Here is a 244836-nt window from a genome sequence, read left to right as displayed (position 1 = left end):
AAAATTTAAAAATAAATAAAGGGCTGGGGATAGAGTTCTGTGGGAGAGCATCCCCTGCTTTCAAGGCCCAGCACCACACACACACAGAGACACAGACAATGAAACTCTGTTTTCAAGCAACAATTTCAAAACCAGAAAATCTTAGACTTGGATGTCTAATCTCTATTTAGATTTCATTTAGACTAGAATCACTAGTTAGTTCATTCATACATCTATTCAACCAACATTTATGGAATGCCAGTTGTGTGTCAGACTCTGGCTTAATCCCCAGAGGAAAAGAGATTTCAGGTACTCATTTCAGTAAAAAGACCATAAGGCAAGTGCCTAATGCTAATAAGATATATTCAAAACCAGAGGGTCACACATGGTCCAACGAAGGCTAAAGAGATGCCATCATTGACTCCACTAAGTGGCTTGAGGAAGAACTCAGAACAGATTTGAATAAGCTTTGAAGCATGAGTACAAATTTGTTCAGGGAGAAAGGGCCATTCAGGCAAAAGACCAACAAACACCACAACATCCGCAAAGAGAAAGCTATGTATTTAGTTTTAAAACTGTTCTTTAGCTGGGCACAGTGACACATACCTGTAATCTCAACAACTCTGGAGTCTGAGGCAGGAGGATGGCAAGTGTGAGGCTAGCTTTAGCACTTTATTGAGACCCTCTCTCAAAATATAAGATTAAAAGGACTGGGAATGTAACTCAGTGGTAGAGTGCCCTTGGGTTCAATCCTCAAAACAAACAGAAAATTTCGTTAACATTAAGACAGATTTCCCTTCATACCCATCAGGATGGCAAAGGGAGGGGAGAATACTGCTGCCTTGAACCAATCTGGCTCCAGCTGTGGAACTAGGGATGGGGCCAGACTCATTGTCCCAGCACAGCCCCCTCCCTGATGGTGTGATAAATGTCACAGAAGCATAAACTCATCCTCAACTTCAGGACATGGTTCAGGAAGATGACAGGGATTACGCTTTAGTTTCCTAGTTCCCGAGGCTGCTCATTTGACTCAGATCCAGGAAGATGACCAAGGCCCTGGTTCGTTCACTGTTCCATCTCAGACTGCTATAGTTCTCCAGTCACTGATTGCTGGAGGTTCCCTCCCTCCTATCGATTTAAGTACTTTGGTTTTGAGTTTCCACATCTGCTACAGACCCATTTTAGGAAATGCGATTCCTTCCCAAGGGGGAAAAAAAATAAAAATGAGTGAATGGGGGAGGTTGAGAGGCTGCATTGGAAAGCCCAGGACGGGCTGATGGTGAACAGTCAGGGAGAGCGCAGACCCTCTCCTACAAAGCTAATTTTGAGGGTAATAAAGCAAAGGAGCCTCCTCCCCCAGCAAAGTCTGTCTTGCCATAAAAGGACGATTGTTCCACAGTAGCTTTCAATTATTTCCCTCTGATGCTATCTGATGAGAGAAAACCGGAGCCTGCTGGAGGGGGCTGGCCGGGCCTTTCAGTTTAGCTGCTAACAGCAGGGGCAAAGCATAAATTGAGTTGCCCAGAAGGTTAAGACCTTAAGCAAAATCGAAAACTTCCCTGGAATGGAGACATCTGATCAATAGCAAATGGACATGGAGGTGAACATCAGAAAACCTAATATTTATTTTTTTCCTTCTCCTGCCTTCAGAAAGCAGTTTGGAAGAGAGAGAGAAGTGCAGGCTGACACCCAGGGTGGGACTCTGAAGAGAGAGATCAGGTGGAGAAATGGGCATCCAACGAGTGGATCAATTCTTGTGGTGATTCAAGTGGAAGCTTTTGAGCTGTCTTTTTGCCTGGAGCTATTTATATTCTTAAACCTAAATCAAACTGCACAATAGTATAATTGCTTCCAGGGGAATTCGCTATCCTAATAGAAATGGGATTTTCAAAACTGACTCTCCTAGGTGCCTCCCCTAACCCCCTGACAGGGTAGGAGATTAGGAGAGGGAGGCACAGAGTGGGGAATGTGGGAAGGGAAGACCCCTAAGGCCAGGGTTCTCAAATTTTGCTCCCTAGTACAGTCAGCTAGTCCGCTCTTAAAAAACCCCATACACAGACTCTACTTAAGACCAATTAAATCAGTCCCTGGCTTCACTATTTAAAAAGATTCCCGAGGTGACTCCAAAGTGCAACCAAGGTTGAGACCAGGGTCTTACAAAGCCGTGCTTCTCAGATTCCGATGTGCACACGAAACGAAGTACCTGGGAGTCTTGTTGAAGTGCAGATTCTAGTTCCCCTGATCTGGGGTGGGCCAGAGGGGCTGTAGCTCTATCAAACTCCCTGGTGAGGCGGATGGCTCTGGCTGTGGACCCCTCTTCAGTGAGCAGATCTTCAGATGTTTCTTTAACATCAGCAAAGAGTGGAGACATTGACAAATCTCGGGGCAGAGCATAGAGCTTTCCAGAACATGCAGTTCCTCTTTAGACTTTTCAGAAAGGGTCGCCTTTGCTATTAAAATACACTGCAAACATTTTACCACGGCCTACAAATCATCATCTGAACAACTTTGTTTAACACACCAAAAAGTCATGGTTCTGGGAAGGGGCTAGGACTTGGGTAGTTCTTGAAGTTCCTCAAGGTAGTCTTCATACCCAAGCAGGGTTGAGGGCCCCAGACCTAAGTCATCTGGGTCCTGCTGTTTCCATGGGAACGAGCTCTCCCAAGTCCACATGGTTACTGTGAACCACCCACTGCTGATTGGATGAGGGGGTGCAGTGGGCTTAAGCTGTAACACTCCACCCCTTTCTTGGGTTGTGAGGTTTGAAGTGCAGATTCCAGCTCCTTGTCTGGCTGTCCTTGTTAATCCAGGAAATATGTACTGGGGGAACTGAGTACCACCATTTTCTCCTAAACAGACTAGATGCAGAGAAAGGTGGTCTCTTGGAGGAAACGAGCAAAACCAAGCAGTACTTAGGACTCAGGGGTCTCCAGGTCTCCCACCCTCCTGGCGGCTGTGTGTGACAGAGTGAGTGATAACCCTGGTAACCATGACCTTTGTTTCTAGAAGACAGCTTCCAGGCTGGGGTCTTCATGCAACTGTCCCTGCAACCTGGAAGGTCTAAGGTGACCAACAACCTTAAATCTCAAGTCATTTAGAAAAAAACTCTAAAAATCTGGTTAAACACAGCTCTTTTGTGTCATCAGCAATGGAAGCCCTCTCTATCCTCCTCCTTGAAAATTCATGGAAATGAGAAGATATTTTGCAAGTTTCAAGAAGAAAGGTGTCCAAACTGGTTCTATTTGTAGAGGAACCAACCGCCTTGGATTTCTGCAGCTGTGACTTCTAAATCTGGGCCCTCTCTCGACTTTGGGTGTATAATTGCTTGTCTTGCCTGTTTTCTCATCTATAAAATGGAACTAAGTACCAATCTGATCAGATTGCTCTGAAGAGGAACTAATAAAAGGGTTATGAATCATGATACAGATGTTGTAGAAATGCCTTTTGTGAATGAGTCACTTTCTGCAAGAAGCATTGCCATAGAATAGTTAAAAAAATAAAAATAAAAAGAGGCCTTTGAGCAGATGTGTTGAAATCTCACCCTATCCACCTAGCTAGCTAAGTGATCTTTGGCAAATTGACTTAACCACTCTGAGCCTCAGATTCTTCATTACCAATTCTGGCTGACAATACCTACTTGCAGAATTTTTGTGAGAGTTGAATGAGGTAATGTGTGAACCCTCTGGCTACATAGTAGGTATATTTCCCTTCTCTTCATAACCTCCCTCTTTTTATGTGGTAGATTGAGACATATTCTTCATTATAGTATTGCTGTAACAAAGACTATTCTTCCTCCCAAAATAACAATAACTAAAGTCAGATAAGTGTTTTTGTTTTTTGTTTTTTTTTTTTTTTTTGGTGCTGGGGATCGAACGCAGGGCCTTGTGCTTGCAAGGCAAGCACTCTACCAACTGAGCTATCTCCCCCGCCCAGATAAATATATTCTTTAATGTCTTTCTTACGTAACAATCTGAGCATAAGGAATCCAGGCTGATGAGATATTTCTGGCGTTGGGCACCCAGGACCTTTCTGTCTCCTTGTCCTGTCATTTGGAATATGTGGCTTCCATCTTACATTTTGACGTAGTGATTTTCAGCTTGCAGAAAGGAGAGAGGGGGTGATGGTGAGCCATGTCCCTGACCCTAAGTATGTGGCCTGTGAGTTCTTGCATCACTTGGCTGAGTGCGATTCAAGTTCAGAAGCCCCACTTTGGGGGCTGAAATCCCAGCTCTACCACTTACTACTTGGCCAAGTACTTAATGGACTTACCACTTGGCCAAGTCACTTAATGTCTTTGTGCCTCTGGTTCCTAATACCTCATAAAGTTACTATGAAAATTAAACAGGTTAATCATATCTAAAGCACTCAAGATAGTTACTTGGCACCTATATGAGAGGGTAAGCTATTATTATTTTTATTTGTTTAACCACATGGCTATACCTAAATGTAAGGGGGTAGGTCTGAGTAATGTCTTTAACCAGGTGGCATTGTGTTCAGCTAAAACTTTAGAATTCCACTTTTTTTTTTTTTTTTTTTTTGTGGAGGGGACTGATAATTGAACCCAGGGGTGCTTTACCATTGAGCTACATCCCCAGTCCTTTTTATTTTTTGTTTTGAGGCAGGGTCTTGCTAAGTTGCCCAGGCTGGCCTCAAACTTGTGATCCTCTTGCCTCGGCCTCCTGGATCCATAGGATTACAGGTGTGCACAACCACATCCAGTTTAGAATTCTATTCTCGAAGGAGGGGAAAGAGGACATCAAGAGGTAACTAGAGTCTCTGCTGTGTCTCAAAAGCCTACATCCACTCCTCCTGTGTGATGGGGTGAATGTGAACCATTTCTAAAGATGGGGAAGAATAAAAATGCTACGATGTGAGGCTCTGTCTCAGTTGTCCTCAGTGGCTGTTCAGAGGTCCCACAATTCTCTGCTTTTGTGAAAAGTGGCATTTCTTTCCCCCTGTTCCTTCCCCCTTCGCAGGTCTCATTGAACGTTTGCCATCTGCCAGGCACTGAGGACACAGGCTAGGTGTCCATGGTGAACGCTTCTCCCTGGCTGTGCCATCATTCCATTTGTTTAAGGCCCTCCCAGGCAAGATGCCAGGATTCCCTACTTGAAAAGCATAGATCCCATTAAGGGGGTTCCCCTGCTCCTTCTCCATCAGCCCCCACACTCTGAGTGTGCCAGGAGATCTAACTGGCTTTTCTGGTTGCAGCTGCACCAGGTCAAGGAAGGGGAGGAACTCAAGCGCAGTTTGTCATCCAGTAATTAGCCTGTTGCTCATATTACTGCAGCTTGTGCAACTGAGCTCTTGATAGACAGGCCCAGAGCCTCAACCCAGCTCCCAAAGCAAGCACATGCTGGGACTCAAGGAAAAACTGATTTCCACTGAAATGCCTTTAACCTGAGGATAAAAATAAATAAAGGAGGTAGTGATTCTTGGCCTTATAAAGAAATGGGTGAGAAAATTTCTACAACAACCTTATCATATATTTTACCTTTAATTTGCCAGCAAATTATGTGTCTTCAAGAACACATAAATAAATCTTTTTGTACCAATTGGGTGTTTTATTTCTTGGTGATGACTCTTTTGGATAAGGACTCTAGCCATCTTTAAATTCCTCAACTTGATCTTTCCCCAAATTGTTAATTGTCCAAACATTTAAGTGTTTGTTAACTCCTGGGGCTTAAAAGAACTCTCCAATTATTTCTTTCTAAAGTAAAAGTACTTGGTAAGCAGATAACCACTCTGAATTGGGTGCTTAATTGTTCCTTTTGGAAATACCTTCAGTTGAGATATGTTATGGGTATAATTATTCTGCTTTTCATCTCTGATGTTCAATTTTTCAGTGAGTTTCTGATTGCATTTTGGAATTATCTTGGCACTTCTTTAGGTGTAGTCAGCTTTGGAAGGACAGGTCTTTACTCATCCACTTCCTTGGGCAGAGGAATTCACATGTGGGCACCTAATGAATGCTAATGAACAAAGATGTTAGCATTAGACACTTCAAATTCACCCCTGTTTTAAGTCCTTGTAAAAGAACCCAGAATTCTCATCAGCGCTACAAATAAAGCCTGTAGGTTCTGGCCCATGGAAGCTCAATGAGGTGTCTTTGACAAGTACAAGCTATTTTTAACAGCCCCTGCCTTCTGATTGGATGGATTGATTTCCCAACATCCTATGGAACTTCTAAACTCAGTCACTGGCATCTCTGAAATCAGCATCCATCTCGCTAGGGGCTCATCCTCAGTCACGGTTCATTCATAGGTCTCTGACTGCTTGTGATTGATGCCATCTGTTTTCTTGTCTGAAGGTGATAAATGAACCCCTGCAAGATGTGGTTCAGGAAAACTTGTCCTTCCTTCAACACATCTCAGTGTTTTTCTGCTTTGCAACCTGGCATGCGGGTCAAGTTGGCCACCCTACAGGAGAAAGTTAACTGGTATCCTCTCTTTTCTTATTGTTCTTTGCTTGTATGGATGCCAATTTATTTTTCTAACAGCTTGTTAAAGTAGTTGCTGAAAAATGTAAAGAGTCTGCAGACCAAGTGAGATTCAAGTGTGTTACCCTTCTAAGAAGTCTGAAATATGATTTGCACCCCTTACCCTATCTCAGCCAGGAGTGAGCATGGTAAGACTGTATGAAGTCTTCTGGATGGAATTTCTCCAGATCTCTTTTGCCAAGCACGGTACAGTGAATGTGAAGGCCCACTGTTTCCTATACTGGAAGGCAAGAAGCATTGAAACTCCCTCCAGCAGCATTTCTCAGAAAACACACTGACCCAGAGCTTCCGGTTAGAGGGGTTGTGTCCCTTCTCTAGGAATTTCTTCCTCTAGCCCCTTGTTCTTTGCTTAGCTAACTTTGAATGATCCTTGAGAACAGTGTAAATATCTGTTCCCCAAAGAGACTGTGCATGAGGCCCTGGCTATCTTACCACCTTCCTCCTGTGCTTGAGCCCAGATACTTCTGTTTCCCACCTCTTGATGAGATACTCATCATCAGGGAAGGGGCAGTGTCTTGCTGAGCTGTGTATTCCAGTAGTGAGTGGTACAGCTTGGTAAATAAATGCTGAGCCAAGACCCTGAATGCAGCTAAGAACTCTGAGGAGTCTCTCTTAGTGAGATCAAGAACCCTAAGAACATTTTTTTTTGCTATGCTGAACCAGGGTCTCACCCATACAAGGCAAGCATTCTGCCACTGAGTTACACCCCCAGTCCGAGAAGGTTTCTTAAAATTTATTTTTAATTGACATGTATCAATGAGTTACAGTGTGACATTTCAATACATGAATACAATGTGTAATAATTAGATGGGGTAATTAGCTTATCTATCACCCTAGACATTATTTCTTGTACTGGGACTATTCAAAATCCTCTCTTCTAGTTATTTTGAAATATTCAATGACTTGCTTTCAACTGTTCTATAGAACATTAGAAGTTTGTCCTCCTATCCAACTGCACCCCATACCTTTTAACCATCTTCTGTCCACCTCCCTCCACACCCTTTGGAGTCTCCGCTGACCACTATTCTGTTCTTTACTTCTAGGAGATCAACATTTCGGCTTCCACATGTAAGTCTTTCTGTGTCTGACTTAGTTCACTTAACATAATGTCTTCCAGTTCTAATCATGTTGCTATAGGTGATAGAATTCATTATTTTTTTGTGGTGAATAATATTCCATTGTGCGTATTTTTCTCATCCATTCATCAGTTGATGGACACTTAGGTTGTTTCCATTTCTTAGATGTTATGAATAGTGCTGCAATAAACATGAGAATGAAGTTGTTTCTTTGACATATTGACTTCATTTTCTTTGGAAATATACCTGGTAGCGGGATGATTGGATCATATGATAGATCTATTTCTAGATTTTGAGGAAACGTCATACTGTTTTCCTTAATAACTGTACTAATTTACATTCCCACTAATGGTCAGTGGGAGTCCCCTTTCTCTGCATGCTCACCAGCATTTATTATTTTTTTTGCTTTTTTCGATAACATTCTAACTGGGTGAGATGATATCTCACTGTGGGTGTGATTTGCATCACCCTGATGATCAGTAATGACGAACATTTTTCCTTAGACTTGTTAGTCCTTTGTATATTTTCTTTTGTGAAATGAAATGTTTGTTTAGGTCATTTGCCCATTTTTAAAAAATTGGATTATTTGGAGTCTCTTTTTGATGCCATGTTTGAATTCCTTATATATTCAGGATGTCAATTCTTCCTTGAATGAACAGTTTGCAAATATTTTCTACCATTCCGTAGGTTGTCTCTTCACAGTATCCTTTTCTATGTGGAACCATTTCAGTTTGATATAATCCCATTTGTCAATTTTTGCTTTTGTGGCCTATGCTTTTGGGGTCAAATTTAAAATCTTTGCCCTGACCAATGTCCTCAAGCATTTCCCCTGTTTTTTTTTTTTTTTTTTTTCCTTCCCAGTAGTTTCTTAGTTTCAGGTTTTGCATTTAAGTCCTTGATCTGTCCTGAGTTGAGTTATATATGTGGTAAGACATAGGGGGTCTAAGGTTGTGGTTTTTTTAAATCAGCGATTTAATACAATTATTTTTAAAAATATTTTTATTAGTTGTAGATGAACACAATACCTTTATTTTGTTTGTTTATTTTTATGTGGTGCTGAGGATCGAACCCAGTGCCTCACATGTGCTAGGCAAGTGCTCTACCACTGAGCTACAACTACAGCCTTTAATAAAATTATTTAAAGTGTTAAGACAACGCTTTGTTAAGACAATGCTTGGAAAAAAAAAAAAAAAAGACAACGCTTGGCGCAAAATAGACCAACGATAAATTAGATTATTATTATTTCATCTTCTGAAAACCCCTATTTCTAATCTGATTCTTAGCATCCCTCCATATTCTCCCAGTCTTAACCTTTCTTGGCTTCAGGAAACCCTCTTCTGCCTTCAACACCATTCCATTTACTTCTCATTGTACTACCACTCTCCTCAGTGTTTCTTCCAGCTGTTCTGCTCTTAGGTTATCCTCTGTAAACTCTGTCCGTCTTCTGAGGCCTCAGGAGGCCCTCACAGGGGAAGCCAGGGGTCTGAGGGAGCCAGGCAAGAAGAAGGGGGGCTTTACCCTTTATCTTTTTTGTGGGGGAGATACTGGGGATTGAACTCAAGGGCACTCCACATCCCCAGCCCTATTTTGTATTTTATTTAGAGACATGGTCTCACCAAGTTGTTTAGCACCTCACCCTTGTTGAGGCTGGCTTTGAACTCGTGATCTTCCTGCCTCAGCCTCCCAAGTCACAGACCACTGCACCCAGCTTTACCCTTTATCTTAGTCAGACGGTGCCACATTTTATTTGACCCACAATGATTGCACTTACAGTTTTTTAAATAATGAATCAGTTGCCCATATTAAAAAATCAGGATTTCTCGCAACACGAGATCCAAATTGCTATATGGTGGTAATCAAGATGAAATCAAGCAGAAACTGAGAGTTCCAGTAGAGTATTTGTGCTCTAGTTCACCACAGATCCCACCACTCCTTATTACTCCCCCAACTGAGTTTGCGTGTTGAGGGTTAATTACATGGTATTCCCAGATTCCCCAGATGTTGTTCTACTATGGAAAAAGAAAGTGAAATATTTCTTGTCCCTGTCTTAAACTAACACGGAAAAATGACAGAAAGACCTAAGAGGTCCTATATTTCATGAAAAAAAAGGGAGTGAATGTTCTCTTTTCTGTAGAAAGTAAGGAAATCACTACAAAGTTAATGTTTAAGCAAAGAAGTGTCTGGTTCAGAAGAATGCAATACAAAAGGCCACCCTAAAACCAATCTGAGTCTGTTTCTTTATTATCTTATCTGCTAAACTCTGTGTTAAGATTTAAGATCTCTGGTCAAAGTGAAAGAAACTCTTGAAACCCAAACAAACCCCAAACCCAAAAGTTCATGGGCCAGTGGGTTTGAGTCTCATCTCTGCCTGTTTTCAAACTGAGGCACACTAGATTAGTGGCTTTCATGATTGGAGAAGGAAGAACACTCTTACTTCTCAGCCAATGTCTTGGCTTCCCTGCAGGACAAACATTAATAGTTGTGGGTGGATAAACCACAGAATCCAATGTGCTTGGGGATGTGAATTATAATTGTGATTGGAAGTCTATTTTTTTTTAAATAAAGGCATTCATTTCATTGAGGTTAAATACATAGAATGTAATTGCTCATATGCGGTTTAAAGCAGTTTTGAACAAGAACAGTTAAGAAAAACAAAATCAGGCAAAAACATTAAACATGACTTAGAAAGTTTGGAGATACATGGCACCTGTATGTTATTAGTCATACTGCCATCACAGAATGCTGGGCTTGAAGAGGACCCCAGAGACAACCCAGCTCATGTACAGAACAGATTTGCCCTGATCAAACATAATCCTAGCAGAGCTGGGACTGAAAAATGAAAGGAATAATTTAAGGTTTGTCTTCTTCATTTTATGGGTTTCTCCCTCTCCCTTGTGAGATAAGCAGAGTAAGCCAAACTGTAAGTACTACAACATAGACTTCCTCCGTCAGGAGTTGAACACAATCTGGCTTTTTTTTTAATTGGTTCTTCTTAGTTATACATGACAGTAGAATTCATTTTGATAAAATTATATAAGCATGGAATATATCCTATTCTAATTAGGACCCCATCCTTATGGGTGGGCATGATGGTGGGGTTCACTTAGGTATTTTCATATGTGTACATAGGAAAATTATGTTAGATTTATTCTACTGTCTTTCCTATTCCTATCCCCAGCCCTTCCTTTCGTTCCCCTTTGTCTAATCTACTGAACTTTTTTTCTTCCCTTCCACCTCCCCTTTATTGTGGTTTAGCCTCCATGTATCAGTGAAAACATTCGACCTTTGGGTTTTGGGGATTGGCTTATTTCACTAGCATGATGGACTCCAGATCCATCCATTTACTGGGAAATGTCATAAAGTCATTTTTCTTTATGGACGAGTAATATTCCATTGTATATATACCATAATTTCTACTTTTAATCAGTCATAAAGAATTTTTATTTTCTTAACTTTTGTTTTTGAAATAATTTCAGACTTAACAAAAGTATTGCAAAAATAGTGAAAAGATTTCCTGTAAACTTTCACGCAGAGTCCCTAAATATCAACATCTTTCTTAAGTAGAGTACAAGAATCAAAATCATGAAATTAGCATTGATACAATGCTATTTCTGATTCACAAAACTTATTCAGCTTTCTTCAATTGTCCACAAATGTTCTTTTTTCTGGCCCAGGACCTAATCTAGGATTTCACACTGCATTTTGTTCTCTCTTGGGTCTCCTTAGTCTCTTTTAGTGTGGACCAGTTCTTCAGTGTTTATCTTTCATGAACTAGATACTTAATAAAATGTTCCTCAATTTTGGTCTATCTATGCTTTCCTTTTGATTAAACCCAGGGCAACATCCATTGATGATTCTTGCCTAAAACAACCATAATTAATTTTTTAAACTAGAATAACAACAAAGAGAAACATATGGTAGATGAACCTATGAAAAGTATACATGAGAATGTACTGTGATCTTTTTTTTTTTCTGAGATAGCAGGTGGAAATCACAAAATTTCCATTTTTTTCTTTAAATTATTGGTGAGTCTTGGGGCCCCTATTGGATGTCCTGAGCCTCATAGATCCTTAAGACCCTTAAGTGCTATGTCTCATAACTTTGGCTTTTTGGTTAATATGGCCTTAGGGCAACCAAATTTCATACTTTGCAAAAAACTCAATTTTACACCTGATGCAGACCGATCTCCTTAGAGATTTGGACACAATCTGCTCATCCTGGTACTTGTGGTATCACTTGGGTTATACATATAAGCTAGGGTGAGTGATATCCCACCTTTCTGCAGTCTTCTCCATTTTTCTAAATCGGATACTTCCCATAGCTCTGTTCTACACAAAGTCTTTTGAGGAGGGCTGGGTCTACCTTTTCTCTTTGACATTTTTCTGCACTTAGGAATAATGTTTGGGCCTCAGCATTCATTCAGTATATCCTGGCGGGGGTGGTGTGGGGGGAAGAAGGATTATTAATGTCCCTCAAGAAATGGTGAATAGACATGTATAAAAGTAATGACTTCTAAGTGAGGAAGAAAAGAAGAAACCTAATGAACATTCAGAGTAAATCACAGAAAAGGTGGCATTTGACATGGGCAGTGAAGGATGCTGCCTGTGAACTGCGTGTGAAGGTAGGAGGCTGTCTCGGCAGAGAAAAACTGGTTATGGACATAAAGCAGTCACACCTACAGATTTACATAAGATATGTATTTCGGACTGGAATGGGAAGCTTTCAACCATGGTTGAAAAAAAGGATTGGGAGTGATAGGTTGAATTACCTTATGGGGGCCCTTATACAAAATACTTAGCCTGAGGTTTCAGGACAGTAAGTCTTGTAGGAAGATGGAGAGTAGCCTGAAAAAGGGTATTATTGAAGGAATGGCCCCAATCAGGAGAGTTCTAGGTAGAAAATGAGTACCTGAATTTAAGCAGCAGTTGAAAAGTAGCAGGCCACTTCTGAGCAAACACGTATGATCACTTCTCTGCTATTCTGCAACCTCAAAAGCTGAAAACCCAAAGGTGTTTTTTTTTTTTTTTTTTAAGTTTTCAGAAGATATAACTGGGAGAAAAACTTAAACTGGTGTGAAGCTATTTATCATTTTTGTTTATTTCTCTTGGTGCATTAAACAATGGTCACATTCTTTGCTGCTCCTCCCATCCAGAAGTAATATCTATTGTCCCTCTGTCTGAAGCTGGGCTAGCCTTGTCATTGGCTTCGGCCAGTAGAATATGGCAGAAATGATGCTGTGTAGCTGGAAGTTCTGGAAAGTTCCCTCCAATAGCCAACTCTGCAGAAGTCCAACGACCCTCAACCCATCACAGAGTGGGAAAAGTCCCATATTAACAGAGAGAAAGGTTAGTCAGAAGGGTTCTGAATTACCCAGGTGGAGTGAAGCCTTTGGGGACGTTCTAGCTCTGCCCAGCCACCAGTTGAAAGCAGCTGAGTGAATGCCTCCAGTTAATACCATATGGAGCAGAAGAACCTGCACCCCAGCTCAGCCCAAATTCTTGGCCACAGATTCCTGAGCAAATAAAGCATTTATTTTACACTACTAATGTTTGGGAACATTTGTTACATTGCAATAAACAACCCAAACAGACACGTCATTCAAACATTTTTACTGCAGAAAATAATCGTGTATTTGATTAGGGTGCTGCTCCAGTCCTCACTGTTATCTAATATATGGTATGTGTGCATTTTATCCTCCTAAATTAAAGAAAAATCTGAATTCTGAAATCCTTCTGAACCCCAAAGTTCTTGAAATGGATTATCCTTTGCATTATGGAAACAATTGTCTATACTTCCTTTTTGTCTTACACATTTACTAAGCGTCAAACAGGTTGCCTTAGACTCCTCAGTCATTTCATGTATCTCTTATTTCCCCAAATGCATTAGCAGTTTCTCTAAGCCAATAGCTCTCAAGCTTCACTTTGCATCAGTGTCTTTTGAAGGACTTACTCCCATACAGCTTCCTGGATCTATCCTCAAAGGTATAGTGGATCTGGAGGGAGCTTGACAAGCTGCATTTCTGGCAAGTTCCCAGGGAAGTTGAAGTTACAGACCCAGGGACCACACTTTGAGAACTACTGCTCTGGGGAAGAGCACTATATTTAATAGTTTTATTGTATTTACGCACGTGGATGGGATGGCTTCAAATGTTCATCTGTAGCATGCTACTGAGGACTTTTACTCCCAGAGGTCCACCTGGCTAGGTCCCAGACTTAGAAGAAACTAATTTCTTGTTTTATTAGTTTGTATTTTGTGCTTCCTTCTCAGTTAATTAAACATTGTGGCTAAAATGTCTCCTGATCTCTTTTTAACCTGTCTTGGACCAGATCAATGGGAATACCTTCCCTGTGAATTCAAAGCTATTCTCTTATTTGTGACCAAAGATTATTTCCTTTCCTTTTGGTGGTTTCGGATATTTTTTGTCATCCGTTCTCAAAACAGGAGGGGCCACAGGCAAGACATCTTCTAGGCCAAAGGTCCGTCCGTGTCAAAGCCGGTCTGTTTTTCAGATGGCACAAGTGAGGCCCAGAAAAGTGAAGCTATTTTCTTTTATGACCTACCGCCCACAAATGCAAGTACCCTGCTTGAGTCAGGTCTAGTCTGACCTGCACAAGTCGCCACAGAGGCGTCCTCAGCCCCTCCCCCTTCCCAGGACGGTGCAGCCGGTGTGTCTGTCGTAAACTTCACTTTGCACAAACCTGACCTTTCAGGCATTTTGGAAACATTTTCCCCCAAGGCTGATGGGTCGGTCACATTGATTCATCTTGACTAGCAACCCAAAACATCTCCCTCCCGCCCAGGCGACGGATCCCTGCCGGAGTCGCCGAGAGCGCCTGGAAGCGTCTCTCTCTCAAAGGCCAGCGATTAAGTTGGTTCCTCAAATTGTTCCCGACAGGAGGGGCAGGAAATAACCCCGGGCTTTGGTGGCGGCCGCGGCGGGAGGGGGAGAAGCGACTCCCAGGCAGTCCCAGCGGTCTCGCATCGATCTCGAGTCTGAGGTCCGACCGAGTCATAGTTCCAGCCGCTCGTCCCCAGGCTCCAGTCACCACCCGCCCCTGCCTCGGTCATTCTGCAAAGGGCTGAGTCCCGGAGCCGCGGAGTCCCTGAAGGCCTGGGATTCCCTGAGGGGCCCCGCATGCCCGCGGCCCGGGTCCTGGCCAGGTGGAAGGAAACAGGTCAGCGGCAGCGGCCGCCCGAGGGAGGCGGAGCCTGGCAGGCCCGGGCCTGGAGGGCAGGCGGCCGGGACCCCCGCCTCGCCTCCGTGCGGCTCGCTGGACTGCTGGCCCAGCCTCCCGGGAAGCGACCCGGCGCCCTCTCGGTCGCTAGGTCTCCCGCAACAGGTGGAGAGGCCGCGCGCCCGCGACGCCTCGGCGGGGCGGTCCCTCTCCTGCCCGCCTCTCGCCCGCCCCTCTCCACGCCCCCTCCCCTCCTCTGGGCCTCCACCGCCTTCCTCGGCCGCCGGGCGGCCTCCCCTCGCTCGCGCTCCTCCTCCTGGGCCCCAGCGCAGCCCCGCAGCCCGCGCGCGGAGCAGCTGAGGGCGCCGCGCACTCGCGGGACACGCGCGGCTCCTGGACTGGCCCCGCAGGGCGCCCCCGGCGCGCCCCGCTCCCTGCGCCACCCGCCCTCCCCTCCCGCTCGCCGGTGTCCCCGGGGCACAGGGCCGCGCGTCCAGCCCCGGACGCGCTGGGGGTCCCCGGGGACCTGCTAGCCGGGTCAGGGCGCGACGATGGAGGAGCCGCAGCGCGCCCGCTCGCACACGGTCACCACTACCACCAGCTCCTTCGCCGAGAACTTCTCCACCACCAGCAGCAGCTTCGCCTACGATCGAGAGTTCCTCCGCACGGTGCCCGGACTTCTCATCGTGGCCGAGATCGTGAGTGCCAGCGGGCCGGGGGCGGGGGAAGCAAATGGACCCGGCGCGTTGGCACCCGCTGTGCTTCTCCAATGGAACCTGCTCAGATCCTCGGGCAGACTTTGGGGAGCCTCTGTTCTTCGCAAAGTGCAAAACTCAGAAGGAGGACCTTTCTACCTCTTAGGGAGAGAGGGTCGTTACCCTCAAGATGTTTGTGGGGGAGGAAATCTCGCTTGCTGGGCACCCTCGGTGGCGGTGATCTATGCAAGGAGCAGGGTGCTCGGTGGGTACTCGAGTTTGTGTTGCATGTCAGGGACACTTGGTGCCTTCTTCACTTGATCTCCACGTGGATAGCTTCCTTTCTTAAAGCAAAGCTTTCCCAAGTCGACCGGCAAGGAGAGGGCTTTTTCTTTTATCTCCTTGGTAGTAAAAATGAAGTGAATCGGGCGGAGGGTGGGGAGATAATTACTGAGTAAAATCTGAGAATATCAACCTCTTTGAGAACCAAAGGGCCCCTTGTCTGGTGCTGTGCACATCCTGGTGCAGACTCAGAACGGTCCTGCCAACGGGTGACAGGGCATGTACTTGGTCCCCTCCATTGGAAGACATGGAGGCTGAGGACGCAGGTGATCTCCCCAGAGGTCCCAGCCAGTCCTTCCTAGCTGAGAAAGGAGTGGAGCCCGATTAACACCTAGGGTGGTCACCATGTACTGAGTGGTGGTCACCATTTATTGAGTCTTCGCCCTGTGCCAGGGTTATGAAACCCTTTAGATGCCTTAGGGACCTCATGTAGTCCACACAACAACCCTCAAGGTGAAGGTGGCTTTAATTAAACCCATTTTACATGTGAAGAAACTGAGGCCTACGAGAGGAAGTAAACCTTGCCTGTGAAGGGTGGATCTGGAATGCAGACCCGCCTTTTTCCTGGTCTCTGTTCTTAACTGCTGAGGGCCATTCCTTCCATTTATCTGACCAGTACACCTTTTGTTATCTCAGAGACTTGTTTAAACATTGTGGAATTGAGACCTAGCCTGTGGAATTGAGACCTAGCTAGAGAATAGGAGTGATCATAGCATAGACATAACTGCAGTCCTGGACAGTCCCTTTGAGAAACCTTCAGTGAAACCTGTGTACATCAAAGAGTTTGCTCCTCCAGAGTCTCCAACCCCACCCCAGAACTAGCGAATTCATCTCCAGGTAGTTCCAGTGCACAGAAAGTTTCAGCGATGTTAGCTTAGCCCATCTCCCACCTGATTTCCTTACCGGCACTGAAGACTCAGGAGACCCAGTAAAAAACTGAAAATATTGGAATCACCTTGCAGGGCCTGACTTTACAAAGTTCAACAAATATTTGCAGTGCGAGTGGAGAAGTTGGCAGACTCCCCTGCTTGGGCAGGACAAACAGAAGCTAACATGATGGAGTTAGGGCTTCTACTCTGGGGTGGGTTTCCACCCGGCTGAAGTAAAATGCCTCTTGTTTTCTGATTTATGATCAATATGCTCTCTGTGCCACACATTTTCAGGCAATGTGAAAGTGAAGGAAGAAATGTAACTGGCCCACAATCCTATCACTAGAAATAACCATTGTTGACATATTGGCATGTATCCTTTTAGATTTCAGTGAACTTTTTGAAAAAGGTAGAAAAACTTTGTCACTCTTATTCCTGCTTTAGATGAGTTTTTATTTTTGACAGCTAATTAGGTACATGCTTTAGAGTCAAACAGTACTGCAGGCAGACATTTTTCTCCCACTCTCCGTTCCTAGAAATACCCATATTCAAATCTCTTAGCACTCTGAATAACATGTTTCTAATGCTTGGAGTTTTCTCCTTGCTGGTCGGCATTGTCCACTGCCTTCCGGCTCTGAAAGCTGAAGCCTTCACTGTCTCCGACCACCTCCAATTACATAATACCCTTCCTGTCTCCCAGGATAGTCATCAGGTGATTTGGTTTGGACCAACAGCCTGTGTTGACTCATGACACCATGAACACTTCACAGCTGAGCCACAGAGTAACCTATGCTTTTCCTTTCCTGCTCAATTTCTTGCTTTCTTTAGTGTTAGTAATTCTCTTTTTGCCTTATTTCCCCACATATTAGTCACTGATTTAACTTGAGTTGTGCAAATCTCCTGCTAGGAAGAGACCACAGTGTTCTATCAGGGTCATCCTCATGACCTGCCTGCCCCGTGGGCTCTGTCTTGTGACTGCACCTTCACCCTGAAATTCTTTGTTCTCTCTTAGGTTGAAGGTCCTGCCTCCTCTCTCCAGTGTCTTCCTCTGACTTGCCTTAACCCCAGGGGGGTGAGCTGCTCATAATTACCTAAGAAAGAATACAAGTGGAAATTGAAATTTTTGTCTTCCCAAATTCTCCTGTTACACATAATTTGACTAGGCAAAGATTGTTAGATTGGAAATAGTTGTTCTTCAGTATTCTATAATCCTTTAGCTATTCCAATTTAAATAAAGAAAAAAAATATATTTATTCCAATTCACTCCCACCTTCCACATTGGAAGCCTGTAGAATATTCCTTCTCCTCAGAGATCTGAGGTGTCAGTGATGTGCCTTCATATGAGTGTTTTCTTCCTGTTTATTGGGGACTTAGTGTGTTCTCCCAAATAAGGAAAACTCATGTAAGTTTAAGGAGTTTTTTTTTTTAATTGTTTTTTTCTTTCTACTTTTTCAGTTCTTTTCAAAATTCTTTTCCTACTTTTTTCCTATCATGTGTTTTTTTGCCATTTTTCTTATTGATCGTGACCTGCTGTTTGCATTTATTATGCCGTGAACATTTTTCAGATCTCTGATTTCTTGTGTTGTTAGTTTTCTATTATAAGGAAGTACCATATTTGATTTCCTCGGTCTTCTAAGACAAATATGTTTCTAAATTTTACTAATATAAGCAATGCTGCAACTGCTGTCCTTTGTCCATCTGTCTGGCTTGCCCAATGGTTTTCTTGAGGAAAAGTTCCTTAATGTAGAATCGCAGGGTCAAAAGGTATGCAAATTTAAGGGTTCTGTGACATATTCTGAAGTTGTCTTCCCTCAAAGTTTTACTGGTTGAAATTGTCATCAGCAGTGTGCACTTTTTTTGAAAAATTACTTTTTTTTTTTTAAATTAGAGGAACTCTTAAAATTCAAAATGCTAAGGATCACCTTATATGATATACTATGTTTTGATTCTAAGATTTTTAAATTTCATTATTTGAAATCTGGATCATAAGGATATAGCTTAAAATCAATACTATCTTGAATATCATCTTCTGAAAAGATGGTACCACTGATTTTTCTTTTGTGATGCTGGGGATTGAACCCACGGCCTTGTGCTTGTGAGGCAAGCACTCTGCCAACTGAGCTATATCTCCAGCCCCCACTCATTCTTTATCTGGAGGGGGATATGTGTATTTCAAACTATCACTGACCCTTTTCTGAGATTATGCTAAACCTGACCCCAGAAAAATGCTACTTTTTCAGCCTCATGAGAATATTAAGATAAAGAATTACTGAGAACCTGACTTCTGCTTGTTACTTGAGGAAGTGAAATAACAGAATGAAACACGATGTTTCCCCAAGTCACTTGTCAAAATTGCTGGGGATGAGTAGCAGCAGCTATACCTACTCAGACACTCAAGGCTATGCCAGTGTAATACCGTGTTGAAACCAAATCATGGGCAGTTTCCTTCCTTTTAAAGTTTTATAACAAGCTAGAAGCAATCCAGTCCTTGACCTGTGAATTGTAGGATGCTGTGATCTCATACCTATTACAAGTACTCGAAGAATAAAAGTGATTTGTAAGAAGCTGAGTTAATTGCACCCTTCCTGTTATTGGTGACTTTAAAATGAATTATAGCATCCACGCAATAATGTGAGGTCACCTTTTATTTACTTACTGTCATGAGCAAACTTAGTTGGGGAAAGACAAATAGGGTTTACTGAGAGCTGAAATCTAAATTACTATCTTGTTCCTTTTTTAAAACATAATAAACGTAGTTTCCATTTCACAAAAGTGATGCCCAGTCTTAGAAAAAATGGGAAAATGCAAGTAAGAAAAAACATCAAAAAATGAATTTTTGCTTCTACAGTGGTTTCTCATGGGCATGGTCCAGAAGTGGGTAGGGTTCTGAAGTTGTCTTGGTTACTGTAATGCCTGGGGTTTATAATGGTGTTAAGCACCCTGGGGTCTAGAAATGTTAAATGTCCTGAAATGCATGGAACAGTCTCCAGCAACACAGAGTTGCTTCACCAAATACCAATAGCTGTTGGTTCACTGTTCATTGTTGAGAAACTGAATGAAACATTATTTACCCTTTGGAGTAAAGTGTTCCAAAATTTCTTAAGTAATTTTATGTTACTAATCAATAAGTATTAGGAAAAAAAACCATAGTCCCTTGTGATTCTTTTTGTTTCTTGCCATGACCATCTGTGCTGGTATCTTCCCTTTGTCCCTGAGATCCATTCTCCACCTGTTCTCTACCTGGGAGGCTGACCTGCTGGACTCTCAAGGACTCCCACCCTCTGATGTGCCACTTGCTTCATCCAGTGGTGTCACCAGCAAGAGGCTCTGGGTGAAGAAAGCTGATTTTGTGTGTCTATGCCCCAGGAGTCCTCCTTGGTCAGCAGGTTGACTGTGTCCCTCCATGGAAGGTGGGCTATCTGGGGGCTCTCTCCATGCTGCTTTTTTCTCTGGCCCTGATAACTGTTCACTCCTTCTCTGCTTACTGTTTCCAGGTACTGCACTACTACTTGTGGTTTTCCTGCATCCACCTTTACGGATAACTCCTTTATTAAACTCTGCTCAGATTACCCAATGTGAGTGTGCCTGGTTTCCTGCTGAGACCTGACATATTGCATTTCTCATCAATGATTAATTTCTTAACGACATTCTTAATGACCACATAGTATTCCAGAAATATCTAAGCTCCACTGTTCAGTGTATGTTTATTTCCTTTTTCTAACAGCAGTGTAGCAAGCATCCATTAAGCTAAATCTTCTTGGATGTCTAATATTTTCTCAGGATCAGTACTTAGATAGATAAAAAGGGTCAATGAATCTTCTTAAAGCCAAGTTTATTGGGTATGCAGTAAAATTTGCCCTTTTTGGTGTGAAGTTCTATGAGTTTGGCTGTGTGTGTTCTTTAAAAAAAATAGCTTCACAATCCTTAGCAGAAAGAGTGAAGCAGGGGGTATTGCAATACCAGATCTTCAACTCTACTACAAAGCAATAGTAACAAAAACGGCATGGTATTGGTACCAAAATAGAAAGGTAGATCAATGGTACAGAATAGAGGACACGGACACAAACCCAAATAAATACAATTTTCTCATACTAGACAAAGGGGCCAAAAACATGCAAAGGAGAAAAGATAGCCTTTTCAACAACAAATGGTGCTGGGAGAATTGGAAATCCATATGCAACAGAATGAAACTAAACCCATATCTTTCACCATGCACGAAACTAAACTCAAAATGGATTAAGGACCTCGGAATCAGACCAGAGACCCTGCAGATTATAGAAGAAAAAGTAGGTCCAGATCTTCAACATGTCAGCTTAGGACCAGACTTCCTCAACAGGACTCCCATAGCACAAGAAATAAAAGCAAGAATCAATAACTGGGATAGATTCAAACTAAAAAGCTTTCTCTCAGCAAAGGAAACTATCAGCAATGCGAAGAGAGAGCCTACAGAGTGGGAGAAAATCTTTGCCAATCATACTTCAGATAGAGCACTAATCTCCAGAATCTATAAAGAACTCAAAAAACTCTACACGAAGAATGCAAATAATCCAGTTGACAAATGGGCTAAGGAAATGAATAGACACTTCACAGAAGAAGATCTACAAGCAATCAACAAACATATGGAAAAATGTTCAACATCTCTAGTAATAAGATAAATGCAAATCAAAACCACCCTAAGATTCCATCTCACCCCAATTAGAATGGCGATTATCAAGAATACAAGCAACAACAGGTGTTGGCGAGGATGTGGAGAAAAAGGTACATTCACACATTGCTGGTGGGACTGCAAATTAGTGCAGCCACTCTGGAAAGCAGTGTGGAGATTCCTTAGAAAACTTGGAATGGACCTACCATTTGACCCAGCTACCCCACTCCTCAGCCTATACCCAAAGGACTTAAAATCAGCACACTACAGAGATACAGCCACATCAATGTTCATAGCGGCTCAATTCACAATAGCCAGACTATGGAACCAACCTAGATGTCCTTCAATTGATGAATGGATAAAGAAACTGTGGTATATATATATACAATGGAATATTACTCAGCTATAAAGAATAATAAAATTATGGCATTTGCAGGCAAATGGATGAAATTGGAGAATATCATGCTAAGTGAGATAAGCCAATTTCAAAAACCCAAAGGACAAATGATATCGCTAATAAGTGGATGATGACACATAATGGGAGGTGGGAGGGGGTTAGTGTTAGGGTTAGAGTTAGGGTTAGGGAGGGGGGGCAAGAATGGAGGAAGGAAGGACTGTATAGAGGGAAAAGAGGGGTGGGAGGGGTGGGGGGAAGGGAAAAAAATAACAGAATGAATCAAACAACATTACCCTATGTAAATTTATGATTACACAAATGGTATGCCTTTATGCCATGTACAAACAGAGAAACAACATGTATCCCATTTGTTTACAATAAAAAAAAGTTTAATTGCAAAGTCAAGTAGCATTACAAAAAAAAAATGATATTGACTGCCCCCAACTTTATTATAATATCCAAATTCAAAATGACAAGTTTATTTTGCCAGCAATCACAATTTTATGACGCTTTCATTTGGTTTATGGAGGCAGATTTATTTGCTCATGAAAATGGTATGGTGAAATTTTCAATGATGTAATGCCCATAATATCACAGTGATATTTTCTGACTCTGGAAATCTGTACTTGCAAATAAAATCATCAGTCAAAAAAAAAAAATAGCTTCATTGAGGGCTGGGGATATAGCTCAGTTTGTAGAGTGCTTGCCTTGTAAGCACAAGGCCCTGGGTTCAATTCCTGGTAACCCTCCCCCACCCCCACACACAAAATAGCTTCGTTGTGATATGATTCATATATAAAATTGAATTTTTTTTAAGGTCTACAGTTCAGGGACTTTTAGGATATTCACAGAGTGCACAACTATCACCACTATTCAATTTTAGAACTTTGCCTCAAAAAGAATCCCTCTAAGCAATCACTCCCCATTCCTCCCTTTCCTCAGCCTTTAGTAATCATTAACCTATTTTCTGTCTTTGTGGATTTTCCTATTCGGACATTTCACGTAAATGGAATTCTACACTATGTGGTCCTTTCTGTCTGGCTTCTGTCACTTAACATCCAGTTTTTAAGAACCATCCGTATATAGAATACATAAGCACATTATTCCTTATGTTGTCAATAGTATTCCATTGTATTTATTTATTTATTTATTTCATTCATCAACTGATGGACATTTGGGTTTCCATATTTTGACTATTATGAATAACACTGGTATGAATTTTCATGTATGTACAGGTTTTTATGTGAACATTTATTTTTGGTTCTCTTGGGCATTTAGCTGGAAATGGAATTACTGGGTTACATGGTGTCTTGGTTGAGCATTTTGAGGCACTGCTAGATTTGGTTTCCAAAGTAGAAACCAGCAACAGGATGTTCTGGATTCTTTGCATCCTCACGGAGTCTTACTTTCTATTTTTGATTCTTGTCATCCTAGGGGCTGTGAAGGGGTGTCCCATTGTGGTTTTGATTTACATTTCCATTGAGTCTAATGATGGTGAACAATCTTCATTTGTCTGTGGAGCATTCCTGTGAGAATTCTCTTTTGGAGAAATGTCTATTAAATTCCTTTGCCAATTTTGGGGCCGGGATTGTGACTTAGTGGTAGAGGGCTTGCCTGTCACATGTGAGGCACTGGGTTGGATCCTCAGCACCACATAAAAAATAAATAAATAAAGGTATTGTGTCCATCTACAAATAATTATATATATATTTACACACACATATATATAAATTATATATATACAATATATATACATATATATGTATAAATGGTTTTTTAAAAACAAATCCTTTGCCAGTTTAAAAAATATGATTAATTTAGCTTTTAGGGTAGAGTTGTGTGAGTTCGCCACATGTTCTGGTACAAATTCCTTTTCAGCTATTTGATTTGAAAATATTTTTCTTCAATTCTGTGGGTTGTCTTTTCAGTGTTCTTGATAGTGTCTTTTGAAGTGCAAAGTTCCTTTTGATAAAAGTCCAATTTGTGTGTTTACTATTTTGCTTGTACTTTTGATATCATATCTAAGAAGACTTTGCCTAATCCACAGTCATGAAGATTGACTCCTGTATTTTCTTCTAAAAGTTTTATGTCTTACGTTTATGTTCAGTTTGAACTCATTTCATGGTCTGTGGTTCATTTTGAACTCGTTTTTGTGTGAGGTAGGGTTTAACACTTCAGTCTTTTACATACAGATATCTAATTTTCCCAGCACCATTTGGTTTTTTACCATTGAATTTTCTTGGCATCCTTGTTGAAAATAAAATGACCATAAATATAAGGATTTATTTCTGAATTTTCAGTATATTTGATTGGTCTATATGTATATTCTTATACCAGTACCATACTGTATTGATGACTGTAGCTTTGTACTGTTTTAAATCAGAAATCGAAATCCTTCAACTTTGTTCTTCTTGTCTAAGATTGTTTTAGCTGTTGTGAGTCCCATGCATTTCCAGATGAATTAGGATCAACCTGTTAATAACTGCAAAAACAAAAAAAGGCAACTATAATTTCAATATGGCTTGTGTTCCATCTATAGACAAATGTGACAAGAACTGCCATTTTAACAAAATAATCTCCCAATTCATGAACATGGGATGTCTTTCCTGTTATTGAAATCTTCTCCAATTTCTTTCAACAATATTTTGTATTTGTATTTGTAGCATACATGTCTGCACTTATTTTATTAAATTTATTAAGTATTTTATTCTTTTTGATGCTGTTGCAAATGGAATTATTCTCTTAATTTCTTTTTCAGATTATTTAGTACTAGATTATTGAACTCCAATTGAGTTCTATATCCTTGATCTCCTATTCTACAACTCTCATTTGTTAGTTCTAATACATTTTGTGCGGTTTGTCATATGTTTTTAATGCTTTTGATATTTCAGTCAAGTTGTTCAGAAAGGTTGTGTCAATTTGCATTTCCTCTAGTAATGTTTCATGAGTAACAGGGTTTGTTTCTGCAAAGACTCATACTTTCTTTTGACATTTTCCAGTTTGGGGTGAGAGAGATTCAAAGTACTAAAAACTAATTTGGCATGTTCCCATGCCAGTCAAAGAGAACACCAGCCATAAACAATATTCATGGGAATGTGGACATGTGAAAAAGAACAAATTGTTTTTGTTTGCATTTCTGTGATTATTGAAGTTGTACATTTTAAAATATGCTTATTACCACATGCTGCCTGCCATGATATTTTGTCTCATCTCAAGTACAGAACAATGAAACCAGCCAACCATGGATTAAACCTCTTAAAACATGAGCCAAAATAAATATTTCCCCCTCTAAGTTGTTTTTCTCAAGGACTTTGTGTCAGCAACAAAAAAATGATTAACACACACTGTTAAAATGATAGTACAGTTTTACCTGTAGGTTCTAATAGGGTTTCTTCATTGATTTAAGGAAGGAAAGTTCAATTGTATACAAATCAGGAATGATTTGGGGATTATGAATGGAAGTGGAAAGAGGAGTTTGGATTTGGATGGGGGTGGCTTGTTTTTGAGGTGATTGTATGGGGTATTGTTTTCTTTGGTTTGCCAGTGGTGTGAGTTATAGTAGGAAACGTAATGTTGAAACATTTTTGTGTTCTTGGGATAATCAATATTTAGTTATTCAGTTATACACCACATAACATTTTAGTCAGACTGCATATTCATTGGTGGTCCCATAGATTATATTGCCTAGTGACATTTTAGCCATCTTGGTTTGTGTAAGTACACATTATAATGTTTACACAATAACAAAATCCCATAATGAAGCATTTCTCATAATATAGCCCCACTGTTAAAATAGTACATGACTGTAACATATTCTTTTAATAGACTATTGGGTTTAAAATGTCTTTTTTTTACTCTTGGATTTGATTTTTAATATAATACTGGAGATATTGTGTCTATGTTCATATATAAAACCAGACTTTTGCAGTTGCCACTTCTAATTCCAAAATATTTTACCTCCTCCAAAAGGTGATACTTCTTTTTTTTTTTTTAACCGTCTTTGTCATCTTGTTATCTGTACATCTTCTATGTCATATGTTCATATAGCTTAATTTTACTTCTGTACCCAGTGTGGGAACTTGTCTTTCAATATGGAAATTTAACACATTTATATTTTTGTAATAGGCAATTTGGAATTCTGAGCTTTTCTTATTTTCTCCTCTAGTGATTGAAAGTTATATATCTTTTTTTTCTATTTTGTTTGGAGCTACTCTGTAATTTTTACCAACATATTTAAATTTATATTTTTAAACTACTTAGAGAATTAATCAAGACGTATGGCTATATTATTCCATTCAAAAGAACACTGTCTCCCTTACCCATTCCTAGCCATGTAGCTTGTGTTAGCCAACTTTTTTTCCTGGACTTTTTGTTTTAAATTTTTATGTATATATATATATATATATATATAGTTATTGTATTTTTTATACAATTTTTTAATTCATTTTTATGTGGTGCTGAGGACCGAACCCAGTGCCTCACACATGCTAGGCAAGCGCTCTATCACTGAGCCACAGCCCCAGCAAAGTTGGAAACTACTTGCTTGTCATTAGTTTGATACCAGATGCTTTCCAGGAATCCCCTACTGCTCCAGACTGTGGTTGTTCTTTCTAGCTTTTCAACTCTACTAGGTATTTTAAATTTCTTAAAAATCATTTCAGTGGGAATTGGGGAGAATAAAGAAGTCAACATAGAGGTCAGAACAGAGAAGTTCTACAGTTTTGTTACATATAGGTAGTTTTAATGTATATAAAGAATATTGATCTTTCATTTTTATGAATATTTTTCCATCTTGTCATCCTTTAATTTTATGATTACTATAAAATTTAATTTTGTAGTAATCGTATCCACAAAACCTAAAGTTTATCTTCAGATCTATCAGCCTCGTTTTCCCCTAACATTTGGTGTCATGCTTAGAAAGTAATAGCTTACTAGCAAAGCTGAATATAATTAACAGACATTCATATTTATGTATATTTTTCTTGTGGTACTTCAAAATATTTGCTATGGCTTGAATGTGTCTCTGAAGTTCATTTGTTGAAAACTTTATCCCCAATGCAATCATGTTAAGTGGAACCTTGCAGAGGTGACGAGGTCATGGAGACTCCGTCTTCAAGAATGGATTAATGGGTTGGGGAGATGGCTCAGTCGGTAGAGTGCTTGCATTGCAAGCACAAGTCCCTGCGTTCGATCCCCAGCACCGCCAAAAAAAAAAAAAAAAAAAAAAGATTGATGCTGTTATCGCAGGAGTACATTCCTGAGGAAAAAATGAGTGTGACCCCCTTGCCTTTTTTTTTACTCAGGAGAGTGTACTCTTGCCTTTTACCTTCCTCCATGGGATGACTCCAAAAGAAAGCCCTTGCCAGCCGGGCGTGGTGGCACACACCTGTAATCCCAGCAGCTTGAAAGGCTGAGGCAGGCAGGCGGATCATGAGTTCAAGATCAGCCTCAGCCACTAAACGAGACCCTAAGCAACTTGGCGAGATTCTGTCTCAAAATAAAATAAAATAGGGCTGGAAATGCAGCTTAGTGGTTAAACCCCCCTGGGTTCAATCCCTGATGCCAAAACGAACAACAAAAAAGAAGGCCCTTTCCAGATATGGGCCCCTCAACCTTGGACTTCCCAATCTCCAGAACTGCAAAAAACAAATCTCTGTTCTTTATAAATTGTCCGGTCTCAAGTATTCTCTTATAGCGGCACAAAATGAACTAAGTCAATATTTAACTTTAGTATTGAAATTTATTTTAGCAGAAATTGTAAAGTCAGGTTCTAACTTTGTTTTCAAATATCTGATCAGTTATCCCAGCATTTTATATTGATAAATCCATTCTTCATTTACTGATATAGACTGCTTCCTCCTTTTTCCCCATTTACTTGATTTTTTTATCCACTTAGGTTAAATGCTGTACTCCTTGTTTCCATGTTTTACTATCTGCAGCTTTAGAAAACGTTTTAACATCTTATGGGTAATCCACCCCAGCTGTGATTTTTCTAAGTTTCTTCCTAATTTTCACATGTTTACTCTTCAAGTTGACCCTTAGAATTGTCTTAAGTCATTCACAGCTGTGTCCTTTGTCAAATTATATTGGATTTTTGTAAAATACTCCGGCTACTCTGGTTGCTAGGAGGGAAACTCCTCAGCTGTTCCCTACCCCATATTATCTTAGTTTTGATTCTTTTTCAAGGTCTTTCCCAGTCTAAAATGCTATGAGTTTTACAGCAAAAATTATCAATGATACCTTTTTTATTCAGTCATCAAAAATGTGGAATATTTACCATATGCCAGAATCTGTGTCTAGTGCTCAGATTCTTATTTTTACTTATTTTTACATAATTTTTACTTAAACAAATGATCAATGATAAGATGTAGGACATGAAAAAAAACATGCTTAGGGAGATGTTGAATCATAGTAAGGAAAAAAAAACCTCAAGCTTTCAAATTTGAGCTGAAATTCAAGAGGCACTTATTCCTTACAGGCCTTTGATCCTTTATTCACCTCACAGAGTTAAGTCTAAAATGCAATTTGCTTCTTTTTTTCACTAAGATTTGTGACTATTTCAAGGAAGGTGGCAGTACTTTTTCTTAGATGAGCATTTTATTACTTAAAAGATTTTCACTTTCATTATCTTGCTTGATATTGATAATAAACCAGTCCCAGGTTCTAGGGAATTCCTCATGTCATTTCATTTCTAGTTGAGCCATGATTTGAGGAAACAAATCATACATGAATGAGTCAGTCATGTCCTTGTGGACTGCCAGATGGAAAAAAACCCCATTTGATGGCTTGTCCCAGCCATGAGATCCATGGTAACCAGCCCATAGCATCTCCCTTCCATGGGAAAGAAGGGTATCCCTTGCCTTGGTAATCATTCAGTTGCAGATATCCATTCTAGCCAGCTAGAATAGCAAGGGATTTGCTATGTATCATTGGATAGTTTCCAAATTTTCAGTAGGGTTGAAGGAGCAGGCTCTAGGCTGAACTTCCAGGAATAACATTTGGACTCATCCATGGACCCTGTCTGTTACAAGCAGGAAGACAAGGAAGCAGTATCTACTGTCACAAACCGCCAGCTTCTGATCCTCCATCGTCTCCATTGTCACGCATGGTGCCATAGGGTGTGAGCTCTCCGGCTCACCTCTTAACACCATGAAGCTAGGAATGGGATACTTGGATTTCAGTAACCGCCGCCACAGAAACACCAGACTTACCCCTAGGTGTATCTGCCATTGGGCACACAGATGCAGCCAAAGTGTGTCCTCTCGCTGTGATGTTGTTTGTCCTCCTCAGTCTTGGGTGGGTATGTCTGTGAAGCTGCATAACCATGTGCAGCACCTGAGCTACATTCTGGCTTTCCAGCCTTGGGCGAGCAGTGAGGGAGTCAGGCACAATGCGAAGGAATAGAGTAGAGGGGATCCACAGGTCGTGTTTATTTTATCTGCTTTCACTGTGGTCTACCTGATCACTGTGTTGAAGGTGAAGACCACCTGTGATTTGGTACTTTACTAAAACATTCTAAGGACTTACTATTTTCCCTTTAAGACATGGATGTGATTTCTAGCTGTGTGCCCTTCTATAACTGACCTCATATTCCTGAACTTCCACCTATGATAATGAGAAGATAATGATGGCTTCACTGTTAGCAGAAAACCAAGTGAATTAAAGCACCTGCGAGCCCTGTCCCAGAGGTAAATATTAGTTTATTCCTTGGATAAAGGTAGATTGATTCCATCACTTTTTCCCTCAGTGCATCTAGGTTCATAGGTCAATCCTGCTTGGACGGGGCTACATTTGGAGTGAGCAGACCTAGCTCAGCTTCTAGAGCGTTCTCACCTAGCAATGAGCATGAGCAGAGAATTTAGCCTCTCTGATATGTACCGGGCTTAGGATCATAGCTTTAAAAAAGCTTAAAGCTTACGCACTGCATAGACCTGCTTATTTTAACTTTTAACCTGATGAGTTCATTTAGGCTTTGTAAAAGATGAGTAGAATGAGCTCACCACAATAAGGAACAGGTACAATAGAAAGATTTCATCAACTAACACCCCTAAAAAGCCATGGGGTGGTCCATTTTCTGGAGGTCTAAGTGTAATAACCTGTGTTGGAAAACCTTCAAAGCTCTGAGCGCCTTCCTTATCTCACCTTGCCCTTTCCTTTGCGAATCCAAAATCTAATTATAAGAGGTGCCACTTTCTGGGGCAGAAAGAACTCAGAGAAGAAAGACATCTTTATTGTTTATTTATAACCTGCCTTGTTTCTAGAAAGGGCTTGAAGCAGGACAGAGATCTTTAAATTGAGGCTTTAAAGGTTGCAACAAGAAATCCATATCAATCAAGGATTGAAAAGCATCAAAGATTTCTTTAGAGAAAGAAAAACTTGGTCGGAAACACTAAGCCCCGAGCAGGCTTGAAGGGGCATCCTTAACTAAGGTACGTGAGAGATGGCTAGCAGTTGCGTTATCTGCCGTGCGTAGCAGTCAAGAGCAGAAAAAATATTGAGGACTCATCATCTAATCTCCCTTGAAAAAAGTCTATGTGCTTTGAGGGGCTGACTTTCTGATTCATAGGCCCAGAATTTCCTTAGAGATAGAGATATTTGAGGAAGTCTGTCATCGTTGAATATTCTACTCGCTTATACAGTGGGAATGATGTCTGAGGTTTCTTTAGCTGTGACATGAATCTTGAGTAGTTTTCCTTTCCATTCACATTTCAAATTGTGAGCTAGTGTTTGTACTACCCTGGGAGGCTAATGTTGGAATTTTTTTTTTTTTTTTAACTTGCATTGATTTTGTGAAAGATAGGAAACCAAAGCTCAGTTAACTAGGGTCCAGGTTAAGGCTGGCTTAGCCTCTATCTTGGGAACCAGAGCTTAGATGGGAGTCGACACTTAATGATGTGTATGACTGACACATGTCTTATGCAAACTCCATGGCTCCCAGAACAAAGAAGGTTCCTTCCTTTTTAACTGCAACTTTTTTGTGTCTGAGATATCATGAAGTACTAAAATCCATAGGCAATTTAAAGACCAATAAAACAACCATATGCCAGTTTAGTCTGTGCTACTATAACAGAATCCCTGAGACTTATAATTTAGGTCTCATCATTCTGAAGACTGAGAAGTTTGAGACCAAGATGGCAGCAGGTTTGTTGTCTGCTGAGGGTCTGGTCCTTAATTCCCAGATGGAGCCCTGAGTGCTGAGTCCTTTAGAGCGTTGTGTGCTCACATGGCAAAAGACAGAAGGTCCAAAAGGACCAAAGTCTTTTAGCCCAGCCTTTTATAAGAGCATTAATTACCCTAAACACCACCTGAAAGGCCCTACCTCCCAGCATGGTTGCACTGAGGACCGAGTTTCCTATACATGCATTTGGGGCATATTCAGACCACCAACTATGAGCTTAAGAAATAGAGTATTATTATATCTTGGAGGATCCTTGATATCTTGGCTTATTGTTCCTTCTTACATCTCAGCCCTCCCATCTGTTTTTGTTTTTCTGGAAATCTTATTCTTGAGAGAGAGGGGTTGTAGAATTCTAAGTTGACAGCTATTTTTGTGTCAGTGCATTGACAGTATCATTCTTTTGTCTGCTTGGTTTCTATGGTTGCTGTCAAAGTTGGCAAATTGTAAATTATCATTCTTTCTAATTTAGCTGCTTTTGCTTTTAAATTTGTCTTTGTCTTTGTGTACAGCAATCTCATTATGATATGTCTAGCCAAGGATTTCTTTTTATTTACCCTTGGGTTTGATTGGGATGATGAATCCTTCCATTGGAAAAGTCGCAGTCATTATCTCTTGACATTTTAGAAATATTGTCTTTCCCTTTTTAATTCAACTCCTTCTGAAACCCCCCCCCCTTTTTTTTTTAAGAACAAAACAGGTATATTTCTATTGGACTACCTGATACAGAAGATAGTGTGGTATGGGTGGATAGTATGAATGGCAAACAATACAAATCTGTTTTATTTGAAATAGACAAAAATGCTTACAAAGCTTCCACTTAGAAACAGACTCTTGCTTGACTTTATTACTGAGCAAAGATAGAGCTGAAGCACAAACACCGTTCTTGTTTGACATGTATTTGAAGAACAGGTAGGAAGACACTACTTGGTTTTTTAAAAAAACTGACCTTCCCTTAAGGCCTGGTCATAGAAGTGTAAACAATGTAAATGAATCTACCATTACCAGTTGTCCTATATCTGGTCACCTGTGTATTCTGAGATCACATACATACCTGCCATCATACCTGGGAAGAGTATGCTATATCACGGTTAAGCTTGATTTCTTGGCAGGCAGGACTGAGGAAGAGTAACTTGAAACAATTTTACATCCTATTTAGAAGAAAACACTGGTATTCCCTTAAATAACAGGTTACAGTAGAAAGATACTGCCTGGAAGTCATCTTTCCACTTTGGTTCATCTTAAGTGTTTGTTATTTACAGAGTGTTTGATTCATTTGCTGATAGCACAATCCTGCCACCAAGGATTAAAGCAGGAGATACCTATTATTATTCCTTCAGCCTCTGCATTTTTCAAGTTTTATAATCTACTACGGTATGTCAGCAGTTCTTGGATACTTAAAAAAAATAAGTGGATAAAACTCTTCTAAAAATGCAGATGTCTACAAATACCATGGTACTAAATGGGAGGGAGACAGTGAGGGAATGAAGAAATCAAACATTCCGTGTGCAGGGAATGTGGTTCAAGTCTTTGGATTTAAAAACCTGAAACTCTAATTTGATATCAGATCCTCAGACTTGATCCTTCATGTCTTTTAAACTGGTAATTTTTAACTCTGGGTTCCTGGACTACATCACTCTTATTGCTCTATTATTTTAGTAATTAGTTTCCTAGCTGTTTAATGCATGTGTTGAAATTTTAGTTACATTTCTAGAAATTTCTTCACCTTTTCAGATCTACCATTTTTCAAAGCCTACATAGCCTCAGACCCAACTCAACTGAGAGACTGAGTGTGGTTATATATGGAAAGGGATCCATCCCTACCCCTGCCACCCACACGTATACATACCCTTTATTCATTGCCAAGACTGAGATAGCTGAGCTTTTCTTGCTGGTTCCTCTGGACAGTGAGCCAATTTCCTGTCCATCTTCACATGGAAAGGATAACCTTTAAAGATCCCATCTTTACATGAGTTGTTCACCTTGGTGGACCTTTGTCTTCCATCATCTAGCACCTAGATGGAAGCCTGGCAAAGAATTCGAGTCGCTGTTTCTCTGAAGAAGAAATAAAATGTGCAATAAGCACATGAAAACATGCTCAATATCATTAGCTTTTAGGGAAATGCAAATTAAAACCACTGTAAGATGCCATTTCATACCCACTAGGATGGCTATAATTAAAAAGTCAGACAATAACAAGCATTCTGGAGGAATTAAGAGCCCTTGTATCTTGCTTGTGGGATTATAAAACAGTGCAGCCACTTTGGAAAGGCAATGTAGTACTTCCTCAAAGGGAAAACTGTTACCATATGACTTAGCAATCCCATTCTAGGTATGTACCCAAGAGAATTTAATAAAACACGTATTGATGCACATATACAAACTATATGTAGCTGTCCATAGCACCAGTTTTCATAATAACCAATGGGAAGATACAAGTCAAGCATTCATTAATTGATAAATGAATAACAAAATGTTTAATAGCCATGCCATGGAATACTACTTGGTCATAAAAAGAGTACTGATATATCCTGTTGTACAGATAACCCTTGAAAACATTATGCTAAGTGAATAAAGTCTATCACAAAAGGCCACATATTATAGAATTCCATTGTATGAAATGTGCAAATTAGGCAAATCATAGAAACAGAAGTAGAATAGTGATTGCCAGAATCTGGGAAGAGGGAGGAATGGAGAGTGACTGCCCAGATTTCTTTTGAGGATGAAAAAAATGTTCTGAAATTAGATAGTTGTGATGGTTACACAACTCTATTAATATACTAAAATCATTAAGTTATAGCCTTTCAAAAGGTTAATTTTATGGTATAGGAAGCATATCTCATAAAAGATGTTTAAGACAATATGATGCTCAAGGTTTCCCCAAGGTTCATCAGAGTCTCATGTGGAAACTGTCTTTGGCATTTCAGCATGCTTCTTCCAAGGACAAGAACAATCTCTTAGACAACCACAGCCTAATTACCAAGTTCATCAAATGCATCCTGTATCCTAAGAGAGTCAACATTTCTATCTTACCAGTTGTCTCAATAAAGTCCTTTTATTTTTTGCTTTGAGACAGGTTCTCACTAAGTTGTTGAGGGCCTCACTAAGTTGCTGAGGCTGACCTCGAACCCACGACCCTTTGCCTCCTGAGTCATTGGGATTTCAGGCATGTACCACTGCACTTGGCTCCATTATATTCTTTTTCCTGTCCAAGGCGTACGCCAGAATCATGTGTTATATGGAGTCGTCATGCCTCTTTAACCCGGAACAGTTCCTGGGGTAGACAACAGTCTTTGTCTATTTCATGACCTCCTACATTTTTTCAGTGTTTCGTTTTTCTTTTTTTTTTCTGGGTGCAGGGGTAACCTGGGATTGAACTCAGGGAACCCCACGGCAGCAGTATTGTCACCAGTGCAGCACAGCAGGAGGCACAGGATGCCCGTGTGTCTTGCAATCACTGAACCTAACCAGCATCCCTTTTTCAAAAGCAAAATGCAACACTTTTTCTGAATGAAAGTGATGTAATTTGACTGAAACAGACCTGGCTTCAAGTTTTGGCCTTGCCATTGTTAGCTGTATGCTCATAAGCAAAATATTTAACATTTAAAACCCATCCTGTAAAATATGTGTATATATCTACTCCTTGTGACTCTTGAAAGAAAAATTAAATGTGAATTCTTGTGAATTGTATATTACAGTGCCTGGCACGTAGTGAGCACTCATAATTCTTGTTTTGGGAGAGGTGATATTACCCAAGTGGCTTGGGGATCTCCTGTCCCTCAGGAGTATTGGTGAAATGACTCAGAATCTCAATATCTGTAGAGACAAACCCTAAGGCCTCCCACATGCTTCTGTTAATTCCACAGAGCCAGCCTTTGCTTTGCCTTTTCTGCCCTCTTGACTATCTTCTTACTCTTGGCTGTTGCCCATCTCTAATGCCAAAGGAAGCCCGCTCACCCCGAGTGGTGGATTGGTTCTATGAATTGAACAAATCATGGAGGGAGGGACCCTTGGAGAATGTACGCCGGCCTCCCTCTTCTTTCTCCTGTCTTGTTTTATCACCTTCCTCTGTTATTCATCTTCCTCACCTCTAAACCTTTCTCCCTGTACAATGCAAGGAGACTCCCCTGCTCCCCCCCCCCCCCCCCCCCCCCCCCCCCCCCCGCCTGACTTGTATATCTTAACCCAGTGATGGCCTCACAGAACAAAGGCTCACCACCAATCCAGGCCCCAGCTCCCTAGAGGGCAGATGTTGTGATAAACAGGAACTCCTTTTTCTATAACTTGGCTGTTTTTTTTTTTAATTTTTATTAAATTTTTTTTTTTAATTTTTACAAACACATTTTGATTCATTGTACACAAATGGGGTACAACTTTTCATTTCTGTGGTTGTACACAATGTAGATTCACACCATTCATGTAATCATACATAGCCAGAGCATTTCTCTTATCTGTGTTGGCTTGAGAAGATACACATGCTGTGAACCTGTGTGGGCCGTGCCTTGATACAGGCACTGCCCAGCTGGCAATTAGAGTGACTGCCCACAAACTTTGGCAGAGGTGAATCCTGAAGAAGAAGAAGAAGGAGAAGAAGAAGAAGAAAAGGCTCCGCTGAAGCACAGTCACACAGATCTTTGTTTTTTAGAGACGAGCATTACCTTGCATTCTGCTGATACCACTTGGTTTCTTAACCCATCTTGTCAGCCGTTCGTGCATAATGACACTGGCTGTTGCACCTCATGCGTCTTCCTTTATGCCACCTCCCACTGCTACTCCAAGGAGCTGTTTGTCCGGGTGGACTTGTTTGGTGAGGCTCTCAGAATTTCCACATGAAACTGAGTGTGCTGTCTTTTTTCACCTGCTGTTTCTTGCACAAATGGGTGACATTTCCACCCTGCACTTATCCAGCCCTGTCTGGAAAAATTCTTTAATCTTAAAAAGAAGTGGGGAAGGGAGGAGAATAACCAGTGCTCATCCTGGCAAAGGCCACTCGTGCTAGGGAGGCCCCAAGCAGGGGTGGGGACAGTGCCTCGAGGCAGGTCAGCTGAATGGTCATTGCTCTGTTGACTTGAGGGACTTGCTCATTCCATTCTCCTGAGAATGGAACTGCCCTGAGAACTGCATTTGAGGGTGAAAAGAGTCGGCAGGAATTGTCCATGTTGCCCCAGCTCTATGTCACTGTTGTCATCCTAAACTATGGCATTCGAATGAAAAGATTGAAAGAAGCCGGTAGAACAGAAGAGTCACTGCCCCCAGACCAGTGCAGGCCTTTACAGTGTTGCAAAACCAGAATTAGTTGCCCATATGTGAAAGTCAGATATAAGAAGATCTAGATTTCTACATTCTCTTGGAAAATTGAGTGAAATGTACGTCACTGAGCCCACAATTCCTCATGGCAATAATTCTCTGGAGCCAAGAAGTGGCTGCCGTCCCTGCATGTAAGAGTTGGGCAAGATGCACGTTTGAGTGTTGTAACAAAGACCAGATAAGTCTACCTTAAACTAGGTAGAAACCAGTATTGCTCTCGTTTGACAATCAAAGTGCCTGTTGCTCAAGGGTGGGTGTGATGGTTCCACATGCCAGAGGCAGGTAGGTCTGTCTGGTTTTCTGTCTTTTCCAGTGGGTCCCTGCTTCTGGCCCTAGATGCTTTGTTTCCCACTGTTCTGTGCACTCCAGCCCATGGTAGGAAAGGGAAGTGGAGTGATCCTTTCAGGGACCCAGCCTGGAAGATGCAGGGACCCTTTCCTCTCACATCCTGTTGGTCAGAACTCACAGGCGTGGCCGGACATGGTGGCACACACCTGTAATCCCAGCTACTTGGGAGGCTGAGGCAGGAGGATCACAAGTTCGAAACCAGCCTCAGCAATTTAGTGAGACCCTAAGCAACTTAGTGAGACCCTGTCTCTAAATAAAATATAAAAAGGGCTGGGGATGGGGCTCAGTGGTCAAGTGCTCCTGGGTTCAATCCCCAGTACCAAAAAGAAAAAAAAAAAAAAAAAAAAAAAGAACTCACTTGCATGGCCACATTCTATTGCAAATGAAGCTGCACTTGGTACATACTAGCCAGTGAGCCCTTATCCAGAGAGAGACACTTACTAGAACCTTTAGAAACAATGTATTTTTTTAAAATTTATTTTTTATTGTAAACAAGTGGGATGCACGTTTCTGTTTGTACATGGAGTAACAGCATACCATTTGCGTAATCATACATTTACATAGGGTAATGATGTTTGATTCATTCTGTTATTTTTTCCTCCCCCACCCCTCCCACCCCTCTTTTCCCTCTATACAGTCCCTCGTTGCTCCATTCTTGCCCCCCTTCCACTCCCCATTATGTGTCATCATCCGCTTATCAGTGAGATCATTTGTTCTTTGGATTTTTGAGATTGGCTTATCTCACTTAGCATGATGTTCTCCAATTTCATCCATTTACCTGCAAATACCATAATTTTATTATTCTTTATAGCTGAGTAATATTCCATTGTATATATATACCACAGTTTCTTTATCCATTCATCAATTGAAGGACATCTAGGTTGGTTGGTCTGGCTATTGTGAATTGAGCCGCTATGAACATTGATGTGGCTGTATCTCTGTACTATGCTGATTTTAAGTCCTTTGGGTATAGGCCGAGGAGTGGGATAGCTGAGTCAAATGGTGGGTCCATTCCAAGTTTAGAAACAATATTTTTCATGTCCCACAGTGAAACAGGGTATTGATCATGGTCTTTACAGTTGTAGATGATGGAACTTTGGCTAAAATGGCTTAAACAACAAAAAAGAGGAGACTGAAATATCTAACAAGTTGAGGCTGAGTCTAGATTCCATGCAACTGAAACCAGGAGCTCAGGTGACAGCAGCCTCAGTTTCTCTCCATCTTTGCGCTTTCTCTCCGTAGACTTCATCCTCAGGGATACCCTTGCTCCATAAATGACAGAATCACGTGTGGTCTGTATTATTTGTACAGTTACTGATTCCAAATAAAAAGGAGTCTGTTTCTCCACAGTGGTAACCAAGCACTGGAGGAGGTCCCTGATTGTCCCGGTTTAGATCAAATGGCCATTCCCAGCCTCGGTAGTGTGACCAGGGGGCAGAGTACCCTGGCCACACCTGGATCATCTCTTACCAGAAGACACCTTCTCACCTACTCACATGACAGTGGAGAAAAGTTTGGTCTTCAAGGAGAGAGGTAACAGGCAAAATCATGTTCCTGTGACATTTGGAAATTCCATTGCCATATTTTCAGATAAAGCAGCCGAGGCTGAAAGAGGCTGTGTTAAACTTGGGTCACAACCAGGAGGTAGCAGAACTGGAATTCAAACCAGGTCTTTCTGACTCCAGATGGTTGGCTCTTAATTCACTGCAATCAAGTGTTTCTGAAGGGATTATCCTGGAACCTCCCATCCCTGCAAGGGAGAACCCCTGAGGTTTGATGCTCTTATGTGGATGATCAGAATATAGAGATTTCCTATAGCCCTACCATGCAAGATGTTGTTCAGAAGTGCAAGTGTGGCTGTAAGCTGTTTTCCCTGGAACACCTCTTGTGGCTGTACCTGAAAATGTTTCCCTAACCAGCAGAACTGCACTCACATGAATGGAAGTAGGAGGAGTCAGGCTACTGGATTCTTGACTTCTCTTGGAACATCTTGGTTTATTTACTATACCGAATCTCCTTGGGGACAATATTATCTGCAAGGGAGCAAACACTGGTTCTTGGGTGGGAGGATGGTGAAAAAATCTTATTCTTTTTATGTATAGAGTGCATGTGTACTAGTAGTACATGAGATTTATGGTTGACTTGTGACATTAAAATTCACCAGGGAGACTGCCGTAATGGACGGCATCTTGGAAACAGTGACAGATTTCCCCTCCACATCTCATTTGCCTCTTTTTCTTCCTATTTGCAGCAACTTGTTGAAAGAGTTGCCTTTACTTCTTTTGTTTACTTTATTTTTATTTTATGGGATTCATGTTGTTTGTTTGTACATGAAGTAAAGGCATGCCATTTGTGTAATCATGTATCTACACAGGGTAATGGTGTTTGATTCTGTTATTCCCCCCCACCCCTCCCACCCCTCTTTTCCCTCTATACAGTCCCTCCTTCCTCCATTCTTGCCCCCCTCCTTATCCCTAACTCTAACCCTAACCCTAACCCCTCCCTCCCCCCATTATATGTCATCATCCGCTTATCAGTGAGATCATTCATCCTTTGGTTTTTTGAGATTGGCTTATCTCACTTAGCATGATATCCTCCAATTTCATCCATTTGCCTGCAAATGCCATAATTTTATCATTCTTTATAGCTGAGTAATATTCCATTGTATATATATGCCACAGTTTCTTTATTCATTCATCAACTGAAGGGCATCTAGGTTGGTTCCACAATCTGGCTATGGTGAATTGAGCAGCTATGAACATTGATGTGGCTGCATCTCTGTAGTATGCTGATTTTAAGTCCTCTGGGTATAGGCCAAGGAGTGGGATAGCTGGGTCAAATGGTGGGTCCATTCCAAGTTTTCTGAGAAATCTCCACACTGCTTTCCAGAGTGGCTGCACTAAGTTGCAGCCCCACCAGCAATGTATGAGTGTACCTTTCTCCCCACATCCTCACCAACACCTATTGTTGCTTGTGTTCTTGATAATCGCCATTCTAATTGGGGTGAGATGGAATCTTAGTGTAGTTTTGATTTGCATTTCTCTTATTACTAGAGATGTTGAGCCTTTACTTCTTGATTCCTCTCACCCTATTTGCTCTTAGACCCACTTCAGTCGGCCTCGTCACTGTACCCAGCAGCCCTTGTCAAGGTCACCGGTGGTGTCTGCTTTGCCAAGCCCAACGGTAAATTTTCAGTCCTCCTTTCACTGAGCCCATGGAGCACATGACACCGTGGGCTACTCCCTCCTTCTTTAAATACCTTCTTTTCTTGGTTTTGGGGTCAGTGTCCAAAACCTGTCCCACACCTGTCCTCTCTTCTCTCTCTGCTTCTGCACCTTATTTCCTTTCCAAGTGCCTACTTGTCTTCCCAGCCCTGAATCCAGGAGTGCCCAGGCCTCAGGACACTGCCCTGCCGACCTTTATTCCCTCAGGGTCTCTTGGAGAGTTTCTATGAAATCACTGCTTAATCTCTACTATTAAACACCGTAGGTCTGTGACTTCCAGTTCCTGTCTCTGGCTCAGACCTGACCCCAAGTCCTGGACTCACACTTTCCTGGCATGTCTCATAGGCAGCTCAACACTGAGTACCAATCTAGAGGATAAAGAAACATTATGAAAGAACGTACAAGGATGAGATTAGCAAGACCCACGCTGTGTCTACAGAACACGTGACCCAGATTTTTTTTTTAATTAAGAAAAAAAAAAAAAAAAAGAGGAGGAGTAATAGAGGAGAAACCTACAGATTAAAAGGGCTAGGGCTGTGTAGTTCAGTGGTAGAGCTCTTGCCATCTTGGGTGAGGCACTGAGTTTGATCCTCAGCACCACATTTCAAAAACAATAAATAAATAAAAGTTGAATTTTTTTTTTTTTTTTTTTTTTTTTTGCAGTAGTTGCAAGACTATATCCCCAGCCCAAAAGTTGAAGTCTTTAAAAAGAGAAAGGGAGACAAGAGAATAATGTCAGTTTCAATATAGAGAGCTTATTTGGATCTTTATTCAAACAAGTGGTAAAATAATTAGAAGGTGCCCAGGAGTATTTAAATATTGATGAGGTATTTGATATAACATAATAATTATTGTTTTTAACTGCGATAATGGTTATTTGGTGATATTAGGAACATTTTTGAAATATACCCAGAATGTTATTCGTTCTCTTCACCTGCCTTTGTATCACCCTCAGTCAAACCAATGTCCTCTCTTGTCTTTATGGTTGCCTCTCAACTGGTGTCCCCAATCCTCTCCAGTCTGTTGTCAACACAGCAGTCAGAGAGATCCTGGTAAAATGTGGCATATTGTGCCACTTCCCTCCTCATTTGGAGGCACAGCCAAAGTCTGTTCAGTGTACCAGCCCCTGGAGTCCTCCTGTACCCCCCAAGCCGTAGGGCAGCACCGGGTCCCTTAGTGCTTCCTATTAATCGTTAGTGTATTTACATGTTTTTTTCTCCTTCTTTTCTCATCTTGGGGGCAGACTGTGACTTATCTACGGCATCTATATGTCTTACAGCAAAACTTTGGAGTTGGCTCTAATTGGGGGAATGGCCTTTTTCATTTCTTCTTTTCAGGTGGAGTCACCGTCTCTTGAGCTCTTGTTCTGTGGCTTCTCCTAGTCTCTGGTTCCCCGGGGAACTGCAGCAGACACTGGAATGCTTGCCCTCTGACCCAGGTGTCCTCTAATAGACAAGGCTGCACCCACAGTGGACAGGTGTGAAGTGACCAGCACTTCATGGGTCATTAGCTTTCTTCCCCACACGGGAGCTGGAGTCTGCAGAACAGGACAGGACAGGGGCCTGAGGCATGGTCACATGGGACACTTGGCATTTCAGACTGGCAGTTGACCACTGGGTCTGTTCCCTCATAGCAGGAACTACACCTTTTGGGGCTCCCAGGAAGGGAGGCTCAACCTGCTTCACATATGCACATACATATCTGAGGTTGACTGAGGTGTCAGGGACACTCCAACAGGAATAAGGAAGAAATAAAGACAACCCACTCAGAGATTCAAACGTTGGATTATGGTCAGAAAGATCCTTGGGTTGAAGGGCCTTTGCTATTTTCTTTTTTCTGTGAAACTCCATTTGTAAATATTTGTAGACCACTTCTTTCCAAAAAGAATGTGAAGTAGTTTTATGAGTATACACAAACCCCCACACACATATAGACTTAAAAAAAAAAAAAAAGAAAAGAAACCTGGGGGCTGGGGATATAGCTCAGTTGGTAGAGTGGTTGCCTTGCATACATAAGGCCCCGGGTTCAATCCCCAGCACCGCAAAAAAAAAAAAAAAAAAAAACCCCAAAAAAAACAAAAAACAAAACACCTAGCCTGAGAGAACAGGAAGAAGCAGGTGAGCAGGTCTGAGGGTTAGGTCAGGGCCTGAGATGGGGAACCACAGGCAGAGAGTAGCAAGGTATGGTGCTTGCTGCCTCACCTGGGCCCCACCTCTTACTGACTTTTTTTTTTTTTTTTTTTTTGTGGTGCTGGGGATTGAACCCAGGACCTTGTGCTTACGAGGCAAGCACTCTACCAACTGAGCTATATCCCCAGCCTTCTTACTGACTTTTTCATTATCATTCATAATTTTTCTCTTTAGTCATCATGTTGTGCTTTTTATTGAAAATTCCAAGTAACTGATTATATGGCCAGGTTTTTCTTTAGTGGACATAGGACTTTACATAGGCATTCTAGGTGATTCTTGTCTGTCTCTCCTACTGGCCTGTGATCATGGCTCACAGAAGGCATGAGCTGTGTCTATTCATCTTTATACTCCAGCACCTAGAAGTAAAAATAAATTAGTGGTATCACAGTTCTCTGTACCGGAAGGGAAGAAGCCTGTCAATTGTTTGAGAGAAAGGTTTTTATTTTTGTTTTTTCCTGGTTCTATTTTTGGGAGTTCTCGCGTGTGGGCTGTTAGATCAGGAATGTTGAGCGGTGTCCTGCGTCTGTTCTCAAGAAAACTTGAGAGAAGTACTGGCACAGGATCTGCAGGGTCTCTACTTGTAAAGGAAGAGTTGAAGCCAACGCCATAAAAATTTGATAGAGACTCTCGCAGGCCCCAACTAACATGATCTAGGTAGATGCAGGTACGTGCCTGCTGAGCATCCGATGTGGTCTAGGAGCAAATACAGATTCCATAGGAAGACAGAGGACAGAACCTGAATATATTGCTTTCAGGGCAGCAATGAATACACACTGGAGATGGCTTGGTTTAAGGTTATATAATAGGGTTGTATGCTACAAGGACCTTGCGTAGAATGGTACGTAAAGATACACCACACACGAACATACTGAGTACCTGCAAATGTGAGTGAAATCCATTGTGAGCTCTGTGGACTATTTAAGTACCTTGTGCACATATCAGTTTCCTTGTTGTGATAAGTACTATAGTTATGTAAGATGCTTCTATTGGGCAGAGCTGGGATGGGTATGCAAGATCTCTGCACTATTTTTGCAACTTCTTGTAAGAAATTAATCCAAAACAAAAAGGTTTTTCTTTTTTCTTTCTTTCCCTTTCTTCCTTCCCTCCCTCCCTCCCTCTCTCTTTTTTTCTTTGTTTCATTCCCTTCCTTCCTTCCTTCTTTCCTTCCTATCTTCCTTCTTTCCTCCCTCCTTTCTTTTCTTTTCCCTTCTCTCTCTCTCTCTTTTCTTTTCTTTCTCTTTCTGCAGAGCATTGGCAACAGAGCTGGATTCAACCCCATGCTGCTGTGCTGAGTGTGACTTTTTTCTTTGAGCACTTAACGATTAGTAACCACTTAGAGTCATGCATTGCTTAATAACAGGGGTATGATCTGAGAAATGCATCATTAGGCAATTTCATCATTGCATGAGCATCTTGGAGTGTATTTACACAAACCTAGATGGTCCAGTCTATGTGCTTTGGCTATGTGCTATGTATGTAGGATACAGCCTAGTACAGCTGGTTCCGTGAGGAGAAGGCATGAGACTAAGCCAAGCACAAAAGAAAATTGATGCAACCAAGAGTTGTGGCAACCTCACGATGTGTGAGGCTGCTGCTGCCTGTGTAACAGCATACTGTCTTACAGGAGGGTTTTTTTTAATTAATGGAAGGAGAACACTGTGAACTATACTATGGTTTGCATATATCAGTATGCAAACATCAGTAACATAGTCATTTGTTATCATCGTCAAGTATTAGGTACTGGGCATCATTGTGTGTGCTATGCTTTTACATGACTGGTGGCAGAGCTGGTTTGCTTATACCAGCTCCACCACAAACCCCTGAGTGAGACCCACACTCAGCTATCATGAAAGCTGTGACATCACTAGGCAAAAGGAATCCCTCAGCTGCATTATGACATTATAAAACCATCCTTGAATATGCAATCTGACTGGAATGTAACATGGCTCATGACTCTGTTTGGTCTTTTCTCACCCATGGGTGCTAAATTTCCAGCTCCTAGCATAACACCTGGCATCCCCCCCCCACACCCTGCCACTTTTTTTTTTCTAGTACTGGGGATTGACCCCAGGGGTGCTCTACCACTGAGCCACATCCCCAGCCCTCCAAATTTTAAATATTTAAAATTTAAAACAAAGATTTTTTAAAAAAACTGAACTTGGAATTTCATATCCTTTTCATATCATAAAATATTATTTTTTTCCCCAACCACTTAAATACATAAAAACCACTTTTAGCTAGTGATCTGTACAAAAGTAGGAGGTGGTGGGCCGGTTGTGGCTGAGGGCCACATAGGTTCACGGCAGTAGGCAGTCCTATTTTTGGCAAGCTCATTCTCCATCCTGCTGGCCACTGCACACACAGCAGCTGTGAAAGTCAGGGTACAACAGTCCCCCCCTTTTTGGGGGGAGATACCAGGGATTGAACTCAGGGACACTCAACCTCTGAGCCACATCCCCAGCCCTATTTTGTATTTTATTTAGAGACAGGGTCTCACTGAGTTGCTTGGCACTCACTGTTGCTGAGACTGGCTTTGAACTCACAATCCTCCTGTCTCAGCCTCCCGAGCTGCTGGGATTACAGGCAGGCACCACTGCACATGGCACAATAGTCCCCCTTATTCACAGTTTTACTTTGTGCAATTTCTGTAATCCACCGTCAACCATGATCAATACAGTATAATAAAGATATTTTGAGAGAAAGACCACATTCATGTAACTTCTATTCCAGTATATTTTCATAATTGTTTCATTTTATCATAAGTTATTATTAGTCTCTTTCTGTGCCTAATTTATAAATTAAACTTTATAGGTATATATAGCAAAAAGCAGGTATTCGTGGTTTGGTGCTGTCCATACTTTCAGGCATCTGCTGGGGATCTTGGAACACAATCCCTTGTGTATAAAGGAGAACCACTAGTGGCAATGTTGGTGCCACAAAGCAGGTCTGTGACCTGGGTTTCTCTTTGGGCTGGGAGGAAGGATGCTCCTGAGGCCTAAGTAAACCCAGCCTGGACTTTCCTCAGGAAGTTTTGCAGGGTTAGTCCATTTCCCATATGAAGATGTGACAAAAATACTCTCAGCTCCAGGCACCGTGGTATGGTGCCCACTGAACTTGTCTGGTGGAGAGGATACATCTGGGCTCAAACCCAGCCTGTACAGCCTCTCCAGCTCTGAGCTTGGGCAGGTCTTGCAGGCCTCGAGAAGCTTGGATTCCTCCATTTTAAAATCGGGATGGTGAGGTGCTATGGAGTCACATTTGAGGCTCTTCTCTGCTTTTATTTTGGGCTAGCTAATATGGATTAAATTCCCTTTTCTGCCTAAAATCATTATACTGATCACACCCCATAGAAGATTGGTTTGAGGAATAAAATGGTACAGAATTTTAATGAACCTGGCACTTAACCACCATGTTTATTGGGCTCCTTTTAAAATGTTTAAATCTGGATGAGCTGAGATTGTAAGGTTGGCTCCATTCTTTTAGATGCATATAACAGCCTCTTAGTTCTCTCAATCTGAAGTTTTCCTTTAGTTTTTTTTTTTTTTTCTCTTTTCGACTTTGTCAGAATTAGCATGACACAAAGTCATTCATTTTTTTTTTTTTTTAAGTTTTACTTAAAACCCCCAGTTGTTTCATTTATAAACAGATCAGGCCAGTGTGACATTGTCCTAACTCTTAAAATATTAAAACATTTTAGCTTTTAGTGCTATTAAACTATTTCTAGGTGAGTTTTTTTTTTTTAGTGCTCAAATAAATTTTAGTATGGATTGATTTAGTGAAGTCTACCCAACGAAGTTTTACATTCTATCTTCATGTATAAAAAAATGATAGAGAGGTCCCAATTCAAAGTAAGGTTAAATTGAAACATTAGAGTTAGGGAAATAAAATTTTAGAAAATACAAATGCCTTTTGAGATTTATTAGATTAATAGAATTGAAATAAGTATTTTAGAAAGTTATTTTTTGAACACCATGCACATTATTTTATGTATTTCCCCAACCTTATGGAGATGGCCAAATCAGAAAAGATGGTAGAAGTGATGTTGTAAGATGGTAGTAAGATTATGGGGGAAACCACCAAAGACTCTGCAGAACCATCCATATGACAACGAACCATCTCAAAGCAGATCTCTGTGCTTGAATTTTAGCATGAAGGGGAAGATTCATTTGTGGCTTTAAAACAATTATTTATGAAATCTTAATCATGTGATATTTACCATCCATTTTATATTATCAATCATAAAACTGAGGTGCTGGAAGATTAAGTCACTGGCCAGATATTACAAAGCTAAACCTGGAATTGAAAGCCAGGGAACTAACTTTCCAACCCAGGGTCTTTTGGCAGCACCACTTTGTTACTCTATACCCAGAACTCTGCAAACACAGGACTTTAGATGACAGGTCCTTACCCTTGAACTTACAACATAGCTGGGGAACTAACTGGCTTTCATACCTAAGGGTAACTAGATGAAAATGTAGCCAGCATTTCTAAGGCACTTTTTAGTTACTATCTCATTTGAATTTGCTACAGGTATGAATCAGCTCAGGCAGTTGGTTTAACTGGTGAAGAAACCAAGACTTGAAGAAATACTAATCCCAGTGGCTCTGGAGGCTAAGGCAGGAGGATCATGAGTTCAAAGCCAGCCTCAGCAATGTAGCAAGGCCCTAAGCAACTCAGTGAGAACCTGTCTCTAAATAAAATACAAAGTAGGGCTGGAGATGTGGTTGAGTGCCCCTGAATTCAATCCCCAGTACCAAAAAGAGAGGAGAAAAAAAAAAGAAAGAAAGAAAAAGAATATTGACTTTTCTAAGATTATACTAGTATATGATAAAACCCAGAGTCCTGATCTTTGACCCTTAAGGTTTCTTTTACACTAGTGTTAATAAAATCAACTACATGCAGAGGCCAGGTAGGCAACTTAAATGAGCAAAGAAACTGCTTATAAAACAACGGAGAGCAGAGGGATTTTTAGTGAGCCACAAATTGCAAATTCCAACTGATTGTGGCCATGGAGAAAAGAAAGGCCCAATGGTATCAAATAGGTAGAAGTCAGGAAACTTCAGAGAGCCATGGTGTCAGAGAAGGCTTCCTGCAGGAGGCAAGACCTGAAAGGGGCTTTTAAGGATAAATAGTAGAAAGGAGGCATTGATCTTTCCTGGATGGGAGTTGTGATGTGACAGAGAATATATAGTAAAGGCCAAGCACAACACTGAAAATAATATATGAAGTTAAAATACCAGCTGTGATATCAACATGCTGTTAATAGTATATTAAGAAAACGGGAAAGCCAGTCTGACTGAAATGAATTCATAGAAAATGTAGACCCAGCTACCAAAACCTCCAGGAAACATCATACTTAGTCATGGAACTTCAGAAGCATTCCTTCTAAATTAGACAAACATAAGAATTAGGAACATAAGGATACTTACTGTCACCATTTATATTTATCATAGTATTAGGGGCCCTCATCAGTGTGGTAAGGCAAGAAAAAGAAATAAGAAATGTAGGAATTAGAAAGAAAGAAATCAAACTATTGTTATCTTTAGTCAATATTGTCTTCAAAGAAAATCAGTGATTAAAGTTATAGTGTTCAGCAGGATCACTCAGTAAAAGATTGTAATATGAAAGTTTCATTTCTGTACACAAGCAATAAACCACTTGAAAATATAATTTTTAAAACTTAAAATATATAGGACTTTTAGGGAGCAAGACTATGACACTTCATTGAAATGTAAAGATCTAAATGGATGGAAGACTATACCATGTTCATGAATGGGAAGCATCAATATTGTAAAGATGTCAATCTTCTCCCAAAACAACACATTCAATATAATTACAGTCTAAATCACAACAGTCTTGTGATGTATGTGTACTAGGTTGCTTCTAAAATGCATTAGTATGTGAAACAGATAAGCTCAGGTCAAATTTGGAGGACTTTGGTACCAGAATATGGAGTTTAGATCTCCAATATGCTGATGTTCTTCAGGCTGAAGTCAGTGTTTGTATTTTGAGGAATTTAAATTTTTTGTATTATTTTAATAATATCAGCAAATTCTGGAATTCTAGATTTGCTTAAAGCCTGCTAGGTTATTTCAGGATGGACACCTGGTGTTTATATTTGCAGTCACCTTGGTGCTGAATTGTATTAATTGGTCATGGACTTTTGACAAAGAAACAAAGCAGGCTGATTATGTAAGTATCTGGTTAGACCAAGTGTAGGCCAAGTAATATCACAGAGCAAAAAGGGATTATAGCAGCTAGAGTAGAGTGGGTGGAGAATTACATAGGATATGGTATTGTCAGATAGGATATGTTAGACGACACAAACATAGTAAACCCAAAAGAAATTGTCCAGCTGTTGTTTTCTGTTGTTGTACTATATTTGAGTTGCAAATAGTAGTCTGATTTCATAAAAATAAATAAGGCTGTTGATTCGAATTTCATTGGATTTGTGGTTTTGTGTTCTATTTAATTTGCAGATTTAATCTTTCTCAAAGCAGAAGTAAAGGTATACATTTAGTTTTAGGTTCATACTGACATTACTTGAGTGGGTCATCACTGAGGATTTCACAACTGTTGCAGTGAAAATAATTGAGAAATACTACAATGGGCCATCACAAGTTTGAATAGAGGGCTGGGGATATTGCTGTTGGTAGAGTACTTGCGTCTCATGCACAAGGCCCTAAGTTCAATCCCCTAGCACCACACACACACACAAAAGCACAGAATATTTGACATTTTTTTGGGCTGGGTATATAGCTCTTTTGGTAGAGTGTTTGCCTCGCAAGTACAAGGCCCTAGGTTCAATCCCCAGCACCACCAAAAAGAAGTTTGAATAGGGATGGGATAGATACAGATTTTTTATAAGGTTTCACCACTGGCAATTTGCAGGACAAATGGAGGTGAGCAGCACGGTAAGTTCGTATAGAGAAGAATATTTATTGAAGGTCAACTGTTGATGAGTCATTAGAAACTCAATCCACTTGAAACAACCTCTGGAGTAAGTGAGACTCAGAAAAGTTAAGTAACCTAATGAAATTCACACAACTGGAAGGAGAAGCAGATAGGATGTCAGTTCAGACTGCGTTCTACCAAGGTATGCCAATGCATGGATGAGTGGCAGCCACGCTGGGATGGCTGCAGCTGCCTCCAGAGAAAGGAACTAGTCTGGAACCCTTCCTTATATCTTGAATTGTCCTTTTCCACCAGAAAACCTAAGATACCCAGTCCCTGCTGGGTATGGTGAGTTAAGCCAGTGCCCTGGGTACTCTAAGGCCTGGACCCAAACCAGGCCTCCTTATACCTAGTTCCTAGAGTGCCTTATTAGAGGGGAGGCCTTTGCTACCACTCCATGTAGAGCTCGTGGGAACTTCTTTCACGAACTTTTTTTTTTTTAATATATATTTTTTAGTTGTCAGTGGACATTTATCTATTTATTTATTTGTATGTGGGGGCTAAGAATTGAACCCAGTGCCTCACACTTGCCAGGCAAGCGTTCTACCACTGAGCTACAACCCCAACCCCTCATGGCCTATCTTATAGTTGTTTCTTATTACTTGCTGTAATAGGATCTTAGCATATAAACATTTTCTTGGAACTTGAGAAATAAGTTAGTGGAGATGATATCTACTTAAACTCCTCTAACAGAGGAGTTTAAAACTGTCATCACCTTCTATCCAGATTTACCCTGTAGTTTGAGCTGGTTGGGAAACACAGAATGTTTTCCACTGATCAAGGCATTTGTTGAAAGGAAGTATTAGAAGAATCCGAGCATTTGTGAGCTAGAAGTTTGAGTGATGGAAATGCCTGACTCCCACATTGAACCTGCATCCCCTTAGATGTGACCCCAAGTTCAGATACCTCGAGCCCCTCTCATAGAGGTGTGTCTTCTGACAGAGTTGAATCCAAAACCCAGGCTCCCAAGTCCCTGCTGAGATGCTCTCCCATTTTCTATATGTTGCAATTGTGTGTTTCTCTATTCCTAATTAAACCCAATTTTCAAATAGGCACAGTCTAGGTATATGTCTACATGACTCAGATGGCAAAAGTACGACAAGCCATACACAGACATCTTGCTTCTCCCACTGCCTTTTACCCTGCCTCTTACCTGGGATGACCGGAGGTATCATGTTGATCCTTCCTTTGTTTCTTTAGGCCAGGGTTTCTCAACCTCAGCACTATTGACATTCTGGGCTGGGTAATCTCTGTTGTGGGGAGCTGTCCTGTGCAATCTATATACATAGATCTTCTTCCTGATCTGTCATCTACTACTTATTTATCTATGTCCTCATAGATATACAATATCTAGGATGTATATTAATTATATGTTCATATTGCATGTATATTTCATATGTAATATATATCCCAATACACAACATATATCCTATAGATATGTGTTACTTTTACAAGTATAGAGAGCCTAGGTCTCTGGGTCAGTGCGTGGAGTTTGTCCTTGCCCTGGTAGCTTCATGGCAATCCATGGTTTAGTGGCACCATAGCTATGGACAGTTTGCTGTTGTTGGGCAGTGGATTCCACCCCATTGCTATTAAACGATGTGGAGGGGGTGAGCCGATTCACATGCCATTCTTCCTTTTGCAGGTGTATCTGTGGGGTATCTCCTCAGAATTTGGGTTACTGAATCTTTTGGTAGCTACTCTCAGATTCCTCCTCCATGAGGGTCATGCCCTTTGGCATGTTGTGTTGGCAATGATCTGAGAGACCTGTTTCCCCATGGCCCCACCAGTAGGGTTATGACACCTTTGGATTCTTGCCAATCCTATAGGTGAGAAATGCCCCCACATTTCCTACTAGACCAGCGTGATGCTGATTTAGAATAGCCTCACTCATCCTGAGCAGGAGCTGAGTGAACTCAGCCTGCTTTCCCCTGAGGACCAGTGTCTGGGCGGGTCCGTCTCCAGACTTTGGTTTTACTCCTGCTTGTCCTCCCCCAGGAATGCTCTTCCACCTGACTTTCAGATGTTATGCTGTTCTTTGAGGTTTCCAAATGCCATCTCCTTGGTTCATCCTTGGAGGAACTCCCTAGTTTTGCTTTACACCCCACCCTGCTGTCAGGTGTTCCTCCTCCTCATTCCCTCCAGCCCACTGAAGCTGCTCTGTGCTGTTGCCAGTCTTATCTTGTCTTGTTGCCCAGGCAGGTGGGCATCTGGGGCTTGACAGGTGTGGTTTTGAATCCCAGCTCTTCTGCTTACCATCTGCAGATCCTTGGTCAAATTTCTTAACCCCTTGGAGCTTCTTTTTCTCACCTATGAAATGGGAACCGTACTTCTCTCATTAAGATCATAGAAAAGCAAAAACAAGAAAGGGTATGCAGCAGCAGATAGGCATTTAATAAATAGCCCCAGGAGGACAGACCCATTCATTCATTCTATTTTGCACCTGCCTTCCACATTTCCTTGCACACATTAAATAAATGCATTGGGTCTGTTCTTTAAGAAACAAAATTGTCCCTATAAATGGATGGGATTTATTCCGTAAGTATTTGAGCACCTGTTTTGTTCCAGGCATTGGCCTCAGAAATGAGAATTTAGCAGTGAAAAGAGACAAATCCCTGCCTTTGTGGCGTTTGCATTCCATTGGGGTGATACACAATGAGCAGAAGTAAATGATACAGGAGTAGGTATAAATCCACCTAGTTTATATAATCTCTAAAATCCTATAGCACCATTGTATTAGCCAGCTTTCTTAACTGTGACAAAATACCTAAGATAAACAGTTCAAAAGAGAAAAGTTTTATTTTGCCTCATGGATTCAGAGGTTTCAGTCCACGGTTGCTTGGCCTCATTGCTTTGGGCCTGTGATGAGACAGAACATCATGGCAGTGGGACCATTGGTCAAGAGGCTGCCAGGTCATGGTGGCTATGAAGTAAAGAGAGAGGAAGGGACGAGGGTCTCAATGTCCCCTTCCAGGGCATGCCCCCAATAACCTAATTTCCTTTCACTAGGTCCCTCTTCCTAAAGGATCCACCACCTCCAACCTTCCATCATCTTGGGAGCTAGCTTTTAACACATGAACCTTTGGGGACCTTTAAGATCCAAATCATAGTGACCATATTTTTATTAAATCATTTCAAGAATTATTTTTTTTCTTTATTACAGTGTAAGTTCCTTGGGGGCAAAAAATGAGACTGCTCATTGTCGAACTTCCTTGGAGTTTAATATAATGGAGGAGACCCAAACCCAAATCTATTAATGTCTCACCTCAGCTTAAACCTCTGAGCCACTCCCCATGGCCTTCAGGGTGTGGCCTCGACTCCTGCTGGACCTGTGAGGCCCTGTGTGGTCTGGGGCCTGTTTTCCTGTCCAACCTCACTCGTTGCCTGGCTGCCTACCCACCCCTGCACCCCACACTAGGGCTCCACTGGACTCCAGGTTCTAGAATGCTCCAAGCTCTTTCATTTGCCTGGAATAGTTTCCATGCCTCCCTCATCTGGCTATTATTTATTCATCCTTTTGGTCTCTCATGGATGTCTCTTCCTTCAGAAAGCCATCCTGATCTCCTAATCCCCTAGTCTGGGCCATGCACCCTTCCTCTGTGCTTTGGCAACAATCAGGATTTCCTCTTCCTCAGACTTCTACAACATTATGTTGTATTTGCCAGTTCTACTTGTCTGAGTTTCCCTAACCGTTAAAATCCCCCCAAAGCAGGCACGTCTCTCTCATCTGGTGATCTATCTGCAATGAGTGCCTGACACGATGAGCGATGGATTGACTGATGGACAGTCAAAGAGTGTAGAATGGGCCATGGATACATGTTCTGATGCTGTAGTTTGGAATTTACGTGTCCCCCAAAGATCTATGAGGCTTACTCCTCAGCTTGGTGCTATTAGGGACTGGTAGGGCCTTTAGGAGGTGGGACTGCTGGGAGAGCTTTAGGTCATTGGCGGTATGCCCTCAAAGGGGATTGTGAGACCCCGCTTCCTTCCTCTCCCTCTTTTTGTTCCTGGCCACATGCTTCTGTCATGATGTCCTGTATCATCACAGATCCAAATAATGGGGCCAATGACTCATGGACTGAAACTTCCAACATTGTAATCCAAAATTAAGTTTTTCTCTTTGTAAGTTGATTACCTCGAGTTTTTGTTACACTGATGGAAAGCTAACACATCTGACTTAGCTCTATTCATGGTCTGCCCTGAACTGTTCCCAAAGCAATCTGTTCTCCTTTGTAGGAATCTGTTTTCCTTTTTCTGTTCCCTTAAGCTGTCTCTGCTTTTGGCCCATTAGTGGCCTGATGATCCTGGAAAGATCACTTATCACTCTAGGGCACTTATTTAAATTGACCCACCGAGGCTGTGGGATGGTGGATGATGTATTTATATAGGAATGGCACCCCAGAGGGTGGTGTAATATGCCCGTGTTGCTTTAGATATTCCAGCTCCGAGGTCCCATGGATGGGGGCCACCAGCCTCTCTCACTGGGGGGTTTTTCTTGATAAGAGCTGAGCGAGTTCAACTAGGAAAGGAAAGGGGAGGGTGTATATTGAGGATGATGGTGGTAGTGGTAGTGGTGGTGCTTGCCCTAGCCAGTAGAGGGCAGCAGAATCATCCTCCATAATGTCCACACTGTAACTGTCAATAAGCCACCATGGGAATACCTTTTCCACTCACCACCTCTTTACCATGTGTTTGCCCTCAAAATAATGGTAAGTTTTTCTTGATGGTTTGTGGTCTAACCACTCAACAGGGGTAATAAACGCCCTCTAGTCTGTGTTCCTATGGAAAGATGATTTTAGAAAAATTGCCCTCTAGATTTTTTTTTTTTTTTTTTTTTTTTTTGTGGTGCTAGGGATTGAACCCAGGGCCTTGTGCTTGCAAGGCAAGCACTCTACCGACTGAGCTATCTCCCCAGCCCCTGCCCTCTACATTTGAAGAAAAAAAAATCATTCCATTTCCTCACCTTGGATGTAGACAGTCTGTACCTACATTGTTCATGAAGCCATTCTTCTCTTCTGTGGACCAACACTTGTGACTTCATGAAGAAAATGGTAGACTCTCCCAGGGAATGAGTGGCTGGTGTCAGCCCTGATTGCTGCTGGGGTGGACGCTCTTAGTCACTCTGTCTGCCTGAAATCCCGGTGGTGCCATAGCATCTTGCACAGACACGGATGGTGAAAGATAACAATTTCTTCCATTGTTCAACAGCCTTATCTGGAGGAACATTTAATTACCAGCTTGTGGCAGTTGAGGGAAAATAAAGTTCTTAAACTCAGGGGATTTGGCAGGTTAAAATAAAGGCTTGCATGTGGGAAAATTAAGGCCTCTGTGTGGGAAGGACTTGGAGAAATGGTTTGGGTTCTAATTTAAGGACTCGAAGTGTTTATGAGGGAGACCAGGATAAGAATAACATTTTAAAAATCAGAGATGACGAGAAACTCAAAGGCCAAGGTAAAGGGGTTGGTGTGTGTTCTCTACTTAGGTTTCATGGTCCTTAGCAGCATGCACTTCTCATAGAAGTCCAATAAAAGCTCCACAGTCTCCTAAGGCTTCATGTAAATATTTGACGATCTAAAACACATAGCACTGGTTTTTTTCCCCCCTTTCCAAATTGTTCACTCTTTAAAAGAAAAAAAAAAAAATCAGAATGTGATTCTTGGTCCCCATCCAGGGTGACCCTACCTAGATATTTTCCTTCCATTCTGCTTCTGTTTATTAAAGTAAAACAATCCCAATTTCGTATTTCATTTTCTGTCCTGTTATGCAGCCCCTTCTTGCTACTTTAAATCCTTCTTGGGGTGACACCTTGGAGAATCCTGAACCCATTTGATGTTCCAGGGAAGAAGCTGGTAGTTTTGTTTTGTTTCATTTTGCTTTTTTTCCATAGAGCGTCAGAAAGTACTTTAGGCTTTGCCGGGCAAAATATTTATTATCTGTAGCTACTTAACTCTGCCGTTGTTGCATGAAGGCAGCTGTAGATAATACATAAAAATTAATGAGTGCAGCTGTGTTCCAGTGAAACTTTATTTATGGACACTGAAATGTGGATTTCCTCTCATTTTCATGTTTTATTTCATATTATAAAATATTAGTTTCATTTTTTAACCAAATAAAAATATAAAAATCATTTTTTTAATTTGTAGGCTCTAAGAAACAGATTCTATGAATTGCAGGGATTAATAAATTGCAAATGATTTTTATCTAATTAAGATGCAAATGATTTTCTTATGAAGAAAAGGACCATGGGGTGGGGGTACTGCCCTGAAATGCCCTGAAGGACATTAACCGGTTTCCATGTCCATTTCCAGTTCCATTCCAGCATTCATTTTTCCACTGGTTGCCCCCAACTTAGGTTTCCCTAACCTGCATTTGAACCAGCTCTGTCATCCTGCTGATCCCTCATCAGTGACGCAGGAGATGTTTGGCACATGCACCTCTGATGAGTCAAGTGCATAATTTTCGAAAATCAGACTTTGACCACCATATATATTAAGCAATAAAGGACATTTTAAATAATCATATCTTAATTTCTATCTGCTTGTTTTTAAAACTAAGAACAGGGCAATTCAATAACTATTCAAAGAGGACCAGCAGTTTAGACTTTCTTTCTTTCTGTACTATCAGTTGGATACAGGAAATGAGCAGGGGAGAGTGAAAGAGGATGGGGTTGGGTCCTCCCTGTGCCACTGTGTTCCAGTGTAGCTAACCCAGGCATCAGTGGTGACATTATACTAGAGATTCTTGAAATCCCATCAATTTCCCACAAATCCTTTTGGTTTCCATCCAGTAGCTCTTATCATTGATAGTATTAAAAAAAAAAGAAGAAGAAGAGAAAAAAACTTTTTTCAGGAAAAATGAAGGGTGATGTCCCAGAGAACACTGAACTAAATGTCAGCAAGTTCCTAGTTTTGAATCTGTGACATTGGGTAAATCACAGTCTGCTTTTGCATGTGTAAAATGAAAAGCTTGAATGCTATAGTCTTTTTCAGTCCCTTCTGGTGCTAAAAACCTTATAACAAAAAAACTGACTCAAACTCCTTTTGGTGGAATTAAGAGTGGTCACTGATTCTTTTCTTTGCTAAATAATAGCATGGTCTATATTCAGAATCTAATAATTCCCCTTGGATTTCCAGGTTCGACTTCTTATATAAAAGATACAATCATCATATATAATAAAATAATTTCTAAAAGATAACCATTTTTGAATTAATTCTCTATTAGGAAGAAATGGTGGTAGAAAAGTACAAAAAGGAATTATCTACTTTTATTTGCAATTCAGGTTATGGTTTGAAATGCTTCAATAGGATTTGTCTGTTCCCTAGTCAAACTTAGCCTTAAGTCTGAGGGTGAAGATTTTCTTGGTTAAGGGAGAAAGAAAAGAAACAAAACCCCAGAAAGACAGGTGGGTACTGACCGGCTGGAACAGGAGAGGTAGACGGAAATGGCAGATGAGGCACCTGAGGTCCTTTTGAATTTAGAAGTACACTTTTTTATTTGTTCTTTTTGTTACACATGACAGTAGAATGTATTTTGACTTATCATACATACATGGAATATAACTTCCCATTTTGTTGTACGTAATGTGGAGTTACACTGGTCATGTATTTGTATAAGAACAAAGGAAAGTTATGTCCAATTCATTCTACTGTCTTTCCCATTCCCTTCCCTTCCTCTCATTGACCTTTGTCTAATCCAGTGAAATTCTCTTCTCCCCCTACCCCAGCTTATTGTGAGTTAGCATCTACGTATCAGAGAGAACATTAGGCCTTTGGTCTTTTGGGATTGGCTTATTTCACTTAGCATGATAGTCTTCAGTTCCATCCATTTACTGGCAAATGCTATAATTTCATTGTTCTTTATGGCTGAGTAATATTCCATTGAGTATATATGCCATATTTTCTTTACCCATTCATCTGTTGGAGGGCACCTAGCTTAGTTCCATAGCTTAGCTGTTGTGAATTGAGCTGCTATAAACATTGATGTGCTCATGTCACATCAGCACTGTAGTATGCTGATTTTTAAGTCCTTTGGGTACATACCAAGAACTGGGATAACCAAGAACTTGGAATGGTGGTTCCATTCCAAGTTTTCTGAGGAATCTCCATACTACTTTCCAGAGTGCTGCACCAATTTGCAGTTGAGACGACAACATATCTTACAAGGCCCTGGTCCTCTTAGGGGAAGTCTGACATCTGTTGAGACAGAAGAAAGCTAAGGTCCCCAAGTTTTGCTTGTAACTTTTGGATTTTTTGAGATGCTTGGCATAAAGACTTTGTAAGTTGAACAAGGGAACCCCAGGGCATTTGGCAGAGAACTTTGTTGTCTTTAAAGAGGAGCCTGTTCTCCCATTTAGACATCCGAGTGGCCCTGTTTAGCTTTATTAAACCAATTTTGTCTCTCTAACCTCCAACACCTACAATTACATGCCCAACACAAACTTTTTGATTACCATTACATAATCCCTAAACTGAACATTCCAATTGCACAAGTCTAGGATCTAAAATGATTTAAAGAAGATTCTTAAAGAAACATTTTAATTTCTTTATTCTAAATGACAGCCTAGCTTTTTGGGAGGCTGAGGCAGGAGGATCACAAGACAAAGTCAGCCTGGGCACCTTGGCAAGACCTTGTCCTGAAATAAAAACAGAATAAATAAAATTTTAAAAGGGTTGAGAATGTAGCTCGGTGGTAAAGCGATCCCTGGGTTTAATTCCCAGTACTACCAAAAAAAAAATGTATATAAATCAATTTTAAAAATAAATAGCTGAGAAGTACTGCTTCCTGGAGAGTGGAGGCCTTTCCTGGCACGATTTCTCTGTGTTCTCTTGAAAGCAGTTGTGTTAACAAGATGCAAAAATTGCTTTGAAGCTGTGCTTCGAATTTACTTAGTGTGTGCATAAATCTTCAAGCCCATTGTCATATCAGTGAGAAATTTCCAGGGTTTTGAGAACGCCAATGCGTTAACACTCTCGAGTTCAGCTCTCTTAGTGTGACAGGAGAGTCAAAACATACGGGAGTCTATTCAGGTGTTTTGTTTCGATTTTGTTTTTATCTTATGCTTCCAAACGCTTGAATTAACTCAGGCTACTTATCTTCAGATTTGAGGCAGAAAATAATATTTGGTTCTTATATTTTTCCCCCCATGTGACACATTTTGAAACATTCTGGCTTGATTATGTACTCATAGCAACCGACCTATACCTCATTTTCTTTTTTTCCCCAACTTTAATTTTGAATAATTGCAAATCTGTAGGAAAACTAAGAATAATGCAGACGTTTCCCTTAAATTCGCCAGTTAGCATTTCGCCACATATGCTTTGTCCCTCTCTGTGAATATGTGTGTTATTTTTATATCTTGTGCCACTGCTGGGAAGTTTCAGGCATGACACTTATTCCCTAAACATTTCAGTGTGTATCTCCTAAGAACAAAGATACTCACTGAAATCACTGCAAAACCTTCATCACACTCAAGGAATTTAGCATCAAGTTATAATCTAGAACGCTGACCAGACTGTCCCAATAACGGCCTCTTCCTTGGCCTGTCGTCTGAGGATCAAGGATCAACAAATTCATGTGGCTGCCATGTCTCTTTAGTCACCTCTAACCTGGAAAAGTTCCCCTGCCTTTATTTATTTATTTATTCATTCATTCATTCATTCATTCATTCATTCATTCATTTATTTTTTTGTCTTATGACATTGACATTGTAGAAGAGTCCAGGTCAAGGAGGAGAAAGAGGAGGAGGAAGAGGAGAATGTATTTACTTACTGTTCTCTTTTAGGAAGCATTCTTCAAACTTTATTCTGAAAATATGTTCTTCCTTATTTCAGGAAGGTTTTGTTGTTGTTAGAGGTCTTTTTCATATAAAATTATGTGACAATTGCAAAAAAAAAAAAAAAATAGAGTCCAGGTCAGTTGTCTTCTGGAAGGCTCCATAGCCTGCTTTATCTGTGCCCTCACGATGAGGTTTCAGTTGAACAATCTGGGCAAGAACATGGGGCATAAAAGGTGGTACACTGTGTCTGATGGCAATCACATGAGGTAGCTTGTAGCAACTGGTTGATCCAAAATAGGTACTGTGAAATTCGTTTGCTTGGTTGCAGGGGTACCTGCCGATTTTCCATGGGGTCCTATTTGGAGGTCATGGAATGAAGTTGTCCCCATCAACCTTTCACCCACTGAGTGTAGCACCCACTGATGTTCTTCTTGACTTTCTTTTGATGTGTCATTGGAGGTGGCCTGGGGAGAGAGGCAAAGGACAGAGAAAATGTATCCAGTCCAGTCTTTGTAGAACCAGCTCAACTTCTCCTTTATTTGGATAGTTGCAAGAAATGGATGATATGAGTGCCTGGTGTTGTCAGGTTGTTGTACTCAATCTATAGGAACAGAAGCAGCAGAGTTTACTTCTGTCTCTCCATAGAGAAACCTCCAAGGCAAATATTTGTCTGGAGTCAGTAGCCCACAATGATTACTGGAGGTCTGGAGGAGGTCATTAAAATGCCTGATGTTTGCCCTGGTGGCACACACAAGATAAACCAGGCAGCATTCTTCCAGCTTAGCTGTGCGCTGGCTTTTCATGTTTTCGTTAATAGTACAGAACAGGAACGTCTGCTTCGGCAGCCCGGCTGGATAAACAGCCTCTGCAGAGTAATAGAGAAAAATCAGCAGCATATACCATTGACTTGAGGAGACAGATTTAAACTTAGTAAATAAAAGGTTTCACTAAGGCTTATGAGAAGATATATTTCTGGAATGGATATGAAAACTCAAGTGAATTTCGTATTTAATTTTCCCCCATGGGGTAGTGAACTAAAACATTAGTTTTGGGCTAGTGGGTGAAAACCATCTCTCTAAGAAGGAAAAAATGTTGACACTCTAAATTCTCCTCAAGCGGTATTAGGTATAGTATGATGTCATTTAATAACCTCAAACGTTATTTATTTCAAACATATTAAATGTGTCTGCAAAACCATCTTAGAATCGTAGCTTTGTGTAGCCCAATCTTTTACAGCAGTGGTTTTCAACCAGAGTGCAGTTTGTTCCCCTAGGGAACATTTGGTAAGTCTGGAGATGTTTTTAATAGTTACAGCTGGGAGGGTGTGGTATGTAGAGACCAGGGATGCTGCTAGAATAGTCTACAATGCCCAGGAGAGCCCTCCTCTCTCTTCCCTTCCCAGCAAAGAAATATCAGGTACAAAACGCCACTAATGCCAATGTTGGGAAAACCCTGCTTTATGGAATAGAGTTTTGTCTATTTGTTTGCTTTTTTTTTTTTTTTTTTAAGGTGCTGGGGATCAAACCCAAGGCCTCATGCATGCTAGGCCAGCACTCTGCCACCAGCTGTATCTGAAGTCTTAGAGTTATAGGAATGTACCTTCCCATTTTTTATTTTATTATTTTATTTTTTTATTTGGGGATTGAACCCAGGGCCTTATGCTTGCAAGGCAAGCACTCTATCAGCTGAGCTCTATCCCAGGCTCCCCCACCCCCCATTCTTTTACAAACCTGTTTAACTGAGAGAAGATGGTGCAGCAGGCTATAAGCAGAAGCTTTGTTGGGGCCTCGGCTTACAGGATGAGCAGCTATTGCTAAGTGCAGCGGGTGGAGAAGCCACACTCCTCATTCTGCACAGTATTATCATTGACCCGTGGAGGCCTCTGATTGTTTTCCCATTTATCCTCCTTTCCCTCACACCACTGGCAACAAGTTCATGGGTCAGATACAAATCTTTTATTGTGCCCATTCTTCTTCTTCTTCTTTTTGAAATAACTTTACTTGTTTATTTTTTTATTTGGTGCTGAGGATCAAACCCAGTGCCTCACCCATATTAGGCAAGCACACTACCTCTGAACCACAACCCAGCCCTGATTTTGCATGTTCTTTAAAAAAATAAAATATATGTTATTGATAGTATTAGATAACATAATTCCAGTTGCATATGTTATCTCATTCCATTTCTTTTCCAGTTAGCCCTACGTTGCTAAAATAAATAATCTTGCTACAGAATCATCTATTCTATTGCTTCCGATTGTTTCCTGGTACTCCTTGGGTTAGGTACCAGTTAGTATACTTTGTGATAAGCCATCCCAAACCTTAGTGACTTAAAACAACAGTCAGTCATTTTTCGCGAGTCTGTTGGGGTTGGTTCAGTGGTTTGGCTGATTTGTGTCTGGTCTGCTGATGTCAGCTGGGGTCATATTCATCTGTGATCTGCTGGAGACCGGATGATTTAAGAGGGCCTGGTCACATTGTTTTCATCATCTATAGGGCTAGTCTGAGCTGGGTCACATGGTAGCAAGGTCTAGACTTGGAAATTGAACACAGTCATTTCTGCCATATTCTGTTGGCTAAAACAAGGCACAAGTCCAACCTAGAGTCAGACCATGGGGAAATAGACTCTACCTCTTGATGGAAGGAATTGAACGGTTTCATTGCAAAGGATGTGGTTATAAGGAGGTTAATTGGGGCCACTGATGCACTGGGGCACAGATACTGTACCAGGGTGAAGGCCACAGAGGCAGCTTCAAAAGCACAGTGTCTCTCTGACTTCAGTCCTTCTATTTCCTGTGACCCTTTCCCTAATTTCAAGGCAAGCCACAGAAACTAGAATTTCTCTTCCCCAAGGCAAGTCATAGAAACTAGAACCCTTTTTTCCCAAAGCAAGCCATAAAAGCCTAAAATTATTACTCTAATTTTCCCCTGCCTTTCTGTCTCAAAGCTGGCCATAAAGAAATTCTCTAGGGCTGCGGTTGTGGCTCAGTGGCAGAGCACTTGCCTAGCATGTGTGAGGCACTGGATTTGATCCTCATCACCTCATAAGATAAATAAGATAAATTATAAATAAATGTGTCTATCTGCAACTAAAAAATTTTTTTAAAAACCTATCTTATGTGATAACTTATCAGAAGACCTTCATTTCATAAGGGGTCCTGCCCGATATCAGGAGGAGGGAATGCAACACAGAAAGGCCGAGAAGAATCTGAACAGGCAGGCCTGGCTGGGCCTCCCTATTCAGTCTGTCAGCATTGGATCAGGCCCTGTTGGTCCAATCTTGTTTCTGCACAGCTGTTCTTTCTTCATTGAACTTATGCATAAGATGGAGAGCTCACATTGGTCTTCAATGTGAGGCTAAGGGCTCCTGTGTCATTTAAAAGTGATCCCGTGAAATTTTTAGACTTTTCTCTTGTAAACCAGTTTGTTGGTATGGGGGTGACCCTTTTCGATGGGTAGGAAGGGGATCACCCCCTTTTCAGCCCATGCAGGTGCATCTACCACTGTTACCCGTCCATTCTCCCGGTGACGGAAGCCTGCGTTACTTCCACCTCTTGGTGCTGTAGCATCCTGTGGAGCTGTGGGAACTCTCGGGAGTACGACTGCTGTGACGTGAGTCACACCTGTGAGTCACACCTGTGCTTAGTCTAAACACATCTGGGTTCTCTGAGATGCCTGCTGCAGTTGGCGCTCCTCCTGCGTTCCCCACTTCAGGCAGCTCAGCGTTGTCCAAGCTTTCTCCTGTTGGCTGGTTTAATGTAGACATATCTTACTGTCATGATTTGTTTCACATTTCTCTGTACTGGGTTGGGACATCTCTTCGTAATCTTTTTTTTTTTTTTTTTTTTTTTGCGGTACTGGGGATTGAACCCAGGGCCTTGTGCTTGTGAGGCAAACACTCTACCAACTGAGCTATATCACCAGCCCTTCTTTGTAATCTTGTTCCCGGGCAAAAAACATTGAAGAGGAAGCAGCAGGGGGCAAATAGTTACATCTGGAATGGCTGCAGAAACCGGGAGGGAGGAGGCTGGGGACTGAAGCAAGACTTCCTTGTGGAGAACTTGGGATTTGTTGCTGAGGACAGTGGGCAACTTTGGTTTTTAGGTTGTGTTAATGCATTTAGAGGGACTCTCTTGGCAACCGTGTGGAGGACTGGAAGGGACACGCACTACGTTAGGTCTTGATGTGCCTCACTGGAAGCTAATTTAGGCCAACAAGGAAAGAGGAGCCTGAATTAAGGTCATAGATGTAAGGTCATAGTCCACAAGTGACAGAGGCAAGAGACAGGAAGCAAACCTTGGGTTGGCAAAGCTTTCTTTTATTCTGCAGCAAAGTCCATCAATCAGGCATGGGAGGGCCCATATTCTGGGTATGGAGATAGCCCCCGGGGTTACAGAAGGAGTCTGGGTTTTATAGTTTTATTGGAGACTGTGGATGTGCAGTTTGAACAGTCAGGGACCTACTCGTGCAGATTAAAATTACTTTAAAAAATCTTTTTAGATGTTGATAGGTGTTTATTTTATTCATTGTTTACATGTAGTGCTGTGGTGTTTATTTTATTCATTTATTTACGGGTCATGCTGAGAATCGAACCCAGTGCCTCACACATGCTAGGCAAGCACTCTACCACTGAGCCACAACCCCAGCCCACAGGTTAAAATTTTAACTCAGGAAAGTAGTTGTAACAAGTTTGAAACTCCTTGTCACTGGGAAAAGCTCCCCACTTGGTGCTTGTCTTCCTTCCTCTGGGACCCATTGTTTCCTAGAGCTTCACTATTTGCTTTTCTCCTTCCAGGACTCATCTGCAGTGGGGAAGGGTAAGAGTCCAGGGCCCAGCATTTCAGTATTTGTTTCCTTCCTTCAAGAGCCACCTGGGTTGGGAAGGGGTAGATGTTTGCTTTTGGCGGAGATGCCGGGGGGGGGGGGGGGGGGGGGGGGGGGGGGGGGATGAACCTGGGATGGGATGAAAGTTTGCTTTTCCCCTGGGGGCCCATGGTTACTGGGAGAGGTTTAATGTTTGGCTAATTTCCCTCCCTCCTCCCGAGCCACACTTTCCTCTGTGTTGTCTTGTAGGAATCTTATTTTCCATAACCCTTCAGTAGAAATGGAGAGAACAGGTAGAATGGGCCTGAGCTGGTGACTGATTTGATGAGGGAAGTAAGAACAAGCTGGGGTCTAGAGTGACTTGGTGGTTTCTGTCTTGGGTGGTGGAGAGGTGGTATTGATACCGCCGTTTACCGGTGCCGAGTTCTGCTCCTTCTAATGTTGAAGATTGAACACTAGAGAAGCACGCCAAGGCAAGCATGTTAAGCAGGTTTTATTTAAAGCTAATAATACAGACTTCTCCCGGCAGGAAGAAGGGGGCCATGGCTGATGTTCTAAAGTCCCAAGAAGTGAGCGCACCCTACATCTTTTATAGGTTAAATTCTCTTTTGTTCTCCAGTTCTCTCCCCCCTTATCTCTCCTTTCTGCCTACGTGACTAGGCCTGGTTTTGCATTAAGTGAGAAGCCATGGGCAGGGGGAGGGCCAGGGTGATTCAGGCAGGCAAGGGCCCAGGGGGCATTAATTAGCAGCTCCTTCCCCACAGTCCTTGATAAGGGCAGGTAAATTTGGTAATCAATGGGCTCCGGAGATCCTTGACATTCCATTCTTCCAGGGGCAGTCTCCAACTTCCAGAGGCAGAAGGTTTTCATGGCCTCCATTTCCTCAATTTGCCCCATCCCCTATTTCTACTAACTGCCTGCCCCCAATTCTGGCTTCAGCTGGACTTGGCTAGACCTGTTGATTGGAGAACCTCATGTGACCTATTCAGATAGTGGTCTCAGGTGGTCAGATTTCCTTCACAGTACTCAGGTCTCCCTGAGGGAGCGTTGCAAGGGAACCACACAGAAGCGACATGGCTTTTCTGACCAAGGCTTAGAACTCATGTTGTTACCTCCTCTGCCTGCTGTTGACTACAGCATCGGTTGGGCCCAGATCCAAATGAGAGGAACTGTAAGCCACCTCCTGCTGGGGGAATGGCCGGGTCACGTGAGGAGACCATGTGGGATGGGATATTGCTGTAGCCATCTTTGGAAGACACATTCTACTCTACTGCTGCGAAGGGGTTGGGGGATTTTTTTTTTTTACAAAAAAAAACACAAAAGACTAGAATTAGGAAAACCGTAGAATGGAGCAGGGTGGGACCAGGGACTCTGCCTCTGACTTCCTTTAACTGCTGAGAGCCGCACCTCCTTCAGACCCTCCCTCTCTGCTTGTCTCTAACTCAGCGTGGGTAGGAGGAGACTTGCCGACTACATGGCCTTGCTTTCTGCAGCATCAGGAAACACAGAGGCAGATTCACATCTGTGACATTAGAGACACTGGTGATATATTGTGAAGAACAAGAAAAATCAAGCTCTGGAACAATATATTGAGTTTTCAATACAGGGAAAAACAAGTGTAGAAATTCCCCCTCCCTAACCCCATGCATATGCTTCAAAGAAAAAAGAAAACAGATTTTTGCAGAAGAGCTCTTTAGCACACAGCTAGGCAGTTCCACCCCTCAGTTCTTCTCCAGAATCTTAGAAATTCACTGGAGCTGTAGAATGGGCGCCGGAGGGGAAAGGGCCATAGCGTCAGGAGCTCTGGGTGCATCTTTGTTCCTGACCTCACGTTACTCAACTTCTCTGTGCCTAAGTTTTCCCATCTGTGAAATGGGGCCAGTGTGATTCCTACCTTAGCATCATGATGAGAATTAAACCAGAATACTTAGAGCCAAGAATGTAGTCGTGCTCAAAATAGATGTAACCTGTTACTGACATCTTTCAACACAGGTTAATAGACACCATGGAGCTTAGTGAATTTTAACATCCATTAGAGCCCGTGGAATAACCTTTCATGAAAATAAGTGGACAGCACCTCTAGGAATCTAAGATTCAAAACTCTTTCACAGTTTGTGTTTGCAACAGCCCCACCAACTGGAGGTGCTCCTTCTTGCACCTGCTCCCTGCTGGAAGGACGTCCTGAGGCTGTGTATGAACCATGGCTAGAGGTGACTGGCACCCATCTGCAGCAGCCACCACCACCTTGGAGTTGATGGCATTCCGAAGTTAAGAAAATTCAGAGGGCTGGGGAGATAGCTCAGTCGGTAGAGTGCTTGCCTTGCATGCACTAAGGCCCTGGGTTCCATCCCCAGCACTGCCAAAAAAAAAAAAAAAAAGAAAAAAAAAGAAAATTCAGAGGTTTGGGAGGCTAATGAATGCTTTCTAGGTAGTCCTAGATGACTGGGTCTTTTCACATCTACACCTATGTGCTGAGTTGCCCCTCTCCGGACCAACCCCCTTGTCCTACTCACACCTGGTTCACAGAACTGGCAGGCGGTAGAAAGCATCGCCAGAACCTTCCTAGACGTCTAGTACTGTTGCAAGACTCCCTAACATGGATTTGAACTCAGAGGGCTCAATGTCTTTTTGCCCCGATGCTGTATTCATGTGCCCACCAAGGGCTCCAGACTTAGAACATCTGGGCATTTCGTTTTTCCAGTCTAGCAAGAGCCTGGCCACTTTCAGTCACTATTCTAACTGAGCCTTTGGGGTCTCAGGAAGCTCAGAGTGGATATTCAAACCCTGCACCAGCATTGTCTGCATTTTCTAGGGTTTGTGATTTCCCAGGTCACAGCCGGGAACGGGACACACAGCCGTGAGCTTTGAACTGTGGGCTTCTTGAGTTTGTGATTAGAGGTTTGTGTCCACACCCCCAGGCCTCCGATGATTGTGGGGTCACCTGGGCCTTTCTGGATCACCTCTACTTCCTACAGGGTCATTTGAGACTGTCATAGCCAGTCTTTCTTTTCCTAGCTCAGTCTTTGGATGAGTTATAAAGGAAGCGAATGAAGGACATGGCAAAATTAGACTAAGAGAAAACAGGATATTTGTCCACTCTGATTTTCTCCATTTCAAATCGCATGTGAAAAGGAGTGATAGAGTTATGGATGACTTTTTTAAATGGTTGTGGGGCTTTTCAATCAGCCTAGTTTCTCAAAGCTTCCGTGTGGCTCTGAAGTGAGGTGTTGAAAGGAAGGTCCCATCCTTCCCTCTGCCACTGTGGTGGTAGAGGCAGGGGACTTGCTGGCCCTGTCAGGCTGCAGCTTGAATTTACAGTCCACCCATGTTTGTGCTCCAAGAAAAACTGTTCCTGAGCTGCAGACATGCTGTCTAGAGGTGCTTTAGAAATCTCCCATCCAGAAAATGACATCTTCATAGGAGGGCTTGGCCTCGCCGATTAGGGGCATGAAGAGAAGAAATGAGTTCCGTGAAAACAGACTGGACTTAAAAGCCGCCTTTCACCACTCTCTTCTGGGATTGCTTTCCTGCAGTCACGCTGCTATGGGCAACACTGCAAGTGTGCATTCGGTGTCCTGGGAACTTGGGAGTCACCCTGCTAGGGTTGTACTTACTGTCAGCTGTGAGCACAGACCCTCGTGAGTGGAGCCAAGCATGCCCCTGAGCACCCAAAACAAAGTGTCTGGGCACAGTGGTTCATGCCTGTAATCCCAATGTGGGAGGCTGAGGCAGGAGGATTGCATGTTCAAGGCCAGCCTCTTCAACTGACTGAGACTTTGTCTCAAAATAAAAAAACAAAAAGGTTTGGGAATATAGTACTCCTGGGTTCGGTTCCCAGCACTGTTAAAAAAAGAACAAACAAACGAACAAAACCAAAGGTAGGACATATTCCGACTTACTTAGACTGCTTTATGTTCTTTTTTTTTTTTTCAAATGTGTTCTTAATTTTTTTTTAATATTTTTTTAGTTGTCAATCTACCTTTATTTTATTTATATGCAGTGCTGAGAATCGAACCCAGTGCCTCACTCATGTTAGGCAAGCACTCTACCACTGAGCTATAACCCCAGCCCCTGTTTTACATTCTTAAGTTAGACAAAAATAAGGAAATAAAGTTGGGGGACAAATATAGAAATTTAGAAATAGGACCGGGGGTGTATGTCAGTGGTAGAGTGCTTGTCTAGCATGCATGAGGTTCTGGGTTTGATCCCTAGCATTGCTAAATAAATACATAAATGCATACATAAATACATACATGCATACATACATACATAAAATACTAATTAGAAATATAGAAAATCATGGGAAAAAATGTAAAAATACCTATGCTAATACAACTACTGTTTTCTTGCTTTTCCTTCTGGATGTGTATAGCATATATGTTTAATATTTTGACCATCAACAAAGATTATGATAAAGAAAATGTAAACAGTTGGGCCTGTCTATCAACAGGTACGTGAATAAACCCTTGTGGCGTAGCCATATGCGGAAATCCTGCCCAGCAATTTAAATCACTGATACGCATAAGCACACGGGGTTTCAGATGTTATATCCCAGTTGTGTCAGAGACTTGGGGTGGGTTGCTGATAGGGAGACAGGTCATTCATTAGGAAGCTTACAAGAGATCAGTGACTGCTTTAAGAGTTCAGTGGCCACAGGCTGACAGACACCTCAAGGTGCTTTGCTAAGCAGCACCTCCTCTCCCTATGGCATTTTGCCCAGTGACAGCCGTCTGGATGAGTGACACTTATCCTTTCCTCAGTGCCCCCAGTTCCTGCCCAGCCCCACTCAGAGAGGGGTTTCCTATGCCAGGCTACAGAGCAGTGACATCATCAGCACTGGCTTGCTTGTCTGAGCAGCTTCCCAAAGAGCAACTGTCCTGGTTGACTTTCTACAGGTGACACTAACTTGCCCCCGTTCCTAGTGTGCACAGGAGAAAGCCAGTGTCCTTCTAGATAGTATGTATCTGGACTTCCCACCCAGGCTTGTTTCCTTAACTAGGTTTCTTGGGAACAGAAAGGGTGCATTCAGGGACAATATCAAATAGGAAAAGCCAGACATAAAAGTATATACTGTGTTCAGGGTCTGCTACATTTTTTTTTGGTAGTACCTGCAAACTAAGAGTGACTCGTACATTTTTCAGTGATTGGAGAAAATTGAAATAAAAATACTGTCTTGCAGCCAGGCATGGTGTCACATATACCAGCGACTCGGGAGGCTGAGCAGGAGCATTGAAATTTCCAGGCTAGCCTCAGCAATTCAGTAAGACCCTCAGCACTTAGGGAGAGACCCTCTCTCAAAATAGAAAGTAAAAAGGGCTGGGAATGTAGCTCAGTGAGGTAAAGCACTCCTGGGTTCAATCCCCAGCACCAAACACACACACACACACACCCCAAACTGTTTCGCAATATGAAAAACATTACCTGGAATTCAGAACACAGTGTCACCAAATAGAGTTGTATTGGAACACAGCCATTCATTTGTTAACTGTCTGGTGGCCTTTGTGCTTTCTTGGGCAGGGTGGAAGACTTGTGACAGATACTGTGAGTCCTGCAAAGCCTAAAATATTTTCTCTCTGGCCCTTTGCAGAGGAAGCGTGTTGCCCCCTGGACTGTATGATTGTATTCATATGAAAATACTGGCTAATCCATAGTGATAGAAAACAGAGGGTTGGTTGCTTGGAGGTGGTGGGGGTTGGGCGAGATGGAGGGTTTAATTGTGAAAGGGCACAGAGGGCACCTTTGGACCATTTTGAGGTGTGCTGAAATGTTTTATATTTTGATTGGGGTTACATGACTGTATATACATCTGTCAAAACTTATGAAACTTCACTTTAACTGAATGCAGTTTTTCTATGTAACTTCTATTTTGTGGAAGTTGGAGGGACAAAAATCAAGTTCAGATTCTGCCCCCCAACCCCATGGTGATTCAGGTATTCTAAATTTTGAGTTCCTGTCCCTTTAACCAGATATGTGAATGTTTTCCCAAATGCGATGTTAAAGCCTATCACTTTGAAGCCATTTTCAACACAGTCCTCCTCTAGTGTCCATTCCTGGGTCGGTTCTGGTTGAAGGAAGCTTGTTACCTTGGTCAGGGTGATACCATCAAAATCTGCTTCTAAATCTGCAGTTGTCCCTCATGGTTCTCAAGGGCTGCACCTCGGTCTTGCTTTAAGGTTGAAGAAGAGCCCGTGAGCACAGGTTCTTGGCCCCTTCGCCCCTCAGAGCCGTCTCAGAACTTCCGGCTCAGTGTCCAGTCACCTTGGCCATGTTGACCGCTCTCTGTTCTAGCTCTCTCCTGGACATCCTCATGGCCATCCTCATGGAACATCACCTCTTGCCATCAGCAGCCTGGCTGACCTAGACCTCACCTTCCCCATATGGTCCTTTGTGCCCACCTCAGCTAGGGTTCCCACCCTCACTCCAAGACCCCTCGAGAGCCCATTCCACACCATTCCTGGTTTGCTCACTCATGGCCGCATCCTCCTGCACTGCAGCGTGGCTTCCCTGTGCATACAGTGCTTCCCTGTGCTGCAGAATGCTGAGGCTACAGTGATGTTACAAGGAGAGCTGCCTCCTGGCACGGTAAGGACCAGGTGTGCCCCGTACCACTGATTCTGCCTTGAGCATCCTCCACAAGCTCTTCCTGCCTTCGTCTTCATCTGCCTTTAGGGCCAAAAGCGTTTTGTTCTTTGGGTGGCGTCACTTTCCACGTAAAATGCCTACCTCTTAGGAGGGCGATGCATTTAACACCCTTACTACAGTGCTGTTTTCTCAGGTTTTCCATGGTTTCAGTGTGTTGGGATCCCATTGATATTGTAACAGATCACAACAGTCATCATGGCTTTAGATCAATACAAATTTATCCTCTTACCGTCCTAGAGGTCAGAAGTCCAAGATCAGTCTTACTGCTCTGAAGTCAAGGTGTCAGTGGGACTGTGCTCCTAGTGGCTGTAGGGAATGGTTCCCTGACCTTTTATAGTGCTTTCCTTGCCTTGAGGCAGCTTCTCCATCTTTAAATCTTCAGATCTTGCTCTGATTCTCCTGCCTTCATGTCTTACTTTTATAAATGATCAGCCCATAATCCATGATAGTTTATCCATCTATAGTTTTTTATTTTTTTAATTTTAATTTTTTTTTTGGTACTGGGGATTGAACCCAGGGATACTCACCACTGAGCTACATACCCAACCCTTTTTATTTTTTATTTTGAGAAAGGGTCTCGATAAGTTGCGTAGGGCCTCACCTAGTTGCTGAGGCTGACTTTGAACTCACAATCCTGCCTCAGTCTCCCAAGCAGCTGGGATTACAGGTGTGTACCACCGTACCCAGCTCCATCTGTAGATCTTTAACTTAATCACACCTTTGGTTGTGTAAGGTACTTAGCACAGCTCTGGAGATTGAGATGTAGACATCTTTGGGGGGCCGTTATAATACCTACTATAATGAGTTGAGTTATCCCTTCTTTCACTTTTCCCTCCTCACCTGATCTTTCAAAGAAGTGGTTCCAAACTACTGTGCATCAGTCACCTGTAAATTGTTAAATGTACTTTCCTGAGCAGCACTTGCCCCACCCAGTCTGGAACCAATAGTTCTTGGATGGGGCCCAGCCATCTGTACTTTAAAAAAATTTCCCCAGAGATTTGGATACTGTTACCTGAAGCATCACACTTGAAAAGGAAGGTAGCTCCGTCTCAGAGGGGCTGCCCGTGCTGGATCCTACAAGAGCCTGCAGGATTCACTTTTCATCTCAGGGGCCGGTACACAGCTGAATGGAAGCCATACCCCACATTGGTCTCATTAATTCCTTGTTCTGCATCAGTCAGAGGCAATGTAAGTTGAGAAAAAGACAACTGTGCTCTCCCGTGGTTATGCTGGGACGAGAGCAAACACTGTCAGGGCTGCTGGCCCCCCGTGAGCTGGGTGAGTGTTGGGGAGCACTTGCCCAGGGCCACTCTGAGGAAGTTAAGGGATCATGTTCTGGAGGAGACAGCCCTTCAGGGATGTGGAGGTGTGAAGATGTCCTGCCAGAGAGGGTGGCTAGGCAGGAAACCAGAGATGTTCCAATATGTCTGCTTTCTTACTTTCCATTATAGATGAGGAGGAAGAATTTTCTAGAGGAGGCTGGAGGGGAGGGTCCAATTGAGACATCAGCCTTTTACACAGATCTTGAATTGTGTTTTAGGGAACATATGTAAAAACTTTAGTACTGAAAATTCCCGTTACAGCTGCCCATTTCCCGGCTGTACTTTCTGGTACTCAGGTGCCACAGTGAGCCTTGGATCATTCATTCATTTGGTGAACTAAGCACTGTGGGAAAAATAAAGGTAACTAAGCCACAGTCCCTGTTCTCAAATACTTTGCAATTCAAGGAAGAAGACATGGGGACTCTGAATCACACAGCAGGGCTGGTGTGAAACAAATACTGGAAGAAAGACTGCGGTCCAGAGAGGCTTCTGTGGTGGGGTGCCGAGATGCTATGATAACGGGAAAGGGGTTCCGTGGCAGAGTGAGTTTGGGAAAAGTTGTGTTAAACCAGGTTAATTTCATTACCACGTAGCTTTTCAGAGGCTGTAACATGCCACATGTCCAAGAGATGGCTAGGGTCTTGCCTTTCCCAAACTAATTGGGTCGTCTATCTTTTTTTTCCCAAGGTTCCTAAGAACATGCTTTGAAAAAGTTGACTTATGAAGCAGGTGACATATTTTTTTTGGTGGCTTATGGGATTCAAGACTAATTCCTAAACTATCTGAAGTTGATAGTTTTTAATCCTTTTAAGAAAACCAAATGCCTCTCATTCTTCTTCTAATTGGCTTTTTTTTTTTTTTTTTTATGAATGAGATCTATTTTGAGAAACTCTTAAATTTCCTTGAAATAACTAAACATCCTCAAGGAAGTTACAGAAAGAAAATTACCGAAATCTAAAATTACATTTAGTGCTTTCTATGATTTTACATTTTACCCGCTTGGGTCCATCTACTGGCTGAACAGATTTGATGAATTTTTTTTTTTTTAATTCCTCTGAGATTACCTCAGACTTTTCCAGATGCCCCGTGTTTACACATTGTGTCCTGCATCTTGACAGATGGGCAACTTTTTCAGAGCAGCTTAGAAGAAGGTTGACAGAAGGCATGATAAGAATGTGACCTTTATTGTTGAAAGGTTTGTGGCTAAATGCGTTGGGCCTTATGGAGATGTTGAATCAATTGTCAGCTCTACACCACCTGAATATGAAGTGGAAGCTGAATCTAAGAGCACCTGCTTGCTTATTTTTTGAATAGTTCTTTGCTAAGACAGCAGCAATTTCAATGGAGACTCAAGAGTTATTCAAGGGGGATGATGTTGGGGGATGAGGTGGGAAGGCAAATTGAATGACTTGAGTGGAGAGCTACATTTTTAGAAATCATTTGTTATATGGTAGAACCCCTCTTGGCCTAAGTTTTAATTCTTTTATTCCAGGTCATAGACTGTAAGAACTGTGGGGTGTGTGTGTGTGTGTGTGTGTGTGTGTGTGTGTGTGTGAGAGAGAGAGAGAGAGAGAGAGAGAGAGAGAGAGAAACATTTTCCATTTATAAATATCTCAGGTTTTAACATTTGGATCAAACTCCTGACCACGAGTCCAGATTTGAAAGTCTTTTTACCAATGTGGTAGGTAAATTTCTTAAGGTAGGAAGATGCTTTGTGTTTAATTTATTCCTAAAGATGTAGGGCAAGCCAATGTTTAGAAATTGAGCACCAGATTTGCACATTAATATAAAAGAACTGAGTATTGGGAAATGGCTTTGGATCCTAATTTGTAAGTTTTCCAGCTCTCCTGTGGGTTACGCACAGGCAGGCAGTGGAGGAGGAGGGCGAAGAACATCTGACATCAGCTGTCACTCAAGCGGCAGGACCTGGGACAGTGGTTCATCCCTGTGCTTCTCTCCTCATCTGAAATCGAGGTTGGTAATGGGATTGACCTCAGCACTGCCCAAGGATTCAGCTTGTCAATATGTGGAAAGGGCTCAGAGCACCAGCTGGACCTGAGGGGACTTCTCAGTAAATGTTAGTTTATTTATTTTTATATAAGTACCTAAGACATAGATTAAACAGTGTAGACAATTGTGATGACTTTTCTAAAGTAAATTCTTCACATTGGCCTTAGTCCATCTTACTTGAAATGACATTTAGTAGGAAAATAAATGTTGCCCTCAGGAGAAAGACTAACTGTTAAAGGGAGGGAAGGAGGAGATGGTCATAACTTTGGGGTGCATTTTCAAATTCACACCCCGTTGGTGGGAAAGGAGACCTGTCTAACCTTCATGAAGGGCCGTGAGCGGTAGCCACGAGGATTGTGAAAGCGGAGGTTCTTTGGCGCTGCCGTTACTTCTGTGTCAGTTTACCTAAGGGAAACTTGACCTGTAGAGGGTGGCCTGGGGACAAGGTGACTTTCCCCGTACAGCCTGCAGCAGCTGGAGCCTGGGAACAACCCACCATGCTCACCAGTGAGAAGCAGGAGAGACAGACGCTGGCGTATGAGGAACGCTATGGAGCAGTTTGAAGGAAACAGGATGTTTCCTAGAGTCCCTTGAAAAGATCTCCAAAATGCTTTAAGTCAGGAAGGCAAGGGGCGGGGAAGTGGAGGGGTTGAGTATAATTTTGGAAAGATGCACAGGAAGCTGGGAACAGCTTTCACCTCTGGAGAGTAGGTAGAGTGAGCCGGGGCAAGGAACATCCCTGAGGTCATGGCAGGGTCGTGAAGCCTGGCCGAGGTTTCCCTGCTTCTCCTGTCACTTCACCTGGCTTTTTAGACACCCCCAGAGAGTTCCTCCCTGCCTCACTTCTTATATTTTCTTATGTTTGAGCCATGTGTTTGGACAGTTGCAATAACCAGAAGCAATTTCAACCCACCCGCACCCTGTGATAGAGGTAGAAGCAAGCTCTGGTTCAGACCTGGGAATTTCTCTCTGTATGTAGATGTCAGGAATGGGAGAGGGTTGCTGTATTTTTTCATTATGAGAAGTCTGAAACGCAGCATAAGAAAATCCCATCTACCCACCACTTAGCTCTAATTATTAATTCATGGTCACTGTTGTTTCATCTGTCTTCCTCCAGCTGGATTTTTGAAAGAAGCCCTAGATGACACATCATTTAAGATATAAATATTTTAGTGTATACCCCTGAAGGACAGGAATCTTCTTAAATGTGTTTTGAAAATATTTTATTTGAAAATGTATATTTTTAATGAAATTTAACTTTCCCCCTTCCCTTTCCTCCATTCCCTCCCCATCCCTCCTCCCTACACCCCTGTACAAAATCAGAACACTCTCAGACTTGAAGCCTGACACTTCACCTGGTTTTTTAGACACCGCTGGAGAGTTCCTTCCAGCTCTGCCTGCATTAAATCTGTCCTCCTCATTTGAACAGTCTAGCGACTTTATCCTGTGAATATGTTGCTAATGATCTTATCACCAGCTTCCCCCAGTTCCACTTTTCTACTTTCCACATTGTAAAAGGTTACCGAGGGTAAAAAGCCTCAAAATAGTCAAATATTTGGGCACACTGGTGCTGCTGTGAAGGCAAGGTTGGCAGACTGTCAGCACGGTCCTTAAAAATAACCCTTGGTTCTCTTGTCAGCTGATGTCAGGATGCTTCACGTAAAAGGCATTTAGGAGTTGCAATCAGTGAGAGCAGAAATTTTGCTTGGAAGTCGGGGTGCATGGGTGCCGTGCCAGGTAGGCATGCTGTGCTCTAAGCCGCTTGTGGCAGAAGCAACACCAGAAAAACCTTCTGCCCCTTCAGACTGCAGACCCAGTGATTCTGTTATCTAAAAAACTAAACTGACCCCAAATGGGCCACTCCCACAGGTCCTTAGCAAACTTCCCTTGTGCCTTAGAAACAGAAATTAATTTAAGAGAAATGAAAACATACCCACACAAAAACTTGTACACAAGTGTTTATAATAGCCAGATATCATCAACAACCCAAATATCATCAGCTGATGGATTGATAAATAAAATGTGATAGATAGCTGGGCATGGTGGTGCACGCCTGTCATCCCAGCAGCTCAGGAGGCAGAGGCAGGAGGATGGCAAGTTCAAAGCCAGCCTCAGCAACTTAGCAAGACCCTAAGCAATTAGTGAGACCCTGTCTCAAAACAAAATACAAAAATGTCTGGGAATGTGTCTCAGTTGTTAAGTGCACCTGGGTTCAATCTCCAGTACCAAAAAAAAAAAAAAAAAAAAAGTGGTAGATAAATTGTGGCACCTAAATTTGTATTCATTCATAAAAAAGAATGATATATCAGTACATACCCCAGCATGGCTGAGCCTTGACAACATTGTACTGAATGATAAGCCAGCCACAAAAGGCCACATATTGCCTGATTCCACTTATACAAAATGTCTTGATTTGAATAGACTATAGATTAGTGGTTCCTGGGGGCTTAAGGTGGTTGTGGAAGAAGGTGGGAGCAATCGCTAATGGGTAAGGAGGTTCCATAGAGTGGTGGCAGTGTTCTAAAAGTGATGGTGGTGTTGGTTACACCAAGATCCATGAATTCTACACTTTGAATGGTTGTATTTGTAGTCTGGAACTTCCATAACTTCCATCTTAATAAAGCTGTTATTTAAAAAAAAAAAATCTTTTTTTTTTTTTTTTTTGAGCCAGGCAGGTAGCTCAGTGGCAGGGTGCTTCCCTAGCATGTATAAGGTCCTCATACTGGGGGGGTGGGGGGGGGATAGAAAAAAGCAGGATTTGAGCTAGGTGCAGTGATGTGCACCTGTAGTCCCAGCTACTCAGGTGGGTACTTGAGCCCAGGAGTTCAAGGCCAGCTTGGGCAATATAGCAAGACTCTGACTCTTTAAAAAAATTTATTTAACTGATATTTCATTTTCATACAGTGCCTCAAGATATGTCAATACACCTTCATTGACATTTATTTTAATTTCTTTCCCCCTGGAGTTGGGGTGCAGTACAGCACTGGGGGGGTGCTCAGGAACATGAGGGAGAAAGGAGAGGTAGCTTCCCTTCACCCTTCAAACTCTGTAAACCTAGTTTCTCTCCCCTGAAAATCACTCCTAAAGCAGGAGTGACTTTGCTTGACCTTGTGATCTTATGCTACTTGCCCTTCTTCATCTGGAGTTATGGCACTTGTTCCTTAACTGATAACAGCTTCCTTCCTTCTCTGCCCACTCCCCCTTGCATGTATTGTTAAGCATTTTTGTGCTTCTTGGCCGACACTCATTGACTTTCCTTTTCTGGAGTTTTCCTGTGTCAGTAATTGCTTTGGTCTTCAAAAGCCAGTGCGGGTATCAGCTAATGACAGGCCCTTTTATTTACATGACTCAACAAGCGGACAGGGTTTAAAAATAACACTAAGTCAACGGTCTGTTTTCCTACTGGTGAAACAGCTGGACCAGTGCTGTTCCCAGGGAAACGCGGCACTGTTTAAACAACCCCTGGGACCTGGAAGAGGCTCGGGTCACACGCCAGCTCCTGCACTTGAAAAGCTGCTGAATAGAGAAAATTGTGGTGGGAAGAGGGGCCAGAACACACAGCTATTGGAGCGGGTGTGAGGGCTGCGGGTGTGAGGAGAGTCCACAGGTGCCTCGGGGAGGGAGAGGCAGACCCTGAACTCTGTGCTGATGTGTTTCGGTGACGAGGAACGTGCCCTGCCTGGTGGGGAGCCCCCAGATTACCCCAAAAGCCATCGGACATGGAGGAAAATGTGGAGGCTGCCATCTGCAGGTCAGGAGCTAGCCAGCTACAGCCTGGGGCCAGATCTGACTTGCCGCCTATTTTGGGAAATTTTTGTCCAAACACACGCATACCCTCTAGTTTACATGCTGGTCCACTTTCAGGCCTCAGCAGCAGAGATGAGTTAGTGCCACTCTGCCCTGCAAGGCCTAAACTCCTACTGTCTGGCCCAGTCCGTGACTTCAGTGCTGTCATAGTTTGGATCTTAAATGTGCCCTAAAGGCCCATGTGTTAAAGGCTTGGTCCCCAGGGTGGTGCTGTTGGGGGTCTGTGGAACCTTCGGTAGGTAGAGCCTTATTGGAATAGAGGTCCTTAGGTCATTGGGTGTGCCCTGGAAGGAGATTGTGGGGCCTCAGTCTCTTTCTCTCTTTGTTCCCTGGCTCCTGATGCACCTGGTTTTGCTCTGCCATGTGCTTCCACCGCTCCCACCATGATGTGCTGCCTCACCACAGGCACAAAAGTGGGGCCAACCCATCATGCACTGATGATACCTCCAACACTGTGAGCCAAAATAAACCTGTTCTCTTTATAAGTTAACTGTCTCAGGTATTTTGTTGTAGGAATGGGAAAGTAACACAAGTGCTGAAAGATGGAATTCTCTTCTCCTAGGAGTCTTGGTTGAGGCCTTTAGAGAACTTGGTCTCCTGTGTGTTTGAGAGGAAAACCACAGGTCCCAGAGTCGTGCAGCTAGGGGTCCAAGGAGCCAGGTTAGCATGCAGTGCAGTTCAGACTACTTTCACACGGCATGTGGGCTCTGTGTTCATCAGATGATTTTTTTTTTTTTCCCTCCTTGGAACAATCAGGAGGACAATTATTTGGTCATCTTTAAAGCCTTCTTTTTTTTTTTTTTTTCCTATTCCTCCCCCTGCCCTTCCTTCATTTATTCCTTCTTTCTCGCCCTCTCTCTTTCTTTCTTTCCAGTGCTAAGTGTTGAATCAGGATCTCTTGCATGCTGGACAACCACCCTACCCCTGGGTTACATCTACAGGTCTCTCAACTATTCTTTTGTATTTATTTATTTATTTATTTATTCTTAGTAAGTACACATCAATTTCATTTGGGTCTCAACTATTCTTTAGTGAGGTGTTTATCACTTACAGGAGCATTTGGAATCAGTGAGGAGCAGGCACGAGATGCATTCACATTTTGCTTCCAGAGGAAGATGTTGCCTGACACCCTTGCTTCCCCGTGAGGTTGATCTCCTCATCAATGCCCTAAGTCGCCTCCTGGCTGGGCCACCTGCAGTGCCGCCCTTGTTAGGACTCCTTATTGAGTTCATTGCTAGGTTTCTAGGAATCGTCCATCCTCTCCATGTGTGTTGGTGGTAGAAATGGCTGTATTCACTTAATATGATATCCTCCCACCCCCATCCCACCCAGCCAAGGATACAGTCAGTTGGTCCAGGAGCTGACCCAAGCTGGGCCAATCATAGTGTTTCCTGGGCAATTAGATTTGAGACCGGGTTGCTATAGACTAAGCAACAGGTACTCTAACGTTTACAACACGATCCTTTTTTCTTCTGTGTGGCTGGGATACAGACAACGCCAGAGGCAGAAACAATAGAGGGGAACGTCTTGCATTCTTCATAGCATCTTGGTAGATCTTGGTTCCTGCTTTTCCAAAGTGGCTGCTTTAGGAGCTGGGTGGGGTTAGAACTCATGGAGAGTTTCTTTGGTTCTTGCCATGGATGGCCCTGGTGGCAGCCAGGAAGCTTTGCCTTTCCTAACCAGCAGAGGGAGGGAGGAGGAGGGTCATTGTTTTGGAAGGACCCACAGGTGCCACAGCCAGGATGCCTGGGTCCTTCAGTGGGGGCCCTGTTGCAGGTGGGGGGGATCCTCCCAGCTCCACATCTCCCAACTGCTGAGCTCCTGAGACCAGTCTGGTTTGGGGCAGAGATGGGAACAGCTGGGCTGCTGTTCTGGTAGCTGTCCACTTCCCACACCTCTGTCTAACTTCCTGTCCCCAGCTCTCTTCCTTGACATGCATTTGTGGGTTTCCAGGGGCCAGCAGTAATGGTGAAAACATTTCCAAGTTTTCCCTGACTCCCCTTCTCCATCTCAGGTAGTTTACAAAAATAAACTCATTTTATTCTCTGCGTATATCCAAAATATATTTTTTTTGTTAATGCCAGCCTGGTGGGACTTCCGACTCTCAGACTTCGTAACTTTTACCCTCAGTGTAACCCTGTAACTTTTACCCTCCCTTCGTTTCTACATATTTCACTGTTGGCAGACCTTTCATTCCACATATTGCCCCATTTGCCTAAGAACAACAAAGCAGGGTGCCAGGAATCTGGTTGTAGAAGTGTTTGCTTATGACTTTTTTTCCAGTCTGGTAATTGAATCTGGTGAGTTCTAAAAACTCACCTCCATCCAAAAAATGCTTTCAATTTACCCCCTTGGGAAAATGTTCTTTGGAACTTTCTTTCCAGAAGGGAATATGAACTTATTATAAATATTTCTAATACAGTTTGTAAAACTTGAGCAGGAAGTTTTTGTCGATGTTGGGCAGGCTGCTGATTGAGGATTATGGCTTTTTGTGGATAAATGTCCTTGCCTTACATTAAACTACGCTAGGCCTCTCTAAGAGGGGGAGAAAGGTAGTAGACAGTCTCATTTTCCTTATTCAGGGAACTATTACTGCTCAACCTATCTAAGGAAAAGGAGGTTGGGGTCTCTTTGTCTCATCTCGCCTAGGAAGGACTTTGGTGACATCAGGAAGGCAAAACTTGACCCTCTTCAGGTCTCTCATTGGACCTGAGAATTAAATTAACATAAGATGGATACAGGAAGAACAAAAACAAAAACAAAACACATGTGCAGATTTTTACATACCTATGGGAACCCCCATAGGAGCACAAGGACGGAAAGGAGTGACCGACCAAAGGGCTTATATACTGAGCTGAACAAAGAGGCCATGGTGGAAAATTAACGAAAATAGATCCGGGAGACCAAAGGAAGACAGAGTTATTTTAAGAAGTTCTGTTGTGCAGACTCTAGGCCTCAACTCCCCATCCTATCCCTGGTTTTAAGAATGTCTCTGTCCTCCTGAGACAGGGAAGGAGTCTCCCATAGAGGGATTGTATTTCCTGTTGTCAGAATGGAATTGTGGGCTGGGGGGCTTAGCACCTTCTCTCAGGAATGCAGATCTGGTCCCAGGAGGAGGCAGAAGCAGCCAGGAAGGTGTGGAAGCCATCCAGGCAGGGCCCTCCAAAGTAACCTTTATGCCAAAGTAGCGTATTTGGGGGTAGCATATTCTACCGTCTTTCAGTGAACTGTTTAAAATTTTAGCCCCTTTTCAGCAGTAGCTTATTGCAGTTTTAGGGGGGCAGTGATTTATGATCATCCCTAGTGAGTCCTTACAGGCCTATTTAATTGTAAATTAGACCAGGGAATGTTTGGGAGCCGTGGAGTTACAGAGAAAAGAAGAAGAAAAATTCCAATAAGAGACATGGATTGTTATTGGCAGGCTTTAAAGAGCTTCCACAATGATCTGCTCCGATAAAAGAGCATGCTTAACTTCTAGCTCCTTGAGTTAGGGGAGAGGACTTTTCTTTGTTTAAGACTTAATGGAAGGGAAACGTCACAGTAGTTATCTAAATTAACATCCTGTTTCTGTAGGCCTGGACTTATCAAGTTTTTCTTTTTCGCGGTGCTAGGGATTGAACCCCGGTCCTTGTGTTTGCAAGGCAGGCAGTCTACCAACTGAGCTATCTCCCCAGCCCTCAAGTTTTTCAATCAAAATATGGTTCAACCTTTGATAGTAAACTCTTTCTCTCAGCTGAGGGGAAGGCCTGAAGCTGCCCAGGTTAAACTTTTTTTTTTTTTAATTTTGAAGTTTGGTTTCATATTTTTAAATCCTATGAGCTATGTTCTCCCCTACCATGTTTCTGACCCTGATTTTCAGCGTACAGGGACCTCATTATTTGTCTGTGATCATACTTAATATCTTCTCTAGCTCACCCCCAAGCCTTTGAATCAAATTGATGCTCTAAGAAAACGTTCCTCCCTATGCCCCAGGACACAGCCCGATCCCCCACATTAGTCAGGTGCTTCATAATGTTCCTCCTTCTCATCACCCTGTGGTCACAGAGGGAGTTCCAAGGAGCCAGAGGTTGACCGTAAAGTGCTTGGTCGAGCTTCTGACCTGGAGGGATGGAGCTCCTCAGGTACAGGGGTAGTCAGTGGCATCAACAAGGACAGTGGTGCTTAGCAGGACTTGTGAAACAGCCAGCTCAGCACCCTTCCCTCAGGAATGCAGGTCTGCTCCCAGGACGAGGCAGGGGCAGCCAGGAAAGGTCTGGAAGCTGTCCTGGCAGGGCGCCTTCACTCCAAGGCCACATCCCGACGACCAGCCCATGCTCCATGATTGACTGGCTCTCCCCCTACAGCCAGAGCCAAAGGAGATTTTGAAGGTGTGCCAGGGTGAAACACTGGTACCAAAACAGATTTCCCAAAACCCCTCTGGCCCCATCACTGCCTGCTCACTGAACAGAGTCTGACTCCTTCACCTGCCATTCCAAGCTCTCCATGACACAGTCCAGCCGCCCTCTTCCTCTGTATCTTGCACTGCCAAGCTGACTGCTGCCAACCTAATGGCCTCTTAGCCCATCCTCAGCAGGTAGGTGCCGAATACCAGCCTCACCCCTGCCTGCAGTATAGCTCCTGGCCTTCCTAAGGATTAGGAAGTGAATCCTCGCTGAGTACCCAGAGTCATTTATTGCTCCCCTGAATGAATCTCTCAGCATGTCTTGACACGATTCTACTTCCTTGGCCCTTATTTAGCTGCACCTCGGTGTTAGTTTTGTTTGTTTTATCTCCCTGGCCACACTGAGCATTCTTCAAGGGAAAGGACTCTTTTGTCTTCTTTGAATGCACTGGCCTGGTGCAAGGCCTCTATGGTTGTCCTGGTATCCAGTCACCTTAGTGACCCTCATTCAGCGGCTGGAAGAATGAACAAATGGAGTTTTTCACAGCTGTGCTGTGTATAGATGCAATCCAGGAGAACTATAGTTTACATGGAAACTAAATTAGAAAGCAATTATACTCCCAAATAGGATTTTGTGCATCCCCTTGTGACTATCTCTTCCCTACAGCTTTTAAAATAAATTTTGATTTACAGCAACTTAATTTAGTCCAGAAAAAGAGATCTTAAGATGTTAGGGCTCACATTTAAAAACATAGTTGTGGATGTATTCAAAAATTATTAGAAGAAAAATATTGATGGCTATGACATTAAAAAAGATACTCTTACAACTCAACAATTCATTATCTGCCAAGAAGAGTTTTGTTTAAGAGATTTCTCTACTTTGATTGCCTGAAGGTTTGGGGCTTCTTTTCTCTTAGAATGAGGTTTGCATTTGGGACTTCAGGGAAATTGCCAACATTATCCCTTTGCATTTTTCTTAGTTGCTAAATTTTAGATGCAGCACATAAGGGGCTTTCAGAGAGCAACTAGAGGATTCTATTCCAATCTGCCAAATTATATAAACCATGCTGTGGTCTCTCTGAGTACTTGATATAAATAGAAAATTCTTTTTCTTTTCTTTCTTTCTTTCTTTTTTTTTTTTTTAGAAATGTGACAGGTCAGAAGATTAGAGGGTGAAATATATTGATAGGGGAAACTGTCTTGACAGTCATCAGTAAAATGGAAAATGTTCTTTCTGTCCATGCCAGTTCTTTTCTATCATGGTGCAGGGTGAACCTATAATAAGTGAATATTAAAATTCATAAATACATATGTAGTTCTGTATGTGATTCTCACAATCAAGAAAGTAATGCTTAATTGATTTTTTGAAAAGATTGACAAAAGTTAAAAAAAACCATTAGCTAGGTGAAGAGACTCAACAAAAATCAAAGTGAAAGGATACATTACAAATAAAAATAACTATGAGAACTATGAGACTGCTATGAAAAATTATTCACCAGTAAATTGGATCAGCTAGAAGAAATGTGTGTATTTCTAGAAACATAGCAACCTACCAGTACTGACTCATGAAGAAATAAAAAAATCTGAACAGACCTTAACTAGTGAGGAGATTGAATCAATAACCCAAAATTGATTAATAGAGAAGAAGAGTCCCAGATTACTGGAAAATTCTACCAAATGTTTAAAGAAGAATTAACATCAGTCATTCTCAAATTCTTTGAAAAAAGGCCAAGGAACACTTCCATATTCATTCTATAAGGCTAGCGTTACCCTGATGCCAAATTAAACAATATCTACTACAAGAAAATGATAAATTTCATCCCTAATGAATATTGATGCAAAAATCCTCAACAAAATACTAGCAAACCAAACTCAATATGGTAAAGGGATTATACATCATAACCAAGTGAAATTTACTATTGGAATGCAAGGATGGTTCAACATGTGAAAATCAATTGATATATGATATCATATTAACAGAATGATGAAGAAAAGCTCATGATCATCTCAACTGATGCAGAAAAGATTTGACAAGATTGAACACCCTTTCACAAACTAGGAATAGAAGGAAATTATCTCAACATCATAAAGGCCATGTATGACATGCACATAACTAACATACTCAGTAGTGAGAAACAGGAAGTTTCTGGGCTAGGATTAGGAACAAGGCAAGAATATCCACTCTTACCACCTCCATTCAACACAGGACTGGAATTCCTAGCCAGAGCAGTCAGGCAAGAGAAAGAAATAGAAAGGCATCTAAGTGGGAAAGGAAAAAATAATTATCTCACTTCACAGGTGACATCATCTAATGTAGAAAATCCTAAAGTGTCTACCAAAAAGGGGAAAAAAAAAACTGTTAGAGTAATAAATGGATCCAGCAAGGTTGCATAATACCATAATACAAATTCAACACCCCCAAATCGGTTGGCATTTCTATACACTAACAATGAGCAACAAGGAAATTAAGAAAATAATTTGACTTACAATAGAGTCAAAAAGAATAAAACACTTAGGAATAAATATAACCAAGAAGATAGAAAACTTGTACACTGAAAGCTACAAACAATGCTGAAAGAAATTAAAGGATATGTAAATAAGTGAAAAGACATTTTATATTCATGCAATGGAAGGTTTAATATTGTTAAAATTTCTACCATCAAAGGCAACCTACAGATTAAACCCGATTCCTACAAATGGCAAAGGCATGTTTTGCAGAGATAGAAAAGAGTTCTGAAATTCATTTGGAACCAAAAAGAAAACAAACAACCAACCCCTGGAGAGCTGAAACTACGATGAGAAGAAGCACAAAGCTGTAGACCTCACACTTCCTGATTTCAAAACATGTTGCAAAACTACAGCAACCAAAATAGTGTGGCACTTGTTTGAACACAGACATACAAACCAATGGCACCAAGTAGACAGCCCAGAAATAAGCCCTCATTTTATATAGTCAGATGAATGCTGAAAATTGGTCATTTATGACCAGTATGCCACTGATGGATGATAGCTCATTTAGAAAATGATCCATATGCAAAAATGGAGAGTGATGCCAATGGGAAAGGACAGTCTCTTCAACAAATGATGCTGGGAAAACTGGATATTCACCTGCAGAAGAATGAAGTTGAACCTTTGCCTCACATCAGATGTAATAATTTACTAAAAGGTATTATCGTCCTAAATGTAAGACGTGGAACTACAAAACTCCTAGAAGAAAACATAAGAGAAAAGCTGTAGCATAATTCACAGTAGTCAAGAGGTAGAAGCAACTTAAATGCACATTGACAGATTAATGGATAAAGAAAATGTGGGTACAGAGAGGGGGGAATATTATTCAGACCTAAAAAAGGAAAGAAAGTCCTTCATGTGCTACGACATGGATGAACTTGGAGAGCATCATGCTTAGTGAAATAAGCCAGTCACAGAAACTCAAATGCTGCCTGATTCCATTCATATGAGGAATTTAAAGTAATCAGACTCTTAGATACAGAAAGCAGAGTGGTGGTCTCCAGGGATTGGGGGAAAGGGAAAGGGGAGCTGCTATTCAATGGGTATACAGTTTCAGCTTTGCAAGTTGAAAAAGTTTTAGATGGTACAATAGCTTGCACATAGTTAACACTACTATACTAACAAGTGATTAAAATAATAAATTTTATGTAACGTGTTTTCGACTGTACACACATGGAGGTAACTCAAGAATGAAAAGGAAAAACAGCAACATTTAAATCACGAAGCAAGCATAAAGTGAACTGGTGGATTCAAGCCAATTTTGGGTTATGAAATTCAAGCCCCACAGAGGTGCAGCAAGGAATTGTCCATGTTGGACTGGGTTCGATGCAGCCTGTTGCAGTAGGCACAAGTCAAGACTAAGGCCGGGTCCTAGTTCTGCTTTCCATGGGGACAGCGACCTCTGTGGCCATCAGCATCCTCACGAGTATATGAGGAAGTAAACTGTGCCCTGTGAGACCCAACAGGAGAGAGGTGAGGCTTCTTAGCTGGGGTAGACTCCCAAGCAAAATCAGAGCAGGACAGTGGATGGGGGTTGGGGAACGGGCACCGAGGGGAAATGTAACCGGGCCAAAGGAGTGAAGGCCGTGGGAAGTTGTTGAGAAGCCAGATTGCGGAAGCAGGCGCTCGAGCTTGCACATTGACCTTGGTCCATCCTGAGTCTGTACCAAGCAGCCTGAAAATAGAGCCCTTCCAATGGGGTCTCTGGGTACTGAGAAGGCAGAGATGCTTAGCGAGACCACCTTGGTTGGCAACTCTCAAACTCTGTTGCACCTGAGAGAAGAGTGAATTTCCCCATCTGGTTCATGGCACCAGACCCGCACTGATCCTTAAAAGGCTCTCTCGTTTGATTTGTTGCTTCTTATTCTTATCCCACATGGCCGTCCCCTTGCGCCACGGGCTACCATTAATGTGTGTGTTATGTGCGCGCAGTTGCTATGTATTATTAAACACGATGGTTTGGAATGTGAGTGATTTAATACATAGGGGGTAGCAGTCGAGATCAGGGGTAGACACACTTTTTGTATAAAGGGCCAAAGAGCCAGGCACGGTGGCACACTCCTATAATCCCAGCGACTCAGGAGGCTGAGGCAGGAGGATCACAAGTTCGAAGCCAGCCTCAGCAATTTAGCAAGGCTCTAAACAACTCAGTGAGACCCTCTCTCTAATAAAATACAAAAAAGGACTGGGGATGTGTTTCTGTGGTTAAGTGCCCCTGGGTTCAATCCCTGGTACCAAAATAAATAAATAAAGAGCCGGAGAGTAAATGTTTTAGGCTTCACGGGTTGTGTAGTCTCCGTCGCAGTTGCCTGAGCTGCTGGAGTGCAAAAGTAGCCAAAGATTGATGTAAAAGATTGAGCCTGACTGTTTTCTAATGGAACTTTATTTATGGACACCAAAATTCAAATGTCATTTAATTTTCGATATGTCACAAAATACTATTCACTGGATTTTTCTTTCAATTGTTGAAAAATATAAAACCATTTTTAGGGGCTGGGGATATAGCTCAATTGGTAGTGCTTATGTTGCAAGCACAAGGCCCTGGGTTCGATCCCCAGCACCGCTAAAAAAAAAAAAAAAATTTTTTTTAGGTTGCAGGCCAGGTGAAAACGGGTAGGGGTCAGATTTGGCCCATGGGTGTGATTGACTTATCCCTTATTGAGCTCCTTACTTCTCAGCAGGTGAACCAGCAGCAGGGGCATCACCAGGGAGCTTGATAGAAATGCAGACACTCAGGCCACCACAGATTTCCTGGGTCAGCACTGCATTTTAACAAGAACCCCAGGTGACTTGCCTGCACACTCCTCTTTGGGAAGGGCTACCTCCTATTTTTCCCTGTCTCGTTTAGTGTTGCTTTAAAGATCTAACTACATTGCTGGATATTTTTTTAACGCATTGTTTCTAACTGCAGCATAGGATTTCTTCTTCACTTTTCCACCAAAAGCATCATGAGAGAAAAGCAAAGCTTTGGGGACATTTACAAAATTGGTGGTTGCCAAGGGTCTAAGGGTCTTCCAGGTTCTTGCTCCCCCAGCCCCTGACCATCTTAGGAAGGGAAGGGGAAGTTGCTGGAGCCTTTGAGGGCTGGGTGGGTCAGGAAGTCAGAACTCCCCTCAAAAATGCAGCCGTCTTCCTTCCTGCATTTGGAGGCAGCTAAACGTGCAGATGAGGAATAGACCAAGGGAAGGGCAGACTTCAGAAAACAGGAGACCATACAAGGCTGGAGAGCCTCCTTCAAGTGCAGGGGTGGGGCAAACGTTCTGCATCTTTGATGGAGGGAAGTATTCCATGATCCTCCTTGTTTGATTTTTTTACTTCTTTTGAGATTGACATTAAAGGGTAACTGAGATTGAATTTTGCCACCTGCACTGTTGACAGTGTCTGAACTTTTTATAGGCTCACCCTCTCTCCCTGGTACCCAAGAGTAGAACACAGGTGGAGCTATCTCCAGTAGAAGCAAGGTCTCACCTCCAGGGGACCGTGATAAATTGGAGTCTGCAGAAATCGAGACTCCAATTAAAAACTTGTGTGTTTAAGAGGTTACTGTTAGGGGCAGTTGTGGCTCGAAGATAGCTCCCAGAAAAACACTCCGCAGACACGAAGTCTCACACAAGGAACTTTATTTTATGTGGACTATTCACGTCCAATGGGGGAAAAGGAAAGAAGAAAAGAGAGAACATGGCACATGGTTTCTCTGATATTGGAATTTCCCGGGCTGAGAGGAACCAATCGGAGGAGAATTCTTACAGACTGAGTGATGGACCAATGACGTATTAGAACGTAAGGTGGGAGGCAGGAAGATTACGGCAGCATAAGCTGGAAATTCCTTTAACGGGAGAGGCGGGAAGAACACAGACTGACAGGTGGTTGGGAGGCTGGAAATTCCTGTAATGGGAGAGAAAGGTGGCTTTATACCTTACAGTTACCTTGTCCTCGAAGGGGCTGTGGACCTGGGGACCTGTGGTCACGCAAGGAGATTCCATGGTGAAAAGAAGTCTTTGGACCTGGGTTTGAGCAAAGCTCCACCAGCTTCATGGAATGTGGTTCTGAATGTGGCCTTTCACTGCTGGGAGCCTCCATTCTCCTCTTTAAAATGGGAATTATCCTATTTACATCTATGACGTCTCTGCCTAAATGAGATGCAGTGACGCAGTTGGTAACTCCATGTGCAAACGCTAATGTTGTTGATGGCAGCAAGGTGACAAATGTGGTTATGGGATTAAGGGTCTCTGTCCCACCTAGAAGTGGATGAAGTTGTTTTATGTCTCCCTCTCACTCCTTTCTCCAAGCCTTTCTCATAAGCCTTTGTCTCTCTTCTGTTCCTTAAAACATATCTGTCGGGCTGGGGTTGTGACTCAGTGGGAGAACGTTTGCCCAGCATGTGTGATTCTCAGCACCACATAAAAAAGTAGATAAAGATATCATGTCCATCTAATAGTAAATATTAAAAAAAATTAAATAAAAAAAATCTTCCATATCCCCACTTCACCAAAACCATTCAGAGAGGGAAAATGTTGAAAGAATCAAGTAGAACTGGGAGCCAGGTTGGCATCTGACCACAGATGACTCCATCCAGCCCTGCACACATGGAGACATCCTGGGGTACCACCAGATCCAGACCCCTCCCTCTAAGCATGTGGTGACCACACATTTCTATTTTCCTGTGGACTCTATTTGGCTTGGGCCGCCTGCTGTATTGACAGGGGTGGCCGCTTGCAAACCAAGTGTTTTACATGGATTCCTAGGGAATGCTGAGATGACCTGCACTCTTTATGAGGCCTGAGAAGATTTTTTAATCTGGGTCATTGGCTTTCAAGATCCCTCTTAGGTTCCTGGTGCATACAGCAGCCTGTGGAAAGGAAGGGAGAAAGGTAGGGCCAGTTATCCTGGAGCTGCCTGGACACTAGGGAGACCTTGCCGGGCCTTTTCCCCAAAGGTGCTGATTTGGCAGATCTGGGTGGAGCCTGGGAGCCTGTGTTTCTGAGGGGATCTCGCTGGTCTGGGACCACACACGGAGAAGCAAGGCTAATTGCAGCCTGCCAGCCAAATCCAGCCTGCCACCTGCATTTGTAAATAACGTTTTTGTGGAGCACAGTTATTCCCATGCATTTCCATATTGTCGGTGGCTGCTTCCATGCTACAGTGGCAAAATGAGTTGCTGTGACAGAGACCGTATGGCCCACAAAGCCGGAAATATTTACTGTTTGGCCCTTTACCCACAGAGCGTGCCAACCTCCGCTGTAGAGGTTCTTCACCTCCCTGAGCCCTGTGGTTCCAGGCACACACCCCACCCCTCTCCGGGCTCCCTTTCATTGGCTAAGTACTCTAAGACCCTTACCACCAAGACACCAGCTCTGCTAAGCACTGAATCATGTTTCCTGGAAGAAATAAACACAAGGACTAGTCGTCACTGCTGTTCACCTCGATTTTTGTAGATCACAAACCCTGCGGCAGCCTGGACGATGCCACACCCATCTTATGGAGGTGCAAACTGAGGCTTAGAAGGAGAAAGGTTGCCCATGGTCACAGGACCTATTAGGGGCAATCCCAGGTCTCTTATCCTTTCTACTACCTACCACACTGTCTCTTGTGTGCAAGACAACATTGGATGGCGTTTGGTGGATTCGTGGCCTACTGCAATGTAGCACATTACTTGAAACTTAATGACTTAAAACAACAGTGGATATTCATTATCACTCTTTGGGTTAGGAATTCAGAAGCAGGCTGGCTGGGCGGCTCTGGCCCAGGTGGTTTTCTGAGGTGCAGTCAGACGGCAGCCAGGGCTGTAGTTATTGAAGACCTGACTGGAGCTGGAGACTCTGCCTCCCGGGGGCTTCACTCATGTGACTGGCAGGCTGGTGCAGGCTGTTGGTGGGAGGCCTCGGTTCCTTCCCTGTGTCCTTGCAACATGGCAGTTAACGTCTCCAAAGCCAGTGATCCAAGAGCCAGATAGCCAGGGGGACACTCTGGCCTTCCAAGTCACATAGTATCTTTCTGTCGCATTCTCTTCATCAGAGGCAAATTGTTTAGTCCAGCCTACATTCAAGAGGAGTGTCTGCGAGTGTACGGACATTTAAACACCCACCCAGTGAGCAGGTTTTCATTTCACTGCCTGCTGGGAATGTCAGGGTCCTGTGGTATTGCCTCTCAGAGCTGGCCTTTACTTGATCAGACTGAAGTCCTAAGCAAGAGCAAGGGGAGTCACAAGTCTAGACTTCAAGCTTGTTCTGCCTGGAGCACACAAAGGACTTCACAGTGGTGCTTAAGAAGGGGTCAGAGAGGGCCACAGGGACACACCCACCCCCGTGGCATGCTTGAAAGAGGAAAGACCTTCGTGTGGCTTGAAATCCCCCAGGTGACTTGGATGTGCTTCTCCTTAGTGCTGGGCCCCCTTTCCCACTGATATTTCTATCCTTCCTATTTCCCAGACTAGGAAAGCAAAGGCTTAAAGAGCCAGGTGCCTGGCTGGAGAAAGCGCCCAGGCCTGAAGCCCCTGGGCTGCACTGGTCGATGCTCCACACAGTTCTCCCGGAGAGCATTAAACATGCCTCCGTAGAAACTCTGCAGGGGCTCAAGGAGGAGGCTGTGAATGTGTGGATTGAATTTGCCCTTCCAAGTCTTGATGTTAATTCATCCTTATCTCCGCCAGCTGACTGCATTTTGTGTCAGACGTGTTTCCAGGCAACGTCTGGGACTAATGGGTGAGAGGCAGGTTTATTCTTCCACATCCTGCCACCTCTGTGCTGTGCACCTTCCGTGTAGAAACGCATTCAGACAGATGGCCAGCTCTCTCTCTCCATTGAGCAGCGGCCAGCCAGAGTGCCTTCATAAGCAGTGTTTGGATACCCTCTAGTGGATAAGCAGAGATGGTCGCCATGCTTGCTGAGTAGAACTGCCAGGCGGGACCAGAGGAGATGACTGGCTTCAAGATCCTCTTGACTCTGTGAAGCAAATACCGAGCAGATGTAGGCAGAGGGCAGCTTGAGGATAATGTGGTTCCTTGATGGTCCTGGAAAGGGATTCACTCTTGTCCTACATCTTCTCCAGCTTGATATAAAAACCTGGTGGGTTTGAAAAAAAAAATGCAAGAAATAAGATAAATGATTGTATACGTTTGTATGTGTGTATATTTCCAGATGCAGAGAATATGTATGATGGTAAACAGGAATTGGCAGACTTTTTATATAAAGGAATATTTTAGACTTTGTAGCCAAAAAACTGTGTACTCTGCCTTTTTTATTTAAAAAAAAAAAAAAAAAAAAAAAGCATAGGTACTATATAAATGAATGAGCATGGAGTGGTCATGGGCCATAGTTTGTCAACTCCTGGTGAAGAAGGAGAAACTGAATCATGTTTATCTCTCCTGGTGGATGGTAAATTGCTCAGGTGCATAGACCTGCGCCTCACTTATCTTTTCCCCCCGCAGACCCAGCACTGTGCCTAGAGGCAGCATGTGGTCAGAAGTTGCTGATCCAAAATTTCTCTTATGTCAGCCTCTGTTATGCGTGAACTGTCTTTGAGGATTTCCTGGAATTTATTGAACAAAAAGCAGCATGCTTTCCGAATTGGATGTTAAGTCATCAGAGAAACAGGACTAACTGCCCTCCCTGTTGTCTTTCTATTTGTCTCTAAAGCGAGCCAAGATGCTACCTGAGAGACCAGTAGATAAAGAGGCCTCCTGATGACCAGCTTTATCCCATCTGAAGAGGACATTCCTTGAGTCGGGTAGCAACGGACAGCTTTGGGGAGTCCTGTTGTGCAGAACCAGGGGTAGTTTGCACTGAGGCATCTGCTACTTTCTTTTTTCTTTTTTTAATTTTGTTGAGTTGGAGATAGACACAATACCTTTATTTTATTTTTTTTAATGTGGTGCTGAGAATCGAACCCAGTACCTCATGTATGCTAGGCAAGTGCTCTACCACTGAGCTACAGCCACAGCCCACATCTGCTACTTTCACTAGAACCTACTTATGTCCACAGATTTGCACTTGGGTGGGGACTGGCTGGGGCATTCTAGGTAATGCTACATCTCTAATGCAACCAGAAAACAACAGGAGGGCTGGGGTGTAGCTCAGTGGTGGAGTGCTTGCCCAGCATGTGGGAAGACCTAGGTTCAGTCCTCAGTTCTAAGTGAAGAAGAGAAACAGGCAAGCAAATAAATAAGCAGGAGTCAGCTTTTCTGTCACACACCAGCCTCTTCAGCATTGTACCTGGCTATTCCTAGAAAGTAGCTTTATGGTCTGCCAAACGGTGTTGTTTCTTCAGTTATTAATCACAGTAGCTATCATTGGTAGAGCATATTGTCTCGTCGTGTGGATTTTGGAAAATACTTATTATGCCAGAACTGTATAGATGAAGACAGAGAAGTTAAGTGGAGCATGATGTTGATAATTATGTAGCATGAGGGCTAAAAAGCTTGGACTCAGTTATTTGACTCGTGTGCCTCAGTTTCCCCATCTAAATTAATCATGATCAAAGTTGTTTCAGGGGACAAGCTATGAGGTTCAAATGAAGCATTTCCTTGCCCTGTAGTAGATATTACGCTGTTGCCTGGGGTTTGAGCACACATGAAAAGTGCTTGATAAATATTGGTTGAATAAGTAAGTTGTCTGCTAGTCACACAGTGAGAATTCAAAGCCTGAATCTTTCTACTGGTCCAGATGGCCTTGACATTATACCATTAAACCAAATAGCAACAGAGGAGATGGTGACCATGGCCCTGAGGCAGGCCTGTGGCATTCAGCATGTCTACACAGGGCAGGGACAGGAGCTTAGGGTCAAATATCCCCAGTTCACTTAACCTGAATCTTGTTGGTAGTACTGCTCACTGAAGAGCCTTCAAGATGAGTCCATAAATCCAGGGTGGTAGAAATAGGTAAGATTCCCAGGCTCCATACAGGTGTGGAAAGCTTGAATTACAGAGAAGTATTAGTGTTTAACCTGAGAAAGGAAGAGAGGAGGCACACCTGACAGATATGATAAACCCCGGTAATAACTTTAGAAAATAGCCAAGTGCGGTGTAATCCCAGCTGCTTGGGAGGCTGAGGCGGGAGGATCGCAAGTTTGAGGCCAGCCTCAGCAACTTAGTGAGGCCCTACGCAATTTATTGAGACCTTGTCTTTAAATAAAATATAAAAAGCACTGGGGGACGTGGCTCAATGGTTAAGTGCCCCTGGGTTCAATTCCCATACCAAAATAAATAAATAAATATTTAGAAAATAGCAATAACTGGCATCATACCTCACTCATACCAAGCACTGTTGTGCACACATTGCTCAACTCATTTTTCCCTTCCACCACCCTGTGAGGGAAACTTCGGTATTACCGTTTGATAGATGAGGAAACCGAAGCTCAGGTAGCAACTTGACTGAGGGACAGGACTGGAACCCAGGTATGGGTCCAACCATAACCATGAGTGGTAGCATCCCCTCAGTCTGAGAGGAAGGAAAAGGAAAGAATGCATCAATAAAGAAATCAAGATGTCCGTCTGAATTAAGATAGCATTGGACTGAAAGATACCACTGAGCATGCGTTCTGCTCTGACCTTTAACCAGCTCTGTCACCCTGGGCCGGTTGCTGCTGAAAATTGCCTTAACTTCTCAGCAACTATAAAACAAGTAGCTAATCAATTCCAGTGAAAACGTTGCGGGGCCCTCCATCCACTGATGGAATAAGTCTAGACTTCAGGAAATAGCGCCATCCTTGGAGACAGGTGTCAGATGCGGAGCATGGGTCAGCCTCCTCCAAAATTGGCCTTCCACTCAGCCTTTGCGTAGGAGGTCAGGACTGACAGGAGACACACATTACCAGCTGGAATGTCTCTCAGAGGCTTGTTCCTTCCACCCTCAAAATTTTGCCTGATTAACTCCTTTTCACCTATTTAAGCCTCAAACTTCCTTCAACCGCCCAAACTTGGTTGGGTCCTTGTACTTTGCATTCCCATATCAACCTCGCTTGTTCGTCTAGATTCATCACAGTCTGTAATTAAATATTGATTGATGTAACTTCTCTGGGAGCAGCAACCATGTTAGTTTCCCCCCATCTTTGCACTGCTAGCAAGAACTCGGGAAAATTTTTGAATGAATGAATATTGCCGTATGTTTACCATATCAAACGTATGTCAGGAGAAGAGCAGCCAGGCAGAGCAATATTTGGTTGGTTCTCATGGTAGGGTATAGCAAAGTAAATCTACAATAGCCGACTTCCACTGCCACTTTATTGAGATGAATTTGTATGATAATATGACTTAAGGTCCCAAGAGTTATTTCAAAGGTACAATGTTCTCAGGTTCACACCTGTAGCAATGCAGTTCCTCTGAGCAAAATCTGCTGGGAACACAGGTAGATTGGTCCTAGGGAACCTCATCAAAAATCACCTGTTTTCCGGGCTAGAGTTGTGGCTCAGTGGTAGAGCGCTTGCCTAGCATGTGTGAGGCACTGGGTTCCATCCTCAGCACCACATAAATAAATAAATAAATAAATAAATAAATAAATAAATAAATAAATAAATAAATAAATAAATAAATAAATAAATAAATAAATAAAATAAAGTTATTTTTAAAAATCACCTGGTTTCAAAGCTAAAGTATAGGTGTAATAATGGTGCTTCTGTCAATCAAAACTAAAGTCAGAAGTAAATTGGCCAACTCATGCTATAGCATGTGGCATTTCCTGCCCCACCAGCAGTGCCTAGAAAACCCCCTGTGTTGGTAGGTAGGAATAAATGAATAAATCCCACCAGGAGAATACCTCCTCATGTCTATCATTTTAACACTACCATCAGATAAATCTGAACAGCAGACTTGTTGTCACAAAGCTCAGACTTGATTCCTCAGGAGAGTCCTCTGGGATAAACTTATTTCTTTTGGTATGGTTTTGAAAATGTAAGAAATCTGTTTTCTTAGTTCTCAGAATGTCAGAATGAAGACAATGTGGACATAGGTTATACACACAAAGAGTGGAGGAGGAGGGGGGCTGCTGGAATCCATTCACTGAGAGCCATAGAGGTGACCGCTAATGATTTTCAATTTAAAATAAATTCTTCATAGAAAACCACAAATAGCCAGTTGTGGTGACACATGCCTGTGATCCCAGTGGCTTGGGAGGCTGAGGCAGGAGGATTTCAAGTTCAAAGCCAGCCTCAGCAACTTAGCAAGGTCCTAAGCAACTCAGTGAGAGCCTGTCTCTAAATAAAATACAAAATAGGGCTGGGGATATGGCTTAGTGGTCAAGTACCCCTGAGTTCAATCCCCAGTACCAAAGAAAGAAAGAAAAAAAGAAGGAAAAGAAAAGAAAACCACAAATATCCTACACCATCAGAATAGGAGTGGGCAATCTCCTCCTATAGGACAAGATGGTAATTGAAATATGTGATGTTTGTGTTGACCCTGGATCATCAAAAGGAATTAGGAATACTATATTTCATTTGAAAGGGGAAATACAGAAAGGCCCTCAAGTGAGCTAATTGCCCTATTGTTCAGGAGAGAAACTGGAGAAGAAGCTGATTAGTTAAAAAAAAAAAAAGATCTCTAGCATCTGTCAAAAACAACCTGGCAGATCATTAAACTATAAAAAAATTAATAAAATAAGGATGGATATTGTCACTTTTGTTCTGGAAGACAGTTCTGGACATTCTAGCCAAAGCAATAATGGAAAGAGAGAGAGAGAGAGAGAGAGAGGAAGAAAAAAGGAAAGAAGGAAGGAGGGAGGGAGGAAAGAACAGGCATAAATATTGGAAAGCATCAAAGCACATATCTTAGTCAGAAAAGTGTAGGAAATCAACTGACATCAGTAGGTTGATAAAGTACCTCTAGAACTAAAAGGCTTGTAACAAGCAGCTCTTCTCACCCCCATATCTCCTTAGTCCAGCAGCCTCCCTTCCCAGAGGTAACCACATGAGTTACTTCTGGCTTTACCCACATTCATAGTTGTAAATATGTGAGCTGCTGTCTTCAATTTTACATGATAACTGGTAACTTCCTGTCACTTTTTGTCTTAGCTCAAACTGCCGAAATACCACAGTCTGAGTGGCTTATGCAACAGGAATTTATTTCTCACAGTTCTGAAAACTGGAAGTCCAAGATCAGGGTATCAGCAGGGCAAGTTTCTTTGAGTCACAGAGAGCTGCCTTGTTGTGTCCTCACATGGCTTTTCCTTGGTGCCTGTAGTGGCAGAGAGACAGAGAGAAAGAAGAAAAGCAAACTCTCTGATGTCTTTCTTCCAAGCCCAGTAAATTCCATCATGAATAACCCACCCTCATGACCTAAGTCTAATTGTGATGGCAAAGCCAGACCCTGGTTGTGAAATGAAATTACAAAAACATTATGGTAGGAGATCAGTGCCTGGGGAAGGGGTCGGTTCCCCTCCACTCTCTCAGTTTTTCTCCATGGAGCCTAATTAACCATGGGTCCCTACCTTTTTTTTTTTTTTTTTTTTTTTGCGGTGCTGGGGAAGGAACCCAGGGCCCCCAGCCCAGGTCCCTACCTTTTGCATTGTCAATAACTGCCCTAAGAGCCTGATTACTCCCTCTTGAAATGTAACAGATGCCTGTGAAAAGAGCTGTTTCTTCTGATCTGTTCTGTGAGCTTGCTTTATGTTAGAGACCCTGCCAAAGGCCTTCAGCCCCAGAGATTAGGAATTTTTTTTAAAAAAGAGGAAAAAGCCCCAATGATAGGATGGGTCTAAGATGGTGTCAAATAACCCATAAATATTGTGAGAAACTGTGGATCAGGGCTCATTATTTGGAGTTTTCGTTTTCCTTTCCAAGTGCTGCTTGCTGCTTCTCGACCAGTCTGTTTCCCAAAACATAATTACCACCTAAAGACCCACCTCCTAATACCACCACACTGGGAATTGAAACTTCCACAAATGAATTTTACCAGAGACACGCTTCAGTCTGTGGCACCATGTCTATCATTTTCTTTCTCCATATTATCATTTAAGTCAATATTCAGTGTTTTTAATCATCTTTATGCAGATATTAGGTCTGAATTTTTTAGTGAACAGTAACTTTTTTGTGCGTATGTGACTCTGGGGATTGAACCTAAGGATATTCTACCACAGATATACATCTCCAGCCCTTTTTATTTTTTAAGACAGGGTCTTGCAAAGTTGCCCAAGCTGATCTTGAACTTGAAACCCATCTGCCTCAGCCTCCCAAGTAACTGGGACTATAGGCATGCACCATGCCTTTCTTTTGTATATAACTTATACTGAGGTATATATAATAACATAGTGTCATTGTTTAATTTGTTCAGTTTTCTTTGTAGCTAATGGTCTTACATTTTTCCAGTAACCTCCCAGTAAAGTTTTCTTGCAGGTAAATCACACCAGATAATCAGCAGGTGAAGAAGGGATGTGCCTTAGTCATGATGATGACAGTCTGTAATCTTGTCTTCTGTCTGACCTGGTCCCTCTCCAAGTCTGGGCACCTCTTCTGTGTGAATTTCCCGTCATCTTGGGGATGACCTTCACCTCTCTTTTGTGGTTCTTCTGTTGGATTATTTAGTATTTCCTTCTTCAAATCTTATGTCCTTATTTTGGTGTAGATTCCTGAGAAAGAATGCATGAGACAGGAGGACAATTTTTTAGACATTGCATATCAGAAAAAAAAAAAAAAAATGCATTCTCTTCTTGCTCTTCATTGATAATCTTCCAGATAATTTCTAGTTAGAAATCATTTTCCCCCAGGAATTTGAAAGCACTGGCCATTGTCTTCTCTAACTATTCACTTTTAGAATGAATTAAAATCCATTCTTGCTTCTGATCCTGTGTAGATAATCTGTTCGTTCTTTGTAGAAATTTGTTCCTTTAATTCTGAGTTTTCTTGAGTTTTGTGGTTGGTTGGTTTCTTTCCTTCCATGTTCTCCAGTCTGTGTCCTGAAACTTAGTAATGAGATGTTTGGCCAATCCTGAACCTGTCTTCTGACTTTCTGTAGTTCATCTGGTGTTTGGGGGTTGTTTGTCTTATTTTTGTCTTTTTGCTGTGTTTCTAGGTTTTCTCAATTTTACGGTGTAACGTTTCTTTTTTTTTTTAATATATTTTTAGTTGTTGTTTATTTTATTTACTTATATGTGGTGCTGATAATCGAATCCAGTGCCTCACACATGCTAGGCAAGCGTTCTTCCGCTGATCTACAGCCCCAACCCCCTAACGTTTCTTTTGAGTTGTTCATTTCTGCTATTCTAACTTTAGTTTCAAAACCCATTTTTATTTTTGAAGAACTATTTGTCCTTCTCATACCCCGCTACTTCTGTCTCACTACTCTACTACCTCTTCTCTCTAGGATGCTGAAGATTCTTTTCCTGGGATGTTTTCTTCTCCCTCTTCCAAGGTGCTTTCTCCCAGTTTGTGTTGGTCCCAGCTCCCGTCCTCACCAACAGGCTTTGCTGTCTCCATAGATCTGGGAAGCTAGGTTGTCTGCCCATGTTTTGAGAGTGCAAAACTGTTAGGATGCTCTGAGCATGTGAATGGGGCTTATCAGCCTTGAACTTCACTGGGGATTGACCTAGCTGAGCTATGTGCTGAGGAATCCTGGAACTCGGTATGGTTAGCTTTTTTCTTTTGCATTAATTAAGACCTGGCTACTAGCAATCTGAGATCCAAGTAGAGGGAAACAGTTAGTGATTAAAAGTGTGGGAGAGGGAGAGTCTTCTCATTGAATTTAAAGCTTTGTTTACAGTCTGATGGTGAAATTTCAACCATGTCCCTCGATTCAGAGGCTTGATTTTGTTTTACCTTCTGTAGAGTGAGTCTCAATCAGAAGTGATTTTTGCCTCCCATATTTGGCAATGTTTGGAAATATATTTGGTTGTCATCAAAAGGGGAGAAGTGGAGGTTTGCTGCTTCCACCTAGCAAGTAAGAGGACAGGGATCCTGATCCACACGTCCTCTAGTGCCCAAGACGGTCCCCTCCTCCAACAAGGAATTATTGACCCACCATGTCAATAGGGTTGAGAGTGAGGAATCCTGACCTAGAGAATAAACCTTCAAATTAATGAAGAGGTGAGGAGTCAGCCTGCAGCTAGGAGCAGGGCAGAAGGTCAAGACCTAGCCACTCTCATACAGCCTTCCACTCCTCCCCCATATTGCATTTGCTGCCCCCCTGGACCCTAGCCTAGGCTCCCTGTCCCAGAGATACCAGATCTTTTCAGGCTCTGCAGTGAGGTTGGTTTTGTTCTTTTTTTTTTTTTTTTTTTTTGTGCTGGGGATTGAACCCAGGGCCTTCTGCTTGCAAGCCAAGCATTCTACCGACTGAGCTATCTCCCCAGCCCCTGGTTTTATTCTTGACTTCCCTGCTAGCCAGCTTACCCTGTAGCCCTCTCAGAGGGGCTAAGTCCACAATCCCTTGTCAATATGTTTTCTAAGCTCCCCAAAATGTGTTCCTTTTGCCTCCTGATAATTTTAGAAGGGTTTGGGGAGGAAGCAAATTAGATTCTTTTGTTCAGTCTGACATCTTTATCCAGAAGCCTAAAATACATTAAATGCATGCATACGCTATACTGGTTGACACAGACATGGTAATGACCGTGGATGAGTGGGGTGGAATAAAATTTGAGAAGTCCAGAAGTTGAGCCCCAATATATGGGAAGTCACCAATAAGTGATATTTAGGTCAATTTGCCCTTCTCAACTTGCATATAAAAGTCCATTCAAGTTGCATTAAAGGTGTAAACACATATGCAATTACAAAAGAAGATACAGGAGAATGTTTTTATAATCTTTTGTTGAGGAAGACTTTCCTAAGTGGGTAGATATAGAAGAAGAGTTAAGGAAACCAATGAATGATGTAAAACTTTAAAACTCCTATTGACAAAAGACTCCATGACACTAAAAAACCAAAACTAAATGGGGAAAATATTTGCCGCATACACCGTTGGTTGCTATCCCTCTTATGTAAAGATCTCACAATTAGAAAGCATTTTTTTAACATATCAATTAAGAAAAGCTCTGTAAGTGACCAATAAGCATTTGAAAAAAAAATACTTAGTGATGTTTAGTACAAATCAGGAAAATGCAAATTAAAGCAGAAATAAGAACATTAAGTATCAGTGGTCCATAATGTGCCATCCCTGGATCCTGCAAAGCATTACCAGGTGAACTTGCTAGAAGTGCAGATTCTCACTCAGATCGACCCTAGATCAGGATCACAGACTCTGGGAGAGAGGCTTTGCAATCTGGGTAAGCAAGCCCTCCAGGGGATCCATGTTTGAGAACCATTGCTGTGTAGTGTAGCCAGGAAAATGAAGGAACCACATTCTGTATTGTTTCTGACTCTCGGTATTGAGTGAAGGAAACTGGGTGTGTTAGTACTTACTGTATGATTCCATCTCTGAAGAGGGAAAGCTAGCAAAACTCATCCAGGAGGCTAGAAATCAGAATCCTTTGGCTGGGAGAAGCAATAACTAGAAGCAGGTGCTGGCTGTAGTCTATTTCCTGATGGGGAAGGTGGTTACATGAGTTTGTTAAGTTAGTGGAAATTCACCACACTGTTCGCTTAACCATTGAGCCACAGGTCTCACTGAGTTGCTCAGGGCCTCACTAAATTGCTGAGGCTGTTTCTGAACTCAAGATCCTCCTGCCTCAGATTCCCAAGCCATTAGGATTATCACTCTTTTTTTTTTTTTTTTCTTTAAAGTTAAGTTTTTAAGCATTCAAAGCATAGAAGTCAGCCACATGTGGTGGCACACACCTATAGCCCCAGCTTCTAGGGAGGCTGAGGCAGGAGGATCACTGGAGCTTACAAGTTGAAGACCAGCCTGAACAATATTGTAAGACCCTCTCTCAAAAACAAAATAAAAAATATGGTAATATAGTTCAGTGAGAGTATAAGGGGAAAAGCATGTATATGCTGATGAGAAGGTAAATGAGTATAAGGTTTTGGGAGAGTGATTTGGCAGCATCTCTACAGCTTAAAATAGTCTAGAAATTCTGCCTGTAGAACTGTATTCTGGAATTCAGGTATGCAGAGGTTATATTGTAAGAATGTTCCCTGGGCATTTCTGTACAAACATAAAGGAGATAACCTAAATTTCCCTCCATAGGGGACTGGTTACATGAATTATGGAGAACTAGGCAACTATTAAAATTGACCTAGCTCTGTATGTAGTAGGCAGGATGTCCTCCATGGGATTGCTTACTGAAAGAAGCAAGTTATAGGCACCATGTGCAGAATGATCCATATTTATAAAGGGAGAAAGAAAAGGGCACTCAGGTGGTGGTTGTGAATGCAAGAGAAAAGGTTGGGAAAATTGTTGATATTGATTTTTTTTTCTTAAATTTCCAACTCGTGGATAAACTTCCATGTTAATTTTTTACCTGTATTTATCACTCTTGAATTTTTTTTAAAGTCATTTTTACTGTTCAAAAACACTCTTAGCCTTACAAAATGCAAACCAGGGGAAAATAATAGCATGCGAGCAGAGTAAGCAAATAAAAATCTAAGATCTTTCTTAAATGTACACACATTCACATGCATACAGGAGATGAGTGACATTTTTGCAGAGTGATCTTCATCACTGCTGGTTATAGAGGGAGATAAAAGGTTTGCCTGTAGATAGATTTCACTTACCTTGGAAATTCACTGGGGTAGAACAATCCTTCCCTTGACAGGGACATTCTTTTTACTATGTTTGCTGGTGAGGTCAGGGGCCAAGTATTTCTACTCTTTGAGAGACAGCTCAGTTAACAATATCCTGCATGTGAAAGTGACCACCGCAATGCAGCTCTGGACAACAGGCTCCGTTTGCTTATTAATGAAAAACGTTTTTGTTATTTATAGTCAAGAGCTGTCAGATGAACCTTAAACCTTTGCAGTCCTGGAGAAACGCGATAAACACATTTGCAGTACTTCATTCACTGTTGTTTCCTGTGTGAATCATCAACAAAAGGCCCATCTGACCCTTTCAGTTTGAATCAAGAGGCCCAAAATGTTGTTTCAGATGCTGTTGTGCTGGATTACACCCATTACCAATCTTACTGATCCAAGGGAATGTCAAACATAGGGGTATAGATTACCTGTCAGTTAGGATGAATTCGGACTCAAAATCCCTATTAGTGTGAGGCTTAGTGCTTTCTGGAATTACATCCATTTTGTACATCTTCACTTTCAATAAATTTTATTGCCACCGATGTAAGCACAAAAACACATCTCCATTAAGCACCTTTTCTTTGGGATCCATATACAACATCAAGGAGACAAAAAGAAAATGTCAATGTTCAACTCTAAAGAAGAGAAACAGCAAAACTCAGAGTCTGTCACCTGCTCCCCAGCACAGGCATACAAACTTTTACAGAGAGGTGTGCATCTCTCAGGAAGCAACTGTAGGATGTGCCTGGGATCCTGTCTGAGGCTTTGTAACCCTCACCAAGGTCTTGCTTCTTAAAGAACGGCCCAAATCTCCTCCCTGTAGCATCTACTTTTTAAAATCCCTGTTGCTATGGTTTAGATGTGGTGTCCCCCAAAGACTCACGTGTAAGACAATGCAATAAGGTCATAGTCTTAACCTAATCAGTGAATAAATCCCTAATGGGATTAACCGAGTGGTAACTGGAAGCAGGTGGGGTGTGGCTGGAGGATGTGGTTCATTGGGGCAGGGCTAGGGGGTATATATTTGTATCTGGCAAGTGGAGATTCTCTTTCTGCTTCCTGATCGCCTTGTGAGCTGCTTCCCTCTGCCATACTCTTTTTGCCATGATGTTCAGCCTCACCTGGAGCCCCTGGGGCAATACCTTGCTGTCTGTGGATGGAGACCTCTGAAATCGTGAACCCTTAAATATAAACTTGTTATATTTAAATTGTTTTGATCAGGCCCTTCAGTCAGTCACTGCAGCAAAAAAAAAAAAACTGACTAAAACACCTGTCTTGAAGGTCCCCAGCCACCTCAAACTTGGCAGATGGAGAACTAAGCTCACCGACAACACCCACTCCCTCAACCTTCCCTCCTTTATGGTTCCACTTCCTAACCCTTTCCAGAGACCTGGGACCAGTCATCCCACTTTATCCTTCACACCATCATATCTAATCTATAAAGTCCTGCCTACTCCTGAAATTTGTCAGGCATTCACTCACTGTTCAAAATTCACTACCACTGCACTGATTTTGAAGACACCCGCTTCTCCCACTTGGGTTCTGGCACCATCTCTGAACTTGTCACCTCAGGCCAATTCCTTATCCCTCCCTCCGCATGTCCATTCTCCGCATGCAGCCAGTGTGATCTTATAAAAAAATTAACCAGAGCTCATCACCCTCTGCTTAAAACCCTCACCCTTAGGATAAAGTACAAAATCCTTAGGTCTCTTGGACCCGCATCATGTGACCCTTCCCAGCCTCGCTAACTTTTTACTCCCTGTCCTAACCTACTACACTTTCCTTCCCATTTTGGAAGGCAGCCAAGCCCTCCCTACCCCCAGACCTTTGCTCATGCTGCACTCCGCAAGAGCGTTGCTTTCCCGCCTGTCTCAGGAGCTTATCAGTCTTCAGGTTTTCCTCGGTGTGGCCTTCTCTGACATTTCTTGTACTTGCCAATGAGGTGATGTCCCCCTAGGCTGGAACCTGACCGTTTTCCTGCACAGTGCTTTTCACAGTTGTAATTAGTCAGATGTTCCCACCTCTAGATTTTAAGGTGTTTACAAGCAGGGTCTGTTCAATTCATATCCCACTGATTGTCAAGGCCCGATGACCAGAAGCCTGACATTTGTAGATGCTCAAGTGATACACAAATGAGTCACATTTACCTTCCTAGCTTTGTGTGATTTTTAGTGTTACTTTAGAATTTGTTCTGCGGACTGCAAAGAAAGCTAAAACAGAAGTGAAATATTTTGTCCTGAGTCACACAGCAAGCCAGCATTTATAGCCAGAATCCACCCTGAACTCCTGGTGGTGTCCCCTAGGGATGTGGTACAGACTCTTAACTTTTCCATGACTTAGGAATAAAGTCCTTCTGGTCCCTGGAAGGTGCTGGAATGCAAGTGTCTACCTGCCACTGGCCTTCCTTTGCTCAGGACTCTGGATACCTCCAGTTTAGGTCAGTTTCTTGTTCCCTGATGCAGTCCTCCAGGATTCAGCAGGTCACATTGATGGGGCTTTGGCTCTGGCCTTGCTCTGCAGTGGTGAAGAGTTGAATGACTGTTGCTGGGACAAGTTGCAACTTGTGATAAGATGCCAGCCAAGTGTCATGTCTGCACGGGGCCCTTGGCTTGCTCTTCCTCTGACAGCTCTCTCAGGCTACCGCTCTCTGCCATCTGTGAGGAGGGCAGTGGTGGCAGGCAGGGAATGCCCAGAGGCTCAGAGCTTGGGAGCAGATCGGTTCCAGAACCACCTCTGAGTGGACCTGCAGTCTTGTTTCCTTGACAAGTACCAGCCTGAGAGCAAATTCCAGCCACGGATGCTCTTTTGCCCTGAATGGTGTTTCAAGACTCTTAATTGGTGCTAATATTTTTTAAAAAGATTATCATGGGCAAACTTGAGTTTTTATGTTCTCCTAGGGAAAAGAGGGGGAGATTTGTGGAAACCAGCCCCCTGAAATCGGCCGATGCTGCATAGAGAGTGCCCCCTTAAAACAAGACATGGATTTTCTCATTTGCCTTGGGTCCCTGCCCTCCCTGCTAGGTTCATTGACCTTACCCTCCTGGCATTTGTGAGCACAAGAGTTTGCAATCCCTATTTTTAAATCACATGTTTGTATGTGTAAGTATTCGAGAACGTTGTTGTCGACACTCTGTATAATTATCTCCTTCCCCCCCTCCTTTCTTTTCCACTTCCTCTACTGTTTTTCAGGTCTTGGGTCTATTGGTATGGACACTTATCGCTGGAACAGAGTACTTCCGGGTCCCTGCGTTTGGCTGGGTCATGTTCGTAGCTGTATTTTACTGGGTCCTCACCGTCTTCTTCCTCATCATCTACATAACGATGACCTACACCAGGATTCCCCAGGTGCCCTGGACAACAGTGGTAAGGAAGCCAGGGGCAGTGTTCCTGCCCAGTGCCCACTAGGCAGGATGACCCAGGGTCCTCCTCTACCCAGTTCACGATTGCCTCTCTGCCCTCACAGAGTGCGCCAAGCCATGGAGAACCCAATACAGCACATAAGGCCAGCATCATCTGATGGCTTCTCAAGTGTTTTACTGAGAAGGAGGAAATGAGGCACATTGGAAGATCCAGGAATTCATTTCACTAGCAAACCAATTCTCATGAGACTGAATCAAGAGAAACAGGGTTCTCTTATGTAGATGCTTGTTCCCTTAGTTCCAGGGTCACCTGGAAGCAGGAGTGTCAGGACACCAGCCTCTGCAGAACTTCCTTCCTTCAACCCTCTCCCGAATATTTTGCACATCACATTCCTCTTTGTGTGTGAAGAGTTTGGATGAAAACTGGGAAAGCTACTGTAGAAAATAAGTCAGCATCTTCACACTCCAATCAAGGGTGATTAGAATTTTGTCCTGGCTCCAGAAACTATGCTGCATGCAGGTAAAAGAAAGCTAAAGACACAGGCTAAGGGGTAATAGATAAGAAAATGTGCAGATACAGTCCCTATGCCATGTACCATAGTGGGGTACATACAGGGTGACAGAGTATCCACCTCAGCTTGGGACAGCTGGGAACTCTTTAGAGAGGAATTGACATTTAACTTTATCCTGAAGATTGGACATGTGTCCTCAGTGGACTCACAGAGATAGAAGGTGAGGGTCCCTTTGCCTTGGAGCACGGGCAGTCTTATTGGGGAATTTGAAGTGGCTCTGTGATTTTTTTAAAAAAAATCCAAGTGGTGCCACACACATGCAAGTATGTATAAAACAGAGCTCTGAAGCAACTTCCAATGCGCCTAGTTTCACATTCAGATGGACTATTTTTTGTTTGTTTTCAACTGATATGTTAGAAAAATATTCATTTCTGAATAACTGACATCTGAACTAAATTTGAAACATTTCCCACTCGGGGGCTCTAGACCCAAGTTAAGTTGGCAGGCTTTCAAACCACACCATCACTACTCAGATGCACCTGGCTTTGTTCTTTCTGAAATAGATTGGCTGACTCTTGACTGTTTTCCCACATCCAAAAGTGAAGATTCTCCATTAGAGTTTTTGAGAGTGTGTCGCAGGTTCTGAAAGTAATTCCAAGTAAGCCACCCATGACTTTTTAGGGCAGCAGATGCTACTCCACTGGAATCAATGTTCTACTTTCCCTGGGTGGACACGGGAAGGACAGACTCATTTGGATGTTGCATATAAAGACAGCGAGCACCCTAAAGTAAAGTAACTTTGGGAACCCAGGGTGAAGTGATTGGAGAAATGATTGGATTGTAAGAGTTTTAACCCAATCAGTGAATTAATCCCAGATTGGATTAATTGAAGTGGTAGGGTGTGGCTGGAGGAGGAGGGAATTGGGACATGGCTATGGGGTATATATTTTCTATCTAGAGAGTGGAGTCTCTCCCTCTCTCCCCCTCTCTCCCTCTACCTCACCCTCTTCCTCATCCTCTTCCTCACCCTCTTCCTTATCCTCTTTCTCTGCTTCCTCATGATACCAGCTGCTTCCCTCTGCCATGCTCTTCTGCCATGTGCTGCCTCATCTGAAGCCCCAAGGAATGGAGCCAGCCTTCTATGAGCTGAGACCTCTGAAATCATGAGCCCTCAAATAAACCTTTCCTCTTCTACAGTTGTGCTGGCCGGGTCATTTATTCACAGCAGCAAAAGAGCTGACTGAAACAACCCTGCAGACACTCCCTAATTTTTAAGAGATTGATTTGCATTAACAGAATTTATCATCATAAGTTGTGCTCCCATTTTGTAGATAAGGAAAAGATTTGGGGCCTCATGACTACATAGATTCACATACACCGGGGGTCCATGTCTCTTGATTTTTACCCACAGACTTTTTTCTGACCTCCTGCTCCAGACACTCCTCTACCTGAGCAGTAGGTAAGAACCCCAACAAAAAGTCAAGGGAATGGTACCTTTAGTCACTTTGGAATCATTTCATCATTTATCTCCTCAAGCAAAGCAGTCAGGTAGTGGGCACTTATATGTGTGAGGGACCATACGGGTAAAACAAGTGAGAAAACTCAGCATGGTCCTGAATTCTTGCCACCCCACACACAGTTTCTTAGCATCTTAACTTGAGAACATGCTTCACTTCACAAAGAAATCGTCTGGAATTCTGCCCCCGGGATTGCTAATTTGTTTGTTTGTTTTCCTAAGAGAATCCAGGAATCTGGGATTTTCTGTGAACTCTCCCAGTTATAACATATTTAGAGCCAGTTTTTTAAAACTTCATTTTCTACTGATGGAAGCTACAGCTCAAACATGTCTGGCTTTTGGATGGTTTTTTTTTTTTTTTTTTTTTTTTTTTTTTGTGCTGTGCCAACTAAGAAATGCTTCCGCAACCTCTCAAAGCATCTATGATTGGGTAAACGGTGCTAACTGAAGATCCAGAGTGGGGACTAGAAAAAGTTTCCATCTGCTAACAACGGAAGACTCAGACTACACTTCTGTGTTACCTTCTGCCCAGCAGGATCTCTTACAGAGAAGTCTGAGGGCCATAGGTGCTGGCTTTCATTGTTGGGTCCCAGTATTGATGGGGAACACAGCCAGGGTCAGGCCAGGACTGGGCTGAAGCAGCCAATTGGCTCCTGGTGCTGGATGTGCCTCCTAGGATCTTGATGCTCAAACGTGGGTCCTGAACCGGCTACATCCCTGGATGCTTGTCAGAAATGCAAAATCCTCGGTCCCACTCAACCAATTGGCTCAGAAACTCTGGAAGGCCTGGGAATCTCTATTATGAAAATCATTACAAATAATTCTTAGGCACCTAAAAGTGTGAGAAACACTGGTCTAGAGATAATTATAGGTTCTAAAATCCCTGAATTGAAACCTTTAGACCAGATGTAAGTTAAGATTTTTTTTTTCAAAGTTTAGAATGGTAATAAGGTAAGTTGGTGCCTTTATTACAATGTGTTACATAGGTGCCTAAGTCTCGGATGGCACTCAAGTAAGACACGTTAATGTTTCTGCAAGAACACATGAATTTTCCTGCTACGAGGGATAATAAAGACCACATTGCTCCCATGTCAGTTCTAGCCGGTTCTTGCTACCAGATGATTTTCGGATTTGCTCTTGATTTTCAGAGTATTTAGGGAATCTAAGATTGCAGAGCAGGGATTGGCAGTCCTCAGGAACTTGGCTGGGAGCGTATTCCTGGGACACTGGAAAAACTAGAGTTTCATAATCGAGCACCCCAGCTGGTAAGGCACAAGCTTTGCACTGGAATCCTATCTTAATAATAGTCCATTCCCTTAATGTGTCTGCAGAGGTGCACAATCACCTGTATCTTCTTTTGATATGCAGCAAGAGCTGCAGCTGGTTTCCAGTAGTACCTCTAAGCTCCTGGACTACAGCCGTTCTAATATCATTTGCTCAGAGAGGCTTGGATGTGTTTTATGACAAATCTGATTTAAGATGAAAGTTCAAAGCAATAAAAATTTCCCTCCTCTTAGCACCATCACCAGGGCCTCCATAAGTGTACTTTCCAAGGACTCATCCTCTGTGGCTCATTCTTTTGGCCTCCCTGCAAGCCTGCTGAACTCCAAAGGGCCGGGGGTACTTGCATTATTTCACCAGGAAGAGCACCTGCCATTTCTTAAGTACCTGCTGTGTGCAGATGTTGTTCTGGATCCTTTAATTTTTGCTCCATTCAATTCTCACAATAACTCTGCAAAGGTGGAATGAATTATTTCCATTTTTCAAATGAAGAAGTTGAGGCATTCAGAGGATGATTGATAGCCCAGAGTGGAGACAAGTCTTCTAATACCAACCGCAGTTGTCCATCTTGGAATCTGCTTGGTTTCCATTATACACTGATACTCAAGTTCCTCTTGGAACTTGGAAGTGACCATTTCCATTGTACCATCTTGAGTAAGAAGTGCCAGCCTAGATGTATCTGGTTGATCTTTTCAGGATAGCATCTGTAAAGAGTCCCATTTGTTATTGCAAAGCTTCCAAAAGACCCTTCACCAAATGGTAATGCCAGTACTAAGCACGTGATTTATGATTGAGGGCTGAGAGACACATAATGGGCACCTTTCTGTTGGCCCTGTCTCTAAGGTCAGCTTACCTGAACCTGCAGAGGTAGGGTCCTGCTGTCACCTGGTAGGACCACGTTGTACCTGGGACTCCTTGAGACTTCCTGTCTCCCAATAACCAGTAGTGTTTCATCTGAAGGGCACAGTCAAGTTCTAAGTGACTGCCTCTATTTGGCCTCTAGTTGACACAGTCATTAAACAGGAATAAGAAAGAGAAAGTTTTATGAGTATATCACTTTATAGCTCACACAGTTCTATAGCAGCACTGTCTCCTTTGGATTGTGAGACTTGTATTTTTTCCCATTTTGGAAAGTAGGGTATAATCAGTTCAATTATCAGTTTGACCCCTATAATAGAGAGATCCAAGGTAGCACTGACTTAAAACATATTATTTCTCTCTCCCTTCATAGCCCAGATGTAAGTCACATAGTCTATGAGATCCGCAGCGCCGCAGATTTTTCCTATCTGTGACTCTGCCATCTTTAACACTTGGCTTCTGCCAGAGTCCAAGGTGGCAGTTCTGGCACCTGCCATCACATCTATTTTCTAGTTAGGAGAGAAGATTTAAAGGAGGCAAAGGGAGGGCACACTTCTCCTTAAACCACGAGGTGGAAATTGCATTCATTACTTCTGTTTGCATTCTATTAATCTAAACAGGGTCATGTGACTGCACCTCCTTCCAAGAAAGAGGAAAAGTAGAATCTTTATTCTGAGTGGTCACTAGACATGCTGTTACCGTGTGAGAAGAGAGAACAGGTGGCAGAAGGCACAGAGGAAAGAACTTAAAGAGGTGACTTGTCCAAAGCCACATAGGCAGTGAGGGATAGGTTGAGGGACAGAAGTTGATGTCCAAGTCTGTTCCTCCATCCATGTCCTGTATGATGTGGCCTTTCTTGTTGCACACCACATTCTGTCTTCATCATTTCCTGCTTTGTTGTGGATCTGAAATACAGCTTTTCTTCATATTGCTGAGAGTATGTCCTGCATGGAAACTCTGAACAGACCTGATTGAGTAGGTCTGGACTGGGGTCTGAGAATGAGCTTTTCTAAGAGATATCTAGGTAGCGCTGCTGCCACTGGTCTGTGGACCACAGCCTGAGTGGCATGGACCTCCTCCAGCAGCTGCTTGTGGACAGGATCGGGAACAGTCTAGTGTCAGTCTGTCCCCTCTCAGCCTTTGCCTGGACCATATCTCTTCCATCAGAACTGAACATCTCTTCCACTAATACTTGGTGATGGAGGCAAAAGATCCAGAAGCGTGAGTGAGAGATGAGTAAGACATCCTGCTGCCCTGAAAAGATGGACTCTGATGGAAAAGACAGAGGAGGTGCACAAGGCTAATAAGAATATTAAGCAAAGTGACATTCTGTGAATACTAAAGAGAGTGGCAAAGTTCCAGTGGAGCAAAAGGAAGGACCTATTCTTCCCAGCTGCTCGCTTGGACTTGAATGTTGGGAAATGCCAGATGGTGAACCAGGTAGCTCTGTCTTCCTTGAAACTCCTAAGGACCCAAACTTACTGAAAATCTTACACTCTTTGCTCTCTGAATAGATTTAGCACCAGGGGCAGGAGCTACTCATTATCCCTCAGTATCCATTTTCTTCTCTTGTCATAGAATTTCCAGCTAGGCCTACGGGCACCCTGCTACTTTATGTTTCCCAGCTACACTGGCACTAGTTGGGCATTAGGACTGAGCTTGGCTATTGGGATAAAAGAGTAGGCAGCTTGTGACACCTCTGGGCCATACCCCTAAGTCGGGGCACATTCTCCCATGTTCTTGTTAGCTGGGATGCCTCTGGGCCAATGTTAAGCTCCTCCTGGCCCACGTGCAAAACAGTTAAGACCTAAGAGATGGCTGACTGATGTGAAGGAAAGAGGCTGTGTTTCTGTCACCCTGAGGCTGCCAGACCAGCTCTGGCTACTTAAGCCTGTAATGTGAAAGAAGAATAAAATCTTTCTTAAGTCACTCATTTGGGGTTATGTTCCTAACAGTCAAATCCATGTGCTAACTACACATCATCAGGGCTTCTTCCCACTATCTTCAGACCTAAAATTTCTCTTAGTACTTAGGGAAGTACTAAGTACTAAGCACTAAGTTGTAAGTAGACTTCCTCTCAGTGCCTTTGTGACTAAAGGAGTTGAAGGCTAACTGGACATTACTGTGCATAGCAGTGTAAAAATAAACCAGTTTAAAGCCTAGTTCTGATCCCTTTGGATCAGGAAGTGTTTATTTGGTATGTATCATATGTATAATGCTGCCCTCAATTATGTGGAACTTTCTAAAAACAAACAAACAAAAAACAATCTGTTCAGTACTAATGGGGCCACTGCAGAGGGCTGTGAGTCCCCTGTTATTGGAGTTGGTGGCTTGGAGTTCCCATTCTCACCCAGGGCAGGGAAGTTGTGCAGGCCTGGCCTGTGTGGCTCAGAGTCACTTCTGACAAACTCTGCTCCGAAATTCAGTAATTGGTTCCAGCCTTGAAGAACCTCCGTGAACCTAAACCTGCCTTCTCTCTACTGTGAAGAGAGTAGGCATCATTAGCAGCTGGGTCTTTTAAGCTATAGGTACCAATAACACGGGCGGAGGATCAACAAATCTTTGCCAGCTGTTGGATGGCTCTTGTCTGTGTGTGCCTTTATTTGAGAAAAAAAAAAAAAAGTGTTTTCATATGGGACAGGGATCAAGTTTCAGAAGAGGCCACCTTCTGTAAAATACCATGTTGTCCTTGTACCTCTGCTGTTACCATGGACCAGGCATTTACAACGGAGAAGTTTTAACTTCTTCCAGCTTGAACAGCCCCTGATTCAGGGACCTGCTTCTTTTACAACAGTAAGACCTCTTGTTTCTGTGAGACTCAGTGACATTCTAAAACCCTCTGAGGTTTCTGTAGTCACCTGTTCTCTTTGTTGAACCTTTGAGACAATCTCAGGTACTGGTTTCTTTGCTCTTCTTTTTTCTTTCGTGTCTCCACGTATTTTTACTCCAGGTCCCCAATTCAGATACTCCCTAGGATATATTTACTTGGCGAGTACTAAATAAGACTGGGAAGCCAAAAAGTTAGGCTGTGCAAGATAATATTAATGGAGTCTTGTGAATAACTGGCAGGGTCCCTGGTGTATGGGAAAGAATGCTCTGTCTTCTACTCATCCTTCTCCTCATTTCCAAGGGAAGTAGAGGAGTTTCTCATTTCCCTAGAGTTCAGAAAACAGCACTGGGCCACACTTACTGGGGAACAGGGCCATTGCACATACTATTCGTGTATATGCTCAAGGAGTCTTTTTTCATCTTCTGTCTGACCACTTCATCCCTATTGGGGAACTGGCCATGCATGGGTGCCCCAAAATACACATTCAAAGATGGTTATTACAATAATGTTTATAATCCTGGAAAACAAGTAATATCAACATGCCCATCAATAAGGGAAAAGTTAAATTTTGAGGCACTAATACCATGACAAGAAACATAGTCTGTTTGGATTACCTGTGAAAATGTCTTTGGTACCTTTTAAATGCAGGTGGAGGAATCAGGTTATATAACTCCATGGCTCCATTGTATCAAAGTGTTTGCCTGCACCCTAAAGAAGGGATTGGAGTAGAAAGGGAGACACTGCCTTTTTTACTCCAGATTGTTCTGTCCAGGTTGGATTTTATCTGGCAACCAAGAGTATGTATTACCCTAAAATAAATAAATAACTAAATAAGCCTCTTAATGTTTCAAAAGTAATACGTGGCTAGTTCAATGAAAAATAAGTCTAATTCCTGCTGTAAACGTTGTACAACACGAAGACTGAAGTTTCCCATTCTTCAAAGGTAGCTACATTTAACTACTTCTGCATTTCAAAACAGTGGGAAGACGCTTCCCTCTTCCTCCCTGTATTTCTGTTGGTTTCTCCTGACCCCACCTCACCTGCACTGACGTTCAGACGGGACCAAGCTTTGCACATTTCAGAGTATGAAATCCTAGAGTTTAAATATAACTCAAAACCAATTACCTACCTGAATTTACATATCTCCGTTTTCTAAGAATAGGGAAAAAAAAAAAAAATAAGGTGAAGCCAAGGGCAAGATTAGTTCCCCAAAGGGCTGTGAGGATATCTACAATCTTCTTTTTACTCTGAAAAACTGACTGTGTGACCAGAGGAGCTCACTTAAATGCCTCTCCCTGCTTAGAGTCAGGGGTCAGAACATCAACCAGGCCTGTTTGGAGAAAGGTCTCTCCCAATTCAGCAGGGACATGTGCTGAGGGGCCACAGAGGGAGGCGGTTCTCACCATGTGGCCCCTGCCTCTGCCTGCCTTCCTCCACCAATGGGTCACCATGCTGAAGTTTGCATGAGACAGAACCAAAGTCAGTTGAGGGAGAGTAAGGGCTAATTTAGAAGCAGCATGGAGGTGCCTTGCAGGGTGGAGTGGCTCCTGGTCATGAGCTGGTATGAAACCCTCTCCTCTTACAGCTGCTTCTTACAGCCTCCTCCTCCTCCCCCAACTGTCCCCTTGGGCCCCTTACCAATTCTGCACTTCTGAGATTTGCGGTCCTGGCTAGTTCACCCTGAACCCTCTGCCCCTCTGCCTTTCCCCAGGGCCTGTGCTTTAATGGCAGTGCCTTCGTCTTATACCTCTCTGCCGCCATTGTGGATGCGTCTTCTGTGTCCCCAGAGAGGGGTAGTCACAACTTCAACAGCTGGGCGGCCTCATCGGTGAGTGAGCCCTCCCCTCTCCCCATGGCCCTCCTTCTCTTCCTTCCCCCAAGGATCAGGGAGGAGGACAAATTATCTATTGGGAGAAGTGCCACTTGTAATAGTAATGAGTGGGCAGTTGATTTGCTGGTTTGAAAACATCAAAAACTGGTGGGATGACCTGATGGCCTGCAGGGTCGTGAGGTTGAAACCCTCTGCTTAAATGAAAGTGAAATGGAGCAAGGTAAGTACCTAAGGGAGAAGAACCGTCTGGCGTGATCCACCGCTTACAGCGTTAAGTGGGGGAGGTTTGCAGAGAATGAGCTTGATAGTGGAAATGTTTGTGCATTCAGAATGCCCAGAAAAACATGCCCACAGAGCTTCCTTCCAGGGACAGGGTGTGGGAAATGAGGGGAAAAGATGAGAAACCTCCATTTTTTTGGTTTATGTGCTTGCATACTGTTTTAAAATCATAACCGTGTATTATTATTCTAATTAAAAAAAACTAATTTGAAGAAGGGCTCTGAGATTGGCCTTAAAATATCCTATTCCCAAAAGAAGTCTATTTGGAGCAAAGCAGTTGGGGGTTAAACAGAGTGGTGACATTAAAATTGATGGTATGACTGGGTGTGGTGGTGCACACCTGTAACTCCAGTGGCTCAGAAGGCTGAGGAGGAGGATCATGAATTCAAAGCCAGCCTCAGCAACTTAGCAAGGCCTTAAGCAGCTCAGTGAGATCCTGTCTCAAAATAAAATATGAAAAAGGACTAGTGATATGGCTCAGTGGTTAAGCACCCCTGGTTTCTATCCCTAGTACCCCCCTCCCACAATTGATGGCATGTAGGGATTCATTATATTCTTTACTTTTGTTTAGATTTGAAAATCACTATTAAAAAGGTAGAGAGCATAAATGCACATGATGTTAAAAAATCCCCAGCTTTAGTAAGACTGGACTCCAGTTAACAGACAGCACGGATGGGCTGGAACTGGGTGCAGCTACCGCCTTAAGAAGGGCCTGCGGGGGCTGGGGATATAGCTCAGTTGGTAGAGTGCTTGCCTTGCAAGCACAAGGCCCTGGGTTCAATCCCCAGCATCGCAAATAAAAAAATAAATAAATAAAAAGAAGGGCCTGCGGGGCTGTGGCTGTGGCTCAGTGGTAGAGTGCTTGCTTAGCATATGTGAGGCACTGGGATTGATTCTCAGCACCACATATCAACAAATAAAATAAAGTCCATGACAACTAAATATTTATATATACATATGTACATAAATATATACATATGTATATATGGGCCTGCATTTTCCTGCTCCCCATCTCGTTTCATTGCTTATGCTGGCCCCCTTGTCATTTCCTGTAGCAATCCGAGGTTGAGTCCTGGTGGAAAATTGCCTGTACTGAATTAGAAGTGATAGACTTTTCATAGATGCACCACCATATCCACTCCTAAGTGAACTCCCTGAGGTTATTTGAGCAGAACTATAGACTTTCCAGATATGTTCCAAAAGCTTAAAACAGCCTGGCTAGAAATTGCTTGAGAAGAAGGTAATTGAACCAATAAAGTAATTTTAGATGAGAAGCCTGGAGTCAGGGGAATGTTGTGAGTACATGATTCATTCAGTGGAGGTGAAGTGATAACTTCTGCTAATTAGTATGTGTCCTAAACCCCCTTTCTATTATGCTTTGTTTTCTCCAGTTCTTTGCCTTCTTGGTCACCATCTGCTACGCTGGAAACACATATTTCAGTTTTACAGCATGGAGATCCAGGACCATGCAGTGATTTACCATTTTGATAATTAAAAGGGGGGGGGGGAATCAAACAGGAAGAATCTCACTGTAAAAACAACTGTAGGTATAATGTATATTTCCAGAGAATTGTATTTAACTAATGTTTTTATATACTTAGTTAAATTTTCTGGTAGTGGTTTGTTACAGTTAAACTGGATACTTACTTGCAAAGTGCTGTGGCTTATAATGAACTCTTAAGTATCTTGTTGATGTCTTCATAGACCTTATTTTCTTAGACAATGTATAAATTGATATATTGCTAATATTAAGAATGTGTCAAGTTTGTAAACTAACTTTTAAAATGCCAGATTCTTTTGTGATTAAATGTTGCAAAACTCCAGCTAATTTGTTTGCTTGAAGGAAAACAGACTTCTGGGGGTGGAAGCCAGAGGCTTCTGGGGGTGGAAGCCAGAGGCTGAAAAGTGTTCATCCTCCTGGGGCATCCCAGATACAATCATCATGAGATACTTGTCCATAGTCACTGGGCCTTGATGGCAGGAGAGACTCATCTCCTCAGACCTGAGTATCACAGTGATCATGATTCTAATACCCTAACAGGTTGGCCCCAGAATCATCTATCAATACCTGACCTTGACACTTGATAATGAATTCATACTACATGGTGCTGCTCATCACAAGAATTAATAATCTCCTTCTCTCTCTCCCTCTCTTTCTCTCTCCCCCTCATTCTTTCCTAATGCATATTAAAATAAGTATATGACCATTAAAAGAATACATAGGATAAATGTTTTGCATATACCTTAAAACTATCTTGCCATCCAGAGTGTCACATGTAAAAACTTCTGGGCCGAAAAGTCTCAATAATGTGACAGATATATTGTCACTTTGTTAGTAGGTGTTAACAGATGATAGGAAGAACTCTGATCAGAGTTGTCCTTAGAAGTGTTTTGGCAGGATGGTACTTGCTGGTACAGCAGGTTTCTTGGGTGATTTTTTTCAATATGAGTTTTTGAAAACCAAAAAAAAAAAAAAAACCACAGAAACACTAGCAGAGTTGATGACATGAACAGAGCTGACGCCATGCACTCTTGTCAATATGACTCCCCATGGTCTCTTCTCGGTATCTGACTTGCTTAGCAGCACTGTTTCTTCCTCTTGGGTCTTGTTGGTGTGGGTCCTCTTGTTCAACTGCTTCTAATTGCTTCTCAGAGCCCTGTCTACCCCTAATTAAGAGAGTGAAGACTTCTTCAGTATCTAATAATATCCACCCCAGTCCTTTAAAAGTTCCAGTGAAGAATGTTCTTGGGTTGTAGATCAGGCCCAAAGAGGCAATGGGGAAGAGATTCCAAAAGTGAGATGTGGAGGGAGGGTAGGGATGTGTGGAGGCGGGGGGTTGGATGAACAGGGAACACACAGGGCCATAGAGCCAGCAACGAGCAAACTATTGGAAGGTCAAGCTTTCTCAGCACAGACCTGCAAAAGATTGGGGCCATGAATCTTTCAAAGCTGATTTCATACCATCACAAGGACAGCCTGCCACTTAAGATTTCACAAGGACAGCCTGCCACTTAAGATTTTAAAGGGGAAAAAAAAAAAAAAAAAAAAAAAAAAAAAAAAAAACTGAACTTCTCTGTCCATCTCTCTCTCTCAGGCTCACAGAAACATATACACCTTTCACATACCTGGTGGGGACTCTTTTAGGCACATGGTATTGCAATCAAGGCTCCATATGAGGCAGAAAAACAGTAATCTACAGAGAGGTTTGTTCCTGGAAATAGTAAAAAAAAAAAAAAAAAGAAGAAGAAGAAGAAACCGCCTGCTTTTTTGTGCTATGGGAGTGTATATTATTTCTATACCTGTGGCCACATTTACAGGAGGTTACTTCTGGAGTGAAAAGGTACCATAAACTATACTTTGAAAGGTTCTCCAAAAAGATTGCCATTTTAGATCTCTCTTGAACTGGTAGCCCCAAGAAGATCTATTTGAAAGAGCAATGATCAGCTGCTGTCTGTGCAGGGTTACTTACTGCCTTGTTTTTTGTTGTGGTTTTTCAGGAGCAGGACTCAGTGTTACCCTGAGAGTTCACCAAAGCAACAACAACAAAAGGTGTTTATTTTTAACGGAAAGGAAGATCTTATTTCCTCTTGAGGATGCTGAGAGATCTTGTTCATGAATAATTTTGAGAATACAAAATAATTATCTCTCACTAGATGAAACTGTAAAGTTTGAACTGGGTTAGGTTTTTTTTTTTTTTTGTTTTTGTTTTTTTGGTAGTTGTAGATGAACAGCATGCCTTTATTGTATTCGTTTATTTTTATGTGGCGCTAAGGATCGAAACTAGTGCCTCACACGTGCTAGGCAAGTTGCTCTGCCACTGAGCTACAGCCCCAGCCCCTATTTTTTTCTTTTAAGAAGTAAAAAAGGCCAGGCATGGTGGAGCACACCTGTGATTCCAGGTACTGGGGATGGTGGATAAGGTAGGAAGATCTCAAGTTCAAGGCCAGCCTAAGCATCTTAGTAAGACCCTATCTCAAGGGAAGAAGGAGAAGCAAAAGAGGAAGGAGGAGAAGGAAGAAACAAGTAAACAAGTAAACAAACAAACAAAAGCCTTGTACATACAGCTAACATTAAGAATAGGTTTCTAGCCAGGCACAGTGACTCACTCCTGTAATCCGTTGGGATTACAGGAATAATCCTGGGAGACTGAGGCAGCGCGATCATGAGTTCAAAACCAACCTCAGCAATTTAGCGAGGTCCTAAGGAACTCAGTAAGACCCTGTCTCTCAATAAAAATATTGTTTAAAGGTTTGAGGGTGTGGCTCAGTGTTTAAGCCCCCCCTGGGTTTAATACCTGGTACAAAAAAAGAAAGAAAGGAAAGAAAGAAGGAAGGAGGGAGGGAAGGAAGGAAGGAAGGAAGGAAGGAAGGAAGGAAGGAAGGAAGGAAGGAAGGAAGGAAGGAAGGAGAAAAGAACAGGTTTCTGGGAGGTTGAAAAATATTTTTACAGGGAGAGCACACAGTGTACTTAAATTCATCTCCACCATCATCTGCGCTCAACATCTGCCTTCACCTCTCAGCCCTTCCTGTCCTTTTTGATGGAGCTGGGTGAGTTTTTAATTTGATGTATTTACCCACTCAGGGCAAATCAATAAAATGCTTTAGGCATTTAATCTCTCTCTATTGCTATTTCCAACTCATACACCCCAAAGATAAATATTTAGCCAATATTTGGAAACTACAAGAAAATCTAGAGACAAGAATGTTCAATACCAATAATTTATTTTTGGATTTTTAAATTGCTCCCTTCACAGGCAAATCCCTTCAGGGTATTAGCACACAAAAGATTTTAAATACATAACATATCTCTGTGTAGAGCACGGACATTTAGAAATGCCAAATGAAGATGCAACCCTGGGTGGAAAATAAATTTGAAGTTCATATTTTTGTTCCCTAGACAATTATCATTTTAATTGAAAAGATGTGTTTTAAAAGGAAAATGGGTTTTATGGAAATATAATTGAAAAGATGGATTTTCAAAGAAAATAATCTGGGCATATAATGCTAAAATGTAAACATGCACATACACACACACATACACATACATGTACTCAGAATGATGGAACCTACTTGGCCTTATATAAAGTCCTTCTGATGACATTCTGTTGCCAAATGTGAATTGTAAGTTGTCATCTAGAAAAAGAAGGTAAGATAACTGTCCCAGTGTTGATGATTTAGGATCATAGAGATTATAATGAATATTGTTACAAATCGAAGATTGCATAAAATTAGGTACTTGGTACAGATGAAAGAAGACAGTTTAGGAGAACGCGGTAGCCTCACATGGGATGATATGCGCTGGCCTCACATGGGATGATGACTTCAGAGACTTGAGGAAGCTTATTTTGGGCAGATACATTTTGAGAAAACTTTCCCATCAGTGGCAAACTTTTTTTGCTAAAATATTCAGAATATCTAAAATAATCCAGGACATAAAAGGTCTCGTAGCTCCCTCCTCCCCTGATATCTTTTCTCCCTCCTCTTACTGTCTGCTGACCCCAGTCTTCATGATGTCTGTGCCTCTTGCAGCCCAGGTCCCTGGGGGAGGCTGACTCCACTCTGACTCTAGGCATGTAGCGGGTGGCTCTGTCTAACTTAATAAGCAAATCCCACCCCCTGGCCACAAAGTTTGGTTCACAGATGATCATATAACCCGGGGCTTGCTTAGGAGTTCTGGGAGCATGCTTACTCTGTGGTGAGATACCTAATGTATATTAGAAGCTTCTCTGTATATGCCAGGCACTGTGCCAAGGGTTTCTATCTTATGTCTCATTTACTCTCAGAACAATCCTATGAAGTAGGCACTGGATGATCCACATCTTACAGATGAGGAAACTGAGGTATAAAGAGATTAAGAAATTTGATAAAAGTCATTCACCTAGCAAATGTGGAGAGCAAGTACATTCATTGCAGGCGTTAATGTGAGGATCATATTAAATAATGTATTTAAAGCACTTGGTATACAGTAGGTGCTCAATAAAGGTTTATTATCCTATATTTTAATTGTTATTTTTATTGACAATTTATTGTATGTATTTGGTGAGTACAGTGTGATGCTTTGATATATGTGTACATGGTGGAATGATTTAAGTACTACTTACTTTTCTAATCCAACTCCTTGAAGCAATAGTCCTCCCCTTGGAAGGCAACTAGGGAAATTTGTATCTTGGGAGTTGTTTGCAAATATTTTGAACCAGGAGGGGGAGCCAGTCATAGAGAAGAAGAGCAAAGAGGTAGAAAGAAACCATCAGTGATAACATCATAAAGCCACTGAATCAGTTCAGCCCTGAAAGCTTTCAAACTCTGACTTTGCAATTATATGAACAATTCTACTTGAATTAATTTCCATTTCTTGCAACAGCATGCACCCTAAGCAGGACATCCTAGAGACATACTAAGACACCAAAGAGGCCTGGCAGTAATGATGGGATAAGTCAACTTTAGATAAAGGAAATTTCGAAGCTGGTGCAGTAGTGCATGCCTGTAATCCCAGCAACTCTGAAGGCTGAGGCAGCGGGATCACAAGTTCGAGGCACACCCCAGCAACTTAGCAAGGCCCTAAGCAATTTAGCAAGACCCTGTCTCAAAATAAAAACTAAAAAGGACTAGGGATGTGGCTCAGTGGTAAAGCACCTCTCAGTTCAATCCCCAGTACCATAAAAAATAAGAATGAAAAGAAAAAGAGGCAGAAGGAGGAGGAGGGGGAGGAAATTTTGAGAAGCTATTTGAGAGAATTCCTCAAGCCTTCCTGAGGGAGTTAAGAGGGCAAGAGCATGGACATTCTGGGAAGAGAAACAGGGAGGACAGGTGCTCTCATGACCTGTCTTTGATCATTGCAATAGAAAAGCTGAGTGTGAAGGAGCGTCATTTACAATCTGAACTCCATACATTTTAACTGTTGTTGAGAACTCCACCTGTTGTGTCTCAAAGACCAATAGTCTCTTTGAGAAGTGGTTTATGTCTCTGTAAGTAAGTTGGCCAACAAACGCCAAAGAACACTGATTCTACAAGAATGAGGACTGGCATATACGAAAAAGAATTTAGGGATCAAAGGTGGTCCTTTGTTTTTTTAATTAAAAACTGCAATAAGCTACTACTTCACACCTTCGAGAATGACTGAAATCTTGACAATACCAAGTGTTGATGTGTTGGGGGCTGTGCCATGTTGGCGGCGCCGGGATGGCGCTTGATCACATCGACAGCAAGGAGGTTAATTGACATAAGCACACTCAGGTGATTTTCTCGTCCATGCACACAATGTATGCGCATGAGTTCTCGAGCTCTAATTGCCTGCTCCGAGCATCTCGCCTAATCTTTGCGTAAGAGGCGTGGCCCTGCTCTCCGCTCCTGGAGGTGATATAAGTGTAGGCGGAGCAAGACACACACAGCAGCCATTAGAAGCAGCCAGAGGGAAAAACACGCTACAGCAGCCATTTGCAGAAAAGCAGCTAGACGCGCGGCAGTAGCTACTAGGGACATAGGCAACAGCAGCCATTAGCGGAAAAGCCAGAAGAAAGAACACAGCAGCAAGTAGGGGCAGCGGCGGAAGGCAGATCGCAGAACGGAGAACTGAGACGCATCACTCGGGCACCCTAGGTGGACGTACCCTTAGTTCACAGGATGCAGGACTTTAAGGTGTAGCAAGTTTCTCTTTTAAGCAAAGTCTCTTTCTGATAAGCAAAGTCTCTCTCTCTCTCTCTCCTCTCTCAAAGCAAGTAAACCTCATTTCCTCTATCCTCTATAAGTAAATAAGCAAGAAAGCAGTGCACTAAAGAGAAAGAAGTGCCTCAGTTTCCACTCCACCACCCATAAGACCCGTGCAAGTTGTTGCTGCAGGCGGTGACAAATATCCACGGATTTTGGAACCGCAAAGAGCCAGCAACATTGATGAGGTTGTGGAGCATCTGAAATTCTCATACATTGCTGGTGGGAATGTAAATTGGTACAGCTATGTATTAAGTTAAACCTATAATATGGCCCAGCAATTTCATTCCTAGGTCTTGACCCATGAGAACCATATCCACAAAAAGATTTGTGCAGGAATGTGCATAATAGCTGTATTCATAATTGACCGAATCTGGAAACAACTCAGATGTCTATTAAATGATGAATGAATAAACAGGTTGTGGTTTGCCATAGTCATGTGAGGGAATGAACTACTGATACACGTGACAATGTGATGAATCATCGAAATGTTACATTGAATGAAAGAAGCCAGACCAAAGAAACCTAATGTTCAATTTTTTAAAAAATTGTGTGATCTTTTATTTATTTATTTAGTTAGTTTAGGTGGACACAATACTTTTATTTTATTTATTTTTATGTGGTGCTAAGGATCAAACCCAGCACACTACAGGAAGGGGCACAGGAAGTGTTCTGAGGTGAGAGATGTTCCATATCTTGATTGTGAGGGAGATCTCATAGGTGTACGTGTTTGACAAATTTCACAAACTGTTTACTTAAAATAGCACATTTTTAATATACGTTGTACCTTGATAAAGCTGGTCTTTTTATTTGTGTTTGGGTTTTTGGTACTGGGGATTGAATCCAGGGGTGCCTTATCACTGAAATACATCCCCTGCCCTTTTAATTTTTTTATTTTGAACGAGGGTCTCGCTAAGTTGCTGAAGCTGGCCTCAAACTTGCGATTCTCCTGCCTCAGCCTCCTGGGTTACTGGAACAATGCCATCTGATAAGGTCAATTTTAAAGGAAAGCGTTGGATATTTTTAAATGTCCATTATCACCCTTATTCCGTCTGCTGTCAAATCATTTCCTACCATCCATCTCTCTTCTGACTTGGGATCTTTTGGAGAGTTGGAATGATAAGTTTTTATCTCCATCTTCCCTTTGGAGCTCAGCAAGCTTCTTGGAATGTAGTTTGTGCTCGGTAAGCATCTACAGGAGCCAAGACCCTGGGAGGTTAATGAGGAGTTCTGGAATACCTTGAAAGATTAGCAAATTAGATGAGACAAACTTGCCAAGGGGATTAGATCTGGGGCCACGGGATCTCTGTGTATCACAGGGATCCCAGCACTGAGCAGGTCAGCGGACACCTGCAATTGAAAAGCTAAACGTGTAGATGTATTTAGGGTGCTCCAAATTAGATTGTTAGAAAAGTGATGAATAAGCCAGGTACAGTAGCGCACGCCTACAATCTCAGTGACTCAAGAGGCTGAGGCAGGAGGATCGTGAGTTCAAAGCCAGCCTCAGCAGCTTAGCAAGGCCCTAAGCAACTTGGCAAGACCCTGTCTCTAATAAAAATATAAAAAAGGATTGGCGATGTGGCCTAGTGGTGAAGCACCACTGTTCAATCCCTAGTACCAAAAAGAAAAGTGATTAATAAATGAGAGCTACCAAGTGGTTAATGAGCTGAGTACCCTAACAAACACACAACTTAGCTGATGGTTTCTAGAACATGTAAATGATTATTCACTTATGAGCCATAAGGTGTAATAGCTTCCAGATATTTAATAATACACTGTTAAGACCAGACCGTGTGAAATTATCACTGTTAGTAGTATTTTTGATATACAAAATTGACCCGTTCATGATTCAGCCTACAACCTTTTACTTGACAAGTTGCTTTTACATATGGTATGAATCGACCCTCAAAAAAGTCTTCCTTTTGGAGTGGGTGTAGCTTAGTGTAATCAAACATGTACATAGGGTAATGATGTCTGTCTCATTCCACCATGTTTCATACCCCTGTCCCATCCTCCCTCTCATTTCCCTCTACATAAAGTTCTATGAGGAATTTTTATAGGAAATATTTAGGGATAACAGAATTTACAAAAAGGCAAAGCAAACCAAGTAGTAAAGAGTGGTAGGATTGTCAGGCAATTTTGATTCTCTTTGTTTTTTGTTTTTTGTTTTTTTTTCTGAATTTCCCCCCAGTTTTCCTCAGTGAGCATAAAATACATTCACAATCAAAAAATAAGTAATTTTTAAGTAAAAGACAAAGGAAAACAGTAGTTTCATCAGCAAAAAGACAGGATCCTCTTAGTGGAAAAATTAACATCTTCAAGCTCCCTTATAAAGGTGGACAAGGGACCAGAGTCATTGCATGCAAACCATGTGGAGGACTGTACCCACTCATTGCCTTGGTCTCTTCGGAAGGAAGGTAGTCCTTGGCCATCATTTATCTTATTTATGCAAGGTTTCGTGGGCAAAGTAGGAGATGGAGCTAAGAATGAAGGGAGTGTGGGCTTCTCGTGTTTGAAAGGTTGTATTCTATTCAAAACATCTGACCATCTGCAAAGCACTCATTTATAAATTTTGATTAAAAAGGATTAATGTGAGAATTTACACCTGTCTACCTTATATGTAATACAGAGAACTGTGAGAATTTATATCAGTACACCTCACCTACACAGAGAGAAGTTCTTGCATTCACACTATTCTACTGCCTTACATAATTCTAGAACATTCTTCCACCATATTTAGAGCATATTTGGTTCTACAAATAACTGAAGCTGACATTTTGGCTGGAAATCTTTGTAAAAAAAAAAAAAAATGCAGTAGTCTTCCCTGGTTTCTTAGCATTGGACTTGATCTCACATTTTGAAAATAAAGGGTGATTGTCATTATGAACAGTGCTATAAACCAGCCAAGTCCCACCCGAATGACCTTGTTCTTAATTCTGCACCTGCTTTTTATAGATTTGGGAGCATTTTCCTCACTGTCCAGACTGATAGCATAAACTCTTATATGATAGTACATCCCTCTTCTACAGCTGCCTAACCCCTCCCTTTGAATTACTATTTTAAATTTTCACTTCTCTTGTTGGAACTGTGTGTAAAAAAGAATAGGGTTCGAAAGACAACTTCTACAAGCTAAGTGCATGATAATTAATGCTTGAGCACTTAAACTTGGTCTTATTTAAAAGTTTAAGCTTAGAGAGACAATATTTGGGGCTGGGGGTATAGCTCAGTTGGTAGAGTGCTTGCCTTGCAAGCACACGGCCCTGGGTTCAAATCCCCAGCACCGGAAAAAAAAAAAAAAAGAGAGAGAGAGACAATATTTGCAAAGTTACACATCTAATAACGGGTAAGTAACCAAAATATATAAGGAATTCAAATCAATAGCAAGAAAACAAATAATCCAATTTAAAAATGGGCAAAGGACTTGAATAGACATTTCTCAAAAGCAGACATACGAATGACGAACAGGTAAATAAAAATCTATCAGCTAATTAATTTACCAATTAATAAGGAAATGCAAATTAAAACCACAAAGCTGGAAAGATGAAAGATGAGTATTGTTGAGTATGTGGAGAAAAGGATACACTGTTAGTGGAAATGTAGATGAGTATAGAAAATGTTATGGAGATTTCCTCAAAAAAATAGAACTACCATATGATTCAGCAATCTCACTTCTGGTTATATATCCAAAGAAAATGAAGTCCGTGTGTCAAAGAGACCTCAATACCCCATGTTTATTGCAGCATTGTTCACAGGTAGCTAAGAAGTGGAAGTGACAGAAATGTCTATCAACTGATAAGTAGATTGAAAAATGTGCCTATATCCAGTGGAATACTGTTCAGCCTTTCAAAAGAAGGAAATCCTGTCTTCTTTGCAGCATGGATGAACCTGGAGAACATTATGCTAAGTGGAAAAAGACAGACACAGAAAGACCAATACGGCATGATCTCACTCGTGGAGTGTAATGTCAAACTCGCAGAAGCCGAGGGTGGAGAGTTACAGGTGGGGGCGAGGATGGCAGAGAGGAGTGTTGCTTAAAGGGTAAAAATTTAAGTTACATGGTGGGGGGGGGACTTTAAGCCTTAATTAAAAGTCTTTTATTTTTCTTGTTTGTTCTCACTTTAAATGATTAATGTTTACACTTTATAATGAACACATTATCTTTGTATTCAGATAAAAGGCAAGGAAATGATAATCCCAAGTTTTATGGATTAAATACAAATACAAGTTTTTCGTTTAAAAGATAAGCATGCTATTGATGTTTTTGGAAATGATTTAAGAGATTTGTTTTCAAAAAGAATCCTTGATTCTGAATTAAAACATGTACAAGTTGACCAAGGCTGACATAGCAAAGTGCCACAGTGGGGTGGCTTAAACGCCAGAGTTTTGTTCCTCACTATTCTGGAGGCCAGAAGTTCAAGGTCAAGGTGTTCCCAGGTGTGTTTCTTAGGACAGACTGATCTCCTTGGCTTACCGGTGGCTCTGTGTGTCTCACATGGTCTTCTCCGTGTGTGTTGTCTGTTCTAAACTCTTCTTCTAAGGAGACCAGTGCTTGGATGGGGCCTACCTCCTCAATTCTATTTTAACTTCATTACCTATTTAAAGACCTTGTCTTCAAATACATTCACATTCTGAGGGAGAAGGGGTTAGAGCTTCTCCATGTGAATTCAGACCATAACACAGCAAGCCTTTCTTGTTCCCAGAATCACCTATGGCCTGCCCCCACTCCCACTCTCTTCTTTCTCTGCTGGTATCTCTCTAGAAGAAATAGCAATCCTGTTGGAAAGTGTTGGCACACAGAGCTGTGGATCCTCATATTTGTGCCATGCTTCCTTGACATTTTCATACATCTGTCTGTTTGATCATTGCACAAATGGAAACTGAGGTCCAGACAGACTCACTTGCAGGCAGACCAGCTGACAGAATCCTGCCTGCTTTTTCCAAAGGGTGACTAAGTAGAAGCAGGCTCTGTAAGCAGACTATTTCACTGCTTAAGGAATTAGGGAGTCCTCCCCTTGACCCCTTTTCTACACAGCCCAAAGCGTGGGCCAGGAACCCGTCTTCAAGTTACATCTGAGAGCAGTCACAAAGCAGATTGTCCGCAGGGAGCCTGCAGACTACTTGAAGAGACATAGCAAACACAGGAAATAATCAGAAAATGAAAGACAAGTATCAAAGGCTTCGCTGCCTGAATTGAAAGTCAACTTGCCCTCACTGGCCAGGGTCAAACTTCCTCCTTGCCAACTGTGTTAAAGCAGACAAACAGCTGGTGCCAATCTGCCAGATAGCATTCTACCTTATGGCGGCTTTTCCAGAGACCCATGCAGAGGCTGGGGAAGAGATGCAGGGACCTCCAGAGTGTGCTAAGCCAAAAACCTCATGCAGTCGGGAACTAAGCCGAGGACTTGAGCAGGAAGCAAGTGTTAGCCATTTCCCCTGTCTTTCCAGTTGTACACAGATCTGACTCTTCATCCAGTGCTATTAGCATTATACTCTTTTCTTGAATCTCCAAATGTATTTCCTCTAATATTTCCCCTATTTTCCAGCAAAGGATTATTCTGTATGCATACACACACACACACACACACACACACACACACACACACACAATGCAAACTGAGCATTCATGTTTAGGGTTAGTTCAATAAAACAGTGAAGTCAATCTTACTATTTATTAATATTCATAATTATTCTTGGGTTATGAGGTCAGTAACCATAAATAAATGGTAAACAATTCTCCCACTATCAAATTTGAGCAGGATAAAGCTGGACTACTATATACTAGGCACTGTGGTTGGTGATGAAGATGTCAGGATGAAGGCCAAGAAGAGCCAGCACACTTGAAAACCCTCTGGCAGGCTCTGTGATGAGAGCTCCAGACCGTCCTTTATTGAATTCTCACAGGAGGTATGGCGGTTTGTACTTTCAAAAGATGGTCATAGTTATCACCATGCACCTTCCTGATTGGTGGAGTGTATTTTGGCACCCCCCCCCACCTTGAATGCTCTATTAGAATAGAGAGGAAATAGTGATGTCCCCTTCCAAAGATAGCCCCTCACTGCCTGCAGTTTCCTCTTCCTGCTTCTTGGAATGGTGCCTCTGCCAATGTTCCCTCTCAGACCCCAGCCACCATGCTCCGAGAAGTCCAAGCCCTGTGGCGAGGCCTCATGTAGGCACCCCAGTGGAAGGCCTAGCTGAGCGCCAGCCAATCGCCAGCACCAACTTCCAGCCATGTGAGAAAGCCATCTTGGATGTCCAACCCAGGGGAGCTTCAGATGATTTGCCCCAGCTGCCATCTGACGACAACAGTATCAAAGACCCCAAGTGAGAACCACCCAGCTGAGCCCAGTCAAATCACAAAGGCATGAGAGAGAATAATAAATTATTTTGTCACTAACCTTTGTGGTGTTTTGATATGCGGCAGAAGAGATTTGGATTAGTAAGTATAGATATGAGTTTTCATGCCCACTGACAGATGGGAACTGAGTCCCAAAGTGGGTTAGAAATTTCCCACCTTTGAAGAGCTGGTAGGTGGCAGAATTAGCATATAAATTCAAGAAAGCATGGCGCTCCAGGGTTTCCAGATGTGATTCCTTCCCTGTATGAACTCCCGGTCTGGGAAGAGACAGCCAAGGCTAAAGTGTGGGAGGCCACGCACTTCCAGGGTGGGTACACATACAGGAGCAAGGGAGCCATGTTTGCCGTGTTGTCTTGCCACCTCTCCAGCCTCATTAGCACCCGCCCTCCTTTGAATCAGCTGCTCAAGCCCCAATGGACTTCCTGCCCTCTGATAAGTCATGCCTCTGAGTACTTACCTAAAACTCTCTTCTCCACCCTCCTAAGGCTGATTAATAGTTTTTTATCCTTCAGTGTGTGGTTAAGATGGCTCCTCTCTAGAAAGTCTTCCCTGACTTCCTTACTACTTCCCTTACAAGGTGAGGTGTCCCCCCCCCCCCCCGACCCCCAGAGCACCTCACTTTAACCCTACGTTTAGCTTTTGCCAGGCTGTATTGAAATTGCCATTTTTACTGTCTGGTCCCTTCATGTCAGGAAGCTCCAGGGGTAAAGAACAGGTAGCTCTCATGCCTAACATAGAGCCTGGCACTTTCTAGATGCTCAGTAAATATTAGCTTAATACGTGGCATGGAGAATTGCTCATTGCCCAAAGAAGGCCTCACAGAGGCAATGACATTTCAAGGGACTCAGTTAGGATGCCAGAAACTTACCAGGTCAGTAGTTTTCAACCAGGTTCATAAAGGCAACAAAACTACCAATGAAACTTTTTTCTTCATAGCAGACATCATCAGCAGCATCACCATCATAAGGCCCAGCAGGGGTTCTCCGAGTTTGACATGTTTTTTTGTCCTCTCAGCATCCACTACCTATATAAAACCCCAACCCTAAAACTGGCATCCTCAATCCTACAGTATCTACCACAGGCCTACCTCTCCAGTCAAGCCTCTGTCCCTTTTCCATGTGTTCCTATACCCCAAACCACTGGTAATTCCTGAGGTCCATGTTGCTATGTCAGGCCTCCTTGGGGTGGGCCATTCTCTCTTGCCCACCCAGTAAGTTTGTTTTTCATTGCTTTCGAAGTACTGAGAATTGAACCCAGAACTTCATGCTAGCTAGGCAAGTGCACTGAGCTACATCCCTGCCTCACCCCCATCCCCCACTGCCGTCAGTTTTAATCATGCTTCAAGACCCAGTTCAAACACCACTTCCTGTATGAAACTTCCTCCTGGTTCAGGACACGCTGGTTGCTCCCTTCTGTGGACCATCCCTGGAGCTCCGCATTAATCCCACAGATAGATACAGAGTACTACTTTGGGTCAGGCACTCTGCTAAACACTGCATGAACAGGGAACTTCTGGTCCAGACCTGGCCTCCACTCCATGGACATGACAACCACAGCTACCTACTACCTAACTGCACTTTCCTGGAAGTCCTCCTGTAAATGTCCCTTGCATTGCAAGTATCTTTCTCAAGCTCTTAAGTGATCGTGATAAAATGATTAGCACAGTAGCCAGCATTCATGATTATTTCCAATCAGGGTTGGGTGGCACAGTGGCCAACACCAGGCAGAGAAAACCAGTAATGTCTCAGCAAGGTCTCCTGGGTGATAATGGCTCTCAACCACAAGCATGCTGGGTAGGGATGAAGCTGGAGGACTTGCCCAAACACAGACTGCTGAGTCCCACACCGAAAGCTTCTGATCCAGCAGGTCAGAAAGGCTTCCTAGGATTTGCATTTCACATAGGTGATGATGGTTCTTCTGGACTGGGAGCCATACACCGAAAATCACCGAGGAAGAAGATTCCTAGAGATTTGAACGAAGACTCCTCGAAGGAGAAATTATCCAGCCCTTGTGTTTTCTGCTTCTCTGAAGCCCTCACTTCGACAGAGATCTCCTGTCACCTGTGTTGAGTTTTGAACACTTGGATAAGTGCAGGAGTGAAAAGGTAAATCGACATGAAAAGTGATAACCAAACCAACTGTGGGCGAAGAGCCGGAAACGCTTTGGCAGTAGCAGCCCCTAGTTGGAATTATTCCTGTTTTACAGAGAAAGAAATGGAGGTACCAAACAGCTGTGACTGTTATTTAAAGAGAAGACAGATGTGGAATACAAAAAAAAAAAAAAAAAAAAAGTGTATATACAAGTAGGAAAAAAGTAATGTGATAAATCCCCAAATGTCTCCACTCTAGTGGATCTGTTCTCGATCTTGGTGTGCCTCAGAATCACCTAGGAGACCTGTCAAATCAGAGAATGTAAGGATATCATCCACCCTCTAGAAATTATTAAGACTTAGCCATGTTGGAAAGCCTTCTGATGCCAGGACAGTGGTGGTACCTAATAAGCTCGCAGAGGTGGTTTTTTGTTTGCTTTTTGTTTTTAGTGTGTGTGTGTGTGTGTGTGTTGCTCAGTACTGAACCCAGGCAGATAGATTTTTGCTGTTTTCTCCAAATGAGTAAATATAAATATAGCCATGGGGAACACTGCTCAAAGGGAACATGAATAACATAACTCATTTGGGACTGTGTGCAGTGGTACACACCTGTAGTCCCAGCTACTTAGGAGGCTGAGGGAGGAGGACTGCTTGTGACAAGAAGTTTGAGGCCACCCTGAGCAACACAGCAAGATCTATTTTCTTAAACAACAAAACTGTAACTCATTTCATAGTCCTGTGTGGGCCCATCAAAGAAGGAGTTCAACATAGTATGCCATTTGGAAAACTATTTGATAATTTCTAATAGAAGTAAACATTTGCTCACCCTGTGGCCCAGCAAATCTCTACGTCATTTGTAGATGTTTACCCCAGAGAAATTAGAGTTTATATCCACCAAAAAAAATTTTTTTCCCCAGACTATTTGTCAATGCTTTATTCCTAACATCCAGGAAAGGAAAGAAGGAAGGAAGGGAGGGAGGGAGGAAGGAAATAACCAGGTGCCCATCAACAGGTAACTAAAAAATTTAAAACGTGACATAGTGTAATATTACTCAGCAATAAGAAGGAAGGAACTACTGATATAAACCACTTATATTCCCAACAGAATGAAACTCAAATGAGTTACGTCAAAACTGGACACAAATGAGAATATTCTGCCTTATTTCCAAGTATTTGAAGTCTAAGTTCAGGTAAAACTAATCAACAGTGACAGAGAGCAGAACACTGTGGTTGCCTGCAGTCGAAAAGGAGGGTGCTGAGGCCCGGCAGCCGGAGGGAAAAAGAAGCACGAGGGAACTCTCTGAGGTGATGGGCATGTTCCATTCGTTGGTGGGTCATGGTTACACAGGTGCACACATACATAAAAATTAATGGAGCTGCACGGTACGGCCTGGACATTCCACCGTATGTAAGTTAAACTTCAGTGAAGTACTCGGGGCACACATCCGCAGCCGCACCCACGCAAAATCCCAGGAGGCTCAGTGCCAGCTGTGACCTGGGTCTTGCCCACTTGGGAGAGGCCGTGGCCCCAGGCGTCCGGTTTCCTCCTCGCGCCAGTCCAACTTCCGTGCGTCTCTGAGCGCAGGGACCGCTGAGGCCTCTCTGGAGGGCGCCGGCCAGCGGGTCCCGCGCGGGGTCCAGCCACAGCTGGCGCGGGGCTGGTGCCCAGGGGTTGCAGACGAGTGCGCCCCGCCCTCCCAGCGCCGGCGACCGCCGCGAGGGCCCCGCCCCGCCCGCCCGCCTAGCCCGCCCCTCCTCATCTGGTCCCGGGTCCCGGGCCGGGAGGCGGCCAGCGGGCTGGGGCCACGCGATGTCGCATGGATCGGGACTCGTCCGCACCACGTGCAGCAGCGGCAGCGCGCTGGGACCCGGGGTGGGCGCGAGCCAGCCCTCGGAGGGGCTGCTGGACTCCGTCTACCCCCGCACCCAGGGGGCCCTGCTCAAAGTGGCGCAGATGGTAAGAGGGCGGACGCGGGCCGGGGTCACTCCGAGCGCCCGGGGAGGACGGGGCCGGGGAGCGCGCGCGCCGGCCGCTGGACCTGGCCGGAGCCCGAGTCTCGCGCGGCGGGCGGGCGGCGGGGGCCGCGCCGCGGAAGCCGAGTCCCCGGGAAAGTTGCCGGCGCAGCCCGCGCCCGAGTCCGGCCCCCACGGTGCCGGCCGCCCGCGCTCCCCAGCCCCCTCGGCGGGGCCTGACCCGCCTGCTGACAGAAACCGCGGCCCGAGTTCCTCGTCGCCTTCCTTCCTCTTCTCTGGGCCGCGCCGCTTCGAACCCGCGCCGGGAGGAAGAGTGGCCGGGCCAGCGGCGATGAGCCGGCCGAGCCCCACCTCCCGGCCCGCGGCCTCCCCTGTCCCCGGCCGGCGCGGAGGGGCTTCCCCGCTCCGGGCGCAGTTGCCCCCCCAGAGACGAGGTCGCGGGGTTTTGCGTTCCCTTCGGTGGTGAGGGTGGGCCGGGAGAGTGGGGACCCTGGGACCGCCTTCAGGTCCCCTGCGCGCCCCAGTTGCAAGGGAGGGCCCTGGAAGGCAGAGGACCGTTTGGGAAAGGCCGGTTCCGAGGGGCTGGTCGTGTTTGGAGAAGCCAGTCTCCTGACTGGAGCCCTCGGGAGCCAGGCCGGACGAAGTTACCGGCTCTCCGAGTGACCAGCGCAACACCAGGGCCTCGAGGCTGGAAGTTGCCCCATCTGTTCTCTTGTTCCCTACTCTTTTCTCCCTCCCACTTTTTTTTTTTTTTCCTTTGAAAATATTTGATCTTAAATACCTTTCCGTTTGTATGATGTGTTTTGAAACTGGGCTGGGCTGTTGGTGACTCTTCCCTCACTGAAGCTCAGCAAGAACTGTAAATAGGAGAGGGGTGGTTTTTGAGATGTGGGGAAAGAAGTGTGGGATAGGTAGAGGCTCATAGAACCAGAAGCTGGGGCCTGCGAAAGTGGAGCAGCCCCTCTGGAACTGGACACGGGGTGGGAGGCCTTATTCCAAAGCCCTTATTCCAGATGCTGAATGTGTAAAAAAGTGGCCGTCATTCTCTCCCTGGGGAGACCTAGAGGGACCGGAACTCGGTTCCTTCTTCTCTAAGAAGGTGGCTAGATGAACCCAAAATTAGGAAGTAGAGGCAATTAAGCAACTACAACAAAGGCCTGGTGCTGGACAGTGTTGGGTAGGAGCAGGGCATTTTTGTTTTTGTTTCCTTCTTTTTGTTCATTTAGTGGGAGCAGATAAGAGATTTGATCAGCTAAATGGAGCAGACAGCCCACCTCCCCCATCCTTAAAAGAGAGGCTCCGGGTGAGACAGACCCTACCTGACCTTTGGAAGTGATGAGTTTGTTGGGCACAGATTGGGATCAGAAGCTTTCATCTTGGCCCATGTGTTTAGTGGACAAAGATGTTGGGCAATGAAAAACTTCTTGTTGGTCTGTACTTTGGTAACAAGGGTGGAGGTGAGAAGCAGTCGTGTTGGTCCATGAGTTTGAGGAACAGGAGATGAGAGACCTCCTTCTCCCATTCCAAGCACTTCAGCTGACCTCTTGCTTGTGGCCCTTGTGCCAGGTTGTAGGTGACCATCAATGATGGAGCCTGTTGTTCAAAAGAAGAGAACAAAGACTTAAACAATTACTTTATCTGGCTGCTGCTCTTCTTAAAACCGTGCCATCTCTGCAGGATGGCCAGGTAGCTATGGGCTAGTTTGGTCAGACCCTGTGGGGTTGAAGTTGCCCTTCCAGGGTGGTCATATTATATAACAGACCACTTAGGACTGTCTGTTTGGGCCTCTTGTGTAACTCCTTTCTGTTCTTCTTCTCTTTTCTGGGGTTCCTACTTGGGCATTTGATGTTCATTTGTCTTCATTTCTGGAAAGCACTTGCTTAGCCAAGTTTTAAATTTGAGGAAGAACAGAAGCAGCTAACATGGTGCCACCCTTTGGGCACTCTATGCCTGGGGGTGTCTCTGTCTCTCTCTGTCTCTCTCTCTCTCTCTCTCTCTCTCATACTGGAGATTGAACCCAGGGACCTTAACCACTAAGCAACATCCCCAGTCCTTTTAAAAATATTTATTTAAAGACAGGGTCTCCTCCTTGAGTTGCTTAGAGCCTCCCTAAGTTGCTGAGGCTGGCTTTGAACTCAAAATCCTCCTGCCTCAGCCTTCAGAGCTGCTGGGATTATCAGTGTGTGTCACGGTGACCAGGGGGTCGGGTGGGGAGGTCTCTCATTTTGACTACAGATGTCTCAATGGCATGCAGGCCCTTTTGTCCTTGGCTTCCTGAGAAGAATTTTCATCATGGGCTGATGAACGGACCTTTCAATGCTTTCCGTTAAGAAGGAATTGCAGAGGCTGTGTCTTTAGAGAAAGCTTCCCATGCCTTGGGCAGGCCTCCTCTGAATCCTCCACTACTAGGAAATGAAAAGAGGAGAAAAAAGGAAGAAAGCAGGTCTCTAAGTGACTACTGGTGCTTGTCATATCATTTATCCATATATAAATCTTACAATTCTGTGGCCATGAGGGTTTTACTTCTTTCATCTTCCTTCTTAGAGCAGGGTCATAATCACAGTTCTTGACTTAAAGAAACTTAAAAAAAAAAAAAAAAAAGCTGTTTTTTCAGCCCTACTATTGCTCTTGATAATGCACAAGGAATTGTATGCTATAAACCACATATATATCTTCTCACTAAATGTCTCACTAAATGGTGGAGTCACATCTTTGACAGGTGAGGAAACTGACTGAAAGGTTAAGATCTACTGAAGCCACACCGCAGTCAGCAGCAGCGGTAGAGCCTGCCCAGGCCCGATGGCCTCATGTCCCCAGAACTCATAACTCTCGCAGTTGTGGCTTATTAACAGATTCAGGAAAAATCAAAACCACAGTAAGATTGCTTTACACCCACAAAGTGGACATTAACTTAAAAATCAGATAATAACAAATGGCAAGAACGTGGAGGATGTGAAGAAATTGGAACTCTGGGATATTGCTGATGGGAAGGTAAAGGGAGCTACACCCAGGAGCTGTGAAAACACAGATCCACTCAAAGACTTGTATGTTCATATTGTTTGCAGTACTATTATTCATAATAGCCAGAAAGTGGAAACAGCATAGTGTCCATCAAACGATGATTACATAAATACTAACAATAAGGCAAGTGATACATTCATCCAGTAGAATATTATATGACCCAAAACAGTGGGAACTGTAGTACTACCATATGAACTGAATGGATGACCTTTGACAACTCTGGGCTAAGTGAAAAAAAGTCACAAAAACCCACATATTATATGATTTTACTTATATAAATGATTGAGAATAGGCAAATTTATAGACACAGAAAGTAAATTAGTGGTTGCTTAGGGCTGGACATGGCTGGGAGTAGGAAATGAGAAGTGATTGCTAACAGGTAGGATTTTGGGGGCATATGAAAAATGTTCAAAGATCATGGTGATGGAATTCATTGAACTTCACACTTTAAGTGAATTGCATAGTATTTGAATTATGTCTCAGCCATTAAAAAGTGAGATCTAGAGAGGAGGCTGAGGGGGTGTAGTGTTCTGCATGCAAACACGGTGTAGGGGGAGCACAACTGTGTTCCAGGAAACCCCCTTTGGGTTCCCACTACACCCACCACTAGAGGAAGGAGTGTCCACTTCAAGCCTCACAGAGTCTGAGCTGAAGGGCCAGGTCACCAGGAGGCCTGAACTGGAAGAGATGTCCTTGGCTGGCAGGAAGAGAAAAGTTGATAGTTGGTCACCTAAGGGAAAAGGGTCAGAGGCCAATCGTGACAGATGATCGTGTCGGGAGTCCCCATTTACTCCTTTATACAGTATGTTTAATTTGGAGCTATGTGATATGTTGGAGATGATGAGAAAGAAAAAGATGTAGTAAGAAACAAGCCAGTATTGGGTCAGTTCTTTTTTTTTAATTGATGCATGATAATTGTACCTATTTATGGGGCATAGAGTGATATTTTAATGCATGCATATGATGTGTATTGATCAAATCAGCCATTAGCATATCCATCACCTCAAACATTTATCATTTCTTTTTTTTTTTTTTGGTAGATAGAACTCAAGGTGCTTAACCACTAAGCCACATCCCCAGTTCTTTTTATTTTATTTATTTATTGAAGCAGGGTCTTGCTAAGTTGCTTAGGGCCTCACTAAGTTGTTGAGGCTAGCTTTGAACTTGCATTCCTCCTGCCTCAGCCTCCCAAGCTGCTGGAATTATAGGCATGCACCGCCACACCCAGCTATCATTTCTTTCTGAGACAATTTTTCATCTCCCCACCCCAGAGATTTAGAAATTGGTTTCATTTCATTCATTGAGCATCTGCTATATTAACTCTGTTCAAGTTTTGCACAGTATAACTGTTAACAAGGTAGACCTATGCAGAAAAACAAAGGCTGTCGCATTTGCACAACCATAATATGCAATGAGAATGAGAACGTAGTTCACAGGCAACAAAGATAAAAATCTCAACGTCTTCCAGGAGGTTCATCTATTTATTCAGCAAATATTTATTCAGCACCTACTATGTGCTGTGGAAAGAAGACTAAACGAAACAACTCAGCCCAAGCCCTCCTTATTCTCTAATGGACAAAGCAGACATTAATCAAATGGCTATAAGTGTATACAGTCATCCCTTGGTGCCTGTCGGAATTGATTCCAGGACCCACCTCAGATACCAAAATACTCAGATAGGTGCTCAAGAACCTGGTATAAAATAGTGACACAATTGCCAGGAACTTCCACACATCTTCTCATACATTTTAAACCTACCTTACTTACAATACCTAATACAATGCAAATGCTATGTAAATAGTATACTGTATTGTTTAGGGAATAATGACCAAAAAACTTACGTTCATGTTCAGTGAGGATGAGATAGAGTACCATCTGTAATTATAGGCTGGGACAAAAGTTGAAGAGGAGAGGTGCTCAGTGGCAGAGAGCATGTGCTAAGGAGTGTGACCTTCCTGGGAGGCCAGGAAAGACTTTTCTGAGGAAGGGATATTTGATGGAAGCAGAATTACAAAAAGAAGAAAGTGTGGACAACGTCCCTGAGTCTGTAGGAAGGAGTATCATGTCAGTTTGGAGAAGCCTGAAGAAGTATGCCGGGATCAGACGCCAAGTCTGCAAGATCATGGGAAGATACCGTCCTTATTCTATAAAAATCAGGGAAGCTTCGGTGTCAACTCACCATTGATGGAGTTCTCAACCGGTGGCTGTACTGCCCCCTAGAGGTCATTTTGGAATTCTGTGGAAACTTTTTGGTTGTCACCAGGATTAGGGTCATATTACATATACATTTTATTAATTTCAGAAAAGAGAAAACTACAAAATATTTTGTTTTCTAAAATTTTTTTTCTTTTTTGGCCTGAAATAAGATTAAAGGAACCTACCCAGTTTGGACGACACCTTGGATGTGAGTCTGGGGAGAGTACACTTAAGTTTTCTGGCTGAAAGGTGGGTCCTAAAGACCCCAAGGTCAGAGCAATTCTGAGCTTCACTTTAGGAATTCACAGTACAGGTGCCAAATGGAATCAGACTGTGAGGGATCTCCGCCTCTGGTGTAGCTGTGAATAGACCTGCGAGTGGAAAATGCCCAACGTAACCCAGAATGGGCCACAACTTGGTGTTCTGGCTTAACTGAACATGGCCAAGGGTGGAGGGACTCTGGCTTGGCTCATGCTATGGTTTGGCTGTCGTTTATTCCCCAAACATTCATGTGCTGGAGGTTGGTCCTCAGTTTGGCAATGGGAGGAGGTAAACCTAGTAGGGGGTCTTTATGTTTGAGGGGGCAGTGTCCTCAGAAGAGCTTATGGGATCCCAGCCTTGTCTTCCTTTATTGAGATGCAACTTCTTCCTCTTGTGCACCGAGTGCCATGGGGCCTTTGCCAGAGCCTGTATCATGCTGTTTGGACTTTCATCCTCCAAAAGTGTGAGCAAATTAATCCTCTTCTTTATTAAGTGAACCTGCCTTCTATATTTTATTATAGTAATGAAAAATGCACTAATACAGTTCCCAAGTGTGATCTGCGCACCCACATCCTACCTGGAATAACGTAAAGAACCTCAAGGCCAAGATTCTTTGGTCCCAACCCAATCCTGAATCCAAGAACAAGAAACTACTTTCTGCCAATGGCCAAATGAAAAAATAAAAATAGGGGCTGGGGTTGTAGCTCAGTGGTGGAGTGCTTGCCTCGCACATATGAGGCAGTGGGTTTGATCCTCAGCACGACATTAAAATAAATAAATAAATGTATTGTGTCCATCTTCAACTAAAAGTATTTTTTAAAAATAATCATAATTAAAAAAAAAAAAAAAAGTTCCAGGCCTTATTCTTCCTTGTTTTTTGTAGAAACTTCGGGTAACACAAAGAAGAAAACAGACTCTCCCATTCCTTCCCCCACAAAATTCATATTTAAAGTAGCTTTATAGTATTTTATAGTAGATACATGTAATCTTGTTATTTTTGGATGTTAATTAAGGATGATGCTATACATGTTTTATAAGATGTTTAGTTTTGCTTAATGTGTAATGAATGTTTTCCCCTGTTGCTTAGCGTTCGCCTGAGTTCGGTTTTTAGTTTGGTTTCTGCAGTCATGGGGTTTCCATGGTTTATGTGACATCCCACCCCCTGTGGCTCAGGAGCATCCAGTTCAGCTCATGGACAAATAAGGCCGTGATGAACTTCCTTGTTCAGAAGTACTGGAGTACAAACCTATAAATACTTCCTCCGGATAAATGGCATTGACCTTTAGCTGAGAGAGAAATGAAATGCTTCGTGCCCTTCTGAGATGGCGGGCATTAAACAATTTTCTAGACTTTTAATGTCTACAAATTAGTGGACATTCCTTTATCATCCAGGAAACCCAAGGAGCCAAGTGTGATAGTGATAATATTTTAAATTGTAATAGTGTTTTTGATGTCTGATGATTTGGGAAAGGAATAATGACAGAGACAGACTAGAAAGTTCAGTCGCGCTTTCAAATGCATTTATGTTTACGTAAGGGCAACGGCATCTTCAGATATTTGAAGGGTGGTGGTACCACACATGTGGAAGACCTTATGCAGAGCAAAAAGGGTTTTGTAATTACTGGTGAGAATTATGATCCAGGACACTCCACAGGACCACCTGCTGCAGGGTTGGGAATTGATACTGATGAAAACAGTCCCTGGAGGGTCCACCAGGTTGCAGGATCCAGAGTGGAGGTGAGGGAGCATGGGAGGCGGGGGTCTGGGGGTGAGCAGAGACCCCTGTGAGTCTGGAGAGTTCCACAGGTTTTCTGGCACTATAGTGGGTACTAGAGACTCTCCTGGGCCTTGCATGGGGAATTCTGTGTGGGGGGCCAGTATATTTATTTAAATGCTTGTTGCAGGGAAAGCCTCCTTTCTTCTCCCTTCCTCCCAGCCCTGGCGTTTCCTGTTCAGCCCACTGGACATCCATCTGTTTCCTCCCCCTGCCATCTGCACCACCATGCTGTGCTGGGCTGCTCCAGCCTGCAGCCCTGGAAGCCTCCCTCTGACCTGCCGGCCGCCACATGCCGGGTTTCATTGTCACCAGTTTGGCTCAGAGGTTCCCTCGCTGGCTGCTCACTCCCTGGCATTCCTCACTGAGGCCTATTGTGACTCCCGGGCACAGCGGGACCTGGCTCTGAGCCTTGCATTGGCTGCTGGTTGCTCTGCAGCCCCGGGGCATTCAGAGTGGAAAGGATGGGACGGGATCCCTCCCACCTCTCCACCCTGTCTGCTCCCGGAAGAAATGGCTTCTGGCGCCTGCAGAAAGGGTGGTTTACCTGGTTTGTGTTTCAGTCAGCAAGGGCAGTGAAGCGGTTCTTTGTTTCCTGGGTAGCCTTCCTGTCTCCCTCCTTCTCTGTCTCTGTCTGTCTGTCTGTCTCTCTAGCTAGGATAGATGGATGGATAAAGAGAGAGTAATTGTAAAGCCGTTTCCAGGAATTATTCTGAAAGGATTTTTTTTTAAATATTTTTTAAAGATGTTGACAGACCTTTATTTTTTTCATTTCTTTATATGGGGTGCTGAGAATCGAACCCAGTGTCTCACACATGCTAAGGCAAGAGCTCTACCACTGAGCCACAACCCAAGCCCTGAAAGGATTTTTTTAACATGGAGAAAATAAAGTTTCTTGCAAAGGTAACAGGAAAAAGAGATTAATTAAATCAGTTTGGGGTACAGAGTAAAGTGGAACTTTCTGGAGAGCAGAGAGAAATACTAACTATAGCATAACCTCAATTTATTTTTATTCCCTTCTACTTATGTTTTCTTACCCTCCCTAAGAAGGTAGCCACAACTCTAAATATAGTTCATATGAAGGTCTTTTTTTAAAATTTTTTCCTTTTTAAATTAGAAAAATAATTCTTAAGTAAATAATAACTATTGAGCTCCCACTTGGTGGCAGTCACTGAATAACTTTTTTTTTTTTTTTTTTTTTTGGTACTACGGATTGAACCCAGGGTGGCTTAACCACTAAACCACATCCCCAGCCCTTTTTTATTTTGAAACAGGGTTGGGGCAATGTATTTTTACGTGTGTTGCCTGGCTTAATTTTCATCATATTATGAGATGGGTCTTAGCATTACCCCTAATTTACAGACTAGGAATTTGCCCTAAGCCACAGTAGAACTTGGTTTTGAACCAGGTGGTCGGAGTCCAGACCTTGAGCTCTTTTTGTTTCTGTTTTGCAGCACTAGGTGTTGAACCAGGGACTTGAGTGAACATGCTGAGCAAATGCTCTCCCACTGAGCTTATGCCTAGGCCTCAAACTTGAGCTCTTAAAAGGTCAATTTGTTTTTCCCCCATGATCAATTACTGTGTGTAATCTACCAAACCATTAAACATTTGAAGATGATGCTGTGATACTGCATTCAAGGCTACCGTAACCGACCCGTGTGGCTCCTCAATACTGGGCAGGCTGTGGTCCGTCTAGCCAGAGGAGCTGAGACACGACAGCAGATGACATGACAGCAGGTGATATGACGGCCTTGCCTTGGGCCAGAGGTGAAATCACCTGGAATGGGGAAAACCCCTCCCCAGGGTGTTGAACAGGCAGGATGTGCCTTGTGTTTTAGAAAGCATTTTCACATGAACCTGCCATTGTCATTCTTGCTTTTGAGTTGTAAGGACCTCCAGGGAGGGCTGGGAAGATTTAAGTGCCTGTTCTATGTCAGGCATCCTCACCTGAAGTTTTCCTTTGTTTAACTTTTCTAATCACTGTATTTTTAACTTTTCCCTTTCTTTTGGTTGACTAGAAACTGCAAGGTAACTTTGTATCTTGCCCAAAGTTAAAAAAGAAATCTGGTAAACTCTGACTCTGCTTGTGACTCCAGGGCCAGTCAGGTTGCCTTCCCCCCTGGGTCGTGCTGCCTCTCTCTGTGTAGCGAACGGGCTCCCACCCTCGCCCACTGTGGCAGACACCTGTGAGTTGCACCCTGATGTAAGTCCGTTCTCTCTGAGTGTGGCTGGAATCTCTGACTTTATTCTGAACCGTGTAAGATGGCGAAGGTGATGGGATGTCATTCTCACGAACGTTACATGAGAAGCCAAGGTGAAGCTGTGTTCATGTTGCAGATGTAATAAGGTTCCAAATCGGTTGATTCTGAGTTAATACAAAGGTGATTTTCCCCAAGTGGGCCTGACTTCCCCAGGTAGAAGTTTGAAAAGTACTGTGTCCTCTCAAAGGGAGGGCTCTGAAGAGGGAAACTGCCTTATTAGGAGGTGCTGGTCCAGAACCCTCATAATGGACACCAATGAGCTGTGACTGGGACCTGAGAGCAACCACCAGCTGACAGCCAGCAAGAAAGCAGGGACCTTAGCCACAAGTGCAAAGGGCTGAATTCTGCCATCACCCACGTGAGCTTGGAAGAGAATTCCAAGCATCAGGTGAGACCACAGCCCAGCCAGCGTCTTGACTGCAGCCTGTGAAATCCTGAGGCAGAGAACTCTTACCCCACAGAAACTGAGATGTCTTTTGTTTTAGCTACTAAGTTCGTGGTCATTTATCCACTGCTTCTATAGATAACTGACACATCCACAGAAGCCCGTTTATCCCACATCAGAGTGCTCATGGCTGTTTGGGGCAACACTAGTGCTGGAGGCAGAAGGTGCAGTGGCCCTCTGTTTAACTGGGCTGTGGTCATATGTCATTGAATTTCTGTAGAGTAAATCCATTTCTTGAATTTTTGATCTGAGCATTGTGTGGAATATTTTAATGCAAGTGCTCATTCATCATCATAACAACCCTAGGAGGTATTAATATATATTTTCACTTTACAGATTAAAAAAACTGATGTGTACAGCTTAAATATCTTGTCTGCAGTCATTCGACTTCTAAGAACTGATTCCAGCTGTCAATCTCTCCTCCATGGTCCAGTCTAAAAAAAAAATTAAAATTCTGATCCAAACAGTAACCATGGTTGTGCGTTGTTGAGAGTATATTTGCTCTTTTGAATAGATAACATTTACTGCATGACGAAGATTCAGAAAGTAACTAAAATCCCCCAAATCCCAGTTTCCCTCCCTGGGGGCTGCTGGAGGCTCCCTGTGAGTTCTTATATAACTTTCAGGAATTATTTTACATCTGTATATGCTTGTGTGCTTCCCTTTGAATGGATACGCACTGTTCTCTCCTTTTATGAACTAGCTTTCCTTCTTGAAGACAATCCCATACTGATTCAGAAAGAGTGTCCTCATTCTTCTTTACATTGAAGCTGCATTGTGTTCCAGAGAATGGTTTTACCGTGATAAGTTTAGCCAGGCTTCCATTAACAGGCCTTGGTTATTCCCACGTTGGTCATCTAATGCAGCTATGGTGGCTGCTTTTGTACATATCATACTTTTGTGTGTATACAAGAATATTAGAGAAACTCCTGAAAGTAGAATTCGTGGACCCTTAGAAATTTTTTTTTTATCCACCCCGAAACTCAGATTCTTGAACATCACCTTTTGATCTTCCCCTGAGGGTTTCAGGGGTCTTCCATGCCCATCGTTATTGCAGGGGACTCTACTTCGGGTTCAAAAATGTTTGGAGATCCACTGTTCTGGTATGCCACTTTTCTTTAAGATATTAGAACCAGAAAAACTGGAGAACAAGAAGACCCGTGTGGCCAGTGTTTTTCTTAGAATTTCTCTATCACAATGAGAGTTAAGAGCAGAGTAGTTGGGGAGAATGTGCAGCTGGTTTACTGAGTGAGGACAGGAAGCCAGGGCAGAGTAGCTAGATGCAGGTGAGTTTCTGAAACCTAGCCTCAGCTTGATCTTACTGGGAGCTCTGGAGAATTTGGTGCACCACTGAGATTGTCCTTTGACCACTGAAGATTGTCCTTTGACCACTGAAGATTGTCCTTCATTGGCTATAGGTCAGGAAGGAGGGTGGAGCCAGACGGCTCTGGTCATCCAAGGGAAATCATTTGCAGAAGGGTGCAGGGAGAAGAGTTAGCACAGCACCCCAGTAGCTGGGAATTGATGCCCTGACCTGGCAAAGAGAGCCCTGGGGATCTGGGCAGGGACCAGTGTAGTCACTGCTTGGGTGTTGGAATCACCTCCAGTCAAACTGATCTCTACTGAGACTCTTAGCTGATGCTCTGTGGGCAAACCTGACTGCATCTTCCCCCCACCTGCAATCCTGACCTGTCTGTATTCTCCCCAGGTGTCCCTCTGGATCTGCAGTGCCAGGTTGCTGCCTGGCAGACTTTACAGGACTTTTGTTGACGGTGGATGTTACCTTTTGCTCTCCACTTAAAAAGTTCTGTTTTTGTTGTTGTTGTTGTTGTTGTTGTTGTTGTTTTTCAACTTTAATTTGAAACAGGAGGAAAACACCAATGTGTACTGAGTGAAAAATACAATCAATAGGAAGAGAAATTATTTCTGTTATCTTTTAAAGGAGAATTGCAAGCAACAACATGGTAATATAAATTAACTATCAGTTTTAACATCTTGGAAGGATCTAAGTGTATAGCCACAGACAGAAATTTTCCTGGAAAGCAGATATTCAATTTCCAGAATGGAGACTTTATTGACACCCACTTTTGTGAGTTTCACTTGCAAAAGGTGAAAGAGGCACCACAGATTCCCATATTGATAATGTGGTGTTGATTTTACAAGGGCTCCTCCTATTATTGAAAAATACGTCCTGTTTTCTGGCTGCCACTCTGGGCAGAGGAAGAACTCTATTGCAACACATATCCCCTGGGCACAATGGGGGTCCCCTTGCTTTCAGTTAGTCTACCAACCCAGTTCACCATGACATCATTCCTGTTTTTAGAGATCTGATTGCTACTTTAACTTGCTCTAGTTGAGGAATGAAAAAATCACTTTCCAGATGAAGTAGGTGGAATAATGGCTCCCACGATAATGGCTCCATCCTAATCCTAGAACCTGCAAATGCTGCTTTGTTTGGAAAAAGGGTCTTCTCACATGTAATTAAGGATCTTGGAATGAGGAGATGATTCTGTGTTAGTGCATGGGCCCTGGATCTAGTGAAAGTGTCCTTGTAAGAGACACACAGCAGAGGAGAAGGTGAAAGATAACGTGAAGAAGAAGCAGGGGTTCTGCCAAGCCCTGGCATGCCAGGGTAGCCACCAGACACTGGAAGAAGCAAGGACTTCTGCCCTAGGGTCTGGAGCAAGTGTGGTCCAGCTGATACCTTCACTTCCACTCCGTGATACTGATTTCAAACTCTGGCCTCCGGAACTGTGAGAGATTAATATCTGTGGTTCTAAGCCACCATAATTGTGGTTATTTGTTATAGCAGTCACAGAAAACTAATACAACCAATTAAAGACTTTCCATTGTGGTCAGAGTCTAAGTATCTTCAACAGTGCAAACTGTAGGCATTTAATTCTTTTTTTTTTTTTCTTTTTAGATGCCCTTTTCTCATTTCCAGGAATAAGCCTTCAAAGAGGTGATGGCCATCCTCTCTGCCCCTGAGTGGTAATTAAATCTCAGTCCTCTTTGAGTACATCTTTCTCTTTGATAGCTTATTCAAAGACAGAATCAGTCCTTGAATTTCTGCTGAGAAAAACAGAACAAGAAAGATGGAACATCAGAGATTGATTCTCAGATAGCAGGGTGGAGGCAAAAGATGAAAAGTATATTCCAAAGAAATGTTGCTCTGACTTTCCACAGACATTGATAGAAGTTCCATTAGATTCCTCACACCATCAGGATACCAAATAAATCTCACAGCATTCTAGTGGAATCTTTAAGTATAAACTACTACAGCTCAAAAACATGTGTCTCAAGGTGGTCAAGTTAGTGCTGCTTAATCTACTGTGTGCAAAATGCTTGCTATTATATGCAAACATGCTGGATGATTTGTATCTGCTTCTGTAATTTGGGGGGCGGGTACCAGGGATTAAACCCAGGGGTGTTTTACCACTGAGCCACATCCCCAGCCCTTTCTATTTTATATTTTGAGATAGAGTCTCACTAAGTTACTTAGGGCCTCACAAGTTGCTAAGGCTAGCTATGAAATCACGATCCTCCTGCCTCAGCCTCCCACATCTATAATTTTTATTTACAAAGAATTCCAGATTTCCAGAAAGTTTACAAAAACAAGTACAAAAAACTTCCCATATCTTCTTTCCTTAGATTCTCTAATTAGCATTTACCTACATTTGGGTAATCATTTTCCATTTATGTATGCATTATTGTTTTTCTCTTGAACAATGTTCTGTTTTGGGGGATAGGGATTACTGAGGATTGAACCCAGGGGCTCTGTACCCCTAACTATATCCCAAACCCTTTTATTTTCCTTAGATTCTCTAATTAGCATTTACCCACATTTGGGTAATCATTTTCCATTTATGTATGCATTTTGAGACAGGGTGTCACTGAGTTGCAGAGGCAGGCCTCAAACTTGTGACCCTCCTGTCTCAGCCTCCTGGAGGAGACTGGAATTACAGGCGTGCACCACCCCACCTGATCGACATCATGCACTTGTCCATCAGTACTTTAGCGTGTATTTCCTAAGAAGGACCTTCTCTTACATAACTGCAAGTACAGTTACCTAAATCAGGAAATTAGTGACCAATGCTGTTATCTTATCTACAGGTCTGACTTAGATTTCAACATTGACCCACTGACGTCCTTCTTCTGGTCTAGGATCATCCTGGATCATGCGATGTTTCAGCAGTAAAGTCTCTGTGATCTCCTTCAGTCAGAAACAGTTTCTTGTCTTTCATGACCTTGAAAACTGTGAAGAGTCCAGGACAGAGCAGCCCCATCATTGGATATTAAAGCCAATTTGGAAGGACCCTCGGATTCTCATTCTCAGCATTTCGTAACTGCAATAGAGGAGAGAGCTGGGGGAGAGAGAGAAAATATTAGGACCTTGGGATAGTGGTAAAATGCATTGGGGTCTTATCCCCTAACAAGTCCTGTTCTGTCAATTACATTAAATCTTCAAACATTAGGGGCCATTTCAGTATTATCATCTTTTTTTAACTTTTATTGTTTGCTTGTTTGTTTGTTTGTTGTAGGGGTACTGGGGAATGAACTCAGGGGCACTCAACCACTGAGCCACATTCCCAGCCCTGTTTTGTATTTTATTTAGAGACAGGGCCTCGCTGAGTCACTTAGCACCTCACTTTTTACTGAGGCTGGCTTTGAACTCGTGATCCTCCTGCCTCAGCCTCCCGAGCCTCTGGGATTACAGGCCTGCTCTAAGTATGCTCTTATAAATGAGGAAAGAGCATCAAGCCCAGGTCTAGGGCGTGGCTGCTTCCATCCTGCCCTGCTTCACAAGGGCTTTCCTTGACCCACTGAAAGTCACTCCACCCTGCAGCCACCACCCCATCCCATCGGTTCCAGTTTCATCATGGCATGTCACCATCTGAATCCCCTTGTTCTCGTCTTGTTCTTCCATCATGGTGGATCTTCTCCACCAGGACCTGAACTGCAAGGTGGCACTTGGAACCAGAAGGCACTCCCAATCCCTCTCTCTTTCTCAAAGACTGAACACATATTTTCTTTGACAAAGCTTTTGGTAATGTCACTCCTTTCAAAAAACATATGAAGTGCTTGAGAGACTTGGGGCTTCCTCAGAGATGAAATAATGCTATGTCTGTGGGTGCCAGCCGAGGGAAGGGACTAGGGTGTAGGCCCAGCCATGGGAGAGCCTCTCGAAGGGCCCAGATCAGGCCACGAGGGCCAGTAACTGGAAGCCTACAGAAGGGAGAAAGCACAGGGGACTCCGGGGAGGAGAGGTTTGGATGCCTGTCCTGGAGCATCCTCCCAGGTTTCTGATAGATGCAGCGTTGTGGTTTGGGTATGAAGTATCTCCCAAAGTCTGAAGTGTTGAAGGTTTGTCTCAACCCAGCAGTGCTCAGAGGTGGAGACCTGGGGAAATGATTGAGTCATGAAGATTCTTCTCCTCAGTGGATTAATACTTTGATAGCTGCAAGGACTACTGGTAGGCAGTGGAAACTGTCAATGGTGGGATAGGGTTGGAGGAAGTAAGTCCCTGGGGACCTGCCTGGAAGGTATTTCTTTTCCCCAGTCCCTCTCCCCTCATAACTCTCCCCTCCTCTCTTCTCTCTCTGTGACTCTGTCTGTCACTGTCTGTCTGCTTCCTGGCTACTGTGAGCTGAGCAGCTTTCTTCCACCACACCTTTCCACCATGATGTTCTGCCTCACCTTAGGCCCAGAGCAACGGAGCCAGCTAATCATGAACTGAGACCTCTGAAACCGTGAACCAAGATAAATCTTTTCTCCTTTAAGCTGTTTATGCCAGGTGTTTTGGTTATAGTGAGGAAAAGCTAACACATGCAGTTTCTAGAACCTTTTAGGATAACACCCTTTTTTCTTATTTAGACTTGACAAGTTTCCACTGACTCACATAGTCAAAACAGTGGGTTCCTTCGCCAAGGCAGAGCCAGGCAGAGGGAAGAGAAAAGGACGTGTGGGTTTGTCAGAGCAGGGTTCCTAATTTGAAGCAATACCAAGAAACACTGAATAGGGACATTGCTGTCAAAGGAAGACCAAAAGAGTCAAATGCCAGAAGTGACGAGCTGGTTTTCAGATTTCCACGTTGGGCTCAGGCATTAGCCCTTTGGTGTGGTCCTAGTCTTGGCTGTCTGCCTGGCAGGGGCTCCACTTCAAGTCACTTTGTAGACATTTATTTAGTGCCTAATCTAGCTCAATCCTGTGCCACCTGCTGGGGACCCAGGGGTGAGGGAAGCAGATCTGGTCCTTCCCCTGTGGGCTAAAAATCTAGACACTAAATAGCTATGGTATTTCAGCACAGCTAATGCACCATTATTTCAGGCACTGCTAAGAAAGAAAAAAAAAATGCTAATTATATGATGATACAAATCTTTTCTATCACTTAGAACTTTTAATTTTATGCTTATTCAAAGCATTTAGAAATTAAATATGGATCCTATATATTCTGGGAATATGTAACAAGAAAAATTGGTGAAGGAAAATAAGTTGGTTAAGATATTCCTCAAATGCTTTTGCCATCAGAGTCCTCCTCTTCTAAATCCCTTTTATGGAATATTTTCATACACACTGTTGTCATGTTGTTCTCTGTGTCACCAAGCAGATGAGCCATGCATGCTTTCCCTGCTCCCTTTTTTTTGGTATTGGGGGTTGAACCCAGGGATGCTCTACCAGTGATTATTTTGATTTCTTTTTGTTGTTGTTTCTTTTTGGTGCTGAAGATCAAACCCAGAACCTCATGCATGCTGGGCAAGCACTCTACCTCTGCGCCACGTTTCCAGCCCCTCATTTTTTGAGGCAGGGTCAAGTTGCCCAGGGTGACCTTAAACTTGCAATCCTCCTACTTCAGCCACCCAAGTAGCTGGAATTACAACTGTGCACCATCGTGTCCAGCACCTTGCAGCATTTCTTAGAAGAATTCATGGAAGACCTAGAAACCACTGGTGTTGGGTTCCTAAGCTGCCTTTGATTGTTGCTTTGGAGATGGTCCAAAACGTGTCTGATTTACCATCCCTGCTCTGAGTCCCACAACTCTTGGGGTCCCAGGGGTAAAGAGAGCTCTGCTCTTGTCTCAGGGACTATCTTCCATGCTACTGGCACCTATTTTACAAGTTTTTGGGGGGTTTTTGTTTGTTTGTTTTTTGAGGGTGGGGTACTGGGGATTGAACTCAGAGGCTCCTGGCCACTGAGCCCCAGCCCCAGCCCTATTTTGTATTTTATTTAGAGACAGGTCTCACTGAGTTGCTTAGCACCTTGCTTTTGCTGAGGCTGGCTTTGAACTTGAGATCCTCCTGCCTCAGCTTCCCAGGCTGCTGGGATTACAGGTGTGCCCCACCATGCCCAGCTATTCCTCATCTTTTAATGCCTGCACATTGGATGTCGGCACACATGCAGGCAAAGCCAGCTACTCCCACAACTCCTATTGTCCAGCAGCCACTGTCTGATAAATCCCTGACAAGGGAAGTAAATATGTGAAAGAGTATCTGTGAAGTGTGGTCAGTACGGGTGCTGAGCACCATGAAGTGAGAAGTCAGATAACAGGGCCCCCAATTTATAGTCAGACCCTCCTGGAGAAGGAAGAACCAGGCTGAGACGTAGTGCCTGGAAAAGAAAATGTCAGGAAGAAGAGATGGGAAGGAGGAGGGAATAGCCTATGCAAAGGCCCAGAGTTGCGAGAAGATTTAAGTTTTGGAATCTTCTTGCTCAGTTTGCAAAATGGGCTTTTCAAGTGATAAAGTAGGGTAAAGCTGCAAGCCACAAAAATAGGTCAGGAGTGGTTTGTTAGATGTTGCCTTCTTCTTCTTCTTCTTCTGTGTGTGTGTGTGTGTGTGTGTGTGTGTGTGTGTGTGTGTGTGGTACTAGGGATATTGAACACAGGTTCTCACACATGCCAGGCAAGCTCTCTACCACTGAGCTGAATCCCCAGCCCCTCTCCATTGTTAATTTAATTTCTTCACCACTGTCAGCTTCTGTCTCATAGAAACTGCTGGAGAAATCAGTGATGCAGTGAACAGGTTAAGTTCCCTCTCTCATCTGGGTCTTCCACCCAAGGAAGTTTTAGGTGTAGCATTTTTATTTTTGCAATGCTGTTATTATACAGATATGTTGAGACAAGCATTAATATAACTAAATCTAGAAGTTCTTAAGATTCACAGCTTCTGTGACTGTTATGTTTTGGGCTCAACTCCTCCCTGTGTCCCACCCTGCCTTGCTCACACCCCCACAGTTATTTGCAGATTATCCCCCACCCCCAGAAGACTTTCTGCAAACAAATCTCTTCCTCAGAGTAGGTTTCCAGGGAACTCCCATATCCCCCCACCCAAATGGCCAACCTGAGCCGTCTTGGTTCACTTTCCATTGATTTTGAAAGTTGCCCTTCAAAGTGACAGACATTTCAGCCCTGAACTCGCAGTTCCTGTTTGGTACGAGCCTCTGCTCTTCCTTTCATTTTTGACATTTCTTATTAAACTTCTTTTTATTGCCTCACTGCTCTAGGAAGAGGTGAAGTACAAATTACAGAGATAATAAATATTCAAATTGTGCAGACCATCTGCCCCCGAACAGATGTCCACTTCAAGTCAATATCAATCTGCTTTCCTCGGGGCACCGGGAGAGGTGGAGAAATGGAAAGGCCAACCACAGGGAGGGGAGGCAGGCCGGGAAGGGGTGGCTTCCATTGAATTTCCAGTTCACACACAGAAGGAGACTCCTTCCAGAAAATTCAGCTAAGGAAAAGAAAATGATAACCCGAGAAAGTTATGATAGGGGTCCTGCAGATGGTTTATCGCAATGCAGATCTTCCGTGGGCCAGTGAGGATTTGGTTTAGCATTCGGTCATCATGTGTAACGGGTAGCAGGTGCTCTGCTGAGGGTCTTTTGGGTGTTGTCTCAGAGAAGCTAACTCTCTTTCCAGTTGGGAAACTGAGGCTCTGAGAAGTTACACAGCCTTTCTAAGTGACATCGCTAGAAAGAGTCCATGGGAATATGACCCTGGATCTGTTTGACACCAAAGCCCACATCATAATTCACATTTTTCTACCTCTCTCTGTGGGGACCCAACTGTCCACAGTGTAGCCCAGGGACCAGAGAGGCAGACAGTCCTTTGACTGGAGGTGGAACCAAATCTGTTTGAAATGCAGATTCCTGGGCTCCTGTTCAGGCCCTCGAGAGCAGAAACTGACTGAGGGGCCACTCTCCGAGGGTGACAGCGTCAGGCATGGACTTTCACTATCATGCAGACTACATGTCCCCTTCGTAGCTTCCCTCACCTGTGTCTTAAGCAAACCAGAGAAGACTGTCGTCTGTGAACGACTGTGACTCCTGTGGGTCACATCTCCATTGCCGTGCTGCCAGGAGCTCCTCCTCTTAGGAGGTAGGGTTAAGGTTAGGCTCCTTCCTGCTGCTCATCGTCTGCAGATCGAGAGAGGCACATTGAGGCAGCCTAATTGCTGAGTGAGACCTTGGGTAAGTCACCTACTGTCTTAGTCAGTTTTTTGCTACTGTGACTAAATGATTTGACCAGCACAATTATAGAGGAGGAAAAGTTTATTTAGGGCTCATGATTTTAGAGGTCTTAATCCATAGAAGGCCGTCTCCATTTCTTGGGACTTGAGTTGAGGCTGGACATCATGGCAGAAGAGGGTGGCAGAGGGAAGCAGCTGGCATCATCAGGAAGCAGAGAGACTGCACTATCCTGATACAAAATATAGACCCCAAAGTCACGCCCCAGTTCCCACCTCCTCCAGCCACATCCTACCACTTCAGTTAATCCCATCAGGGATTGATCCACTGATTGGGTTAAGACTCTTAGAACCCAATCATTTCTCCTCTGAACCTTTCTGCATGGTCTCACATGTGAGCTTTTGGGAGACACCTCACATCCAAATTATAACACCTACTTTCTCTGTTCCTCAATTTCCTCATCTATGAAATGGGGGGTGATAGTATTGCCAAAGTTCCCAGAATTACCCTGCAAATCTTCCATGAAGTATCTGACTTCTGGCAAATGCTAATTTTTATTCTGTCACTTCCTTTTGGTATTCGAGTGAGATCTTTAATCCTTTCCCCAGAAGTCAGCTGGGTCTGTTCTTGCTGTTCCCTGTTCATGATATTTCCTACAAGACCCTCATTTCCTTTTCCCCTTTGCCTGTCTCCAACGTATCTTCACAAATCTACACTGGTCCCTTGGATAGAGATGTTAGACTGGCCCAGATTCATGTTTGAATGAGAAGAGAGCCCACCTGGTCTTCATTCAGGAGTACTTCAGCCAGACATGGTGGTGCACACCTGTAATCCCAGCAGCTTGTGAGGCTGAGGCAGGAGGATCAAAGTTCAAAGCCAGCCTCAGCAATTTAGCAAGGCGCTAAGCAACTCGGCGAGACCTTGTCTCTAAATAAAAAATATAAAGGACTGGTTTAGCACCCCTGGGTTCAGTCTCCAGTACCAAAAAAGAAAAAGACAAAGACATTTTGTTTCACATTTAGCTATCACTAGAGTATGTAATTTGTGCCAGGCTTGTATTTTTGACAGAGCAGAGAGACTTCAAAGTCTTGGGCTGGCTTTGACTCTGCTACCCGCCAGATGGTTAATCCTGGGTAAATCACCTCCCACCCTAAAGAGAAGGTGACCAAACCCTCTCTGGCAGAGTTTTCTCTTCTGTGAGGTAAGGGTAAGTTTTCTGAGATCAATGCTGTTCTGATCATTTCATGTAAACCTATACTGGGTCAGAATATGAACCCCTGGGCAAGTTCAAAACCAGCCTGGGTACTGGTGTACATGAGCCGTGAGTGTTGGGGGCCATGGCACCCCGATCTGGGGGCACTTCTGCAGAGTTTTTCTGTTAGTATTGAGACATGTCGGGGCACGAGAAAGCATTCTGGAAAACCCTGTGGAAATCGAGTAGTGAGATTTTTACCCAGTGCAGAGAGCACCTGTGCATTTCCTCTGCTCTCCACAGCCCCCTCTGTCCTGGGGTCATCTCCCTGCAGATGTCTTGCTTCTTAGGGTTTCATACATCAGCTTTATTGAAACACAATTCATATGCCATCCACTTCAACTGCTGTATCTAGTGCTTTCTAGTGTATTCACAGAGTACATGCTACAATCATTGCAATCGATTTCAGAATATTTGCCACAGTTTTGTGGGTTTTGACAAATACATAGATTCATGGATTCATCCCCCACCGTGATGCAGAATAGACCCATCACCCCAAGATTCCCCTGTGCTGCCCCTCTGCTGTTATTCCTCTCTCCCCCATAACCTCTGGCACCCCTGATCTGTGTTCCATCCCTATAGTTTATCTGTTTCCAGAACGTCCTATAAATGGAATCATTTGTACAGTGTTCAGTCTTGGGACTGGCTTCTTTCACTTAGCAACATGGGTTCTTCATCCATGTTACCATGTGAATTAATCAATTGTTCCTTTTCATTACTGAGTAATATTCCATTATATGGGTGTGTTTTTCTCATCTATTCATCAGTTGAAGGAGGTCTATTTCTAGACTTTGACAGTCATGATTAAAACTGCTATAAACATTCACCTACAGCTTTTTCTTGAGTGTAAGTGTAAATTCTCTTGAATATCTAGCAGTGGTTTTGTTGGGTCCCATGCATATGTTCAAATTTAAAAGAGAGTGCAAAAAAAACTTTTTTTACAGTGGCTGTACCATTTTGCATTTCCACAGCAAAGCATGAGTGTTGTAGTTTCTCACTATACTTACTAACATTTAGTATTTTGGGTGTTTTTTGGTTTGAGTTTTGATTAATTTTAACCATTCAAACAGACACGGAGTGGTATCTTATTGCGGTTTTAACTTCCGTAACGTTGAGTATCTTTTTGTGTGCTTGTATGACAGCCATGTAACTAACCTCTTTGGTAAAGTGTCTATTCAGATTTTTTTTAATGGGCTTTTGTGTTTTCTTGTTGTTAGATTTTGGGTATTCTTTATATATCAAGGCCCTTTGTCAGAAATGTGATTTGCAAAATTTTCCCAGTGCCCTGTCTTCTCTTTTCTCATAATAGTCTCTTTTGCAGGACACAAATTATCAACCCTAACCCTAATTTATCATTTGGGAGGGGGGGACAGTTTCCTTTATGGATTGGGCTTTTGGTGACTTTTCTAAAAATTTTTTTGCCTGCCCAAAGTCACAGTTTCTCCTATGTTTGCATCTAGAAGTTTTATAGTTTCAAGAAGGTTTGTGATCCATTTTCAATTAATTTTTATGTAAGAAGTGAAGAATGGTTCAAGGTTCGTGGTTTCCACTCTGAGTGTCCAGTTGCTCCAGAGCTATTTGCTGTATTCCCGTGGGTATCTTTCTATACCGAACTCATTGATCTATGCGTCTTTGCTGTCATCAAAACCATGCTATCTTTTTTTTATTTTTGCAGACTGTATTTTGATTCACTGTACACAAATGGGCACAGCTTTTCATTTCTATGGTTGTGCACAACTATAGATTCACATCATTTGTGTAATCATACATGTACATGGGGTAGTGCTGCCTGTCTCATTCCACCATTTTTCCTTCCCCCACCCTTCCCCCCTCTCATTTCCCTCTACATAATCCAAAGTTCCTCCGTTCTTCTCTAACATACAACCCCCCACCCCCATTATGTATCATCGTCCACACTATCTTTTTTTATCCAGGGTGCTCTACCATTGAGCTACACTCCCCAGCACTTTTTTATTTATTATTTTGAAACAGAGTCTAAGTTTCCCAGGCTGGAAGGGAACTCAGGATCCTCCTGCCTCAGCCTCCCCAGTCACCGGGTGCACCACCACGCCCAGCCGTTGAGGGGGTTGATAGACTGGGAACTTTCTCCATAAGCTTATCAACAACTGGACCCATTTCAGTCCTTCCGGTGGAGATCTCCACATTCTCATAGTCCAGCGCAGTGTATTCCGAGTCCTTGTCTCTCTCACCTCTTTCTGTGGTTACTATTCTTTTGGGCTTTACCTGTTTCTCAGTTCTGCCCACATGATAGAAAAGCATGAAGTTATGCAACTCAATTCCAAAACAGGATCTAGGAAGAAGCTTTGAGTCCAAAAGCTAGTTTCCAGTCCATCTAAAAAGTTGCTTCCAGTTATTGAGGTCCTACTGAATGTCCCCCTCTCCTGCCACCCCTTGTCACCCTAGGAGGACAGTTAATGTTTGATTCATTTGATTCCAGTTCCACCTTAACAGGTGAGCAAGCGGAGGTATTGTTAAGGACAGACCTTTTGTTGGGTCTTTTTGTGGCCCCTAAGGTATTAGTCCAGCGGCAGGGTTGCCTCTAGGAACTGAAAGGCCCTCTTTGTCCTACGACCAGGTGACTTTTACAGTGACAAGGAGACCTCAGAGCCAGATTGTCTTCAGTAAGTGGAGACCCAGGAGGTGCTGAACTTCTGAAGGAAGGTCTTTGTTTTCACCTGGCACTCAGGTGACTCAGGTGAGAGAGCAAAGGAGAATGCTGGCATCCTGCGCCTCCTCCTGAAATGACTTCCGTGGGACTTGGGTTGCAGGTTATAACAATCACACCAGTGGACTGGGGTCAAGGAGGCTGGAAGAGGGAGGAAGAAAGGGCAAGGTGCGCCTCTGCCGCCTTTCATCGGCCTGTGAGAAGGGCGGTCCACCATGTGGCTTTCCAGTGGCGAGCACCCCTCTGCCCAGCTGTGCTTGGAGCTGGGCTGGGAGTGGGGAGGAGAATAGCTAATGACCTGCAGGAGCGAGGCCTGGCACTTCCTTTATTTAATCAGTGTTTTGGTTTGTGGAAGCATTTGGACAGATGCAGCCGCCAGCTCAATTGTGAAGAATCTGAGGAATTGAGGCGGCTGACTGGCAGGGGAGTTTCCTGGGGGTGGCCACCTGCTGTCTGGACTCTGTGTGTGTGTGTGTGTGTGTGTGTGTGTGTCAGGGGATGCCCCCTGCATGGCCATGCAGCCTGAGTCCCTGCGGTCTCCCTGGGCAGCAGCACAGGGACCACCTGCTGGCCTCCTCCCGCTGCTTCTCCTGGTCAGTACTCTGACTCCAGACCTCATGACCTTGCTAGGACGGACAGGGTCTCCTCCTCGCTGACGCCTGTGTCTCTTCTTCCCCATCAGTCCGCCTGCTGCTCGATTAGTTTTCCTGAAGTCCGCTTCTGCATCTGGCTCTCCTCTGCTCCCTGACCGTCCCTGGCTCCACATTTCCCTCTGGTCAGTCTACTTCCTTGGCCTGGAATCTGAAGCTCCACTCTTCCCTGCGAGCGCTGCTTCAGCCGCGTTCCTTCACCGATGCGCGCGACTTGTCTAACGTGGACGACGTCGTGCCCTGGGCTGTCCCCTTCCCGTGCCCCTTGCTGTGCTCCCTGTCAGAAGCTTCCATTTTCCCTTCTCTGCATTTGAATCCTCCAGTGGATTCCAAGCCTGCTCTTCCTGTGACCTTATGTGCGCATCCTAAGGACAAGCCTGACCTCCCTCCTCCAAGCCACCTTCCTTACCAATGGAGCCCTTCTGATGGCAACTGTGCCCTGATTCATTGTAGTTTCTTGGGTCTGGATCTTAAGCTCCTGCCTTCAGGACAGAGCCTGTGTTTAAGCTGTCCCGTTGTGCTTATCTGGTGACAACACATGGCACTTAGAAGAGTCACCCTTGATGTGCGGTTCTGTGCTAAGAGCATCTCCAACATCATCCCCTCCGTTCCGCCGAATAAACCTCGGACAGGAGTTTTGACACCTAGCATTTGTTGTTTGTTGAGCACTTATTTGAGCAGTTCTAAATCTTTTGCCTGAATTAGTTCATTTTATCCTTGTATGAACTCACGTGGTAGGTTTTATTATTATCCCCATTCAAAAGATAAGGAAACTGAGATCCAGGGAGGTTTACTGGCCCGTTAGTAATGGTCCTTGTTAAGTGACTGTCCCACCTGTGGAGTTGCTGGCTTAATCCCCCCCTTCAGCTCTAGGTATTCTGATGGACAGTCAGCCTTCCGCCATCACCCAGACTCCTCTCCACTCCTCGCTGGCTGATCGCACATCCTGAACAATAGTGGGCTTCCATCTGTGACAGACTTATAGTCCCCTACTGGTACTTGTGTACTTGCTTTGTCATTTTTTATCCCAGACTAATTTCTTTCTCCCCATGCCAGCGCTGATTTGGCATTAGACTGCCTGGGTTTTTAATGAAGGCATCCTACGGCCACATTGTGGAACTCAGCTGGCGCTTGATTCTGGCTCATGCCCAAGGCTGGATGCCAGCCCCCTTGCTGGGACTGACTGGCCTCATAGTTTCTCCAAATAGTTATTTCCTCAGGATAGTGGCCAAAGTACTGGGCGGCATAACTATTTTCCTCTATTTCAAAGTTTCCTTAGGACTCCCTTTGGCAAAACGGAAACCAGTGTGGTCTTGTATCCCTAGTGACAGGCTCAGGACTGGGCATAAATAATAATATTAATAATAATTAATAATCATCAAATAAATTTATTCTTTTTCTTCTTTCTTTCTTTTTTTTTTTTTTTTTTTTTTTTTTGTACTGTGGATTGAACCCAGGAGTGCTTTACCACTGAATTATGTCCCCACTCCATTTTTTGAGACTGTCTTGCTAAGTTGCCCAGGCTGACCTTAAACTTGCAATCCTCCTGTCTCAGCCTTCTGAGTCACTAGGGTTGCAGGTGTGTACCACCGCACCCAGCTGTTCTTGTTTTCTTGTTAAAAACTAGAGTTGTCTGACCGGGAAGCCAGGAAAATTCTATAAACAGGTGTATCAGTTAGCTTTTGCTGCCTAACAAATAGTTATAAAACCCTGATGACATCCAATACATTTTTATTGCTCACATCACTGGGTTTAGCTAAGGGCTGGTTCTGCCAGTCATACCACGTTGCTGCCATGTCTGGTGGTTGACTACTGTCATCTGCCCCTGGCTGGCATCAGCTGGGGAAACTGGAGTAGCTCAGCACTGTCCACCTGTCTCTCATCCTTCTGGGTCCAGCAGAATGGTAGCCTGAGTAGAGAAAAGTGAAGAAGTGCTCTGTCACAAAGCACACCTTGGGTGGTGTAAGCAGAAAGCTCAAGTGGACCTGTCTGCTGTGGCACTGCAAAGAATGACAACATTTAAATGAAAGAAAACCAACCACCATTTGACCCAGCCATCCCAATTCTTGGTTGATACCCAAAGGACTTAAAATCAGCATACTACAGTGACACAGCCACATCAATGTTCATAGCTGCTCAATTCACAATAGCCAGACTGTGGAACCAACCTAGATGCCCTTCAATTGATGAGTGGATAAATAAACTGTGGTATATAAATACACAATGGAATATTACTCAGCCATAAAGAAGAATAAAATTATGACATTTGCTGGTAAATGGATGGAGTTGGAGAATGTTGTGCGAAGTGAAATGAGCCAATCCCCAAAACCAAAGGCCAAATGATTTCTCTGATAAGTGGATGATGATACATAACTGGGAGGGAGAGGAGGCAAGAATGGAGGAAGGATGGATTATATAGAGGGGTGGGGAGGGAGTGGCGGAAAGGAAAGATAATAGAATGAGGCAAACATCATTACCCTATGTACATGTATGATTACACAAATGGTGTGACTCTACTTCGTGTACAATCAGAGAAATGAAATGAATCAAAATAACAAAATTTTAAAAAATAAATTAAGAGAAAACCAGTATGTAGATGTATTTGGTAGTAGAAACCTCTTTTCAATGGAATCTTACAGGAAGCATAAATAAATGATTCTCAGGGGTGGGGTCCAAGTGGATGGTGGGGACAGGTGTTCTGTGTCTTCCTCCTGCTTCCTCTTGGCTTCCATAGCTACTGGGGAGCAAAACCAAGAGTTTCAGAAGCTGCCCCTGCCTGTCACTGCCATTGCTCACGTACCCAGAGCACAGCTTGGCTCCTCCGGGTGCAGCCATATTGACTCCATCAGAGCCTCTAGCCTGCAGGTGATTCAGAACCATCATCCTCTCAGTGACGTGGATTCGTCAAGCTGTTCTCAAATCATCCCAGCTACCATGGTTTCATCGTATGATTGCCAGTGACAATGTTCTCAGAGGCAACAGCTGCCTTTCAGGTGACCCTGTCCCAAGATCATCTCTGCTAAGGGGACATTTTAAGCCAGAGACACAGGTGCAGGTCACAGATGTTGGGTTTCCTTCACCTGTTGCCCATCACTGTCCTCTGGACAGTCCTCAGCTTCCCTGTACAAAGAATCAAAACATGGAACACAGAACAATTCATATGTTACTTTCAAAACAGGTCACAGGGGACCTTTCTTAAAAATGGCTGTTCCAGCTACTTTTGTACATAACTGATAACCGCAAAATTTAGTGGTGTAAAACGACCACTCAAACTCTCACAAATTCTGCAGCAGGGGTGTGCAGGGCTCAGAGGGCACAGCTTGTCTCTGCAATGCTGAGGCCTCAGCTGGGAAGATGTGAAAGGTGGGGCCAGGGTATCTGCAGGCTCTCTCACCTGTGGCAGTGGATGCCAGCAGGAGCCTTGGCTCCAGATGTTGGCCAGAACACCTGCATGTGGCCTCTCCAAGAGGTCTAAGCCTCCTCTCCACGTGGTGGCAGAGTTCCTAGGTGAGCGTCCCAAAAGAGGGGACCCCGAAGGAACTTGGATCTCCGTCTCTGACCCGACCTTACCAGTCATGCCTTGCCACTTCCACCATATTGTCAGTGGCCACAAAGTCCTGCCCAGGTTCGAGGGGAGAGGAAATAACTTCTGCTTCCTGATGGGGAGCAGCTCTGTTCTGCAAGAGCATGTGAGACTAGACATGTCGCTGTGGCCATTTCTGGAAAACATGGTCAACCACAGTACATTAGCAGGCTGTGGGGTTCTTTCTATACTTCACAACAGAGGCTGAAGGAACACCTGACTGAGGAAAGCTTGTGTGAGCCTCTTGCCCCTCAAACTACTGAGTGCTCAAGAAAGCTTTCCAGCTAGGGCTTTGGCAACTCCGCCCAAGTTCACAACCAGAGAAAACACAAGACAGGCCAGAAGCACAGGTGCAAAAGCAGACTCTGGAGCTGGATGGAGGAGACTAAACCCATCACGATGCGTGCAGCTCAAAGGCCTAGGACTGTGCCTCAGTTTCTTCATCTGTAGAATGAGAAGAATAATAGCATTTCGCCACTAGGGCGCTGTGGCGCATGCCTGTCATCCCAGCTGCTCTGGAGGCTGAGGCAGGAAGATCAAGAGTTCAAAGCCAGCTTCAGTAACTTAGGTAGGCCCTAAGCAACTTAGTGAGACCCTGTCTTAAAACATAAAATAGAAAGGGCTGGGGATGTAGCTCAGTGGTTAAGCACACCAAGGTTCAATACTCAGTGCCAAAAAAGAAAGAAAGAAAGCATCCAATAAATAGCCGTCTTTCAAGCCAGGAGCCGTGGCGCACACCTATAATCCCAGCAGCCCGGGAGGTTGAGGCAGGAGGATTTAAAGTTTAGTGCCAGACTCGGCAATGCTGAGCCACTAAGCAACTCAGTGAGACCCTGTCTCCAAATAAAATACAAAATAGGGCTGGGGATGTGGCTCAGTGGTAAAGTGCTCCTGAGTTCTATCCCCAGTACCAATAATATATATATGGCCGTCATTCGTGAATACAATTATCAGTGTAATATCAAGCCCACATCCCAGCATGTTCTGTAAATCCTGCACTGCTCCTGCCAGTCTGAAAGATTCCTCTGCAGTCACACTTTAATTGTATTAATCACGTCATTAGGGAACCCCTAGGAAACATTAGCTTCTAATCCCACTAAGACCCTGGCTGCACATAGGAGTCTTATCTGTCTGATTTTATTCAGGGTGCTAAGTCTCAGAATCTTGACTTATTTTGTAAAATGTAGTAAGTGTTTATATTTCCCCCATTTCTTAATTGATATGCTATGTTTCCTCTATTCTAAGATGCCATCAATTATGTGTGACCACTGATTTTAAAACTCATCTCAACATTAAAATATGAGGAGAAAATAGTACAAGTTGGAATTAAGGAAGCCCATTGTGTTCATTAGAATTTAGAAATATAGAAAAATAGATGGGGAAATTAGAGCTTCTATTTTTTGTGGGGAGGTGGTACCAGGGATCGAACGCAAGGGCACTGCACCATTGAGCCACATCCCCAACTCTATTTTGTATTTTATTTAGAGACAGGGTCTCACTGAGTTGCTTAGCGCCTCACTTCTGCTGAGACTGGCTTTGAACTCATGAGCCTCCTGCCTCTGCCTCCTGAGCTGCTGGGATTTCAGGTCTGTGCCACTGTGCCCAGCTAAGAAATTAAAACTTCTTATGGTTAAGTTGGGTGTAGAATACTTTTGAGATCAAGGGGGACAGAGGTCTGCCAGCTGTTAATGTTCATAAACTGGGATTACCCCAAACAAACCAGAACATCTGCTCCCCTAAGCTAAAACCATGAGTTAAACCAGATTTAACCACTGTTACCATGCTGAGGTCTTGGCTTCCATCTTCTCTCAGCATACATGTGAGTGCATTTTCACATTGTAAGTCTTCTTTGGAGCCTTTTTTATATGTATTACTATGTTATAAATATCTTGCCCAGTTATTAATAGCAGCAAGATTGTTTAAAACTGTGTTCTATGATTTTTAAAGTAAAAATATTTTCAATATAAAAGTTTTTTAAATTCTCCCAAAAAGGGGGGGAAATCACCTTAATGCCATCACTACAAAATATTCATAGTTAACATTTCATGCACAGTATTTTTCTTTAAATACATTGTCTATTGTATTTTAGGGTGGTAAGATGGGTAGGTGGAGTTACAACTTTGTGCCTGATGTTTTTTTCTTTGCTAGGTGAACATTTTTATTAAGGCTTACATAGTATTTTTGTCATAAGGATAAACCGTAATTTACTTAATCAACATGTACTCTTGGATATTTAGGGTTTTCTGATTTTTCCACTTTTAGAATACTCTGGGGTGGCTATTTTTATGAATAAATCTTGGCCTGTGTCCATAAATGATTTCACTAGGATGAATTATTTATAGGTGATGTCATTGACTCCAAGGATACATGGATTTTTTTAGACATTTGATAATTTAGTGTTAAGTTAAAGGCACATTCTAGACCCAGGCTCAACAGTCAATGCTTACACGTTAGTTTCCCATGAATATTATTTCACTGCACTGTCCTGTACATGTGTTAAGTGATATTTATCCTCATAACATCCTTGTGGGGCATATTATCATCATTATGATATAGATGCACAAACTGAGGCATGAAAAAGCTCAAGGCCACACCAAAGTGACACCAGTCTTTGAACTGAGCTGGTTGCATTTAGAAATTAAACTGCATTGAAGTGGAAGGGAAGCCAGGGCATGGCTGGAACGACTTGCTGGCCAGTATCTGCGGACAGTTGCTAACCTCTCTGGCCTTTCTTTTTTTTCTTTCTTTCTTTCTTTCTTTCTTTCTTTCTTTCTTTCTTTCTTTCTTTCTTCCTTCCTTCCTTCCTTCCTTCCTTCCTTCCTTCCTTCCTTCCTTCCTTCCTTCCTTCCTTCCTTCCTTCCTTCCTTCCTTTCTTTCCTTTCCTTTCCTTTCCCTTCCTTCCTTCCTTCCTTCCTTCCTTCCTTCCTTCCTTCCTTCCTTCCTTCTTTCCTTCCTTCCTTCCTTCTTTCTTTCTTTCTTTCTTTTTTTTCTTTCTTTCTCAGTAATGGGGATGGAACCCAGGGGTGCTTTACCACTGAGCCACGTCCCCAGCCCTTTTTATTTTTGTATTTTGAGACAGGATCTCACTAAGTTGCCCAGGCTGGCCTCACTCTTTCCACTTGCTGGGATACAGGTATGTGCCACTGCACCCAGCACCTCTCTGGCATTCTTAGAAACCTGGCACTTAACCCAAGGTGGGATGAAGTTCTGGCCCAACTGCATAGGACAAACATGTAGTAAATTCTCTCCCTGAGAGGTTGTTTTGGAAAATCCAGAGCCCCAGACCCTGTTTGTATCTGCGAGGAGGTTTTTTTTTTCTCCTGAAAAACATGAGACCTGGAAGGAGATGTGGCAGATGCCAGGATGAGGGTCAGAGAGGGATGTCTCTGGAATCTGGGGACCAGGAGGGCAGTGTGTTTTGTGGAGGGTCTAATGGCTGTGGTACAGCCACTGGATACCTGTGGCTATTTAAATTTAAATTAATTAAAATTAGTTAAAAATTTAGTTCCTCAGTTACGCCAGCAGGTTTCAAGTGCTCGGTAGCCACAGGCGACCACTGGTCACCATAATGGGCTGCATGGGTGAGAGACGCTTGTTATCACAGAGAGGTCTGTTGGACACCTGGTCTAGAAGCAGGAGTGTGGCCAGGGGAAATGGAAGAAGAGGAAAGAGGACAGCCAGTAATTAATCTGGAAATGGGTTGTGCAAGTGGGCCTTGGAAAGGGCTCTTGGAGCTATTCCTTGGTGCATCCTGCAGCACAGGAGACGGGTATGCCTGCTCAGGGGTTGTACCCTGTGCTATGAGGAAAGACCACCAATCTCCCGAGGCCTGCCTGAGAGGTGCCCTTTACCCCACCCCCTGAGGTGCTCAAGGGGGTGACCCGCTCCTTGCCACCCCAGAGTTCAACTGCCGGACCTTGGGGGCCTCTAAAAAGAACAGCAAAATAAATAAACAGGAGTTTTGATGAATAGTCAGGAAGGGGTTTAAATGGCCACTGAGCCTTGAAAGGGTGTCTGTGAGATTCAGGCAGGGGAAGGGTTAAAAAGGAGGGAAGTTGTGTTGTGGGGCGGCCACCCTGTGAGGCCTGAACTGCCTTGAGTTCTGGCTGAAAGGATTCCGTCTCAGCTTAGTGTGAGGTTTCCCGCTCCTTCTGTGCACAGAGGCTCTTGGCTTACCTTATAAAATTATACCGCGTGAGACATACTTCCAGGCATCTCAGCCCCTTAGAGATGCTTCCCACGCCTCCTATCAAGTTGATCCAAGAAGTTCAATGGAGACCAGTCAATCTTGGTCTCCATTGCCCCAGAATATTCCATCTGATTTTGCAGAGACACAGACAAGTTGTGTCAGCCCCCCTTGCTCCTGAGAACCATGGGAAGCTACAGGCAACAGCTGCCCACCTGTATTCCACCTGCGCCCCACCTGGCTCAGTCAAGGTTTGCTTGACTGCGTCATACACACGCCTGCCAAGGCTCTGCGGGAGCCTCAGTCTTTGCACTGGTGACTTTTGTGAATGGAGCACCTTGTCTCTCGGTGTGGCTGTGGTCAGAATGGGAACTATTGCACTTTCATTCAGTCTATCAGAGGGAACCAAAAATTGGTATGTACTCGCAGATGAAGGCCCATGCTGTTGTGCTGCCCAGTTTGCTTATTAAATGGGATTATTATTTCTAGTTTTACAAATAAAAAGAACAGTTCCAAGCTTCCTCTCATGCCTTTAGGGGAAGAGATGACTGCACATCTCAACTCGTTCTTCCCTCGTCTTCATTCTCTCCCTTGAATACACTGGGCAGTGTATTTTTTTAAGGGTAAATTTCAATCATAGACAAAAGCAATGAAAGGAACACAGTGAGCCTCATGACCCGTCACCTCCCAGCAACAGTCCCCTCCACTTCCAGTCCTTGGTGAGCTATATCCTGCCACCCTGTTATTTTGTAATAACTTTATTGAGATATAACTTAATGTCAAAAAGAACTATTTTTAAGGCAGAAATTCAATGATTTTTGGTAAATAGATGGTTGTACACATCACTGTAATCCAATTTTAAGACATTTCCATCATCCCCCCAAAATTCCTTGTGCCCATTTGCATTACAGTATTGCAAAGCAGACCCTGTACCGTGTTCCAGCTCATCTACAGACATTTCCATGTGTGTGTTGATTGTTGGGCATTGCACTGGCTTGTCATGGTGGTTTCTTCTCAGGAACCACCTCTTCTGCTTACGCCTAAAAACCCAGCTTGGATTCATAGCCAGAGCCCCAGGGAAATTATTACAGAAAAGAGGCTGCACTTGGCCCACTCGCCAGTTTTACACTGGAGTGCTGTCGATAATGCAATTTAACCCCCAGTTCTCTTTGTGCTGGGCACTGGGATACAGCAGTTCGTTGTGGACCCTGCGTGTGTGCATGACAAGTGCCAACCTCATGCACAGTTGGGAGAACACATTAGTTGAGGGCCGGGACAGGAGTTTGTCTGGAAGGAAGGTGCTGCTGAGGCCTGAGCTACATCTGAATGCGCGCATGTGCGTGTCGCCGCTTTACTGAGGGCTGCTTGCTTCTGGGCTCAAGGCTCCTAGCTCCTGCTTGTTTTGGGATGGACAGAGGCAGTGCTTGTGCTGGTCCTATCCCATATGGGAAACTCCAGGGTGTTGACTCTATTCCTTTACTTACCTGCTTGTCTCTCCTCCAGACAGGAAGTGGAGAATGAGCAGGAGTGTGGTCCAGCTGAGGGCCTGGCATGTAAAAGTCTCTCAGAAAAAGGATATAAAATTGCATTTTTGCATTCATCTGCTTATTCATTTATTCAGCAAATGTTACAGAGAGCCCAGATTCCATTCAGCAAGAAAACAGATGAAAGCCCCCACCATCATGAGTCTTATACTCAGGAAGTGACAGGCAATAAATTAATAGATAAGTGTGATATACAGCTTGCCGGGCAGTGATAAGGGGTCTCAAGCAGAATGATGGAATGAGTGGCATCTACAAAGTATAAAATATTTATCTCTTTTTAAAAAGAAGAATATAGAACTGCATGTACAGTGTGATCTGGTTTTTGAAAAGGAAAAATAATACTTATTTGCTTAAAAACATATATATATGTATAAACATATTTATATATATATAAAGAAATGTCCCAGATGTCAGGGATGGGGTTACTACTGAGAAGCAGCATTATGGGTAATCTTTGCTTTCATAGAAAGATACTTGCATGAAAGAATTTTCTGTAATGAACAAGTATTAATTGCATAATTAGAATAAAACTTTTTTTTCTTTTTTTAAGCAAGAGACTGGAAAACTTTTCTATCAGGCCTGAGTCGGAGGCCCAGAGCCTATTTCCCAGCAGGAGGGAGTCTGAGGCAGGGTTAAACCATAGACTTCCCTTCTATCATCCAAAGTCTCTGGGCCACTCAGCACTCATTCCCAGGGTGGACAGGACAGAGAGTTTCCACCCTTGACTGAAAACAAGAGCAGAGCTGGGAGAGGGCTCCAAAGAGGAACAAGTGGTAACACAGTGGTTAGGAGCCAAGACTGCAGCCATGGCAGTGACCCAGAGTCCCAGGCCTGGCTCCAAAGTCTGGCTATGTGACTCTGAGCAAGTTACGTGACCTCTCTGTGCCTTTGTTTCCTCATAAAAGGAAGATAACAGTAGCACTTTTCCTCCCAGGACCATTGGGAGGATGAACCTAGTTTAAAAACTATCAAGCCCTTGACACAAAGTCTGGGATCTAGTCTGTACTCAGAAAAGGAAGAAGCAGGTCTGGGAGAGCCAGTGGGACATCAGTGACTGAGCGAAGAAAGCATGGCAAAAAGGAATTCCATGTGAGAAACAAGACGAGGGGAGGCAGGGGGCACCGAACATAACTCCGGCAAGCCCTCACAGCCTGTTCTTGGGCAACATCCCTCTCCTTTTCCCCTTAAGCTCCAGGGTATTGTCTTTTCTCCCTGAGCGCCACCATTTTGGTGGGTCCCACTGAAGGCCAGCAGCTGAGTGTCAATGCAGTTTGGATTTCCACAGGCAAATGCTGGGAAAGTTACTGAATTTAAAGAACCCTAGAGGAAGAAAGGGAGTTCAGGAGGCCCAGGTCTGGCTCTTTGTAGCCCCTTGGTTGCCACCTTCTCACACGCCCCGGTGGGGCTCTTCTTGTTGCTGGCTTTGGAGGACACATCCTTGCCCTGGGTGAGCTGGGTGGGAAGCTGGTCAGCCCAAACCAGCCTTTGGAGGGGTCCCTTGGGAACATGCTCACTCTGCACGGAGTTTTGGGAGTCAGATCTTGGCTTTGCTTCCAGGTACTGTCTACCATGTATGTGAGCCACTTCGGGCAGATGGCCCATCCTGGTCCCCACTTCCTCAGAGCTGTGAATCGGGCCAGTGCCACCTGGCTATCATGGGCTGAAGGAAGGAATCAGGCTGCCTGGGACCTCGCAGGTGCTCAGTAGAGGGTTTTCACCACTGCTTTTCTTGCTCCCTCGCTCCACGGGCTCCCATATTGCTCTTTGAGCTTCTACCCCAGCAAGTTCCTTCACCGCTCAGGGGTTGATCCTTAGACATCTTTCCCTGTTCCTCTCTGTCCCGTCCACTTTTGCTGAAACACACCAGGTAGCCAATGTGGAGGCCGTGGCACCCCTTAGGGAACCACCATTGCCATGGCAACAAGATGCTGCAGCTGAAGGGAGAGTCTGTTAGAGCCGGCGTACCAGGGTCCCAACCCTGACCACTCTGGTGTGCTTGGTGCAAATCCCTTAATCTCTCTGTGCCTAGCTTCCTTTTGTAAAGTGTAAATGACAGTACCTATTTTACAGGTTCTTGTGAGGACAGAATAGGAGTGCAATGCAGAGCTTGGCACACAGTGAGCCTTCAATGGGTCTTAGAGAAAACCTTTGCTCTTTGGGCATCCTAGGAGCCATGCTGATAACCACAGCAGATGTCCTTCTCTTTGAGGTTCACCCTTACATTCCCCATGGTAGCTCCACATTGCCCCACCTGTCCTTGGTCCTCTCTGATGACCCACTCCTCCAAGGTCTCCTTGAGGAGGTGACTGTCCTCAGCCCTATTAACACACTCTGCACAAATACAGAGATGTCCTCCCGTGGTACAGCAAGAATGAGGCAGAGGATGCTCTCTTTTATTGTCCTGGAATCCAGTCACCATGAAACAGCCTGAGAAATTGGGGCAGAGGCTAAAAGAGAAGTAAGCTAGAGAGAAACCACTGCTCATTGCAAGCAAAAATTTCTGACTTGAGTTTGGGTCAGCATAAACCCTAAGCCACCAACTACAGAATAAACGTCAGTGGGGCTTCTTGCTCTTGTGGGTGTGATGACATTTTTGATAAATCGGGCTTTCCAGCCCAGTCTGCCTAGATCCTGAAGACCTTAGCCAGTGAAGCACAATCATGAGGCAGATGATACGATCATTGCATGGATCCTTCTGGGCCCCATCTGTGGTGGGAAGACAGTTAGAGACCAGGGGTGTATGACCTGGCCTGAGTACCAAACAGAGTGTTCTGGCTCCATCACAGTCCCTCCTCCTGTCATACCCTCATCATAATACTCTGCCCAGACAGCCTCAATACCAGGCCTCCAGAGGGGGTTGCTGAGGACACACTGCCAGCTTGGAGGTATTCCGAGAGGTGTCTTCAAATTATTATCCCTTTCTTCATGCCAGGCACTGGGCCATGTCTGGAGGTGATCAACAGCAGCCAGCACTGTCCTCTCCTCAAAGGGCTAGAGACCAGTCAGGTAGGTAGAGTGCCATGGAACTGTCACAGACGATGGTGACTTCATTCACCCTGTGTTGAGTTCAACACCTGCTATGTGCAGGGCACAGGGAGGGTACACCCACAGGGTCCCTGTCCTCATGCAGCTTGCACTCTAGGTGGAGAGAACAGTGGTAAACCAGTTAAGCAACAAGCATATAGATACGTATGGGTGACAGAGGTGCCCTATGAGAGAATACTGGGGATCCTTCTGAGGGATGCAAATGAGGAACCCAGATCCCAGCATACCCACAGAAGCAGAAGAGGGCAGAATCAGAGTTTGTAGCTCCTTTGGGCCTCCTTAATAGATTTTGATGGAAGAGTATGAGAAACTTTTGAGGGATTTTATGTCTTAGGCCTTTAAGGTGCTTCAAAATTGATGATGATGGTGCTGGGGAGGTAGCTCAGTTGGTAGGGTGCTTGCCTTGCAAGCACAAGGCCTTGGGTTCAATCCCCAGCACTGAAAAAAAAAAAAAAAAATTGATGATGATCACTTTGTAGACAACAGATTGATAGAAATTTGTGTTCAAGCCAGTAGGGAAAAGATTGGATTAACCAATAATTTTGGTGCTGTTGATTGACTAATTGGGTTAAGTTAGAAACCTATTGTGTCCCCCAAGCCATGCCTTCTACAAAAGGAAACCCCAGAGGCTTCAGAGTTAGAAGTGACACCTACTGTTGGCCATCTTAGCTGCTGGTTCTGCGTCTGTGGATTCAACCAACAATGGATTGAAATACTTGGGAAAAAATCCATATCTGCACCAAATGTGTATAGTCTTTCTTCACATTATTCACTAAGCAATACAGTGTAATGACTATTTACTATTTACATTGTATTAGAGATGATAAGTCATCTAAAGATGATTTAAAGTATATAGGAGCAGGCTGGAGGTGTAGCTTGGTGGTAGTACTTGCCTAGCATGCAGGAGGCCCTGGGTTCCATCCTAGCACTGTGTACGGGAGGATGTGTGCAGGTTATACGCAAACACTACAGCCTTTTGTATAAGGCACTTGAGCATCCTCGAAATTTGGTATACATGGGGACATCTTGTCCCTCATGGATACCAAGGGATAACTGTGTGTTGTTTTTTTTAAAGGAAACAAATATTTATTTCTGTAGGAGACCTTTTAGAAAAATTATTCTTGGGGCTGGGGATATAGGTCAGTTGGTAGAGTGCTTACCTTGCAAGCATAAGGCCCTGGGTTCAATCTCCAGTACCCTCCCAAAAAAGGTGGAAAATAAAAAATGACTCAGAAATATATTTTTAAATGATGCAGATTTGGGAGGGCTGGAGTTGTGGCTCAGTGGTAGAGCGCTTGCCTGGCATGTGAAGCACTGGGTTCGATTCTCAGCACCACAAAAAAATAAAGAAATAAAATAAAGATATTGTGTCCAGCTACAACTAAAAAATATTTTTAAATGATGCAGATTTGAATGTGTAAAAAATTAAACTGAGTTAAAAGGCTAACCTAAGGGAAATTAGAGATGGAGAGAATACATTTCCAATATCTTTGATAGAATAGGTTAATGTTCAGAATACAAAGAGAGCTTCAAATTCACAATAAAAATATAGGCAATAGAAAAATAGACCAACAACACAAAAAAAGCAAAACCAATCAAGTAGGAAGAGATATCCAACCCACTAGTAATTGGGGAAATGAAAATTAAAGCAACAAGATATTTCTATCTTTTTTAAACACCAATATTGCTGATAATCTGTGTTGGCAAGCTTCCTGGTGTAGGGAAACTCAAGTATTTTGGGGATAGCATTTTGGCACCAAACAAAATCTTAAATGTGTACTTTGCTTTTGCTCAGTAATTTCACTTCTAGGAATCAGTTGGAAATATTCATACCTCTACCTACTAACAAGTATGTCCAATTCTTTGCAAGATGATTTGCATTAATAAAAATCTGGGGGTGTGCTAAATGACCACCAATAAAAGATGGTGTCAGTAGCAGCTCTCAGCCAAAGGCATTCTTCTCCCCAAGGGGCTTTGGGTGATGTCTGGAGACAGTCTGTATTGTTGCAAAAGGAGTGGGTAGAGACTGGCATCGAGTAGGCAGAGGCCATGGGGCCACCTGCGGATAGCTAGCCCCACCATGGAGAATTACCAGTCCACAATGTCTGCAGTGCCGAGGCGGAGAAACTCTGGGTTAAATAAAGCTGCAGGCACACTGGGGAATGCTGTGCAGCCAGTTGAAGGAAAAGGTTAGATCTATGTATGTGACACTAGGAGCTCCAAGATGTGTCATTAAGAAATTGTTTTTATAAAGCTTAATATGTGATCCTTATAATGGAAGAACACAAAAAAGGGAATTTTTAAAAACACTAAATATCATGTCCCTTCCCCAGAAGCAACCACTGTAACCAGCTTCCTATAAGTTCTAGAATGACTCCCAGCATGGATGAACATAGACTCTAGTTTTTATTACACTGACCTGTGATCTTACTGCATGACTAGATTCAGGAGCCAAATCGCTGGGATTACAGATGTGTCCCACCATACCCAGCTCCTCTCTTGCATTTCTATGGCATTTTAATTTATAGCTGCAAAACCAAATTATGTGTGGGGGTTGGGGGAAGAGCGGGGATAACTCTTGAAGTGAGTGAGAGTTTGGGGTGAGGGCTCCCAGCTACATGTCTATTCATGAGATCATGCTAAAACTGTTCTGTGATGCCGATACAGTGGAGGGTTTAACAGGGAGGCATGGGTTAATTTCCTGAGACCCAGGGCAAAATTCAGCCAAAGCCAGGATGATGTCAAATTCCTCTTCTGCCTGCCCACTGCCAAGGCAAGTCATTTATGAGCCTATCTGCTTTTACGAATGCAGTTTCCGGTCCCCAGATCATCATCCACGTCTCTGACTTTTGGAACAAACCCGGCTTTCATCTCCTGAGCCTTTCTAGAAAAGCCTCTTAAGAGTCAAGTCTGAGAGTTTCTGATGCTTGCTTTCATCAGTTCCATCCCCCTCCCCTCCCCTTGCTTGTCTCTCTCACCAAAGCATCATTCCAAGGTCAGGCCAGGGAGGGTGGAGTTGGGTGACCTGCATCCAGCCCACGGCTCCCAAAACAAAGGCATCTGGTGCCATCTTGAGCCAGACGCAGGCACATGCGGTGAGCAGACCTGGCCAGGATGTAAGGGCTGCAGCCTGCTGAGGGAATGCTCCCTAGGCACAGGCTGTGGTCGGTGCAGGACAGGGGCCCCCTGCCCAGCTCGGAAGAGGGTATCTGAAAACTGCTTCCCGAACTCTCTCCAGAAATGTTTTATCATGGACTGGAAATTCCATTTCTTCCCAGAGAGAGAGGCCCAGGTTGAGGGCCTGAGGCGCACAGCACCGGGCAGAGCGGGGGAACAGACTGGTTTGGTTCTGAAATTCTCAGGGGCAATCATTTCTCCTGTGTAAAGTCAGCTTCCTCCGTTTCTTGTGAATTGGAAACCCATGGTGCCGCCGCAAAATCATTTCTTCCTCGAACAAGGATCCAGATAGAATGGAGTTGGAAAGGACACAGTTTCCAGGAGGATGAATGTTTCTAATCTGGGGTGACTCCAGTGACTCCATACAATGTCACAGCCAACCTGGGGGGACCCTGGCTTTGATTTTTTTTTTTTTTTTTGTACTGGGAATTGAACCACCCAGCTAAAAATCCCCATCCCTTTTAAACTTTTTAAATTTTGAGACAGGGTCTCACTAAGTTGCTAAGGGCCTTGCTAAATCCCTGATGCTGGCCTTGAACTTGTGATCCCCCTGCCTTGGCCCCTGAGTTGCTGGGATTATAGGCGTGCGCCACCACACTTGGCACCTTGCTCTGATTTGAGGGCTCTTGCAGCATTACTTTTAAACCCCTGGATATCTATGTTAGATGTTTTACTTTTAACTCTCATGACAGTTCAGCATACAAGAACAAAGCTTTATGAGGGGAGTTAGGCAGCTTGTGAAGAATCAAGTTAGTCCTTTGGCAGCATCATGTGAAGCTTCTCCATCGGAAGCGCGTCTGTCTTCCAGAGCACCTGCCTCTGCATCAGTCGTCACCCTCTATGTTGAGTCCCTCTTCTATCTGGGAAAGGAGGTCCTAAGAAGGCTGAGCAGGAGGGGAAAATAAACAGCCTAGGGCTTTTTCTCCACTACTGTCTTTTCTTTTCTCTTTCTGGTTGGCCCTTGAATGTTGATCTAAATAATTCAGGGTCCCCTGCATTTGCAGAAGTTACTGGCCTTAGAATTCCTAAAAAATTTGATGTCAATCAAATTCTTTTTTGGTTTGTTTGTTTTTGTTTTAGTGCACTAGCTAAGATGCTGGCTGCTTAGAGTTGGGATAAATAAATCCTTGGACCAGGTATGATGGCACACCGCTGTAATCCCAGCGATTTGGGAGGTTGAGGCGAAAGGATCCCTAGTTTGAGGCCTGTCTGGACAATTTAGTGAGACCCTGTATCACATTTTAAAGTTTGTTTAAAAGGCTGGGGATGTACCTCAGTGGTAGAGTATACCTGGGTTCAATTCCCAGTACTGCAAAAATTAAAATTAAATAAATAACTAAATCCTTGGCCAAAAGGAAGCTTTTAGGAGATTGCCTAAGCACACGTCATGTGATTTTTCCTAAAAGTAGGCTGTCCCAGAAAAGGGTGCATGTCCAAGTGGACAGAATTCAGGAAGTCTCATTTCACAAGCAAGTTTCCCAGAGAGATATGAAATGGTTTATCACAAAGAAGTCAGTACTTCCTGCTGCATAGTACTTAGCCCTGGGAGCTCAGAGGAGTAAGACCTATCCAGGCCTCACTAACTTGCTAAAGGCCTCTCTAAATCCCTGATGCTGGCCTTGTACATCCCTGTGTCACCATGAAAAAGTTACCCATGGGGGCGGGGAGATAGCTCAGTTGGTACAGTGTTTGCCTCACAAGCACAAGATCCTAGGTTCAATCCCCAGCACCACCACCAAAAAAAAAAAAAGTTACCTGTGAAGAGCTGTAAAAAAAAAATCTTTACATGAAATTAGGTACAAAAATTGCCTCTCCATCTAGGCATTTTACTGCATAATCCCAGATTACCTGCAGTTTTAAGACAGGCCTGGAATAAAGATAACCCAGAGCATGGGGATCAGTGTAGAACTGGGGAGATCCATAGAACTCCCCAAATTGAGGAGGCCTGGAAATGGCACAGATGAGGCAGCACACTCGAGTCAGGCAGAGGCTCCCTTCCAGATTTTGAAACAGCCTCCGGCTATGAATCATTCTATGACCACGGCTGGGTGGCTGCAGAGGAACCGAAAAAATGAAAATACTCATGTTGCTCATTAGCAAAGGGAAATACGCAAATGTTGAGGGTCCCTTCATGGCAGGGCCAGGCTACTCTTTTTTGATCTGTTAAGCAGAGCATTCTTCAGACCCATTCCAAGCTTCCAACCAAGGGTTTTGTACCTATTACCGAGGACCTTGGCAGAGTGCCAGAAATGAGGGCTTTAGGAGATAAAAGCACTTCCAGCCCTGACCACTTTAATCAGAGCTAGATCCATCTTTATGGCCAAATTCTCATTGCAAACTAACATTTTCTACAGTAGTGTTTTTTAACAGCAGTTCAGGGGCCACATTTGGGACCAAATCATTGTGGATTAGGGGGCTATCCTATCCACTGTGAGGTTTTTAGCAGAACCCCCTGTATCTGCCCATTAAATACCAGCAGCAACCTCCTGCACCCCAGCTACAGCAACCAAAAATGTATCCAGACATTGCCAGATGTCTCAGAGGACACAAAAATCACACACACATAGGTACCCGGCCTTTGAGAATCACCGTCCTTATGGGAAAAAGGCAGTATAAAATAATCTCTGTACTAAATTGATTGTGCTCTTAAGATAGATCCTAAGAATTTATATACATTGAATACCTGTGGTTTGGTTTGTTCCCTATGTGGAGAGAACAAGGTTTATTCTCTTTGGTCTTCATAAAAACTCAGAATCTCCTCTTCCCTCATTTAGTCTACTCTCCTAACATATTCATACGTTGTTGGTAACAATGGTTACCTGACCTGTTAATTCAGTAATAGGTCATTAATAATTCTGCACAATAATTTATTCATTCATGTGGCAGTATTACCTAGGGAACTCTTACCACATGGCCCAGGAGGACTGAGCAAGCACTGCCTCCTAACCAGGATTCCCGGATGTTTGATGCTGCACCTGTTTGGTGATGTGGTTAGGCAAAATCCCTAGAGTCAGACCTGGATTCAAATCCAGCTCCACTGCTTACAAGCTGGGTAGACCTGGACTAGTTATAAAATCTGCATGCCTCGTTTTCCCCATGTGAAAACAGGAATGATTTTGTCAACCTGGCAGAGCCTCAGTGTGATTCCGTATGTCCCATATCAGTAAATGGTCACTTGGTGCCTGCGGACCAGTGCGTTATAACGTGTGGATCACCATCTTTGTAGGTCTGAAACAATCAAATGTGGGCAACTTGGTAGAGCTCAACCCAACATGAAACCCTAGGTCTAGCATCACTCAATTTTTGCTCTGAGAAGGTCCACCAAATGAAGGAAATGATTCTGCTTTGTTACTTTCCTCTATTCCTGTCTCGGAGAAGGCATCCTGCTGGTATAATATAACAACTTCACAGAGGCCAAAGTCTGTCGCAGCAGCTGTCCGTGCTCACAACCAGCATGTGTTTTAAAAGCTTGTACTACATGAAATGGCACTTTTTGACCTTCCAGCCGATGTGCGTAGAAATAACCTGTATTGTAACAGCTTGTTGATTCCAGCTGTCAGGGGAGCATTTGGTTGCTTTTCTGCTGTTTGTTCCCTGGGTGCCAGTCTTGGGCAGGCATGTCTCTGACGTCACTCGCTGTGTTTGTGTCTCAGGTCACCCTGCTGATTGCCTTCATCTGTGTGCGGAGTTCCACATGGATCGACTACAGTGCCTTCAGCTACTTTGAAGTGGTCACCATTTGCGACTTAATCATGATCCTGGCCTTTTACCTGGTCCACCTCTTCCGCTTCTACCGTGTGCTCACCTGCATTAGCTGGCCGCTGTCGGTAAGAGATACAGACCTGGCGATACCTCAGTGTGCAGGGTATCCGCCAGGGCATTGAGACCCAAGAGCATCCTGTGCATCTGCTATTCCACCTCTTGAATTATCCTTTGCTGCTTCAGGCCTGATTTTCCAACCATTTGGTGCCCATCTCTGCCTGACATCTTACTGGTTTCTAGAACTCACTTTCCAGCCACAAGAAGTCTGTGGCTCTTGGGTTTCCATACATTTCCAGTGTTGTGCATCCATCACCATAGCCAATTTTAGAACATTTCATCTCAAAAAGAAATTCCTTCCCCTGTAACTATGACTTCCTTACCTTTCAGCTCCTCCAGCCCTAAGCAACTAATCTTTCTGTCTCTAAAATTTTCCTATTCTTTTTCTTTTTTTGGGGGGGGTGCTGGGGATCGAATCCAGGGCCTTGTGCTTGCAAGGCAAGCACTCTACCAACTGCACTATCTCCCCAGTCCCAAAATTTTCCTATTCTGAATGTTCCTTGTGCATAGAATAATGTATGTGATCTTTTGTGAATGGTTGCTTTCACTTGGCAGAAAGTTTTCCTGGTCCAGCCACATCAGAGTGATATATCAGTACTTCATTTCTCCTTATAACCAATTCATATTCCACCACATAGATATACCATCTCATTTTTCATTCATCATTGTTGGGCACTGGGTCATTTCCACCATTTAGCTATTAGGAGTCATGCTGCCATGAGCATTCATGTCCAAGTGTTTTGTATGGACATGTTCTCATTTTTCTTCTTATATCTAGGAGTGGAATTGCTGGGTCATAGGGTCACTTTATGTTTGTTTGGAGAACTGCTAGACTCTATGCCAAAGGGGCTGCACTGTTATTAGCAGTGTGTGAGTGCAGCAATTTCCCCACAACCTTGCAGATGCCAATTTTTGTGATTTTCTGCTTCTAGCCACTCTAAGGAGCATGAAGTGGTACCTCATGTAGTTTTTTGTGTGTTTGTTTTTGTTTTTGTTGTGGAGGTGTGTACAAAGGATTGAACTCAGGGACACTCAACCACTGAGCCACATCCCCAGCCCTGTTTTGTATTTTATTTTGAAGCAGGGTCTCACCAAGTTGCTTAGCTCCTCACTTTTGCTGAGGCTGGCTCTCCATCCTCCTGCCTCAGCGTCTGGAGCTGCTGGGATTATAGGCATGCACCACTGTACCTCGCCCTCATGTAGTTTTGATTTGCATTTCTCTGATGACTAAGGATGTCAGCAATCTTTTCATGCTTTTTGATTGTATTTTTTTTTGAAGAAATGTCTATTCAGATCTTCTGTCAATTTTCTAGTTATTTGTCTTTTTATTGAGTTTTTTTCTATTTCTAGAGAAAAATTCCTTATTGTTTATATGATTTGCAAATATTTCCTCCCATTCTGTTGCTCGTTTTTTTTTTTTTTAATATTTTTAGTTGTAAATGGACACAATGCATTCGTTTTTATTTATTTATTTTTATGTGGTGCTGAGGATCAAACTCAGTGCTTCACACATTCTAGGCAAGTGCTCTACCACTGAGCCACAAGCCCAACCCTGTTGCTCGTTTTTAACTCATTGGTTGGTGTCCTTTAAAGAACAAGTTTTTAATTTTGGTAGGTCTAATTTGTCTTTTTTTTTCCCCCTCATGTTTTGGTAACATATTAAAGAAATCATTACTGAATCCAAGATCACAAAAATTTACCTCTGTTTTCTTCTAACAGTTTTTATAGTTTTAGTTGTTACACTCTGGGTGTTTTGCTTTGGTTTGGTGTGTGTGTGTGTGTGTGTGTGTGTGTGTTACTGGGAATTGAACCCAGGGCTCACGCACACTAGACAAGCACTGTACTACTGAGCCACATCCTCAGCCCTAGGTTAATTTTTGCATTTAGCAAGAGGTAAATGTTCAACTTCATTTTGTATGTGGACATCCAGGTTCCCAGAACCATCTGGTGGAGAGATTGTTCTTTCCCCATTGAGTGGCCTTGGCACCTTTGTTGAAAATCAATTGACCATAAATACATGGATTTTATTTTTGAGCTCTCAGTTCTACCCTGTTGGTCTATATGTCTACCTTTATGTTATAATTACACTATTTTGGTTATTCAGCTTCATAGTAAGTTGCGAAATTAGGAAATGTAGTATTCCCAGTTTCTTCTTTTCTAGGATTATTTTGGATCATTGCAATTCCATATGAATTTTACAATCAATTTCTACAAAGAAATCAGCTGGGACTCTAATAGAGAACGCATTGAATCCATAGATCAATCTGGATCAATCTTATGATCCCTGAACATGAATGATCTTCCATTTATTTAGCTCTTCTTTCATTTCTTTCAACACTGTTTGGTCGTTTTCAGAGTATTTTTTTTCTTTTTGATGCTCTTTCAAATGTGCTTTTTTTTCTTACTTTAATTTTTAGATTGTTCATTGCAAGTATATAGAAATATAAGTAATTTTTGTCCATTGATTTGTATCCTGAACCTTACTGAACTCCTTTATTAGCGCTAATAGATTTTCAGCAGGTTCCTTAGGACTTTCTATATACAAGATCCTGCCCTCGTCAAATAGAGATGGTTTCACTTCTTGCTAACTGGTTGCCTTTTACTGCATGGTCTTGCCTTATTGCAAGAAATTAGTTGAACAAATTAGCCGGCTGTCAGGTAGAAGCAGCAAAAGCAGACCTCCTTCTCTTTTCCCTGGTCTGAGGAGGAAGCACTTCATCTGTCATCGTTAACTCTGATCTTAGGTGTGAGTTTTTATAGACGCCCTTTATCAGATTGAGGAAGTTCCCTGCTAGTTCTACTTTGTTGAGTGTTTTTATCATGAAAGGATATCAGATCTTGCTTTAAAAGAAAAAAAAAATCCAGTCTGGCAGCCTCTGCCTCTTGATTATATCCACTATGTTATTTTGAGAGAAATTCCTTTGTGTTCATGTGTTGTAAAGCCCCTTTCAAGTGTTGACACCCTTTCTCTGCTTTTGAGAATAAGTTTATACGGGCATCGGGCATCGTGATGCTGATAGTGAACAAGCAAAGCAGAGAAGAAAAGCTAGAGGACAGGAACAAGGGAGGGCTTGAGCGGGGAGTGTTGACAGGGCAGGCTCAGTCGCACTTTTTTGGCTGAGTACTCTTTAGGTCCCCTCCGCTCAGGATTCTCTCAAGTCAGTTTTCTCTGTCCTGCACCATCTTCCTCTGTAACGGTGAGAAGCTTGCAGGTGGAGAACTTCCAGTTTTTAATCTGCTCTTAGGCAGATTCTCTGGTCTCCCTTGTGATCTCCTTTCTGGTAACTAAGGAGAAACCAGGTCTTTGATTTTGCACAGTTAGGAGAGGAGCTACAATTTGAAAGTGGAAACAGGGAAAAGGTTTTCCAAAATGTAATAACTGTCACTCCGATGGGCAGAATTTCATGGAGGAATAATTTCTAAATTCTCAATGAAGATAACTGAAAATGGAGGCACTCTGGATTCAGAGTGGCCTCAAGTTCAGATGGCCCTGTGCTTGAGTTCTCCTCTGAGCTGGTGTTGGATAGGGAAGAGGGAGGAAGGGTGAGGTGTAAGCATTCCTCCACTGACAATGACAGAGGTCCAGCCCCCACCAGGGCCTGCAAAGGTGCTGTTTTAAAAGGAAACAAACCCTCATGGGCCAAGGCAAGAAGGGAAGGTAGAGTCAGACCTGTTCATAGGGCAGGCTGGAGAGACTATGAGGGCAAAGCATAGTCTTGGAGAAAGCATTTCTTGGGAGAAAACCAGGGGCCACCACACCCCCACAGACACTTCATGGAAGAGCTGCTGACCTCATACTGGCCTTTGACTCAGAGTCTGAGGGATCCCCAGAAACAAGCACCCCATAAAGTCCACACCTGGAAGTGTTCAGAGCAGAAAGGTGCTGGGGTCAGCCACGCAAAGCCGGCACGTTATTAGCTCGGCACTTCTCCCAAGCAGAAGAGAAAGGCTCAGATCTCTCTCAGGGGCTTTGACTTCAGAGCTGGAGTTTCATTTAGACTCTGCTGCTGCCTGGAAGTTGCAGGACACTCATTTGCTTTTCAGTAGCCTTAGCCAGAGGTCAAGGGACTGTCTGCAAATGGACCCCAGGAGTGGAGCAACCCTTAGTGGATGCTTCTGCATCAAGAGAAGCTTCCTTTCTCTGTCCCTCTTCCTGGCCAGCCTCCCGCTGGCTGCTGGCACGCCACGCTGCTCCTGCCAAGGCAAGGGAGAAGAGGAAGCACGGCTCTGTCCTCTCTTTGTCGTCTCTAAAGAGGCCCAGTTTCTTCCTAGGATCAGGAGCGGCCCACCTCACGCACTGTTTGCTCTGTTTCTCCCCCAGGAATTTCTGCACTATGTCATCGGTACGCTGCTCCTCCTCATCGCCTCCATCGTGGCGGCCTCCAAGAGTTACAGCCACGGCGGACTGGTAGCCGGATCGGTGAGCATGCTCTCCGAGCCTTTAGGAATCCATTCGTAGCGTAGATGCGCCTTTTCTCCTGACAGGGCAGGAAAGGGGTTGGTTTCCTGGGGCCCAACTTCACAGACTTGATAACTGCCTCCCGCCAGCCAGCAGCTGTCTCCCCAGAGCCCGACACCTGGACTCACAGCGCATGGTCCTAGAAAGTGGACCGTCAGGGCCATTAGCAAATTCTACTGGCCCCAGCGGTCCTGGCCTACTTAAATGGAGGGCAGGGCAGGTGGTTTTTAATTCACACGCCCACTCTGAGCGTTTGCTTGTGGCTCCCTCAGCCTGTGCAGAGAAAGGTTTGGCAGCCTCTTTTGGGTCCAGGAGAAGAGTACTGTGATCAATCAGTGATATCTACCTTGAGTCTTAACTTGGCCATTTAAAAAAAATTTTTAACAGAGTTTAGTCCAGGAAATAATACTCCTGAACCCTTTGAAGGCAAAAATTGATCCATGTGATACCCTTGAATAGAAGTAGCTGGAAATGCACAAAACTACAGTGGTAGGAGATATATACAAATGCACATGTGTATATACATAGGGATGTATGATTTTTTTGAAGACTCATAGATTCCTGTCATCTGACTTCTGATTTCACTAACTTTATAGTAGCTTATGGGCCACTACGGATTTGCCTCCCTGATGAGATTTTTTTTTTTTTTACAGAGCATTGAACCCAGAGGTGCTTATCCACTGAGCCACATCCCCTGCCCTTTTTTAAAAATATTTTATTTAGAGACAGGGTCTTGCTAAGTTGCTTAGAGCCTCACTAAGTTGCTGAGACTGGCTTTGAACTTATGATCCTCCCTCCTCGTGAGCCTCCTGAGCCACTGGGATTACAGGCCTGCGCCATCACACCCAGCAAGAAGGCAAATTTTTAAAATGAGTTTTAAGAAAAGTTTTGTGTGTGAGTTTCACTCATGTACATCTCCAGGTTCTCCAGACTCTGGCCTGGAGATGGAAGCTGTCCTCTGAAGGTCAGCAGGGGGGCCAAACATCACTGCACCTGGTGGTCAAGATCCCAAACACAGTGCGCCCAATGCACCCCCAGTCTCCTTCCTGAGGAGATGAGCAGCAGCCTTGCAGGTCAGCGCTTGCCCACCATCAATGCAGACTGGTGGAAGAGGCACACTGTGCTTCAGGGCACACCCAGGGAGAGTCCCACTGGGTTTTATCAGCAGGTCACACAGAACCACATTAGCTCAAGAGTCCCAACAGCTAATATTTAGCACCCTCTGGCTTCGTACCTAAGGCTGAACCTGGGCCACGGAGAAGCCAAAAGAAATGTAAAAAACTATGGTCCCTGCTTAGGAGAAAATGGTCATCAAGCTTTAGAGATGGGGACAAGGCACATGAAACAATTAGCAAACAAGGCATTGTCGTCTAGAATAGCATTCTGTAGCATTCTGTAGTGACATAATAATAAACCGTTCAATAATGCAGCACAGACAGTTGGGGACCGGGATGGTATATAATGTGCTAATTGTGCAGAGCAGACAGTGCGAGGCCAGGACAGGCTCTAATAAGCCGATTATGTGGTGCAGACAGTTGGTACAAAGGGAGCCAAGCAAAAGCACTGGGGTGCAAGTGGGCGTGGGCTGGTGGGGGCAGCTGTTTACGTCAACCAGCAGCCAGAGTGAAAAGAAAAGCAGACCCTGTTGAAAATCCTGCCCTTCGTCTGGCTGCTCCTGGACACAGTTCCTGTGGGACATTAGCCGGTGTCTTCAGCAGTGCACTCGTGGTGGCCTGGTGCCCCCAGGCCTAGATGTGCACCTGAGAACACCCAGACCCCTGTCTAGCGGAATGTGGGTTCTAGAGTCAGACCCCGAGGCTCAGACCCCATCCATGATCCTGGCTGCTCTGCAGCCTTAGGCAAACCTTTGACTTCCCTGTTCTTCCCTGTGTTTAGCTGTGAAATGTTGAGCGGGTGATACCCGCACCCACCTTGCAGAATTGTAAGGTGCCAGGAATCAGCTCAGCTTAAGGGCTTAAAATCCTGGCAGCTGCATAGTTAGTGCTCAGTGGGTTTCAGCTGCCACAGCTGCCAAGGTTGGTCACAAGTAAAAAACATGGCTGCAGGGCTGGGGCTGTGGCTCAGTGGTAGAGCGCTTACCTTGCATGTGATGAGGCACTGGGTTCGGTTCTCAGCACCACATAAAAATAAAGGCATTGTGTCCATGTACAACTGGCTGCAGACCTTATGGTACCTGAGACACCAGGGCTGGGCCTATACCCTCTCGACCATTCCATGAGCCCTTTCCTTTCTTTCTTTTTTCTTTTTTTCTTTTCTTTTTTTTAGTGGCAATGGACCTTTATTTTATTCATTTATATGTGGAGCTAAGGATGGAACCCAGTGCCCCACACATGCTAGGCAAGCACTGTACCACTGAGCCACAACCCAACGCCCCTGGGCCCTTTCCGAGGTCTTCTTCCTGTCCAGGCACCCTGTTCCTCTTCTATAAATGAGAAGCTTGGGTCTGGGTCATCCCCCCTCACACCTGAGCACTGCATGGACCCCCAAAATAAAAGAGCACTGCCTTAAGTCATTTTAATCTAATGTGATTTAAATATGTGCACACTTAACACCAGACACACAGGCCTCAGCTTCTGGCTCATACACAGCCACAAAACCAGAGCAGAGCAGAAAGCTGCTGTGAATGAAAGAAAGGCAGACGACGCCTACCCATCAATCAAGCCCATTTGAACATTAATGATTGTAAGACCCCATTTAAATGTACAATTCCACTGTTTTCTTCCTTATCAGTCCAGGGAAGTCGAAGCCTGGAGGATTCACTCCAACTTGGTTGTACATATGAATGCCACCCTGGGAACTGGAGTTGCTTAGAGCACAAAGGGCCAAGGGTAGGGACCCAGGGGCCTGGCTGTCAGACTTGACTGGGGCCAAACCCAGGGGGCCTAAAGCCAGTGACTGGCCCCTCCAGGTTTCATCTCTCTATCTGAAGTCGTCAGGTCAGATGATGACCCAAGCTTCCATTCAGTCATGGACAGCACAAGGAACAAGCAGGCATATGGGAAAGAGGAAAGCCCAAGGGACAGACCTGTGAACTTCCTCTCCTCTCTCTCCACTGCAGATCTTCGGGTTCGTGGCCACCTTTCTCTGCCTGGCTAGCGTGTGGCTGTCCTACAAGATCTCATGTGTGACCCAGTCAACAGGTGAGCTCCCATTATCTGTATCCAGAGGATCTCCGTAAGAACCCTACTCAGGAGCAGAACAACTTGTCCTTGGCTTTGGCAGCAGGGAATGCCCTTGGGCTGAGGGGGCTGTGGCCCAAGTCATCTCTGGTGTCAGAGCCCGGGGTCTGGCAGAAGGAAAGGGGGCATCCAAGATAGCACTCTCTCATCCCATCTCCGCATGCCCAGGGGTGCCCTGTCATTTTGGCATCTGATGGCAAGCATTTTCTCGGAAATAAGTTTCCTAATGACAGAAATAAAATGCAGAGCTTTTAGAAAGTACAGGCGAGAGTTTTTGTTTTGGTTTTGGTACCCCTGTTTGAACCCAAATGTGCTTTACCATGAAGCTACATTCCCAGCCCTTTTTATTTTTTATTTTTAGAAAGGGTCTTGCTAAATTGCCCATATTAGCCTCAAAATTTCTATCATCCTGCCTTAGCCTCTCCAGTGGCTGGGATTACAGGTGTGCATGACCACACCCAATGAGAATATTTTTTTTAATAAAAATTTTCTGTCATCATATCACCTGGGTATCTATCCTTGCAATATTTGAAAATATATATTGCTTACATAAAAAGGATCAGATCTGTGTGCTATTTTGTAACCTATTTTTCTTTAACGTGATGGCCCATCACACATTTCCCAGCGTCATCAGGAATTCTCCATCATTCTCAATGGCTCTGTGGTGTTACTCTGACTTCCATGCACGGTTGTGCCATAGTTTATTTAACTTGTCTCCTATCTGAGGCGGTAAGGTTTTTAGTTTTGTTGCTAAGCAGTGCCTTATGAACATTCTTGCAAATAAATGCCTATGCACATTCCTAATGTTTTGTTTTTGTTTTTTATGGTATTAGGGATTGAACACATGGGCTCGCAACCACTGAGCCACATCCCCAGTCCTGTTTTGTTTTTTATTTTGAGACAGGGTCACACTGAGTTACTTAGGGCCTCCCTCAGTTGCTGAAACTGACTTTGAACCACATCCTCCTGCCTCAGTCTCCTGAGCCATTGGGATTACAGATGTGTGCCACCACACCCAGCCTTAATATTTTTTGTTTGTTTGTTGTTTGGCTGTTTATTTTTTTTATTTTTTTATTTTTTGGTAGTGCTGGAGATTGAACCCAGGGCCTTGTGCATGTGAGGCAAGAACTCTACCAACTGAGCAGTATCCCCAGCCCCCAAGCCCTAATGGTTTTTAATCTTTAGAATAAGTTCTCAGTAACAGATGACTATAAACCTGAACCAACTTTTGGTTAATTCACTTCTTTGAGCCAGGACTTCCTTTCTTTGCTCTTTTTCTTTCTTCTTAAAAATCGCATTAGAAATATCAAAGCCCACCTGCTACAGATAGGGGGCCACAGCAGAGCTCTTACCTGCTGCCTTCACTGGCGGGAAGTTCACAGGATGCCCAGGGAAAGGAGCCAGGCACAGAGGCCCACTTAGTGCAGGGTTCACTCAGAACTGCCCAGAACAGGCAATTCTACAGAGATGCAGAGTAGGCCAGTGGGGGGCAGGGAGGGGGCATTTGAGGGTGACTGCTCATGACTTGGGGTTTCTATCTGAGGTGATGGAGATGTTCTAAAATTGTAGAGACGGTTGCACAATTCTGTGAATGTTCTGAAAGCTGCTGAATTGTTCACTTTAGGTGGGTGAAGTGTGTGGCATGTGAATTATATCCCAGAAAAGCTGTTTGGAAAAAAATGAATGTGAAAAGGAAAAAAAAACAGTGGAGAGGGGAGAATCAAAGAATAGTCATGCCTAACAATAATAAATAAAACAATAAATTGTAATTATTTGTATAAATGCATTAATTTAAATTACGGAGAGACAATACAGTGGTATGCATCTGTAGTGCCTGCTATGCAGGAGGCTGAGGCAGGAGGATTGTTGGAGGCCAGGAATTTGAGACCGGCCTGCACAAAACAAAACAACAACAAAAACTGATGGAAGAATTGCCAAAAGAAATTGCTAATGGAGCTGAAGAGGGTTTACGACCCCTAGGGAACAGCACTGAGGAGGAAGGGATAGGAATAAGAGGCCCTTCTGCACTATTTATTTATTATTTTTTTTTTGTCTCTTAAAAAAGTGTATTTAAAAAGAATAAAACAATACTACTGAAAGTTGGTGCTGGGTGGAGAAAAAACCTGGGGAGTCAGTTGCAGCCCCTGGGTTGGTTCCGGCCCCACAAGCTGACCTGACTTTGCCATTTCCTTCCCAAGACGCAGCTGCTTGACAAGGCCACAGCCTCTGGATGCCTCAAGAGGATCTACAGGACTTGGGCCTGGCAGACAGAAGGATCAGTGACCCCAGGCACAGCTTCTGGACTCTGTTCCCATGCCAAAGTCACAAGCAGGCTGGCGGGCACCAGGAAGGCCCACCTGGCCTCCTGCTTTCCCAAGACACCAGGTTTGAGCGCCTGGGCTGGCCAGAGCCTCTGTCTCCATTCTTCCCTGGAGAACTTTCTTCCCCTTCTGGGAAAGGAAGCAGCTCCAAGGACAGTCTGTCTCTTCTGCCTGCTTTTAGCAGCACCTCAGGTACTAAACACGACGGTGGGCTCCCACATCTGCTTCCCCTCCACATTCCTCCGGGGAGCCAAAGGCCTCAATCCTCCTAAAAATAAAGCCACCTCCTAATTTATCTAGCCTGTCAATCTGATCTTGAAGATGCCCTCTTTCCTAAGGTGACATGCCTGCAGAAACACTAGGTGGTCAGCCTGCTGTCTCCTTTCCCTCTCTCCACCTTTGTTATGGTTTGTGTGTATGTGTGTGTGTTTTTAAATAAAATATTAGCCAAGTGCAGAAGGTTTTCTTATTGAACTAGAAGTCTGTAAAACTAGGCCTTTGCCTTTGAGTCTGTGTCTGGCACATGACCCTACACACAATGCTGTGTGTATACTCACTGCTAAATTGCTAGAGTTTTTTTTGTTTTGTTTTGTTTTGTTTTTTTATGAACAATGGCAATAGAGCTGGGTTTTACGTAAGTATATGCATTTCTAAATTTATATTTGCTTCCTTCTCCTGTGATATGCACTTGCTCATTTTGGAAAGGGCTTTGGAGGAAGCTGTTTTAGTCATCTTTTTCATTGCTGTGACTATCTGACCAATACAACTGTAGAAGAGAAAAGGTTTATTTGAGGGCTCAGGGTTTCAGAGGTCTTAGTCCACAGAAGGTCAGCTCCATTCCTTGGGGCTCGAGGTGAGGCAGAACATCATGGCAGAAGAGGGTGGCAAAGGGAAGCAGCTTGCATCAACAGGAAGCAGAGAGAGAGAGACTCCACTCTCCAGATACAAGAAACATACCCCATAACCACACCCCAATTCCCACCTCCTCCAGTCACACCCTACCACTTCAATTAATCCCATCAGGGAATAACTCAATGATTGGGTTAAAACTCTTACAACCCAGTCATTTCTCCTCTGAACCTTCCTGCATTGTCTCACATGTGAGCTTTCGGGGAACACTTCACACCCAAACCATAACAGAAACTAAGGGCCCTGTTTACATTTGACAGTTCATCTTGTCCTAAATTTGCCACTCCCCTGGGCTTGGGCTGCTTGGTTGGCTAGAAAGAGGACCGGAGAGTTGCTGAATGATGCTATGTTCGAGGAGAGAACATTTACAGCCACAGTGAAGAGCGATTAGCAAAGATAGCAGGAATTTTCAGACACTCTGCCCCTCCAGTTCTTTTAGCCCTGGTGGCTTCCTAGCCACTCAAGGACATTCTAGAAGCAGAGCCAGAGCCTTATAGTTCTTGACAATCTCTGTACATATCTGGCTGTCAGTTGGCAGTTGAGGATGCCGTTGACAGTAGGGAAGCAAACCCAGCAATGTCTCACTGTCCCTGGGCCACAGCCTCAATCCCGGGGTTTGGATGTCTAAGGCAATGTGACAGTGCTGTGCAGCTGTCCCATGGAGGTGCAACCCCTGGACCCAAACGTCTCATCACTGTGCTCCATGATTTGGAAGTGCTGATATGCCTCCCTCCAAGAAAATGAGACCTAATGGGTCTGCACTGAGAGCCAGAAATCTTCTAAGCCTTGTCCACAAAGTGGTCTAGCTATGGGCATTAGAGCAGACCAGAAATGCAGGATCCCAGGCCCCACAGATACTCACCAAAGCAGGGTCATCTGCACTGTCTCTGGGTCCCTACTACTATGTCTGCTTCGACCTTCTTGAAGCAATGTTGGAACCAGATGCACTGGGCTGGGGCAGATCCAAAGTGGAGGGAGAGAGAACGTGGTATCAGCTGGTAGATGTCTGAGGTAAATCTATTGCCTGCTGGATCCAAGGCTATGTTAGGAAAAAGACTCCATTTAAGGGGTGCCTCTGCTGCTTCCTGCCTTGGCATTTCCAAACCCCCGTGTTCCCTGTAAGGATGCAGAGGCAGGGTGAAGCTTGCGAGGAGGAGCACTGTCTGTGGATGCTGCAAGCCTGCCATGCAGGCTGAGCAAGGAGCCCTGTCCCTGGGGCAAATGGCACAACTGCACCCAGGCCTAGAAGACAGGCAAGACCCTAACCCACCCCCACCTCATGAGAGGCCACGTCACAGAGCTTTGTGAACCAGGGAGAGTGAGCTCATTGGCATAGGGTAGCTGAACTCCTGCTGCCACAGAAGCCCAGGGGCTGCTTGATGCAACTGGGGTGGCCAAGTCTGTGTGCCCCCCGGAGGTCTGAAGAGTGAAGGAAGCAGAAGATGAATGACACTAAGGTGGAAGCCAGTGCCATTCACACAGGACATAGAGCCCTACTCAAAAGCCACACAGGGAGCCGGGCGTGGTGGGGCATGCCTGTCATCCCAGCAGCTCAGGAGGCCGAGGCAGGAGGATGCAGGTTAGAAGACAGCCTCGGCAACCTAGTGAAACTGTAAGCAACCCAGTGGGACCCTGTCTCCTATAAAAAGGGCTGGGGATGAGGCTCAGTGGTTAAGCGCCCCTGGGTTCAATCCCTGGGACCAAAAAAAAAAAAAAAAAGGCCATACAGGCAGCCTTCAAAAGAACACTGGCGTGTTGTGCTGTGGTACATGAAATAAGCCAGACACAAGGTGAAAAACCCTGTCTGATTCCATTCATACCAGGTACCAAAAATAGTTCATAGACACAAAAAGAAAAGATAGGGCTGGCGATATAGCTCAGCTGGTAGAGTGCTTGCCAGGCAAGCAGAAGGCCCTGGGTTCTAATCCCCAGCACCAAAAAAAAGAAAAAGAAAAGAAAAGGTGGAGACCGGGGGCTGGGGGAGTGGGGACAGGGAGTTAGTGTCTACTGGGAACAGTTTCAGTTAGGGAAGATCTGAGTCCTGGAGGCGATGGATGATGGCAGTGGTGGCACAACAGTATGAATGTACTTTGAACTGTGCACCCCAAAGTGGTTAAGATGGCAAATTTCATGTCACATGTGTTTTACTATGTTTTTTTTCTTCCTTCCCAGGGGCACTCTACCACTGGGTCACATTGCCAACCCTATTTATTATCATTTATTTACTTATTTATTTTGGGTACTGAGAATTGAACCCAGGGGCACTTTATCACTGAGCTACATCGGCAATCCTTTTTTTTTAAATTTTTTATTTTTTATTTTTGAGACAGGATCTCACTAAATTGCCAAGACTGGCCTCACACTGGTGACCTGCCTGCCTCCACCTCCCGAGTTGCTGGGATCACAGGCGTGCTCCACTGCACCCAACCCAGGATATTTTTTAAAAAGGTGATATAAGGCCTTCTGTGTAGGCTTCGCCATAATAAAGGGGGCAAAAGGTACATCCAACTCAAAGCAGCAAACCACAGCAGCCCAACAGGAGCCAACAGTACGTTCTAGGAGCTAAGCATCACGGCTTCTGGAGAATGCGAGCTGTTGGTGCCTCTGTCGTGTCAATCAGGCCCTCTTGGAGCTGCTCCCAAGAGCTATGTGGCCACGACCTGTCTGCCCACATTCCCCAACCACGAGCAGCCGTTCAGGCCAGCAGAGCCTCCCTGGGCCTGGCCTGGCTCATAGAAGAAAGGGATGGGAGGCGGAGGGTGCTGTCACTGGCAAGCCTGTGCCACAGGTGTTTTCTCACCACCCGAAAGACTGACAGAAAGGCTGCTGCTCAGGCGGATGCTGGAACATGGTGGCTGTGATGCTCTCCATGGAGGGATGTGGCCTGTGGCAACAGAACCACCCCTGTCTTAGAGGGTCCTGTGAGGGAACCACCTACCCTGGAGGTGCTAGCAGTGTGGCAGAGAGCCCCAAAGAGAGCTGAATGGAGGTGAGCAGGGTTTGAGCCCAGGTTCGGCTGTCTCCTGGGCCTGACCTGTGGCCATCCTACATAGGGCCTCTGAGGCACAAAGCAGGACTGGAGCCAGACTGTGCCAACTGGCTTTCTTCATAACAGTGGCCCTAAGGGCCACAGACAGGCCCAAAGTAGAGGTGCACAGAGACCCAGAGCACCCAGGCCTTTTTTCTAGCTTCAAAAGTAAACCTCTGTGGCCATGGAAACAGAGCGGGTCTTTGGGGCCCCTCGGCAACCGCCACTTCCCCTCTTCTGATGGTTTCTGTACTGAATCCTGTGAACTCTCAGAGGTGCTCCAGGGGACCCTCAGAAATCGGATCGCATGTGTGAAATATACTAACATCTGAAAGCACACGCGCTCTAGCCGTGGAGAGCAAACACTGGCTCTGGAACCCCTTCCACTAGGAAGACTCCCCTTGGGCAGGCTCAGGGGACCCTGGCCTTACAGCTTCGTTAGCGTTGAAGAAGAGGCCAAGAGTGTGAGGCCAACCACCGAAAACCTGCTGCTTCCTTGCAGGGGAGCCCGGAGTCCTCCAGGCCACTCAGCCAACAGCACTGGAAGGATCCAGAGGCAGGTAGGCAGGTAGCTGCTCTACCGCTCACTCCACTGCGCGCTTTTCACCATGACTCACTCTTCTTAGGGACAGACTTTATAAGAAGTAAATTACAAATATGTTAATAATTTATATTCATGCCATGTTTTCTGTTTTATATAACAGAGTTTCAGGAATGATTTATATTGAAAAGAGGTTCATCCCCCTGACAAAATTTTTTTTTAAAGTTTGGAAAACCTCTGGATTGTAGGGAGCTGTCAGGCTGCCACTTGACCCCAGGGTAGATGGAGGTGTGCAGAACCCCAGAGGGGCATTCTCATGACGACCACCAGAGAACACCTGGTGCCTCCAGCCCTTTCGAGGAGATTGAATCCGAGTGATCGGTAGAGTTTTATTGTCATTTTCTACATATGTAGAAAACTAAAAGACAAACAAAAACCTCCACATAAAGTTGTGCAAAAAAGGAAGAATGCTGCCTGGCTCCGCTCTGAACAGAATAATTGGCACATTGAATACTGATTTGACCTAAGCAGTGGCAGACTGCTCAGCTGGGCGTGGTGCATCATGTGGTGGGGTGCACCTGGGAGAGCAGCCAGACTGACAGCTCGATGTTGCCAGATGCCCTAGTGACCCAGAGAAATGAAAATATGGATTTTCAGGCTAAATATCTTCTGATTTGTAAATGTTGTCAAAAGCCTGTCTGGGAGCTAGAAGGAGCCAGCCGGCCATCAGTTTGAGACCCTGACTAGTGGAACCTGAAGCACCTGCCCTCAAAGTCTTGGCAGTATTGGGGGAGATCGGGGAAGAGTGGCAGAAAGAAGTCAGGCTGAGGCCCATAGGCCCGTAGAGGCCCAGCTGACTGCCAGCTGCTTCCTCCCGAAACCTGGGGGCAGCAAGGGGCACAGGTTCTCCCCGGGGAGCGCCCCTCCCCGCCCCCTGCCAACAGCTGCGCCTACTCGCTGCGCGGCCACACCTCCCACCTGGGCACAGCTCTTCGGTTGCAAAAACAAAAACCCACCTCGCAGGTGGCAGCGCCAGGCGGTGCCACGCGCCCACGGCTAGCGGCGTGCGCCCTCTAGCGGCCAGATGCGGGCACCGCGCCCCGGATCTTGATCTAGCAAATGCCTCTGGAAAGCCAAGTTCCTGATTCCAGGGTTCAGATGAGAAGCACCAATTTGTATGTTTTATGTGGACCTCGGGTGCACAAATTAATAATCCTCGGGTCATGCCATTTTTACACTCTTATTACTGGTCGATGCATGACCTCCTTCCTTTCTTCCGATTAGTTTGTTATAATGTAGTCAACGCTGAAGCAAGAATCATAACAATTAACTGTAGCTATATGCTTCCCTAGTTCATCACCCCCAACCCCGACCAATTTCTCCCCTCCCAAATCCCCCCTTCATCTGCTTTTGCTTCTTTTCTTCTTCCCCCACCCTCCCCATACTGGGTATTGAACACATGGGACCCTCTACCACTGAGCTACATCCCTAGCTCTTTTTATTATTATTTTTAAAATTTCAAGATAGAGTTTTGCAGTTACTGAGGCTGACCTCGAACCTGCCATCCTCCTGCCTCAGCCTCTTGAGTAGCTGGAATTACAGGCTGCTTGCTCTTCTTATAGTTTCATTGTAGTTCTAACATCTATTGCTTTTAAAGCAATATAATTAGAGCTGGGAGCGGTGGTGCATGCCTGTAATCCCAAAGGCTCTGGAGGCTAACACAGGAGAATCTGGAGTTCAAAACCAGCCTCAACAACTTAGAGGCCTCTCAGCAATTCAGCAATATAAAAAAGGGCTGGGGATGTGGCTTGGAAGGTAAGTGCCCCTGGGTTTGATCCCTGGTACAAAAAAAAAAAAAAGTACATATAATTAGGGTTGAGATGTAGCTCAATGGTAGAGCACTTGCCTAGCATGTGCCAGGCCCTGGATTTGGTTTCCAGCACTGCCTAACAAAAACAATGCAATAATCGTGACAGTTTATATTTAAATGAGGATACCACACTGTGCAGTCTTGGGGGACTTTCTTCACTTGCCCTTATGTACATTCTTTTTTCATCCTCTTGATCTCACCTCTTGATCTAGCCACCACTGCAGTTGGCCCTGCAAGAGTTATGACCATTTCACACCAGTGTAATCTGAGAGCTGTGCTTCTGGTCCCTGTTTATACCTCTCGGCTGTCACCTGGGAGCTTCCTGTGGACTGTCAGGGGACCTGCTCAGCACCTATGCATGGCAGCCTACAGGTCATACCCTGTGGGATAATATTGGCCAATGGGACCCAGGACCCAGGAGTCTTCCTCCTGCTGTCCTGGGACTGATGGATGGAGGCACATTTTACCCAGCTTCTTGGAAGGCAGTCTGGCGGAATCAAGTGGCAGTCACAAAATGGCAACCAACTCAGTAGCACATCCTCTTATCAGTTCTCCCCTCTTCCCTGCTTCACTCCTGACCAGGAAGTTTCAGCTGTATGCGTGGCCACACGGAGAGCGTGACTGCGCTGGTAGCCCTGCTCAGGGTGGTCTGGAAAGACGGTGGGGAAGGGAAACACGCAGTCCCTGAAACAGACTGCATTTGGAAGCCTAGCCCCTCTAAAAACAGGAAGATGCAGATTCTGGTCCCAGGAAGTCCAGGCTTCTTTCTGGGTGATAAGGAGACTCCAGGAAGAAGGCCAAACCTGTGAAAATTCCTTTGGGGCATACTGACTCAGAAGGAAGCTGAAGGCCCGCAGGTGCGGAAGCAGCTGGGAGGAGATGGCCCAGGGCCTCAGGTCTGTCACAGTCTGGCCAAAGTTTCTTATGAACCCCCCCTGGCTTTTGTTTCACTTCTTTGCCTTTTCTCCTTAAAAGTTCTGCCTCCATTCAGGTATTTCGGAGAGGGAACTTTTTAAACAATGAAAGTTTCTTCCATTTTCCTTCAAAGCTGGCTTTGAATAAAACCTATTTTCCTACCAATTTGAATGTTTCTGGAGCATGAGTTATGGCCTCACCTCTAACCTCCCCAGGCAGAATCTTGCACCACCTGACAACATCATCCCCTCAGTATCCATAGGGAACCGGTTCGAAGACACCCGCCTTCCGCCTTCCGGTTCCCAAATCCTCAGATGCTCCCTTGTGTAAAATGCTATCATATTTACATATAGCTACAGCACATCTCCCGTATTCTCTACGTCGTTTCTAGATTACTTATTCTACTTACTACAATGTGTAAATGCTACATAAATAGTTCTTATGCTGTATTGTTCTGGAAATAATAAGAACAAAAAGTCTGTACATCTTCAGTACAGACACAATTTTTTTTTTTCAACTAATTTCCCTCCACAGTTGGCTGACCCCAAGGATGCAGAAGCTGCAGATGTGGAGGGTAGATCCCAAGAGCAGACTGCACTCCAGGCAGAGAAGCTCTGAGCAGAGCTGATGCAAAACCTGGAAAGGATTCCACAGCCCCTGTGGAGCACAGACCTCAATCTGAAATGACACAACACAGACTGGGACTAATTACAGCAGAGGGATAAGAACTCGGTATGGGATTGGACCCTGAATTCATTCCCACCCAGGAAGTTCCAAACATTCCTAAACTCATTATATACAGGCTATGGTTTTGTGAGGGTTTTCTCGCCTAGGTCATACTTGCTCCTCTTTGACAAGAACATGCTCACTGAATACATTTGTTGTGACCCCTGTTGGTGGCTCATATAAGGGTCAGATGCATAGACAAGGTTAGTGTTTACCCATAAAGCTTGCCAAGCATAACAATTAAAACAATGCCTCTTCCTGGGAGAAAAACAAGTACTGGCAAGGTGTTATATTGACACATATTCTCTGTAAAACTTCCTTTAAGTTGATCGTGCTGTCTGGCCAATGGATGCTGAGGGCTCTACTGTCAACTGTGGAAGTGTAAAGAACATGGTGACCTTTGTTTTGCTAGTGACTGACATCATGACAGTGAATGAATGTCTTGTAGCCATCATACCTGGTATTGGGTTTGCAGTCTAAGATATTGCTGATCTTTATGCTTTTTTATTTTTATCACCCTGGGGGTGAGAAATCAGTTTGGCACAGTCTACAGTACACTCTTATTATCCTGAATTCTCCAGTGCTACAGCATCAATGGGTAGGGCAAACCTAGCATAAGTGAACTGTTGGTGGAAGTGCAGACATTTCCACAATGGTTACACAGAGAATGAAGCCTCTGCTATGTTACTTGCCATTCAAGCACAACTAATGACAGATCGCCCTGAACAAGGACAAAATCTAGGTGTTCTGCCTTCCAAGTGACCATCTTGGGAGCTATGTCACAGCTCAAAGAGATATTTTATAATCAAATAAGGTAAAACTTTGGTGGTATCATCAACTATACAAAACATGGCCCCACAGCAAAACTGGCTGCTTACTGAACATAGTATACCCCAAACCTGGGAATATATATACAGCCTCCACCCCAAGTAATCAGACATGGTCAATTTGAGTGAGGGCCATAATCACAAATTATTTTATCAGCAGTTCAGACCACAGTAAACAGTCTTGCTCTAGACCCTCTATTTCTTTCAGACCTCAAGGAACTACAGGTGACTGTGACTGGTTGCATAGCTCATTAGGGCCTTTGGCAAAAGGTCTTTCTGGGTCCTTGAGTCTTTGCCTCTCCTGTCCTGAGAGGCAACTGCTAACAATCCTGAGTCCAAATTTAAACAGTTTAACCTGACATCTTATTGTCCTGAATTCTTTCATGATATGCCATTTATCCTGCACTTCTGAATGGAATTCCACAGATGAGACAAGTTCCAGAAAGTTCCATTATGACAGGAAATGGATCTTCAAATGATGGGCCAAACTCAGCCCCTTCATGTTTAACCTTCTTCACCAACAAGTGGATGCCCATGCATTAGGCAGAAAAAGAGTCCTCCCTATTGTTTTACCCCAACTATTGGTTTAATAAAGGTCTCACCTACAAAATAAACCACCTGACAAAAGTATCAATGAAAAAGCCCACTTACCTCCAAGACGAGAAGGTCCTTTGGAAGTCTCCAGCCTCCAGTAACAGTAAACAGCAGGTGGAGCACAGCATAGACACTCTGTATGTACGCAGAACTTCATGTAGGATTTCTAGCCAAAGAATGCACTGCCCCAATATCTACTGAACAATACCTCATGTGTTGTCACTAATTGCCTAGTTGTATGGTCAGCTCTTTGGGTCAACCAGGACTGGACTAGTAGAGGCATACCAAACATTAGGTGTCCCTCAACATGGAAACATTTAACTACTTAATTATAAACTCAATATCTGTTATATATATGGAATATGAAGCAACTACAAAAGAGAAAAGCATTTAAACTAAAAAGCCAATCAAACATATATGGCCTGATCATGTCTACTACGGACAAATAAATCCATGCTCAAATTCACAATATGTATGGAACCACCATAAAGGATTGAGATGTCCAGTGAGAAATTATGGAAGCCACTCTTAACTGCAAAAATTGATTGTATCACCTGCCAATTATGCCAGGCTCTTTAATAGTGACTTCGACAGGGCCAGCTGGTTTATCTTCATCTATTTACAAATTGTATAAGCTGATAATACCCTCTGCTCACCCGAGTTCCTTGGCTTCTACACCTGCTTCGATGTCAACAGACTAATAGATGGGTGGTTGATTTTGTTCACATCTATGTAGATAAACTTGAACACTATCTAGGTTGTTCTATGGACACATTGCTCTGCCTATGATCTCCTTAGGATAACAAAACGGCAACTCCTGGGTCCAGAAAAAAATGGATAATCTAGCTCATTATTAAGAGGGGATAGCAGATCTCAACTGGTCAGGTATGAACATGTCAGACCCTGGGAAGTGCCTGGAGGCCAAGGGGAATAATTCTTTTTTTATTACAGATAAGGACAAGTGGCCCCAAATGCTCCCACTTTTTTTTTTTTTTTTTTTTTTTTTTTTTAGTAAGACCACTTCCCCTACCAGCTTCCATTCTTATAAAGTTGCATAATTACTGTATTGCTTCCTCCAACTTCCCATATACAAGCATAGTACCTTCGGCCTTAGATCCCTCTCTGCATGTCCCTTCACATCCAGCATAAATTACAGGGTACTGAAAGCTTAGGGACCTGTGCACTTAACTTCTAATCTGCTTGATTCTCCCCACTAAGTCTTTCATCTGTACGGCACGATGTCCTATTAAAGTGGATGTCTTTCCATATTAGTAGAGAACTTCTAGATTCCCCTGTGTGAACGGATTCCCCTGTTGATTCATACTTGAGTAAAAATATTCAATTAGGAAATGTCCATTGACAGGAACTAGCACTGTTGATTATGAGGACATGTGCTCAAGGAGGTGGACAGGCGGGTAGGATGTAAGAATGAGTGTGTGACTGGCCCCTACTCTTCACCTGCCCTTTACCATGCTCTTGGCCCAGCAGTGGCCCTGCCATGCTCCCTCACCCTGACTCTGGGCTTAAGAATGCTAGCAAGTGTGAACAAAGAGGCCTGACAAACACTTAGACCTTGGGGGCTTGTCCCTCTTCCTGCTTTCCTACTGCAAAAAAAAAATATGCCCTGGCCAGTCTGAGAGAGGAGAGAGGAATGGACCAATTTTCCCACCTAAGAGCTGACCCAGAGTCCTGGGCTTCCAGGCATCAGCAAGCCTGTGCCCACAACTGCATGCAAGGTCTGCCATGAGCAGAAGAGCCATGTGGCCTAAACCTTGACCCACAGGCTCAAGAGCTAAATAAACAGCTTTCATTTTAAACCACCGAGTTTGGGGATGATTTATGCATCATTGTTTGTGGTGACAGATACAGGGAGGCATCAAAGATGGCTTAAAACATCAAGGTCTCCGTCCATGTCACCTACTCTACAGAGGCTGTTTTTATTAAAAGCTGACTTCTTCCTCTATTACCCAGGCAGACTTTAGGTTCAATCCAATGTAAGACGATTCCAAAGACAGGAGAGGTGGATTAACATTGGTTTGTCTGGCGCCAACAGCAGGTCCCAGTCCACTTCTGGTAGAACCGTCTTTCTATAAATGCTAAATACAGATGAATGCTCTGAATACAGATGAGAGACGGGAATAGGTCGCTCGGGAAGGTATACAGACCCAAGGTCGAATAAAAAAGACTGAGTCACGAAGAAGATTCAGTAAATCCAAATTCAGTAAATCTCCACAGGGGAATTAGCACCCAAAGAATTTAAGATTTTAACAGAATATTCTGAAAGAAAATGAGTCAATGAAGTTAGAAACTCAATGGACCCGCTAAACAGCAAATTAGGGTTAAAGTCCAATAAATTGGTTAAATATATCTTAAGAAAAATTAGTGTCTACCATCCAGATTGTAGCACAAGGAGATAAGGTATAAAGTAGAGGTTGAGTTCAAAGCCAGGGCTGGGGTTGTGGCTCAGTGGTAGTGCACTTGCCTAGCATGCATGTGGCACGGGGTTTGATCCTCACCACCACATAAAAATAAATAAATAAAATAAAGGTATCGTGTTCATCTACAACTAAAAAACTTTTTTTTTTTTTTTTTGGTGCTGGGGATTGAAACCAGGGCCTTGTGCTTGCAAGGCAAGCACTCTACCAACTGAGCTATCTCCCCAGCCCTAAAAAACATTTAAAAAAAAAACAAAACAAGTTCAAAGTCAAGCCACCTTTGTGTGTGGTGGTGCACACCTGTAATCCCAACAGCAGCTGGGGAGGCTGAGGCAGGAGGATCTTGAGATCAAAGCCAGCCTCAGCAACTTGGCAAGGCCCTAAGCAACTCAGTGAGACCCTGTCTCTAAATAAAATACAAAAAATGGATGGGGGACTGGGGCTGAGCTCAGTGGCAAAGCACTTGTCTGGCATGTGTGAGGCGCTGGGTTGGATTCTCAGCATCGTATATAAATAATAAATAAAATAAAGATCCATTAACAACTAAAATATATATTTAAAAGGGGGGAGTGCTGGGGATGTGACTCAGTGGTTAAGTGCCCCTGGGTCCAATCCCTGGTTTCAGGGGAAAAAAAAAGTTCAAAGCCAGCCTCAGCAACTTAGCAAGGCCCTAAGCAACTCAGAGAGACTTCATCTCAAAATGAAAAATATTTTAAAAGGGCTGGGGATGTGGCTCTGTGGTTAAACATCCCAAGGTTCAATCTCCAGTACCAAAGGGGGTGGGGGAAAGGAAAGAAAAAGAAAGAAAGTAGAGGTTAAATCTTACAGAAGATAAAAAGATAAGGTTCCACATACATCTATTAGGGGATCCAGAACCAGAGAGATAAAAAGAGAAGGCAATCCCAAGATGAAAACAGATGAGAATTTTCCAGAAATTCAGAACATCAATCCTCAAACTAAAGCAGCACACCACATCCTCAGCAACTTAAAATAAATTCACCTAGCCACCTCCAGTAAAACTCAACCAAGTAAAAGAAACAAGATTACCCACCATAAATGTAAGTAGACAGCATATTTTGCAACATCAGAGGCCAGATGACAATGGAATAATATCTTTGAAGTTATAAGGAAAAATAATCAAGAATTCTATACCTTTAGCTACTTTTAAGAGTACAGGCAAAATAAACCCATTTTCAGACTCTTGCTGAAAGAACAACCCACACTTGAGTAAGAAGAAAAGAATCCAAAAGTAAGGAGTAGGATGCAAAGAAGCAATGGTGAACGAAAATGAAAACATGCTGGTAAATCTAAAGCAGCAAGGACTGCATGAAAGAACCACACCAATAGATCATCTGCGGAAGGTGTTAAGATAAATTTAAAATAGTAGGCAATAACAACAGTAAATGGAAAAACGGATGGGCCATTATTTTGTAAGGTCTTAATATTGTTTAAGAGATGGGTAGGATACGGATTAACTTTATAAACCTTTATAAAGTCAAGTGTGCATACTAAAATACAAGAGCATTTTTGAAGAATTCTATCTAAATAAAACTGGTGGGAGGGAGAGAACTGTGAAGTTGCCAGTCAGAATCCCTAACAAAATAACAGATTTAGGTAAGAGTGATGGATCCTTTTAGTTAAGAAGTGGGAAACTTTGCAGTGGAAGGATCAGATTGCAGCCCCTGAATCTGCTGAACAATGTGTGTATTAAGTGTGATACAACCAGAGCACACACCTGCTGATGAAGGACACTAAACCACATACAGGAAAGACTTGAAAAAGGTAAAGACCAGCCAGGCGCGGTGGCGCACACCTGTAATCCCAGCAACTCAGTGAGACCCTGTCTCTAAATAAAACACAAAATAGGGCTAGGGATGTGGCTCAGTGGTCAAGTGCCCCTGGGTTCAATCCCTGGGACAAAAAAAAAAAAAAAAAAAAAAAAAACAGGAAAAGACGACCTGAGTTCAAGGTTCAAGGTGGTCTTCCGTGCCAACTTTCAGTTTACAGGAAATACTGGGGACAGAGGAACAAGTTAAATCACAAGATAACATAAACACATAAATCCAGAATGTGAGGTGTCTGACAGGAAACCACAGCAAAACTATGACAGTTGACACAGAAAGTGTCAGCAGAGTTGTGGAAAACAAATCAATGATCAAAATTCAACTGCATTCCTACTCCAGTATACCAATCAGAACATGTTAATTTTTTTAATAAAGATTACATTTGGAGTAGCTACAAAAATGAGGTATCCAGAATAATCCAACAAAAGATGAATAAGACTTTAATGAAGAAAACCACAAAATTTTACCAAAAAATAATAAAATTACTTAAATAATATAATTAATAAAATAATATTATTTCTTACTTAAATAATAAATTACTTAAATGTTCAAGAAGGTGAAGTTCAGTCAGGTGTCATTTTCTCCCCCAAATTAATCCTTAAATTCAAGGCAATTCCTAAAAGAACATGGTTTTAATGGAACTTATCAAACCCATCTTTAAAAAGTATAACAAAAAGTAAAGTAATTAGAACAATTTTGAACTTGCCCTCTTGGTTATTAAGATTTTATCAAATTAATAGTATTTGAAGTTTATCTGATACATGTAAATCTCATTCTTTTATTTTAATTTTTGCATGCTGGGGAAAGAACTCAGAACCTCGTGTGTGCCATGCAAATGCTCTATCATATCCCAAGTCCTGGCTCATTTATTTTAAATGCTATTTGATATTTTGTATGATTAGGTCATAATTTACATATCCCCAGTTGAAAGAAAACTTTTCACATGGTTTTCAGCTTTTGACCATTTCAGTGTTACAATGAACAAACACATCTGAACATCTCTTCTTGTATACACATGTGAGTTTAGATGTGGGGCAAGGTCTTAGAAGCTAAATAGTGGGGTTAAAAGTATGCGTCATTTTAATATGGCTGAGTATTTTCAAGTGGGCCCCCTAAGGGGTGGACCCTGCTTATATTCCCTTCAGCCGGGGTGAGGGTGCTTGTTTCCCTACTCTTGTCCTGAACTTAATGTTTATTGAACATTTTTGCTGGTCTGGGACTGAGCTGTTAGGTTTCCACATTTCAGTGAGTGGCTTGTTTATTTCCTCTGTCTTCCTTTTGAATTTTTTCTTCACTTCAGAATTCTTGACATATTTGAATATTATCCCTTGTTAAAAATCTGGGAAATCTTAGAAATATTTTCTTGCAGTCTGTGGTTTATATTTTAACTTTGTTTCTGTGGTGACCTCAAAGAAATGTTCTTTTTTTTCTAAAATGTTTTTGTGATCTAGCTTATTTGAGTAACCCTTTCTCTGGGAAACAAGATTACCTCTCTTGTTTACCAAATGTTTGTATCTGTATAGGTCTGATGTTGGTTTTCTTGGGCTACTATTCTATATCTATGTTATTCCAAATACATATTCCTATGCCTATGTGGTACAGACAATAAAAACAGGAAGGATGGATAGCTACCAAATTTAATATAGTGTTTACCCTTATGAAAAGATTGGGGTAGGGGTACTTCTTTTATTAGTACTTTTTAATTATATAGAATAATGGGCTTCAAGGCACCAGGTATGGTGGCACATGCCTAAAAACCCAGTGGCTCAGGAGGCTGAGGCAGGAGAATCACAAGTTGAGGCTAGCCTCAGCAACTTTTGCAAGGCCAAAGCAACCTTGTGAGACCCTATCTCAAAATAAAAATGAGGTCTCTTCCTCTCGGTCCCATATTGAATTTGAGTTGGAAGAGGTGAGTCCGGTTTCAAAATGGGGGTAAAACCGCCCCCAGCACAACTCCCTGGCTGCCAGCTGCGGGGGGCGAGGACATGATCCAAAGGAGCTAGAGCTAAGAGAGCTGTTTCTAGAGAGGACTCTGTAAAGGCTGGTGCTCATCTAACAGTGAAGAAATTTTTTGTTGGTGGTATTAAAGAAGATATAGAAGAATATAATTTGAGAGATTACTTTGAAAAGCACGGCAAGATTAAAACCATAGGAGTTATGGAAGACAGGCAGAGAGGGAAAAAGAGGATTTTTCATGATACAGTTGACAAAATTGTTGTTCAGAAATACCACACAATTAACAGGCATAATTGTAAGTGAAAAAGGCCCTTTCTAAACTAGAGATGCAGCCTGCTCGAGCACAAAGAGGTCGTGGAGATGGCTCTGGCAACTTTATGGGTCGTGGAGGAAACTTTGGCTGCGGTGGAAACCTTGGTGAAGAGGAGGTGGTGGAGGTGGAGGCAGCAGAGATGGTTATGGAGGAGGTGATGGTGGCAACTATGGCAGGGGTCCTGGTTATAGAAGAAGAGGAGGCTATGGTGGTGGTGGACCAGGATATGGAAACCAAGGTGGCAGATATGGTGGTGGAGGAGGATATGATGGTTACAATGAAGGAGAAATTTTGGGTGGTGTTAATATGGTGGGGGTGGGAACGATAATGATTTTGGAAATTACAGTGGACAACAGCAATCAAATTATGGACCCATGAAGGGGGTCAGCTTTGGTGGAAGAAGCTCTGGCAGTCCCTATGGTGACGGTTATGGATCTGTGGTGGAAGTGGTGGATATGGTAGCAGAAGGTTTTAAAAACAGCAGAAAAGGGTTACAGTTCTTAGCAGCATGAGGAGCTGTCAGGAAAGCTGCAGGTTACTTTAAGACAGCCGTTCCCAAATGCATTAGAGGAACTGTAAAAACTCCGCCACAGAAGGATCGATGATCCAGTCAGAAAAGTTACTGCAGCTTAAAACAGGAAACGCTTCTTGTTCAGGACTGTCATAGCCACAGTTTGCAAAAAGTGCAGCTATTGAGCAATGCAAAGTAGTGTCAATTAGATGTACATTCCTGAAGTCTTTTATCTGTTGTAGCTTTTTCTTTGTCTTTTTCATTACATCAGTTCTATCGTCCTGTAAATTGTGGTAGTGGTACCAGGAATAAAAAATTAAGGAATTTTTAACTTCAAAAAAAAAATGGGGGGGGGGGGGGCACATCTGGGGATGTACTCAGTGGTTAAGCACCCCTGGGTTCGATCCCTGGTACAAAAACAAAAACAAAACAAAACAAAACAAAACAAAACTCACACACAAAACTTTCTTTTTGACAGTACTGGGAATTGAACCCAGAACTCTTGCATGCTAGACAGACACCCTTCCATTGAGTTATATCACCGACCCTTTTATTGTTGTTGTTTTGAGACAAGGTCAAACTAAGTTGCTCACGCTGGCCTTAAACTTGCAATCCTCCTGCCTCAGCCTCTGGAGTCACTGGGATTACAGGTGTGCACCATCATGCTTGACTAAAACTTTTGTTTAAACAAGAGACCTTAGAGCAGATATAGCAAAATGTTAAAATCTACTTAAGCTGGGTATTGTCTACAAATGTATCCTCTGTACTTTAGTGATTGAAATGTTTAAAAAATTAAAAAGTAGGTCAGGTACCACTACACACAGCTGAAAAGAAGTATCTTGAGAGACACAGGAGAAGAAACAATTCCTTTTCCTCTTAGACACCATTATGCAGGTAGGTGTCTTACAAACCATAAAGGCTCAACCCTGAGCCAGACCTGTACTCCCAGCAACTAGGGAGTACAGATCTCAAGGCCAGCCTGGTCAATTTAGCAAGACCCTGTCTCAAAATTAAATTAGATGGGTGGCAGGGGAATGTAGCTCAGTAATAGAACACTTACTTAGTACAAAGCTCTGAGTTCAACCCCAGCACAGCTCTCCTCCACCACCACAAAAAAAAAAAAAAAAAAAGCTCAACTTTAAGGACAAAACTCCCAGCACAAGATGGATGGTCAGAAAAACATGGGAAGGACCTGGGTCCATGATGACACAGCTCAAACAGGGAATTAACAAGGCTGGTCTCAAACGCCTGTGCTCAAGTGATCCTCCTACCTTCTCGTGAAGTTAAGTTTTCCTTACCATTTAAGAAACATTTAATTAGGTTTTCCACTCCTTGCAGCTTATTGCATATTGATAAAATGCTCTTTATCAAAACCAAACAAAAAATTTTGAAGAATGTATGAATTCCAGTGAGTTCTCGATAACTATAAAGACCTTGTTATTCTCATACAGGCTGGAGGCAGGAATTTTGCAAACTACACAAATAGCTGTGATTTACCAGAACCACCCTACTTTCCCAACTGTTAAACAGTCACACACAGAATATGCCTATTTCTTTTAAGCATTGTTAGCCACATCTAAAAATGTGATAGAGCCCAAATTTGCTTCTTTAAAGGCATTTAGTCTATGACACTATTTTATGACTTTTCGTATATGGCTCCCTAAAAATGTTTAAGTGTGTATTTTAACTTTTCAACAAAAGGGACAATTCATGTATAGGAAATGGATTGGCTTCTTTCCTAGCCTCACCTCTTGCACCTGGATAGACCACACAATCTACTATTCTAGTAACAAGGTTTGAGCCAACTCCCACAACTATGGAGAAACCTTTCATCAAACTATCATGCTTCCATAATAAACAACTACAAAGATGTGAACATTTTAATTAAATGGATTTATTTTAAAAGGAGACTATAAAATTTGACATTAAGAGAGATAAAAAAGATCCACAGGGTTTACATTGACAAATACAAAAATGATTGGCTATCAACAATGTAAAAATACATTTCCCAATCCCCAAATAAAGCATAATTTAAGTTTAATAATTACCAAATTTTTGTACTGTAAGTACATTTCCCTTATAATTCTAAGGGAAGTACAATTCCCTTATAATTAAAAACCATTTTAAACAGTTTGTATAAAATACAACAAATTAAATTTACCATAGCTGTTAATATAAAATTTTAATTTTGAATTTATTGAGGTTGCCCTTTTCTGTACATAACAGCAGTTTCTGGTCCCAAATTCTCCTTGAACTTATTTACTACCATGATCTTTTTACTCCTGTTTCTTTCCAGGAGAGAGAAGCTAACCAAAAATGGGTCACATGAGAAAATAATGTGAAAGAAGATTCTAAGAGTAGCCACAATTACAAGTGACCAAATTATCTTTCTGAAATAGAAAAAAGATTAAGTGGCCAACTAAGAAGCCCACGTCAGCACCAATGAAACAATGGAGGTAAAACCTCAGAATAAGCAGAGCTTATGTTCCATCCCAACATGCTGAATGTGTGAAGCCAACTGGGAATATGTCTGTCAATTCTAACTAAGCCCAAAGCATGGCTGGTGCCATAATTTACACCTGGAATGTCCCCCAAAGGCCCATGCATTGCTGGCTTGTTCTCCAGAATGGCACTATTTAAAAGGTGGTGGAAATTTTAAGAGGCTGGACCTAATAGGAGAGGTTAGGAGACGGCGTGTGCCGTGAAGGGGACTCTAGACTTCTGTCTTTTCTGCTCTTTTTTCCTTTATGCTTCCCAGCTGCCATGAGCTGAGCAGCTTGTTCTACCACACATTTCTCACTGTGATGTTCTGCCTCACCGGAGACACAAAAGCAACAAGGTCAACTGACCATGGGGACTAAAACCTCCAAAACTGTAATAAAAAATAACCCTGTCTTCTTTTCATTTTCTCAGAAATTTTATTTTAAAATAGAAAGATGACTAACAGAGGTGGAGACCCTGAGGTAGCCCAGACAATTTGCTGTGAATTCTATATGGGTGTAGATGACATTTAAAATGACAAGAGTACACAGTATGATCTGAAATTCTATAACTGCCTACCATAAATTTTTTATCTTTGAATCGGTCTTTATTCTTGGACCCTTTATTTCTCCTTTTTTAGATGATAAGCCCAATAAAAACAGAATCCATGATTGATTTCATTATCTCTCAAGTAGGTTGTAGTGACACCATCATTAATACTAGCATCTAAAGTATGATACAAATGAATAAGGGACTGAGCCTGTAACACGGAGCAGAAGTTATGTCTGCCCAGTCAGACCAATTTTTGAGAACCTCAATGGCCATGTGCAAGCAATTAAAACCCATCTACAACATGCAAATGGAAGTTGAGAAACTAAAAAGAATGTGGCCACTAACTGTATCACTGGAAACATGATTCCACTGCTGCAGATAGAAAACCAAGCCCAGAAAAACTCCACCAAAATACGGAAGGATGTGACTTCTGGGTTCATGATCTTAACATTGGAGTCTCTTTGGTCAAAACTCTAGGAGAACAAAAAAAGTCTAGTCTGTATGACTTGGGCAGAAAGGTCCTATCAAGTGCCCTGTCTGTGTGACTATTAGATAGTCAGCAACAGACAATTCTTCCAAATGATCAGAACTGAAGTCTCTTGAGAATGGTTTGACTACTCCCTTACATCAGTGACAGTATTCATCTGGACTGGGTTCCTGGAAAGCCGCTTTCTTAAGATGCCTCCTCCTAAAAGAAGCTAGATCAATGCCCACGTGGAAACAGGCCCCTAGGGCTCCTGCTACACACTTTTCACATCTAAAAGGGCCACCTACAGAAAACTAACAAGGAAGAGTCAGAGGCCCACCTCTGTCGGGTGATGAAGCAGTACCGTGGACCATTCTGATAAGACAGAAAAGGAAGCATCTCAAACAGATAAAAAAATCAAAGGCTGAGGTTTTAAAAAGAAGACTTGCTCAAAGAGAATTAAAAAGGGCCCATAGAGTTGCAATAAGTAGAAATGATCACATGCCAATAGGGTAACAGACCTTTTTTTAACTCATGGTACGAACTCATCTCCTCACATACATGTAAGTGGTTGAAACCTATTTTTATAGTTGCTGTACTAAAAAAAAAAAAATCTATCCTTTCTTTGGTCCTTAGGTATAATATCAGTTTCTTCCATTTTTCTATGTGTTATATAACAATCATTTTTCAAAACCTGATCTCAACAATCAAAGTGCAGTTTAAACATGAGGTTGCTGCTGCTTTTATACATAAAATACCAACAGCTCCCAGACATTTTACATTAAGCTATACAAAGGTATCAGAAAGAGTTAATAATTATCCTAAAATGTTACCATATAATTTTAAGGCTGAGTGAGATACAGTAAAGCCAAGTATTATATAGTAAGTAAAAAACCTAGACCAATGTTTTAAATATTGGTCTCTTAAAATATACATTAAATTTCCATTAACAGAACATAATCTAATAAAAATACAAATAGCTAAGCAAATTAATTTAAAAATGAAACAATTTCTAAATGAATGAATATAATCATGCTGTTTATACAGCTAGAAAGCATACTGGAAGCTAAGCCTAATAAAGAGAATGCCCCGTAACAGAATGACAGAATCACTTATCATCAGTTGAGCTGTGTGATCTAAACAACTGTCCTCCTCAAAAAAAAAAAAAAAAAAAAAAAAAAAAAAAAATGCCATAACACAAGTTTTAAGTGGTTTTTTTTTTTGACAATTAAAAATAAACAACCCTCTGCCCTAATTTGTGGTGAATGACACACAGCCTAGTATTGATAAACCTGCCTTCCTGCCATTCCCCTGGCTCTCCAATGAAGTGGTTCAAGCAATTACACAAATTCTACAGGACTTCTGCCAGAGCTCAGGCATCACCACTGAGTCACCATCTTGTATAACACCTGCTCCCCAGAGTCTTTAAGCATTAAGGGGTTCAGTGAGGGCTTCTGCTCGAGTGGTATTCTCAGGTTTTCTCAGTTGGGACTCCTGTCGCTTTTCAAAAAGCATAGCGACAAAGTCAAACAGGAACATAAAACTTGCTAAAAATCCAAACACCTGAGGAGAAAAAAGGGGGAAAGGTTATTATAATAAGGAATTGTGGAATATAATTTCACACTTTTTCCACCTGATTCTGAGAGTGCTTCATACAAGCAAGATGATTTATCAATTTTATCTTATACCTATTTTTTAATGATAAAAAACTTTTTAAAGCTATCAAAAAAATGGAGAGAAGCCTGGTGGTGCATGCCTGTAATCCCAGTGGCTTGGGAGGCTGAGGCAAGAGGATCACGAGTTCAAAGCCAGTGCCAGCAATTTAGCGAGGCCCTAACTCAGCAAGACCCTGTCTATAAATAAAATATAAAAAGGGGTGGGGATGTGGCTCTGTGGTTCAGCGCCCTTGGCTCAATCCCTGGTACCAAAAAAAAAAAAAAAAAAAAAGGGAAAGAAGTTACAAAAGAATTTCCAGAATAACAGCTATTAATTCAAGTCCTACAAAATACAAATGCATGTCTTATATACGTATGTATATGTGTGGAGAAACAATCTATGAAACTAAGGTTAGCAGAGGAAAAATAGAATCCCATGAAATGTTATAAAACAGAGGATTATTAACAGTGTTTAGACTGACCCACATTCATAAGGAATATATGTGAATAGGCAACTCAACCTAGGTAAAAATGGATAAAGTTATTAATATTAAAACAAATTTCAAGCTGGGGAGATAGCTCAGTTGGTAGAGTGCTTGCCTCACAAGCACAAAGCCCTGGGTTCGATCCCCAGCACCACAAAAAAAAAAAAAAAAAAAAAAAAAAAATTAAAACAAATTTCATTTTGAAGATATGAGATTAAACTATCTAAAATACAACTTCCAGTTAATTGCCACAGCAACACATGACGCCACTACCTACTTCCTCTTCCTTAAATCACTTCCTCATTGAACTCTTCTAACATATGATCAAACATTCTGAGAATTCTCTCAAGAGACAGACCACGCTCAAATTTCGCTTCTTCCCTAGCAAAACCCTTATGGAAACGGGCCAAGAAGTGCTCTGCAAAAGAGAAAATAGTACTGGGTGACGGTTAAAGTCTCCTCCTACTCTAACACTACACTTCCATAATTTTTTCTGTTAACTATCTGTTGCCATCTCTTGACCCTCACCCTCCTCAATCCCTCTCCACCCTTAAGAATATACATTCTGTCTCATTTGACCATATTTACATGGATGTACCCAACGTATTCAACTTAAACTTATTTATCAAAGCCAGGCATGGTGGCACATGCCTACAATCCCAGCGACTCAGGAAGCTAAAGCAGGAGAATCATGGATTTGAGGCCAGTCTCAACAACTTATCGAGGCCCAAAACAACTTAGCAAGATCCTGTCTCAAAATAAAAAATAAAAAGGGCTAGGGAGTGGCTCAGTGGTTAAGCACCCCTATATTTAACTCCCAGTACCAAAAGAAAAAAAAAAATTTATTTATCAACCCAAGTATTTCTCACCCTGAAGTCTTTATTTTGATTTGATAACATCTATTCCCCTTATTTGCTTAGCAAACTTATTGAATACTTCAAATGCAGAAAAGATGTCACCTTGTCTGTCAAACTGTCTCTGACCACCTCAAGAGCTCCAATCCACACAGGGCCCTCTATATTATACAATCCAGTCTAGTGACCTTCGGGCTTCTTCGCTCTCATAGTTTCCTATTTTATTTTTGATGGACTCCCTCACTAAGTCTATAAAATTATTTGTAACTTAAATAGTTGCAAAAGGGCTAGGCGTGATCATGCACGCCTGTAATCTCAGTGACTCAGGAAGTTGAGGCAGGAGAATCACAAGTTTGAGGCCAGCTTCAGTAACTGAGCCAGCCCCTATGTCAAAAGAAATCAAAAAGAGCTACACATGTAGCTCAGTGGTAAAGCACCACCCCTGGGTTCAATCCCCCTGGGTTCAGTTTACTATAAATATTGGCTTTTTAAACTACAAGTCACTATTAAATATGTCCAGTAAAATCTAAATACTGCAATACTCTAACACATTATCTAAATAAAAAATAAACTCTTTTTTTTAATAGTTGGAGATTTTGTGTCATATTTTTTTTATTCTCCCTTAGAACTCAAGATTTCCTCAACTTCATTTCACTTACTCTACAAAATTTTATGGTAATATATTTTTATACTTATAAGTATTTTATTGATCATCCTATCACACTTCTCTGCAATAACAATATGTATACAAACTTAAATTAAACATAAGACCCTATTAAAACTTTTTTTATTAGAAAAAGTTTTTGTAGTTGTATATGGCAGAATGTCTTTATTTTATTTGTTTATTTTTATGTGGTGCTAAGGATCAAACCCAGTGCCTCACACATGCTATGCAAATGCTCTACCACTGAGCTACAGCCCCAGCCCCAACACTTTGATTTCTCTCTCCAAATGGTTTGTGTATCCTTGGATAAATATTATTCTTGCTAGAATGAGTCAAGGTTCAGCAACAATTTTATCTGTTTTGTTTTTACATGTGTAAAGAGCTAAGAAATTGTGGTCACATGAATAGGTAGATATAGCCATGCAATTCTTTGAAATCCTTTTCCACTATTCTGTCATAAAAAGTGGTTTTAATGACCTATTGGATGACAACTACTAATCACAACTTCAATTTCATAAAAACAAAGTAACAACTGGAAACTAGATGACTTGCAAGAAGATGTGTTATCCTGTTCATATGTACAACACCGATACCAGTCCAGGTCCATGATCCTTGATTTGCAATTCTGAAATCCCAAAAGCTATAAAAACTCAAAGTTTCTCACAATTCACTTGACTCAATATTGACACAAAGTAAGATTATTCACAGTCTTACTTATTTCTTTTATTGTAAATATTCATATTTTGCTTCAGAAATACTAATGTTGGATTACAGAGTGCAGCACCAGGCCCTCTAAAGGTATTATATAACCTAGTTCAGGCAGAGTATTACCTTTCTGAAATTCAGAATATCCTGAATTCCTAAAAAAATCTAATCCCAATGATTTCAGATAAAAATTAGATCTTGCCAGGAGTAGTGGCACGTGCCTATAATCCCAGCAGCTCAGGAGGCTGAGGAAGGAGGATCGAGTTCAAAGCCACCTCAGCAACTTGGTGAAGCCCTAAGCAATTCAGTGAGACAGATCCTGTCTCAAAATCAAATATATAAAAGGGTTGGGGATGTGGCTCAGCGGTTGGCACCCCGTACCAAAAAAAAAAAAAAAAACTGGATCTTTATTTTCAATTGTCCCTTTGTTGAATTCAAAAGGTTTTTGCTTTGTTTTATAACTCGGGGCAATGCACCACAGTAACATTGGGGACAAGTACATTTTTCTTTTGGGGTGGGGGTCATAACTGTGAAAGGAAAGGTGGGAAAGAACCAGCTAGTCTCCTCCAGATGTGAATTCTTACACACATTAGTTTTAAGAAAAATTATAATATGAAGGTTAAAATCCTGGTAACTGATTTCCTCAAAAACTGTTCTTAACAAGTACTTCTTAGAGAGTCTTGCTAAAATTTTAAGGATAGGCATAGCCCACAGAAGAAGACTGTCCAGACAAACTTCTATTGGTTCATTTAACACATTCCTTCACAATTTGTTTCCTTTTCTAGCTCCTTTATTAGGCTGAAGTTTTGAATCATTTCTCCTGTGTATTTTCTACACCGAGAACAGCATCTGGACCCTAGTTATACTTTTTAAATGTTAATTTATTTTTTGTGATACTTGGGATTTAACCCAGGAGCACTCTACCAGTGAGCTACACCCCCAGTCCTCTTTTACTCTGTATTTTGAAGCAGGGCCCAGGTTGTCGAGGCTGGCCTCATACTTGCAATCCTCCTTCCTTAGTCCCCTAATTCACTGCAATACTTTTGATGAACAGAAAAGTGAAGTAAAAGCTGATAAAGTCAATTTTATCACTTCCATTAGCATAACATATTCATATGTGGAGTGATGGATTTTTTTCTAACAAGACTCAGTCGAATTCTAGATAGGTTCTAAGTTTTTAGGGCTATCATATTTATTTACCAAGACTCAGTCGAATTCTAGATAGGTTCTAAGTTTTTAGGGCTATCATATTTATTTACTTTTAGATCTTCCATTCAAAATTACGTTAAAAATAGAGGACAAAATTACTCTCATATATTATAAAACCTGTCAAGTATTTTCCAAATTCTATATTTCTAAGGGAACAAAAATAAGCAAAGTAGAAAATACTAAGTACTTACAATTGCAGCAATTTCAGCTGAGGTTCTGTCGTGGGTAGAAACAAAAATGATAGAAGCCAACAAAAATACACATCCGGTTCCCAGTGTAATGTAAAAATCCTATGCATAAATAAGGAAGACAATATAGTTAGATTCATGAAAACAAAGTTTCTAATTTTTAATTTTAAAAAACCTGAATGACTTACTTTTTTCTTGTCATACCCCATTGTAACTTTCCAATAAGCCTGGTATTCAAAACACCACCCACACTTTGGCCTGGGCATATTGAGAGAGTACAAGATAATCTTTAAATAGAAAGTCCCCCAAAAGGCCATGTGCATGTGTGTGTCCTCTTTTTCTGTGGGCCATATTAAAATTATTGCAACCAAAGAATTTATTGCAATTTCATCTTATTTCCAGCCAAAAACGATGACAACAACAACAACAAAAACTTTCTAAGTATTCTACACTAGAATGGTGTCTCTCAGAGTTCTTCCATAACACTCTGGGAAAAAGAGAAATCAAAAGAACCACCTATCTATCATTAATTAGCTTTATGTCATGTCAATAGTGTTTATAGACACTGGAGCTTTTTGGAATAACATATTACCTTAACGGTCCCAAATGGGTAATCCAAAATAAGTGTGTATGATGAGTTTATCTCCTATCTAAAAGCTTCCATATCTCCCATAACACAGCTCAGAACCATGAGGTGCTTCTGGGTTTCCAAGTGCTCTCTTTGGCACTTTGTAGGAAGGCTCTCATATGCCAACTGCAATGGTGCTTGACATACACAACTGGTTCAGAGAGGAAAACTGGTCAAATGAGAGTCACTCCAAAGGCTTTAAGCCTGTCACTTTTTGAGTTTTCTAAACTGCAACTTCCACTAAACCTAGTATCAATAAAACTCTCAGAATTCGTATAATGGCATTCACTTAACGTTTATTAAAAAATTTAACAGGTTTTCTCTATTTCTAAAAGAGGTGTTATTTCAAATCTGTTACATATAAAATTCTATTTACTAATATGAGAAGTATGCTCAAGGAAGTATTTGAACAAGCCAATCATCTTGAGATGAATAAAGTAGTGCACAATAAAAATAGCTCCTAAAGTCATACTACTTGAGTTCAAATCCCAGCCATATCACTTTGTACTTGTGTGACTTTGAACTAGTTACTTAATATCTCTGTGCCTCCAATTTCTTCATCTGCAAAATGGGGATACTAACAGTTTCTTCTTCATAACATGATTCTACAGATTAGAGTTAATCCACAGAAGGTGCTTAGATCAGTGCCAGGCACATAGCAAATGTTCCATAAATGTTGGCAGTTATTATTATTATCATTATTATTTTTACTTTTTTGGTACTGGGGACTGAACCCAGGGGTGCTCTATCACTGAGCTACAGCCCCAACCCTATTTAGTAATTTATTTAGAGACAGGGTCTCACAGAGTTGCTTAGTGCATCACCATTGCTGAGGCTAGCTTTGAATTTGCGATTCTCCTGCCTCAGTCTCCTAAGCAGCTGGGATTACAGACATGCGCCACTGCACCTGGCTGGCTATTATTACTCATAATAGAATCTAACTCCTAATAGCATGCAGTAAAAAAAATTCTCTTCAAAAAAATGACTGTTCCTCCCTAGACACCACTACCAACACACACTCATAACATTTTATCTAAATTGAAAACATCCCCTACATGAAAAAATACTTAAAATTTAAGTACATAAATGTGCAGACAGTAAAAAGTGATTTTAAACAATGAGAATAAGAAATCCTTATGATATTAGATAAAAGTGAAATATATGCTGTGTGATTACAAATACTTAAAATTTTAAATATCACCTATGAATAGAAACAAAATTCAAGAAATACCGTAAAATAATTTAAAAGGCCACTCTAGGATGAAATGACTAATTTATTTTTCTTTTTAAAAGTATTTTAAAATAAGTATTTACCCAAAACTTTTTAAATGCTCAAGTTTGAGGTCACAAATATTTTACATTTGTAATTATACTAAACTGTTGTTTCCAGTTAAAAAGATCAATGAACTTCAACCAGAGATGCAGCTCGTCAAAGTAAAAATTAAACATTTCTAAAAATATTTTTGTGGCTAGTAATAACTTTGCTGTTGAGATATTACATAAGAAATACAAAAATAATTTCAACTTTTGATGTTTAAAAATCCACACATTCAAACTACAAATCAATCAGGGGAGATACTTGAGAACCCTTCCCTTGTACAAATCTCAAGGCATACTTTTCTGTGAAAAGGAAGAAATTTCAAAGGAAATTCTTAATTATAAGAATATAATTAATTATATTGGATATAATAAACAAAAATTCTAAGGTATTTCCTGAAACTTTTCTTAATATGTATTTCATTTAAAAATGGTTCTGTTGCCATTGTTATATAGAGATTCCTGCAGTGATGGCATTTGCCATGACAGGCCTAAAGTTATCAAGACCTTGGTTCTAATAGGGTTCTGCCTAGATCACATGATAGAATGTACAGCATGAGGGCTTTCCCTGAGTTCAAATCTGTTCACTTCACTCTAGCTGTGCTAACTTTAGACAAGTTACTTAACCATTCTGAACCTAAATATGAAGCATAAAACAAAAATGAAGCATAAAATAGAAGGATTCTAATCATGACACATAGAGTGCCTGACACATAATATATGACAGCAACTATCATCAGCCAAGATTGTAGAACAGTCATATAATGGTCATACCAAGAACTATAAGTATGTGCTAATCAAATACTTGATGAATTTGATTTGAAGTTATAGTTAACTGTTTGACATCAACTTTTTCTAATTTTTTAACTTAAAGTATTTTTAAAAGGTAATGGATTCCTAAAGCATAAAATTTCTTTGTATAAAGGGTTTATAAAACTCCAACCCTGCAAAACAGAAAAAGGAAAAAAAAAAAAAAAAAGTAAGTAAATATCTTAGGTAAATAATCAATACATGACCCTATGCTTTCTTCTCATTAACTTAAAACAATAGAATTTTGATGCTTTCTTTTTGTACTGTTACTACTTGGTCTTAATAATTAAAAATATACCATAATTTTTATCTTTACCCTCAGAGATGTATATTCTTTTATATATTGATCCTTGACATGCACAATTCTTCACAAACCCAAACATACTGAAGAAATAAACTAATCAACGATTTCCTTCTGAAATTCAATACTGACTTCTTAAATTCAGTGAACTATTTCATCTGTCATCCCACAAATCCAAACTATACTCAAATAAAAACAAAGGATCAGCAAACTGTCTAGAAAGTTAAGCACCTCCAATTTTGTGAAAACAAGACTTTCCACCATAATTTTATTGTAAGGTAAATTTCTGAATTAGAATCAACAAATTCACCCCCCCCCCCAATGGTACTAGGATTAAACTCAGGGCTACTCTACCACTAGCTATACCCCACATGTAGAGACAAGGTCTAAGTTGCCCAAGCTGGCCTCAAACCTGTGAACCTCCTACCTCAGCCTCCCAAATCACTCGGATTACAGGCATGTGCCACCACACCCAGCTAACAAACTCATTCTTAAACTCACTTTCAATTTTCTTCATAATAAAATGAAAGCAAAATATAAACAGGCTTATATGTTACTTTATTTAAAAGCCCAAGAATTATCTTAAATTAACTTATTATTCTATCTCCAATGTTTAGCATGTATCTGGAACATAAAAGGCACACAATTCATACTTGTAAACAAATGAGTGACACTCTAAAATGTGGAAAACGAAGAGTGACAAAATCTCATTTTAAAAAAAAGTCTGCCAGATATGGTGGCACATGCCTGCAATCCCAGCAATTCCAGAGGCTAAGGCAGGGGGATCACAATTTCAAACCCAGCCTCAGTAACTTAATGAGGCTCTAAGCAACTTAGACCCTGACTCAAAATAAAAATTATAAAAAGGGCTGGGGATGTGGCTAAGTGGTTAACAGTCCCTGGGTTCAATCTCTGGTACCAAAAAAAAATGTCTACTGTGAATTAGAATAAACCACTAATAACTATAAAATACTGGCAATGTTTGTCATTGTCATTCTAATTCTACTTTCCATAACATTCCCTTGGCAGGAAAAATTTAGTTGCTTAGAGGCAGAGAGTTGGAATAATGCATAGTGTCTTTTCATGGTGCTGAGTTTTAAAAGCATTACTACTTTGAACGATAAAAGCACCTAAGATCAAAACAGCTAAGCTCTTAATACAGGGTTTTTATTTTGTCACACTTACCGATGATTTTACTTTTATGGCATCAACTCTGTCATACACTGGAGTACAATACACAATCAGCAGAAGGAGACTCAGAAGGAAGGCACTGCAGCTTACAAATTCAAAAAAGTAAAGTCCTCCACACAATGTGCATTGTGAGACAACTTCTTCACAGATGAAGGCCAGCAGAGACAGCAACTACAAAAAAAGCAAAACATTCTACTTGTTTTTCAGAGAACCCACGGCTATTCAAAAAATGCCATCTGTTTACTCAAGTGTTTATAGAGACTATGGTAAACAAGATTAGTGAATGAACCTCATCTATTCAGAACTCACAGCCTACTTGCCTTAAAGGGAATACTGGCAAATAACTACCAGGAGCTTAATGTTAGAACAAGGAAATAAGAGTGTTGTTTTTTAAAGGCACACAGGAAGAGCTTCAAGGAAAAATAAGGTCAATTCTGGGTAAAAGAGACTGAAGTTCCTGGCAGAGGAGCAGTACATAAAGACACAGAGATGAGAAGACATGGTGCCCCTCCCAAACACACACACATATCTCACCTCCCCCAAATGAACTGCAAAGGCCTGTCAACATGACTGAAGTGTAGTATGAGGGAAGGAAATGACAGCACAAAAATTATGAGACTAGAGAGGTTAAGCAGAGGCCGGATCTAAGTGTTCTTATCAAGTAGTTCAAGGGATCTGGATTTTAGAGGGGTTATGGCAAAAGGGTGAAATGATCAAGTTTGTATTTTTAGTGGTTCTTGCTAGCTCTGATATGGAGAAGGGACTGGAGCTAGTGCAAAACCTGGAGCAGACCATCCAGCTGGGAAGCTGAAGTAGGAAATCCAAAAGGTAGCAGTAATGGAGAAGAGTGGCTAATCACTGAGGGATGCAACAGAAGCTCTTATCAGACAAGCTGAGTACAAATAAAGTGGGACACAAGATGATACATATGTACCTTAAACACTTTATTTTTAGTTAAAATTAAAATGCATGTTTTTCTGTAATCCCAGCAATTTGGGAGGCTGAGGCAGGAGGATCGCAAGTTCAAAAATAGTCTCAAGTGCAGGCCATATAGCCCATCTCGTAGAGTGCCTGCCTCTCATGCGGGAGGCCCGGGTTCGAGTCCCCAGCACTCTGAGATTGTGGAAATAACAAACAAAGCTAGTCTCAGCAGATTAGCAAGGCACTTAGGAACTCAGCAAGACCCTGTCTCTAAATAAAAATATAAAAAAGGGTTGGGGATATGGCTCAGTGGTTAAGCACCTCTGGGTCCAATTCCCGGACCAACAACAACAACAACAAAAAGGCACATTTATTCCCCAAGGCTGTAGGTGACAATCCTGGGGTCAGGATGCCTAGCACAGTGAATGGAGAATGGGTAACTCTGATTGATCCAGCAATTCAATTAAATGCATGTGGATTATAATGGCACTCCCACTGTTGGACTTGTGGTATTAACACACTGGTACCTCCCTGCAGAATCAGGGTTTTTCTTTTTAGGAGGCAAAGGTGCTGGGGAGAGAATTCCATTTAAAATGTGCTGTGACTGGGGAAATCTGTAAAAGAGTTAGGTGGAGATATAGTTAGGAAGCAAATGGACATATGGGTCTGGAACTCAGAGGAGGGGTCTGGATACAGATAAAGATGTGGGAGGCAGCAGAGTGAAAAAGATGAAATTACCCAGAATGAGGGAAGATGGCCTTATGCAGAATCCTGAGGAATCAAGATTTAACAGATTTGCAAAGGGGAGACCCCCAACAAGAACTAGGAGCAACAGACCAAGAGACAGTAGACAAGAAAAAAAAGTATTTCCACAGACAGCAATCATGAATACTAAAAGCTATGTAGAGGCCAAGAGAGAACAACACTGAAATACCTTCATTAAAATAAGTACCAAAAGGCTGCTGGTGACATCAGCAAGGAAATTCTAATTAGGAAGTCTAGCCAAACAGAGAAGCTAGGTTACAGCATGGTACATTGAGAAGTAAAGGGAAGACAAGACAGTAGAAATAGAGACATCAGTCGACAAGTGTGGTTGGGAAAGAGTGGCCAGATAGGAATGTAATGGATGAAGTTAAAGGAAGGGGATTCAAGATGGGAGCACGCTGGGCATATTTTAATGTTTAAAACCTATTAGACAGATGGGCTTGAAGACAGGTAGTGAAACTGGGCATGACAGTGCATGTTTATAATCTCAGCATCTGAGGCTGAGGCAGGAGGATCAAAAGTTCAAAGCTAGTCTCAGCAACTCAGTGAGGCCCTAAGCAACCCAGCAAGACCCTATCTCAAAATAAAAAATTAAAAGGGCTGAAGATGTGGCTCAGAGGTTAAGCACCCCTGCGTTCCATCCCCAGTACCAAAAAGAGAAAAAAGAAACGTAGTAAAAAAGCTCTCTCGAGGGGGCTGGGGATATAGCTCAGTTGGCAAGCACAAAGCCCTGGGTTCGATCCCCAGCACTACAAAAAAAAAAAAAGGAAAAGTTCTCTCGAGGTAGAATTCAGAGCTCATATCTGGGGCCAACTCTTAATAAATTGGAGGGAAGAGAGTAAAGAGAAGTTCATTCGGGCAGTTTGTGTGGGTTTTGTGGAAGCTGAGGGAGTTTCTAAATGTCAAAACCATCAAAAAGACTCATTAGTCATAGGTGAGCATTTGACCAGGCTCACCCAAGTCAAAGGCTGAAGGGAAATGCCACCTGACTCCGGTGAGGCCAGCAGAAGCAACCAGACACACTAATGGTAACAAGATTGCTACCAAAAACCAACAGATACATTTCACAGTACATAATAAACATCTTACCCTACATTTTCATTAAAAAGAAGTCAATGGTACAGCCACTCTGGAAAACAGTTTAGCCATTTCTTCAACAACTAAGTACGATTCTACTGTATGACTCAGCAACTGCACTCTTAAGCATTTATTCCAGAGAAATGAAAATTTATGTTTGTACAACAACCACTACATGAATGTTCATGACAATTGTATTCATAATAGCACCAAATTAGAATCAATCCAGATGTCCTTCAATGGTTAAATTGTGGTATATACATTATTAATAAAAAGGAACAAACAATATACAAAATGATCTAGATGTATCTCCAGAGAATACAAAGTAAAAAAAAAAAAAAAAAAAAATCTTATCTCAAAAAGTTACACACTTTATGATTCCATTTACACAACATTCTTTAAACAATAAAAATTACTGAGAGGCAGAACAAATTAGTGGTGGCCAAGGACAAGGGGAAAGGCATGGCTATAACAGGATAGCTTGGAAGAAGCCCTGTGCTGACCAGTTTGCATCTCAACCAGGGTGATGACTGTGAGAAGCTATACATGTGATAAAACGGCACAGAACCACACACACACAAACACATGCATGTATGTACACCCAAATAATATGTGGGACCTCTCTGTAAATTTTTGTGTAACTTCTTGTGAATGTATAATTATTTTAAAATTAAAAAATGAAAAGAAAAAAGAAAAAGAAGTCAAACCTAAATTAGTATGTAAGCCTCCACAGGATCTTCCCCCTTTACTGGCAATACAAAATTTATATATTCCCCACAACTAAAAAGAACTTATATGAAAACAAAAATAGAACTCATAGGTTGAATTTACTGCAAATTAGCAAGGCATGAAATAGTACCACACATCCCAAATAACCTTCTTGGAACAAATGTTAAGTGAGGCATTCTCAGTCATCATACTACAGGATATAAAGTGACACACGAAGCTAAGTGTTGCATGCCTGTAATCCCAGCAACTTGGGACGCAGAGGCAGAATTCGTGAAGTACCATAGATGTAGCATGCCTACACATATGGATGGCAAGTTCAAGGCCAGCCTGGCAATTTAGTGAGTCCTTAGCAACCTAGTAAGACCATGTCTCAATATAAAAAATGAAAAGGGGCTGAGGAGGTACCTCAGTGGTAAAGGATCCCTGGGTTCAATCCCCAGTGCCAAAAAGAAAAAAAAAAAAAAAATTAAATGACACAAGACAAATCCCAGGTCATCATGTAAAGGTTATTTCCTTAATCTTCTTTAATTATAGAATGAATTTTTATAGGACTATAGAACAACATACTAAATGTCTAATATTCTACTTGCTTTATTTCTTGCCTCTATGTTAAATTTTGCCCAAGTTTTAAGAGTTTAAACCGTGTGTGGTGGCACATGCCTGTAATCCCAGCAGCTGGGAGGCTGAGGCAGGAGGACTGTGAGCTCAAAGCCAACCTTAGGAACTTCACAAGGCCCTAAGCAACTCAGCAAGACCTTGTCTCTAAATTTAAAAAATATATATAAAAAAGGGTCAGGGATATGGCTCAATGGTTAAGTGCCCCTGCAATCAATTCCCAGTACAAAAAAACAAAAAAAAAAAAAAAAAAGAATTTATGAGAAATTTGCAAAATATGCCTCAGGTGTATAAAATTTAACTATTAGAAGATACCAGCCTAAAACTGTAATTGAGGTTCGAGAATAGTTGCTTTTGAAACATTCTTACAATAAAAATTAGATTATCAGGACCACTCATCTGTGAAGGCTACAGGATAATAAGACCTTATCTTTAGCATAGATATACAGTGCTTATCCATTAAGAAAGGGACAGGAGCCAGTCAGGGTGGCACACCCCTGTAATGTCAGCGGCTCAGGAGGCTGAGGAAGGAGGATTACAAGTTCAAAGCCAGTCTCAGCAACTTAGGAAGGCCTCAAGCAACGTAAGCAAGACCCTGTATCAAAATAAAAAGGCTGGAGGTGTGGCTCAGTGGTGAAGCACCCCTGGGTTCAATCCCTGGTACCAAAAGAAAGAAAAAGAAAGGGGCAGGACCCAGCTTGGGATTGAAACAGTCTCAAGTCATTAAAAGTCCTATTCCAAATGTATTAACTGAAGAATTTCTTTCTAACCTTCACTTTCAGAGAAGTATTAAGAGGCAGTTCTATCTGGCCCTAGGAGAATATAGGGCTACAATATTAAGTTTGAACACTTACAAATTCCTGTCTTCAGTTTTCGAAGGCCAACATATTAGCACCACAACCTGTATTCAGTATGAAATTCTCTCCTGCCTCCCCATTTCTGAGACCACTAACCTTCCTTTTTTAAAAAATTGCTATTTTGCCACTATTAACCTTCCTTTATAATGACCCATAGCACTATTCAGTCTCCTGTACTTGAGGATCATGTATCCAACACTGCAACACATACATGAACATGAAATGGGTGAAGGGACAAGATCAATGTATAAGAAGTAATAAAACAATTTTTTATGTCACATAATTGAGCACTTGTTATATGAAAGTCCAAGAAATCTCAGGAAAATGTTCAGAATAGCAGAAGGTAAGTGGAAAAGCAGGACTCAAACCAGGGTTGAGAGACAAAGACTATGAACAGGAAGAAGATATTCCAGGTTAGAGAATGAAAAAGAACACATTCATAAATGCAAGAATTTGCATGGTAGATCCAAAGGGCTAATAAGGCGACTGACCTAACTGGATGGGGATGATGAGGAAAATGGTGAAGGCATTGGGTGTGGTCGTGTGATAACCATGCAAGGGAATATGGACTTCTAGATGAAGGCCCCAGGGAAGAACTACCCCCACACAGGAACCAGGGAACGCCTGCCTGGTTTTGTAAGTTAGAAGAGAAGAGAGGCAGAGCACTGGGTGGGGCCTGAAGGAACTTGACAGTTCAAGAGTAGGAGGGAATGCAGCACTGCCAAAATTAAAAAAAAAGAAAAGAAAAAGGAAAGAAAGAAAAGAGTAAGAAAGAAAAGAGCAACTAGCACAGGATAAGCAAGTCAGGAAGTGTTCAAAACAAAACAAAACTAAGGAAAACTTACAAAGTAAACATCCTCCACACTGTTAATCAAACAATGATGCCTGTGAGTGTGAGGGGCTGGGTGTGGCTTATTTTATTTTAATCATATTTCTTAGTTGATTTTTTAAAATAAGTGGACTTTTTTGTGTGTTAAAAAAAAATAAAGTGTAATGGTTTAGAGAAGGAATAATTTCAAGAAATGGCTGGACACCAGCACTAAATATCAACTGTCAAGAACTGGAAAACAGATAACATCACTCACATAGACAAGAAGTTAATGATGAACATAACCCATATGTAAAAAGGCTCAGCTACTATTTCTTCATAACCCGTTTTGCTCCCAATAGCATGAAGTCATGCGGCTTAGTGAATATTAAACTAGGAATCCAACAATATGCCCAGTGTAGTTCCTTCTAATGATAAAATTTTATACAAATATAGTTAAGGGAATTATCAGGCTTTTAGAGTTGGGGGGGCCTCTGGAGAACATGCAGTCCCTCAATCTCAAGTTTATAGATGAAATTAAGCTTCTGGTAGGCTAAGCACTGTGTCAGCCAGGCACAGACAGGAACCCTGGTCCCTGGCTCTCACTTCATACTTCTCCCCAACACCCTACAGCGCTGGGGTTGTGGCTCAGTGGTAGAGCGCTTGCCTAGCATGTGTGAGGCACTGGGTTCAATTCCTAGCACCGCACAAAAATAAAATAAAGGTCCACTGACAACTAAAAAAAAAAAAAAAAAAAAAAAAAAAAAAAAACCACTCTATAAAGTTCATTTTATGATGATGATGTATGTTTGTATAGGTTTTCCCTAGAAGATCAGGTTTTTGTGTTTGGCAGTGCTGAGGGCTGAACACAGGGCCTCAAGCATACGAAGCAAGCGCTTTGTCACTGAGCTCCATTCCCAACCCTGTAAGACCTGGGTTTTGAAATTATTACCACCAGCTTTGTATATTTCCTTTTTTTGCTATTAAATCTTATATTAAAAACAAATGGCCGAGCGTGATGGCACACAACAGTAATCCCAGCAACTCAGGAGGCTAAGGCAAGAGAACTGCGAATTTGAGGCCAGCCTCAACAATTTAGTGAGGCCCTAAACAATACAGGGAGACCTTGTCTCTAAATAAAAAATAGAAAGGGCTGGGGTAAATACATAGCTCAGTGGTAAAGTAGCCCTGGGTTCAATTTCCAGTACCTACCCCACAAAATAAAAATTTGGCTAGGGTTATTTGGGAAGTTTCAGTGACTAAAAGATGGTCTTAACACAGTTCTGGTGATTTAAACATTCAGAAAACACTGCCCTGTATCTCCATTTCAGTTTCACCATCTTTTCTGAACATCAAATCTTCCTTACCACTCTGTTATTGTACTCAACACTAATTCTCTATCATTTATCTTTTAATTTTTTTAAATTATAGATGGATATAATACCTGTATTTTATTTATTTATTTTGATGAGGTGCTGAGGCTCAAACCCAGCCTTCACATATGCAAGATAATCACTCTACCAGTGAGCTACCACCTCAGTCCCTATCATTTATCTTTGTCTACTACTTAAAATTTTTTTCTAAAAAGAACTTTTTAATATTTTTCATTAATCATATGACATCATCTATAAAATCATGTGAATTTATGAATTAACAAACATGCTACTAAAAACTTTATACAGCTCAAATAAGAAATATTGTCAGTCAAAGAAATAGGTTAAGCCTCCCTTGCCTTAAGCAAATATTTACTTACAAAAGTTTAATGACATAATTGCTGACATTGTGGATCTTACTCAAAGTAAAAATACAGTATTTCAATTTAGTACATACCAATTTTTACATTTAAATAATGAAAAGAACATCAATATAAGAAATTGCTTGTGAGTGATTTGCTTCTTGGTACTGACAGAATAACATTTATAATTTAATAAACTGAAATTACTGGTGAATCCTAAAACAAACATCTTGCCTGAAGAATGACTATAATCCCAGTACTGTGCAGCCATCAGGATATTCAACTGGTACCACAGATACAACGTGGAGCTTGTTGAAGAGAGAAAATTATACATATTTAGGTCACTGCACCAGCTAATTAGCAAGTAAGTAGGTTGCCAAATGTCAATTCTCCCCTAAAAATAAAAACAATACCCTCAAAAAATAAAATAAAAACTTACAACATAAACTATGAGTATAAGAACAAATCTATGCATACGTTTAGGATTCTAGTAACTACTAACGTTGATATCTCAATGTATTTCTTAGTTATCTCTGGATGGGTGTGTAGCAGTGAGAGGATGCCTATGTTCTAGACAAGCCTTTGACAAAATTCAGGTCATATCTGAAAGACAAACACAGCTATATAATGCCAAGAGCTAAAAAAGGTATGCTCTCTTATCTCTAATCTCCTCTGTGTATGTAGGCTCCACCCTCTGCCCTTCAAAGTTTGGTTCAGTAACAGAAAACTCCACTGAACCTCCGAGATTTGAAGAAATCTTAAGAATGAAAAGAACCTCAGAGGTAATCAAATTCAACATCTTAGCAAACCAAGGTAAGAATTTCCCAAGTATACAGTGTCTAATTTTTAAGTTTAGAAAAGGCTCCCCTTCTCTCCTGAGAAGAATGATGATGTCTTTGAGAATCTGACGATTTATGGGTCCAGAATAATGTACCCAAACACATAAACAGACATCATTTTGAAATTTCCTTTTAAAGATACTGTACCTCCTCTTCTGATTATGGGTTTCTCTATTACAGAGAACTGTTCTTCATTGGAGTTCTGCAATTCTATTTTTTTTTTTTAATAAATCATCAAAATAAGACAACCTAAAGGCAGAGTTTCAGTGAAGGCAGCATCTTGTCTACTGCCCTAGGCTAGATGACAGTTTTCATTGACTCCTTCTGTAACTTCTCTGGGACTTTTGGGTAACTCCTGTAATATACTATAATTATGAAGAGATAAGACAGTACTAAAACAGACAAAGAAAGAACAAAAAGATAACCATCAAAGTGGAAGGCAATAATGAAACAATACTTTTAAAATCCCATACTAAAGAAAGTATTCTGTAACATTATAAATTCCCCATACACAAATAAATGAATTCATGAAAAGACATTAGTTTTTATCTTTCCTCGTTTCTCCTTATGAATGATGGAGAACAAACAGGAATAGTCTAACAACTTTTTCAAGGCAAACTGACCTGCTCTTCTCACATCCAAGTGAAAAGTCTACCAGCAAAACTTCAAGTTGTGTTCTAGTCTGAAGATATAGAAAAACAGTTTACTCAACTCTAATCAGGTAATGAGAAATTCTACTTTAGCTTTGCCACTTCTGATTAGAAAGGGAAAATAAAGGCAAGTGAAAAAGATTTAACAGGCAGCAAATTTATATATTATTATTATTATTTCTTCTGAGCAGCAAGAATGCTTCAGATGAATATCAATTCTCTTCTGAAGAGTTCTATTCACATAGAAACATTTATGCTCTGCATAAATTTATAACTGCAGAGAAGCATAGATGATATTTTAAAATCCCATGAAAGCAGACAAGAGAGAGCAGGAGGAAGCACTTCTGGGTAGAAGGAATACCTAATACAAAGGAACAGTGGCAGGAAGGAGCCTCTAATACCTGGTAAGAACTTAGAAGTGTCCCTGTGGGACTACCTAAAGGGAGGCCAGAGAAACAGGATCACACATCTTGAGTTCCAGAGACCAAGATTATCACCTGTCTCCAAGTGATTTCCTAATCATCTACAGATAGTTCATTTTGGTTCTTTATAAAAGCACTGCAAGAAGAGAATGGTTAAGTCCATGGTCAGCTTAGGTAACACAGCAAGACCCTGTTTCAAAATTAAAAAACAAAAAAGGCTGGAAAATGTAGCTAAGTGGTAGAGCATTCCTGAGTTCAATGGGGAGGGGGGATGGTGGGGGATGGGGATGGGGGCGGGGGAAGAAAAAGAGAGAGCCAGTCAGCCCCGTGCCAGTTTTCTAACTGCTGTTTTTCTATTCAACAAAAGTAGGTCATCTGAGTTCTAAGAATCTAAGTTCTGGTCATCTGTGTTGTAAGAATTTTTTTTTCCCCCCAAGGAAACGAATGAGTTATTTTTACTTGGAATAGTTTAAAATAATAATAAATAAAACAAACTCCATAAATATTCTAAGTATTCTGATTTTCCCAAAATGGTCCTGGTGCAGAAAAATAATGTCATTAGTGGTTGAAACAGCACAAAGGAGTTCAATATGAGTGTTAACTGAATTATGATTTAAACTTCAAAGATGCTTTAATATTTTCATAATAGCTTTATGATATTTTAACTGCTTAAAATACTTTAACTCAATGAAAAACAGCATACCTTAACCTGCTAGTTCTGCTATGGGTACATACAAAACGGTATATTTTTTATTTTCTACCTTGAACACACATACTGACCCTTAGAAATAATTATTTTCTATTCAATATGAAACTTCTGGGAGCTGGGCAGGGAGGCAAACGCCTGTAATCCCAGAGACTCCGGAAGCTGAGGCAGGAGGATCCCAAGTCTGAGGTCGGCCTCAGCAACTTAGCGAGACCCTGTCTCAAAAGAACACGTAAAAAATGGCTGGGGATGTAGTTCAGCAGTAAAGAGCCACTGGATTCATTCCCCAGTACAAAAGGAAGGGGGGAATAACTTCTGGGAGAAAATTTACTGGAGACACACACATCTCAGTGCCACGCGCGGTATCAAGACTTTGTTCAAAAAGTTAAACTGCCCTTATGGTCAAGCACCAGGAAAACCACAAGAGCCAGAGAAAGATAAACAGTACTACGTAGTCTAACTCCAAGCAAACTGGGCGGCGATCGAGAGGATCAGCTGGGAGAAGAGAGGAAGGCCGCCACAGAGGGCAAGTGAAAGGCATCGAAGTGGCTGACTTGGGTCTCCCAGGACGCATTTCCTGGGCGCGCGGAACGAGCTGGGCACCCTAGGTCGCCTTCGGGGCCAGAGTGGAGGGAGACTCGGGGATGAGCGATGGCACCGCGAAAGCGGCGCAAAGGCAGAAGGCAACGCCCCCTTCCCCAGGTGGAGAGGGAAGGAACTGAGGATGTGCAAAAGGCTGCTTCCTGAACGACCCGACTGAGGAGTGGCCCCTGGCAGCTTCCCAAACCCACAGCCTCCGGGCCAGACCCCGCTCCCCAGCCCGAGCTCGCCCTCCGCGGGCAGCGCACTCACCAGCTGCAAGCCTTTGAGGACCCGCCGATACCAAGGGAGCCGGGTCAGGGAGAAGTAGGCACCCAGGCCACTCCGGGCGCCCCTGGCGGGGCCCGGGTCCTCCTCAGTGGTGGGGCTGTACACCGCTCCGTTCTCCATAGCGCAGGGTCAGAATCGCGGGAGCCGCGGCAGTGTCGTCTGACTTGGTCGGGTCCAGTAGAAGTCCCCAAGTGGAGCAAGGGGCGTCACTTCCTGGGCCTCCTCCCCCCGTTTCCGGCCGACTCCGCCCCGCTGCGACTCCACCCTCGCCACGCCTCCCTCTAGCCACGCCTCCCTCTCGCCACGCCCCTTCTCGCCACGTCCCCTCCCAGCCTAACCCTGCGCAAACTTTGTTACTGCTTGTAATTCTGGCACTTGACCAAGAACTTTCAATGGAATTTTTCTTTTCTTTCTTTCTTTTTTTTCTTTTGAGGTGTTGGGGATCGAGCTGAAGGGGACTTTGCACGTGCTAGACAAGTGGTCTACCACTAAGCTACATTCCCAGCCCTTTTTATTGTTTGAGACACGGCCTAGGTAAATTGCTGAGGCTGACCTCGAACTTGTGATAGCCTCTTGCCTCAGTCTCCGGAGTAATTGGGATTACAGGCGTGTGCCATATGTAGCTACCATAGATTTTAACACATTTCTCACTTCCCTCTATCTTCCAGACATTCGTTCATTTATTCCTTCAATCAATACCTTTTGAGTGTGCAACGAACTTGGTTTTAGGTGTTGAGGTTACAGTCATGTACCAACAAAAGATGCAAGATTCCTGCCCTGTTCCTGTAAAAAGCCAGCAAACAAGTAAACTAAGTAGTACGAATTTCAGATAGTGATAAATGACATGAAAATACTGATAGTTCTAACAATATGAAATTTCAATTTAGGATATTTTTACCTTGCAGTGGTTGATGCAAAATGGGTACCCTTTCAGTGGAAACCATAATTTGGATTTTGAATTTTGATCTTTTCAATAACTTATATTAGATATTCAACATTTTATAAAATAGGCTTTGTGTTAAATTATACTGTCCAAATGTGAACTAATGGAAGTGTTCTGAACAGGTTTCAGATAGGCTAGGCTAAGGTATGATGTTTGGTGGGTAAGGTGTACTGTACAAAATTGCAACTTGCGATATTTTCAACCTGAAATGGGTTTATTAGAACATAACCCCATTGTCAATTGAGGAACATCTGTCATGTGAGGTGATGGAGATTTGGGTGCTGACCAGTTCGGAAAGGCTTTTTTTTTTTAGTTGTAGATGAACACAATGCTTTTATTTTGTTTACTTATTTTTATGTGGTGCTGAGGATTGAACCTAGTGCCTCAAACATGCTAGGCAAGCACTCTGCCACTGAGCCACAACCCCAGCCCAGGTAAAGCCTTTTTTTTTTTTTTTTTTTAGGTACTGGGGATTAAACTCAGGGGCACTTAACCACTGAGCCACATCCTGAGCCCCTTTTTTGTATTTTATTTTGAGACAGGGTCTCACTGAGTTGCTTAGGGCCTTGCTAAGTTGTTGAGGCTGACTTTGAACTTGGGATCCTCCTGCCTCAGCCTCTTGAGCCACTAGGATTACAAGCATGTGCCACCACATCTGGCAGGAAAGGCAATTTTGAGGACCATGTTTATGTTGAATAAGACCCAATGAATGAGAAGGAGCCAGGGAAGAGACTTTCATGCAAACAGAACAGCAAATACAAGTGTCCTGAGGAACAAATGAGCTTGGCTAGATTTGTAGTTGGTGTGACTTGAAGTAAGTAAGGGAGTAGGAGAGGAGATGAAGTAGAGATGGAGACAGAGACTAGATAATTTAGAGGCCTTGTAGATCTTGGAAGATTTTGGATTGCTTTTCCTTTCTTTCTTTCAGGGATTAAAGCACTTTACCACTGAACTATACCCTCATCCCTATTTATTTATTTATCTTTTGAGATAAGGTCTTACTAAATTGCTAAGGCTGACCTCAAATTCATGATCTTCCTGCCTCAGCCTCCCTATGAGCTGGGATTACAGACATGTGCCACTGGGCTAGGGATGTAGCTCAGTGGTAGAGCACTTGCCTCGCATGCATGTGGTCCTGGGTTCAATCATCAACTGCAAAAAAAAAAAAAAAAAACACCATAGTATAGCTGGTGTGGTAGTGCATATAATCCCAGCAGCTCGGGAGTCTGAGGCAGGAGGATCATGGGTTCAAAGCCAGTCTTTCACAACTCAGTGAGATCCTGAATCAAAACAAAATGCAAAAAAGGAATGGGGATGTGGCACAGTGGTTAAGTGCCCCTGGGTTCAATCCCTGACCAAAACAAAAACACAGTCATGTGCCACTGTGCCTGGCAAAATTTTGGATTTCAATTTAAGTAGAATGGGTTCCCTGGAAGAACTTTTCAGGATTTTCCCTTCTTATATCTCTCTGAATTTTCCTTCAGAATTCAGAATTTCATCAGAAACATTTATTTATTTGTCTCTTTCTTATTCACCAACTGCTGTAGTCACATGGGTTAATTTTGTGTAAAATATCAAAGACTATAATTATATGTTAGCAACCAAAGTTGATTGTTACGTGTCAAACTCACATATTTTCTCAACAACTAGATAAAGTAGGTACTATGATCACCTTCATTTTACAAATGAAAAAGCTGAGGTCAAGAGACTGAGTATCAAATCCAAGGTCAAATAGCCAGAGCAGCTGGAATGCAGGTCTGGCCATTCTGACTTAAAACCTAGCTGCTAACCACTAATCCAGCAAACCACAGCCTCTACTTATCTCCCCATTAGAGTCTCAGAACCCACAGACGACAGGAGTCTTCTGCTGCCATCCGCTTCCACACTTATCTCTTATCCATGACCCCAAACCTCCTTTTTTCTTCCAGTAATAAAACAAAAACTCCCATTCAGATGAATAGACACACATAGATACTACTGTGCAGAGGGTGTCTAGCCAGCAAAAACCATCGTTCCGTCTTTGATTAAATGTGTTCTAAACGTATTCTCCCGGACCAACCAGTCACCAGTTCTTTTTTTCCCTCTGGTGCTGGTATTGAACTTGGGGCTTCAAGGATGCTAAGTATGTGCTCCACCACTGAACTATGCCACCAGCCCGTAGCGGTTCATTCTATCCAATAAAAGTAAGCTGCTGTATTTCCACCAGTGCTAAAAGTATTCATAGCCCCATTAGTCTTAAGTATCAATGATCCCAATTGAACCCTACTGATATCTGAAATGTCCTTTGAAATTCATCCAAAAAATAATATGGGTTGATGACTAGAGAGACGAGTAATTGCTGTAACATGTTAATGGTAGAATCTAAGTAAAGGGTTCAGGTATCCACCATACAGTGATTTCAACTTTTTTGTACATATGAACATTTTCAAAATAAAATACCAGTTGGGAGCTGTTGGGAAAAATCCTAGTTCTTGGCTGGCAGCAGTGAACGTCTCAAGTGTGTGAACCTGCAGGGAGGAGCGTTCCGCTTAGGTACCTAGGAAAGTAAACAACTGCCCCAAGTTGACTCAGTGTTACCAAGGGAACCCGTATAGGAACCTGGTGGTCTGATCCCCCGTGGTACATTGTGATTGGGCAAGAAACCTATAAAATGTATAGCTGTATACAAATGTATAGAATGTATACAAATGTATAGCTGTATACAATGTATAGAAACCTATAAATGTATAGCAATAAACAAGTTTGCAGGCTGCTCACCACAAGCCTACTTCCACCCAACTCCCAGAGTCTGGGTCTTGACTCAGCGCCTTTACCCCTTTACCCCACGTATGAGCTAGCCTGGCACAAGAGAGACTACAGGGAGCAGTTACAAACAAAAAAGTTCAGACTGTCTCTACTAGTTTGGTGAGAGTGCACTTGGGCAGTTCTCTAGGGATCTCTTTGCATTTAGGAAATAAGAATTTAGTCTGTGATTAGCAAATTTCAGGGTGCATAAGAATCATCTGTGAAATTAATCTAAAATTATAGCTTTTGGAGGCCAGGTGCAGTGGCACATGCCTGTAATCCCAGGGGCTCCGGAGGCTGAGGCAGGAGGATGAAGAGTTCAAAGCCAGCCTCAGCAACTTAGCAAGGCACTTAGCAACTCAGCAATACCCTGTCTCTAAATAAAATACAAAATAGGACTGGGGATGTGGCTCAGTGGTTAAATACCCTGGGTTCAATCCTCAGTACCAAAATAAATAAATAAAAATAAAATAATAGCTGTTGGAGATCCAGGATCAAAGACTCTGAATCTGAGTGGAACTTGGAAGTATTCAATTGTAACAAGATCTTCTGGTGAATCTGGTTGGAAATCCACATGGGTGAATGAAACAGTGAAAGCCCATATGTAGTATAGTAGGTAACTTCCTTTGCCCTGATTGGGAGGGTGGACGCCCAGGATTTAGAGACTAATATCCCTCCCAGTTAAAGGTGAGTGTCTTTCTTTTTGGTGCTGGGGGTGGAATCCATGGGTGCTCTACCACTGAGCTACATCCCTGGCCTTTTTAATTTTTTATTTTGAGACAAGTTCTCCCTAAGTGACTGAGGCTGACCTCAAATTTGTGATTCTTCTGCCTCAGCCTCCCAAGTAGCTGGGATTACAGGCACACAATGCCATGCCTGACCCCTTGTTTTCTTAATAAATTAGAGACCAATAAACAGTTTAGAGTTTCTTGAGCAAATGCTGTTTGGGGCCAGACCTTTCTGATGGGTGCATCCGCACAAGATACTCACTATCATTAATAAATAAACAACACTGAACAGTCAAATGGCAGGATTCCACCACATCCAAAGTGAGAAAAATTTATGTGAAAAGAGACACCATAAAAAATTAGAAGAATCAGTTAAGTACCAAAGAATATTCAATTTTTTCTTTTAATATTAAATATTTACTATAATTTTTTTTGCAGATTTTTTTTTTTTTTTTTTTTGAAGGGGGAAGGGAATGGTGTCTTTCTGTGACTCCCAGGCTTGTCACCAATGCATGGACTCAAATGATCCACCTCAGCTCTCAAGGAGCTGGAACTAGAGATGTGAGCCACCAGGCCCAGCTTTATTATTATTATTTTTTTTTAATGAAACCATTCACAAGGATAGATGGATTGAGAAAACATGATTTGATGGAATGTCAGACATTCAAAAGCTAATTTCCACTTGCGAGTTTTTTTCCCCACAGCTGCTACTCAAAAAATTTCACCGGCTCTCTCATCTCTATTAGCAGTTAGGCAATCCCATGGATACAAAGTTGAATAACAGATGCTGTCCTAAAATGAAGTCATAGAAATAAACGTTCATAAAGGGTCAAGTAACAAAATAAAATTCAGTATGTGCCATAAAAAAAGATACAAATTAAACATGTTGGGAATTTGGAACAGAAGAAGTGACCTTCAACTAACAGGATCAACACAGCCGAGCTTCAAGCTGGGGTCAAACTATACTGAGGTGAAGACATGCAGATAGATGCAGCAGAATATGCAGGCAGACAGATGACATGAAAGACAGCAAAGAAAGTGCACATAGACACCACGAATGGAGGGGAAGAAAGACAAAGAGTGAAGGATGATACACTTGGGGTCAAATTTGTCCATGGAACTGGGCCTTCCCATTGTTGTTGGGCAATGAGGACCCACCAGAGGGTTTGGGACAGGAGAGTGAAATGACTGAAGCTTTTCCTTGGGAATATTTTTCTAGTAACCTTGAGCAGATTAGGTTGGTTAGGAAGATCTGGTAGGGGCTGTTATACACGTTCAGAAGGGAAGGAACATGGACTGCAACTCTAGCAGTACTCATGGAAATCTTAGAGTGGATGGCTCCCAGAGAATCTAGGAGATGACACCAGCGAGATTTGGAGACTAGTTTGTTTGGAGAATAAGGGAGGATTTGGACCAAGTGCTAAGATTTCAAACCCATGAAGCTAGGAGATAGATGAAGGGTAATGGCAGAGACAGGGAATATAGGAGGAACTAACTCTTGTTAGTGTCAAAATAAAAGTTTTAGAAAATTAGATGACTTCATTAGCAATTAGGGAAATGCAAATCAAAACTACACTGAGCTGGGGGCAGTGGCACATACCTGGGAGTGCAGCAATTCAGGAGGCTAAGGCAGGAGGATTGCAAGTTTGAGGCCAGCCTTAGCAACTTAGCAAAGTCCTAAGCAATTTAGTGATACTCTGTCTCAAAAATAAAAAGGACTGGATATATGGCTCAGAAGTAAAGTGTCCCCGGGTTCAGTCCCTGGTTAAAAAAAAAAAAAAAAGAAAAAAGTGACACCGAGATTTCATTTCACTTCAGTTAGAATGGCAGCCACCAAGAGTACAAACAATAATGAATGCTGGAGAGGATGTGGGAAAAAAGGAACACTACTACACTATTGGTGAGGTTATAAATTAGTGTAACTACAATGGAAATTGGAACAGAGTTTCCTCAAAAGACTAGGCATGGAACTACCATATGACCCAACTATCCCACTCCTTGGCATTTATTCTAAAGAATTAAAGTCAACGCACTATAGTGATACATGCATACCCATGTGTATAGCGGCACAACTCACAATAGCCAAACTATGGAACCAACCCAGGTGTCTATGAATGGATGAATGGATAAAGAAAATGTGGTATATATACACAATGGAGTTTTTATTCAGCCATAAAGGTAAATGAAATAATGTCATTTGTAGAAAAAGAGATGGAACTTGAGAACATTATGTTAGATGAAATAAATCAAACTCAGAAAGGGAAGGATCATATGTTTTCTCTCATATGTGGAAGCTAGAGAGGAAAAAGGAAAAGAAATGTATGAGGGGGATCTCATGAAAATTGAAGGGAGATGGGTAGTGTAGAAGAAAGGGACTTGGGGAGAGAGCAGGGGAGGCAAAGGGCTAATGTTGGGGAATGATATTGGCCAAATTATATTGTTATGTTGTGTGCCTGTGTGAATATGTAACAATAAATTCCATCATTATTTACAACTAGAATGCACCAATTTTTTAAATGGATAAAAAAATTAGATGACTTTCATACAAGTATAAAATAAGCATGCTTCAATGTTTTATCTAACTTATTAATAAAGGGAATGGAAAACTGATTTAAAGAAGGATAAGAGAGAACATTTTGTGTGTGTGTGTGTGTGTGTGTGTGAGAGAGAGAGAGAGAGAGAGAGAGAGAGAGAGAGAGAGAGAGAGAGAGAGAGAGCCAGAGAGAGAGACAGAATAAGAGTGCTCGCTTAGATCTAAAACTGGTTAATGGTCTACAGGACAATGAAATTGTTATCTATCAATAGAGATCATTTTTATATTTATTAGACAAAACTCATTTGTAATTTAACAATCTTCTATAATTAATAAGTACAGAATCTAGGTCTGACTTGATAATAAGTAGTAACTCTCATAAAATTACCATTCCCTAAAACATCAGAGGACCCTAAAAAGGGATTGGTAGACAATGCTCTAGTTCAGGGGCCAGCAAACTCTTTCTGTAAAGGGCAAGATGTTATTTTTCAATATTTTATTATTTTTGAATAGTTTAGGCTATGAAAATCCTATGGTCTCTGGTGCAATTCCTCATTTGTGTTGAGGAAAGCAGCCATAGTTAATACATAAACAAATATATGTGGCTGTGTTCCAATAAAACTTTTTTTTTGCTACTAGGGATTAAACCCAGGAGCACTTAACCACTGAACCACATCCCTGACCTATTTTTTTATGTTTTCTTTTTTTTAATATTATTTAATTGTAGATGGACATAATACCTTTATTTATTCATTTTTATGTGGTGCTGAGGATCAAACCCAGTGCCTCATGCATGCCAGGCAAGTGCTCTACCACTGAGCCCCAATCCCAACCCTATATTTTCTTTAGAGACAGGGTCTTGGTGAGTTGCTTAGGGTCTCCCTAAGTTGCTGAGACTGGCTTTGAACTCTTGATCCTCCTCCCTCAGGCTCCTGAGCTGCTGGGATTACAGGTATGCTCCTGACCGCCTAAAACTTTATAAAAATAGGCAGTGGGCTGGATTGGCAAACCATACTTTGCTGACCACTCAATGCTCTGGTTCAGTAGTTCTCAAACATGAATGATCATCAAAATCACCTGGAAATCTCATTACATCACAGATTTCTGTTCCACCCCCAAGTTGCTGATTAGCAGATCTTGGGTGGAACCTGAGAATCTGCATTCCTAACAAGTTTCCCCATGATACTGAGACTGCTGATCTGGGAACTTTAACTTTGAGCACAACTACTCCAGCATGACCTTGAAAGGATCTGCAGTAATCCTGTTGACTTAATTTCAGGCGTGAGTTGTCTGTTTCAACAAAGGGAAGATGAGGAACTCAGGTTAGGAAGCGCTGGGATTGAGGTGCCAGAGGGCATCAAATGGAGTTTGTAGAAGTTTCAAATATGAATCTTAAGCATTAGAGGAAATAAACCATATGAGAAATACCCATAGAACTGAATAATAGAGCATAAAAATATTAAAGGGATGAGCCTATAGAAAGAAGAGAAAGCTGGGCTGCGGAGGTGGCTCAGTTGGTAAAGTGCTTGCCTTGCAAGCACAGGGCCCTGGGATCCATCCCAGCACCGCAAAAAAAAAAAAAAAAAAAGAGAGAGAGAGAGAAAGCTAGAAGAGGAGCCAGGGAAGTAAAGGAGGGACCAGGGTAAGCACACAGGAAGCAGTGTCATGAAAGATAAAGTCTGAAGTTTAACCAATATTTGAAAACTCCACAGCATGGACAAGGAAGTCAGTTAAGCAAAGAAACTTGAATGTGAGATCTTCGAGAGATGATAGCATATCCAAGCTCTTCTGAAATAACCAGACTAGAAGATAAGCAAGTGACATCCTCAACTGCCACATTTCACCTATGCCAGCAGAGGGCCACAAAGGCAAGGGAATGCTGTTTTAAGGCTTCTGCACTCACTGGTGCAGGGAGCTAAATCCTAAGTGATATTGGGGGCGGGGGTGGGGCTGTGTATCACTTAGCCTCCTTGCTCCCATCACCAGTTGGGCAACTGTAGTCCTGGAGAGTTTAATCGTGTGAGTGAGCGATGCAATAGAGATGGAAGCTTCTGGGCACCTGGGGAGGGAAAGGGTGAATTCAGTTTGGAATTTGAATTTGAGGGCGTACCTGTCATTGCCAGGCAACCATTAACCCAAGGCCTTGCCTTCAACTAAGTGCTATTATAGGTAGACATCAGTCTTAGAGTTTTTCCTTATTACTGCTTACATTTTATTTTATTTTTAGATGTGAAACACTGATAAAGATTCCAGAAGAAAAAATCTAAAAGAAGGTACAATTAGAGAAATGTCACACAGTCTCTATTCCTACCCAAACCTCCTTTTATTTGTGACAGATTTTGATAGTTTCTGGTTATCTTTCTTGTGTTTCTTCAGTGGAGTCAGATGCAGATGTGTGTGTGGGGGTTATTTTATATATATATATATATATATATATGCATATATATATTTACACACACATGTGTATTCTAGTACTTTTTATTTTCATTTATCAATATATCCTAGAAATTACACATATCAGTTCATAAAAATCAATTTCATTTTTTAAAAAATTGCATAGTACTACATTGTATAGCTGTACTGTAGGTTTTTTTTCCATTAATTTTCTGCATACAGGCATTTGTTTGTTCCCAGTATTTTGCAATTACAAATAATTCCACAATGTATAACTGTGTGACTATTATTTTCAGATTCTCAGACACATATGTATCTTTGTCTTTTAGACGGGGAGAAGTTTGGACTGGGGTTGTAGCTCAGTGGCAGAGTGCTTGCCTAGCATGCATGAGGCATTGGTTTTGATTCTCAGCACCACGTATAATTAAGTAAAATAAAGGTTTGTTGACAACTAAAAAAATAATTTAAAGAAAAAAGCTTTATCTGGGGGCTCATGGTGTTGGAGGTCTCAGTCCATAGATGGCAGACTCCATAGCCCAAGGTGAGGGCAGAAGGGCATGGTGGTGGAGAGCAGCTCAGGAAATAACTATCAAGAAGCAGAGAGAGTGTATGTATCTTTAGAATAAAGACACATGATATGTGAGTTTGTGGATGTAGTTTTGTTAAATATGGCAAAATTCCCTCACTAGGGGTTGTACTCTTTACACTCCCAGGAGAGTCTCCATCACCTCTCCAACAAGGTGTGTCAAGCTTTTGGATTCTTTTCATTTTGATAGAAAGAAACAGTAGTTTAGTACAGCATTAATTTGCATTTCTTTTGTGAGGAAAGCTGAATATATTTCAACCATTTATATTATTTTTTTACCTATTCACATGTTTTGCCTATTTATATTCTTATAAGGGTTTTGGTCTTTCTACTTTTATTTTCAAGCATTCTTCATATATTAAGAACATTAGTCCTTTATCTGTAATATTGTACAATTGTCTTTGGTGCTTTTCACCATTGTTTTTTTCAACTTCAGGGTCGGGGGGTGGTACTAGGAATTGAGCCAAGCACATGTTAGGCAAATCCTCTACTACCCAACACCCCAAGTTCTTTTTCATTGATTTTTTTTTTCCTTTTTGCCATGCTGGGGATTGAACCCAGGGCCTTGCACATGTGAGATAAACACTCTACCGACTGAGCTGTTTCCCCAGCCCTTTCATTGATTTTTGAAACAACCCCTGCTAAGTTGCAGAGGCTAACCTGGAACTTGTGATCCTCCTACCTCAGTCTCTGGGGTAGCTGGGATCACACTGGGCACATTCCCAGTTTCAATTATTTTTGCGTAGTTGTATTTGCTAGAGATTGAACCTGGGGCTTTGCGCATGCTAGGCAAGTGCTCTATCACTCAGCAATATCTCCAGCTGGTAGTTGGATTTAAAATTTTTCTTTTGTTGCATGTGGATTGAATTAAATTTAGAAAGTCTTTCTTGTTTAGGCATAAAATAATTTACTTTTTTTTTTTTTTTTAGTACTTGTATGGTTTCATATTTTACATTTAGTTCTGATACATTTGAAGTTTATTCTTGTGATTTTTGTCAGGTACAGATCCAGTTTTATCTGTACAAGTAGCTAGCAAATTGGTATAATAGTATTGTATATACAATGTCTCTCTCTCTCTCTCTTTCTCTTTTTGGTACTGAGGATTATATCCAGGGGTGCTTAACCACTGAACCACATTCTCAGCCCTTTTTAAATTTTTTTATTTTGAGACAAGATCTCATTTAGTTGCTTAGGACTTCGCTAAGTTGCTGATACTGGCTTCGAATTTGCAATCCTCCTGCCTCAGCCTCCCAAGTTGCTGACATTATAGGCAGGCACCACCATGCCTGGGTACAACTTTTCTTTCTCGAAAAAAAGAACTCAGGGCAATAGGTTTTTCGGAAGTGGTCTGATTACAATAAAACATTTAGAGTAGATAGCTAAACATGCTTGCTGAAATAATTTCTTCATGGCATGAGTATTTAAAAAACATGAAAATTAAAATTCCTTCTGTGGTAGCTATAAAAACTTGCATTTGCATAACACTTTGCAGTTTAGGAAGCACCCCCACATCCTCCATCTCACTTATCCTCATTTATCCCCTACCCATGTGCTAGTTAGCTTCAGCATGGTGAAGATGACGAGACTTGGGGCATGACAGAATTGTCACCAATTGATTCTAAAAAGATTGTGGTGATACAATGGGACAAGGCACTACTCTGCCCCAAATATGTGTTTATATTTCTCTCTCTTCACACTCACACACACACACACACACACACACACACACACACACACACATTCCACTTAAAATCACATGACTATAGATGAATCATACTTAATGGTGAAATATTAAGTTTTCCTGTTTCTTCTTACCAGTTCTATACTACTCTGTACTGGAGTACAGGCATAATAAAGCAAAACAACATTAGAAAGACGTAAACTCATTATTTGCAGATGACAGAATTGTATGTAGAAACATCCAAAATAACAGATAAACTATTATGTTGGAACCTTCATACGTTGCTGGTAGTGATGGAAATTCTTTTTGTTTTTGCTTATTTAATTATTTATTAATACTGGTGATTGAACCCAGGGTTGTTTACCACTGAGCCACATCCCCAGCCCTTTGTTATTTTGTTTGTTCTTTTTAGTTATACATGACAGTAGAGTCTATTTTGACATGGTGTTTATTTTGAGACAGTTTTGTTAAGTCATTTAGGGCCTTGCTTAAGTTTCTGAGGTTAGCTTTGAACTTGTGATCCTCCTGCCTCAGCCTCCCAAGTTGCTAGGATTTTGGTATGCACCACTGTACCCAACCTGAAGGTAATCTTACCTAGTATTTGAATAGATTCATTCAAGAAACAAAGTTTCATGGTGTGGAATTTTCCACTTGTAGTGTCTTATTGGTATGCAAAAAAATTCAGATTTTGGAGCACTTCAGAATTTGAATTTTCAGAATAAGGATGCTCAACCTATGCACCCAACAGAAATGAAAACACATTTTCCACAAGATAATTTGAGAGTGTTAACAATTGCTCTACTCTTATAGCAATTTAAAAACTGAAAATTACCCACTCTGTAATAGGCTGAGAAATAGATCCCCAAAACTGTCCACGTCCTAATCATTAAAACCTGTGCATGTTACCTGACTTAAAACCAAAGGACTTTGCAGATGCGATGAAGGATCTTGAGAGGCAGAGAGAAGACTTCCTACAGCATGTAGGGAGTTTGGAAGTTATCGCTCCACCCTAACATGTAAAGGGCTCAGAAAACGACATGAACAACTCTTCTTAGGTCTGTCAGAGAAGTCACAATTACAGTCCTCACAATCAGAAAGGCAAACACAATCACAATTTACCAAAGACACTCCACAGCAGAGACCTCCATGGGAACTGGCACAGGCATAAAAAAACCTGAACTATAATTGATGAATTGCTGGAGGCTCAGTGCAACCAAGTCACACCCCCAGTCATAAGAGGGTCCCCACACTTGTGGGTTCTACTCCAGGGGCTCTAGAAGGAAGAACAGGGAAAATCCCCACCACTCTGGCAGGAGGAGGAAGAGTAACCATTTTGAAATATGCTAGAGTTCCTCCTAACAAGGACTGCCTGCAGGAGAAACTTTTTTTTTTATTAAAATATTTTTTATTTTTACAGACACATTTTGATTCATTGTATACAAATTGGGTACATCTTTCATTTCTATGGTTGTACACAATGTATATTCATGCCATCCATGTAATCATACATATATAGAGAGAGTAATACTGTCTGTTTCATTCTACTGTTTTTCCATCCCCACCCCCTCCCACCCCTTTTTCCTCTACATCATCCAAAGTTCCTTCAGTCTTCTCTTCCCCCCACCCCCACCCATCATTATATATCATCATGCACTTATCGGAGAAAACATTCAGCCTTTGATTTTTTGAGCTTGGCCTGTTTCATTTAGCATGATATTTTCCAACTTCATTTACCAGCAAATGCCATAATTTAATTCTTCTTTGTGGATGAGTAATATTCCATTGTGTATATATACCACAGTTTCTTTATCTATTCATCAGTTGAAGGGCATCTAGGTTGGTTCCATAATCTAGCTATTGTGAATGAGCTGCTATGAACATTGATGTGGCTGCATCACTGTAGAATGCTGATTTTAAGTCCTTTGGGTATAAACCAAGGAGTGGGATAGTTGGGTCAAATGGTGGGTCCATTCCAAGCTTTCTGAGGAATCTCCATACTGCTTTCCAGAGTGACTGTACCAATTTGCAACTCCACCAGCAATGTATGAGTGTGCCTCTTTCCCCACATCCACGCCAACACTTATTATTGTTTGTGTTCTTGATAATAGCCATTCTAATTGAGTTAGATGAAATCTTAGGGTGGTTTTAATTTGCATTTCTTGAACTACTAGGGATGATGAGCACTTTTTCATGTATTTGCTGATCACCTGTATATCTTCTTCTGTGAAGTGTCTGCCCATTTCCTTAGCCCATTTGTTGATGGGGTTCTTTGTATTTTGGGTGTAAGGTTTTTTAAGTTCTTTATAAACTTTGGAGATGAGTGCGCTATCTGAAGTGTGTTTGGAAAAGATTTTCTCCCACTCTGTAGGCTCTCTTTTCACATTGTTGATATTTCCTTTGCTGAAAAAAACTTTTTAGTTTGAATCTATCCCATTTATTGATTCTTGCTTTTATTTCTTGCACTATGGGGGTCTTGTTAAGGAAGTCTGGTCCTAAGTTAACATGATGGAGATTAGTGCTGACTTTCTCTTCTATTTGGTGAAGGGTCTCAGGTCTAATTCCTACATCCTTGATCCATTTTGAGTTGAGTTTTGTACAGGGTGAGAGATAGGGGTTTAATTTCATTTTACTGCATATGGATTTCCAGTTTTCCCAGCACCATTTGTTGAAGAGGCTATCTTTTCTCCATTTTAAGTTTTTGGCACCCTTGTCTAGTATGAGGTTACTGTACTTATGTGGGTATGTCTCCGTGTCTTCTATCCTGTACAATTGGTCTACCTGTCTATTTTGGTGCTAGTACCATGCCGTTTTTGTTACTATTGCCCAATAGTAGAGTTTAAGGTCTGGTATAGTGATACCTCCTACATCACTCTTCCTGCCCAGGATTGCTTTGGCTATTCTGGGTCTTTTGTTCTTTCAGATGAATTTCATGATTGCTTTTTCTGTTTCTATGAGAAACGTCATAGGAATTTTAGTTGGAATTTCGTTAAATATAGCACCTTTGGAAGTATGGCCATTTTGATAATATTAATTCTGCCTATCCAAGAACATGGGAGATCTTTCCATCTTCTAAGATCTTCCTCACAGGAGAAACTTTTATCAGAGCTTAACAAACCTGGTAACCAGTCCCCTCCAGCCATTCTGAAGGGGTGGGGTAATGGAAGTTACTAAAACTGAGATCTAATCATAGGACTGTGGAACTGAGTTCCTTTGCCCCCACATCTTACCAGAGTTCCTTTCATCATATATCACCTTCAGCTATTAATTTAAAAACTACAGGGCATGATAAAGGGGTAAACAAAACAAAAGCAGAAAAAACAATACAAAATAAAAACAAAGTTTGAAGAAACAGAGCAAACATCAGACCCGGACTCAAGATATGCAAGGGACATTGGAATTCTCAGAACAAGTATTTAAAACAACTACTACCAATATGCTGACAAAAGTGGAAAAAGTAAACAACATGCAAGAACAGATGGGTTATGCAAGCCAAGGTGGAACTTCTAAGAAAGCATTAAAACAAAAGCTAGATATAAAGAACAAAGAATGCCTTTGGTGGGCTCATTAGTAGATTGGACTGAGGCTGAGGAAAGTTTATGAGCTGGTGCATTTAACAATAGATACTTCCAAACCTGAAAAGCAAAAAAGAAAAGAAAAAAACCCAAGAACTGTAGGACAACTATTAAAGATATGGATAATGGGTCTATCAGAAGAAAGAAATAGAATATTTGAAGCAGTGACTGAGAATTTCCCCAAATCACTAGACACCAAATGAGAGATCCAGAATATTCAGAAAGCATAAAGCAGGATAAATGCTCCCAAACTACACACAGGCACATATCACATACAAACTGCAGAAAATAAAAAATTAAGAAAAATCTTCAAAGCAGTTAAAAAAAAGAAGCACCTATAGAGGAGCAAAGAATTTTATCTGACTTCTCATCAGAAACCATACAAGCAAGAGTGAACTATTTAGTGTTGGCCAAGCGCAGTGGCACACATCCATAATCCCAGCCACTCAGGAGGTTGAGGCAGGAGGATCCCAAGTTCAAGGTCAGCTTTAGTAATTTCGAGAGGCCCTAAGCAACTTAGAGAGGCTTTGTCTCAAAATAAACAGTGCTGGGGATGATGCTTAATGGTAAAGCACCCCTGGGTTCAATCTGCAGTACCAGAAACACAAAAGACAAAAACTTAGTGTTAAAGGACATTACACTGGATTATTCACATAGGCCCACTTGAAGCACTTGGGCCCTTATAAGAGGGAGACAGAAGGGTCCGAGTTGAAAGAAATGTGGTGGCTGTAGACAGGTGAAGATGCTATTGCTGAACCAGGAGTAGTGGTGCTTGCCTGTAATCCCAGTAATTTGGGAGACTAAAGCAGGAGGATCACAAATTTGAGGCCAGCCTCGGGAATTTAAAAGACCCCATCTCAAAATAAAAAGGACTGGGGAAGCAGTTCAGTACTCCTGGGTTCAATCTGCAGTACCAAAAAAGAAAAAAAAAAAAAAAGTTGCTGCTGGCTTTGAAGATTGAGCAGGGCCAAGAGCTATGGAATACAAGGAATACAGGATGCTTCTGGAAGCCTGGAAGGAAACAGATGCTTCTCTGGAACCTCTATAAGAAACAAGCCCTGTTGACATCTTAACTTAGACTGATTTTGGACTGCTGACATCCTTTGAGTAAGATAAGCTTGTATTATTTTAAGTCAATAAACTTGGGGTAATTTGTTGTAGTGGCAATAGGAAACTAATGCATAGTCATTAATATAGCATAATAGACAAAACCATTTGGACAATGGAATATTACGCTGCAATGAGAATTATTACCACTGCATGTAACAAAGAATGAACTACAGATCTAATAGTGAAAGATGCTTGTCACACAAAAAATATGAAGTTTAAGATTGCATTTATAGAAAGCTTTAAAATAAGCAAAACATCACTGGATTTGGTTACTAGGTATTGAAAATACTTGATTGATGGAACATACCAGAAGCTTCTTGGGGTACTGAAAATGCTCTTTCTTATTTTGGTGCTGGTTAAATGTCCCTTTGTGACTTCAGAATGTATACTTGTAACTTGTGTACTTTTCTCTGATTACTCCAAAGTTTGCTTCAAAAATTAAGTAGCTTACAAAATCCTTGCAAAAGTTATTATTAAAAACTTTTATTATTATTAAAAATAAGGTTAAGATTTAAACATGATGGGTTGGAGTTGTGGTTCAGTGGTAATGTACCTACCTAGCATGCATGAGGCACTGGGTTCAATCATCAGCATCACATAAAAATAAAAACATCGTGTCCATCTACAACTAAAAAATATTTTTAAAATATTTTAACATGCTAAGTGCAATGCTTTAGATTACTTAAAATTAAATTCCATATAGGTGAACAATTTCAAATAATAATTAATTCTGAGGATTTTCTAGTACATGTTCAATGTAACATACAAAACAGGGAACTGGTCCGTGCATGCCAATGCGGTAGCAGATTGAAGTATACCACACCATCATGTCTGTAATTTTCTTTTTTTCATTTGTTCCACTTATTTCAAGAACTAGTTTAGACATAAAGCCTACATTACCAAAATTGCAGAACACTTTCTGGACTAGATTTCATCAATGGAATTTTTTTTTTAACCTTGAATACGTACGTCATCAAATAAATTTTTTTTTTTTTTTTTTTTTACAAAATTACTTTTCTGAGGCCCACCAAGTTTTTCTCCACATGGAAACAAATTATTGCCCTCTCATGTATTTTTAGCATTTATACTAAATTTTAAGTTGTCAAATACTATGGTAAAACTAAACATTTTAGTTTTAAGGAAAAGATTATGTCCAATAATAGAAGTATGTGTTCAAACATATTGTTAAAAAATATTTGGAATCTACATTCTAATTGATTTCAGTTGTCGATGGACCTTTATTTTATTCATTTCTTCATATGTGGTGCTGAGAATCAAACCCAATACCTCACACAAGTAAGGCAAGCATTCTACCACTGAGCCACAACCTCAGTCCTGGAATCTACATTTTAAAGTAGTAACAAAGAACAATTTAAAAGTTAGTAACCATTTTTTTACAGTATGAAATGATTCAATCAGTCAAATCTAGATGGGTTGACTGAACTTCAATAAAAAGACCCATTGTTCTCAGGAACACTTTAAGCACTGAAAACTGAGTATTAAAATGGTGGAAGTGGTAAACAGGTGTTCTCACCTGTTAGAAAGTAGCTATATTTTAGTGCATTTGCCAAAAAAAAAAAAAATTTTTTTTTTTGGTACCGGGAATTGAACCCAGGAGTGCTTATACTGAATCACATCCCCAGCCCTTTTTAAAATATTTTATTTAGAGATAGGGTCTCACTGAGTTGCTTAGGGCCTTATTAAGTTGCTGAGGCTAGCTTTGAACTCAAGATCCTTCTGCCTCAGCCTCCTGAGCTGCTGGGATTACAGGTGTGCAACACCATGCCCAGCACATTTGCCAAATTTTTAAAGCAACTTCTTCCCCCTAAATAATGACAAAGGTTTATTTTTACTCACTGGGAATGCTGGCATAAGATT

The 244836-nt window shown here is 42.5% G+C and overlaps 3 protein-coding genes, 2 long non-coding RNA genes and 1 pseudogene across 7 annotated transcripts; 3 read left to right on the top strand and 3 right to left on the bottom strand.

Moving 5' to 3' along the window:
• The first annotated feature begins 15057 nt into the window (after positions 1-15057).
• Positions 15058-115694, top strand: CMTM8 (CKLF like MARVEL transmembrane domain containing 8). Its single transcript, XM_079114012.1, has 4 exons — positions 15058-15427; positions 104915-105088; positions 113793-113909; positions 115583-115694. Exons 1-4 carry the CDS (start codon positions 15281-15283, stop codon positions 115664-115666), a joined length of 522 nt encoding a protein of 173 aa, XP_078970138.1. The 5' UTR covers positions 15058-15280; the 3' UTR covers positions 115667-115694.
• Positions 91673-104895, bottom strand: LOC306645873. Its single transcript, XR_013759750.1, has 3 exons — positions 101708-104895; positions 96196-96299; positions 91673-93048 (listed from the first exon to the last, which is right to left on the bottom strand). It is a non-coding gene; the product is annotated as an uncharacterized lncRNA (long non-coding RNA).
• Positions 115695-132003: 16309 nt separating the features above from the next.
• CMTM7 (CKLF like MARVEL transmembrane domain containing 7) lies at positions 132004-189197 on the top strand. Of its 2 annotated transcripts, XR_013759748.1 has the most exons (6): positions 132004-132296; positions 175513-175686; positions 180000-180098; positions 183217-183298; positions 185536-185850; positions 188898-189197. XR_013759748.1 is itself a non-coding variant. In XM_079114013.1 (5 exons), exons 1-5 carry the CDS (start codon positions 132150-132152, stop codon positions 185547-185549), a joined length of 516 nt encoding a protein of 171 aa, XP_078970139.1. In that variant the 5' UTR covers positions 132004-132149; the 3' UTR covers positions 185550-186182. The 2 variants fall into 2 exon arrangements, 1 of the variants encoding a protein (XP_078970139.1); XM_079114013.1 differs by lacking the exon at positions 188898-189197 and having other exon boundaries at positions 185536-186182.
• LOC306645879 lies at positions 133654-141294 on the bottom strand. The gene is made up of 2 exons (XR_013759757.1): positions 138689-141294; positions 133654-138656 (listed from the first exon to the last, which is right to left on the bottom strand). It is a non-coding gene; the product is annotated as an uncharacterized lncRNA (long non-coding RNA).
• A 3405-nt stretch (positions 189198-192602) lies between the features above and the next one.
• LOC306647148 (heterogeneous nuclear ribonucleoproteins A2/B1-like) lies at positions 192603-202425 on the top strand (annotated as a pseudogene). The gene is made up of 3 exons: positions 192603-192666; positions 193973-194107; positions 201344-202425. The product of its transcript is annotated as a heterogeneous nuclear ribonucleoproteins A2/B1-like (transcript).
• A 1853-nt stretch (positions 202426-204278) lies between these two features.
• CMTM6 (CKLF like MARVEL transmembrane domain containing 6) lies at positions 204279-226844 on the bottom strand. The gene is made up of 4 exons (XM_079114011.1): positions 226610-226844; positions 215628-215804; positions 211390-211488; positions 204279-207189 (listed from the first exon to the last, which is right to left on the bottom strand). The coding sequence occupies exons 1-4, from the start codon at positions 226745-226747 to the stop codon at positions 207052-207054; spliced, it is 552 nt and encodes a 183-aa protein (XP_078970137.1). The 5' UTR covers positions 226748-226844; the 3' UTR covers positions 204279-207051.
• Positions 226845-244836: the final 17992 nt, after the last annotated feature.

This window comes from Sciurus vulgaris (genome assembly GCF_902686455.1).
Source record: "Sciurus vulgaris genome assembly, chromosome: 16".
Lineage (NCBI taxonomy): Eukaryota > Metazoa > Chordata > Mammalia > Rodentia > Sciuridae > Sciurus > Sciurus vulgaris.
This window is presented reverse-complemented; position numbering and strand designations above follow the sequence as displayed.

Bases quoted from the DNA above. Each gene is read 5' to 3' on its own strand.
- CMTM6 (XM_079114011.1), bottom strand. From the start codon at position 226,747: ATGGAGAACGGAGCGGTGTACAGCCCCACCACTGAGGAGGACCCGGGC. The intron at 215,805-226,609 runs GTGAGTGCGCTG...CTTTTTTTGTAG, and splicing joins TCCTCAAAGGCTTGCAGCTG to TTGCTGTCTCTGCTGGCCTT. The intron at 207,190-211,389 runs GTAAGTACTTAG...TTTTCTCCTCAG, and splicing joins CAGCTGAAATTGCTGCAATT to GTGTTTGGATTTTTAGCAAG.
- CMTM7 (XM_079114013.1), top strand. From the start codon at position 132,150: ATGTCGCATGGATCGGGACTCGTCCGCACCACGTGCAGCAGCGGCAGC. The intron at 132,297-175,512 runs GTAAGAGGGCGG...TTTGTGTCTCAG, and splicing joins TGCTCAAAGTGGCGCAGATG to GTCACCCTGCTGATTGCCTT. The intron at 180,099-183,216 runs GTGAGCATGCTC...TCTCCACTGCAG, and splicing joins GCGGACTGGTAGCCGGATCG to ATCTTCGGGTTCGTGGCCAC.
- CMTM8 (XM_079114012.1), top strand. From the start codon at position 15,281: ATGGAGGAGCCGCAGCGCGCCCGCTCGCACACGGTCACCACTACCACC. The intron at 15,428-104,914 runs GTGAGTGCCAGC...ACTGTTTTTCAG, and splicing joins TTCTCATCGTGGCCGAGATC to GTCTTGGGTCTATTGGTATG. The intron at 105,089-113,792 runs GTAAGGAAGCCA...GCCTTTCCCCAG, and splicing joins AGGTGCCCTGGACAACAGTG to GGCCTGTGCTTTAATGGCAG.